The sequence below is a fragment of the Anolis sagrei genome, chromosome 5 (genome assembly GCF_037176765.1).
Source record: "Anolis sagrei isolate rAnoSag1 chromosome 5, rAnoSag1.mat, whole genome shotgun sequence".
NCBI lineage: Eukaryota > Metazoa > Chordata > Lepidosauria > Squamata > Dactyloidae > Anolis > Anolis sagrei.
Window position 1 is genome coordinate 10,097,951 of NC_090025.1, and position 288,358 is coordinate 10,386,308.

At 41.6% G+C, this 288,358-nt stretch overlaps 1 protein-coding gene across 2 annotated transcripts; it reads left to right on the forward strand.

Annotated features, from left to right (window-relative positions):
* Positions 1 to 15,479: 15,479 nt before the first annotated feature.
* CTNNA2 (catenin alpha 2) lies at positions 15,480 to 153,592 on the forward strand. Of its 2 annotated transcripts, XM_067468555.1 has the most exons (10): positions 15,480 to 15,568; positions 15,842 to 15,998; positions 23,443 to 23,643; positions 68,662 to 68,813; positions 83,012 to 83,125; positions 98,368 to 98,549; positions 105,571 to 105,676; positions 114,297 to 114,431; positions 129,739 to 129,882; positions 152,378 to 153,592. In XM_067468555.1, exons 1-10 carry the CDS (start codon positions 15,533 to 15,535, stop codon positions 152,663 to 152,665), a joined length of 1,515 nt encoding a protein of 504 aa, XP_067324656.1. In that variant the 5' UTR covers positions 15,480 to 15,532; the 3' UTR covers positions 152,666 to 153,592. The 2 variants fall into 2 exon arrangements, with proteins under 2 accessions (XP_067324656.1, XP_067324657.1); XM_067468556.1 differs by lacking the exon at positions 129,739 to 129,882.
* Positions 153,593 to 288,358: the final 134,766 nt, after the last annotated feature.

A 288,358-nucleotide genomic window follows, 5' to 3' on the forward strand; every position in this document is an offset into this window, starting at 1 on the left:
GGCAGGGCTCAGGTTGCATTGCAGCAGGTGGTCAGTGGTTTGCTCCTCTCCACATTCGCATATTGAGGATTCCACTTTGAACCCCATTTCTGAAGCTTGCCTCTGCATCTTGTGGTGCCAGAATGCAGTCCGTTCAGCGCCTTCCAAGTCGCCCAGTCCTCTGTGTGCCCAGGGGGGAGTCTCTCATTTGGTATCAGCCATTGGTTGAGGTTCTTGGTTTGAGCCTGCCACTTTTGGACTCTCGCTTGTTGAGGTGTTTCAGCGAGTGTCTGTGTAGATCTTAGAAAACTATTTCTAGATTTAAGTTGTTGACGTGCTGGCTGATACCCAAACAGAGGATGAGCTGGAGATGTCTCTGCCTTGGTCCTTTCACTATTGGCTGCTACTTCCTGGCGGATGTCAGGTGGTGCAATACCAGCTAAGCAGTGTAATTTCTCCAGTGGTGTAGAACGCAGGCACCCTGTGATAATGCGGCATGTCTCATTAAGAGCCACATCGACTGTTTTAGTGTGGTGAGATGTGTTCCACACTGGGCATGCATACTCAGCAGCAGAGTAGCACCCTTGGTTACCTGCATGGAATTCATTCATCAGTCTTTACAAGACAGGCAGATTGTTAAATATTGTTAAATATTATTAAATAGAGAGAGATTAGAATCAGCAGTATGTTGAAGTAGAATCCGGGGCTCATTTGCCAAAGCAAATGAATCTCTTAGCAGAACATCTTTTCTTTTCTTTTAATCCCATCTACAAATTTCAACAATTTGACGCACTCTCACACATACACTCAACCAATTAGTGTCTCCCATCTTATTTTGTGCTGAATACAGTGAGTTGCTGAAAATATTACTTTCAGTTATTAGGAAATCATTATGAAAATTGCACATTACTCCCCTGAAATATTTTGAATTTTTAATTTGCTTGTTTAAGCACGGCAGGGGAAAGAAAACCATCTAATCAGAAGGCTTTGAAATGGAGAGAAAGACGGCAAAATTATGTGCAAACGGTCTTATGTATTTATGAGCTAATAATGCTCCTTTGAAAAAGGTAATCTGCTTTCATGAGTTAAACTACAAATCTCCGAAGACCAGGATAATATGTGAGGCCTAATCAGTGATATTATCCTCATTGCAGCTCTTAATCAGATAAGACCATATGCTTTGGTTTACTGCTCAGTTGAAAATTTGTACAGTTTAGTTAGCTCTGTAATAAAGATTAAACTATATTCCAAGAGTAGAGGAATGCAGGCTTTAAATCAGAGAGCTTTATAATTTAGGTGTATAAATTCAGTCTGTTCAGTGATTAATGCTGCAATAGCAAAAGTCTGCAGAAAATTATTGCATTTTTCTCCATAATGGATGTGTTCTTTTCCCACCGCAAAAATAAATAAATAAAGGATTTATTGCTGAAACATAAAAGGAATTAATCTGAAATTCTTATTTTAAGTTTAGGGTTTATTATTATTATTATTATTAAATTAGTATTAGAAGAGTCTGCCAAAAATGGTCCACACTATTTTGGTGCCTTGCCTCATCAGTAAGAACTCTGTCCACCACCACCACCCCACCATTAAATTATCCATCATTCCTCAAATATCTAGCATTGCAATCAATTAAAACTTCATGTCAGCATTCAAAATACACTCTAAGCATCCAAAGAAAAGGGGCAGTCAAGGTGACTGAGATACTTACTTATGCAGGTGATCCCTCTTTGTCCAAGTAAGATTGTCCTCCAAGTGTGGTCTCCTGGCGGTAGGTACATAGGTGACTGTGGAGCCCTATTCTTGACCTTCATGTTCTCCCAGAGTGAGGGCATCAGATTCCAGGTGGAAGGCGGTCCCGGTCAGGGTTGGCTTGACATGCCTTCCTTTTGGCAAGTTTCTCCCTTTCACCCTCCATGCCCCGGAGTGTGGTGGAGGCTCCTTCCTTGGAAGCTTTTAAACAGAGGCTGGATGGCCATCTGTCAGGGGTGATTTAAATGCAATATTCCTGCTTCTTGGCAGGGGGTTGGACTGGATGGCCCATGAGGTCTCTTCCAACTCTTCGATTCTATGGTTCTATGATTCTATGATTTGTGCCTCTTCAAATTCTGCAGCACTGCTGGTCACAGCTGACCTCCAGTTAGAGCACTCAAGGGCTAGGCTTCCCAGTTCTCAGTGTCTATGCTACAGTTGGCATTAAGCCCATCTTTAAATCTGTTTGCCTGTCCATTAACATGACATTTCCCATTTTTGAGTTGGGAGTATACTAACTGCTTTGGGAGATGGCAATTGGGCATTTAGACAACATGTCCAGTCCAGCAGAGTTGATGGTGTAGGAGCATCACTTCAATGCTGGTGGTCTTTGCTTCTTCCAGAACAGTGGCATTTGTCTGCCTGTCTTCCCAAAAGATTGGCAGGATTTTTCGGAGGCAATACTGATGGAATCATTCCAGGAGTTGAGTGTGATGTCTGTAGATGATCCATGGTTTGTAGGCGTATAGCAGGTTTGGGAGGACAATAGCTTTAGAAACAAGGGAGAGGTCAACCTCCTGTTTAAGGAGCTCCACTGGTTGCCATTCATTTTCCGGTCCCAATTCAAGGTGCAGGTGCTTACCTACAAAGCCCTAAATGGTTTGGGACCCGCCTTCCTGCGTGACCGCATCTCTGTGTACGAACCCACACAAACTCTTCATTCATCTGGAGAGGCCCTGCTCACAATCCCACCTGCATCGCAAGCACGATTGGTGGGGACGAGGGATAGGGCCTTCTCGGTGGTGGCCGCTCAACTCTGGAACTCTCTCCCTAAGGACATCAGGCAGGCCCCGTCGCTAGCAATCTTTAGGGTGAGCTTGAAAACGTGGTCGTTCCAGTGTGCCTTTCCAGAATAAGGAAACTCATAGCATTATGTCCCAATGCACTTTATCAGAGATCTAGGATATCTGCATGCCCATCCCCCTCCTAACACTCCACCTGGTCACGCCCAGCACTTTTTAACTTAATTATTATGCCATTGATTTTAATTGTGTCATTGTGTGTTGTTAATGTTATTGCTTTGTTTTTTGAGTTACTTTGCTCATGTTGTTATTGTTTTTTACTATTGTATGTGGGCTCGGCCTCTTGTAAGCCGCACCGAGTCCTTCGGGAGATGGTAGAGGGGTACAAATACAAAGTATTATAATAATATTATTATTGAGCACCTTGGGCTCTCTATGGATGTCCCAGTCCTCAAACACTCTATGTTTTATTGGATAACATGGTACATGTTACAAAGGCTGTGAAGGAGGAAGAAGGCTGCAACAAATTGAGAATCATAGAATCATAGAATCAAAGAGTTGGAAGAGACCTCATGGGCCATCCAGTCCAACCCCCTGCCAAGAAGCAGGAATATTGCATTCAAATCACCCCTGACAGATGGCCATCCAGCCTCTGCTTAAAAGCTTCCAAAGAAGGAGCCTCCACCACACTCCGGGGCAGAGAGTTCCACTGCTGAACGGCTCTCACAGTCAGGAAATTCTTCCTAATGTTCAGATGGAATCTCCTCTCTTGTAGTTTGAAGCCATTATTCCACGTCCTAGTCTCCAAGGAAGCAGAAAACAAGCTTGCTCCCTCCTCCCTGTGGCTTCCTCTCACATATTTATACATGGCTATCATATCTCCTCTCAGCCTTCTCTTCTTCAGGCTAAACATGCTCAGTTCCCTAAGCCGCTCCTCATAGGGCTTGTTCTCCAGACCCTTGATCATTTTAGAAGCCACCATGTTAACCATGACAGTGGTTGGGACCTCACTCTGTGAAGACTGTTTGGCAGTTACCAACACCAGAACAACAATAGGGGAAATTATTGAGGGGCTGTTCCTTTAACATGTCATGCAAAAGAAATATTCTAATCTTCAAGAGTTATTTTCTTTCTTCTGAACAGAAAGCAATCTATTTCTGCAGCAATCAGTGCTTAAGAAAGAAAGGGATGTGCCATCTATATTGGGGCCCACTGACTCTTCATTTCCACTCCACATGTACCACAACCCTTTTGCGCTTTTTTATTCCATACATTTTTTTCTCCCATACACTATACTGTGTCCCATGCTGTTTATTAAATATAATACTTAAATTAAATGAATAGCATTGATTGCTATCTAATAACCTGACTAATAGTAAAATCAAGAGAAGCAGAGAATTTATTAAAAACCTGCCTCTTTCTGGAAGAGAGTTAATCCTTATTTTGTCATGTCACAGCACGAGACGAAAATAATTGGGCATGATGTTAAAGTGGGAAAATGCTCATCAGCATCTTGGGAAGGAATCCCTTTGCAATGTTGAGTGCTATGTTCTTTATTTGTGCAGGAGGTTGGCTTACCACCTCCACTACCACCAAAATGGGACCAGTTATGCTTCTTGTCTAGCTTCCACACAAAGTATTTCCGATGTCTTGTGTTCAGAAGGGTATGTGTGCTGTGCATGTGTTCTCTGTTTGCATGCAGACATGTCTGAAAAATGGGTGAAGGAGACTCAAACCCAAATTTCAGACTGATCATTAATACTAACCCACAGTTTGGGGGAGAAGAAGCAAAAAGAGATGGATACCCTGATGCATCTTTGACTTCAGCAATTCCCTTTCATTCTTTTGTACATCATGTCAGAGATGTAGCTCTGTCATAATACAGTTATGCACAACAGCATGTGATGCAGGATTCAACCAATTATTTGAGAAATAGTTGTGATTTATTTCTGAAGCATTCAAAAAAGCAAAAAAGTAGGGATGGCTCACCTGTTGGTTATTTGTAGATAAACTTAGAATATTTGTTCTTCAGGGCTGTCTTAAGCAATTCAGGGAGCCCATGAGGAACTGCAGGTCACAATGTTTAAATTGTGACACAAAAATCTGTCAGAAATCTGATCCTGAGAAGTTTTTTTCTCTTCAATTTCTATGAACTGGTTTTGTTTACTTAGAGCAGCGTTTCTCAAACTGGGGATCAGGATCCCTGGGGGGTTGTGAGGGGGTGTCACAGGGGTCACCAAAGACATTCAGAAAACAATATTTCATTTGGTCATGTGGGTTCTGTGTGAGAAATTTGGCCCAATTCTATCTGGTGGGGGTTCAAGGGGCTCTTTGATTGTATGTGAACTACACATCCCACCAACTATCACTCTCAAATGTCAAGGTCTGTTTTCCCCCAAACTCCACCAGTGTTCACATTTGGGCATATTGAGCATTTGTGCCAAGTTTCGTCCAGATCCATCATCTTTTTTAGTCTAGTGCCCACTGGATTTATTTATTTATTTATTTGTCGTGTCAGGACAACCAGTCAAATTATATTACATTTCTAACAGAACAAAGCAAACAAACAGACAGAATACAAAATTTGTGAGTTTGGTAGTTGGTTAAATGTCCTTTGACCAGTATCTGGCCACTTGGAGTGCTTCTGGTGTTGCTGCAAGAAGGTCCTCCATGGTGCATGTGGCAGGGCTCAGGTTGCATTGCAGCAGGTGGTCAGTGGTTTGCTCCTCTCCGCACTCGCATGTCGAGGATTCCACTTTGTAGCCCCATTTCTGAAGGTTGGCTCTGCATCTTGTGGTGCCAGAGCGCAGTCTGTTCAGCGCCTTCCAAGTCGCCCAGTCCTCTGTGTGCCCAGGGGGGAGTCTCTCATTTGGTATCAGCCATGAATTGAGGTTCTGGGTTTGAGCCTGCCACTTTTGGACTCTCGCTTGCTGAGGTGTTCCAGCAAGTGTCTCTGTAGATCTTAGAAAACTATTGAGCCTCTGGATGTAAGTGAACTACAGCTCCAAAACTCAAGGTCAATGCCCAACAAACCCTTCCAGTATTTTCTGTTGGTCATGGGAGTTCTGAGTGCCAAGTTTGGTTCAATTCTATCATTGGTGGAGTTCAGAATGCTCTTTGATTGTAGGTTAACTATAAATCTCAGCAACTACAGCTCCCAAATGACAAAACAAATCCCACCCCAAGTCCACAACTGCACCAATATCCAAATTTGGACATATCGGGTATTTGTGCCCAATTTGGTCCACTTGAATTAAAATACATCCTGCATATCAGATATTTCCATTACAATTCATAACAGTAGCAAAATTACAGTTATGTAGTAGCAATGAAAAAATGTTATGATTGGGGATCACCACGACATAAGGAAGTGTATTAAGGGATCACAACATTGGGAAGGTAGAGAATCACTGACCTAGAGTACAGCTACATTGTAGAATTAATGCAGTTCAATTCCACTTCAACTGCCATAGCTTGTTGCTATGGAATCATGGGGGTTGTTTTATAAGGTCTTTAGACTTCTTTGCCAATAATGCTGGTGCTTCACCAAACTACTACTCCCATGATTCCATGACGTTGAGACATGGCAGCTGAAATCAAATTGCATTAATTCTAAAGAGCAGATGCACTGCTAGTTTCCTGCACCGATTCCAAAGATACAAGAAACAACAGAGTCAGAAGTATGGTGCATCATCTCCCTTTATTTCTGATTCAGTCTTCCTCTTTCCAATAAAAAACATGGAGGGGATATTACTCAGAATTTGGCAGGGGTGCAATTGTAAGAGTTCTAGTGTTTGGGCGAGTCATTTTTCATATTTTCAAGATGTTTTGCAAAAATTGTGCAAATGTTTTATTTTAACTTAAGTAATAATAATAATAATAATAATAATAATAATAATAAGATAAAGCAGTGGTTCTCAACCTTCTTAATGCCACAACCCCTTAATACGCTTCCTCATGTTATGGTGACTCCCAACCATAAAATTAGTTTAGTTGCTACTTCATAACTCATTTTGCTGCTGTTATGAATAGTAACAGATTGGGGGAGGGTATTGATTTTGTCTTGTGGGAGTTATAGTTGCTGGGATTTATAGTTCACCTACAATCAAAGAGCATTCTGAACTCCACCAACGATGGAACTGAATCAAACTTGGCACACAGAACTCCCATGACCAACAGAAAATTCTGGAAGGGTTTGGTGGGCACTGACCTTGAGTTTTGAGAGTTGCAGTTTACCTACATTCAGAGAGAACCGTAGACTCAAACAATGATGGATCTGGACCAAACTTGGCATGAATTCTCAGTATGCCCAAATGTAGACACTAATAGAGTTTGGGGGAAATAGACATTTGGGAGATGTAGTTGCTGGGATTTATAGTTCACCTACAATCAAAGAGCATTCTGAACTCCACCAACGATGGAACTGAATCAAACTTGGCACACAGAACTCCCATGACCAACAGAAAATACCGGAGGGGTTTGGTGGGCACTGACCTTGAGTTTTGAGAGTTGTAGTTTACCTACATCCAGAGAGAACCATAGACTCAAACAATGATGGATCTGCACCAAACTTGGTACGAATTCTCAGTATGCCCAAATGTAAACACTAGTAGAGTTTGGGGGAAATAGACATTTGGGAGTTGTAGTTGCTGGGATTTATAGTTCACCTACAATCAAAGAGCATTCGAACTCTTCCAAGGATTGAATTGGGCCAAACTTCCCACACAGAACCTCCATGACCAACAGAAAATACTGTGTTTTCTGGTGGTCTTTGGTGACCCCTCTGACACCCCCTCGCAACCCCTCCGGGGGTCCTGACCCCCAGGTTGAGAAACACCGATATAAAGTATATATTTTCCCTCAAAATATGATTTTGTACTACCTGCATATGTCATTTCCTTATTCACATATAGAAGGTTTTGCTTAATATCTCTTGTGAAAATCCTGTATCTCGGAATAAGTGTTATTTGTGCCTGAAAACCCTGACTGAAACAATATTTCAGAATTCATCCCAGATGTTAAGTCACACCTACCATCTATCAGAGGAAGCTATCTGAAATTTTAGGAAGCCCTGTAATTTTGGAAGCACAAAAAGTGAATAGGAAGCTTTAAAATGGGAAGAAAAGCCTTACTGAACAGACCTGTGTGTGCATTTATCACATGCCTGAATCACGCAAAGGTTGATTCTGTACATACCCACTGGAATGAAGGTTCACTGTGCTACCATTATGTGGGTGGTGAGAAGTGGAAGGTCATTCAGAAGAAATGACAGATAAGAGAAAAGGAGAACACGGCTAAGGGCTAGGATGGAAGGGTTGACATACTGGCAGCCTAGCCTGACGGAAGGAGGACGGAGGAGAAGGTGGGAGAAGTGAGATGCCTCTGGAAACCAGGTCATCAAATATGGGAGGAGGAGCAAATGAACACAGAATGGATTAAAGGGCAGAATCAGATGTAGTAAGTGGAAAGTGGGCACAGCAACATCACAAAGGACAAGAGATTATTGTGGCAAACAGTGAAGAGGTCAACAAAACAGGAAGGTGTGGGAAGAGTCGTGAGACAAAGAAAGGGCAAGAGCCAGAATAGGGATGACAGCTGGAAGAAGGGAAGTGAGAGACAGAAATGAAGGGAGGTGTAAGGCACTGACCTCTCTCAGCATGAAGGATGCTTTTTGGCATTTTCTACATATAACAGCGATTGGTGACAGAGTTGCCTCTCCATGTCCCTACCCTTCTGCTAGTCTAAAGCTCTCAATGGCAAATGATAGGATAACTGGTAGTGAACATGGGGCAAAACCAATCATCCTGTTTAGTTTTCTTCACCATATCCTGATAAAGGAAAAGCAAGAATTGTAGTCCCAACAACATCTGGCTTTTTTTGTGTCAGGAGTGAATTGAGAAACTGCAAGTCACTTCTGGTGGGAGAGAATTGGATGTCTGCAAGGAGAGTCACCCAGATACTTTGTTGTTTTGCCATCCTTGTGGGAGGCTTCTCTCATTTCCTTGCATGGGGAACTAGAGCTGACGGAGGGAGCTCATCTGTGCTCTCCCCAGCCATTTCCAATTTTCAAACAATCCTATTGTCCAAGTTCAGTGCCTAAAGTGCTGTTGTGCCCACTAGCCAAAGGCCTGGCTCCAAAACCACATCTGTAGTTTTTTTTCCTAAAAGTAAGGAGGGAGGTTGCCAATCTAATCTTGCTGGGGAGTGAATTCCATAAGCGGGGGGTCACCACTGAGAAGGCCCTGTCCCTCATCCCCACCAGACGCATTTAAGACGCTGGTGGGATCGAGAGCAGGGCCTCCCCAGTAGATCTTAAATTACGAGGTGGAACTTAGAGAGGGATGCGTTCAGTTAAGTAAGCTGGGCCGGAGCTGTATAGGGTTTTATAGGCGCAACAGGAGGGTGGTATGCTCCCTGTATGGCGCTCCAGTGAGTAATCTGGCTGCCGCCCGTTGGGCTAGTTGAAGTCTCCTAACTCTACATGGGGTTCAAAGGCAACCCCATGTAGAGTGCATTGCAATAATCTATTTGGGATGTAACCAGAGTGTGGACCACCATGGCCAAGTCAGACTTCCCAAGGTACGGGCGAAACTGGTGCACAAGCTTTAACTGTGCAAAGCTCCCATGGCCACTGCCGAAATCTGGGGTTCCAGACTCAGCAATGAATCCAGGAGGAGGGCGACTAAAATGATCAAGGGTCTGGAGAACAAGCCCTATGAGGAGCGGCTAAAGGAACTGGGCATGTTTAGCCTGAAGAAGAGAAGGCTGAGAGGGGATATGATTGTCATGTATAAATATGTGAGGGGAAGCCACAGGGAGGAGGAGGGAGCAAGCTTGTTTTCTGCTTCCTTGGAGACTAGGACGCAGAACAATGGCTTCAAACTACAAGAGAGAAGATTCCATCTGAACATGAGGAAGAACTTCCTGACTGTGAGAGCCGTTCAGCAGTGGAACTCTCTGCCCTGGAGTGTGGTGGAGGCTCCTTCTTTGGAAGCATTTAAACAGAGGCTGGATGGCCATCTGTCAGGGGTGATTTGAATGCAATATTCCTGCTTCTTGGCAGGGGGTTGGACTGGATGGCCCATGAGGTCTCTTCCAACTCTTTGATTCTATGATTCTATGATCACTCCGAAGCTGCAAACCTGCATCTTCAGGGGGAGTGTAACCCCATCCACCACAGGCTTTATTCCTTAACATATATGTTCTTATGAACTTTTTAAATGCTTTGCAACTCCCCATTTTTCAGTTACAAAATGTGGTAGATTTCCAGAAAAATGTGGCAAACCGTCTACATGTGAGATTCCCCTTCACTTCACTGCTTGCTCAACCAAGAACACCATAAATACATTTTCTTGTGCCCTCTCTTAAATTTCACTCCCCCTTCCCATGGCTGTATTAATATCTTTCTAAAATGAAATCCTTCTCCCTTGTTTGATCTGCAATAATGACACGTTGCTTCATTTGGAGCATAGTGGAGAATGGAAGCAAGCTAAGATATGGGGTGGTACAGTACTTGAAGTTTTATTAAATCATAATTGGATTAAAGATGCAATTTTTTCATACAAAGAAAGCAGAGTCAGAGCTCACACAGTGGTGATGGGAAAAAAAGGGACTCCCTTCTATTAGCCAGCCACCAACTTGATGGTTGTGTTGCCATTTCAAGGCACCTATTACAATGCCATTAAAACAGCTTTCCGATTACATCCAACCTACCTGGGAGGAGGTAAGATATATAGTGCTTTTTGAGCCCTAGGACAGTTCTTTCATCTTGATGATCATAAAAGGGGGGAAAGGGAACTTGAAAGATGGCTTATTTTGTAGTATGAGGAGCCCATTTTTATCTGAACTTTAATGTTTCCTGCTAGTGCTCAGACGCCTGCAATCCTGAACTCTGTGCTTGTATTTGAGCCTCTAAATTTTACCCTTGCCTTGCATCATAATTACTATTTTGCTTTAGCTTTTGGGGCTTCTGTAATGAATATTAGGGGCATCGTTTGATGTATGCAAAATAGCAGCTGAATAGCAAACATAGCAAATGAACTTGGGGAGGGGGGGGGGTGTCATCTTAAAGGAGAATTTCTGACACGAGCTCCCAGAGGCTGTTAGTGAAAAGGGCAATGCATTTGTCTCCCCTTGAAATGAAAACAAGACCCCTCACATTTCAATCAAGAGCTAGGCTGGGGTATGTCCAGAAGGTTTTTCTTGCTGCCTAGGGTGGTTATTGCCTCCATTGGGTTTGACACAGTGATGCATGCAAGCCACGTCCTTGATAGCAGTGAATTGAAATTGGGAGGGAGGAGATGGAAGGCTAGTTGAACAGATGGATCAGGGCTTCTACGGTGCTGTGCATTGGAAACAGGAACAGATTAATGCCACAAGGGGAGACCAAAGGAATGGCAGAGATAAATGGGGGCATTTGAACTTATTCATGAATCATTTCCAACTGGTAGCTTCGCCTCTAGCAAGAATAATATAAAAAAATTACTAAAACTGAATGTTTATTAAATGCTTGTTTGTTTTAGTAGGGAATTAGAATTTGGAGTCAAGGATTTCTACAGTAATCAGAGCTAAATTTGACTTTGTTTACTTCTAAACATCAGGAAAAATGAAGTGTTGTAGATATTTTGTGAAGGGGCACATCACACCACCTGATGGGGGTGAAAAAGTTGATCACAGTTGCAATGAATCTGAATCTAGTAATTAGGTTGTTGTAGGTTTTTTTGGGCTATATGGCCATGGTCTAGAGGCATTTTCTCCTGACGTTTCGCCTGTATCTTTGGCAAGCATCCTCAGAGGTAGTGAGGTCTGTTGGAAGTAGGAAAATGGGTTTATATATCTGTGGAATGACCAGGGTGGGATAAAGGACTTGTCCACACCTAGGTCCAGCAGACAAAAGTCCTTTGTCTCACCCTGGTCTTTCCACAGATATATAAACCCTTTTTCCTACTTCCAACAGACCTCACTACCTCTGAGAATGCTTGCCATAGATGCAGGCGAAACGTCAGGAGAGAATGCCTCTAGACCATGGCCATATAGCCCGAAAAAACCTACAACAACCCAGTGATTCCGCCCATGAAAGCCTTCGACAATCTAGTAATTGCTTGCTAGATTAATAGTAAGGGAAACTTGTCGGATTTCATCCAGGGATTTCTTGTTTATGACTTCTTGTTTTTGGTTAATATCCCCCCCCCCCCCCAAGAAAGCCTTTTGAAAGACAAACTTCAGAAACTTCAGAAACTGGATGATTGGAGATTGGCAATCATCATACCTTTATAGAATAATAATAATAATAATAATAATTTATTTGTACCCTGCTACCATCTCCCCAAAAGACCCGGTGCGGCTTACATGAGGCCGAGGCCAAATACAACAATACAAGCAATTAAAATAAAAAAAAACCATAGACAATAAAATATGCAACAATTAACAATAAGACAACACACAATTATAAACAGTGGGAAGGCCAAATGTAAAGTTAAAATTGGAAATTATGCCGGGACATGGGCGCAAAAGGTGAAAGTGGCGTTTGTGGAAAACGTACAAGCAGACCTAATATGTAAAGTGCTTTGGAGGACAAAGTGCTATGGGATCATTATTCTGGGAAGGCACACTGGAACACGTCTTCAAACTCCTCCTAAAGACTGCCAGAGTTGGGGCCTGCCTGATGTGCTTAGGGAGTGAGTTCCAGAGTTGAGGGGCCACCACCGAAAAGGCCCTCTCTCTCGTCCCCACCAATCTCGGTGGGATCGAAAGCAGGGCCTCTCCAGATGATCGAAACGGAAAACATCTGACCCATCTAATTTTAGACCTATCAGTTTTCTAAATGTTATTAGCAAATTGTATGTGGCCCATGTTTTCAAAAAAATTAGTTGATTGGATGAACCAGGAACATATTTTAGCAGAAGCACAAGCTGCTTTCAGGGTGGAGCGTTCAACCATTGATCAAGAGCTAGTGCTCCCACACCTAGTTGAAAAATATGCTTTAATAAAAGGGGGATTTCTCTGTGCTGCTTTTCACCTCAACCCACATGACAGATTATGTTAAGTGGCACAAATATAGGCAGGTGCCTTTTTATTCTTATCTGCAGTCTGTACGAAAACATTCAGCTACAGATTAGATGCAACTGCCAGGGACATCTAACAGAGCAAATTCAGACCTATAATGAAGTAAAGCAAAGGTGTATATTTTATTTAATTTATATATTAATTCGCTAGTTTGAAGTATGGAAAAAAGGCTGTGCACTGCAGCCTCCAAATCATGCAAATATGCCACTCCCCATTCTTTTATATGCTGATGATACAGTGCAACTTTCTCTTTCTTGTATGGGGTTAAGACACCGACTAAGAATCCTGCTCTTTCCTGTTGCAACCCAGATCAGGAAATGAGTCCATAAGATTAATCCACCACACTTGACTGTGGGAAAAAACAATCCTTTTTTATTGATGAAAAATGGTTACAAAATAGAGGAAAATAGAAAGTCAAAAAGCCACAGTAAAACTCAGCAGTCAGGAAAATCTCAGAACTAGATCAAAATTCCAAAAGCAATACGATAAAAACCTGGAACCTGTTAGCATTTCACTAACTGTACTTGAAAACTAGAAGCCACTGGGAATGCAGGCCATGTGAAACGGGAAATCTCCCAAGGTCTAAATGATGCTTGTTCTAACGAGACGGCCCGGGGCGAGACACTTTAAACTAAAGAAACTGTTTTGGGACACACCTCCAGACTTTGAAGCCTGTGCCTCCCTTTCCTTTAATCTGCCTGACCTTCGCAGACTCTGCGATTCACTCCAGTTTTTCCAAATCTGTCCTTTTCTATCCTCATTTTAAAAAAGGCAGGTGCTAGCTCCTCTGGAGAGCTATCACCACCTGAATCTGAAACATTCTCATCAGGCTGTGCAGTTTCACTTTCCAAGCCACTGACCTCAGAATCAACAGTTTCCAAACCATCAGGGAAAAATACATGTTCAGTAGCCTGTTCAGTTGCATCAAGAAATACAATCAGAGAATTAGGTTCAGGTTCACACGCAGGCTGAACCCCAACATTTCCCTACCAGCACTCTAAACCTATAGAGGCTCACTATATTTCTTACTCATTCTCTCTGAAGCCTTAATCAGTTTCCTCAAAGAGGTATCTTTCCAATAACAGTTCCCAAAACTCTTCCTTCCCCGTCAAATCTCTGAAACTCTTCAAACTCCAAATTGACTAAACTCTGGCTGCATTAGCTCTTTCTCTCCCTCTGGGTCCGTCCAATTTTATCAGTTAAGCAACTCCCTCCAATTTTATCAGCCAATCAGACCGTACCAGCTATGGAGCTGCCTGATCTATCCGCCTACCTGCTCTCCTTAGTGTTTTTTTTTTACAAACCAGGCCTTTTACTGCCTGTACAACAACCTTGAAAGGTAGGCTCATCCGTTACATTGACAAGTTATTTTTTAAAAAATATCTGAGTATTTATTTATTTATTTAGCAGTTTTGTATACCGGTCTTCTCACCTCCGTTCGAGGCCAGTTTCCAACATCAATATTACAGACAGTCATTAAAACATCATATTCTAAATCACACTAAAACATTAAAATAGCAAAATACAATCATATAATTACAGTGGTCAGTCTTCATCAAAAATCATTATTCGTCGTCATCCATCCATGTCCCAGGATCATGGCTCATTAGTCGAATGCCAATCCCCAAAGCCAAGTTTTCACCTGTTTCCTGAATGTTAAGATAGAAGGGGCAGTTCTGATCTCCAGTGGAAGAGAGTTCCAGAGTCGAGGGGCCACCACCGAGAAGGCCCTGTCTCTCGTCCCCACCAGCCGCGCCTGTGAGGCCGGTGGGATCGAGAGCAGGGCCCCTCCAGACGATCTTAGCAATCTTGATGGTTCATAGGGGAGGATATGTTCCGACAAGTAAATTGGGCCGGAGTCTAAAAGAGTACTCTCTTTTAGACAAGGGATACATTGGATACTCACATTAAAAGCACCAAAGTAAATGCCCAGAGGGATATTAAAGCAATTCATTTATGCAGCTATCCAGGTATTTTTTAGTAAAAGTTATGCCTGAGCTTCTATATGGGGCACAGATATGCACTTATAAAAAAAACCTTTTTCGAAACCCTTCAAACTAAGTTCCTGCCTGGAAGCAGATCGGCAGCCCGTGGAGTTGCCATAACATAAGAATTGTCCGTACTTTGCGTTTCTTCCAAACTGTACTGGCTACTTTAAAAACGAAATCCCAAATTGAAACTCAGAAGGGGAAGGCTTTTGGGAATTGAAAAACAAACCAAAAAAAGCATGGCACCCCATAACTTACCTTTTAGTGTGTTTCCTTTGCACCAGTGAGCCACCTGCCCAGTCCCTCAACTAAGACAAAGAGAAGCACCATAAAATAAACTCTCTGGACTAAATGGAATTGTTAATGTTATCTAGAACAGACTACTGAATTAGTGTTATCTACATAAGTACTTACCATTAATGAATTGATTCAGTGCATCCACATTAGTTTAGACCAGCTGTTAGCAAATTTATGCGTCTGCTATTTTTTAATGTTATTTGCACTATCGGAAACTCGTTATCCATTTCAAAAGGCTAACAAAAAAGCCAAAATTCTTAGGATGCCATTGAGGGTCTCTTCCCTCCCCAACATGTTTCCAGCAAAAAGAAATAGCCTGGGAATCCATGTGTCCTGCAAACCTAATTCTTATTCTGCTGGTTTTAATTCCAGGTTGCCAATTTGGCCTGCTCCATTTCCAATAATGAAGAAGGTGTTAAATTAGTCCGCATGGCAGCAACCCAGATTGATAGTCTGTGTCCACAGGTAAGCTATGGAATGTGTGTTTGTGTGTTTAATCGTAAGCCTTTTGCAGCATTTAGAAACAGAAAGTGCTTGACACAGAAAAACACATGGCAGAAAGATCAGACTTTTGTTCTTGCCATTATCCTGTTGATTGCCTTGTTCAAACAGAGAAAAATGCATTTGAATGCTCAGCCTCACTTAATCAGCCGAACAATCAAGGCACACTCTGGTGTTGTTAGCGTAGTCTTTAATCAAGTCGTTCTTTTCTGATAAGAACTGATTCTTTCTTCCCAGGTAATAAATGCGGCACTCACGTTGGCTGCCAGGCCTCAGAGCAAAGTGGCCCAAGATAACATGGACGTGTTCAAAGACCAGTGGGAGAAGCAAGTGCGGGTTCTCACTGAGGCAGTCGATGATATCACTTCTGTGGATGACTTCCTCTCCGTCTCAGGTACATCAATCAAAACGGAAATGATGAATAGCTTGATTGAATGTAATGCGACCACCCTGTAGTGAGTGTAGTTTCAGAGTGATTCTTGTTGTTGTTCATTCATTCAGTCGTCTTCGACTCTTCGTGACCTCATAGACCAGACCACGCCAGAGCTCCCTGTCGGCCGTCACCACCCCCAGCTCCTTCAAGGTCACTCCAGTCACTTCAAGGATGCCATCAATCCATCTTGCCCTTGGTCAGCCCCTCTTCCTTTTGCCTTCCACTTTCCCCAGCATAATTGTCTTCTCTAGGCTTTGCTGTCTCCTCATCATGTGACCAAAGGACTTCATCTTGGCCTCTCCTATCCTTCCCTCCAATGAGCAGTCGGGCTTTATTTCCTGGAGGATGGACTGGTTGGATCTTCTCGCAGTCCAAGGCACTCTCAGAACTTTCCTCCAGCACCACAGCTCAAAAGCATCTATTTTCCTTCGCTCAGCCTTCCCTAAGGTCCAGCTCTCACATCCGTAGGTTACTACAGGGAATACCATGGGTTTGACTAGGCGGATCTTTGTTGCCAGTCTGATGTCTCTACTCTTTACTATTTTATCGAGACTGGACATTGCTCTCCTCCCAAGAAGGAAGCGTCTTCTGATTTCCTGGCCACAGTCTGCATCTGCAGTAATCTTTGCACCTAGAAATACAAAGTCTGTCACGGCCTCCACATTTTCTCCCTCTATTTTCCAGTTATCAATCATTCTTGTTGCCATAATCTCGGGTTTTTTTATGTTTAGCTGCAACCCGGCTTTTGCGCTTTCTTCTTTCACCTTGATTAGAAGGCTCCTCAGCTCCTCCTCGCTTTCGGCCATCAGAGTGGTGTCATCTGCATATCTGAGGTTGTTAATGTCTCTTCCAGCAATTTTCACCCCCACTTTGCATTCGTCAAGCCCTGCACATCCTCGCATGATATGTTCTGCATACAAGTTAAAAAGGTTGGGTGAGAGTATGCAGCCTTGCCGTACGCCTTTCCCAATTTTGAACCAGTCTGTTGTTCCGTGGTCAGTTCTTACTGTTGCTCCTTGGTCCTTGTACAGATTCCTCAGGAGAGAGGGAAGGGGGCTTGGTATGCCCATCCCACCAAGAACTTGCCACAATTTATTATGATCCACACAGTCAACGGCTTTAGAATAGTCAATGAAGCAGAAGTAGATGTTTTTTCTGAAACTCCCTGCTAAACTAAATGGACCAGAGTGATTCTACATGGGCATTAAAACCCAGAGTCATCCTATGGGCTCTGTGGCTGTCTTCATAATATTCCTGTACTTCTAGATTATGCTGGTCAATCTGGCTTTGCTTCATCTCAGGAAATACCAAGGGATGCTCTGGAATTGTCCTGAGTGTTGAGGAGCTTTGGGGCAGTGTAGACAGCTAGATCAATTAATAATAATAATAATAATAATAATAATAATAATAATAATAATACTTTATTTATATTCCGCCCTTCTCACCCCGAAGGGGATTCAGGGCGGATCACAGTAAACATACACGACAAGCATTCAATGCCGCCTTATATAGACAACACAGACAGACAGAACAGAAGGAGGTGGTTTGTTTTGACTCAGTGTCCAGCTGTTTTTGGTGCCATGGAAGGCTGGGCTCGAATCCAGGGGGTGCTGTTGCTCTATCTTCTATGATGAAGAGCCTACAGGACTTCTTTCTTCCTTATGGTTGCCCAGCATTTTCTGATCATTTTTCTTTATAGCGCCGTAAAACACCTTCCCCACTTTTAGCGGTACCTAATTTCTCTAATCACAGCTAAAGCCGTTTTCGAATTGCTTAGGTAAACAATGAGCTAGGCTGACAGTTGGCAGCTCATGTCAACCCGGGGCTTCAAACTTGCAAGGCGGGGTATAAATAAAGATAATAAATCTTTATTTATTATGCCATGGCCAAATGTTGATAACTGCTCATGGTGATGAAAATCTGGTTCTCTGAGGGTTATACATTTTATTTAAAAACATGTAGCAGACCCTCAGTTAACCATAACTCTCAAGCAATTGGCAAAAATTAAAATAAATATTATTTTAAATTAAAAAATGGTTTTATAATGCAGTAAATCAGTTAATCTGTGTTACATTGAGTCAATTTTATATGTATTTATTAGTCTTGATTTGCCTGTACTGTATTTCAGTATTAATATCAAGGTCACAGGTTCAAATTCGGGGAGTGACATGAGCTTCTGCTGTTAGCCCCAGCTTCTGGCAACCTAGCAGTTCAAAAACATGCAAATATGAGTAGATCAATAGGTTCCAGTATGGCAGGAAGGTAACGGCATTCCATGCAGTCATGCTGGCCACATGACCTTGAAGGCATCTACGGACAATGCTGGCTCATCAGCTTAGAAATTGAGATGAGCACCATCTCCCAGAGTTGGACATGGCTGAACTTAATGTCAGGGGAAAACCTTTACCTTTACCTATAATATGAAGTAACTTCCAAGCGACCAAAAACTACTTTTCTCTTGAACCTTCCATTGGTTAAATGAAAGTCTGCTGTATTTGGGTTGGTTTTAAAGGAATCTGCCATTCTCAATCCAAATTGTTTTTGCTCCATCACATATTGTTTCTTTTCAACACATCTTGCTTTATTTTATTTTTTATTATTTTGTATTATGTGACTGAGATTTCTTTGGGGATTAAAGAGCAAACAGTAAGAAAGGGTTTAAGGTCCTTTAATAAGCTATCAAAACACTTCAATTTGCTGGTATGAAACACAAAGATCTGTTCAAGAGCACTAAAAGAAATAGTGCTGAAACATCAACATCTGCACTTAATCAAAACTGAGTAACAACTGAACTGATAAAAATATTGAATTTGTGATGGCCATGTCTGATTTTTTTTCCCCAAAATATATTAGCAGATCCTATATTGAAAAACATTTTTTCATTGCAGCTCTGTGTTATTTCACTGTAGCCTGTCAGTTCTGGGGAAGTAAACTTTGATTAACTTGTTTATATAGCACTGCTGGATATTAGGATGGGAGGTGGATCACAAATCAGGAGTACAGCTACTAAAGTGAGGCAAAATGAGAATTCTGTCTCCTCCAAATGAAACAAACTTAAAGATCTTGTTAATTTGGATGTGTTTGTTGAATTTTCAGGGGTGTAACTACAGGTAGGAGGCAAAATTAGACCATCCCTTCATAAGAAGTCTTCCCTTATTGAAATTTTCCCTCGGTTCCCAGTTTTACTGCTTCCAAAGTAACTCCAAACTTCACAGATAGTATAGACAGTTGGACTGGCACTAATCCAAACAGATCTACTGTCCACATGACCAAGGGCCACCATCCCCTTAACCCTGCAGTCTTGAGAGCTCCTTGGCTATGCAAGTGTCTCTGCTGATGTCAGAAAAGGCATCTAAAATGGTCAGGAGTTCTCTGTAGGCCTCCTGCCATCTCTCATGGTGACAGGGATGGCATGCCAAGCATGGTTGACTAGGTTCTTGTGGGTTTTTTTCGGGCTATAGGGCCATGTTCTAGAGGCATTTCTCCTGACGTTTCGCCTGCATCTATGGCAAGCATCCTCAGAGGTAGTGAGGTCTGTTGGACAATGGGTTTATATATCTGTGGAAATCCATAAGCATGTGGACAATTTCAACAGAAAGGAAGAGACCATGAAAATGAACAAAATCTGGCTACCAGTATTTAAAAACTCTAAAATTACAACAGCAAAACAGCAGAGAGGAAACAACCAGACACATCTTAATACCTCTCAACAAGAGATTTTCCCAGGCTCAGCCAGGCCTTCAAATGCTAATGAAGGTGGTCAGTTGAAACATTCACACCTAGCTCTAGCAGAGAAGAGCTCTTTGCCCCACCCCAGCCATTCCACAGATATATAAACCCATTGTCCAACAGACCTCACTACCTCCGAGGATGCTTACCATAGATGCAGGCGAAACATCAGGAGAAATGCCTCTAGAACATGGCCCTATAGCCCGAAAAAACCCACAAGAACCTAGTGATTCCAGCCATGAAAGCCTTCGACAATACATGGTTGACTGTCCAGCAAGATTAGCAGCTTTATCACAAGGGGCAATTGAAGTGTCCTAGGATGCTTCTGCCTGGGTTCATCCATGGAGCCCCATGCCACCCATCAAAAGATGTGCGGCAACTTCCAATGGGGCTCCGTGGACATAGCAGTGTGGTGGGACGCTGCTGCCGCCAACTCAAAAACCGCCCTATGTTCCAGGTGGGATGGGAAAGCATTGGCTGGCAACCAGGATTGCCCCACTGCCACTCAACTTCCATTATGATTCACCATGAAGGTTCACGAATCATGGTGCTAGATCTCACCCATGTGATGAGGTCCTTAATTATTTTAATCCAACTGAAAAGCCAGAATTGCTCCTACCACTGTGGTTGAGGGCAGAGAGTCTGAACAGCTCTGTGGAATCCAGGGACAGTTCAGAGAATGTCTGCTTCAGCCCAACCCCAGGTTATTGTATATGTCTAGTTAAGCCCTTGGGGAGACCTAGAATTGCAGACAGTTCCACCTTAAAATACAGTTTTTAGAGTGAGATTATAATCGAGTGCACAACATGATATGAAATATTGCAGTATTATTCAGAGATAGAATCATAGTATCATAGAGTTGGAAGAGACCTCATGGGCCATCCAGTCCAACCCTCTGCCAAGAAGCAGGAATATTGCATTCAAATCACCCCTGACAGATGGCCATTCAGCCTCTGTTTAAAAGCCTCCAAAGAAGGAGCCTCCACCACACTCCGAGGCAGAGAGTTCCACTGCTGAACAGCTTTCACAGTCAGGAAGTTCTTCCTAATGTTCATATGGAATCTCCTTTCTTGTAGTTTGAAGCCATTGTTCCGTGTCCAAGTCTCCAGGAAGCAGTAAACAAGCTTGCTCCCTCCTCCCTGTGGCTTCCTCTCACATATTTATACATGGCTATCATATCTCCTCTCAGCCTTCCCTTCTTCAGGCTAAACATGCCCAGCTCCTTAAGCCGCTCCTCATAGGGCTTGTTCTCCAGACCCTTGATCATTTTAGTCGCTCTCCTCTGGACACATTCCAGCTTGTCAATATCTCTCTTGAATTGTGGTGCCCAGAATTGGACACAATATTCCAGGTGTGGTCTAACCAAAACAGAATAGAGGGGTAGCATGACTTCCCTAGATCTAGACACTAGGCTCCTCTTGATGCAGACCAAAATCCCATTGGCTTTTTTTGCCGCCACATGACATTGTTGGCTCATGTTTAACTTGCTGTCCATGAGGACTCCAAGATCTTTTTCAAATGTTCTGCTCTCAAGCCAGGCATCGTCCCCCATTTTGTATCTTTGGATTTCGTTTTTTCTGCCAAAGTGGAGTATCTTGCATTTGTCACTGTTGTCTACTAATGCCTGTTATGAAAAGATCTCCAAACATCAAAAGCTTATCTTTAAGGCATATACATTATGTTAATGTATATCCATTGAGAAGAAGGTCACAGCTTTGAAAAGTTACTTTTCCACTGACCACCCCCCAGAATTCTCCACCCAATAGGAAGGAAGGAAGGAAGGAAGGAAGGAAGGAAGGAAGGGAGGGAGGGAGGGAGGGAGGGAGGGAGGGAGGGAGGGAGGAAGGAAGGAAGGAAGGAAGGAAGGAAGGAAGGAAGGAAGGAAGATCCCTGTGAAAGCTGTCAAGGAGATGTACACCCAACCATTGCAAAAAGATTACGAAATGCATCTGTGGAAAGAGATAGTCAGTCTAGATCTCATTAAGCACATAGCAACAGTACATATTGTCTGTTCTCTGGTACATATATGTGAACTAGGTCTAAAAGACAAATGATCAGGATTATCAAAGAAATCTCTTGATAACAGCACTATATTTCATGATCTAGTCAATTGAAATCAATACATTGATGTACCCCAGGCCTGTCCAGCTTTTTGTACTCTGTGTTCAAGCTGCAGAAAATCATATGAGATAAGTACATTTGCAATGAAGCAACAATCTCCAATCATTAGTCATACAAAAAAATATCCTGCCATTTTTTGTTTTTTTTTAAAAAAAACTCGCACAAACACTACATAAATGGCTTCATTTTCTCTTCTCTCCTACTTGTCTTTTTTTCTTTCCATATCAGTTTTGTCCTGTCAATTACACTGGAAAATACAAGTAGTTAAAAACTTTGTATAATAGTTTTCAAAGGAAGTGTGATGGCCGTTGCAATGAGAAAAATAGTTAATGGTAATTTTTGTGGATAATGGGCGTCATGGTAACAAGCACTTCCATAGTAACCAGCTACTCTCACTATAGTTCTCTAATTGTGCATCAATGGTATTAGACATCTGCCTTGTAAAGAGTGCACCAGTTGAAACTTATATATTCCTCATAAAAGGGAAATAATGCAGTAAATAACATGATATTTTTGAGGCTTCCATCAGCCTGCTTCTCAACCTTTGAGCGAAATATTGGATATCTGGAAACCTGGATTCAAATCATCTTTAGCCAAAGAAGGATTAATTGTGTAACTATGGGCAAACTACCACCTTTTGGTTTAAACCAGTTGTGCAGGTACAACTGTACCAGGAGCTCCAATTTTGTTTGCTTTGCATTGAATGTTGGTTGTAGTCCTAAGTTTCAGGGACTCTGCAGATAGGTGGCTTCTTTTGGCTGCAATTATAGGGCAAGCCACCTGTCAATTATAGTTAGGTTCCCTGGTCCTGCCCCCTTTTTGGGTTTTGGAGGGAATATGAGCCATTTTGGGTTCCGTCCACACAGAGAAGCCTTTCATGCAGGACATAACACCAAGAGCTCCTGTAGAAAGCTTCGTCTTCTACAGCTTGGCCGGGGAGATATACAGCCCACAGCTTGGCTAGGTTATACAGCCCTACAGTTCCTTTGCTGAAGGACTTCAGTCAGCCATCACGGAAACCTGAGTTCTTTTTCCCCTGGAAGTCTACAAAGCTCTGCTTGGTAAGGGTCACTCGTGGAAGCCAGAGCAGTTGGTACTGGGTGCAGGGGTTCCACGCCAACAGAGGCAAAGACAGACTGCCCAGATTAGAAGTTAAGGATTTCCCCATTAGTTACAGTTAAGAAGATAGTGCCTGTTCCCAGTGGACAAGATTGAGAGAGAGCCAATAGACTGTTAAGAAAGCCTTAAAGTACCTTTTTTTTTTATTAATAAAGAACTTTGTTGAACCTTTAAGCAATCTAAAGACTCTGTTTTAAGGAAATCCAAAGGCTTTTAATCTGAGGCAGCCCCGGCGTCCTGTTGGGCACACAGAATTTATGTCCTGTCTACAGTCTGATGCACAGGCCCAGCGTGCGACAGCACACCAGTATCTTCTACCTTTGAATTAAACTTGTGACAAAGAATAGCCACAGAAACTTAATTGTATGATGCTTTGCTGCTTTAAAAGACCAACGTCATTGGAGAGCAATCATGGTGTTTTCTTTTCCCTGTGCAGAAAACCATATCTTGGAGGATGTCAATAAATGTGTGATTGCCCTGCAAGAGGGAGATGTTGACACATTGGACAGAACTGCAGGGGCCATTCGAGGCCGTGCAGCCAGAGTCATCCATATAATTAATGCAGAGATGGAAAACTATGAAGCTGGGGTTTACACAGAGAAAGTGTTGGAAGCAACGAAATTGCTTTCTGAAACAGGTGAGTGCTGGCTGTCAAACACTGCATGTTGTACCCAATCCTGCCATTCCCGTTCATATCAATGTAGTTTAAAAAAATACCTTGGCTTTCTGGAAGAGGATAAACAGAAGATGAACAATAGAATCATCACTCAACAGTTTCAGCTCCCTTAAACAACAGGCCAGGTTACATTCTAGAGGTCTGCCTTTACTGAAATGCCTTTGTCTCACCACATATGCCTCCAGTAGTAGTAATAAGTCCTAGAGAAGTGTGCCGTCTCACCCAGACCATATGAAAATAAATTAAGATGTGCTTCTCTCTTTGTCTGGACGGACCACAGGGGTCTTTCTTTAGAAGCTTGAGATTCCCAGCAACTGAAGCTACCACAGGCTTTGAACATCAAAACAGAATCTTTATTTCTCAAAAGTCCTTGCAGACTTGGCACAGCTTGTTAAAGTTACCAACAAAACAGTCAATTGATGAAGCAAGAGAGATTATCTTTCTTTCCTTTCCTTGAGTTATTGAGGCAACCTTTCCCCAAAATGGCAGAAGAAGTTCCTGGGACCTTTTCACCCTAACCCTGAGCTGCTATGGTTAGAAAAAAGCAGGTTTTTCCCCCTATTTATAGCTCAAGGTTAGCTTTGGAGATGAAGTAATGCTCAATATATAACTCAATACCTATCCTATCTATCTATCTCTATAGTACTCAATAGCTTCTCTATCTAAATCTCAATATGCTTCTATATAACTCAATTACTATTTCTCAATACTAAATTTATCTATCTATCTATCTATCTATCTATCTATTTCTCAAGCTATCTTTCTACCTATATCTCAATAGTCTATCTATCTCAATTAGTTCTTATAATGGTTTTTTCAGAGTTTATTTATTTATTTATTTATTTCAAAGTTTTATATACCGAGCTTCTCACCTCATAAGAGGGACTCAGCCCGGTTTCCAACCATAAAAACACATACAATCGGTAAAATATCAAAGTACACATTACAATAAAACATTTAAAAAGCACATATATTTAAAACTACAGTGGTCAGTCATCATACTAAACTCGAATATCGAATATACACCGTCTTCCATCCAGATCGTTGTCTCATTCTTCGAAAGCCTGTCTCCATAACCACGACTTCACCTGTTTCCTGAATGTCAGGATTGTTGGGGCGGTTCTGACCTCTGGCGGGAGAGAGTTCCAGAGTCGTGGGGCCAGCACCGAGAAGGCCCTGTCCCTCGTCCCCACCAGCCGCGCTTGTGAGGCCGGTGGGACCGAGAGCAGGGCCCCTCCAGACAATCTTAGTAATCTTGATGGTTCGTAGGGGAGAATACGTTCGGAGAGGTAAACCGGGCCGGAGTCGTTACCTGCTGACCAACAGTACATCTGAAGCTTTATTTCCCTACTGAAAGAGGCAGGAAAGATTCCAAAATGGAGATTTCAACCCTGGAAAACAGGCGGTCGCTAGACCCAAAGAGAGACTTTCTGAACCAATAGCTGCAAAAGGGGCTTGCAGGCTGGCTTTCTAGCCTCTAATGCTGTTAATTTTCAGAGTGCAGCTGAGATTGTAGCAACCCTGGGGAAATGCAAAGGAACACTATCCCATGCAACTAAAGGTAATGCAAACTATGCTCCTGGAAGACAGAACAAGAAGTGCTTTCCTAAAATATCTTAAAATTCAGGCAATTTCTATAGCATCCTATCAAATAACATAGACACAAGTCAGATAGGAATATTTATTTATTTATTTATTTATTTATTTACAATATTTATATTCCGCCCTTCTCACACCGTAGGGGACTTAGGACGGATCACAATGCACATATACATGACAAAAATTCAATGCCATAGACACACAACATATATCGACAGACACACAGAAGCTATTTAACTTTCCAGCTTCACGAGGCTATGCTCCGGCCACTGGGGGAGCTGTTGCTTCACTGTCCACTTGTGACACCAATTGAGTACTTCCTCATCCTTTTAAATGCTGCTGGAGATTTTTTTATGGTGTCGTAAATTACCGTATATACTCGAGTATAAGCCGACCCGAATATAAGCCAAGGCACCTAATTTTACCACAAATTTTAGAAAATGGATTGACTCGAATATAAGCCGAGGGTGGGAAATGCAGCAGCTACTGGTGAATTGCAAAATAAAATTAGATACCCATTAAATTACATTAATTGAGGAATGAGTTGGTTATATATTTTTGAATATTTACAAAAATGGTAATTTAAGATAAGACTGTCCAACTCTGATTAAATGATTATTTACCTTCTTCAATGTAAATGTGCTTACGTATCCTTCCAATAATTATAAAGAGAGTAACATAATAAATGTAAGAATAGCAATAATAATAAAAAGAGTAAAATAATGAATGTAGCAATAACAACAATTATACAGTAAAATAATAAATGTATAATAATCGAGTAAAATGATAAATGCAATAATAGCAAATAGAATAAAATAATAAATGAAATAAAATAATAAATAGAATAATAATAATAATAATAATAATAATAATAATAAATAACCTTGACTCGAATATAAGCCGAGGGGGACTTTTCCAGCCTAAAAAGGGGGCTGAAAAGCTAGGCTTATACTTGAGTATATACAGTACTTAAATTAGCCTCCCCGCTTAAGCAGTACCTAAATTTCTTACTTAACAGATGCAACTGTTTTTCAGGCTGCGAAGGTCGACAGCAAGCTAGACAAATGGTCAGGCGCTTACTCCGACCCGGGCTGGCTTTGAACTCATGACCTTTTGGTCAGTAGTGATTTTAATACATCTGACTCCCAACCAGCTGTGCCACAACCTGGTCATGTATGCTCTGTCCTGTAACCTATGAAAGCACCCTGTATCTGGTTGCTTCGCAGCCAACTTCCAGTACTCCACTTGCATCCAAAGTATGTTTTAGGTTCTTCATGAGTCTGGCATCTTGTGTATACACTGTTTTCTTTATGATCTCTTATTATTCCCATTTGATTATTTGCCAGTCATTTCTGATGGTGTTCTGGATTTGCAGCAAGCATCCACCTCCACTTTCCCCGATGGTACTTGAGATGAAATAGTGTTTGATTATTGCTCCTTTTGATTAGTACTCTATTAGAAAATGCAGTATTACATGTCGCAGGGATAGGTGGTATTATTTAATTTTCCCTAGTGGGTCTTATTTGTTTTATGATAATCACAGTTCCATGAGAAAGACGAGATCTTCTAGTACCTTTGAGACTAACAGAAATATTATTATTTTTTGCAGAAGCTTTTGTAGACAGGAGTCTTGCTACATCAGATGCACCGAAGACTAAGTCTACAAAAGCTTATGCTACAAGCTTCTTTATCCCAGTTAGTCTCAAAGGTGCTACTAACTGTATACTAACAAGACTTTGTCTTTGAATGTGAGAAAGGAAGTCAACAGCACTCTGTGTCTGAAACAGACTCAAGTTATAAAAGAACCATTTACCCACTTGATATTGCTCTCATGTTATGCTTTTCTTTTCCATAGATTTAACCAATGAAGATTTGTTATATACTTTTATGTATAATATGTAGTTCTTCCTGTAACTAAGCAATGCAAAATAGATTCAATTCTGATGTAGAAAGAACAAGCTATGCTTCTTTCCTCATTATTTTGGATGCTTCTTTCCTTCTTATTTCAAATCTGTGAGGACGGATAATATACTCATCACGACCAACGCCAGAGTGACCTGACACTAATAGTTCAAAGATGGAAGTCATACTGAGTTAAAGAAAATTCCAGTTGGGCGATCAGATTAGTAATTCATGAGTTCTCCTTCCCAACCCATGGTGCAAGTCAAAACAGGCATACGATAACCTGAAAACAACCAACTCAAAAGTGATTATTTTATTTCTGATCTCATTCCAAAGTTTGGCCCCGTCACACTCCCTAATGACATCATCAGAAGAATGATAAGTGCTTATCTCTCTATTATCAGTCCTTGATTTCTCCTTATTTATATTTATTTATTAAAATATTCATATCCTGACATTTATCATGAGATCTCAGGGTGGCATACAAAATAAGAGCTCACCTACCCGCTGTAAGGGTGATGCTTTGTTATGGAAATGGATCAGGGAACTTTTGTTTATATCATAAAATACTGTTTCCAAAAATCCGAAACACCTGGACTTTGTGAAATATAATTTGTCTAGTGTACTTGCTAAAGCTGCAATAACTTTAGGTACTACATTTCCCAGGCTTTATAGAAGAACCCCATATCAGCATTATTACTTGACCTTTTATTTATTTATTTATTTATTTTGGGTACTTCTACCCCGCCCTTCTCAACCCCCTAAGGGGGACTCAGGGCAGCTTCCAACCGGCATACGTTTATTATTTATTTATTTATTTATTTGGGGTGCTTTTACCCCGCCCTTCTCAACCCCCTAGGGGGGACTCAGGGCGGCTTGCAAAAGGCACAATTCGATGCCTAACAGTTACAACATACAATGGAATATACAATACACAAATTTACCATATAAAATCACAGGTGATCGAGCGTGGTCTACTCCATAAAATCACAGTTATAATTAATTAAAACAATCACAATATACTAGCAGCAATAAAACATCTTGTGGTCCGTGTTCACCAAATCCAGTCTGTAAACCATTTAGCGTTGTCATTGTCCTTTCCTACTCTGGTCATTATTGGTTGTCTTTGTCCATCTGCCAGCTTACCCGAAAGCCTGATCCCACATCCAGGTTTTTAGCTTCTTCCTGAAGGAGAGGAGGGATGTTGATGTCCTAATTTCCCCGGGGAGTGCATTCCACAGGCGAGGGGCCACCACTGAGAAGGCCCTGCTCCTCGTCCCCACCAGTCTCGCTTGTGATAAAGGTCGGGCCGAGAGCAGGGCCCCCTCAGCAGATCTTAAATTCCGAGGTGGGACGTAGAAGGAGATCCGTTCGGACAGGTATGCTGGGCCGGAACCGTAAAGTGTTTTGTAGGTCAAAACCAGCACTTTGAATTGTGCTCGGAACTGGATCGGCAGCCAGTGGAGCTGACATATCAGGGGGGTGGTATGCTCTCTGTATGATGTTCCAGTGAGAAATCTAACTTCCGCCCGCTGGACTAATTGAAGTTTCCGAACAGTCTTCAAAGGCAACCCCACGTAGAGTGCGTTGCAGTAATCTATTCTGGATGTAACAAGAGTGTGGACCACTGTGGCCAGATCAGACTTCCCAAGGTACGGGCACAGCTGGGCCATAAGTTTTAATTGTGCAAAAGCTCTCCTGGCCACTGCTGAGACCTGGGGTTCCAGGCTCAGGGAAGAGTCCAGGATCACTCCCAAGCTGCGAACCTGCGTCTTCAGAGGGAGTGGGACCCCGTCTAACACAGGCTGTAGCCCTATGCCCTGTTCGGCCTTGCGACTGACCAGTAGGACCTCTGTCTTGTCTGGATTCAGTTTCAATTTGTTAGCTCTCATCCAGTCCAACACAGCAGTCAAGCACCTGTACAGAGTCTGGACAGCCTCCTTGGTGACAGGTGAGAAGGAGAGACAGATTTGGACATCATCTGCATAGCTATAGGGTTTTACTGAAAACCCTATAGCTAGTGTTAACTGCAGCACATAGGGGAGCTTTCATGTGACAATGATAAGGCTAGTAAAGTTGGGAGAGACTTATATAGTATTTCACAAGGTTGGAAAGAACTAAGTTACAAAAAAAAAATCATATTTCCAATCTTGTTGTTAGGAAATTCAATACAATACCTACATGGTAAATAGCTTTCTTGTTTACTACTTTACTGCAGGGGATTTAACCTAAAGACCTGATTGGGTATTCACAAGCAAGTAATGGCACAATTCCATTTAGTTCAAGACTGTACAATCTGTGATTCCCCCCAAGCCAAACACAGCCCGCCAGGCAAATATTCTGCCCTGACAAATGCTTGACAACTCTCCTTTTCATTTTATAGACCTAAAAAATGCAAAGCCTTCTGAGATCTTTGTGAGCTACACAGTTTTGCATATTTAACAGTGCATCCCTCTCTTCTTGAAGTTTATAGCAAATATATGCTATAAACTTGCTTTCTTGTCCCCGTCAACCAGACAACTCCTCCATGAAGTTGGGTGCCTATTTTCCCATTTTACTGGTGGGGAACTAAAGTTGAGAGACACTCATGTGCCAATAGGTACGTCACCAAACTGGGCTTGAACTGTCTAAAATACTTAAATGTATCAGCCAAACTTTTAAATGCATGTCTCATAAAAAGATGGATTGGCATATTTGCAAGTTTCCAAATCCATTAACATGCATCTATAAATAAAATACATTTCCCATTTACTGAAAGATGCAAATTTTGATGTAGTTCAATATCCCAATAATTTAACATCCCAATGATATACCTTCATGTTCCCAGTCTAAATAACAAAAAAAAAAAACTGGGAACACGGTGTAATGTTCCTACATAGGGAAGAGAAGACTGATAGAACTGTAAATTCAAATGAGGGCTTATTTCATGCCCTGGAAATTGTCTGAAGTTCAGGGCAATTGAGATTATTGAGTCAAATCTAACTTAGAGAAAGATATATGCCATAGCATTTTTGAAAGACTAAATAGAGGTGAACTTTCAAGGACTGAACTTTCTGCTCTACTGTTACAGAGAACAAAGTTGAAAATGAAAGAACCCAAAACAATTCTGTCAAAACTTGGCCTGAAATATAATCAGATTGAATGTCAAATTGTATTTAGATATTCCAAAAATTAAATGATACCTTTGTTGTTGTTGTTCATTCATTCAGTCGTCTCCGACTCTTCGTGACCTCATGGACCAGCCCACGCCAGAGCTCCCTGTCGGCCGTCACCACCCCCACCTCCTTCAAGGTCAGTCCAGTCACTTCAAGGAAAATGATACCTTTGGGTAAAGCTATATCTTGGCCACAGTAGTCCACGTTCTGGTTACATCCCATATAGATTACTGCAATGCTCTCTACAGGGGGTTGCCTTTGAAGACTGTTTGGAAGCTTCAAATGGTCCAACTTTGGCAGGATACTGACAGGAGCAATTCAAAGTGCTAGCATGGCCTAAATGGCTCTGGCCCAACTTACCTGTCCGAACACATCTCCTCCTATGAACCAGCTAGGACGTTAAGATCATCTGAGGAGGCCCTGCTCTTGGTCCCGGCTGCATCACAAGTATGTCTGGCGGGGACGAGAGACAGGGCCTTCTCAGTGGTGGCCCCTCGGCTGTGGAATGCCCTTCCTACAGAATTTAGATCGCCCCCCTCCCTATTAGCATTTTGGAGGAAAGTGAAGACCTGGTTGTTCAAGCAGACATTTGAATAGGCAGTTTAATGAATATAGAAATATGGAACAATGGATGATGAGATTGGATCTGATTCTACCTATGAGACGCTAGTGAGATGTTATATTTATGTTTTATTGATTGTTTATTATGTTATTGTTTTAATTGTTTTTAATAATGTTGAGCATTGAATTTTGCTATTGTTGACTGCTTTAAGATGCCCAAGGGCTGAGAAAAGCAGTATATAAATGATGATGATGATGATGATGATGATGATGATGATAATAATAATAATAATAATAATATATGACCCCATTAATAGTGGAGGGCTTACTCACACATAGTATTAAAGCAGTATTTCACTGAGAGTGTATGGGTTGTACCTTGAAGTCTAACCCAATGGTGTCATCTCATAGAATCATAGAATCGTAGAATCAAAGAGTTGGAAGTTACCTCGTGAGCCATCCAGTCCAACCCCATTCTGCCAAGAAGCAGGAATATTGCATTCAAATCACCCCTGACAGATGGCCATCCAGCCTCTGTTTAAAAGCTTCCAAAGAAGGAGCAGAGAGTTCCACTGCTGAACGGCTCTCACAGGCAGGATGTTCTTCCTCATGTTCAGATGGAATTTCCTTTCTTGTAGTTTGAAGCCATTTTTCCTTGTCCTAATCTCCATGGAAGCAGAAAACAAGCTTACTCCCTCCTCCCTGTGGCTTCCTCTCACATATTTATACATGTCTATCATATCTCCTCTTATCCTTCTCTTCTTCAGGCTAAACATGCCCATCTCCTTAAGCCGCTCCTCATAGGGCTTGTTCTCTAGACCCTTGATCATTTTAGTCACCCTCCTCTGGACACATTCCAGTTTGTCAATATCTCTCTTGAATTGTGGTGCCCAGAATTGGACACAATATTCCAGCTGTGGTCTAACCAAAGCAGAATAGAGGGGTAGCATGACTTCCCTAGACCTAGACACTATGCTCCTATTGATGCAGGCCAAAATCCCATTGGCTTTTTTTGCTGCCACATCACATTGTTGGCTCATGTTTAACTTGTTGTCCATGAGGACTCCAAGATCTTTTTCACACGTACTGCTCTCAAGGACTAAAATTCACAGCAGTGTTGAAGGTGTCTCTAGGATTTCCTTTGCAACCCTGCAAAAGATGTAGGAAGTACTTCTGGGATTGTGCAGGTCAACTACTGGGCACCAAGGGTTCTACTATATTTTAATCAGTGGAATGATACAGCTTCATGCACCCTGGAAAATTCTTGTCCACTCAAGGGAAGGTGGATCCTATTTATGTAGAAGATCTGCATGTGATTATTGTCATTTGGTCCCAAGCTGTCTTATATTGATCCTGTAAACGAGAGGCTTATAAACGAGAGAGCCCTGTCTCTCAACAGCCCTGCTCAAGTCTTGGAGACTCAGACCATTACTTCCTTAAATGAAACATACAGAACAGAGTCTAAATGTCTTGATCAGGAGCTGTTTTAATTCTTTTCCAGTAAGAATTGCCAGTTAGCTTGGTAAGGAAACCTTGTGAACAGTAAATGTTCCAGCTTTGTTTAAATGTCTTTTCTTTCCTTCTTTCTTTCCAATGGCTGAAATAAATAGAAATCATGGTTGCTTAACGCAACGTAATTTTTGGGATCAGCCAAAGGTTTTCTCATTTATTCCTATTAAACTCTCCATTTAATAATAAACTCAGGGTTCAGGGCAAGTAAAGAATGGCAATTTTTAAGCTGTCGTAATTGCTAAAATTTCTGGGCCACCGTTATGAAAGATTTTGCCTATTTCCTTTTCATAAATCTAATTCACAATGATAAAAACACAATGAACGAAGTCTACTGCAGTTCCATGGCATGCTTAATGTGTTCTTTCATAAAGCTTGAATTATAATAAAGTGCTAACAGTTCTATAGCGAGTCTGTGCCTAGCTATGCCATTCTTTTGGGGGGTTTTATGCCAAAAATGGAAATGTTGAAAGGACCCAATTGTTGCAATGTGCCAACAGAGACGTTCTAATTGCAGATCCCTGTTTTTTAGTGGTGCACACACTGTTAATGTTGGGTTTTTTTTGTTACACGAATATGCAAGAGAGTTCTTGCCAGTAATACAACATGAGAAATTCTATAGAAAGGCTATTCATACCTTTGCTTTCACAGTCTTGTTTGTGTGGTGGTTTGTCATGATGCAGAAAAAAAAGTATAGATATCACTTCAATACTTTACAAAACATTTTTCTTTTGTGAAGCCATGGCCTAAATCCATTTATTGCTCCAAACTAGATTAGATCCATTGAATCAAATACATTAAATGTGCATAATGGTTGTTGTGTCAAATTCACATGGATTCATTGGATCTAATGAGTGGAAGCTTCAATCAAAATCCTCTTGGCTACTGGTTCAGTGGAAGGTCCTCCTTCTCCTTCTCCTTCAGTGATATTGTGCTGGCTTCAGTGGCCATTGACAATGAGATTACAACTCACATAGCAAAGTGTAGAATGCATCAATGTGCAAGTAGTAAGAAAGTCAAACCACTCACACTGGCATATGATATGTAGGTGAGTTTTTCCCTCATGATCTCTATCTAGCAGTGGTTTTTATGCCTTTATAGCCAACTGCAACAATTACACTGGCCAAACACACATTTTGGTGCCTCAAATGTTAGCCCTGTTTCTAGGTGTAATTCACCTGTTGATTCCAAAAATAGTGCCAGTTTTTCCATCAGCTCAAGTTTTTGAAATATAGAACATTTGCCATATACCATTTGCCATCTGCTCACCCATAAATATTCATGATAACCATATCTAAAAAAACTAAAGCTGGTGTGGTCTATCCAGTGCATTTTTCTGAATCAACACCCCAAATAACCCCAGAACAGGCCTAAAAACCAAGACACCAATATTTCTTTAATGTTAATGTTGCTGTTGATCCTAATGTGATTGCTATTACATATATTGGTTTCACAATCTGACAGAAAACCGATCTTTTGGCACCATAGAGTGGCAACAGATATCTGCTCTCCCAATTTTGGGAGGCTCCCAAAAAAATGGATTGGAGCCCCAGCTGAAAGCCAGGACATGAAACAGGTCAAGGTTTACCCCAAAAGCACAACCCTAATATAGGGGAATTTGGGTATTATTTCCTAGACAGGAACAAATCAAGCCCATGGAGCAGTGTTCTCTGCACAGAAAATATGTGAATTTTTGTGTAAAAGAGATGTGGTTTTTATGCAAAAAAAATGGGGCATGGGGTTGTACACCAAAGATACTTGAAAATGAGGGGGAGATGCTGTCTAAAATTGCTCCTTTTCATACATAATAGGGTGAAAACTATACTAATTATTTATCCTTGCATAAAAGAATTAAATGATAGAAAATTTGCATCCCTAGTTTAGAGTGCAATTCAGCTGTAGCTTTAGTTTTCCATAACTGAAGTATTTCTCAAATTGAATCACATTTCCATAATTTCTTCTTCGTAATCTTTTAATCAATACTAATTTTGCTATAAATGACATTTTCTGAGTTTCACAGGTGAGTTTTGTTTGATTTGTTGGCTGGGTTTTAATTATCAGCAGAACCAGCAACACTTGTTTCAAGAGCATCGAAGTTGTTTCTGTTCCATGAGGCCAATATCTCATTGTAATAGTAAGGAATGTGAGTGAGACCGTTTTGTGTTCCACGTATCCAACCCCCTCCCTTTCCTCTTTAACTGAACATCTTATTCATTTCTAAATTAGGGGCTTTTGAAGATCTAGAGGGGAACTAATTTGAATAATAATAGAAATGGGGAAAACTCAATGCAGCCTACTTTCTTAATTATTATTTACATTTTCTGAGATCTCGTCAGGCAAAGCATCTGGTTGTTGAGCTGTGAAAAAGTGGCATATCAGGGTGAACTGCTGTCTTCCAGCTATATTTCAGGGGTTTGGGTGTATTTTTGTGGAGGTCTCACTTGGGCTAAGTACAGTGAAAAAAGGGGAAAAGTCAGATTCTACTATGAGATATTACAACTTAATTTCAAAGCATTCAGAGTTAAGGGTGAAATGAGATCTTGGCTGGAGCGACATTGCTAATAATCCAGTATCAGATCCCAGTTTATTTTTCTTTGAATTGGATTATATTAGTCTACACTACCATATAATCCAATTCAAAGAAGATAATCTAGGATCAGAAACTGATTATATGACAGTGTAGATCGCTTTGTTCATCATGTCAAAAGCAATCACTTTTATGTATTGTCGAAGGCTTTCATGGCCGGAATCACTGGGTTGTTGTAGGTTTTTTCGGGCTATATGGTCATGGTCTAGAGCAGAGGTCCACAAACTTTTAAAACAGAGGGCCAGGTCACAGTCCCTCAAACTGTTGGAGGGCCAGATTATAATTTGAAAAAAACCCATGAATTCCTATGCACATATCTTATTTGTAGTGCAAAAGACACTTAAAAACAATACAATAAGTAAAATAAAGAACAATTTTAACAAATATAAACTTATTAATATTTCAATGAGAAGTGTGGGCGTGCTTTTGAGATAGGATTGTTGTTGTTGTGTGCTTTCAAGTCATTTCAGGCTTAGGTTGACCCTGAGCGAGGGCCGGGTAAATGACCTTGGAGGGCTGCATCTGGCCCCCGGGCCTTATTTGAGGACCCCTGGTCTAGAGGCATTCTCTCCTAACGTTTCGCCTGCATCTACGGCAATTTTTTTAATACTGGTAGCCAGATTTTGTTCATTTTCATGGTTTCCTCCTTTCTGTTGAAACTGTCCACATGCTTGTGTATTTCAATGGCTTCTCTGTGTAGTCTGACATGATGGTTGTGAGAGTGGTCCAGCATTTCTGTGTTCACAAATAATATGCTGTGTCCAGGTGAGTTCATCAGGTGCTCTGCTATGGCTGACTTCTCTGGTTGGAGTAGTCTGCAGTGCCTTTCATGTTCCTTGATTCGTGTGTTGGGCAATGCTGCGTTTGGTGGTCCCTCTGTAGAATTCTTGTCCACAGCTGCATGGTACACGGTAGATTCCTGCAGAAGTGAGAGGATCCCTCTTGTCCTTTGCTGAACAGAGCATTTGTTGGATTTTCTTGGTGGGTCTGTAGATAGTTTGTATGTTGTGTTTCCTCATCAGCTTCCTTATGCAGTCAGTGGTTCCCTTGATGTATGGCAAGAACACTTTTCCTCTGGGTGGATCTTCGTCTTTATTCTCGTGGCTTGTTCTCGGTCTTGCAGCTCTTCTAATGTCTATCTATCTACAGACCCACCAAGAATATCCAACAAATGCTATTTTCAGCAAAGGACAAGAGGGATCCTCTCACTTCTGTAGGAGTCTACCGGATTTTTAAATCCTGTTTTTAAACAGAGGTTGAGTGGTCATTTGTCAGGAATGCTTTGATTGTGTCTTCTTGCATGGTAGAAGTAGGTAGAACTGGATGGTCTTTGAGGCCTCTTCCAATTCTGTGGTTCTGTGATTCTAAGGGCCCTTCCAAACCTGACGAAATCCCAGTAGGAATTGGGATCTGAAATCCCAATTTTTCCCAGGATTGAGATTCAGAAAAAGGAAGAAGGCATGGGAAGCTCCCAGACTCCTTCAACCAGGAGCAATGGACATGCTGCTGGCCTAAGGATTCTCTGAGTTTCAAAAATATATTGAAGTCCAGGATATTTTGTGAATAAAACTAGGGAAGCAGCTGTGTAAGTCAGACAGAAATTAGTGACTAGAAAGCTCATCTCCCATGACCCTTCAGTTTCCTCCTATCTCAGTGAACATGTCTATCAAAATACCCATTCCCACGAGGAGAACTGATTATATTCAGAGCAACATCTTAATATTAAAACCCACACAAAGATAGGTCTAGGTATGCCCCTGCCAAAAGGTTCCCTGTATGTCTATGTATCAAGTTCCTCGCCACTCTAGACGCCCACTTAGCATAGGCATCCAACGCAGAAAACTTTCAGGAAGCAAAGACAAAATGACCCTTCCTCCAACCAGGCAAAACAAAAACTATTTAAATTTAAATTAATTAATGAATCAAATGCCCTCAAGCAGCAATAGATCCCCTTTTCATTATCTACTTCCTCCCCAGGTTTTTCAAGGCACATTGCCCGAGAATATTAAAAAATGAATCATTCAGCTGTCCCACACTTCTTCACAGCCTTGTTTCCATGCTGAACAGACACAATTCAAGACAGCAGTCCCCCTCCCCTCCATGAGCCCACTGTAGACTCAATCCTTTATCAAAGACATTGGCATTGAGTACTGGATGTCTCTCTTTCTTTCTCTTTCTCCCACTCCAAGCTGCCTCTATGGTTATTTCTGTCATTTTCTGGCTGGCATCTTGTTAGTTAGTGATTTAGACATGCATTATGTGCGGCTTCCATGCACATGTCTCTTTTGGATGGGGCCCAGAGAGCTATTCTTGTGCCTATACGCTTCATCCAAAACCCTTCCATGCCTGGCAGCTGCCAAGCTCTGGGAGATGCTGCTGTTCCTCCTCCTTCCTGGTGGGAAGGCGATTCAAACAATGAAAGTCCAGCTGCTCTGAGCTGCTAAGGGAAGGAAATGCAGATGCACTGTGTTTCAGAGCACACCCTCATTTCTCCTCACCTACCAAGCAGAGCCCAGCTGCTTTGCGTGGTCTGAATTTACTTCTCTTCCCCTCCCTTACTCATTGTCATCAGTATTCATTTATTGCTTATTTACAGTATTTATATTCTGCCCTTCTCACCCCGCAGGGGACTCAGGGTGGATTACAATGCACATATACATGGCAAACATTCAATGCCATTTAGACATACAACACATATAGACAGACACAGAGGCATTTAACATTCTAGCCTTTTCATCTTTATGAGGGTAATCTCAGTTCTGGCCACAGGGGGAGCTGTTGCTTCACGATCCACATATATTCCTTTGATGGAGTACTTCCTTGTTCTTCCGCACATTGCTGGAAGGTTTTATGGCATCCTAAATTGCCATAAAACCTTTCCCGGATCACTTTCAAAGTGATGGTACTCACCTTTAAGGCCTTGCATGGTCTGGGGCCGATGTATCTGAGGGACCGCCTCACCCCCTACCAACCCCAGAGATCCCTCCGTTCTGAGGACCAAGATCTATTGGAAATTCCCAGTGTCAAGACCTTGCGTCTCACAGCAACCAGACGCAGAGCCTTCACAGCAGTGGCACCATCACTCTGGAATACTCTGCCACCTGAAGTCCGTGCCTTGTGGGACTTACCAGCTTTCTGCAGGGCATGTAAGACATACCTGTTTCGACAGGCTTTTAATGTTTGATAGTGTTGTTTTAAAATTGTTTTTAATTGCTTTTAAATTTTGTTAGATTTTAGCTATTCTTGTAAGCCGCTCCAAGCCCCAGGGGAGTGGCAGCATATAAATTTAAATAATAAATAAATAAATAAATAAATAAGTTAAATTAGCCTCTCCACATAAAGCGGTACCTAAATTTTCTACTTGACAGATGTAACTGTCTTTCGTGCTGCATAGATCAAAATTCTATTAATGGTCAGGAGCTTACTCTGACCCGGACTGGCTTTGAACTCATAACCTCTCGGTCAGTAGTGATTTAATGCAGCTGGCTACTAACTAGCTGCATTATAGCTCAGTACAGTATCCACAGCTTGATAGCCACTATGTAGTGCAAGGAGCTACACACAGATTTAGAATCTTAGTCTTGGTGAAAGGTGATATTCTTTTGAACCAGAAATTCTCCAGTATCCATGAAGCCTCTGCCCGTGATTCCAGGATCCCTTATCACATGGATACCTCCACAGGGAGCAGAGTCTAGTCTTCAAACTGTTGGCCTAACCCAAAATTCGTTAACATATAAGCAGCTTCATTGGATCAGTCTTGCTCATTTAGACTGGGACACAGAGTTCAGAATTGGTATTTCCTTTCTGCATAGCATGCACACAAGTAGTTTATGCAAGGCAAACAGGACCCTATTTGGCCATCCACTTGCATGTTTTGAGCAAAAGGTCCAAGTGCATTCCTCTATTCCTATAACACAGGCAGGGCAAACTTTGGCCCTCCAGGTCTTTTGGACTTCAACTCCCACAATTCCTAATAGCTGGTAGGCTGTTAGTAATTGTGGGAGTTGAAGTCCAAAACACCTGGAGGACCGAAGTTTGCCCATTCCTTCTATAACATCTGTATCAGTGGAGTGCATTTGCATGAGGATAAGTAATTTTTCCATTCATCATCCATGTGATCCCAGCGCTAACAGGTAATTGTAACCTTAGGACTGTTTCTGACAAATAGAAGAGTGGGGAATAGACTTCACCCCTTCTCAAGCATAGCATGTGATCCTACCGACTCAGTACACTAATGGAGTAATATGATGACAATGAATCTAAATCTGAGCTCTGCAGTCAGTAAAAACAAACAGATCTTTCCCCATGGGCTTCTAAGATGAAAAGACAAATGAAAGAATAGAAGAAAAGACAACACAAGAAGGAGGGGAGAGTTAAGGAAAGGAGTTAAATTAAGACAGAATGCCCGAGTTTACATTTCAGTCCTTTGAGCAAAGCTGGAAATAAAGAGGGAAGCAACAATCAGTACCATACGAGTTTTTCCATTACATGTCAGGATAATGCTTGTACTTACGAAGTTTTTATATTAGTGGCACTCCATCATATGGAGGAAAATGAGATTTATTTATTTATCGTGTCAGAAGCAAGTTGATGGTACAGTTAAAATGCATTTAAAAACACAAAGTTTTAAAAAAGAACTTGGCATTATGTTTAAATGTCCTTTGACCAAAAGCTGGCCACTTGGAGTACCTCTGGTGTCACTGTGAGAAGGTCCTCCATTGTGCATGTGGCAGGGATCAGGTTGCATTGTAGTAGGTGGTATGTGATTTGCTCTTCTTTGCACTCGCATGTCGGGGACTCCACTTTGTATCCCCATTTCTTAAGGTTGACTTAGCATCTTGTGGTGCCAGAGTGGAGCCTGTTCAGTGACTTCCAGGTTATCCACTCTTCTGTGTGCCCAGGAGGAAGTTTCTCATCTGGTCTCAGCCACTGATTGAGGTGCCTGCCGCATTTGGACTCTCGCTTGCTGAGGTGTTCCTGCATGTATCTCACTCGATCTTAGGAATCTGTTTCTTGATTTAAGGCATTGGCATTTTGGCTGATATCTAAGCAGAGGATGGGCCGAATATGTCCGATGCCTTTGTCTTTTCATTGCTGGCTGCTATTTCCCAACAGATGTCAGGTGGTGCGATACCAGAGAAACAGTGTCATTTCTCCAGTGGTGTGGTGTGTAGACATCCTGTGATAATGAGGCATGTCTCATTAAGAGCCACAGCCACTGTTTTAATGTGGTTTTATTTATCATGTCAGGAGCAGACCAAACAGTTGTACTGCATTTTTAAACAAACAAACAAACAAAACACAAAGTTTGCAAGCTTGGTAGTTGATTAAATGTCCTTTGACCAGTAGCTGGCCATGTTTTCCAGACTGGGCATGCATATTCAGCGGCAGAGTAGCAAAGCAGAAGAGCAGATGTCTTCACTATGTCTATTTGTGATCCCCAGGTTGTGCCAGTCAGTTTTTGTATGATTTTATTTTTAGCACCTACTTTTGCTTGATATTCAAGCAGTGCTTCTTATAAGTTGGAGCACAGTCCAGAGTGACTCCCAGGTATTTTGATGTGCTGCAATGCTCCAGTGGGATTCCTTCCCAAGTAATCCTCAGAGCTCGGGATGCTTGTCTGTTCTTGAGATGAAAAGCACATGTCTGTGTTTTAGATGGATTAGGGATCAGCTGGTTTTCCCTGTAATAGGCAGTAAGGACACCTAGAGCTTCAGAGAGCTTCTGTTCAACCATCTCAAAGCTCCCTGCTTGAGCAGTAATGGCACAATCATCAGCATAGATGAAGCTCTCTGTCTCTTCTGGCAGTGGCTGGTCATTTGTGTAGATGTTGAACATGGATAGGGCAAGCACGCTTCCCTGAGGTAGGCCGTTCTGTTTCCGCCATCTGCTTCTCCGGCCCTGGAACTCAACAAAAAAGCTCCTGTTTCTGTTCAACCATTTCAAAGTTCCTTGCTTGAGCAGTTGCATCATGCAACCAAAAATGGGATGGTAGAGGATTAATCAGGACTATAGGATATGTTAATAAGAGACCTCAAAGAGATCGTTTTTATTAACAGAACTTGAAACTACTTCATTTTTTTTTTAAACTGAGTAAATTCATCTTCAGTGCAGTCTTTTCCTACTGGCTTCAACTTATTTTGGTATTACTGTTTTAAAAAATTGAGTTTCCTGATACATCCAAATTTAGTCATTTTGGCCTCTAGCGAGAATGCAGTCCTGATTTGCTCTAGGACACATGTATTTATCTTTTCATCATAAATGAAACTTTTCTTCAATACATACTTGAAACACGTTAATTGCAGCATGAATGCCAGGTAGAAAAAGAATGCAATTCAAAAGAAGTTGTAAGATGTAAGAGCAGCTTAATACATGTTTTTCTTTGTTTGTTTTAAGGAGCAGGTAAACAACACAGGAGAAAAATCCAGTAAAGCGTAGAAAGAAAGCAGAGGTAAATAGGATTAAAAGAAGGTACATAGACACATCTTTAAAAGGCACATCCTTCCAGCCTTCTCAGTTTTGTGTGTTTCCAGAATATATTTATATGCTTTTGATCTCTACTGGAACACTTGTGATGTGTCCCCTTCCAGCTACAATGATAAAAGTCCCATGTGTGGTCTTTGAATATCTTGGGCCTCATCTAATCCTATCTGTGATTCCTGGTGTCTCTGACATCAGCTTTAATAAATGCACAATTGCCATGGATAAAAGTCCTTTAAGTACTGTTGTCTTGTTATAGCCTCTTCTTTAAAAAGAAAAAGAAAACTATGCTTGATACTTGATTTGGCCACTTTATGCCAAACGTAAAACTACAAAGATGCACAAACTCAAATATTTGTGCATTTTTGTGAGGCTTAACTGTGCCCTGTTTAATGAGACAGGCCAGCGCTAAGATATTCTGATATCTCTTGAATTTTCACCCTGTAATTACGCACAGTGCCAATTTTCTTCCTAAATAATTTGAATTACCTTAAGTGGACTTGTCTTTTCTCTCTCTCAAATTTGTACATATTCAGTTGTGTGCCGGTCGTACTGGTTCTGAATGGTTCTGCCTGTCAGTTTTGGTCATGCTCTGTCAAATAATAAAGGAGCTAATTTGCTTCGGTATATTCCCCACAGAAAATTCACCCATCTCTACTTAACATGCAAGAAAATGTAGTATTACTCTTCATCAATTCTTCACTTCTAAAATAATAACTGTGTGCGTATAACCACAAAGCTTACTCACCTATTGGAAATAAGGACTCCATATCTCCAGGCTAATGTTCTGAGTGTATTCGTAGACTGCAGAAGAAAAGGAAAGATGACTGACATAAGAGATGACAGTGAAAGGCAAGAGCCTAGGAGGTGTGTTGTTTTTTCCTTGGGAATATGACTCAACTGTGGGCTGGGGACCCTACTAACAAAGATGAAAGACTTTTGAGTACATCAGATTGCATTTTCTCTTAATTGGTGCAGGGTCAAGCAAGGTTAAGACTTATTTCAAAAAAGGCAGAATTGGACTATTACTTACTTACTTAGGTGATCCCTCATTGTTTGAGTATGATGGCTTTCCAAGTGTGAGGTCTTGGTAGTGGGTACATAGGTGACTATGGAGCTCTATTCTTGACCCGCATGTTCTTCCACAGTGAGGGCATTGGTTTCCAGGTGGAAGGTGGTCCCAGTCAGAGTTGGCTTGACACACCTTCCTCTTGCCATGTTTCTCCCTTAAGCCCTCCATTCATGCCTCTTCAAATTCCATAGCATTGTTAGTCACAGCTGACCTCCAGCTGGAGTGCTTAAGGGCCAGGTTTCCCAGTTTTCAGTGTCTATGCTACAGTTTTTAAGGTTAGCTTTCAGTCCACCTTTAAATCTATTTTCTGTCCCTCAAAATATTGTTTTCCATTCTTGAGTTGGAAGTAAAGTAACTGCTTTGGAAGACGGTGATAGGGCATTCAGACAATGTGGCCAGTCCAGTGGAGTTGATGGTGTAGGAGCATTGCTTTAGTGTTGGTGGTCTTTGCTTCTTCCAGCACGCTGACATTTGTCCGCCTGTCTTTCCAAGACATTTGCAGGATTTTTCGGAGGCAACGCTGATGGAATCATTCCAGGAGTTGAGTGTGACGTCTGTAGACAGTCCACGTTTTGCAGGCATATAACAGAGTTGAGAGGACAATAGCTTTATAAACAATCACCTTGGTCTCCCTATGTCGTCTCCCAGGACGGTCCTCAAACACTCTCTGCTCCATTTGGAAAAATGTTGTGCTTACAGAGTTCAGGTGGTGTTGCATTTCATTGTCAATGTTGACTTTTGTGGAGAGGTGGCTGCCACATGGATAAGTTCAATGCAGGGGTGAACTTCGAGAAAAGGTGAAAACCTGGCTTCTTGAGCAGGCCTTCCCAAATACGGAATAGCTAAACGGAATTATGGAACTACTTGATAACGCAATGCAATAACGATTTTACATGGAGACGCTCACGATAATGTGTTAAGGCTTGGTACGTTTTTTATATTTTTTTATTTCATATGCTATTGTTTTTAACATAATTGCTAGATTATTTTTACTTGTTATAATTGTTGAGGCATTGAATTGTTGCCAATTTGTGAACTGCTCCGAGTCGCCTCTGGGCTGAGAGAAGCGGTATATAAATATAGTAAATAAATAATAATATGAGGACCACACAGAGGGCCAAAAATACCACTTCCCCAATGGAAATAGACCAAGTCCACTACTGGTTTTGAAAAAAGGGTAAGTTTTGTTGTTAAATAGTAGAAGAGGCTGCCAATTTTAAATGTTGAATTCTGTTTCCTTGAGTGTCCCTAGAAAAGCAATTCACCCCATTTTCCCAGGAGAAAAAGTGCATCTTGGGGCGACTTGGAATGGTCAAGGGCCATAAAAGCAATTTTGCCAATGTGTTGTATGCAAACCCAAGGATTACACTTTGCCACCTATGCTTTATTGTATAGCTAGACTCATAAAGAAAGTCAATGTTATGTAGTGGTTTTACTAAGGAAACAATATTCAAATGTCTCCTTCACTATAGAAACCTATTGGGTGACCTTTCAGCAAGTCACATGCTGTCAGACTCAAAGGAAGGCATGGACACATACAACCCTTGCCGCTAAGTGAATTCTGCTACGAAAACCCCATGATACATTCACCACAGAGTTCCCATCAATGATAAATTATTCCTATTTTTGTATATGTATGAGTTATCCACATGTTTATGTGTTGTTGAGTCTTTCACGGTTGTGGTGGCAGCCATTTCGGAGGTCACCATGGTGAAGGCTTACTTGCTTCCTATGTGCACTATTGATTTGCTGAATTCCAGCCCACAAACTCAGCCCAGTTGAGCTGCTTAATGCTTCATTCTGCTAGTGGATGTGGTTCTTCAATAGCCTCCTAGCGCGGTCCAAAGACTCACAAATCCATGGGACTTAATTCAGTACAACACAGAATGGAGCAACAACAAAATCCCCTTTCAAAATTGTGCTAAGTATCTTATGAGCGCAGGACAAATCAGCATGTGTTCAGTAAGGTTAAATCATGCCTTTCTTAACAGAAAATAATGAAAAGTCATACAAAAGATGACTGTGTAGGCAGAGTTGAATAGATTTCAAAAGGTTTTCCATGTAGTCCATCGCATCTGGCTATTTGGGATACCTCTGTTGAGATGCAGTAATGTAGCATATAAAAATACATTTGAATTACTAAATCCTGGTAAACATAGTAAGAAATTAAATAGAAATGCCCTTTCAAATATAAAATGGTTAATCCTGTTCAAGCCATGAGGTTTGTAACAGCGGTAACACTGTCTACAATAGTAAATTAACAGCTAGCACACTCATGCTTGCTATTAATTATAGGATTTATATCTATATAAATAAAAATGTAATGTTCAATGTATTGTCGAAGGCTTTCATGGCCGGAATCCCTGGGTTGTTGTAGGTTTTTTCAGGCTATATGGCCAAATGCCTCTGGAACAAGGCGATATAGCCCGAAAAAACCTACAACAACCCAATGTAATGTTCGTTTGTAGGATTAACAGAACTCAAAAACCACTGGACGAATTGACACCAAATTTGGACACAAGTCACCTCTCAGGCCAACAAGTGACCATCATTCATGAAAACACTGAGAAACATAGCAGAAGGGACTTAAAAGCCAAAACCCCCCAAAAACCCATTACAACGCATGCGCAAAACCACATATATACACAAACACGCATACACATATACACATATATATATGCACACATACATGCATATATATACACACAAAACAAGCACTATACCATGCTGGCTCAGCACCTGGGAAAAATAATAATTCACTGTGAATTTTGGCTTCTGGATAACTATTGAGCAAAGACACACATTTTTGAGATTCCTATCATAGACCCCAAAATGTACTACCACTGACAAAAAAATGAGAAAAAAGTGTTTTCTTTTCTCATTGCATTTGTATTCAACTTGGTTAGTTCAGACCTTTTCCCCTCTCCATCATCTGTACTGTTCTGATGTATGGATTGGATGTCCTCTCCCATTGCACTAAAAAAAGTGTAGCATAAGAGCAGGGCTTGTGGTCACCAGACACATCACGTTGCCAAATTGACATGGGGGTGGACTGGATGGCCCAGGAGGTCTCTTCCAACTCTATGATTCTATGTGACACGAACCTCACCATCAATCCCCTTGTCTGTTTTCTATCTCCATCTATACTTTTCCAACTGACAAGTCATATGTATAGGGTCCTAAACCTCAAGACTATAAATTTAAGATGTTATTTTTTTCTGTCAACATGGAGAAAGAAGCCGTTTGAGCCAGTAAATGAATTGTTATTGTTTATTCATTCAGTCGCTTCTGACTTTTCATGACCTCATGGACTAGCACACGCCAGAGCTCTCTGCCAGCCATTGCCACCCCCAGCTCCTTTAAGGTCAAGCCAGTCACTTCAAGGATACCTGTGCTGGTACAGCTGTACCAGAAGCTCCCACTTTATTTGCTTTGTATTGCAGCCCAAGGCTTGGGATTCTGCAGAAGGATGGCTTCCTGTTAAAGTTTGCAGTTATAGGGCAGGCCCCCTGTCCATCATCATTAAGTTTGGTTCCGCCCCCTGCTCAGGACAATTGATTAGGGAAGGGAGCCATTTTCAGTCAGTCTCAGCAAGGAAAGTCAATGTACAGGACGTATACAGACTTCTCCTGTACAAAGGCTTCAACCCTTAAGACCTCCCAGGGGAGAACAGTCTTAAGAGCATCTAAAGATTCCCAAAGGTTCCCAGGGAAACAGCCTTACAGCCCTGAGGAATTTCGGAGGGAATAACCGCTTTAAACATCAAGAACTCCAGCTAAGTGACTACAGGCCTACTGGTAGGTCCACTCGGTTTTGAGACGCAGTTCAGCCCGGTAGTGGATCCACATCAGTTAGGTTTAGGTTTGCAGTCAGCCGGGGAGAAGTTTGGAAAGGGATTTTCTTTTAGAGTAAAGTAACAGTTAGAAGCTACCAGTTGCACAAAGCCTGGAAGCATTTGTTTAACCTTTTAAAGACACATCCATAGGTTGCTATGGGGAATACCATTGCTTTCACTATATGGATCTTCATTTCCAGTGTGATGTCTCTACTCTTCACTATTTTATCGATATTAGCCATTGCTCTCCTCCCAAGAAGTAAACGTCTTCTGATTTTCTGGCTGCATTCTGCATCTACAGTAATCTTTGCACGTAGAAATACAAAGTCTGTCACTGCTTCCACATTTTCTGCCTCTTTTTGCCAGTTGTCAATCGGTCTGGTTGCCATAATCTTAGGGTTTTTTTATGTTTTACTTCATCCCATCTTTTGCACTTTCTTCTTTCCCCTTGGTTAGAAGCCTCCTTGGCTCCTCCTCGCTTTCAGCCATCAAAGTGGCATCATTGTTTTGAATTACCAGTCCTCAAATCACTAGAATGAGGCACATCTTCACAGCCCTTCTCTGAGGTAGAATAAATGGGGAGCCATAAACCACCCCAGGTCTTCCCTGTGGTCTTTGTGATAAGCTGGGATTTTCAGCCTGGACACCTCCTTTTCATATTTAACCGGTGAAGCTGAACAATGGCTTTCAACATGTTTTGGGTAAAGCATATTTTTTAAGAAGACTAGAACGCTCGGAATTATCCATCAACAATGTTGGGAGGGAATATAATTCCCACATTTGATTTTGAAACCTTTTCTAATGTAGTATTTGATATTTACAAAGTTAGCTTTTTGAAACAATCTAGTGGGCAAGTATCCTTGGAGAAAATGCACGCAATTCCTCTGGAGATGTTCCCTTGAGCTAGTCTGCTAAGGAGTGAAGGGTTATAGAGGGAATAGGGAGATTCTGTACAAGGAGAAATGATAAAAACTAAGGTTATTTACTTTGAAAGTGAACAAGGAGAAAACCCAGGAGAGATGTACGAGGGACACAACAGGCATGGATATTTGCATATGCCTTTGTTATTGTTAAACCGTTCTTCAGATTCTCCCTGAAAGCTGTGAAGGTCTAAACTCTCTATTCAGAACAAGAGAGAAACAATGGCTTCTTTGAACATGGAGCTATACAGTACATTGAAGGTTGGCCACCCAATAATATCTCAGAATCTTATTGTATGTCATTGCCGGTGTGACGTTTATTGTCCTAAAGAAGCATGCATGTGTCTCCTCTGGCAAGCACATACTATTTACTAGGGCTGGGCGGTTTCGTTTCGTTAATTCGTAATTCGTTAATAATTCGTTAATTTTTTCAATTACAAAACGATAACGAACCATTCTGGAGCAATTATTAAAAAAAACGAATTTTCAAAAACGTTTTGTAAATGCTTCGTATTTCGATATTGTATTCGTTTCGTTATTGTTTTGAGGTCGTTTCGTTATTATTTCTGCATGTCTGGGCCAGTTTTATAGTTTAATTAGTGAAAAAAAATTATAATATCACACCAACAGTCAACAACAGAGGGAGAGGGAAGCTTCAGAAGGTTTTGGAGATTTTTTAGCGTATTTCGCGGTCGCGTCCGCCATTAACGAATCGATTCGTTATTGTTTCGGAAACCGATTCGTTAATTTTTTTACCATTTACAAAATTTCGTAAATATCGAACTTTTTAAAAGGAAAATTTTGTAATTATTTTAAATATCGAAACAAAAAAAAACCCCAAATACAAATCGATTTTAGAAACAAATTTTTCCGTTGTTACCCAGGCCTACTATTTACCTTTTAGGGAAGTAATACTCAAATATGAAGCCAACTTATCTCTGGGATATTGAATAAATTAAGTGCTAGTTTCAGGATTTCTGTCCACTTTGTGTCTTAGTTTTGATAAAAATGTGAAGTATAGGGTCGTCCCTTTATATTTGCGGTTTTCATTTTTGCAGATTTCATTAAAAAATCTTCTCTCTGGGAATTTCTCAGTCCTCCAGTGTGGCTCTATGGACTACAGTCATGCTGAAGGACCTGGAGATTTCAGGAGAGAACACCTCTCTAGGAATCTCTAGGTCCTCCAATGTCCTCCCCTTTGGGGAGAGGGGGGCAGGATTCAAATAAAGCTTAATAATAATTAATAATTCTATAATCAGCTTCCAGTTGAAGATGGCCATATTAGTTCTGCTAGAATTTCAAAAGATGTTCACAAGTTAAAAAATATCGACATCTTTATTTTCACTGTGATCTTGCACCTCAAGCGAAAGTGGAGAGCTAACAAAAACCATATACTCATGTATAGGTCTAAAATTGACCCCCAAAACCAAGGTCAATGTATCCATGTAAGTATTTTACTTACATGGATACATGTAAGTAAAACCATATCTGAGTAGAATAGTGAAAGGCAACAGCTTAGCCCATTCTGGGAGAACCTAAAAGAAGTGCCACTTGAGTTTATTGTCCACCATGGTGCCACTTCTGGCCATTTTGAATGCTTAGGTGGGAAAATGGAGGCATTGGTCAAAGGCGGCTGGCTCCCAAAGCACTGCTGGTTCTTTACCCTCTCTGTGATACGATCCTCTGTTTTTTAATGGATCATATAAAAAATCATACTTTTAGCCTCAAAACCTGGCCTCTGCTTGTAGATGAAATCGACTTGCACATGGTTATGTTGTTGTTGTTCATTTGTTCAGTCGTCTCCGACTCTTCGTGACCTCATGGACTAGCCCACGCCAGAGCTCCCTGTCGGCCGTCACCACCCCCAGCTCCTTCAAGGTCAGTCCAGTCACTTCAAGGATGCCATCCATCCATCTTGCCCTTGGTCGGCCCCTCTTCCTTTTGCCTTCCACTTTCCCCAGCATAATTGTCTTCTCTAGGCTTTGCTGTCTCCTCATGATGTGGCCAAAGGACTTCATCTTGGCCTCTACTATCCTTCCCTCCAATGAGCAGTCGGGCTTTATTTCCTGGAGGATGGACTGGTTGGATCTTCTCGCATGGTTATATACAGTCAATAAAACAAAATAGAAGGACCACAACTACTTCAATGCGAATCCCATTGGCGGATGTGACGTGTCCTGAATTTATTCTATACAGTTGGCCCTCTATATACAGGCTTCATATCTGTGGATTCAACCCATTGCCAATTCAAATACACAAGGCAATACATAATGCAGGGAGCAAATGAGTGAGATGCAAAGCTGAAGAGTGACTGAAGATATGTGAAATGGTAGGAACTTAAGGGTGATGCACAATGTATATCCACACTAACAAAGCCTCCAAGATATTGAAACACTCTTGCAAAGACATGTTATTAAGCGTCACTTTCAACCCATTTCTTATGTAGATCCCTAGTTGCAAAATGTAAATGTTGCAGGTCTCGGTTTGAACAAACAAACCTGGGGCTTTACATTTGGTGTCTTTTTCCAAATATTCTTGAAAGGCAGGTGCACTCCCCTCCCCCACTCCCAGACTAGACCATAGCTGTAATTTCCTTTTGTTTGGGGTGGGGGCTGTGGGTTCACAGTCAAGCAGGAAACAAGTTATTTATAGCAGCTCTAAAAAAGGAAATGGTTCATGCTGCCTTGGATCACTGATCCATGTAATCTGATATTGTCTCTTTTGATTTGCAGTGGTTCCTCGGGGTCCTAGGCCACATTCCCCCTCCCTCTAGCCTCATGTAGCCTTTTAGCTACAGATGCCAGGTTCAGTCCCTGGCACCTTCTGGATGCGATGCATGCTCTCCACCCAGAAACAACGGCAACCTCCCTGAGCTTTCCGTTTCCTTAGTAATCCCCTCCAGTCTCAGGCAGACTGGTTTTCTTTTCCTTTGGCCAAAACAGAAGCTGCTGCTGCTGCTGCCAGGCAAACACTGAGCCTTTTGTTTACCTTAATTATAGCTTGGAAGCAGGGCCTAAAATAGAAATTCTTCGACTTCGGGAAAGACTCTCTTGTTCTCTGTGCTCCTCTCTTCCCGTTTCTCTTTCTGTCAAAGTGTATACTGTATGTCCCTCAAGGCATGGCCTTATTTGTGGGGGTCGAGGGAGGATTGATTTGCTCCGCAAAAAAGCAACTATCCAGATCAGCAGTTGATATCGTTTAGCCTACCATTAGTTGTTGGTTTGCAACCCCCAGTATTTCTTACCTTTGGGCTTGTAATGGGGTTATTTGTTGCTGCTGCTGTTATTTGTTGTTATTTATTTACCCTGTCCTTCAGCAAAACATAACCCCAAGGCACATTACAAAGCATGAATTAGAAGTTCCTCTGCCCTTAGGCTTGCAATCCTAATAAGACAAGACGTGTGAGAAAAAAGGAAGGGCAATGGAGAAAGGGATTGAGTCTAGCAGATCCTGGTTGCTCCTTTCTCCCTCAGAGGCCAGAGCATTGGCAGTTGTAATTCAGGGAGAGTCTCTCATCATCCCCTGGGATCAAGGAACAATGGAGTTGTGCCTAGCTGCTCTTCTGTCCCATACACACTGGAGCAATGGCACTTGCAATGGAGAAAGAACCTCTCATCACCCACTGTGCCAAGGCATTATTAAACTGTGTTGCACCCCAGCCAGTTCACCTTGCCCTTAGCACCAACCAGGAATCCAAAAGCAGTTTATTGATGAGAGTAGATATAAAAGGAGGAAAATCACCAAAAGGAATAAAAATGCAAGATCCAACAGGTAATCAGAAAAGTAGTCAATAAGTAAACCCCCAACCAAGCTGGTGAGGAGTAAAGCACTTCAAAGGTGTTAATCCAAATAATCCAAATGGTACAAGAAATCAAGAATCATAACATGAGCATAATCCAGAGAAACAAGAATCAAAACATGAGCATAAATCCAGAAAAACCAATGCTATACGAACTTCTTAAAACATGAATCAAAACTCCCAGAAACTTAGACTTTAAAAAAATGAACTGGAAACAGGACTTGGCATCCTTACTATTATGCAGGGTTGCCTGATCTGAATTCTCAATGAGACACTCTCTAGTTTAAGGGCTTCAAAACATGAAGGCATTATTTTGACCTTGACTTGCTGACTTGTGAAACTTCTTTCTCATTGAGTCTTTTGGATTCCCTGAGCTTTATGTTTTTCTCCCTAAGATCAAGCCTTATATCCCTGTCTGGCCCAGCTGTTCCTTCAGATGAGCTATCTTTGTCTGCCAGGTCTTTATCAGGGGTTGCTAAGCTCCTTGTGGGCAAAAGGTCATCTCCCTGCCTGCTGAACTCCAATACAGTTCCACTTTCAAACCCTATCTCACAGACAGAATCTTGCTCTGAAATCCCCTCATTTCCCTCATTGAAAGAACCATCCATCACTCTCCCAGGCTCTGAAACCCCAATCGCCTCATCTTCATATGTCTGAACCACAACACTGTGCCTGGCTGCTCTTCTTTCTCTCGACGGATTGAGAAGTGGAGGTTGTGATAGAGTGAGGGCTTCTCATGAAGCTGCTGGGATGAAGGCACGGTTAAGCTATGCCTGGTTGTTCTTCTCTTTCCTCTGAGGCCAGAACAGCTTTAATTAAGAAGGGCCTCTCACTGTGACAAAGGCAAAATGAAGCTGTGCCTGTCTGCTCTTTTCTCCCTCAAAAGACTGGGCAATGGCAGTTGGAGAGAGGGCATCTCATGAGCCACTGAGACCATGGCACAATTAAGCTGTGCCTAGCTGTGCTTTATTTCAGAGGTCAGAACAGTGGCAGTTGGAACCTAGAGGGAGAACCCAATTGGCAGGAAAAACAAAATGCAAAGATACAGAATGGGGGGAAATACCTGGCTTGAGAGCAGTACATGTGAAAAAGATCGTGGAGTCCTCGTGAACAACAAGTTAAACATGAGTCAACAATGTGATGTGGTGGCAAAAAAAAGCCAATGGGATTTTGGCCTGCACCAATAGGAGCATATTATTTATTTATTTATTTACTTTATTTATATACCGCTTTTCTCAGCCCTCAGGCGATGCATAGTGTCTACTAGGTCTAGGGAAGTAATGCTACCCCTCTATTCCGCCTTGGTTAGACCACACCTGGAATATTGTGTCCAATTCTGGGGACCACAGTTGAAGAGAGATACGGACAAGCTGGAATGTGTCCAGAGGAGGGTGACTAAAATGATCAAGGGTCTGGAGAACAAGCCCTATGAGGAGTGGCTTAAGTTGCTGGGCATATTTAGCCTGAAGAAGAGAAGGCTGAGAGGAGATATGATAGCCATGTATAAATATGTGAGAGGAAGCCACAGGGAGGAGGGAGCAAGCTTGTTTTCTGCTTCCCTGGAGACTAGGATGCAATGGAACAATGGCTTCAAACTACAAGAGAGGAGATTCCATCTGAACATGAGGAAGAACTTCCTGACTGTGAGAGCCGTTCAGCAGTGGAACTCTCTGCCCCGGAGTGTGGTGGAGGCTCCTTCTCTGGAAGCTTTTAAACAGAGGCTGGATGGCCATCTGTCAGGGGTGATTTGAATGCAATATTCCTGCTTCTTGGCAGGGGTTTGGACTGGATGGCCCATGAGGTCTCTTCCAGCTCTTTGATTCTATGATTCTATGATTCTATGACTATAGATTTCATTGTGTCATACACAAATGAAGACGTGTGCACTTGAATTTTGTTAGAGGCAGATAGAAAAAGATATGTAAATATATATCTAGTCCAAATCAGATGATTTGTTGGAAGACTCCATATATTTATGTCTTGCAGCACACTGCTTCCCAAATCCAACGTACTATGAATATTCTCATTAAGTTATATTAGCAGAGTATTTTTTAACAATCTCAGAAGAGTTTGTTGATCAGGCTCCTGTTAATTTCTGATTGGTCAGCTTTTGAGCATTTGTGTATGTATATAGAAGGCATATTAGACTAATTGCTTGTGTCAAATCATGTAATAGTGTTATAGCAGTACTGTGAAAGGCGTAGTTTCCTTAATTATGCCCATAACAATTGGGTTTAGCATGCTGGAAATTAGCTTCATAAACCTTTTAATATTGGATTTAAGTGTAATAAAACTTTCATGAAATATTTAGAATCCTCTGACATGAAATTTACAGTTCTCATTGCACGAGGTTTTGACAAACGCTCCAAGCTACATAAAATGTCATGTTCAGTTCATTCTTTCTCCCATTATAATTCAGAAATGGAGGCATCTATTTACTTTGCAATCTCGAAAACCATTTGCGTATATTACTGTTTCAATTAATTACATTTCCATATGACCAGCACTCATTCCCCAGAGAGAAAGTTGGCATTCTGGAAAGCACCATTTAGAGCTCGGAAGTAGAAGAGTTTCTTCTGAACATACAGAAATAACTCTGTATTCTTGTGTGTCTCTTCCATTGAGCACAAATGCATGTGCTATTTGGTGTGGATTCTTCCATTTACATTTGAGTATAGATGTCCTTTTTGGTCATACCTACTTTTTTGTCATTTACTTAAATATCAACATCATTTTGAGGAAATATTAACCATTCCTGTGTCTTTTGTCCCCAAAACCTGACTGGAAAGGGTCCAGGCCAGCTGTATCATCCAGGAATTGTTGCAATTGTCCCAGTACAGTCCGCTCTATCACCTTACCTAAGAATGGCAGATTAGAAACAGGACGATAATTGGCAAAGGTCATAGGATCCCAGCTAGGTTTCTTTAACAAGGGACAAACCCTTGCCTCTTTTAGGTTGTCCGGAAAAAACCCCTGTTCAAGAGAGCCATGGATTATACTGCACAATGGATCAAGTAGACCTTCCAAGCAGCTCTTGATCACTACGTTCTTGTGGGTTTTTTTGGGCTATATGGCCATGTACTAGAGGCATTTTCTCCTGACGTTTCTCCTGCATCTTTGGCAAGCATCCTCAGAGGTATTGAGGTCTGTTGGAATTAGGAAAATGGGTTTATATATCTGTGGAATGACCGGGGTGGGGCAAAGAGCTCTTCTCTGCTGGAGCTAGGTGTGAATGTTTCAACTGACCACCTTCATTAGCATTTGAAGGCCTGGGTGAGCCTGGGGGAATCTTTTGTTGAGAGGTGTTAAGATGTGCCTGGTTGTTTCCTCTCTGCTGTTTTGCTGTTGTAATTTTAGAGTTTTTTTTAATACTGGTAGCCAGATTTTGTTCATTTTCATGCTTTCCTCCTTTCTGTTGAAATTGTCCACACGCTTGTGGATTTCAATGGCTTCTCTGTGTAGTCTGACATGGTGGTTGTGAGAGTGGTCCAGCATTTCTGTGTTCTCAAATAATATGCTGTGTCCAGGTTAGTTCATCAGGTGCTCTGCTATGGCTGACTTCTCTGCTTGAAGTAGTCTGCAGTGCCTTTCATGTTCCTGGATTCGTGTTTGGGCAATGCTGCTGCGTTTGGTGGTCCCTCTGTAGACTTGTCCACAGCTGCATGGTATACGGTAGACTCCTGCAGAGGTGAGAGGATCCCTCTTGTCCTTTGCTGAACGTAGCATTTGTTGGATTTTCTTGGTGGGTCTGTAGATTCTTTGTATGTTGTGTTTCCTCATCAGCTTCCCTATGTGGTCAGTGGTTCCCTTGATGTATGGCAGGAACATTTTTCCTATCAGCCAAGAGGGGCACAGATAAAGAGAACAGGTGGTTGGTTTTGCAGTAGCCAGAATTCTGGCAACATCTTCCGTGTCAATATAATATATCTATAACCTGGCAAAATGAATGTAATTTTAATGTTCTCTCTTTATATTTAATCTCATAATCAATCTCCACAACTAGTCCATAGATCAAATCTTGAAAATGTGAAAATCCCACATATTTATCCAAAACCACATCAAATGGAGCCCCCGGTGGCAGAATGGGTTAAACCCTTGTGCCAGCAGGACTGCTGACTGAAAGGTCGGTGGTTCAAATCTAGGGAGTGGGTGAGCTCCTGTCAGCTCCAGCTTCTCATGTGGTGACATGAGATAATCCTCCCACAGGATAGTAACACATCCAGGTGTCCCCTGGGTGGCATCCTTGCAGACGGCCAATTCTCTCACACCAGAAGCGACTTGCAGTTTCTCTCTCTCACACACACACACAAAAAGATCAAATCCAACCAGCATTCTAACAGTTATATCCACTGAAATCATACATAGGTTTTCTTTCAGTTTTACCGCACTGCGATAGCAATTCAGTATTTTATTTTATTTTTTTATTTACATTTTTATTTTATATTCTGCCCTTCTCACCCCGCAGGGGACTCAGGGCGGATACAGTGTACACATATATGGCAAACATTCAATGCCAATTTTGACATACAACATATACAGACATATACAGAGGGTATTTCTGGGGGTGGTAACGGCGGACAGGGAGCTCTGGCGTAGGCTGGTCCATGAGGTCACGAAGAGTCGGAGACGACTGAACGAATGAACAACAACACAGAGGGTATTTAACTTTTTTTCTGGCTGCTAGGGAAGCTGTCACTTTCATCGTCCATCTGCGACACTGATGAAATACTTCCGCATTCCCCGCATGCTTTTGCTGGAGTCTTTTTTTTTTTTATGGCCTCATAAATTAGTGAATTTAACCTCCCCACAATTTAAGGTGGTACTTTTTTTTTCCTACTTGACAGATGCAACTGTCTTTCGGGTTGCAAAGGTCGACAACAGGCTACACAATTGGTTGGAGAAACCCACTCCAACCCGGGCTGGCTTCGAACTCATGACCTTTTGGTCAGAGTGATCTTATGTCAACAGAGCAGTAGAAATGTAGTCCAGGACATATTTAAGACTGGATCTGCACTACCATATAATCCAGTTCAAAGCAGATCAAGTCACTCCTGGCATGAAAAAAAATCTGGATTTATATGGCAGTGTAGATGGGGCCTAAGGTCTTCTTATGCCAATGAGGCACTTTCTGCCAGTTGGATCCCTTCAGACCGACAGGTACCAATTCCAGGGTCTCTCCTTCAAAGTCAGTGCTTGTTGGAGGGGGCCACATATTGCCAGTCCAACCCAATTTAAAATAATAGGTTTACATTATTTTAATGCCCTCAAATCTGCATCTACTCTGCCAAGGACTTTTCATCCTGGAGTTTTTCTAGTGGCCGCACAACCTACAATGCAGAAGAATATATTTTTTTTGGCCTTTTTATTTGTGTGTGTGTGTGTATCTATATGCATTCATATTTTTAAGATGCCAGAAAAGCTCTCATGCCGCATCAAGTAAATAATCCCTTTAAAATATTCAGTACTTCAGCTGCTTATTGCTATGCCTTGGGCTGTAATTTCTGTGACCCTCTCTGCATATGACCAAGCTAGAAGACCATAAAACATATGGAACTTTTTTTCTTTTCCCCGTTTCTGCTCAGTGCTTCCATTGTTATGCATCTCAGGGTGTAAATCAAGGCAGATGTTGGGCCAGGAATGCCTCTTGCAATAGGGGCTGTGTTCAAAGAGGTGAATTTTAATAAAGCAACAAGGGAAGGAGGGAGAATATTACATGCTATATCTCCAGGAGAAGGATTTCCCATCAGTTAGACTGATTAGACTAGAGAATGGTCTTAAGCGTGCAAGAATGTGCAGGTGATGGGGAACATTGTTAATGATTTGTATGCATTTAGGTCTGGAGTACCTCAATGGCTGGCATGGATCTCCCACTAGAAGGAGAAACAAACTACATATGCATGGCATAGTGAATTTGATTTTGAATATTTCTATATCAAAGTCCACAAGAGGTGATGAACACCTAAATACAATTAAAACAGCATTTCTGCTCCTAGTGTATCCAGCCAGTATAGACATGGTCTTCTACTAGATTCCCATATATCACACTAACACAGGTGACATGGCTAATTCATTTAATACTGGTTCTCTACAGTCAAACTCCCACTTCATGTTCATAAAATGTGAATAACATTGGCTTTCCAGGCCATGTTACTCCCATACTTTCCTTGGAATCTGGTGTTAGAGCAGTGGTTCTCAACCTTCCTAATGTCGCGACCCCTTAATACAGTTCCTCATGTTGTTGTGTCACCCAACTATAACATTATTTTCATTGCTACTTCATAACTGTAATTGTGCTACTGTTATGAATCATAATGTAAATATCTGATATGCAGGATGTATTTTCATTCACTGGACCAAATTTGGCACAAATACCCCATACATCCAAATTTGAAAACTGGTGGGCTTGGGAGGGGTTGATTTTGTGATTTGGGAGTTGTAGTTGTTGGGATTTATAGTTCACCTACAATCAAAGAGCATTCTGAACTCCACCAATGATGGAATTGAACCAAACTTGGCACACAGGACTCCCATGACCAACAGAAAATACTGGAAGGGTTTGGTAGGCATTGACCTTGAGTTTTGGAGTTGTAATTCACCTCCATCCAGAGAGCACTGTGGACTCAAACAATGATAGATCTATACCAAACTTGGCACAAATACTCAATATGCCTAGATGTGAACACTGGTGTAGCTTGGTGAAAACAAACCTTGAAATTTGGGAGTTGTAGTTGTTGGGGTTTATAGTTCACCTACAATCAAATTGGGAAAATGGAAGGAAAAGGGAAGAGGGGCCGACCAAGGGCAAGATGGATGGATGGTATCCTTGATGTGACTGGCTTGACTCTGAATGAGCTGGGGGTGGTGATGGCTGACAGGGAGTTCTGACCTGGGCTGGTCCATGAGGTCACAAAGAGTTGGAAGCAACTGAACAAATAAACAACAAAAAAATCAAAGAGCACTCTGAACCCCACCAATGATAGAATTGGGCCAAACCTCCCACACAGTACCCCCAGGACCAACAGAAAATATTGTGTTTCTGATGGTCTTTGGTTACCCTTTTGACACCCCCCTCATGATCTCTCCCCCCCCCCCCCCCAGGGATCCCGACTCTCGGGTTGAGAATTGTTGCATTAGAGGCAACACATTATTACCAGCATTGATACATTTTTGCAATTTGTGTCAGGGTCCAGGATTATAACTACTGACAAGTTTTTGTGGATGAGCCACTATTCAACTATATTATTATCTTTGCTTGACCTACACTCAGCTTTGCTCACACCTACCCTATGCTCATGCTTGTCTTGCCTTATTATTTACCACTCTTACAAGATCATGCCCCTGAGGAGGGAATGGAAGCAATAGATAGAGGAAGACATGTATTGACATTGTACAACCATCGCAGTGAAACTCTTGGTGAGAGGACAACATCAGAACATTCTGACTGTTAGATTTTAAACTTAGAAGTTGCAAGGCAAACACTTTGATATTCACCCAATATTTAAGGTCTCAAAGGTACCATGAAACTTGTAGGCAGCCCAGAAGGAAATGATGCTGGTGCCTTGCTAACTAGGTGCAAAGAGTTCAGTGGAGAGTTACAGAGACAGTACGACTGTCTTGACAGTTATCAGAAGAAACATAGGAAAAGTCAGCTATTTTTACTTACGAGGGCAAGTAAGATATGGATTCAGTTTCCAAAAATGTTGCAAAGATGTCAGAAAGAAAATGTGAAGCAATTGTTCAGACTGTGGAGAAGGATTAATAGCAGTGAAATACAAAGAGAGAGGTTAGGCAAAATATTAATGTGAATACTAGATGTGGCATAATGGTTTGAGTGTTGGGTTAACCCTCTGTGAGCTCAAACCCTGCTCAACAATGAAAATCCAAGGAGTGATCTGGAGCACGTTGCAGTTTCTCAGTCTTAGAAGAAAGCAGTGGCAAACCTCCTTTAGCCAAAAAGACCCCTGAATGAGGTCATGATAAGTTGAAGTTGACTTAGGCCCCTTCTACGTAGCTGTATAAAATCCAGATTATCTGCTTTGAACAGGATTATATGGGAGTGTGGACTCAGATATTCCAGTTCAAAGCAGATAAATAAAGTAAATAAATAATTCTGGATTATATGGCAATGTAGAAGGGTCCTTAAAGGCAGATAACGGGAGCAAAAAAGGTGTTTGTTAGCGTAGAAACTTGGAAGAAAATATGGAAAAGACTGTGAAGATGGATATGGCTTTTAATTTTTTGATCTGGGTTTTTAATCCTGTTTTCAAATGTTGTAGTGGACTGTGTTTCGTTGATTGACAATATGTCTTAGTTATGATAAATTGCTGTATTAATTATTTTTCTTTAATTTATTATATATTTGTATTTTGTGTATTTTTGTGACATCGAATGGTTGCCATACATGTTTTTAGCTGCCTGGAGTCCCCCAGAAGAGATGGGACAAGATACAAATAAAGGTGACTTGACTATATTGTCTAGAACAGTGTTTCTCAACCTGGGGATCGGGACATCTTTGGGGGTCGCAAGAGGGTGTCGGGGGTCGCCAAAGACCATTAGAAAACACAGTATTTCCTGTTGGTCATGGGGGTTCTGTCTGGAAAGTTTGGCCCAATTCTATCGTTGTTGGGGTTCAGAATGCTCTTTGATTGTAGGTGAACTATAAATCCCAGCAGCTACAATTCCCAAATGTCAAGGTCTGTTTTCCCCAAACTCCACCAGTGTTCATATTTCGGCATTTTGAATATCTGTGCCAGATTTGGTCCAAATTCATCATTGTTTGAGTCCACAGCATTCTCTGGATGTAGGTGAACTACAATTCCAAAACAAAGTCAGTGCCCACCAAATCCTTCCAATATTGTCTGTTGCTCATGGGAGTCCTGTATGCCAGGTTTAGTTCAATTCTATCTTTGGTGGAGTTAAGAATGCTCTTTGATGGAAGATGAACTATAAATCCAAGCAACTACAATTCCCAAATGACAAAATCACCCCCCCCCCCCATGCCATCAGATCAGTATTCAAATTTGGGCATATTGAGTATTTGTGCCAAATGTGGTCCAGTGAATGTAAATACATCCTGCTTATCAGATATTTACATTATGATTCCTAACAGGAGCGAAAGGACAGTTCTGAAGTAGCAATGAAAATGTTATGCTTGGGGGTCACCATGGCACAAGGAACTGTATTAAGGGGTCACGGTATTAGGAAGGTTGAGAAGCACTGGTCTAGAAGAAGCAGATAGACAGAATTAAGACAATTATGCTGTTATTTTTGTTTGTTTTTTTTCTTGTGTCCTAACTTTAATAAGCAAATAATCTGGATGTTATATGACAGTGTAGATGGGGCCTCAAACTTGTTTGACAGAACCAAGGAAGAATGTCTTCTTGCTAGCTGCTCCCAGATTGGAATTCCTTCCCTGGGAAGGATAGAATAGTGCCTTCCTTCTTCTCCTGATGACAAGTCAAAATAATGTATATGTTTACTTTACTATGTGTGTCCATATGGCATCGAATTGTTGTCTATATATGTAACCCCTATGGGGTGAGAAGGTTGGGGGATAAATATTGTAAGTAAATAAATAAATAAATAAACATTCTTATGTCAACAGGCTTTTAGGAACTAAGAAAACTCACCAAGAACACTCTTTTCCTTGTCCTCTCCAGATGAGCCTGTAATAGTGGTGGAACCAACCACTTCATCACATTAGGCAGGGAAGTGTGTGGCAGAGGAGAGCAGAGAAGAGCTCAGTCTTGCTCAGTTTTTTAATGAAACAGATGCTTTCCCTACCTCCTATCACATGGTTAAATGTGTCTCAGTTTCCTTTCAGTATTCTTGCACTGCAGTTGTCTTCACACTGCAGAGGTTTAGCCCCACCCATCATCCCTCTCCCTGCTCATTGTTGAAAACCAGGAGGGAAAGCAGTGAAGTTCTCTCCCTCCCTTCCTCCCTCCCTCTCTCCCTTCCTCCCTCCCTCTCTCTCTCCCCCTTCCCTTTCTCCCTCTTTCTCCCACTCTCCCTCCCTCTCTCTTGCTCTTTCTTGACTGCCCCACAGAGAAGGGTGTGGACCTTGGAAAACTATAATTCTCAACCTTCCTAATGCCGCGACCCCTTAATACAGTTCCTCATGCTGTGGTGACCCCCAACCATAACCCTAACATTATGAATAGCCATGTAAATAATGATCTGCAGGATGTATTTTCATTCACTGGAGCAAATTTGGCACAAATACCCGGTATGCCCAAATTTGAATACTGGTGGGGTTGGTGGGGGGATTGATTTTGCCATTTGGGAGTTATAGTTGCTGAGATTTATAGTTAACTTGTAAACAAAGAGCATTCTGAACCCCACCAACAATGGAATTGAACCAAAGTTGGCCCACAGAACTCCCATGACCAATAGAAAATACTGGAAGGGTTTGGTGGGCATTGAACTTGAGTTTGGGAGTTGAAGTTCGCCTATATCCAGAGAGCACTCTAAACTCCAACAATGATGGATCTGGACCAAACTTGGCATAAATACTCAATATGTTCAAATGTGAACACTCGTGAGGTTTGGGGAAAATAGACCTTGAGATTTGGGAGTTGTACTTGCTGGAATTTATAGTTCACCTACAATCAAGGAGCGTTCTGAACCCCAACAAATTCCCACACAGAGACCCCCATGACCAACAGAAAATACTGTGTTTTCTGATGTTCTTTGGTGACCCCTCTGACACCCCTTCGCGACCCCTCCAGGGGTCCCGACCCCCAGGTTGAGAAACACTGATATATGGTAATACTGTTTCGCTGCTGCCTTAATTTACCACCAAGAAACCTGAACATCTCTAGCACGTAAGTTTGCTTCAAGTGACCACTTTCCTTGAACTTTACAATAGATTGTTTTTGTTTCATGGATTTTTAAAAAAGAATTTTGGATAAAAAGGTCAGATGTGACACACACTCATTAAAGAAGCGAGGAAGGAATCTTAAATGTAGGCAAATGTTATTCCTGGTAGGTCCTTTGAAGACGGATCCAGCATCAGAAGCATCCCTCTGCTGTGTCATCTTGCCCTGCGTGTCTGTCACTTCTACCGCCTCCAGAAACCGAAGTCATGCAGGATGTTAACGAAGCAAGATAAAAATCCCCACAACAGCAGTGAGAATTACGCTGGCAAAAGACTCAGTCCAAGTTGCCAGAAGAGCAAGCTATGTACTTAACCTTTTCCACCCACTTTTCCTGCCCTTTAATGAATGTTCTTCAAAAGGCATATTATCCTAATGCGATCTGGTTCTCGTGTTAACACGGTGAGAGCTGATGATGCATAACCGCTGTTGGAGGATGATGACAAGCATATTCTTTAGATTAAAAAAAAAAGCAAGAGAGGAAAAAGTGCTTCCTTTGTGTTTGGAAGAACAAAGAGACATCACCTATGACCTCCCTCCTTTTCACATTTCTGAACTTTGTGCATCATTTGAGAAACTCTGCTTGCTCAGAGCTTGGCAGGAAAAACTCTCAGCCTAAGTGGTATGCTTTGCGTGTGACTCACTGGAGTGAAGCCTGTTACAGGAATTAATCTATCCAAAATAAAATTATTCTGCCAGCCTCTCCCATATCGACATCCTTTATAATGCTTCAGTGGGTGCATTCTTCAAAGTGGTCTCTTCTTATTTAATGTGCACAGTGTGTCAACCCCTGACACTCTAGAAAAAAAGGGGAAAACAAACCAAAAACAATACTGTGTAGGTTTATAAAAGACACAGTCCTAAATCATTGAATGTTCTGAGCTAAAGCCTCTACAGCAGTGGTTCTCAACCTGGGGGTCGGGACCCCTGGGGGGGTCATGAGGGGATGTCAGAGGGGTCACCAAAGACCATCAGAAAACACAGTATTTTCTGTTGGTCATGGGGGTTATGAATGGGAAGTTTGGGCCAATTCTATCATTGGTGGGATTCAGAGTGCTCTTTGATAGTAGGTGAACTGTAAATCCCAGCAACTACAACTCCCAACTGTCAATGTCTATTTCCCCCAAATGCCACCAGTGTTCACATTCAGGCATATTGAGTATTCTTGCCAAGTTTGGTCCAGTTCCATCATTGTTTGAGCCCCCAGTGCTCTCTGGATGTAGGTGAATTACAACTCCAAAACTCAAGGTCAATGCCCATCAAACCTTTCCAGTATTTTCTGTTGATCATGGGAGTTCTGTGTGCCAAGTCTGGTTCAGTTCTATCATTGGTGGAGTTCAGAATGCTCTTTGATTGTAGGTGAACTATAAATGAAAGCTCCCAAGTGACATAATCAATCCCTCACCCAATCCCAGTAGTATTCAGATTTGGGTGTTTTAGGTATTTGTACCAAATTTGGTCCAGTGAATGAAAATGCGTCCTGCATATTGGATATTTACATTACAGTTCATAACAGTAGCAAAATTACAGTTATGAAGCAGCAATGAAAATAATGTTATGGTTGGGGGGGGGGTCACCACAACATGAGGAAGTGTATTGAGGGGTCGCAGCATTAGGAAGGTTGAGAAACAGTGCTCTACAGGTTAAGCCCAGACCATGTGAATATGTGTATCTCCCCATATTAGGTTGCCTGGGTGTTAAGATATATCTGAGGACAAGTTTCTCTTGCCACTTCATCACATTTACTAAATTCCACTGAATGCAACATTTAAAATCCAAGAAGTGACTCTTGTCATCACACCAGTTTGGCTCCAAGTGTAGGATACAGCATTCTTTGCGTATTTTAAGTGTGAGGGGCAGCATTCTTTTAAAATGTTTCATGGGAAAGTGGATTTTTTGATATCATCTGGATGTTTGGCCATTTCTGTAATGTGATGGCACTAGTTGCTCCCAGGTTTACAATGAAACATTTCCCCAATTTGTGGAAGAGGAAATTGTGGAAGGAGCCAAAAGTACCCTTGTTAGGGAAAGAATTACCTTTTGCTCACCGAGTTTTTACTTTGCCAGACCAATTTCTTTTTTAAAAATAGTCTTTCCAGGTCCTTTCCTTCCTTTCCTTTCTGATCCCTCCATGATATGTCTGTGCCTCATGTTGCATGGGAAAGCCGAGAGAGAAGGGGATGATGATGATGATGATGATGATGATTATTATTATTATTATTATGCCATGTCTCCATGCTGTGCAGTCCTGGGAGTGATAGTTTCCCAAGGTCCATACTCTTCTCTTGGTGCATTTACACTATGGAATAAATGCTCTTGGACCCTACTTTAAATGCCATTGCTCCATACTATGCAGTCCTGGGAACCACTGCCATATATACTTGAGTATAAGCCAGCCCAAATATAAGCTGAGGCACCTAGTTTTATCACAAAAAACTGGGCAAAAGCATTGACTTGAGAATAAGCCAAGGGTGGGAAATGCAGCAGCTACTGGTAAATTTCAAAATAAAAATAGATACTAATAAAATAACTTTAATAGAGGCATCCGTAGATTAAATGTTTTGAATATTTACATAAAACTGTATTTTAAGATAAGACTGCCCAACTCTGATTATGTCATTATTCTAACCATCTTCAATGTAAATGTACTTATGTATCCATAGTTTATTTTAACTATATATATTTGGGGAAAATGCTGTGTCTATATGTATAAGGAAAAATGAGAAACCTGGCACTGAGAGAGGAGAGAAAGGCATGTACTGCATGAGAAAGGAGGAAAGGAAGGCATGTGCTGCACGAGAGGAGGAGAGGAAGGAGATCTGGGTTGTATTGTCAAAGGCTTTCATGGCCAGAATCACTGGGTTGTTGTAGGTTTTTTCGGACTATATGGCCATGGTCTAGAGGCATTCTCTCCTGATGTTTTGCCTGCATCTATGGCAAGCATCCTCAGAGGTAGTGAGGTCTGTTCGAATTAGGACAATGGGTTTATATATCTGTGGAATGACCAGGGTGGGACAAAGGACTCTTGTTTACTGGAGCTAGGTGTGAATGTTTCAACTGACCACCTTGATTAGCATACAATGGCCTGACAGTGCCTGGAGCAAACAGAGAGGAAACAAACAAGGACATCTAATCACCTCTCAATGAAAGTTTGCTTTCGTCTGGAATCCCTTATCCATGAAAAGTAATGGACAAACAATCGGCTTTATTCCAAATTTGAGTTGTTGGTTTTTTTTTACCTGATTAAGAAGAAGAAGTTAGCATTTTTTATGGATGAATGCTGCTGTTGGTTCCAAGTATAGCAGACCCACTAACACTTCTATTGATTTAGGGGTCTGTGCTAATTGAGATTAACAATCAGATTTTGGCCAGCATATAGGGAGTGTGTCCCTGTTGGTTCTCTTGGACATCTCAGTGCCTTTTGATACCATCGACCATGGTATCCTTGGTATCTCCAGAATGGGTCTTGGGGGCATGGTGTTGCAGTGGCTCCTCTCCTTCCTGAAGGATCATATCCAGATGGTGATGCTGGGGGATGCCTGTCTGGACCACTGGCCCTTGACCTGGGCGGTCCCGCAAGGTTCCATTCTTTCCGCCATGCTCTTCAAAATTTACATAAAACTGCTGGGTGAGACCACCCAGAGTTTTGGAGTTGGGTGTCATCTCTACACAGATGACACACAACTCTGCTACTGAATTCCAGGGAAGCTCCCCAGATCCTAAACCAGTGCCTGACAGCTGTGATGGACTGGATGAGGGCCAACAAGCTGAGACTTAATCCAGACAAGATAGAGGTCCTCCTGGTCAGTTGCAAGGCTGATCAGGGTATAGGATAGCAACCTATGCTCAATGGGGTTACACTCTCCCAGAGGACCCAGGTCCACAGTCTGGAGGTCCTCCTAGACTCAGCACTGACGCTTGAGGCTCAGGTGTCAGCAGTAGCTGTGAGGCCCTTTGTACAGTTAAAGCTTGTGCGCCAGCTGCGACCATACCTCGAAAAGCCTGACTTGGCCACAGTGTTCCACACCCTAGTTACATCCAGAATGGACTACTGTAATGCACTCTACATGGGGCTACCATTGAAGGTGGTTTGGAAACTATAGCTAGTTCAAAGGTCAACTGCCAGATTACTAACTGGAGCTAGCAACAGGGAACATACCACACCCCTGCTGAAGCAGTTCAATTGGCTTCTGACAAATTTCCAGGCTCAATTCAAGGTGCAGGTTATCACGCACAGCCTCCAAGATGCCGAAGATTTGAAAGTTTATATATACCTCTATCAATGTACAGTTGTCTGTCTTGTCAGTGTATAACGGTACTGAATGTTTGCCATATATGTGTTCTGTGATCCACTCTGAGTCCTCTTCGGGGTGAGAATGATGGAATATAAATACTGTAAACAAAAAAAAATAATTAATATAAAGAAAGGTAGAACTACTTGGCCATGTCCAGCTTGGCAAAGTGAAGACTTGGGGGTGACATGATTGCCATCTTTAAATAAAGGCTGGGTCGCAGAAAGAAATGGGCAGGATTGTTCTCTTCTGCCCCAGAAATTAGAGCTAATGTTTTTAGGTTACTGTAAAGACAATTTTGATCAAACATTTGTTACCTCCCAGTCCTCCAAAGAGGAACAGATCTTAGTTTAAGATACAGACAGACAAAAGTCATCAGTTTAGATAGTTGTTTAATTCGGAGATTTAGAATACAGAAATTCACTCATAGGTGATAAAATAAATTTTGGAACATGAAATAGGGACATCAGGCACTTTTTATACCGTAGTACACATGTACTTTAGGAGATTTATACCAGGCCCAATTGCAAACAGCCACCTAGGTGAATACGCACAAGCCCCTTGGATGTCACCAATCAACAGTGAAGTTACTTAATATTGCAACAGCCATTCCATGGTGAACTGAAGTGTCTACTATCTTGGATGAGTAGACTAACATGGCTATTTTTTTTAAGGAAGAGTTGACTGCCTCTTTCAACTTTATAGGTCTGTGATTCAGTGAATGATAGGAATGGAAGAGATAGAATATTAAATTATGCAACTTGAATCATAATGTTAAGGGAAAGGAGTGTTGTTGTTTTTGGTGTTTCCTGAAGCTGGTCTAAAAATATAGAATTACATCTCCTGTGCAAATAAAAATGTTTGCTGTTTTAATACCTCTTACCTGGGCGTGTCTATAGCCAGATCATGGTCACCTGGTACCAATGAACCCATACTGTTACATCCACTTCAGTCATCGAGAGACTACCTGTGGCCTCGATTGAAATCCAAACAAAAAACTTATTTTATTAATATTTTTTATTATTTTATCATAGTTAATACATTTGTTATACATTTGTTTTACAGCAGATACACATTATTCAATACAACTAACATACTTTGGCATCTAGTATTATTATTCTGCTTAAACATATTTTCTATTCCTCACCACTGTGCTCCCCCCCCCCCCCCCCACTCTCAAGCCACAACTTTTACATGTCGTCTGTCCAAAATTTCAATTCTTCTCGTGGAGGTAACTTTCCTTCTTTATTTTTTATCCTTTTACAATAAATATTCTCCATACATCATCAAAATCACTTTGTTTCGTTATACCTCTTTTAACTTTTAATATACATGTCAGCTTATCATTTATTGCCAGTTTCCATACTTCCTTATACCACTCCTCTATTTGTATATTTATTTCTTTTTTTCCAGTTCCTTGCTATAAGCAATCTTGCTGTTGTTAATAAATTTGTTATCACTTCTTTATCCCCTTTTTTCAATTTTTTTATTGTTATATAATGATAATAAAGCTATACTAGGACTTCTTTCTATTATAATATTCATTATATCTTCTATTTTTCTGAATACTTTCCCCCAAAAATTATTTACATATTTACATTGCCACCACATATGTATATATGTTCCCGGTTTTTGACATCATCTCCAACAATTTTTTGAATAATTTTTATTTATATGTGCAAATTTTACTGGTGTTAGATACCATTTCCATATTAACTTATAATAATTTTCTTTAACCCATATTGATAAAAAAAATTTAGATGTCCTTTCCTCCATAATTGTTACCACTCTATTTCATTTATTTTTGTCCCTAAATCTTCTTCCCAAACCTCCTTAAGGGTGTTGTTTTTTTGTTTTTCCTTCCTTTATTTCAATTATTATCTTATATATTTAATAGTTCCTTTCAAATTTTCATGCTCCTCTACAACCCTTCCATTTTGTATTATTTGTACAAAACTTATTTTAAAAATACTAAAATGGGTGGCAACTTAACCAACAGAGGGACTTTGAGGAGCCACCCAAGGAATAGTTTTGCCTTATCTGCTTAAGGCTGAGTAGAGAGGTTATCAAAGAAATTAATTTGGAGCCGAAACGGGGATATGCTGAACCTAAACGTCATACATTTGCCTTATTGCTTCTAAGAGTAACTGTTAAATTCTTCATCGCATACTATCTGAGGTGATAGATAAGGAGGGTTTTGCTCCCCTTTGGGATTCACATATTTACCCTGCTGGCTTAAAGCTGTTTGCCAAACTTTTCCCTGCCCTGATGCTACATCGAGCAGCGTGTGTTCCAGGCCAGCTGGAAAGTACAGATGCCCAAGGACAAGAGAGGGAAAGGGACATGAAAGGAGGCCTGCGTTCTCACTGCCTTTCATTTGGTTTAATCTAGTTATGCCACGTTTTGCCGAACAAGTCGAAGTCGCCATTGAAGCCCTAAGTGCAAACGTCCCGCAGCCGTTTGAAGAGAACGAGTTCATAGATGCCTCCCGCTTGGTTTATGATGGAGTTCGTGACATCAGGAAAGCTGTTCTGATGATAAGGGTAAGTTAAGTCACCCAGGGAAATGAAAAAGTTTGGGCCTGGAAGGGAGGTATCATGGCAGGCAAAAGGGACCCGAGAGCTATTTGGTATTTGCATTGTTTTCTCATCTGCAAGATTTCATAGACATCAAAAGATGTGGAACAATCCCTGCAAGGGCAGATATACCACTTGTACGTAAGGTCTCGTTTTTTAATAAGTTTATATCCTTCCCTCATGGCACTGTTTTGTCTTAGAGCAACACTGTGAGGTAGATTAAAATTAGGAATGGCGGGTGGGAGCTGGGTATCAAACAAATGCACATATTTTAAAATACCAATATGTCAAACGCACCTCAGTGAACAAATGGAGCCAAAATGCAGGTTACTCAATAGGAACACATTCATTAAATAGCACAAATAAATTTACAAATTAGAATAATGCATATAAAGCATTTTTGTGAATTTCAGCGAGTAAAGAAGCCTCATCATCCTCAATACAAAAGAAACCCCAAAAAGAAAATGCAGTTGAGTTGTAGAGCAATACAATGAAATTTAGTCATTTATAACATCTCTATAGATAACTAAGGCCGTGACTACTGTTCTGGAACAGCTGTTCCAGGAGCTCCAATTTTATTTCTTTGGATTAAATGTTGGTTTGCAATCCCAGGCTTGGGATTTTGCAGCAGGGTTGCTTCCTGTTATAATTTGCATTCATAGGAAAAGCCACCTGTCATTAACAGTTAGGTTCCCTGGTCCTGGTCCTGCCCCTCTCTGGGTTTTTTTTGGAGGGAAGGGGCCATTTTTCAGCCAGTCTCAAAAAGGAAGTCAATGCAGAGGATGTACACAAACGTCCTCCTGTGCAAAGGCTTCATCTCTTAAGACTTCCCGGGGGAGAACAATTTTAAGAGCCTCTACAGATTCCCAAAAGGTTCCAGGGAAACAGCTTTACAGCCCTGAGGACTTCCGGAGGGAATAACAGCTCTGTTCATCTCCAGCTAAGTGACTACAGGTACGTCTGCTAGGTTCTGAGATGCAGTTCAGCTGGTAGTAGACTCAAATCAGTCAGGTTTAGGTTCACAGCAGCCTGGGAGGAGCTAAAAGGGGGAATTTTCCTTTTAACAAAGTTTTTGAAGATAGTGCCTGTTTTCTGTAAACAAGATTGCAAGATCTAATAGACTGTTAAGCCTGTTGTTCATTAATAAAGAACTGTTATATTTCTCAAGCCTCATAAAGACTGCTTAATAAGGGAAATTTCCCTAAAGGCTTCTTTTCGGGGGCCCTGGCTTCCCACTGGATGCAAGCCTAACATCCTCTCTTAAAAGCACTTCATTACTAATCAGTTAACCCAGGGCCAATCCGGAGCAATCCACTCCAGAGCTATCCACATGCACCATCTCAATCCTGAGGCAGTGATGGATTGGAATCCAAATGATCAATCCAAGCCAAGACCACATTAGTCTTACTAGGCTGTCATCTTCCTGGCCTTGTCTCCAGTGGTGCTCCCAGATGGCCACAAAGTTCCTGGCCATTGCAGGCTTCTGTGCTGACATTAGCAGAGGGGTCTGCATGACCAGGAGGAAGGAGGGATGATCTCCCCACCTTCTTCCTGGTCACATGAGGTCAAAACTGGGTGCACAAATTGACCAATATATCATATGGAGCTCTGCAGCCAACTAGGAGTGACAACGGCATGGCCATAATCTTACAAACACGGAGAAAAGGGGACAGTGGCAGTGCAGATCAGTCCAAATAGGATCTGATCCTGCTGTCCACATTACCTTGAAGCTGCAGGGTTGCTCCATTACTTAAGTCAATCTCTAGTGTATCCCTGACTTTTCTTAGCACAAGACTAAACTGAATTAATCCAGTATCTATCTATCATCTATCTATCTATCTATCTATCTATCTATCTATCTATCTATCTATCTATCTATCTATCTATCTATCAGAAGTGGAGGAACATCATGCATAGCCATAATCAAACATGTGATGAGTATAGACTATATTGTCTGTGTACATGAACCTATACTATAGTTTTATAACCTGAGGGCTATTCCTTCTTGATATGGTGTAAGTGCCAAATGTTCCTGCTTATAGAGAAGTTTAAAATACTCTCCACTTAGAAAGAAAGTGACATTGGTCTGTGCAGTGCAATTAAAATCAGTGCAGAGGAGTAGAAAATCCCAGTTTAGCAGAATACTGACAAAGAATTGATTTCCGGTGCCCAGATTTACACTCCCATCTTGAGTTGTTGCTAATGCAGTGAGTAGTACCAAAGACCTCATACCAAGTGTCTTGCAGATTTATACGTAATGGAGCTATATATTCCCTTTTCCCATTTTCAGCTTTTTCTAGGACAACATATCTGCTCCCGTTCTCTAAGCCTTTTGAGAACAACTGACCTTTAGGGTTGTCAGAGCAAAAACTGGAGAGGGTTATTGTACCTTTAATGCTTGGGTAGAAAAGAGAATGCCAGCAGGTGTTGCTTTGTTACTTGGTTGCACCTGCTGAAATTCCCTCTTTGACACAACATCTCTCCAAAAGCTGGAGTGAAACGGGCACCCTCCAGCCTTTTCTAATGAGTCCTGTCTTCTCTTGACCAGTTACTTATTTTTCATAGACTCAAAGAGTTGGAAGAGACCTAATGGGCCATCCAGTCCAACCCCATTCTGCCAAGAAGCAGGAATATTGCATTCAAATCACCCCTGACAGATGGCCATACAGCGTCTGTTTAAAAGCTTCCAAAGAAGGAGTCTCCGCCACACTCCGGGGCAGAGTTCCACTGCTGAACTGCTCTCACTGTCAGGAAGTTCTTCCTCATGTTCAAATGGAATCTCCTCTCTTGTAGTTTGAAGCCATTGCTCCTTGTCCTAATCTCAAAGGAAGCAGAAAACAAGCTTGCTCCCTCCTCCCTGTGGCTTCCTCTCACATATTTATACATGGCTATCATATCTCCTCTCAGCCTTCTCTTCTTTAGGCTAAACATGCCCAGCTCCTTAAGCCACTCCTCATAGGGCTTGTTCTTCAGATCCTTGATCATTTTAGTCACCCTCCTCTGGACACATTCCAGCTTGTCAACATCTCTCTTGAATTGTGGTGCCCAGAATTGGACACAATATTCCAGGTGTGGTCTAACCAAAGCAGAATAGAGCATGGGGAGCATGACTTCCCTAGACCTAGACGCTATGCTCCTATTGATGCAGGCCAAAATCCCATTGGCTTTTTTTGCCACGACATCACATTGTCAGCTCATGTTTAACTTGTTGTCCATGAGGACATCTATTGGCAAGCATCCTCAGAGGATGCTAGGGGGTTGGACTGGATGGCCCATGAGGTCTCTTCCAACTCTTTGCTTCCATGAGGACTCCAATATCTTTTTCACACGTACTGCTCTCAAGCCAGGCATCATCCCCCATTCTGTATCTTTGCATTTCGTTTTTTCTGCCTAAGTGGAGTATCTTGCATTTGTCCCCGTTGAACTTCATTTTGTTAGTTTTGGCCCATCTTTTAGCTTTGGAGTGACGTTTTCTCTGATTGAAAACAGAATGCATTATTTGCTGATTCTTTTTCTCTAAGGTAAGCAGAGCAAAGATGGAAGGGTGGCCTGGAAATAGTTGGTCTGCCATTTAGCTCCAGTCAGCAGTTTACTCTGAAAGTAATATGCATGCAGCTCCTTTCCTTTGTGCACTCCCTTCTTCTACACAGAAATTAAGCATTCCCTAAAGTATTTGGATATCTGCCTTTACCGTAGTTCAATTGTGTAATGAAGATTGGAACCATTTGTGCCTATTTAATGTACATATGGAGCTCAGGGTACGAGATAGGTATTCGTAATATCTAAATGAATAAATAAATTAACTTGCTGCTTCACTGAATCTCCAAAGGCGTCGTTTTCAGTGTTTATTCAGGTAGGGAAACTGTCATTTCAGCGTTGAGTAACCAGTTGATTTGATTTTATCAGGCGTTCTTTTCTCCCTTTCCTCCTGTGCTTAATAAACTCTAGAGCATAATAATTGCAGGAATAGGTTGGAGGGGAGCTTTTCAGCATTGCAGTCACCTGTTTGTTGAGGGTCCTGAACTTGTGAAGTCAAAGGAGTCGTGTCATCTTCTGGGTGACATGATTGAGTTGCCTTTTGTGCTACGCCATTTTCTGAGAAAAGAGGGCACATGAGCTTGACGTGTACTACAGCTAGTAAATTAGAGTTCAGTTCTCTTTTCTAAAACATAATTTCTGAAGTATTTGTTCAGGCACGGTAAGACTCACGCTTTGCTCTTTACGCCCTTTCTGAACATTAAAATGACTTTTAATCACATCAGGTTGTCTGTCAGAGGAATTCATCACCTTGGAGTAATTGTTCAGGGCACACATTGTGGAACAATGAAATCATCAGAGATATTTGCCTTAACGGCATGGAGGAAATAAAACTTTTTTTTCAGCTGCTCAAAGGGTTTCCTTGTAATCGTACAAAGGAAAAGAATTCTTATCAATTTTGTAATATTTTATTGACTTTATAGAAATTGTACTGTCAAATGGCTGGAATCACTGGGTTGTTGTAGGTTTTTCAGGTTATATGGCCATATTCTAGTAGCATTCTCTCCTGACGTTTCACCTGCATCTATGGCAGACAACCTCAGAGGTTGTGAGGTCTCACCTCCTCTAAGGATGCCTTTCATAGATGCAGGTGAAACGTCAGGAGAGAAGGCTTCTAGAACATGGCCATGTATAGAAATTGGTGTAAGATGCAAATGCAAGATACTCCACTTTGGCAGAAAAAATGAAATGCAAAGATACCGAATGGGGGATGCGTGGCTCGAGAGCAGTACGTGTGAAAAAGATCTTGGGGTCCTCATGGACAACTAGTTAAACATGAGCCAACAATGTGATGTGGCGGCAAAAAAAGTCAATGGGATTTTGGCCTGCATCAATAGGAGCATAGTGTCTAGATCAGGGGTCCTCAAACTAAGGCCCGGGGGCCAGATACGGCCCTCCAAGATCTTTACCCGGCCCTCACTCAGGGTCAACCTAAGTCTGAAATGACTTGAAAGTACACAACAACAACAACTATCCTATCTCATTAGCCAAAATCAGGCCCAATGAAATTCTAATAAGCTTATATTTGTTAAAAGTGTCCTTCGTTTTAATTATTATATTGTTTTAAGGTGTCTTTTGCACTATAAATAAGATATGTGCAGTGTGGATAAGAATTCATTCATGGCTTTTTTTTCCAAATTGTAATCTGGCCCTCAAACAGTTCGAGGGACTGTGACCTGGCCCTCTGTTTAAAAAGTTTGAGGACCCATGGTCTAGATCCAGGGAAGTCATGCTCCCCCTCAATTCTGGCTTGGTCAGACCACACCTGGAATATTGTGTCCAATTCTGGGCACCATAATTCAAGAGAGAGATTGACAAGCTGGAATGTGTCCAGAGGAGGGCGACTCAAATGATCAAGGGTCTGGAGAACAAGCCCTATGAGGAGTGGCTTAAGGAGGTGGGCATGTTTATCGTGCAGAAAAGAAGACTGAGAGGAGACATGATAGCCATGTATAAATATGTGAGAAGAAGTCATAGGGAGGAGGGAGCGAACTTGTTTTCTGTTTCCCTGGAGACTAGGACACGGAATAATGGCTTCAAACTACAAGAAAGGAGATTCCATCTGAACATGAGGAAGAACTTCCCGACTGTGAGAGCTGTTCAGCAGTGGAACTCTCTGCCCCAGAGTATGGTGGAGGCTCCTTCTTTGGAAGCTTTTAAGCAGAGGCTGGATGGCCATCTGTCAGGGGTGATTTGAATGCAATTTTCCTGCTTCTTGGCAGGCGGTTGGACTGGATGGCCCATGAAGTCTCTTCCAACTCTATGATTCTAATATATCTATGATATCTACACTGAGAGGGTGTTGCTTTGGGAATTAAGTCTCCTCTCTAACATGTTTGGAAATACAGGGCAAGAAGAAAGAAACACTCCCATTATAACACATTTAGTCCGCCCATCTCGGCAGCTGAAATTGAACATAATTGACAACACTGCTTCGTTTTAGAAGCCCTCTGCTACATATTGTTTTGTCACAATTACTTATGGTGTTTCCTCAGGACAAGTTAATGTAATGAAACTCAATCAGAAAAGCCCAAGATGACAGAGAATATGTACCATTTTGTTCCTTTTTTCTGTTTTTTTCTCCCACGCCTTCCTCAAAAGCCAAGGCACTGTGGGATGTCTCTCGTGCTGCTGTCAGCAAGGCTCTTCTATCTTTTCCATCTCATCACTTCAGTTCAGAGAGAGCAGTCTGTTTGAATGGTGACATGAAATCAGAATTTTATCATATTGCTTAAACAATATTTTCAAATTGAATCCTGTGTCATGCTCATCTTCATGAACATAATCCAATGCTTATTTGTTATTATTAAAGAGAACATCCATACTGCAGCATTATAGCAACCTGACAGGACTTTAACTGTCATAGCTCTATCCTATGCAATCCTAGTATTTGTGATTTATTGTAATATCAGAGTTCTCTGATAGAGAATTTATTTATTTATTTATTTATTTATTTATTTCGGTTTGTTCTACCATTCCCAGTGTGGAACACATCTCACCACACTAAAACAGTGGATGTGGCTCTTAATGAAACATGCCGCATTATCACAGGGTGTCTGCGCCCCACACCACTGGAGAAATTACACTGCTTAGCCGGTATTGCACCACCTGACATCCGCCGAGAAGTTGCAGCCAATAGTGAAAGGACCAAAGCAGAGACATCTCCAGCTCATCCCCTGTTTGGGTATCAGCCAGCACGTCAACGACTTAAATCAAGATATAGTTTTCTTAGATCTACAGAGACACTCGCTGGAACACCTCAGCAAGCAAGAGTCCAAAAGTGGCAGGCCCAAACCCAGCACCTCAATTCAGGGGTGATACCAAATGAGAGACTCCCCCCTGGGCACATAGAAGACTGGGTGACTTGGAAGGCGCTGAACAGACTGCGCTCTGGCACCACGAGATGCAGAGCCAATCTTAAGAAATGGAGCTACAGGGTGGAATCCTCGGCATGCGAGTGCGGAGAAGAACAAACCACTGACCACCTGCTGCAATGCACCCTGAGCCCTGCCACATGCACAATGGAGGACCTTCTTGCGGCAACCCCAGAGGCACTCCAAGTGGCCAGATACTGGTCAAAGGACATTTAACCAAATACCAAATTTGCAGAATCTGTGTGGGTTTTTTTTCTTCCTTTTTCTTTTTAATCTCTGTGTTTGTTTTGCTCTGTTAGAATTGTAATACAATGGTTGCTGACGACACGATAAATAAATAACCCTACCCTTCTCACCGCGAAGGGGACTCAGGGCGGCTTACAAAGGCACAATTCGATGCCAACATCACATAACAGTAGTAAACAAATAGCAGGAATTAACAATTAAACAACAGTTCCTGCATTAAAACAATAAAACCAATAAAACCAATACAAACCCAATTACTCCTCATTGATGGTCAGCGTTCGCTATCTTATAGTCCAAATTCCAATTCCACATTGTCAGTCCTGTCAGTCCTAATCGCCTGATTGTCCTTATCTAGTTGTCAGATTGCCCAAAGGCCTGGCCCCACAACCATCTTTTTACTTTCCTCCTGAAGGAGAGGAGGGATGTTGATGCCCTAATTTCCCCCGGGAGTGAGTTCCACAGGTGAGGGGCCACCACTGAGAAGGCCCTGCTCCTCGTCCCCACCAACCTCACTTGTGATAGCGGTGGGGTCGAGAGCAGGGCGTCCCCAGATGATCTCAAACTCCGGGGTGGGACTTAGAGGGAGATGCGTTCAGACAGATACACTGGACCGGAACCGTATAGGGTTTTGTAGGTTAAAACCAGCACCTTGAATTGTGCTGAACCGGCAGCCAGTGGAGCTGACACAGCAGGGGGGTGGTATGCTCCCTGTATGGTGCTCCAGTGAGTAATCTGGCTGCCGCTTGCTGGACCAGTTGAAGTTTCCGAACAGTCTTCAAGGGCAACCCCACGTAGAGTGAGTTGCAGTAGTCTATTCGAGATGTAACAAGAGAGAAGGGTAAATATCTCGCAAAATGACAAACCCCCAAATTCCATAGCATTGAGTTAATGTGCTAGAATTCCTCATTGTGGATACAGCCATGGTTACACCATTCTAGGGTTTTCTTAGACCATTTTTTTTTCCAGAGGAGGTTTTTTCCAGCATGAATCAGAGAGTGTTTCTGACAAGGATTATGGGACTCAGATTCACAGTTTGGTTCAAGATGTCCCTGCTATAGACAATGAAGAAGAAATCCAGTTTCCCACAGCAAGACATGAGAGTGTGGAAACTGAAGATAGCAGCCAGGTGCAGATTGACTCCGAAAGAGAGGATACCTCTTTGCCTAGTTCTCAGCCTGATAATGAGCAAGAGAGATACTGACAAGCTGGAATGTGTCCAGAGGAGGGTGACTAAAATGATCAAGGGTCTGGAGAACAAGCCCTATGAGGAGCGGCTTAAGGAGCTGGGCATGTTTAGCCTGAAGAAGAGAAGGCTGAGAGGAGATATGATAGCCATGTATTATTATGTGAGAGGAAGCCACAGGGAGGAGGGAGCAAGCTTTTTTTTCTGCCCTCCTGGAGACTAGGACGCAATGGAACAATGGCTTCAAACTACAAGAGAGGAGATTCCATCTGAACATGAGGAAGAACTTCCTGACTGTGAGAGCCGTTCAGCAGTGGAACTCTCCGCCCCGGAGTGTGGTGGAGGCTCCTTCTTTGGAAGCTTTTAAAGAGGGGCTGGATAGCCATCTGTCAGGGGTGATTTGAATGCAATATTCCTGCTTCTTGGCAGGGGGTTGGACTAGATGGCCCATGAGGTCTCTTCCAACTCTTTGATTCTATGATTCTAAGCAGGAAACAGGCTGCTAATGAGCAGATTGACCTTGATTATATAGGAACTTTAGATAGGACCGCCCGGTTGGAATTCCATGTTCGAAGGAGTGAAAGGATAGCTAACAAGAGGGAGGCCAGATGCCAAAGAAACACCTTCATGTTTTGCAAAGGGTATTAAACAGGGGGTTTGAGACCAGATCTTTGTCAAAGGAACTTTTGTGTTTACCTAAGGAGTTTGCCTAAGCGAGGCTGGATTTACCTTGCAGTATTTGTGTTCATGGTTCCAGGACTTTGTCATATTCTACAACAACCTAGTGATTCCAGCCATGAAAGCCTTCGACAATACATTTATATACCACTTTTCTCACCCATAGGGGATCCAAAATAATTGTACTTTCCCAAAGTATCCCAGTTGTTCTCCATGGCTAAGCAGAGATTTGAGCCCTAGTTTCTTAGAGTCCTAGTCCAACATTCAAACCACACCACCACACTCTGGCCCGGTTTGTATATCATGGTCAAAATAGACCACTGGAATCCAGTGCCTCCAGATCAGTAAACCCATTTCCTGGAGCTTTGTGTATTTGCTTTCTACTCTGATCCACATGTAAGGTGAACTGTTCAGGGAGAGAAAAGAGCTGGTAGAGAGAACTTGGCTAGCATCAACCTGAGAAGTAGTTTGTGATGCTATCACAATCTGCTCATATGACTGTCCCACTGCTACACTATTTCTTTATTCATACACAACTGGAATAGTGTTCTGAAGTATTCCTGGCTGAGTGGTTTACCCAATGTGTATTGATTCTTGAGAGCTGTGAGGAAACATTGACAATGGAAGCCTCAAATGGTGCTTGCTCTCAAAATACCAACATTCAATCATCCCCAAAACCTAAGTAGGCCTAAAGCTAGGCAAGAATAAAGTGCTAGTATGAGCAACCCTTAGCAAGGGAGTATGAGCAATCCTAGAGCATGAGCAATCCTAGAGCAGGAGAAATGTGTCTTTCTCACATCCTGAACCTATGATAATACCAGGGAAGGAACTTGGGGCGGGGAGTATACAAGAAAATGAATAGCCAACAAGCTACAACAAGTCTAATGACTTAGATGAAGGGCTAGAAGGCAGGATCATCAAGTTTGCAGATAACACCAAATTGGGAGGGATAGCCAATACTCCAGAGGACAGGAGCAGGATTCAAAACAATCTTGACAGATTAGAGAGATGATGGGCCAAAACTAACAAAATGAAGTTCAATGGAGACAAATGCAAGATACTCCATTTTGGCAGGAAAAACAAAATGCAAAGATACAGAATGGGGGAGGCCTGGCTTGAGAGCAGAACGTGTGAAAAAGATCTTGGAGTCCTCGTGGACAACAAGTTAAACATGAGCCAACAATGTAATGTGGCGGCAAAAAAACCCAATGGGATTTTGGCCTGCATCAATAGGAGCATAGTGTCTAGATCTAGGGAAGTCATGCTACCCCTCTATTCCGCTTTGGTTAGACCACACCTGGAATATTGTGTCCAATTTTGGGCACCACAATACAAGAGAGATATTGACAAGCTGGGATGTGTCCAGAGGAGGGTGACTAAAATTATCAAGGGTCTGGAGAACAAGCCCTATGAGGAGTGGCTTAAGGAGCTGGGCATGTTTAGCCTGAAGAAGAGAAGGCTGAGAGGAGATATGATAGCCATGTATAAATATGTGAGAGGAAGCCACAGGGAGGAGGGAGCGAGCTTGTTTCCTGCTTCCCTGGAGACTAGGACGCGGAGCAATGGCTTCAAACTACAAGAGAGGAGATTCCATCTGAACATGAGGAAGAACTTTCTGACTGAGATGGCCCATTAGGTCTCTTCCAACTCTTTGATTCTATGATTCTAAGTCAGTAGTTTCCAGGTTAAGGTTTTCCTTTTGTGTGGCTGTCACTGCTGATAGCCAGAGCTTTGGTTGTCCCTTAATATTTCTCACCTGTCCTTGGTGAACTTTGATTCTGTGTCTCCATGTTAGAAACTTCTGATACTTTTAGAAACTGGCACTTTAACTGCCATGGCTCCAAACTTTAGTGTTCTGTGCTCACTTTCATAAAGGAATTGGCTGAATGCTAAAGGGAATTTGCCACCAGTAGATCATAGGGTGGTGCACGGTCAGTACAGGATGACAGATTGTTTCACGGTATTGAAGGAAATGAGCCATGCCAAATGCTATGATGGTGGGCATCCAGGTCACTGGCTTGTCTGACCTGGAGAAAATTCTACAGAAAATGAAATAGAGCTGGAATTCCATGAGCAGCCAAACTTGAGTTTGAAAAAAGTGAGAAAGGGGGAAAGCCACCCTCTTTTCCCACAGTATATGCGTTGTTGTTCTTTAAGCCTGGACTTCCACGCTGGCTGCATGATTCTGCCAACCAACATGACACTAGGATGTCATGCTCTTAGGCTTCATCTGCACTGTAAATGTAGTTTGATACTACTTTAACTGCAGTGGCTAAATGCTTTGGAGTCTTGGGAACTGTAGCTTTACAAGATCTTTAGCCTTCTCTGCCAAAGAGTGCTGCTGCTTTGCCAAAGATTTCCATAACATTGAGTTATAGCAGTTAAAATGGTGTTGCATGAATTCTGTAGTGTAGATGCACTCATAAGCCTATGGAGTTCATAAAAAAAGAAAGACAAATCTAGGGACCTCTTGATTCTGATCTCAGTCTTCGAGTTCCTACATAGAGGAGAGCCTTTAGCCTTCAAAATAGTTTGGTCTTTCATCTCTCCTAAATCCTTAACATTGGCCTTCTACACTGCCATTCAGTCCAGTTTCAGAATGCAGACTGTGCCGTCGCGCCTGGGGCTATAACTCTTAATGAGAGAGGCATGGACGTGGCATCTTTCCCCAGGGGATTGCTTCTTGACCTCCTATAGGAAACTGGAACTCCCAAAGACCAAAACACAACAGAGAACTCGAAATGGTATTTATTGTTCACAATGAGTTATCTTTCTTAGGCATAAGCTAGATGTTTCAACAGGGATAAAGGAGATATACTTTACAATCTCTGAAGTCCAAGGACTTTGTAGCTGAGAAGTTTGTAGCTTTTCCTGTTTCCTCTTTCCTCAATGGCTGTGAATGCCGGAGCAAACCACAACCCCAGTTCAAATGGCCTATGTTTGAAGACTCAGGATCTTCCTCTGGTGCCAAAAGAACCGGTTTGAAGGCACTTGAGACTTCCAATGTCGTTCAGGTTGGTCTGAACATGAAGCATAAGTCTCAAGGGTAAAAAAAAACCCCTCAGAACTGGTGCTGAGAGGTAATTTAAGCAGGGGCCTTTAGAGCCAAGTCTCTTACTCACGTCCATCCAATAGAAACTCTGATGGCAGAATAAAAAGGGAAGCACTCCCCTCCTCCAGGAAGAGGTGGAGCCAAACAATACTGGTTGACAGCTATAAGTAACCAATCCAGCCAAATATACATAAGCAGGGTAAAAGGCAGGATTATGCATGATTCAACAGTTTAAATCTTGCAACTAACAGTTCTACACACAGGTGGCACCACTCGCGCCGTCACACAGACTCAGTGTATTTTACTGAATTATATGGCAGTGTAAAATCATATAATCCTGTTTATTGCAATTCGCTGGATTATATATAAAGCAGTAGAGAAAGGGTCTCTGACAGGGGTGATTGGAAGAAGATTCCATCTGAACATTATGAAGAATTTCCTAACTGTGAGAGCCGTTCAGCAGTGGAACTCTCTGCCCTAGAGTGTGGTGGAGGCTCTTTCTTTGGAGGCTTTTAAACAGAGGCTGCATGGCCATCTGTCAGGCGTGCTTTGGATGCAATTTTCCTGCTTCTTGGCAGGGGGATGGACTGGATGGCCCACGAGGTCTCTTCCAACTCTATGATTCTATGAAGTAAGATCGAAAACATTTGGAATAGGACTAATGACAACAGTCATCCAAAACCTCTGGTGGTGAAAAGTTCCACATCTGTATACACAAGTTATAATAAACAAGGTGATATTATAAATATATTAATACTATCCACAGAGAATATCACTCATTTCCCCCTTTGCTGTAATTTTAGTTGTTTGGTTGCAGCAGGAATATCAAATGGACCGTTCTCTTTTTGTTGCTAACGGGTGGCGTTCCTACTGTCTGCACAAGATTGAGGAGAAGATAGGAAAGGAATGCACAGTGTCAGAGACCCTGTATTCCTTTGAATCTTGCAATCCTTTGGTCTTCAGTAGCCTCTCAATGGGCCCTCAAAGCACATAGCACAGCTTGTCTCTATACATGGAAGCGAACAATGAATGCATTACAGATAAGAGAGCTATGTTCCCCCACCCCCTTGTTAGAATAAGGTTACCTTGACTGTTTTCTTCTAATGTGTGCAGCAGAACTCCTGCTGATTCCATGTGGGAGTTAAAGGCAGAACAGCAAAAAGAGCAAAGCAAAAGGCTTGCATTGGGGAAAAGGGATATTTGTCCTCCAGTGGACTATGAAAACAACACAAAGCTATCTCACTAATCAAATCCCCCTTTCCCTTGGAAGAGAGCTTTCTGGATTCTATTTTTACCCCTAATATCCTGTGGCTGTATATCATTTGACACAGGTGCAAACACACAAAGAAAGACACCACTAGCAAATGCTTTTGCCATATTCTATCTGCTATGATGCATCTCTCCCTTTGAGATAGGGGTCATCTCCATGTTTGGGACCCAGAAAAGATCTTGGGGAATGCAGGGAAGGGAGACTGTGACCAGCGTGAAAGCCGAAATCTCTGGTATTGCTGTCTTTTCTGCAACCTCACCATGAAGAGTTTGTTCCATCACCGAATGCTTTTGACCCGTTTAGTAATAAATAAATAACTTACTCCTCAAGAATGTGTCCAATTTAAATTTCAGTTGAAGGAGTAGGTGTTTGCAGCTCCCTGCTGAAGGTGCCTTTTCCTGGGATGCTTCCTTAATCTCTTGAAAGATTTTTCAATCACTTTGGTACCATAATATTATTGGTCTTCCTTTTTCCCAAGACCAAATGCAATTATTTTGAAATATCACATTCCAAGGGGGTAAAAACATATCCTATGGGTGTGAGTTTGCACAATGTATGTTCACTCCGTTAACGGAGTTAAGAGAAATCACAGTAAGGTGATGATGAATGCCACTTGTAAAAGAACCCGGTTGGTACACCTTCATTTTTCCCCCCAGACAATTCAATTTGGGATCCTGCCTGCCTTTTCAGGCAAGTTAATTTAAAGTGAAGATGAAACTGAGTTCTCTGGGCAGGTAGTTGATGAAATGGGAACTTAGTTATTGGTGGGATTTGTCTGCTCCTTTTGTAAGTTTGCCTTCTTTCCTTTGTCTTTTTAAAACCCAGACTCCCGAAGAGCTAGAAGATGATTCTGACTTTGAGCAAGAAGATTATGATGTTCGCAGCCGGACGAGCGTTCAGACCGAAGATGATCAGCTTATTGCTGGCCAAAGTGCAAGGGTGAGTTTAAAACCCAGGAAAGGTATTAACGTGACTTCAAACTCTGTAATAAAAGCTGAGCTTTTGCAACATACTCGACAAAATTAAAAAAAATCGAATGGTAGCAGATTGGAGAGTTTCCATTTTGTTGTTTTTAACTGCCAGCAAATCAACTTTGACTTCTGAATGTTGACTTGAATGAGAGACCTTCAAATCACATTGTCAGCAGCAGCCCTGTTGGGTTTTTCAAAGTTATGAATTACTTACGTTGATCCCTCATAGCCAGAGGATGATGATCCTCCAAGTATAGTATCTTGGCGGTGGGTCCATAGGTGGCTGTGGAGCCCTATTCTTGACCTGCATGTTCTCCCACAGTGAGGACGTTGGTTTCCAGGTGGAAGGCGGTCCCGGTCAGGGTTGGCTTGATGCGTCTTCCTCTTGGAATGTTTATCCCTTTTGCCCTCCATTTGTGCCTCATTGAATTCTGTAGCACTGCTGCTCACATCCGACCTCCAGTTAGAGCACCCAAGGGCCAGGGCTTCCCAGTTCTTAGTGTCAATACCACAGTTTTTAAGGTTGTCTTTAAGCCCATCTTTAAATCTCTTTCCTATCCACCAAATTATGTTTTCCGTTCTTGAGTTGGGAGTATAATAACTGCTTTGGGAGATGGTGATCGGTCATTCAGACAACATGGCCACTCCAGCAGAGTCGATGTTGTAGGAACATTGCTTCAGTGCTGGTGGTCTTGACTTCTTCCAGCATGCTGACATTTGTCCACCTGCCTTCCCAAGATAATTGCAGGATTTTTTTGGAGGCAAAGCTGATGGAATCATTCCAGGAATTGAGTGTGACATCTGTAGACAGTCCATGTTTCGCAGATATATAGCAGAGTTGGAAGGACAATAACTTTATAAACAAGCATCTTGGTATCCCTATGGACGTCCTGGGCCTCAAACACTCTTTGCGTCATTTGGGAAAATGCTGCACTCGCAGAGCTTGGGCTGTGTTGAATTTCAGTGTCAATGTTAACTTTTGTGGAGAGGTGGCTGCCAAGGTAGAAGAAATTGTCAACATTTTCTAATGTTACACCATTAAGCTGTTTTTCTAGCATTGCAGAGGGATTGGCTGGTGCCTGCTGGAAGACCACTTTGGTTTTCTCTATTTATTTATTTATTTATTTATTTATTTATTTATTTATTTCGGTTACTTCTACCCCACCCTTCTCACCTCGAAGGGAACTCAGGGCGGCTTACAAAAGCAAGGCACAATTTGATGCCCGCATCACATAACAGCAATAAAACAAAATAACATCAATTAGCAGAAAACAACCATTCTTGCATTACAACTATAAAACCAATAAAACCAATACAAACCATTTTCTCCTCATTGACGGTCAGCCTTCGCTATCTCATAGTTCAAATTCCAATTCCACAATTGTCAGTCCTGTAAGTCCTATCCGTCTGGTTGTCCTTATCTAGTTGTCAGGTTGCTCAAAGGCCTGGTCACACAACCATGTCTTTACCTTCCTCCTGAAGGAGAGGAGGGATATTGATGCCCTAATTTCCCCCAGGAGTGAGTTCCACAGGTGAGGGGCCATGACTGAGAAGGCCCTGCTCTTCGTCCCCACCAACCTCACTATGTTAAGAGAGCTTCAGCCTCTCATTGAAACTTTGGACACATCTTCCTTGATTGAGTATAGTCACTGAATTGAAGTCCCCCTTTTCTCCAAATGCCTCCCACCTTCTCAACCACTGTGTCTTCTAGTGAGTCACATTTTCTCATATTGAATCCAAAGTTTCCATTTAGGTGACTTCATATCAGTCATTATTTGCAACAACCACATTTCTTCGATTGTGAAGTTTAAATAGATGTGTTGCTTTGAGTATATGTGATGTTTGTTTACCCTGTAACCAACATTTACTACCAGAAAGTAAGGTAGCTGGATTCCAGCAGCTAATCTGGTACATCTGTCAAAAGAGCCCCAGGACTTTCAGTTTTCACATTAAAAAGGAATCATGGGTCTCATGGCTATCGAGAAAAACACTTAAAATTCAAACCGCCATCGGAATTTAATACCCTCAAGGAGGTCATTAATATTGGGATTGTACAACATAGTGGATTAGGCAGAGATCTCCACTCTCAGTGGAATTGCATATGCTGAAATTTTCCCAATATTTAAGGAATGGAACAGTCTGCTTTAATGAAGCTGCTTGTGTATAAGAAAACCCTTGACTTGAAGAGATTTGTGTGCTAAGATCCTTGGTGCTATAAAGTGTGCAGGTCGGATTTTCAGTGGCTACAAATCCTTCTTGCCATCAGAGATCCCTATAATGCTATATGGTCCTTACTCTATCCACAGTACCTCAAATAATCATTATCCAACAAACATTCTTCTTCCTCACCTTCTCTTTTAACAAACTTCACATTTTGCTGTAAGGAAATTATTATTCTTTTTCTAAGTAGAGCTTCTGCAGTCTGACAGATTGAGTTTCCAGTATTGTTGCATTGACATTGTAAAAATTATCCTGAAATATTTGAGTCTCTCTGATTGACTTTGCCAACAGACAAAAGTTCTTCAGGGAGGGGAGAATGTGGTTTGCTGTAAAAAAAAAATGATACACAAAATGGAGCCAGCATTTTAGATAAGTATGGTTGGACACCTCTCATTTTTGTAGCTCAGTGTGCTTCAAATCTGTAGTAGCCTTTGCCCTGAGGACACTCCTTTGGTGATGAGAAGTCCAAGAACCAGTCTCAGAGAAAGTTACTCCAAGGTAAGGGACAAATCTGTAGTAGTAATGCAGTTTAAAACCACTTGCTGGGACTCAATGCTATGGAATCATTGGAGTCATAGTTTTACAAGGTCCTTAGCCTTCTTTGCCAAGAATGCTGGCCTCACCAACCTACACATCTCATCACATTGAACCATGGTGTCCAACTAGCAGTCCCTGGAGTCATCTAATCCTGCTTAAGCCCCAACTAGCTGTTGCTACCAGTTTGCTTCTTCATTTTTAAAGAACAAGAACAATAAACCATAGTCTCTGCACATCTTTTGCTATTGCTTTGATAGATGGCTCTGATCAGGCTACAGGCAACTGGTTATAAGAAAGATTGAAAATGAACATGAGTACTAATGAGAGAAAATTCTGCTTAAAGTTCATCCAGAACTTGGATCCAACACTGATACATCTTCATCAGAAGTATAAAGGAATCATATTGTCCATTACAGCTTGCTCGCATATGGAAACAAAAAAATCAGAAAATTTCACATTGTTCCATAAGAATATGAGGGTTTCTGCACAGTTTCCAAGTACGGTACTATTTGCCCTTGTGGATGTTACTGAGAAATTCATTTACACAAAAATCCAGGAAGTGTTCTTTGGAGACTAATTCTTTTATTTTCTATTATATTTATTTGTTTGTTTATTATTATTATTATTATTATTATTATTATTATTATTAATGTTGCACAGAAAATGCAAGAAGGAAAACACAGGAAGGAAAATCTGTGCCTTTACAAACAATTGTAGAAAATCTACCTAGGTGCCTAAAACGGGAATAGCTGTGAAACTCTGGAATTCATGAAGACATTCAACATGATAGAGTGGAAGGTTCAGGAGAAATAAAGATTTGATTTTAAAACATACCTGGTATCCTACTTTGTAACTGGAGCATGACTGTGGAACCAGGATGGGAAAAATCCCATTTTCAGTTGTTTGTATAGCTTTATGTCTTACCCTGCTTTTCTCCCAATATTGAACCTAAACCAGATTATAAAAGAGAAATTCAAAATAGCTAAATAGCAGGGCTGGGTAACCACGGAAAAAATTGTTTCTAAACTCGTTTCGTTTTTAAGGGGTCCATCACATTTCGTTTCTTTAAAGAATTCCAAAATTTTCCTTTTAAAAATTTCGAAATATACGAAATTTCGTAAATTTCGAATCGATTCGTTAATGGCGGACGCAATTGCGCAATATGCTAAAAAAACCTCCAAATATGCTAAAAAATATGCTGAAGAAACCTCCAAATGGGACAGGGGGAACTTCTGAAGCTTCCCTATCCCTCTGTTGTTGACTGTTGGTGTGATAAAACAAACAACAACTATAAAACTTGTACCAGGCATGCGAAAATAATTACGAAACAATTTCGAAACAATTTCGAAACAATTACGAAACAATTTCGAAACAATTTTGAAACAATTACGAAATAAATTGAAAAATTGTTTCGAATCTATTTAACTTCTCACACTATTCCAAAATGGCTCAATATCGGATCGTAAGCTAATTTAAATACGAATTAATAACGAATTACGAAATTAACGAATGAAACCACCCAGCCCTACTAAATAGTATGTGGTGCACAGGTTAATCGGTCCAATCAAAACACTTTGGGAGGAGGGGGCATTAACTTCATATAACATATAGAAAGCAACATCCCCATTCAACATCCTTCTATTCCAGCCACCTTAAAAGGAAAAGAATAAGAAGAGCTTTGCATGGTAGTGAAAGGATAGACTATTAAATCTCCTTTGGAGTATGTTCCATAGTCTAGGAACAGCTAGGAAGAAGGTTCTCTGACATGTCCTCACCTCACAAGCCTTTGAAGGTGGTGGGACAGAGGGGAAAACCTTCTCCAAAATTGCAAGTCTTGGACAGGCTCATATGGAAAGATAGGGATGGTCAGATAGTCCGGATCTAAGCTGTGTATAGTATTGACAAGCATTTCCACACATGGCAAAAATATCAGTCCACCTAATTGGATTTGCAGCATCCACAGGTCAAGCAAGAGCTAGGTAGGGATTCTGAAGGAAGCAGTGAACCTTTCAAACCCACCTTAACCAGTACATGAATCACCTTCCCTTTATTGACTAACCAAAGGGTAGTACTGTCCTGCAGTCGTACTCTGGATTTGTGCTTGGTGTCTCTCTTTACAGTCTAATCAATACATGTGACTAAAGAGAAGAGTAAACATGTTGTATTAGGACAGAATTCACAATGCTGCTTTGATTACTCAACTTGTAGTGTGAAAAAACAGATCTACCTCAATCATCCCTGCCAAATGTTTTATGGGCTGTTGCAATTAAATTATTGAAATGGGCCAAGATCCCTGTTTTACAGCCTTGAAGCTACCTGCCAGTCCCTCCAGATCCTACAAGAACACAATTTTCTTTATGAAAAGGTTACTATTTGGGGTGTACTCTTGCCTGAAAACCCCACCCAAAAGGCCCCAGAATGTACAAAAACACTCCATCACCTTGCAAACTCCTCAAATGTCATTGCAGTGTTTCTGGTCAACATTTTGGATGAGGTTCAGCCGAAAATGAGCTGTGATGGGTACAGTATAGAAAGGATATTGGTTACTGTTTCCCAGCTCTTGTATAGCTGCCCACAATAAATGAGGTTTTTGTATTGTTTGGAGGAGGAGAGGAACCACCAATCTTTACACAGATGGCGTGTCACCATCTCACACTATTTCCTACTATTGGAAAACAGCAATCGCCCCAAACATTTTAGTAGCACCTTTAAGACCAACTGGCTTTTATTGGAGCATGGAATTTTTTTGTGGATATAAAAAAGGGATTACTGAGTGGAATTAAGGTCTCAAGTAAAGCCTTGAGCTTTAGACCTGACCTTTATATCTGAGGCCTTAATACCACTTGGTATGGCATCTGAAGAAGTGAGTTTATCCCCATGAAAGCTCATGCTAAAATAGACAACAGTTAGTCTTCAAGGTGGTGCCACATTCCCCCCTCCCTTCCTTGTATTTTATTTTGCAAGAAACTACCAGGATTACTTTTTTAAAAGGATTTTTGTGTATATGTATGCCTTGTATACCTAACGTGAAGAACACATACGGGGCATCGCTGCCTGGGGACTTTGAGAGTTTCCTATTTAGAATTATTGTCTCCTGACGCATCTGCACCATAAAAGGAATGCTGTTTAACACCACATTAACTGTCATGGCTGGATGCTATGTAATCCCGGGATGCATAGTTTGATGAGGCGCCAGCAATCTAGCAGGGAAGGCTAGAGGCCTCTGTAAGAAATGAATAATGATTGAAATTGCCCAGTTTCTATTGGGCTTTTGTTGTTATTATTGTTATTTTTGCATGAGCCATTCACATAAGCAAAGTGCAAAAAATATTGTGGTTGTTTCAATGTGGGCACTGAACATGCAGAAAACTTTTTTTCTCCAATAAAAAAGCTCCTGCCTTCACCGAGAGTGCATAGTGACTGCACAAAGTTGTCCATTAGTCATGATTTCCAGTGTGCTAATTTGTCTTGGTGAATAGTTTTAACGTTCTTTTGTAGTCTCAGCAAATCTAATTGCAACTGAACACACTTCTTACTGAATCAGGGCAGTTTTAGTGGGATAATTGTATAATGATAAACTAAAGATGCTGTGACGGGCACCCTAAACTTATGCAAGGAGACTGCCGATTAGGTTGACAAGCGACCCAGGCAAACAGAAAATGCTTAAAGAGGGGAGCTTGTTGAACCCTTAGGGTGTTTTCACTCCTGGATTAATGGTTTACTTTGTGCTAAGTGGTCTGCCACTACTGAGATAAGAAACCAATTGAATTTGGGGTGGGGGGGTGGGGGGTGGATACACCATTCAAAAGCAATACAATCACTTTTAGTTTACATTGATGACTAATTCTTATAATATCCAGAAAACAGAACCAAAAACGAAGATGGCATCGGCCTACACAACTGATCAGATTCATAAAAATGTTGATTGCAAGCAAGGTATTGGGTTGCTTTTCTTATGTAGCCATTGGGAAATTGAGGGGCGTTCCTGAGCATGCTCAGGCTCCTTCCAGACAAGCCCAAAACATGGGACCTAGATGACACCTCGTTTAAAACCGAATTAATCTGGAGCAAACTGGGATTTCCTAGTTTGCTCTGGATTAATAAAACACCTGGAAAGATCAGTACCTTGAAGTAAGATCTGGATCTTTCTACAGTCCTGGGGATCAATCCCAAGAGCAATCTCAGTTCTTTGAACCCAGTAAGACCCCACTCCCCACCCAGTCCCCCAAACCCCTCCAATTTACTTGAGGGTCCTGCCGGTAATGTAGGCCCTTTTGGGGAGCTCTCCTGGGACTCGAAAATGATGCATCATGAAGTGGGGGGGGGGGGTGGAGGAAGGATTTTAGGTAAGTTTTGGGGGAAATGGGAAGTTTGGAGCCATCCCACCAGGGAAATCCCAGGGTTAGGGGTGGGAGTGTGGCCTTAATTTCAGAGGAACTGGGTTTAAATAACCCAGTTCCTCCTGGAATTAACACCTGTCTGGAAGGGCCCTCCATCGCTCTTGCATATCTATGTGTTGCCTTTTAAAAATGTTATGAACTTTGCCTTCTAAAGTTTCAGTCACTGTTTATCTTTGACTTTTGACAGCTACTTCTCTTCTTCCAGTAGGGATTGCTTCCCAAGGCAGGTGGTTGTGTTGTGGGTCTTGTAAATAGGCATTCCTCAGTATACTTTGACGGTGTTTTTTATTTTAAAGAAAAGATGGAACTCCATGTCACCTGCAGTTGCTTTTCTCTTGCCAATATAAGACTTTTGGTTTTGGGTTATCACGTTCTAGGAGGGGATGATTCATAAGCGGAGAGTAACAGCCACAGGAACATACCACTGAAATGGGACAGCTTTGGTTGCTCCTCAAAAATTATTAGGTCCTTCATCCCTGCTGTAAACATTTATGTGTGTTTTGGTACATTTTTGATACCCAGCTAATGCAATCATAAGGTGATTGTGCCTAGGAAGCCTTTAATTGCCGACCAGGAGTGCAAACAGATCAGACTAAAATACACATTGAAACATGTTCTCTTTGCCTTCTCCTTGCATTCTAGTCTTGGACAGGACACCAGATTTCTGGGGAAAGAATCCTAACATCAGAAAATAGAACTTATTTTTTTATCTCTTTTCTCCCCTCTAGCCCCAAATCTCTGCTCAATAGCAATGTAGTTAATCCCAGGAATCCTTGTCATTTGACCTAGCGGGTCACTATTAATTCCATTTCCCAGATGAGGGACTAATTTGGGAAGCAGTACCTGCCTATGGCTACACGGTAATGCTGTGTTTGACCTGGGGCTTGCATGCCAAATCCAAAACCTCATGCTGGCTCTCATATTATTGACCATGCTATTATAAACTTTTTATTATACAAACTTTCCTCTAAACATATTTGTTGGAAGTGTTAGCTGGTGCACAATGTAGACATTGAATAGTCCCATTTTTTTTTAATGTTATTAGATATTCCCAAAGGGAAGGGGCAGGCTTTTATGATGTCTCTTTTGCAAACTAGCTGCTACTTCAAATAATAATAACCCCTGCCACCCAAGTATGTCAGAAAGGGCTCTATATACATAGCAATATGAGCACGTATGACTCCTACTCATGAAGGACAACACTCACCCATTCAAAGTCTCTTAGATGGATATGTTCTAGATCTGTTCATTGATACATGCACAGGACCACTTCCAATATATTCCACATATGTTGATGGCATAGAGAAAAAGAGTAGACCATGACCTCTCACACATGTTTTCAATGTGAAAACGTACCTTGGGAAGTCAGATCTGGCCACAGTGGTCCACGCTCTTGTTACATCCCGAATAGATTATTGCAACGCACTCTAAGTGGGGTTGCCTTTGAAGTCTGTTCTGAAACTTCAATTAGTCCAGCGGGCAGCAGCCAGATTACTCACCAGAACGTCATACAGGGAGCATACCACCCCTTTGTTATGTCAGCTCCACTGGCTGCCGATCCAGTTCCGAGCACAATTCAAAGTGCTGGTTTTCACCTACAAAACCCTGTATGGCCCTGACCCAGCGTATCTGTCCAAACGCATCTCCCTCTATGTCCCGCCTCAGAGTTTAAGATCTTCAGGGGAGGCCCTGCTCTCGGCCCCACCTCTTTCACAAGTGAGGTTGGTGGGGACAAGGAGCAGGGCCTTCTCAGTGGTGGCCCCTCGCCTGTGGAATTCACTCCCCGGGGAGATTAGGTCATCAACATCTCTCCTTTAGAAGGAAACTAAAAACATGGATGTGGAACCAGGCTTTTGGGTAATCTGGCAGACAGACAAAGGACAATGACTACTAGAATTGATAGGATCTGACAATGTGGAATGAATTTACGGATTCTGAGCTGGCGAACATTGAGCACTAGACTGGTTTTATTGATAGTGATGTATAATTGATTGTTTTAATTGTTTATAACTGTTGTCTATATAATGTTATTTTACTGTTGTGTTGGCATCAAATTGTGCCTTTTGTAAGCTGCCCTGAGTCCCCCCTCGGGGGTTGAGAAGGGCAGGGTAGAAGTATGCGAAATAAATAAATAAATAAATGTTTGTTGGCCACAGTCATGGTCTGGAGATCATGGTCACCAGGAATAACTTACATTTGATTCCTTCCATTTAAACATAAGTGGGATAAACTTTCTTTCAGCTCCTGCGTGTATAGCTTTTTCATACTAAGGCAAAAGTAGCCATTGTTTCCTCATGAGAGTGTTAAATTGTTGGCATGAGCTTTTTGTACACCCACATCTTTGAGTTGGTTTGCATAGCTGTTCCTACAGGACATCAGCAAAATGACTACAGAATCATTTTGGAAATAGCATGTCTCATGTTGACAGAATGAAGGCTGTTACTGGTGGCCCGTTATTATCTCCAAGGGTCATCCAAGAGTGTAGCCTTCAAAATCTTATCCAGGTACTAAAACCCAGAAAGTCTCACATTCTGTGCCAAGAAAAGCTAGAGTGTGAAGCATTTCGATGTGAAAACAATTTGCATCTATTTCCACTCTTTTCCATAATTTATTCTACTTCTATTAGTCAACTAGAAAGGAGAAATATACTCAAGGCACTGTCTATCAAGCTTATCTTCCTTCCCTTAAGCATTAGAGACTAGCTTATTTAGTGGCCCTTTTATGAAACTTCACATTCCCAATCCGGTAGGTTTTTCAGCCAAAATTAATATTGCCATTTTTGTTCAGGAACGAGTCTTGGCTTAATCTGATCACAAAATATTCTCAGGCTGGAAGGTGTAAGCAGCTGTAACACCACATCATAAGAGCTGTTGTTATTTTAATGGGTTGGGATTTGTCCTTTACTAGAAATACATTAAGTGGTAATTTGAATGCTGCATCTCTCACAGAGAGAGAGGACTCTTTTAAGAATACATCTGCAAACAAAAGAGGCAAAACAGTCAAGGTTAGAACATTAACTGTGGCAAGAATAGCACCACATATCAGTGATTAACACAGAGTTTCATGTGAGTGTATATGGAAGAATATGTGGATATATATGCACACACATACATAATTGCATTTTGAATATGGAAGCGCCTGCATAAAACAGGTGGAGCGTTTTTCTTTCTGACAAGAGGGCTCACGTTCTTTGCCATCTTTTTTCTTTCTTTCTTTGCTTTTTTTTTACACATTAACATTTCAGACTGCTGAGTTACATTGATAAGGCCTAATTAAAACACAGGCATTGAATTCTAATTTGATTAACTTGCACATTTTCACCATTTTTTTCTGATCTTCTGTTTCTAGATAACCTTTTTTAATTCTGGTTTCGGAAAAGGTCAATTATGAATTTTTTAAAAGCCAAGAGCATTTTAAGGATATGTAGAGGGAGGCTACAGCTGATTGAAAATGACATAAACAAGAAAAAATGTAATGGCACTTAAATATATGTCGCACCCCATTAAATGTGTCATGCAGTTCGGTAGAACCCCGGAGCCAAACAGTGTAGCAGCCTGGAAATCACTTTTGAAAGTACCCATTTGATCTTCAAAAGTAATTACTATAATTTTGCTGTTGCATGTTGCGACTTTTTTGCTGGGTTCTTGAAAAAGTTGGGTGGAGATTAGAAACTGTGAGGGAAAGAATGGTGTCACCCCAGAGACAATGGAAGCCCATGATTCATCATTTTATGTTATATGGGAAAATGTCCCCATTTTTGTCTTATTTGAAATCTGTCAATGGTATGGTTGCGGGCAGTCACGGAAGTCTGTCAGAAAAGTAAAAAGAAGGAAGTTCTTGGCACAGGGGTCCCCAAACATTTGTCCTTCAAATGTATCGGGCTTCAGCTCTCAGGATCCCTGACCATAGGCTATGGTAATTAGCACTTTTGGGGACCTGAAGTCCAAAATATCTGGAAAATCAAAGTTTAGGACCCAATGTCCTAGCATATTAGTATCACATCATCATGGCTCTATCACAACCTGGGGATCACAACCAGATACAGTGAAGACATCTGCCCTTGCGCTGTGCTACTCTGCTGCTGAGTATGCATGCCCAGTGTGGAACACATCTTACCACACTAAAACAGTGGATGTGGTTCTGAATGAGACCTGCCGCATTATCATGTGGTGTCTGTGCCCTACACCACTGGAGAAATTACACTGCTTAGCCGGTATTGCACCACCTGACATCCGCCGGAAAGTAGCAACCAATTGTGAAAGGACCAAGGCAGAGACATCTCCAGCTTATCCCCTGTTTGGGTATAAGCCAGCATGTCAACGACTTAAATCAAGAAATAGTTTTCTAAGATCTACAGAGACACTCACTGGAACACCTCAGCAAACGAGAGCACAAATGTGGCAGTCCCAAACCCAGCACCTCAATCCGTGGGTGATACCAGATGAGAGACTCGCCCCTGGGCACACAGAGGACTGGGCAACTTGGAAGGCACTGAACAGACTGCGCTCTGGCACCACGAGTTGCAGAGCCAACCTTGAGAAATGGGGCCACAAAGTGGAATCCTCGACATGCGAGTGTGGAGAAGAGCAAACCACTGACCACCTGCTGCAATGCAACCTGAGCCCTGCTACATGCACAATGGAGGACCTCCTTGTGGCAACACCAGAAGCACTCCAAGTGGCCAGATACTGGTCAAAGGACATTTAATCAACTACCAAACTCACAGGTTTTGTATTTGTCTGTTTGTTTGCTTTGTTCTGTTAGAAATGTAATATAATGGACGGGTTGCTCTGACACGACAAATAAATAAATCATCATTTCAACATGCTATATGCTAGAACCCAGACTACTTTGTTTGGATAGTCAAACTGCAGTCCTGAGAACTAGCTACCACCTCAAGAATTCCTTTGCCTTGGCTGTTTCTTATAATCCACGGAAAACATCCCATGCACTATTGGAACTGTTAAGTTATGCTAGTTTTCTATTTGCTACTTAAAAGAGACATCATTTGATGACAACAGGGAAGAAGAGGATGATAAAGCTAGAGAAGAACAGAGCTCAGAGCTCAAATCTGAAAAGCTAGATTACTTTCTGAAGGACAGAGCCTAAAGTGGCAGACACAAAAGAGACGGGAATGCTTTGGTGTGCTTTTAAAAAGAAATGTTGGGACAATTAAGCCAGCTGTGCTGATTTACAGTTAGCACATCAACACCTATACAATCTCTGTTTAGTATTGTGTGATGCTCTTTGCTCTCTTGTTTCTTGAACTTCAGATTGCTCCTTGGCCTTGTCTACAGTGGTAAGTTAATCCCTGGCCAGTCTGGATCAAAAATGTGCTGGACTGGTCCTGAAGCCAACCATAAATACTGTCTCAGATGTACCACAGTGATGGGTTGGGGTCTATAAGGTCCAATGGGTTGGAGTCCATAAGATGCAGCCAGGCTGAAACCACAACAACCCCAAATATATCTATCCTTGTTGCTGCTCCAAGATGGCCACAGAACTCTGAGATAACTCCTGGACCTCACACATGCTCTGTATTGATGAAGAAGAAGCAACAATAGATGGACAGGTGTGTGGGGAAGAGCTAGCAATTATGCACCAGCCCACTTCACTGGCCCCCACAATGGTCAGGATCAGTCACCTCCATCTTACTAGTTTAGGATATTAACTTCTTTGTGATATATGCTATGAATCAGATGACTGAGATCACTGCCTGGCTTTAGTTTAATTCTCCAGAAAGAGTTTGCTAGTGCCTTTCTATGAGAGTTCATGACTTGAACTGTTCAGAAGGGGTTTACTTTTGCCTTGCTCAGGATCATCCAGTGGGTTTCTGTGGCTGAGCGGGGATTCAAACACTGTTCTCCAGAAGCCCAAAGCACACTGGTTCTTATAGGTTTAGATACATGCAAAAGCTGTAGTTTTTCTCTGATGAAGTCCTCCTTTCCATCTCTTCCACCAGTGATCTGTTCCTCCAGAGTTATCCATGAACCCCATCTTCGTAGGCATTAGCTTCCACTGGAGATCAAATGCAGCTTTTCTTATTCATCACAGGTGTTTCATAGAACAAGGTCTGGCCATATAGTAATATTTCATTTCCAAACCAAGAGAATATGCTAGTGAAAGTTCTCTTTTCTTCACAGGAGGCTACCAAACATGTCAATGGAACATCATGTTATGTGTGAGTTTGCTACTCCATCTCAGGAAGTAGCCATGAGCAGAGAATACTCAGAGACATGGGAGATGTTTAGACCTTCTATTGCTAGTTATTTCCTCTGAAATGAAACTCTCTCTGGAAACTTCACTTTTCCAATGATGAGACACTGTTGCTATTGTTCACTTATTTGTGTAAAAATGGTTTGGAATGAATTATAAATGGGTGAGTGGGTGACAAAGAGAGAGATAGGCAGCTTCTTCCTGCTGCTTCTCTGCTCTGTCTGAAGTTACCCACGGTTGCTTTTCATGACGAAATAAGCCCTCTGAAAAAAAAGTGTGGAACTATAAGCAAGATGCATTTGTGCATTTGTGTACAACAGGAAAGGGAATCATGTAGGTTTGCAGATGTTAAGACTGAAAGTCCCAGCAGCCCTTGTCAGAAAAGCCACTTGTGAGAATTGCATCATTTGGAGAGTCATATAATCCCAACTCTGGCATGTGCAGAGTTACTAGACATGTGTGCGAATTTCGTTCTTACCATTTCTTCCATTTGTTTTGTGTCTTTCATTTATTCAGAAGCACAAAATGTGAAGCCCCTCACCACACAAAATCCATCTTAACCCCAAAGCCTACTTTTGTGTGGAGCTGAATTTCTGTGTGTATGCACTTCTTCTCTTCTCCTACTTTCCTCCCTTATGCCCACAATGCCCTGCATTCACTCATGGGAGTTGCAGCCAGGAGATGAAGGAGATGATGAAGAAGAAGGAGATGGAGGAGCTCAGGAGCTACTCTTCCTTAACGAAGGTGGAGAACATGTCCTCCAACCAGGATGGCAACAACTCAGATGACTTCATTAAGGACTTCATTAAGATGTGTGACTGTGCAGGTACTCGCTGCAGACAGGCACTGACAGGTGCACGTGCACTTTCCAGGCCTGCCTGCACCCTGCCACACACTCACTCTCTTTCTGAGGAGAATGTGTGTGTGCAGTGGGGGTGTGCAATCAGGCCTGGAAAGCTTGCACGCACCTGTCAGTGCCTGCCTACAGCCCAGCACCTTCACAGTCACACACCCCACCACACACATGCCCCACCACCCACCACACTCTCTGGTGGAAAGGAGGAAGGGGTGGTGATTCCTTCAACCCTGATAGAGCATGTATGCTGAGGTCTGGATGTGGGACTGCCCAGCCATGACCCATGAGTGAAGGTGGGGCATTGCGGGTGCGAAGGAGGGAGGAGGAGGAGGAGGAAGAGAAGAAGCACAGTGCCCACACATACACATGCCTACTAGTGACTGCCAGGCAGCCGAACACCTCAAGAAGAGGAGCCAATGGGTGGGATGCCCCCCCCCCAAATAATGGAATGATTTCCAGGCCCTACAACGAAAGAATTGAAAACAACCCTCCCAATTTTGGGAGGCTTACCGAAAGCAAATCGGGCACTGCAATGAAAGCCCAGAAACGAAATGGGACAAACTTTTACCTAAATGCATGTCACTAATAGTTACACAGATGTGTGTTTATGTGCACATGCATGCCACTCAGTTTATTTCTCCCAATATGAAATTACATTACTGGAAATGGACAGGGAAGTTAGTGTTTTCGGAAATGTCGGTGTTTTCAGAAATTTTGAAAATGAAATGCTCATCTTTGGTCAAGAAGGGGGAAATTCACAAACAGTGGGGTATCTGCAACCATTGATTTATTCCGGGAATGATGTAAATTGCATAAACAAACTGTTCCATCCAGTCCTCAGCAGCTAATGACATCCATCTCTTATGAGCTGGTTTGTCCAGTTACACAGAAGTGCTGGGGAAAGAGTTTTACTGCATGTATCCTTCTGAAGAAGTTGTTTAAATGAACAATACAATTGTGTGTATGTGTGTTTGAGTGCAGGCTATCATGGCTCAGCTGCCCCAGGAGGAGAAGGCTAAGATAGCAGAGCAAGTAGAGATATTCCACCAGGAAAAGAGCAAACTGGATGCTGAAGTAGCAAAGTGGGATGACAGCGGCAATGATATTATCGTCTTGGCCAAGCAGATGTGCATGATCATGATGGAGATGACAGACTTCACGAGGTATGTGTGTGTCATTCTCATCTTAAATGTGAAGGTTGTTAAGGAGGAAGCAAGTCATCCCTGAGACTAAAATAAGATATAAATGAAACTGTATGTATCCACTATCATGGGCTAGAAAGATTTAGTCCAGATTTGCTTGGCATTTCTCTCTATAGCAGTGTTTCTCAACCTGGGGGTCGGGACCCCTGAGGGGGTCATGAGAGGGGTGTCAGAGGGGTCGCCAAAGACCATCAGAAAACAAGGATTTTCTGTTGGTCATAGGGGTGCGGGAAGTTTGTCCCAATTCTATCATTGGTAGGGTTCAGAGTGCTCTTTGATTGTAGGTGAACTGTAAATCCGAGCAACTGCAACATCCAAATGTCAAGGTCTATTTTGCGCAAACTCCATCTGTGTTCATATTTGGGCATATTGAGTATTCATGCCACATTTGGTCTAGATCCATCATTGTTTGAGTCCACAGTGCTCTCTGGATGTAGGTGCACTACAACTCCAAAACTCAAGGTCAATGCCCACCAAACCCAGCCTGTATTTTCTGTTGGTCATTGGAGTCCTGTGTGCCACATTTGGTTCAATTCCATCATTGGTGGAGTTCAGAATGCTCTTTGATTGTAGGCGAACTATAAATCTCAGCACCTACTGCTCTAAAATGACAAAATCAACCCCTCCTTACAACCCCACCAGCATTCAAATTTGGGCTTCTTGGTTATTTGTGCCAATTTGGTCCAGTGAATGAAAATGCATCCTGCATATCAAATATTTACATTATGATCCACAACAGTAGCAAAATTACAGTTATGAAGTAGCAACAAAAATAATTTTATAGCTGGGGTTCACCACAACATGAGGAACTGTATTAAGGGGTCACAGCATTAGGAAGGTTGAGAACCACTTCTCTATAGTCTCTGTTTTGCCAGTTCAAGAAGATGCCCAGGAGGGAGAGGGGTATGTTGTTAGAAGTTAATTGAAGATGCAAGTCTTGCCCTAGTCCACAAAGGAGAAAAAACTTCTCTTTGTGGACAAGAGAGCACTCTCTTTTTCTCATGGTTCATTTTGAAAAAGATTCCTCGGTTCAAACCGAGGATGTGGACAAGGTGCTTGGAGGAATGAGAGCTACTACATGCATCCTAGACCCCTGCCCATCCTGGCTTCTAAAGGAGGCCAGAGGGGGATTGGCCGAGTGGGTTAAGGTGGTGGTTAATGCCTCCCTTCGGGAAGGCATTTTTCCAGCCAGCTTAAAGCAAGCTGTGATAAAACCGCTGTTGAAGAAACCATCACTGGACCCCACTCAATTGGTAAACTATCGGCCTGTTTCCAATCTTCCCTTTTTGGGCAAAGTCATGGAACGTGTGGTGGCCTCACAACTCCAGGCATTCTTGGTAGACACGGATTATCTAGATCCGGCGCAGTCTGGCTTTAGGCCGGGACATGGTACCGAGACAGCCTTGGTCGCCTTAGTGGATGATCTCCGTCGGGAGCTCGACAGGGGGAGTGTGTCCCTGTTGGTGCTTCTCGACCTCTCAGCGGCCTTCGATACCGTCGACCACGGTATTCTTCTGGGACGCCTCGCAGGAATGGGCCTCGGAGGTACTGCTTTGCGGTGGCTCCGGTCATTCCTCGAGGGTCGGTCTCAGAAGGTGTTACTGGGGGACTCCTGTTCTACCCCACAACCGTTGTTTTGTGGGGTTCCTCAGGGTTCAATATTGTCCCCCATGTTGTTTAACATCTACATGAAGCCGCTGGGCGAGATCATCCGGAGTTTCGGGGTGCGGTGTCATCTGTACGCAGATGATGTCCAGCTCTGTCACTCCTTTCCACCCGCTACTAAGGAGGCTGTCGAGGTCCTGAACCGGTGCTTGGCCGCTGTGACGGTCTGGATGGGGGCGAACAAATTGAAATTAAATCCAGACAAGACAGAGGTGCTCCTGGTCAGTCGCAGGGCCGAACAGGGTATAGGGTTACAGCCTGTGTTAGACGGGGTCGCACTCCCCCTGAAGACACAGGTTCGCAGTTTGGGTGTGATCCTGGACTCATCGCTGAGCCTGGATCTCCAGGTTTCGGCGGTGACCAGGGGAGCATTCGCACAGTTAAGACTCGTGCGCCAACTGCGACCGTACCTTGGGAAGTCTGACTTGGCCACGGTAATCCACGCTCTGGTTACATCCCGCCTTGATTACTGCAACGCTCTCTACGTGGGGTTGCCTTTGAAGACGGCCCGGAAGCTTCAACTAGTCCAACGGGCGGCAGCCATGGTATTAACAGGAGCAGGGCGCAGGGAGCATACAACTCCTCTGCTGTACCAGCTCCATTGGCTACCGATCAGCTACCGAGCCCAATTCAAAGTGCTGGTTTTGACCTTTAAAGCCCTAAACGGTTCTGGCCCTACATACCTATCCGAACGTATCTCGGCCTATCAGCCCACCAGGACCCTAAGATCTTCAGGAGGAGCCCTTCTCTCCATCCCGCCTGCTTCACAGGTGCGGCTCGCGGGAACGAGAGATAGGGCCTTTTCTGTGGTGGCCCCCCGGCTTTGGAATGCCCTCCCTATTGAACTAAGATCAGCCACCTCGCTAATGGCATTTCGGAAAAATCTAAAAACTTGGATGTTCGAGCAAGTTTTTAACTAATTTCCGATGTAAGGTTATTTTGACCATGGACTTGCAACCAAGGATAACGAACTGAATTACGATTTTAACTATGAGATGTTTTCGACTTGTATTGGTGGCCCGATACTAAGTATGTTCATACTATGTATGTTTTATGTCTTGTATTTTGATATCTTATTTTATATTTTTAAGTGACTATTGTATTTTAACAAGTTGTAAACCGCAATGAGTCGCCGCACAGGCTGAGATATTAGCGGTATACAAGTGTATCAAATAAATAAATAAATAAATAAATAAATAAATAAACACTAGTGCTACCACATTTCTTTTTTCGTTTAGTTAAAGATCATGGGGTTTAAGTTCCACCTCCATGACTACTGTTTCATTAAGAGCTGTTCAGCAGAGGAACTCTCTGCCCGGAGTGTGGTGGAGGCTCCTTCTTCGGAGGCTTTTAAGCAGAGGCTGGATGGCCATCTGTCAGGGGTGATTTGAATGCAATATTCCTGCTTCTTGGCAGGGGGTTGGACTGAATGGCCCATGAGGTCTCTTCCAACTCTTTGATTCTATGATTCTATGAAACAATTATCTTCTTGGCATTTCTGTGCTTGGGAGGCCTGATTTGGAAAAAACCACTAGCACCATCCAATCCAACCTCCTGCCTCATAGGGATTTTGAAAAGTAAATAGAATTTTCAGATATATAAAAGATGCAGACTCGGTTGCTTTGTTATTCATTCCCTGGACGAGACCACAGTATAAGTGTTCTGGTCTTCTCAGATACACAGTATTGTGGGTCTTTGGTATCTCCTAGGATTTGGTTTAAGGACTTGATGTAGATACTAAAGTCTATGGAACCTCAAGTCCCATTATATGCAATGGAATAGTAATATTTATTTCTTTATTTGCCCTATTTATTATCTGCCTTTCCCTATCCCAAGAAGGACTCAAGGCGGCTTAGAATCATAGAATCATAGAATCAAAGAGTTGGAAGAGACCTCATGGGCCATCCAGTCCAACCCCCTGCCAAGAAGCAGGAATATTGCATTCAAATCACCCCTGACAGATGGCCATCCAGCCTCTGTTTAAAAGCTTCCAAAGAAGGAGCCTCCACCACACTCCAAGGCAGAGAGTTCCACTGCTGAATGGCTCTCACAGTCAGGAAGTTCTTCCTCATGTTCAGATGGAATCTCCTTTCTTGTAGTTTGAAGCCATTGTTCCGCATCCTAGTCTCCAAGGAAGCAGAAAACAAGCTTGCTCCCTCCTCCCTGTGGCTTCCTCTCACATATTTATACATGGCTATCATATCTCCTCTCAGCCTTCTCTTCTTCAGGCTAAACATGCCCAGCTCCGTAAGCCGCTCATCATAGGGCTTGTTCTCCGGACCCTTGATCATTTTAGTCGCTCTCCTCTGGACACATTCCAGCTTCTCAATATCTCTCTTGAACTGTGGTGCCCAGAATTGGACACAGTATTCCAGGTGTGGTCTAACCAAAGCAGAATAGAGCATGGGTAGCATGACTTCCCTAGATCTAGACACTAGGCTCCTATTGATGCAGGTCAAAATCCCATTGGCTTTTTTTGCCGCCACATCACATTGTTGGCTCATGTTTAACTTGTTGTCCATGAGCACTCCCAAGATCTTTTTCACACGTACTGCTCTCAAGCCAGGCGTCCCCCATTCTGTATCTTTGCATTTTGTTTTTCCTGCCAAAATGGAGTATCTTGCATTTGTCACTGTTGAACTTCATTTTGTTAGTTTCGGCCCATCTCTCTAATCTGTCAGGTCTGAGGCCGTTCCATAGTCATTGCACATATTCCAGTTATATTGTTATTGCACTGCTTCTCCAAGAGCCAGGTGTTTACTCTCCTTCTGAAGGGAAGGAGGAAGGGGGCTGATGTAATGTAATATCACTAGGGAGGAATTTCCACAGCTGAGGGGCCACCACTGAGGAGGCCCTGACTCTCATCTCCACCAATTGTCCTTGCGAAAAAGATAGGATCGAGAGTGGGGCCTCCCCAGAAGATCTTAGTCTCCGAGGTAGTTCAAAATGACATCCCTTTTATCAAGCAGCAAAATTAAGATTTCCTTTTTGAAATTCTTTTTTTTAATATATTTTCAAACAGTGGTTAGTTGAATCCACAGGTTTAAAAATCTGTGGATATGGAAGGTCAGCTATATCTCATTAATATGGAAATGGCTAACATGTGTCAGGTTTAAATACCTGTTAATACCCATCACATGCCACACACAACAATCCAAATTCTCAAAAAGAGCTTGGAAAAGTTACGTGAGGGAAGGTCTGTGTCCTATAATCCACCAGCCAGCATGACTTTCTGCAAAACAAAACAAAACAAAACAACAAAAAAGCAACTCCCCTAAAACACTCCCTTTATGTAGAAAACTGGCTGCCAGGACCATGGCATAGCTTTCTTCTGGGAATGTTTTTATTATTATTCTACTGTTCAGGGATATTTTATTTCGTATGGAGTAGCATTTGTTCATGTGAGCCCCAAGCTATAGGCTGAAGTAATGAAGATACAGGATTCTCATCTCGCAGATAACTATATTTGCTGCAAGACAGACACAAGATTTCATCTCAGAGATATCTGAAAAGCTACGGTGTTGGTGATACAAAGGAAGCACCCAACTTTACATTACATGGAATGGTGTTTACATAGCTTTTTTTTAGGCCCCTTCCACACAGTTGTGTAAAAGCCACGTTGTACTGGATTATATGGTAGTGTGGACTCAGAGCCCTTCCACACAGCCCTATATCCCAGAATATCAAGGCAGAAAATCCCAAAATATTTGCTTTGAGCTGTGTTATCTGAGTCCTTACTTTTACTTAGGCGATCCCTCATTGGACGAGTAAGATGGTCTTCCTTGATGACTATTTTTGTGGGTTTGTAGGTGGCTGTGGAGCCCTATTCTTGACCCACATCTTCTCCCACAGTGAAGGCATTGGTTTCCAGGTGGAAGGCGGCCCCGGTCAGGGTTGGCTTGATGCGCCCTCCTCCTGGCACGTTTCTCTCTTTCTCCCTCCACTTGTGCCTCCTCAAATTCTGCAGCACTGCTGGTCACAGCTGACCTCCAACTGGAGCGCTCAAGGGCCAGGGCTTCCCAGTTCTCAGTGTCTATGCCAGAGTTTTTAAGGTTGGCTTTGAGGCCATCTTTAAATCTCTTTTCCTGTCCACCAACGTTCTGTTTTCCATTCTTAAGTTCAGAGTAGAGCAACTGCTTTGGGAGATGGTGGTCAGGCATCCGGACAACGTGGCCGGTCCAGCGGAGTTGATGGCAGAGGACTATCGCTTCAATGCTGGTGGTCTTTGCTTCTTACAGCACGCTGACGTTTGTCCGCTTGTCTTCCCAAGGTATTTGCAGGATTTTCCAGAGGCAGCACTGATGGAATCTGAGTCCACACTCCAATAATGTGGGAATTTCTGGCTTGATATCCTGGAATATAGGGCTATGTAGAAGGGCCTTCCAATAACCCAGTTCAAACACACATTGTGGATTATCTGTCTTTATATTCTGGGTTATAAGGCTGTGTGGAAGGGCTCTTAATCATGTTCTTTTTCAAACAGAGCAGGCTTTGCGTCTCAGTGGCCAGAACCAGTGGCGGCATGGATGGGTGAAGCTCTTTGTCCTCATCTTTCCAACTCTGTTTCTCCTCAAAAGTTTTTCCTTGCATGACATTATTATTGTATTGTTGAGGAGAGCTACAGGATTTTCCACGAAGACAAGTGTAGTGGGTGGTTTGAATGTGTGTAGGAGAAGAAAGACTGAAAAGAAGCAAAAAGCTAAGCCGCCCTCCCTATCCCTTTTATTCCTTGGCTGAACTGGAAGCCTTGAACACTTCTTTGACTTAAAAAAGAAAATACTTTGAACACGAAAAAGGAGCTTTTCCTGTTAGGCAGGTATGCTATCTGCAGAGCCTAAATTCCATATCCATGTGATTAGTCTCCAAAAGCACCTGTATTTCTGTGCTCGTTATTATAATGAACTTTAAATGAGCCCCCAAGGGTTCTTATTCTATTTGTGTCTGTTCCATTACTCTGGTCATTATGTGATCTGAAAAAAGCAGCTCCCCAAGTGCATCTGAATGCATAACTGCTTTCTATTTCACCACTTAATCTCAAATTATGTCTATACATCACTCCCTCTGTTCTGTGCTGAAAACTATTTGCCCCCAATTTTGTTTGGGAATTTTTGCATTACCAATGCTATGGGAATAACTCAGGGTTAGCAGTAGTGAGGGAGGAGAAAGAAAGAAAAGTTTTGCATTCCTTCTGAGACACATTCTTAATGAGCGCTTTAAAATGCACAGACTGTTGAACCTGGTTCATGGGCTTAGAGGCAAAATCTAAGTGCTGGCAACACATTTTGGAGCATTGATGTAGGCATCTTGTGTTTTACAGGGGTAAAGGCCCATTAAAGAATACATCCGATGTCATTAACGCTGCCAAGAAAATTGCAGAAGCAGGCTCACGAATGGACAAATTGGCCCGTGCCGTGGCTGATCAGGTAATTCTCTCCATTCTCTTGAAACTATGGGGTATGTCTACATTGTAGAATGAAAGCAGTTTGATATCACTCTAACTGCCATGGCTCAATGATATGGAATCCTGGGAATTGTAGTTTTGAGAGGTACCATCATTCTTATAAAATTACAACTTCCATGATTCCATACCATTGAGCCAAGGCAGTTGAAATGGTGTCAAACCATATTGATACTACAGCATAGATACAATCAAAAATAGGCAGTGGTACCATCTTCCAAAGTGTCATTTCCACTTCCTTATACATTCTCAAAGTCAAAGTGAAAAGGTAAAGGTAAAGGTTTTCCCTTGCCATGAAGTCTAGTTGTGTCCATCTCTGGGGGTGGTGCTCATCTCCATTCTAAGATGCGGCATTGTGTGTAGACACCTCCAAGTTCATGTGGCCAGAATGACTGCATGGAGCACTGTTATCTTCCCACCGGAGCGGTACCTATTGATCTATTCACATTTGTTTATTTTTGAACTGCTAGGTTGGCAGAAGCTGGAGCCCCCAGTGGCAAAGCGGATTAAACTGCTGAGCTGCTGAACTTGCTGACTGAAAGATTGGTGGTTCAAATCCAGGAAGTGGGAGCTCACCCCACTCCTTGGATTTGAACTGTCAATCTTTCGGTCAACAAGTTCAGCAGCTCAGCAGTTTAACCCGCTGCACCACTAGGTCTCCTCAATCAACGTTATCTTCTTGAAATACAGAAATTTCTTACTGGGTTTCTTCAAGTTCTTCGTGTCATTTCCAAGAACCCTAAATAAAATTCAAACCAGGGCTTTCGTGGCAAGATATCTGCAGAGAGGATTTGCTGGGAGGCTGGGAAATTATGATTCACCCATGCTCACCCAGTGGGATTCCATGGATGAGCAGCAGATTCAAGTGGGTGTTGTACTGTTTCAAATTGTACTGTTCAACTATTTTTTAAAAAAAAAAACTTTTAAGTATATGTTTTAAATTGTTTTAACATGGATAAAAGTTTAATTCTGTTTTAATTAGTTTAACTTTCTATATCAATTATATTGCAATTGTAATTTGCAAGCTGCCCTGGGATCTAACTTTCCTTGTTGGAGGAAAGTTCTGGTGTTGGAGGAAAGTTCTGAGAGTGCCTTGGACTGCGAGAAGATCCAACCAGTCCATCCTCCAGGAAATAAAGCCCGACTGCTCATTGGAGGGAAGGATACTAGAGACAAAGTTGAAGTACTTTGGCCACATCATGAGGAGACAGCAAAGCCCAGAGAAGACAATTATGCTGGGGAAAGTAGAAGGTAAAAGGAAGAGGGGCCGACCAAGGGCAAGATGGATGGATGGCATCCTTGAAGTGACTGGACTGACCTTGAAAGAGCTGGGGGTGGTGACGGCCGACAGGGAGCTCTGGCGTGGGCTGGTCCATGAGGTCACGAAGAGTCGGAGACGACTGAACGAATGAACAACAACAACTGGGATCTAATCTTAGGGAAAATAAGGAATATAAATAGATGGTGGTGATGGCAACAATCCCCACCGCCCATCTCTCCCAGAGTCCTAGGACCTCTAGTCTGACACTCAAACCACCGTGAATGCTCACAATTGGGGTACACAATTGTTTTTATCCCAACACTGCATACTCATCAGTGGCTAGATAAGACTGCACATACAGGCTCATTTGTTTATTTAATGTATTTAGAATATTTATACCCTACCCTTGGTAAGAGGGATGAAGGAAGAGCTTCTCATCTGCTTCTGAACCTAGGCACAATGGTGCTGTATCTGCCCCTTCTTCTCCCCCTCTGCCCCAGGTCAGTAGCAATTTGGATGGAGGGAGGGAGTTGCAACTGATTCTGTGTCTAGGCATAATGAAACTATGTCTTGCTATTCTTCTCATCCTCAGACAGCCAGAACAGTGGCAGTTGGGATGGCGATAAGTTGTTTCATGTGCTTCTGGGCCATGACACAGTGGAGCCGTGACTGCCTCACCTCTCCTTCCAAGGATAAGGCAGTGCCAGTTGGATTACAGGGAGATCCTTGTGTGATGCATACAAAGACATTAATATGTGTGCCCACACTTCCTTCATGACACCTATACTTCCACATAGAATCATAGAATCCAAGAGTTGGAAGAGACCTCATGGGCCATCCAGTCCAACCCCATTCTGCCAAGAAGCAGGAATATTGCATTCAAATCACCCCTGACAGATGGCCATCCAGCCTCTGTTTAAAAGCTTCCAAAGAAGGAGCCTCCACCACACTCCGGGGCAGAGAGTTCCACTGCTGAACGTCTCTCACAGTCAGAAAGTTCTTCCTCATGTTCAGATTGTATGTGTTGAGATGTGCATGCCCCCACATCTCAACACATATGTACATCACACTCCTCACAAGCACATTCAGTGAGCTCCCTTCCCCAGAACTGTCCAGTGAACTTGCCCTTAACCTGACTCTACTAGCCACAGATAATAAATGTTTTCAGAATCCACATAAGAGAGTCCTCTCACCTGACCACAGCCTAGCCAAAGGCGAAAGTTGGTAAGATCCTGCTAGCTTTGGCAGTCATGCTGAAAGCAGCAAGGACCCAGTATGACCCCCAAGGCTAAAGTTTGTGCACTTCCAGTGTAAAGGTCAGCACCACTGCTGTGCAAGGCTAGCCAAAGTGCAGCCATGAATATACTTCACTCATAAGATTCCAGCCTTACTGTTTTCCATCTTCATAGGCATGCTAACATTTGATATTTAACCATAACTTGAGCCATAACCCACTCTCCTCCACATTCAGGATTAATCTGCTTTAATGCAAATCTGACCACATGGGGCACATTTGTAAGAAACCTTCACAGTGGGAAAATGATAATGTCAACAAATGTCACAACAGAGAAGAGCCACAGGTGCTCAAAATCTCCTCCTGCATGTCAAACACAGCTCTGTTTCAGGGTCACATTCTATAAACATGATAGCACTGTTTAATTGTAGCGTATTATCCAGCACATTGTGTGGTGTTATTTTATTTGTTCTCAATGAAGAGCTGCACTTGGAATGCCTAGGGCAAAGGAACCACAGCACCTGCACCTTTGTCGTTCTGTGGTAATCCTTATTGCTCCAGAGATAATCCTTCTGGTTCCGTTGTTTCCACATAATTGACCACCTACCATGTTTATTCTCCAGTTTTCCACTAAAGGTATAGATTCTGCCTGCTATGTAACTTCTGAACTGCTTAAAATTATCCACCTTTTTTTCTCCTTCTGCTGAGAAATCATCCAGAGAAATCATCTTTCAGTTCAGGAAAGCAGCAAACTATAAGGAGCAGAGTCCAAACTATGTCAAAGGGTTGTTGTTGTTGTTCATTCGTTCAGTCGTCTCCGACTCTTCGTGACTTCATGGACCAGTCCACGGCCGAGCTCCCTGTTGGCCGTCACCACCTCCAGCTCCTTCAAGGTCAGTCCAGTCACTTCAAGGATGCCATCCATCCATCTTGCCCTTGGTCGGCCCCTCTTCCTTTTACCTTCCACTTTCCCCAGCATAATTGTCTTCTCTAGGCTTTGCTGTCTCCTCATGTCAAAGGGTTAGGTCTGGCTAATAATGGGAGTCATCATGAACTCACATAATGGAGCCTCAATTCCTCTTACCATTGTTCCCACCCTGTCCCAAAAACGTGTTGTAAAGGAATTGAAAGCCTATATATACCTCTATCTATGTACAGTTTTCTGCCTTGTCAGTGTATAACAGCATTGAATGGTTGTCGTATAGGTGTTCTGTGATCCGCTCTGAATCTCCTTCATGGTGAAAAGAGTGGAATATAAATAAACAAATAAGTGGTTAAAAAGGACTTTTGACAGTAATGGACATAGCACATTTTTCAAAATAGTGAGAATCATAAACCTCATAATACGCATGGCATAAATCCAGTTGGTAGATACTTAGTTGTACATGAAGCCCATTGAATCGGTGTATTGACTCTTTTTTATTATTATTATTATCAAACTTTATTTGTAGCCCGCTACCATCTCCCCAAGGGACTCGGTGCGGCTTACATGAGGCCGAGCCCACAATACAACAATAAAACATAGCAACAGTAATACAACAATAAATAAACTCATAAACAGAAAATAGCAATAAACATTAACAATAACACAACGACGTTTAAAAACCTATGGCAGGGCCAGATGTACTAATTAATTTTTTTAAAAAAATAATGCTGGGTGTGACCAGGTGACATATAAACAGGATGGAAATTTTGGAGAGGGATAGGGCATGCAGACAACCCTAAATCACTACTAAAATGTGTTAAGGGACATATTGCTGGGAGTTTCTTTAATCTGGGAAGACACACTGGAACAACCACGTTTTCAGGCTCCTCCTAAAGGCTGCCAACATTGGAGCATGTCTGATGTCCCTGGGGAGTGAGTTCCAGAGTTGAGGGGCCACCACCGAGAAGGCCCTGTCCCTCGTCCCCGCCAATCGTGCTTGCGATGGAGGCAGGAGCTCAAGCAGGGCCTCTCCAGATGACCGAAGAGATCATGTGGGTTTGTATACAGTGATGCGGTCACGTAGGTAGGCGGGTCCCAGACCATTTAGGGCCTTGTAGGTAAGCACCTGCACCTTGAATTGGGACCGGAAAATGAACGGCAGCCAATGGAGCTCCTTAAACAGGAGAGTTGACCGCTCCCTGTAAGGAGCACCAGTTAACAATCTGGCTGCCGCTCGTTGAACCAATTGAAATTTCCAGGTCGTTGCTGGGGTAAGTGACTGGATTTTGGCTTATGCCTTGTAGCGGGAGTCAAAATGGTTTAGTGGTTTCAATGATGATTGGGAGAATAGGGTTCGAATCCCTCTTGGCCATGGAAGCTCACCAGGTGACCTTGGTCTAATCATGCACTCTCAAACAAAGAGGAAGGCAATGATATATCCCCACTCAATATGTATCACTAAGAAAATCCATAATTTGGTGTGCCTTAGGGTTTCCAAATAAAACAAAATGACTTCCAGACCACACCTGGAATATTGTGTCCAATTCTGGGCACCACAATTCAAGAGAGATATTGACAAGCTGGAATGTGTCCAGAGGAGGGCGACTAAAATGATCAAGGGTCTGGAGAACAAGCCCTATGAGGAGTGGCTTAAGGAGCTGGGCATGTTTAGCCTGAAGAAGAGAAGGCTGAGAGGAGACATGATAGCCATGTATAAATATGTTAGAGGAAGCCACAGGGAGGAGGGAGCAAGCTTGTTTTCTGCTTCCCTGGAGACTAGGACGCAATGGAACAATGGCTTCAAACTACAAGAAAGGAGATTCCATCTGAACATGAGGAAGAACTTCCTGACTGTGAGAGCCGTTCAGCAGTGGAACTCTCTGCCCCGGAGAGTGGTGGAGGCTCCTTCTTTGGAAGCTTTTAAACAGAGGCTGGATGGCCATCTGTCAGGGGTGATTTGAATGCAATATTCCTGCTTCTTGGCAGGGGGTTGGACTGGATGGCCCATGAGGTCTCTTCCAACTCTTTGATTCTATGATTCTATGAAGGGCCACAAGAGCCGTAACCTAAACTCAAGACCTCTGCCATTGATGCAGATCCTCCAGTCAAATGTGCTTTGCCATTTTTCTCTTTCACAAAGATATATCCTGCGTAAGTGGTCAGTCAGGGGGAAAATGTTGCAGAGAGCTTCCTTGGGTGCTTCAAAATAAATGTCCAAAGAACCCAGAAGCAGAGTTTCCACAAGTTCTCAGGCATAGCATAGAACAACTAAGCTAATTACCCATCAAATTATGAAAGGTTTACCCATCAGCACTTGTGAGTGATCTAGAAAGAAATCAGAGTAGCTCTTGGACAGAAATGGGGATACAGATGAGGACTATTGGAGGCATGACTTAAAAAAAACAAACAAACCAGCAGTTATTTACCCTCCTTTACATTCTCAAATATGAGGGCATTTTTTTAAAAAAAGTTTTGAGAGCTCCATGCAATGTGAAGTTTTTATGAACTATTGCATTTTTAATTACTGTTCCAAAGAGAGAGATCTCACAATTCTTAATTTGCTGCAAAGAACTTCTATTTAAACTCTTTGCAAGCTCTCCAGGGAGTTTGTTTTAAGGTTTCTCTGAGATATAAGGCCTCCAGAGCAGAATAAATATAATGGTGGTAAATGGCTGCTAAGTGGGGAAATGCCTCTTTGGGATTTGCACTTGAAAGATTGTGGCAACTTCTTGGGGGAAGAGCGGGAGAGATTGATTCCATGACATTATCTTATCCCCAGGAGAAGAGATTAGTCTTAACTTCCCCGGAGAATTTTCACAGCACTGACTTTATTGACTTAGAGGAGAAAATAAGCTATATAATTACTGTTAGGATGTCTAGATTTCCCCATATTTTAAATTGCCCTTATTGCTAGAAATATTTGAGCATTTCAGCATAGAGTTGGAAAAGGTTGCTGGGGTCATCCTGTCCAACCTGTGACTGAGGAATCCAAAACTAAGACCTGATTTACACTGCCATATAACTTTATTATGAAATTGTATTATGAAATTGCATTATATGAAAGGAAGAACGGCCTGCCTCAGGGAAACGTGCTTGCCCCATCCATGTTCAACATCTACACAAATGACCAGTCACTGCCAGAAGGGACAGAGAGGTTAATCTATGCTGATGATCGTGCCATCACTGCAGGGGGGCTTTGAGATGGTTGAACAGAAGCTCTCCGAACCTCTAGGTGCTCTTACTGCCTATTACAGGGAAAACCAGCTGATCCCTAATCCATCTAAAACACAGACATGTGCTTTTCATCTCAAGAACAGACAAGCATCCCGAGCTCTGAGGATCACCTGGGAAGGAATCCCACTGGAGCATTGCAGCGCACCCAAATACCTGGGAGTCACTCTGGACTGTGCTCTTACCTACAAGAAGCACTGCCTGAACATCAAGCAAAAAGTGGGTGCTAGAAACAATATCATACGAAAGCTGACTGGCACAACCTGGGGATCACAACCAGACACAGTGAAGACATCTGCCCTTGCGCTATGCTACTCTGCTGCTGAGTATGCATGCCCGGTGTGGAACACATCTCACCAGGCTAAAACAGTGGATGTGGCTCTTAAGTCTGTTCACGGGAAGCAGGTGAACATAGCACTGAATGAAACATGCAGAATAATCACAGGATGTCTCCAACCTAAACCTGTTGATAAACTCTACAAGCTAGCTAGCATTCCCACCCCCCCCCCCCCCCCCGGATGTGTGACAGGAAGTTTCTGCTAATAAATGTGAGAGAAATAAGGTTGAACACTGTGAAAGCTACTCACAGCATGGCTATGAGCCTCCTCCCAGTAGACTCAAATCAGGGAAAAGCTTTATGAGAACCACCACTCCTCTTAATGTTTCCCCAGCAACAGCAAGGGTATCCCTCTGGGCAGCTAAACCAGGAAATCCCAACTGGATGGCCCTCTGAAAGGGTCTTCTTCCAAGGGCAAACCAAGAATGAGCAACTTGGAAGTCCCTGAACTGACTCAGAAGTGTAGTGGGCAGATCAAAAGACATCCTGACAAAATGGCACTACCTAAAAGAATCCCACACCTTGTGCGACTGTGGAGCAAATCAAACAACTCTGCACCTGTATGCTTGTCCACTGTGCCCTGCCTCATGGACAGAGGAAGAATGTTTAAAGCTACAGACAATATGGTCGCTGCTGCCCGGTTTTGGTCAAAAATTATTTAGCTACTTGTGCTCCTATTTTTATCAGTATTATACTTATTTATGCAATACTTTTGACAAGAAATAAATAAACCGGGTTGTTGTAGGTTTTTTTCGGGCTATATGGCCATGTTCTAGAGGCATTCTCTCCTGACAGTTTGCCTGCATCTATGGCAAACAACCTCAGAGGTAGTATGCTTGTCCTGTATGCTTGTCCACAATGCCCTGCCTCATGGACAGAGGAAGAACTATTTAAAGCTACAGACAATGTGGTCGCTGTTGCCCGGTTCTGGTCAAAAATTATTTAGCTACTTGTGCTCCTATTTGTGCTCCTACTTGTGCTCACCAAAGAGGTGAGGATGCTTGCCATAGATGCAGGTGGAACGTCAGGAGAGAATGTCTCTTGAACATGGCCATATAGCCCAAAAAAACCTACAACATGTTGAAGCCATGAAAGCCTTCAACAATACAATAAATAAACCCTTAAATGCGGTCCTTCTTGTATTATAAATAAAATGTTTTATAAACATATATAATTTTTATTGATAACATATATGAAATAGTGAGAGTTACAGCAATAGCAATAGAGTAGGGACTTAAAAACCCCCTCTTATATTAAATAAGACATTTTGTGCATCAGCAGAACCTTATTATTATTGCAAACTGAGCCCTGCCCTAAGGAAACAGTTCCAGAGATGACTCTATCTGCTTCACAGCTCATCAGGTAACTGACAAACAATACTGGTGGTGTTTTTTCCTTTAAGCCTTTGGGTGCCTTTGTACTTTAATTCACAACCTTGAGTTATGAGAGATCGCTGCCCATTGTTAAATACCATTTAGCCAAAGGGTTAAGCCAGACAAATGCTTCTAATATGATGTTGGCAACTCTGCATGCTCGTCTCTGTATACTAAGCAAAGGAAATCAAATGTGTTCCATTTATCTCTCATTTTATTTTCAGTGCCCTGATTCGGCCTGTAAGCAAGATCTGTTAGCATACCTCCAGCGCATTGCCTTGTATTGTCACCAGCTCAATATCTGTAGCAAGGTGAAAGCAGAAGTCCAGAACTTGGGAGGAGAACTTATCGTATCTGGGGTAAGTTATCTTCCATATTGTACTGTTTGCCTGTCTTGGTTATTATATTTTTTTAGAATATTCCATTAAAATGTTCTTTGTTTCCCCATTTAGGTAGCTGTCAAAGTAAAACTAATCTTAATCAAAAGTTTCATTCTTTAAAAGGATCACTGTTGTTAGTCCAGAATTATGACCCTAATAATTTATTTATTAACATTTATTAAATTGCTATTAAATACTATTAAACAACAGTTGATTATAATAACCAATTATTAGCTATTTCTTTATACTTACCAAAGAGTGAAGGCCAAATAGTTCTTCCTCCTCTAAAAAACAGAGAGAGTTGAACATCTCTTTACTGCGAAGAGACAGAGAAAGTTAGACTTTGAATTTTGGAAGTTAGACTCCCAGAATCTCTAGCCACCTATATTTATGTATTTTAGATATCTTAGTTAATTTAGTTTTTTACGCAACCCCTCCCAGAAGTAACTAAGAGATTTAAGATTGTTTCAGGCAGAACCTTACCTCTATTATTTGTATTTTCCGTTCCCAAGATAGAGAATACAAAGTATTGTCGAAGGTTTTCATAGCCGGAATCACTGGGTTGTTGTAGGTTTTTTTGGGCTGTATGGCCATGGCCTAGAGGCATTCTCTCCTGACGTTTCGCCTGCATCTTTGGCAAGCATCCTCAGAGGTAGTACCTGGGGTTTGCCACTTGTGCAGAGATACTACCTCTGAGGATGCTTGCCATAGATGCAGGCGAAACATCAGGAGAGAATGCCTCTAGACCATGGCCATACAGCCCGAAAAAACCTACAACAACCCAGAGAATGCAAATCTCTTGAAACACTTCTAAATCAGAGATAACTTCAGCAAATTCTAGGATGGTTTATGCACAACATCTAGCCACTCAGATTTTGCACTAGAGAGAGCCACTGGGTAGAGAACCAAAACAAGAGGCTCTTATTCTGGGACCACCTGGGGTTTGCCACTTGTGCAATTCCTTTATTATTATTCCCACCCCACCAGATCTTCACTCTTTCCACTTCACCTGGTAAAATGTAGTCCTGCTTTCAAAACAATTTTTTGTCATTTACAAGGAAGCCCCTGCCGAGCTATGAATATTATAATTATTTGGAGCTTTTTAATATGACGGCTCCAGGTAAATCCATTCTCAGCAATTTTCCTCCAGTGAGCATAAAATTGTGAGCTTAGTGCCATATCTGATGAGTCAGTGTGGTTTTCAGCTAAGGTGGATCATGCATACAAACTGGGCTGAGCAAAAGTCAGAAAACTCACAAAAACAAATGGTTTCCATAAAAAAATAGGGCAGGGAGAAGGAATAGTTGTGAAACATTCATCAAATGTGTTCCTACTAGAGGTATTAACTGCTTCCGTAAATAATTTGTTCCCCAACACAAGACACAACCCACCCTCAGTGGATGCCATGAGCATTTGATCTATTGAGATCCTCTCAGCCTCAATCCAGCTGTCTGGGAGCCATTTTTCTCTAAATGGAACCCATGTGAATGTAGTCCACTTAAATAATATTACTATATGAGTAAGGGTCAGTCAGGAGTAATAAGGTTTACATCAGTGGTTCTCGACCTGGGGTCCCCAGATGTTTTTGACCTACAACTCCCAGAAATCCCAGCCAGTTTACCAGCTGTTAGGATTTCTGGGAGTTGAAGGCTAAAAACATCTGGGGACCCCAGGTTGAGAACCACTGGTTTACATTATCCAGAGGCCATAAATGCCATTCCTGAAGGTCTGCCACAGTTTAGCATGGTCAAGAAATCAACCTAGGAAGGAGCTATTTAAAATGGAATAAAGTTCATTATCAGATCCTGGAAGCAGATTTAGCTCTCATTCTATTAATGTATTAAGTTATAGTATTTACTTCCATATGTCTGAATAGTTCCTATGGGAGTGTAACAAACCATACATTCAAGACAATGACTGTGTGCGGCTTCTATGTCTGCAAGGTGGTGAATCTCCTCTTGGTTTTGTTTCATATTTTCAAGGAGAATTCTCCAAGGGGCAGAATTTTATCCCAAAATAGGTTCAGCCCCTTGGATGGTTCCTTCAAAATCCAGAACTAAAACCTGGAACGAAGTCATTTGCCCCACTGACATGAAACCCCCCGGCCACTGCTAACTGAGAAATAGCAATAAAAGCAGGAGGAACTGGAAATGTCCAATAAAACCGATATCAACAAGATCCTAACTCTTAATGTGTACAAAAAAATTTTTTTTATTCCACAAATTATCCCAGTCTTTTTGGTCAAGATGTGTTTTATGGCATTCTTCAGGTGGGAAAAACAATTTGAAAGGCCACCTGCAGAGTCTGTTTCCCACATCACTTCTCCAAAGCTTGCATCTGGCAACTAATCAGATGGGCTAATTTGTGGAATGAACCCTTTTTTTTCTGGATACATCCTAAAACTCAGTATCTCTTTCAGATAGAGGATAGCAATGCCATAGATTACAATACCTGCAGTCTCACCTTGACTCATAGAAGCCATAGTAATTTAGTCTGTGTATGTTCTCCCTCTATTTTTCTTCCTCTCTTTCTCCCTCTCCTAAATCTATTTTAGATTCCCTTCTACCCTATATAGAGAGGTATGCACATACATAGAGAAAGAATCACAATGACAGGCATTTTCCAAAGCCATGCCAGTAGATGGGATTGTCAGTCAGAGTGGAATAATTTTGGTGACAGCAGTCTTGTGATCCAACCTAAATGTTCTGCTTCCCTTCCTTTCCTCTGTCTCTCTCTCTCGACACGCGTGTGGAGTGTTGTAATTTTAAAATCTTGATGTTCCTGCAGCTGTTGGAGCCACCTCGTCTTCATCTTTTTATCTCTCAAGTAACAGGCTTTAGATCTTTCTCCTTAGACCTCCTGGCATTAGCAGGACCTGCTTCCCATCCTCATTAGTTATGATCACATCCACCTGCCTCTGACCAGTTTCTCCAATCAGCACGTGCATCCGCTTGGCAGTTGTGCTTTTCTTTTTTTCGTTTCTGTCTTTGCTCTCCTTATCGCCTGCAAGAAGCTGGCCTTGGGCCGCCGCTCCAATAAGCTTGCCTCAGTTGTCGTTGGCATACCATCACATGCTGTGAAATCAAAGCAGCCAAACTGTTTGACTTTCGCATTCCCAGTTTGGTCGTCTTTTGCATCTGTCGCTTCCAGATTTTCATCACCACCGTCTTTATAATTTTGTTCCTCATTTAGCCATAATCCTAAGTGATGCTACCACCATCCTTGCGAATTATGAATTGCCTTTGGCATTGCCATCAATGATATGTGTCAGAAGTCAAAACTTAAACCCGGAGATCGTTGGTGCCAGTTTCCCTTGATTTCCCCCTTCCCTCCCTGATATGAAATTTGTACTTTTGTTCTTTTGGAGAATATCACTTATACATATTTACAAACTAAGCAAAACATGAATTTAATACCTTTCTGGCAGTCGGTAATTTTTGCTGCTTAGCTTCAAAGTACTGTGTACTGTATGCTTCAGGACTATCCAGAGATCTGGATTCTCACTTCACTTCATCTATAGCCTCCTTGCCTACTCCCTGCTTTCTGCTTCCATCTTGTGCCTCATTCTCTCTTGGATAGCCAATTGCAAATAAACTGTATTTTATTTGCATACAATGACCAGATTCATTGCTCTGAAACTAGCATACAGTACAGTGCGCATTGCCTCTTGCAAAGGACTGCCAGTCAGAAAATCCCATTGCATGTTTTTATAATTCTGGCCCGCCATCATTTTAAGGGGCCAGCTTGGATAACAGTACCATACAGGTATACATATTCTCCAAAGAAGACTGATCTGCATGTTTTGTTGTCTGGTGATGTTTGTATTGAAATTGTGTCTCAGTTACTTGGTGTTTGCAATGAACCGGAGGCTAGAGAACCATCAAAACATTTGTTGGTGTGTGGTACATAGTTGTATATGTGTCTGGCTTTCTTTTCTTAATTCTTTAGGATCTTCCTTAAGGATCCAGTACGGGTGAGATGGGAATATCACTACTCCTGGAATTTTACATCTCATTAAACAACCAATAACATATAACAAACTTGAACTGAAATGGGAACGTTGTGATGGTTCAAATGAATAAATGACCAAATGAGCTTGAAGGAAAAATTTGTAGTGGAAGCTATATTTATATTAGGGATGTAAATATTCCAACATTTTGTCCTCACAAGTAAGGGCAGATAATTTCCTTAGTTTTCTTCTCACTGCAGGAAAAGCAAATATTTCTGCAGAGTTCTCATTTGATATTGTATATCCTAGGAAATTACACTACATGGAAATACATTTATTTATATATGCAAATGTATTTGTATACAAACCAACAGGTTGGCAAACACAAAATATACATGACTTTGTGTAATTTCCCAATCATGTATTTCTAAACAGAATATTTTTCCAAAACATTTCTGGATATGCAGATATTAGACAAAACCTGTGAACAATTCTTTCCACCTTGGCTTCCCTAATGTCAAGTAACCCATTTAGAGGGCCGGTGAATGAATAACAGTGAATATTTTTTCCATACTTAACTTATACATTAGCAGTAGTATATTTGATGTGTATAGAAATGAGTGACTACAGTAACACCATATGATCCAGTTGTACATATATGCAAAGGTGAACTGATGGCTCTGTGTGCCATTCAGAACCGTGTGATGTAAGCATAATCCTGCTTTGTACACAAATATCAGGTGTACACCTGGTTGTTGCATGGAAATTGATACTTGAACAGATTAAAAACAGTAATAAAGAGATTAATCCCATCTATTTCATGAAAGAGGCTATGGATGAGTTGGTATGCTTTGTTTTAGCCTAATAGTGCTGCCAGGTCTAGGAATTGAATTGTGCTTATTTTTATTGATTGGTTAATTGAAATTGCATGCCATTCCATATTACAGATGGAAATATGATAGATAATGCAGGCATTACAGCAGACTCCCTCTTAGAGAAGGCATCTCTTCTAAGATAGGGCCCAGCAATCACATTACTTTTAAGTTCTGGTTAATTAAGTCTGCAGAGTAAGAGAGAGAGAGAGAAGTAAACTTTGGACAACTTCTGCTGTTGGGTACTTCTGGGGAATATCTAAATGTTGATTATGCTCCAGTCAGGAAGGAGAAACAGGAGGGGATGGAAGGTGAGAGACAGTAGGCCATGGCTTGTGAAAAGTTGGATGCTTACGCAGAGGAGGAGGAGACTGTCTCCCAAGTGCACCTTTCCAAATTCTATTCTATGTTGTTAGAAATAAAATGTTGGCTTGAATTAACAAAGCCAGTTTAGTATATGGATTGAGTGATAGACTAGAATTCTGGAAGACCGGAGTTTGAATCCTTACTCAGCCATGGAGATCAACTGGGTGACCTTGGGCATGCCATACCCTCTGAATCTTAAGAGACGACAATGGCAAGCCACCTCAGAAGAAACCTTGCAAAGGGAATCCTAGCATAGTGCTATTATAATCAAAGAGTTGGGAGAGACCTCATGGGCCATCCAGTCCAACCTCCTGCAATATCCCTGCTGCTTGGCAGGGGGTTGGACTGGATGGCCCATGAGGTCTCTTCCAACACTTTGATTCTATGATTCTAAGTCAAAAATTACATAAAGGCATGTGACAATTACCAATAACAAGATTAATTTGGTTCCAGAAAAGTAATCCTTGAACCTTTAGGACAGATCACAATAGTTTTGGAGTTTGATGGGTCAATTCTAACTATATGAAGTAGGAATAAGATGAATGTTGAGATTGTTGACTGTATTTTAACAATCCACCAACTGTTCATTCATTGCTGTCTATACCTTTATGGTAGCTTGCAAGCAACCTAGGTGCATATAGTCCTTTTTTAATGCATGGTGGCTAGAGAATGTAATCAGGAATCGCATCTATATTTACCAGTTAGCCAAATCTGTGCGCATATAGATGCCGTTTGATTTCTCAATCACATTTGTTGTGAATATGGAGAGAACTGATGACATCTGGACTCCCCAAAACTGAAGGCTAAGTGGAAAAGCATTAGGAGCGTTAGAAGCATAATTTCTCTGTGAATGCCAATTGTCAGTAACCCTAGAGACTCCCTCTGAGTTTTATTATGAAATCAAGGGGATGATATACAAAATAGAGACATGAAATGGCTGAAAATAACTTTATTTAAGAGTCTTTAGGGATGATCACCAATGAAACAGCTGGATTATTACACAGAGTTATTGAAAAATCTATGCCAGCACTAGAAACTGAAATGTGATTTTTATTTTAAAGATATCCAGAACCATTTAAATAAATAAAGTTGTCATGTTCTTTGATAGACCATCTATTTAACAGTGACACTTGTTACACTGAAATTGCACTCCATTTCTGTGCTTCATTCTCCACTTGACTGTGGTGTCATTTTGTTTACTTAAATGAGCTCAATTTGTCAATAGTCTACTTTTGGCTACATTTACCAGCCTTTTAATATTGGAACATTATTTATGACTTCACTGGAATTCTTCAAGACATGTAGATTGTAAGCCCAACTGTATTTAAAAAAAGAAAGCAAATATGTTTGTTGCTGTTGTTGTCGTTGGGATATGGGTCATCTTGCCAACATACTTTTAATAAAATGGGAGATCAATCCCTTATTGACACATGGAGGAGCTACACTCCTAGGTATTTATTCCCTGTCCCTTTGTCCACCATTTAGGGTTGGAAAAGGAGGAATGAGAGAGCCAAGCACTCAGTTCAATTTATTTTGGAGACCTTTTCATGCTCTTACGTTGCATACTTTAGCTATTTTTATTTGTCGTGTCAGAGCAACCAGTCCATTATATTACATTTCTAACAAAACAAAGCAAACAAACAGACAAATACAAAACTTGTGAGTTTGGTAGTTGGTTAAATGTCCTTTGACCAGTATCTGGCCACTTGGAGTACTTTAGCTGAATTATAGGATATTCATACATTGCTAGTTCATTGGTCTTCAAGCTCATCCACATGGTATCAAAGAGATAGTGTTTTGACTTTCTCTTGCTGAAAGAGACCACCAAAATAGAATAAAGGAAATAGATAGAGAGCTGCCACAACAATATATACATGTATAGTCAGTTTACACAAGGGGTCTTGTTTCTCTGTGTAGTTGTGTCTGTGTATAAGGAGAAACCAATTGAGGAAACTGGTAGAACAATTCATTTTGTGGCAATTGCTGTGACTGGAACAAATCCCCAAAGCTGTTTTGCTATTGCAGAAGTTACCACAGAATGAACAACACATAAGAGATTAAATGGAAGGGAGGCCTCTGCAGTTTAGATGGTGTCATGTGTTATCAGTCTGGGGCAGATGTGAAAAATAATCTTGCCAAAATAAGCACAGGGTGTGAAGGATACTATCATACAGAACATAGTGTTGAATGTTGTTGAAATCACGGAATTGGTGGTCACTGTGTGCACTGTGTGTTCAAATGTGCTACTTTGTCACTGGAAAATATGAGAAATGATAGCACTTTGGTCACCCAAATCCATATTAAATTTGGAAGACAGAAGATTGACAATTCCCAACAATGAGTGCTCTTCTGAAATCTCTGTGTTGATACTGACACAACACTGAACATTTTGCCTAGAATTCAGTTAAATCCATGATCTCCTTATCTTCTCATTAAGGAGAGGAATTTCAATATAATCTATCATGAAAACCTAATCTCCTATGTGGAAGTAAGATCTCGTATCGGAAAGATTATTAACGTTTTCCATATTTCTCTATGTTCCTTCCTTAGGGTGTGGTGCTTTCTACCTTTCTTTAACTGCAACTCCTCTCTTCTTTGCTAAGTGTAACACTGCAGTATCACAACAGCTACTCTTCTAAACAACAGTGTACTTCCATGACTTATATTCTTCAAAACAAATCTTGCTTGATTCTACACTTCTTGCATGCTGCAAACCCTGTCTTGATTTGTCTTCTAACCTTCTTTCAAATTCTGCCCACTCTTAGAGTGCTCAGACTAAAGGTATTTTAGTAACATGTTAATTAATAAAATATCACGTATCAGTTATATAGATTCAGAATACTAAAAGATGAATGGGATGGAACTTCAAAACATGAAGGTGCAACAACTTCTTCCAAGTTGCCGTTCTTAATCCACTTGCCTGAAGAAATTTCAGCTTCAAATGGATTGCACGTGGAAAGGGAATCAATTTCCTTCCTAGATCTAATTTCTATTTGATCAACCTCCCTGATTGCTTAGGTTAGCTTGATTCCACATTGGCATATTTCTGTGCGTAGTTCCCTTTGTTCTCAAATATACGCCTTCCAACTCTTTTATTTTATTATACATTTGACTCACAATACAATCTAATGCTCTGTCATTCCGTTTCATTCTTTCTCCGTCTCTCATTCATTAAATCCTACCCTCCAGCTTTGGTATTCTGCTTAACATCCATCTTGTGTCCTAACAAATTGTGTCTCCTGTGTGGAGAGACTCAAGTAGGCTGTCAGTTGTGGCCTTATCATTGCTAACAGGTAGTGAAGTCTCTTCAGATCTTTGCCAATCAGTTTACGGCACTTCATCAAACCCTTCTTAACTATCATCTAGAAAGGAGCCTACTGACAAAAGTTGTTTGGTTTCTTACAACCCACCAAGAAGATACTACACATTAAAACACAGGATTAGAGAGACCCTCAGTTAAAAAGACTAGGAGGCATAATAAAGAAATAGAGGAGGATAGAGGAGTAAGAAAAATTAGTGAAGTCCTTATCATTGGTGTTTCCTCAGAAATAAGTATCTAGTCAACTCATAATACAAAGTAAGCATTAAATCAGTTCCAAGAGTGCTTCAGACCCTAATATTAAAGCTTCATATATGAACAATGCATATGTTTACACCTAAAACTAATATAGATTGAACTTCTCTTATCCAAAATAATCCAAAATGGACTGAGATGGTGACCTCTTTGCTTTCTGATGGTTCAGTCTACACAAATATTGTTTCATGCACAGCAATGTTAAATGTATTACATAAAATACTACCATGACATTCTGTGAACTCCCATCTTCCTCTTTTAGAAGTGGACAATGGGCAGGAAAATTCATGCTATACCTAAGCAAGAATTTGATCTGCTTGTCTTCTGTTCCCTTATAGTTAAATATAACTTTTATGAAATACTATAAGAGCCCCTTAAACCATAGACCTCATATTCTTGGTTTGACTTATCTTCGTCTATGGGGGGGGGGGGGGAATCTTATTAGAAATTTGCTAGGTTCTCCAAGGGATTCCACGGAGTAGTGTTGGAGGACCTTGCAAATTCCTTGAAAGATACTAGGCTTGGGTAACCATGGAAAAATTTGGTTCTAAACTCGTTTTGTTTTTAGGGGGCCCTTGTGTTTCATTTTTTTAAAATAATTCTGAAATTTTCCTTTTAAAAATTTTGAAATATACGAAATTTCGTATAATTACGAATCGATTCGTTAATGGTGGACGCAATTGCGCAATATGCTAAAAAAACCTCCAAATGGGACAGGGGAACTTCTGAAGCTTCCCTCTCCCTCTGTTGTTGACTGTTGGTGTGATAAAACAAACAACTATAAAACTTGCACCAGACATGCGAAAATAATTACGAAATAATTACAAAATAATTACGAAATAAATTGAAAAAAATTGTCTCGAATCTAATTTACTCCTCACACTATTCCTGCATGGCTCAATATTGGATCGTAAGCTAATTTAAATACGAATTAATAACGAATTATGAAATTAACGAACGAAACCGCCCAAGCCTAAAAGATACCTCTCTGGAAATCTCCAGATCTACCAATAAATCTCTATGATAGGCTAGGACCAGAAAGACGTTAATTTATTGCTTTGTTGTTATAACTGCAGCATCAGGTAATCACAGCCCACCAGGGAACATATCTCTTGTAGATACAAGAGTGTTACTGTATCCAGATGATTAATGTTTTGATTCCCTAAATCCGAATTTATCCCATGTCTCATTGATTTTGTATTGTAATGCTGTACATCTTTTGTGTTATTGCCATTCTTCTCCATATCACAACCTAACAATTTGAGTAATTCTGCAGAATCCATTATGACCAACAACTATCCAAATATTCAGTCGAAACACTCCTGGAAAAGCTATATAAACAGCATAACCCAATGATTTCCCTGGGTTTATATCATTGTGTTTTGCTCTGTACAATCTGTGATTCTTCAGGTTAAGTGAGACAGATTCTTCTTATTGCCTGTGCAATAAACAGTAGTAACAATAAATTTAGTTGCAATAAAGATAAATAAACGATGCTATTATTTTTTAGGAAAATATAAATTGATGAATAGTAACAAGACAAGTAATTGTATAACCATTGAGGTTATGTGCAGGTTATAAACAACAAAATTGAGCATACACCCACTTACGCATTTACTGCCCTTCATAAAATCTCTTTAGTGAGGATCCATGTATACTGTACATGATAAATTCTCCATAACAACAGAAAAAAACAATATTAAAATATAATTTAATTTATCCTATTGAAATGCCAGAGTGAATGAAAAACATGTTTATCCAGTAAGTTATGTGATTGTTGTTCTTGTGAGCACAATGTAGAGTGCTGATCAAGATAAATATGATTTTCCCAAATTAAAATAAACTTTTTATATTGCAAAAATTAAATGAGTTGATAAACAGGTTTAGCATCCTTTATCCAGAATTTTCAAAATCAGAAATACTTCAGAATCCAAAATTGTCCACATGGGTGACTGAGATAAGGAAAACTTTGCTTTTTGGTGGTTTAATGTACTCAAGCCTTGTTTCATGCACAAAATTATTGAAAATATTGAATAAAATAACATTCAGGTTATTTGAATGAGATTTTCCTGCTTCTTGGCAGGGGGTTAGACTGGATGGCCCATGAGGTCTCCTCCAACTCAAGGATTCTATCATTCTATGTGTATAAGGTGTATCTGAAACATAAATGTATTTTGCATTTAAACTTTGGTCTCGTCTCCAGGATATGTCATTATGAATATATATGCAAATACAGTTAGTCCAAAACCAGAATTTTTTTTTTTAAATCCAAAACATTTCTGGCCCAAAGAGTTTAGGATAAGGGATATTCAACCTGTATCAAAAACTCGGAGGCTCCCAATGAAACTATCTCATAGGCCCATGATGGCGAACCTATGACATGTGTGTCAGCACTGACACGCATAGCCATTTCCGATGACACACGGTCGCATGTGGCCGCATACAGAGAAGATGGGGCCACATCCCAAGAAGGACATTTCATACTCGGCTCCTACACCAGCATTTTTCTATAATGCCGAGATATATGGCATTATAGAAAAAAGCAGGTAAGTTAAATAATTAGTTTTTGGTTTATTAAATACAGTTATATATGACAATAATATATTTTTGTTTTGTTGTTCATTCGTTCAGTCGTCTCCGACTCTTCGTGACCTCATGTACCAGCCCACGCCAGAGCTCCCTGTCGGCCGTTACCACCCCCAGCTCCCTCAAGGTCAGTCCAGTCACTTCAAGGATGCCATCCATCCATCTTGCCCTTGGTCGGCCCCTCTTCCTTTTGCCTTCCACTTTCCCCAACATAATTGTCTTCTCTAGGCTTTCCTGTCTCCTCATGATGTGTCCAAAGTACTTCAACTTTGTCTCTAGTATCTTTCCCTCCAGTGAGCAGTCAGGCTTTATTTCCTGGAGGATGGACTGGTTGGATCTTCTCGCAGTCCAAGGCACTCTCAGCACTTTCCTCCAACACCACAGCTCAAAAGCATCGATCTTCCTTCGCTCAGCCTTCCCTAAGGTCCAGCTCTCACATCCGTAGGTGACTACAGGGAATACCATGGCTTTGACTAGGCGGATCTTTGTTGCCAGTCTGATGTCTCTACTCTTCACTATTTTATCGAGACTGGACATTGCTCTCCTCCCAAGAAGTAAGCGTCTTCTGATTTCCTGGCCACAGTCTGCATCTGCAGTCATCTTTGCACCTAGAAATACAAAGTCTGTCACAGCCTCCACGGTTTCTCCCTCTATTTTCCAGTTGTCAATAATTCTTGTTGCCATAATCTTGGTTTTTTTGACGTTTAGCTGCAACCCGGCTTTTGCGCTTTCTTCTTTCACCTTGATTAGAAGGCTCCTCAGCTCCTCCTCGCTTTCGGCCATCAGAGTGGTGTCATCTGCATATCTGAGGTTGTTAATGTTTCTTCCAGCAATTTTCACCCCAGCTTTGCATTCATCCAGCCCCGCACATCGCATGATGTGTTCTGCATACAAGTTAAAAAGGTTGGGTGAGAGTATGCAGCCTTGCCGTACGCCTTTCCCGATCTTGAACCAGTCTGTTGTTCCGTGGTCAGTTCTGACTGTTGCTACTTGGTCCTTGTACAGATTCCTCAGGAGAGAGACAAGGTGGCTTGGTATGCCCATCCCACCAAGAACTTGCCACAATTTATTATGATCCACACAGTCAAAGGCTTTAGAATAGTCAATGAAGCAGAAGTAGATGTTTTTCTGAAACTCCCTGCCTTTCTCCATTATCCAGCGGATATTGGCAATTTGGTCTCTCGTTCCTCTGCCTTTTCTAAACCCAGCTTGAACATCTGGCAACTCTCGCTCCATGTATTGCTGGAGTCTTCCTTGCAGGATCTTGAGCATTACCTTACTGGCATGAGAAATAAGGGCCACTGTACGGAAGTTGGAGCAGTCCTTCGCATTTCCCTTTTTTGGTATGGGGATATAAGTTGATTTTTTCCAGTCTGATGGCCATTCTTGTGTTTTCCATATTTGCTGGCATATGGCATGCATCACCTTGACAGCATCATCTTTTAAGATTTTAAACAGTTCAGCTGGGATCCCGTCGTCTCCTGCTGCCTTGTTGTTAGCAATGCTTCTTAAGGCCCATTCAACCTCACTCCTCAGGATGTCTGGTTCTAATTCATTCACCACACCATCATAACTATCCTCAATATTATTATCCTTCCTATACAGATCTTCTGTATAGTCTCGCCACCTTCTCTTGATCTCTTCAGCTTCTGTTAGGTCCCTGCCATCTTCGTTTCTTATCATACCAATTTTTGCCTGAAATTTACCTCCAATGTTTCTAATTTTCTGGAAGAGGTCTCTTGTCCTTCCTATTCTGTTGTCTTCTTCCACTTCCATGCATTGCTTATTTAAAAATAGTTCCTTATCTCTTCTAGCTAACCTCTGGAATTGCGCATTTAACTGGGCATATCTCCCCTTACTATCACTGTTTCCTTTTGCTTTCCTCCTTTCTTGGGCTACTTCCAGTGTCTCAGCAGACAACCATTTTGCCTTCTTGGTTTTCTTTTTCTTTGGAACGTACTTTGTTGCCGCCTCCTGAACAATGTCTCGGACTTCTGTCCATAGTTCTTCTGGGACTCTGTTTACTAAATCTAGTCCTTCAAATCTGTTCTTCACTTCCACTGTATATTCGCTAGGAATGTTAGTGAGATCATATCTAACTGGTCTGTGTATTTTTTGTTATTAAACTATAAATATCATGAAATTATTGGTTTTTTTCTCGAAGTGACACCCCACTCGAGTTATGCTCGTTTTTTTTGGCAAGTATTGACATACCAAGCTCAAAAGGTTGCCCCTCATTGTCATAGGCCATTGTATTTTTCAAAAATCATAGAATCATAGAATCAAAAATCATAGAATCAAAGAGTTGGAAGAGCCCTCATGGGCCATCCAGTCCAACCCCCTGACAAGAAGCAGGAATATTGCATTCAAATCACCCCTGACAGATGGCCATCCAGCCCCTGTTTAAAAGCTTCCAAAGAAGGAGCCTCCACCAAACACAATACTGTTTCTCAGTAAGCATGCAAAAACTGAATTAATCATGAATTAAAATATGGTATAATAATAATTTAATAAATATAATTTTGTTGAATGTTTTACTTATGCATCTCAGCTAGTGTAAGTAGCTTACAACATTAACTAATCTAAAACCATGTTACTATAATAATAATTTATTAAAAGCAATTAAGACAGTTTAAAAGATATTCAAAACACAACAAAGAGTGGAAAATACAATACCATTATTACTAATGTTGTTGATAGCAATATTGCTAGGTGTTATACAACCCTAAAAATGAAAATGGTTACAACAGTGGATCTCATATGGAGTGTCATCGCAACAATAGGAAATTATAGGTGAATCCACTTACACTTCTCTGTTCTTAGAGTTTCTTTGAATGAGTTTTTCCTTGTAAGAAATCATTCCCCTGAATCAAAATCAGAATTATACCTAATTGCTCTTAGGGTTCAATGAAAAACAGGTCGTAGCCCTGAATCCTTCTTTCACTATCCTCCCAATAATATTGCCCCCTAAAATACAGTGCTTCAGCTATTCATTCTATTTCCATTGAAGGATTTCTCTTTAAAAATGTTTTCTGACTTCCATTCAGTTTATTAGGAACTGTATATTTCTTGGGAAAATTATGTTTTCATCCTAGAAAAAAAATGTCACTGGACCTAACTTCTAGACTAAAATGAGTGGTTACTTCTATCTCGTTTTGTTCTCATCTCCTGGACATTTGACGTGTGCTTTATAAATCAGTATATACCATTCACTTTCTCCCTCAGCACAGCCCAACAAAAGCCACATCTCAGCTTTAGGGGGGGAAAACCCATAGGAGATAATACCCTTTCTTGCAAACAAGGTTCTCTTTGGGTGTTATGGAAACCAAGCAGTGCCACACATCCCATAAGCATAGGTCTCATTCAGCTCTGATACACTCACACACTTGAGAGTCATCAAAATTCAACAAGATTTTAAACTAAATATAGGAACCATGTCAGTACTAATCTCATGCAATATTAGTACAACTACATACATTCCTAAACAAGTTTTCCAACACCATCTTGCTACCTGAAACATACCAAAAGACATGAGTAGTGTGAGCCACAGCGATGCTATCTCTTATTTTGGACTCTATTTATGACCAAGCAGGTTAGCTACTGCTGTTACAGGGTCTTCCCAATCCTTCACTTCCCTTTTCACACAAAGTCAGCTTTTAATATAGCACCTGGATGTTCCCTAACTCACTTTCAAGTTAGATCCAAAACACACCTTCACTGTTCCTTGGCTTACCTGTGCTAAGGGAGCAAGAGAGGGAAATAGCAAAGCAGGGTTACTTCTCTCCCCAAAGGATCCCTGGCTGCTTTTCCAGAGCCTAGCTCTTTCAGCACACATGCCCCGGTCCTTCCCTGGCCCTTCTCTCCTTCCCCTCTACAATAGGGCACAATATTTCTCCTGCTCTCTCTCACTCTCTCTTTTCTGTATCTCTCGGAAATCAGACTGGAGTTCAGAGCACTTTCACTACCTTTTATGAGGTAGAGTGTGATGTCATAGATGGGGGCAGGGCTAGTCAACTTTCTACCCACCTACCCACCTGTGCTGAGGGAGCTACGCTTGCAAATGGAGGCGGTGACTCTTCCATGGTGAGTAACTTTGTTTCTAATCTATTTACATTTTCAATCAAGCTTAAGTGGTTTTGAGGTTGGGAGATCTTAAAGTGGGAGTGATATTAGCTCTCTTTCAGGCACTCGTAATGAAAGTATGAAGGCGGGGTGTCACACTTTGATGAATGCAATTTGTGGTTCATACCTTCTCATGAAGAGCAACCAGCTGAAAGAGAGACCTTCCACTGTTTTTGGAGGTTATGCAGATTCTTGAAAAGTGAAGATCAGTTATTGTATTGAGACCCTTCATATGACTTTCCTGGACTGTTTCTGTCCTGACTTGAAGAGCAGTGTTGGTGTATCACCCTTCTTTACATATCTCTTAAGAATACCCGAATGAATCACTGAATAGCACTTCAGATGGTTAAGCTTTTATAATCAGCAAGAAGAAGGTAATACATTTGTTCATCTCGGACCTTCAAATCCAGTGGTCTTGCTCCAAAAACAAGGAGCTGTACCTAAGTGTGGCTACAGATGAGCAAATATGCATGTATACCTTCAGGAAATCAGCATCTTTTTCTGTCCAAAAATTCTATTCCCCTCATTGTTAAAAAAATAGGTAGTGGTTGAAGCATTTGTTCATAATGTTTATAATATAAACCACTTGCTTGATTTTGATCACTCTTAACAAAAACGTGCCAAAAATATTTTTCAAAACACAAGTCCTAGAATCCATCACTCAGCACAGATAACAGGCATGTTCACTGAGTGAGTAGAGCTAGAAGTTATAATCCAAAAGAGTAATATTTCCAACTTGTAATCCAAGCAGCAGCAAGATCTCATAATTTTTGGAATAAAAAAAAGTAGATGTGTGCATCTGTGGATTTGTTTGTGGTAACTTTAAGACAGCTTTGTAGCACTCTGTCTTAAAGTTAAAATATGTATCCTGGATGTAAACAAATTTGAAATGTTTAAAGAGAAGTGTTCTAAAATCTGAGAAATATCTTGGAAACCTCTGCTAAAGTACAAGCTCAGACAAACTTCTGAAACCTCTTTGGGAAAAATAAACAAAGACATGATGTTGTATTCAATGGTTTAGACCAGGGGTTCTCAAGCTGTGCTCATTGGAGCCCTTGGGGCTCCACTAGTGATAGTAAGGGGCTCCATGATGCCATGCTGCCTTCTACCTCCTCTTCTTCCTGAGAAATGCAGGGAAATTAAAGTTTGGAGCTGTTGAAACAGCAGCAGCAGTGTCCTCCCAATGCCTCCTTCATCGCCCAGACTCCTTTCTGTCTAGACCCTTTACCCCACTTCCCTTGCCACCCACATTATTTTCTGACCCCCCAGACCCCCCCCCCCACCTTCTTTACTTCCAAAGCCCTATTTCCTTCCCACTACTCAGAGGGTGCTTTGATTATGCTTATCCTTCATGGCAGAGGAGGGTTTGACCAGATGGCCCCTGGGGTCTTCCATTGAAATACTATTATGTTCATGTTGGTTGAAATTGTTCTTCATTTTAAATATTGTATTGTTCATTATTTTTTTCTTTTTTGCACTACAAATGCGATCTGTTAAAGTGTGTATAGGAATTTGTTCATTTTGTAAAAACTCTCCATCCATCTGCCACTGGCCCAGCCTATCTGTCAAATTTTAAAACATAATGAGGCCCCCGTGTTCAAAAGTTTGCCCATGCCTGATATATATTATAAAACTTTGAGTGGGTTCCACAAGAAACTTTTGTTTAAAAAAAGGGCTCCACAGCTGAAAATTTTTGAGAACCCCTAATTTAGACTATGCCAACTTTGTAAGTTGTACCTGTTTGTTTTGGTTGCTGCAAGACAAGCAGGAGTTGTTATAGTCTCCACATAATTTATGGGCATCATGTGAATTGACTGAGATCACCTGATGCTGGCAACCCACTCTTACTGATAACCTTTTGTTGGGTTGATGGCAGCAGCCCTCAGGAATTAATCATCTGCCCTCATCATTTGATGGCCATATACCTGTTGAAAGATGTAGTCATGACTTCGAATTGTGTTCTTGTTAGTATATAATAATATTTTCTATAACGAATAAGATGATAATCAGAAATGGTTATATCCTTCTGGGGGGCTGTAGCCCAATTTACTCATTTTCAAAGGATGTTGAGTCAATATTGGGGATGGGAAGCATACAATAAAATTTTCAAATGGTTTAAAAAGTGACCTTCCAAAAAATCCCTAAAAAGAAGAATGCTAAACTGATAAGAATTGTTACATCTCAGGACTTACTCTACACAGTAGTTATATGTGGATGTTTTGCACAGAAAACAGCATTTTTCTGCACACAAAAAACCCTTTTCTGCACAGAAATACTATTTTAAGCATATAAATACTGTTTTTTTGAACCCAAGTCCGTCCCCCCCCCCCCCAAAAAAAAACAGCCAGAGTAAGTCTCTAATTGCAAATTTCAGTTTTCAACTATGTTCTTAAAGTGAGGAATGAATGGCTAAAAATTACTTGTCTACTATTTCATTTACCGTAAGTACTTCTGTGCAGAACAACTCTCAAAATGAAAGCTTATCCAATGCATACTCTCCACGTAGATGAGGAACGCAGTTTTCAAAGTTCCTCATAGGAAATACGCTCTTTTGCTCATTGCTTTCACCATAGGAGAACAACAGAACACTATGTAATAAAACTTGATTGATTTCTATTCCTGGTTTGAAATTTATTTTCATTTTAATTGTGTGGTTTTTTCTTTGAAAGTACTTGCTATACTCCAGAAACTTCATTTTTGTGGCTGCCACAAACTACCGTATGCTAAATTGGTTGAGACTCTGTGAGGTACTCATTGAAAAACTATAGCAAAATGTGTTGCAGGATGTCCCACGAAAACAAAGTTTTTGCAATTCAATAAACTTCTCCCATGTTTTTATGACAGAACAAATTAGGAAATGACATTTATAACCCAGGAACAAAAATTGTGTTACATAGTATAATCATCATGCTTTGCAAATGCTGACAATAGTGTTCTTATTTTATGTGAACTCCAACTCTAAGAATGTTGTGTAACTAGAAAATATGATGCTGATCCACACACTTTGTTTTAAAATGATGAACTTTTCTCCTCTGCTGTTTCCTTGGTGACAGAAGTCTCACACAAACAAGGTGGATTCTTCTGTAAGAAATAGCATCCCTTCCAGATGATATAGTTGAGCAAACCTAATCTAAATGTGCTGCTTACAAAACATATATTGTTTTTTCTTGCAGTCTCCCGCAGTCCTTTTTATTTCAGTTTTGTTGTTGTTGTTGTTCATTCGTTCAATCGTCTCCGACTCTTCATGACCTCATGGACCAGCCCACGCCAGAGCTCCCTGTCAGCCATCACCACCCCCAGCTCCTTCAAGGTCAGTCCAGTCACTTCAAGGATGCCATCCATCCATTTTGCCCTTGGTCGGCCCCTCTTCCTTTTGCCTTCCACTTTCCCCAGCATAATTGTCTTCTCTAGGCTTTCCTGTCTCCTCATGATGTGGCCAAAGTACTTCAACTTTGTCTCTAGTCTCCTTCCCTCCAGTGAGCAGTCGGGCTTTATTTCCTGGAGGATGGACTGGTTGGATCTTCTCGCAGTCCAAGGCACTCTCAGAACTTTCCTCCAACACCACAGCTCAAAAGCATCGATCTTCCTTCGCTCAGCCTTCCCTATAAATGCACCTTCCAGCACATAATTCTCAAGATGGCTTGCAACATGCAATAATTGCAGCAATTGCAGAGCTCTTAGTCCTCTGACCAATGGATGGTGCCTAAACATTCTTCCTTTCAAGGAACAGTTGTGGAATCTGAGCTGTTAGGCTCAAAAATAACCCCCAGCCGGGATGATTCCATCATGAATATAGCAGAGTACCAGAAATAAACTTCATAACCAGCAGAAACTTACATGTGGTGAGCTAGGATAAGCTTTCACACCATAGGATGGCACAGGAATGCAGAGTCAGAACTTTAGGTTAAAAAATATTTATTGAAGTAAAAAAAAAATATTCTAGATTTTAAAAAAGGTCTTGGAGCTCACCAGTTTATTAAATCTAATCTTCTATGAAAGATAAAAGGTAAAAAAGTAAAAAAAAAACCATGCAGCTACATTTTGCCTCAAGAGAGAGGCAAAATGTGTCCTCACTGGAAAGAAGAAAAGACAGAAGAGACAATGGCAGAGACCACATATTCAACCCAGGGCAATAAAACTTAAAAGAGGAAGTTCCCTCACAGAATTCCATTCCCACATATTCAAAGGCTGGCAGGAGGAGGAAAGACAAAGCCCTTTCTGGGAAAAGAATGCATAGGAATGTTTGTGGAGGGGGGGGGGGGGGACACATGAATCCTTTGGTCTAATCCTATCTCTAGTCTATCTACTCATTGAGGTCTGGAAGCTTGGTGACACAAGAGACTTGTGCAGTCCAGGAATGAAACCCAACAATTGCAACATGCAATAATACATAATTGCAACAACTGCAGTGGGTTAAAGCACTGAGCTGCTGAGCTTGTTGATCGAAAGGTCGCAGGTTTGATTCTGGGGAGCGGTGTGAGCTTCCGCTGTCAGCCCTAGCTTCTGCCAACCTAGCAGTTCGAAAACATGCAAATGTGAGTAGATCCAGCGGGAAGGTAACGGCGCTCCATGCAGTCATGCCGGCCACATGACCTTGGAGGTGTCTACGGACAACGCTGGATCTTAAGAGCACACCCCAGAGTCAGACATGACTGGACTTAATGTCAGGGGATTACCTTTACCTGCAGGGCTCTTAGTCCTCTGGCCAATGGATGGTGCTAAAACATTCTTCCTTTCAAGGAGCAACTTGGAATGTCTGTGCATATACCTTCAATTTGTCTGTTAATCTCCAATCACATCATGAATTTCACAGTCACATAATGAATTTCTTTGCTGTGGAATACTCTGAGGTGATTTGCCTATGCCTTCTTGTTAAAAACAGCCTATACAGTCTTGTATCCCTTGTCGGTCCCCTTTCCCCACTAACTTGGCCTAACTCAGCTTCCAGAATCAAATAAAATCTGGTATTTCGATGGTATTTAGGTCAAGTCTTCTTTTTTAAAATGGGAAAGGGAAGAACTCCTGAAATTTGTCTGTTATTGGTCAGAGATGATGGTTGTCTTCTTGCTATGGAATATAACATACAAGAGAGAAACCTTGCAGTTACCCTTAGTCCTTTGGCCAATGGCAGGCAGCAGGATATGCTTATTTCCCAGTTCTGCAGTCCCATGGAAATCATGTTGTCTCTGCTGGTGTTATTGTTTGATCCTTCAACTCCTCCTTGTTCAGCCTCCCATCCTTTTCCTCTGTCCACAGTGCAGAGCCAGGAAATCCACATGTACACAGTCAAAATGCATTGTCCTCATACATTTAACAAAGATACACAGGGTCCCTGTTTCTTTGCTATACCTGATCTGCACACACGAAGAGTCATTATGTGTAGGGCTTAGTCTGAATATTTGGATCCCATTGGGAAAATAGATTCAGACCCCTGCACAGACAAGATCCTGAAAACATGAGTGCCACTGAAAGAGCAAGGCCATTTTGAACCTGAGCACACTGCCTCTTGCTCAACCTGAACTAATACACCCAAATTAAATAGCAATCTTGTCTGGAAACGTATCCGAAGCTGTGCTGCTTCATATTCCATATGTTTCTTGTGATCATTTGATGACAGGCAACAAATACGTTTGCAACTAGACATTTCATCTGTGAAATGTGCAGCTGCAGTATATGAAACTGAGGTCTAAAATGTGTAGCAAAAGGATAAATATTATTAATGAGGAATCATCCCAGCACTATTTCTTTAAGCAAAGGAACTCTGGAATTTATGACTCTGGTAAGAAAAGACTGGGTAGAGCAAATAAATGAGTGCAACATTCTCTGTTTATAAATGTCTACCCAAGGATAATTAACAATAACTGTAATAGTATCTATTATTTTATGATAATAATGAGAATGAAAAGGGAAAGTGGAGAAAAAGAGAAAAATGGGACATTTTAAAAACAGCTTAGAAACTAGAACAACAGAGAATTAACCAGGGCCATCCCTAGTATGCAATGTCCAATCTCGATAAAATAGTAAAGAGCAGAGACATCACACTGGCAACAAAGATCCGCCTAGTCAAAGCCATGGTATTCCCTGTAGTCACCTACGGATGTGAGAGCTGGACCTTAGGGAAGGCTGAGCGAAGGAAGATCGATGCTTTTGAGCTGTGGTGTTGGAGGAAAGTGCTGAGAGTGCCTTGGACTGCAAGAAGATCCAACCAGTTCATCCTCCAGGAAATAAAGCCCGACTGCTCATTGGAGGGAAGGATACTAGAGACAAAGTTGAAGTACTTTGGCCACATCATGAGGAGACAGCAAAGCGTAGAGAAGACAATTATGCTGGGGAAAGTGGAAGGCAAAAGGAAGAGGGGCCGACCAAGGGCAAGATGGATGGATGGCATCCTTGAAGTGACTGGACTGACCTTGAAGAAGCTGGGGGTGGTGACAGCTGACAGGGAGCTCTGGCGTGGGCTGGTCCATGAGGTCACGAAGAGTCGGAGACGACTGAACGAATGAACAACAACAACATTCCTAGTATGAAATTGCTCACTGGTGCAGATTTATTAATGGGCTTTTCTATGGACTCAACATTGGTGATAACGGTTCCTACAGTCTGACACCTTCACTACAACTGTCAGGACATAGACAAGTGTGAAATATCTACCTTTTTTTCCCTGACAGTAGAGTCTCGTTTATGCAACATAAACGGATCAGCAGAACATTGGATAAGTGAAAATGTTGGATAAAAATGAGGAATTAAGGAAAATCCTATTAAATGTCAAATTACATTATTATTTCACAATTTAAAAATCAAAACATCATGTTTTACAACAAATTGACACTAAAAGGAGTTCAATACACAGTAATGTTATGTAGTAATTACTGTGTTTACAAATGTAACACCAACACTTTGCAATATACTGAAATAGCTGTGGATCCAAGCGGGAGGCAGACTGCATTGGATAATACAGAACACTGGATGAGTGAATGTTGGATAAGTGAGAGACTACTATATTCTAGTTTGCCCAAGCCTTTCAGATTTATTTATCGTGTCAGTATCAACCAGACAATTGTATTACATTTTTAACAATTTTTTAACAGACAAAACAGAGTTTGCAAGCTTGGTAGTTGATTAAATGGCCTTTGACCAGTAGCTGGCCACTTGCAGTGCCTCTGGTGTTGCCTCAAGAAGGTCCTCCATTGTGCATGTGGCAGGGCTCGGGTTGCATTGCATCAGGTGGTCAGTGGTTTGCTCCTCTCCACACTCACATGTTGTGGATTCCACTTTGTAGCCCCATTTCTTGAGGTTGGCTCTGCATCTCGTGGTGCCAGAGCACAGTCTGTTCAGCACCTTCCAAGTCGCCCAGTCTTCTGTGTGCCCAGGGGGGAGTCTCTCATTTGGTATGAGCCATTGAATGAGGTTCTGGGTTTGAGCCTGCCACTTTTGGACTCTCGCTTGCTGAGGTGTTCCAGCGAGTGTTAAATCAACTATTTCTTGATTTAAGTCATTGACGTGCTGGCTGATACTCAAACAGGGGATGAGCTGGGGATGTCTCTGCCGTGGTCCTTTCACTATTTGCTGCTCCTTCCCGGCGGATGTCAGGTGGTGCAATACCGGCTAGACAGTGTAATTTCTCCAGTGGTGTAGGGCGCAGACACCCCGTGATAATGCGGCATGTCTCATTAAGAGCCACATCCACTGTTTTAGTATGGTGAGATGTGTTCCACACTGGGCATGCATACTCAGCAGCAGAGTAGCATAGCGCAAGGGCAGATGTTTTCACTGTGTGCGCTGCAATGCTCCAGTGGGATTCCTTCTCAGGTGATCCTCAGAGCCTTTCAGATATTCTGCCACAAGAAGCAAGGCATTAAAATATGTTATGATTTTAATAATAGCGTATTTGGCTTAGTGGTTTCAAATCTCCATTTTGATTTGAGTGAAGGTTGGAATGCAATACATTTTTAAAAGGTTTTTGCTGCAGGCTATATTCCTTAAGCTCAACCCTTGCTTTGAACAACACGTGAAGCTTGTGGCTTTTCGCTTCTCTGTCTTGGTTCTGTCTATTACCATTTGATTCCGCCTTATATCTCTCAGCATTCGAAATATAGACAAGAAGGACAGCAGAGAATCTTCCCGTTCTTGTTCTGTCTCTTGGGTTCCTATTAATGTTGTCAAAATGTTAAATCTCTTGCACAGAAAAGCCAGGAGAAGTGCCATGTGAGGATTTTTTTTGTAGGCTGATGAAGATTTTTCTACTATTTGTTTCTTTAAATTGTTGGGGCTACGTCTTATGTTCTGTTGTGGAAATGTCAGGAAGCAATTGGAAACTCTTGGTGGCAAAACAGAAAGAAAAGTCACCATGATCTTTTTACAACTGTGACTGTTGAAAAATTGATAGTTGATCATGATAGAGCTAAGGAGCCTGGCATTGCTTAAACCCCAAGTTCAGGACCTGCAGAAATCCCAATATTAAGTTCTCCTTACATTTTTGTGATTGGTGATCCATATGCTTCCCTCATGCTCAAGAATAATAAACAGATAATTCTCTTAGGATTTAATATGTCTAAGTACTTTCTTGTCATGTGCAAGGAAGTCTTCACACTGAAACCCACAAATGTGGAATGTCACATTTGCCTTCCTTATAGTCACCTGGTTGGCTACTGTAATAACATGATGTTGAAATAGATAGGTGTTCTGTTGCACGCTGGGCTTGAAACGAATTGCTTTTAAAACAGGATGTGCAACTTTAGCCCAGCGGGAAGGCAGGGGGCCCGAAGAGAAATTCGTTAGGATTTTCACCATAAACAGTCTTTGGAGGGCTTGTGAAATATAACAAAGTCTTTATTGGTGAACAATCAACAGAAACTTATTTTGTCTTCAAAAGGTTAAACAAATACTTTCAGGCTTTTGTGCAACTGGTGGCTTCTAACTGTTACTTTTACTTCAAAGGAAAATCCCTTTCCAAACTTCTCCCAGGCTAACTGTGATCCTAAACCTAACTGATGTGGTTCCACTACCGGGCTGAACTGCGTCTCAAAACTGAGTGGACCTACCAGTAGGCCTATAGTTACTTAGCTGGAGTTCTTGATGTTTAAAGCTGTTATTCCCTCTGAAATTCCTCGGGGCTGTAAGGCTGTTTCCCTGGGAACCTTTGGGAATCTTTAGATGCTCTTAAGACTGTTCTCCCCTGGGAGGTCTTAAGGGTTGAAGCCTTTGTACAGGAGAAAGTCTGTACACATCCTGTACATTGACTTTCCTGGCTAAGACTAACTGAAAATGGCTCCCTTCCCTTCACAATTGTCCTGAACAGGGGGTGGAACCAAACTTAACAATGATGGACAGGGGGGCTGCCCTATAACTGCAAACTTTAACAGGAAGCCACCCTTCTGCAGAATCCCAAGCCTTGGGCTACAAGCAAACACTTAATACAAGGCAAATAAAGTGGGAGTTTCTGGTACAGCTGTACCAGCACAATAGGTTTTTTTTTTCTATGAACAAGCTTGAGTCTTCTTAAGTGCATCTGAACATTGGGTTGTACACTTGCATTAGTAGCGATTGCATTTGTGGAATAGTGATCCTAGCTTACATTTTGAAAGAATAACCGGTGCTTGCATGATGAACAATGCAAGATCTCCCATAAAATCCCGGTAATCCAAATTTCAAAATATTTATTTTCGCACAAGCAACACACTCAATGATGTTTCAGTAGTAAAAAGTTTTAAACTCCCACACATTTAAACATGAAGTTGAAATACCTCCCCGGTCTACTTATTCTGCTGATCTTGTTTAGTGTATAATACAAGTACTTGTGAATACATCAAGCTTAGCAATTGGTTCCAAAAAAGCATGCTTTGAACTACTTAATCCTTAGCTCAACATGTGTTTTTAAAGGGAAAAATATACTATGGCATATTTTGATTTTTAAGTGTGATGGATGCAGAGAAGCATGTTTAGGCTATCTTGTTTTGGGATGTATATACATAATAACTAAAGAAAATCCACACCTCTCTGTGAGAACTAGAAATAGCCACAGAGCTACCTTAGAAGGCATCTAGATTTAAATGCCTAAGCCTATGCATATCACCATGCCAATGTGATTATGCAGCTATGATTTACTTTCTCTTTTCCGCCTACTGATATTTGGAATGAAGGATTTCTACATACTTCAACTGCTGGACCTTTGTCAAGTGGGTTATTTTTTGTCAGGATGATGATGATTTTTTGTACTTTTTCCAACTTTCAGTGACCATAAAGTGACCTTGGGCACAGCACATCTTGACAGCCTTAGAGAAAGGCAAAACTCCACTGGACAAATTTTGCCAAGATAACTTCATAACCACAGGGCTGATTGATAACTGGCAAACAGAAGGAGAAAACGTGGAGACAGTGAAAGACTTTGTACTGTCGAAGGCTTTCATGGCCGGAATCACTGGGTTGTTGTAGGTTTTTTTTGGGCTATATGGCCATGTTCTAGAGGCATTCTTTCCTCTAGAGAATGTCTCTAGAACATGGCCATATAGCCCAAAAAAACCTACAACAACCCAGACTTTGTATTTCTGGGTGCAAAGATTACTGTAGACACAGACTGCAGCCAGGAAATCATAAGAAGTTTACTTCGTGGGAGGAGAACAATGGCTAATCTTGATAAAATAGTGAAGAGTAGAGACATCACACTGGCAACAAAGACCCGCATAGTCAAAGCAATGGTATTCCCCGTAGTAACCTATGGATGTGAAAGCTGGACCATAAGAAAGGCTGACTGAAGGAAGATAGACACTTTTGAACTGTGGTGTTGGAGGAAAGTTCTGAGAATGCTTTGGACCGCGAGAAGATCCAACCAGTCCATGCTTCAGGAAATAAAGCCCAACTGCTCATTGGAGGTAAGGATAGTAGAGGTCAAGATGAAGTACTCTGGCCACATCATGCGAAGAAAGAAAAGCTTAGAGAAGACAATGATGCTGGGGAAAATAGAAGGTAAAAGAAAAAGGGGCTGACCAAGGGCAAGATGGATGGATGGATGGTATCCTTGAAGTGACTGGCCTGACTCTGAAGGAGCTGGGGATGTTGATGGCTGACAGGGAGCTCTGGTGTGGGCTGGTTCATGAGGTCATGAAGAGTTGGAAGCAACTGAACAAATAAACAACAACAAAACAACCCATGATAGGGTTGCCATAATTCACAAATAACTTGAAAACATACAACAGCAACAAAGTGAATATATCATGATGTTTTCAAAGCAAGAAAGTATTTGGTAGTGCTTGACTTTGCGTCTTGAGCGTGACTTGCCCAATGTCCACTGAATTTTCCTGGCTGAACAAGGATCCAAACTATAGTTCCCTAGAGTCGTAGTCCAGCAGTTGAACCATTACACCATTTTGGCTTTTGAATATAGCAGGGTTTTGTGGTGTGTGTGTGCCAACTCTGGAGAATAGGATTTGGATTTTCATGCAGGCCTAAAAACCGACTGGGTGGCCTTGAGCAAGTTATGCCCTGTTAGCCTTAGAAAACCCCATGAAAGGGTCACTTTAGGATTGTATGTCATAAAGGAGTTGAAGGCATGCAACAACAACAACAAATGCGAGAGATTAAAAAGCATACCAACAGCACTTCTCCCGGGTTTGGCCTAAGTCCAAGAAGGATTAATTTAATCACTGGAGATATATATTTCTTGAAGCTTAGAGGATAATACTAGCATCCACTAAGAATGCTGATAACTTAGTGATCTAAACTGCCACCTAGCATGGAACACAATTTCATCTTTGGCAATTGAAGGCAGCAGAAACAGAAAGGTTTTGTTCATTACACATATGTTAAAGTCCTTTTTTGTTAATAGACACCTAGTATTTACTTTGATGGCTCCCCTACATAGTAACATCACAGTATCCCCTTGCTGCATATGGACATTGCAAAACATCTCAGTTGTATTTCCTGGATATGTGAGTCTGCATACAGAGACATAAATTGGGTACTGAATTCAGTCTGGCAGTTTAAAAGTTAGATTTCTCCTGGAGTTATAATGGCAAAAATAATGCTGCCTTCTGCCATTCATATTTACCGATTTCCTGCTGATAAGTCAAAATCCTGATGCCTTTTTATTCTTGACAGCTGGTTCTCTTCTGGAATCTTTCCCATTGAAGAAAGCACAAAGGAAGCAGTGTTTGTCAGGGTTCATTCTCCCATCCTTTCCACCTTGCAGATTTTGTGACAGATGCGTGGAAGAAAAGGCAGAACTTTACCATTTCTATCAAGCTGGAAAGTGGCCAGCCATAAATAGGAAGAGTTGGACAACACTTTGGCGTCTTTGCCCACATTGCACATTTCCATCTCAAAGTGCTGGAATGTTTGCCGTCATCGCAGTGGGTTTGGGGAATAAATGCTGACAACCTGGGACATTGGCCAGTTACATAATAACAACATTTGGATTTTGCTGCTTCCAGATTTCCGTCTGGAGTCAGATTACCACTAATGGATTGATTCTAATGTGCATCCATTTGATCTTTTGACCACCACCCCTCCCCTTGCTAGCAGCACATTCCATCTCTGCTCTTTTGCATGAGAAAAGTCAACAAATCAGTACCTGGCAAAGGTATAGGGATGGGACCCATCTTCAGCCTATTTCAATGCTGATGAAAATTGGCAAAGTTCAGTGGAAATCCATACTGTTGGCAAGTCTGCTAAAATGCATCTTCTCCCCAGCTGGATTCTGCAAACAAGCTTGATCTGATTAAAGCTGTATCGGAATGGATCTTGCAGTGTTAGGTCTGAATTTGAAATATGAAATTAAATAAAGTGTGTGTGTGTGATGGCATGCACAAGCCTTTGGGAAAACTATATTGTCTGGCTTTCCTCAGAGGCTATCTGTATACATTCTGTTAAGATTAAGACTCTTAGCAGACAGAGGAACTTTAGGCAAGGTGAAAAGATAATCAGCTGAGTTTACTGAAACAAGATGAATAAAGGGTTAATTCCACCTGAGACTATCATAAGGTAACTTAAAACAATACATTTATTCACACTGTCATTACTTGCAGCAATAGCCAATGTAGTGAAGCAACCAAGTTGGGGTGTGGGGGGGGGGAGTGTTGAATGCTCTCATTAAGGAGGCCAGACTTGGTGGAGGTGGTTGACAGGGGCGGAGCTGCAGGCTATTGAAGGATGTTCTGCCACCTGCTGTGCTCTTTGCTTCAGCGTGAGCTAGGAGGCAGGTTTCAACTCCCTCCCCCGAAATTTTCAACGCCCCCCCCCCCCTTGAAAATTTCAACCCCTCCCGAATTTTTTTTCTGGCTATGGCCCTGGTGATACGTGTTCCTCACAGGGCATGTGTACTCAGCAGCAGAGCAGCAATGCACAAGGACAGATGCCTTCACTGTATCTGGTTCTGATCCCCAGGTTGTGCCATTCAGCTTTCATATGATATAGTTTCTAGCACCCATTTTTTGCTTGCAGTGCTTCTTGTAGGTCAGAGCCCGGTCCTAGGTAACTCTTAGGTATTTGGGTATGCTGCAATGCTCCAGTGGGATTCCTTCCCGGGTAGTGATCAGAAGTGACCAGAAGCAATTCTACTTAATGTAGACCATCAAACTACTTCAGTTTCTCTCTCTCCCCCCCCCCCTTTCTGCATGGTTTGAAAAGAAAGAATAGCACACAGCGATTATATGGAACGATTCGCACCACCATACTTTTAAGTACACAGATTTATGTAGCAACCATTCTGATTTAAAATGAATATAATTAGAACTACCTGTTGGGAGGAATTATTACGTATTGCAGACTTAGGTGGAACAGTATCTATTGCTTCTTCAAGGACTCTGTCTTCGGTTAGATAATTCACAGACTGAACTGAAATTTTAAGGCGTCTTTAATTATCTTTTATGATTGCATTTGTGTGTCATTTGTTTCCACCCGTTATCATAAATTAAATATCTACTTATATTAAAAAGAGAGTTCCATGCATGCAAAATGAGGTGCGATTTCATTTTTGAATTTTATTGTTTAAAAATTGCATTGGCCAAAGCAATTAAATCATTCCATAGACAAAATGTCTCTGTCTGAATGCAAATAGATGTATTGGCTGTGCTTACTTAGCAGCACCCTGTGTATTTTTGGACTGGCCTTGGTATTTTTTCTATTTATTTTCTTTCTTTTGCAGTGAAGCTAATAGCCAAGCCATGTTAAAACATTCATCTCTAGTTTTGGAATAGCAAATACTTCTTGTGCACAGCTGTCCATAGCTTTTAGTATTTGGTTGCATGATATCCAGAGAAAGGGAGCATTTGTCGGCCACATTGAAATTCAGAATTTGTTAAATATACAAGTAATTTTGTTCAGGAGTCCCAGTGGTTTCCTTACTAATAATTGAAAAAATGCAAATGAGTGCAACTAATCTGCGGTTTGGCCTGTATACTATCCAGCTATCTACCTTAATGAATTAAAAGTGCATCACGTCCAGATAAGTAAATTATTTTAAATGGGATAAAGTTTTAAAAGGGGAGGGAGATAAATTTACACACACACACACACACACTTTTCTCAGCATAAGTCCTTTACAAGCTTTTGAGACATGGCAATATTCCAAAATAAGTAGTTATATTTTTCTTCATTACAATAATTCCATTATATATCTTCCTTCTAGTACATTGCAGTGCCACACGCCAGATCTAAATATGCAAGAGAAGGAAATAGTGGATGGTAGAGTCATATTAATTGCTGTGCCATGGAGATCTGCAGAAGCTTGGGTTGTCGTGAGTTTTCCAGGCTGTATGGCCATGTTCCAGAAGCATTCTCTCCTGATGTTTCACCCACATCTATGGCAGGCATCCTCAGAGGTTGTGAGGTCTGTTGGAAACTAGGCAAGTGGGGTTTATATATCTGTGGAGTGTCCAGGATGGGAGAAAGGACTCTTGCCTGCTTTAAGCAAATGTGAATGTTGCAATTCATCACCTTGATTAGCACCTTGATTCCCAAGCAGGAAACAGCCAAGCGTTGAAGCTGCAAGGCTAAAATAATGCTAAAATAAAACATAGCAAAGCATAACAATTAAATAAAACATAAGGTTATAAAAGAGCAGCATTAAAACTCACTCAAACAATACACAACAAAAACCAATAACCAGAAAACTAAGATGGACATGATCAGGGTATTAAGAGGACTGGACCTGGGGCAGTGCAAAACAGCATAGTATATTGGGTTGTTGTAGGTTTTTTCAGGCTATATGGCCATGATCTAGAGGCATTCTCTCCTGACATTTCACCTGCATCTATGGCAAGCATCTTCAAAGGTAGTGAGGTCTGTTGGAACTAGGAAAAAGGGTTTATATATCTGTGGAATGACCAGGGTGGGACAAAGGACTCATAGGGAAGCTGATGAGGAAACACAACATACAAACTATCTACAGACCCACCAGGAAAATCCAAATAATGCTACGTCAAGCAAAGGACAAGAGGGATCCACTCACCTCTGCAGGAGTCTACCATATTCTATGCAGCTGTGGACAAGTCTACATAGGGACCACCAAATGCAGCAGCATTGCCCAAACACGACTCAAGGAACATGAAAGGCACTGCAGACTACTTCAGCCAGAGAAGTCAGCCATGGCACAGCACCTGATGAACCAACTTGGACACAGCATTTTATTTGAGAGCACAGAAATGCTGGACCACTCTCACAACCACCATGTCAGACTACACAGAGAAGCCATTGAAATCCACAAACATGTGGACAATTTCAACAGAAAGGAAGAAACCATGAAAATGAACAAAATCTGGCTACCAATATTAAAGGACTCAAAAATCACAACAGCAAAACAACAGAGAGGAAGCAAACAAGGACATCTAATCACCTCTCAACAAAAGATTGCTCCAAGCACTGTCAGGCCATCAAATGCTAATCAAGGTGGTCAGTGGAAACATTCACATCTAGCTCCAGCAGACAAGACTCCTTTGTCCCACCCTGGTCATTCCACAGATATATAAACCCCTTTTCCTAGTTCCAACAGACCTCACTACCTCTGAGGATGCTTGCCATAGATGCAGGCGAAACATCAGGAGAGAATGCCTCTAGACCATGGCCATATAGCCTGAAAAAACCTACAACAACCCAGTGATTCTGGTCATGAAAGCCTTCGACAATAGCATAGTATATTGCCGGGGAATTGGAAGAAGTGTAGAGAACAGAGTACTATGTGGTGAGCTAGGGACTGGGAATTTATAAGTAGGGACTAGTGATACCTTTGCAATCAGTGTACACAAAAGTATGGTTAAAGCACACAATTATTTAAAATACTGTACTGTATAAAATTATCTTCAGGCTATGTGTCTCAGCTCATTATGGATGCATATGTAAATATAGGCATTCTAAATTTGAATAAGGAAAACTCAACTTGCGGTCTGAAGTGAGTACAGCTGTGGTGCCCATGTAAGAACCCAGTGAATAACACAGAGAAAGCATGGGGGAGAGGTGGTGGAAATGAAAACTCCATCTTGGAAAAGCTTTCTCAGTTGTCAAAGGAAATTAGATCCCTCCTCCTCTCTCCGAAGGCTGTGTTCCATTCTGGGTCGGAGAGTTGCTGTTTGTAAAGAAAATAGCTTCCTTTTCAGATGCAAGGCATTGTTTCTCTGCTATTATAGCTGTCACAACAGTGAAACCAACCCTTTCATTTATTTTAGTTTATTTTTTTGCTCTATGCTACTTTCCTCTCTTGCTAAGGATTTGGGTTGCTTGTCTGTGGAAATGGGAGGCTTCTTCGCTTGCTGTAGTCACCAGTCAGGTTCATGCTTCTAATAGACAATTCCGTCATCAAAATCAAGCCCCAAAGTGAAGTGCTACTCTACATGAAAAGCAAAATCATGTTGATGGTGATGGTAGTGATGAAAAATGTACCAGGGATTACTGGGTTATTGTAGGTTTTTTCGGGCTCTATGGCCATGGTCTAGAGGCATTCTCTCCTGACGTTTTGCCTGCATCTATGGCAAGCATCCTCAGGGGTAGTGAGGTCACGAAAGCCTTCGTTAATACCAGGGATTAATTCAGAATTTAGAGGCTTATGTACAATAGGCTTATGTACAATAGGTGGCTCATGTACAATAGGTGCGCTATTTTTCTTGGAATCTGAAAAATGCCATTTAGAAAGGCCAGCATACAGTTAGCATCATTAATCCAATTTATACTTGTGTATCTATTCATTTTAACCCCCTCCCCCCCCCCCCCCTTGGTGGTGCAGCAGGTTATAAACCACTGAGCTGCTGAACTTCCTGACTGAAAGGTTGGAAAGGGTGAGCTCCAGCTGTTAGCCCAAGCTTCTGCCAACCTAGCAGTTCAAAAACATTCAAATGTGAGTACACTTTGGCAGGCAGATAATGGTGCTCCTTGCAGTCATACTGGCCACATAACCTAGGAGGTGTCTACGGAAAACATAGGCCCTTCAGCTTAGAAATGGAGATGAGCACCAACCTTCAGAGTTGGACTAAACTTAATGTCAGGGGAATCCTTTACCTTCATCTATCTATTCATTTGATTGATGTGGTAGTTGGTATTTTCTTTCTCCCTCTACAACAAATAAAGCCCATTCCCTTACTGGTTCACCTCAATAGCCATGCCCAATGGCCATTGCATTTCTGGTCAAGAGTTGAGGGGATCATAGAAGAGTCTGGCTATATTCCCATAGCCAAATCCATTCCTATGGCATCATAGGATGAGATCTTCATGGAACCAGGGTGCATCTTCAAAGAATATGGCTGTGGCCTGCATCTGACTGTAAGAACATTGTCTTCTGCTCTACCACCCATGGAATAGCTGTAGCAAGAGAAGGGCTATGGCAGCCACATGGAGAGTTTTGTGGTTTGTGAAAGGGAAGCCATAGCAGGTTTCTCCATGCAAAACCTTTATGCCAAATGCGGCCATATAGGATCGTGACCAATAGGTGTTCTGACATCATCTGAAACTCTTCAGGTGCTTCCTTTCATTTTGAAATGGGCACCTCTGGAATTCCCATTTGGAATTTCCTCCCATGTCAGAGAGAAGAAATTCTGGGTGAAAGACAGAATGGTGTTTGTGATAGTGATAATGATGAAGATGGTAAAATATTGTTGTTAGTTTTCTTGTTGTTAGACAATAGGGAGGGAGGGAGGAAGATTGTGGAGGACATCATGAAGTGGCATACTGTTTTAATGTAATTATAACTGTTTTCAAGGTAGGTAATGTGTATATTATGTTGTGTATTGTTCGGCACCAAATGGTGCCTGCTGGTAACCATCCTGAGTGCCTCTGTGGAGGCGAGAAGATGGGATAGAAATGTTCTTAATGATTAAATAATAAATAATATAATTCTTGAGCCATTTACTTCTTCAGTGGCTATTTCAAGTTCTCAGACCAATTTCACAGGCCCTCTAAAGAATATTTAAAGGCACAGGTCTCCCTGCTCTCTCCACACTCTGACATTTGATGCTTATTGCAAAGGACCTATTCAGCAGCCCACAATGCTTAATGGCAGATCTCGCCGGTAATTTAAAATATCCTAATTTAATAGAGTATGATCGGCTATTTGCCAACAAACACGCAAGTTGTATCGTAAATCATGCGACAGAACAGTACAAGACCATTACGCCTGACGATAGATCACCGCTCTTTGTTGAGCTGGCATGTTGTTGCCATTATAATGTTACTATCCATCTTAAAACTTGTTTTTCTTTCGAGAGGGAAAGATGGAAAATAAGCGCCTGTTTGTGTGGGAAGGTGGAAATGTTCTTGAATCTGGAGATTGAAAATTAATTACTAGTTTGAAAGACATTCAATGATGATTCATTTTAACCAATTAACAGAAGTCTTTCTAATGGCTGGTACTCTACGTGCATGGGAACACCGCCTTACTAAGCTGTTGAATGTGATGGAAAGCATTCAATGAGTAGTGTTATGTGCACTGAGCTTTCCAGGGAGACAGATCTGTTTCCAGATTTGGACCCTTGGCAGAGTGCCCCTTGGTAGGACTCATCTAAAATCAGTGAGGATTTGGCGGGCTTACCACTTATCATCAATAGTAGTAAACTGCCAAGGAACAGCCATTTCAATTCACCAGAATGTTTTCTGCAGCAACAGTTTTCTCAGGGATGTGTGAGAAATCAAAGTGTGGAATGGAGTGCTGGTGAGGACAAGTGTCAGATGTCCTAAACTCCCAAGGCACTGCAAGTCTAGACACAACCAAATCCTGACAATCGATCTGGGTCATGCAGGAGGGTTCTTGCTGAGGTCTTATTTGGACAGGATACCACCTGTATCAGGCATTGTGTGCAACATGACACAACCTAAAAGAAGATGTTAAGAGAGTGCAAAAGAAGAGAAATCATGTGTGCTGAAGTAGACTCATTAGGTATCCATTCTGATTTCTACTTTCATAACACAAGTCATCTTATGGAATTTTACGAGGGGTATTTTTTAATTAAGGTCCGTTTTGTTGTAGACACTAGTAGTTCGCGCACATACCGCAACAAGCGCGTGCATCATGTACCGGCATGTTTCGGGAACAACTGTGCTCAGTTTCTGCTCTGTAGCTAACCTGTACGGTTCTGTTCTGTGCTTTAAAAATGTTTAAGACTATCAACTCACCCTCCGCATGTGAGGTTCGCTCAGTGATACGGTTTTTGTCAGCAAGGAATCTGCCTGCTGCAGAAATTCATCGACAGATTTGTGAAGTTATGGTGATACTGTTATGAGTGAAAGCAAAGTGTGTAAGTGGGTATGACAATTCAAAGATGGCCATGACAACGTCCATGATGAGGACTGCTCCGGTCGCCCTTCTTTGATTACAGACGATTTGGTGGCTTCAGTTGAAGCGAGCAAACCTCACATGCGGAGGGTGAGTTGATAGTCTTAAACATTTTTAAAGCACAGAACAGAATCGTACAGTTCAGCAACCTCTGGAAGGCCATATGATTCCTATTCATGTCACATACGCAGTTGTGTTCCTAATGCTATGTTGTATTGTGGGGTTTTTTTAATTGTAGGCCACTTGGATTGTTATTTGTATAGAAAATGGAATGTAAGTTATAAATAAATGAAAAATAAAGGCAGCTTGCCCAACCAACTAATGAGAAACAAAGGGCTCAATGTGCTTGCCCAGCTGATTCTGAGACAACAGTTGGGATTTGCTTAAGCTATCAACATCACCTTGCCAATGTGCAATATGTTCTTATTCATTTGGCCGTTTACCATTTGACTCAGTAGGAATTTCAGAATGTCTGAAAGTTTCCTGCAGAGTCTTGAAATATGCCGAGCTTTTGGGTCTTTATAAGCTTAGTTTCTCTCACTGAGCCCATGGCCTGTGGTCAGATCAGCCCAGCAGGATGGGCACATACTAAACCATTCCCTTTAATTGGTTTGTTGTCACAGGTTTAATAGTACATTGTATATACATTTGATTCACAGGTTGAAAAGCGGAGTCCCACACAGTCAAAATGCCCAGTATTTGCTTTTGGTTCATAATACCTTGTTTCTTTTTTCTCAGAGCTTGCACAGTGGCTGTAACATAGCATCCTGATATTTATGTAACATAGTATCCTGATATTTATGCTGTGAAAAAGTACTTAAGAATAGCTGTGATTCCATTTTTTTATTGTCATAATAATGGATAAGAATTAGATCCGATAGTCATTGTGGGCTATTTGGGCTGCTTATGCAGTAAAGTGGGGATAGGCAACAGTGATTGGATTAGGGGGCAATCCTCTTCTTCTAGACAGAAATGAAATTATTATTATTATTATTAGTAGTAGTAGTAGTAGTAGTAGTAGCAGCAGCAGCAGCAGTAGCAGTAGTAGTAGTACCCTGCCTCTCATCATGGTTCAAGCCAGGGTATGACATAGACATTCCCACAAGACACATCCAGTTCCCCAATACTACTCTCAAATGTCTCTATTTGCAATGGAGGCTCCTGTTGCCATTTTTAAAAGAACTCTAATGAAGGTAAAGGTGTTTGAGAATTCAGGGGGGAGTTCTGGATAGTGACAGATGCTTTGGAAGGGTCTATCTAAATGATTTCAATTGGATATATGCTGTTTAAAAATGGAGATCTTATGGGAACTGACAGGGGGCTTCAAAGGCCACAAGGGTTAAGTGTTGCCCATGGGTAATACTTTCCACACCTCATTTTAAGGCATGAAGAGTTGTCCTAGCTGTGTAAACTACTCACTGCTAACACTCCACACGTATGCCCATAATATTTCAAGAGATTTTCAAGGAAGAAGGAAAAGGAAGAGGAAAAATAAGTTATGAAGCAGATTCACTGGTTTTTTGTTTTTGCATGAGCTTTCATGGGGATTAGATACATAGATAGATAGATAGATAGATAGATAGATAGATAGATAGATAGATAGTCTCTCAATGGAAGCCCATGCTGAAAGAAAAAAAATCTCAAAGGTATTGCTACATTCCTTTTTTTCTCCTTCTCCTTACCTTCTTCCTTTTTATGCTACGAAAGATTAACATAGCTACTTCTTTGAAGATTACTTACAACCTTATCACATGAGCCAGGCAAAGTATTCCACTTCACCTTACTTCACCTCTGAACAGCCCCCATGGTCCTCCCTTACGGCAATGCTTCCTCTATAGATTTGTGAAGCATCATCTGAACTGCAAGGATCCATGGTTGCTCCATTGGAGCCAGCACAACACGAGCAAGCTCCCAGCATTGGGAGGGAAGTGTTATATGATGCTTCCACTCCAGTTGTGGGTGGGGCCTCAGCTGGAAGTCCAGTGATGTAATGGGATGGGCAACACGCCCATCCGTCTGATGAGGTCCATAAAGGTCCACATCCAATGGCTTAGAACAGTGGTTCTCAACCTGGGGTCCCCAGGTGTTTTTGGCCTACAATTCCCAGAAATCCCAACAGCTGGTAAACTGGCTGGGATTTCTGGGAGTTGTAGGCCAAAAACATCTGGAGACCCAAGGTTGAGAAGCACTGGCTTAGAAAATGTCTTTGGCTGACACATGTAAATGAGAAAATGCCAACTGTCTTCTTAGGCATGCGATTGTTTTGTAAGAATTGCATGCGATTGTTCTCACTTTCTCAAGTCTCCTGTGAGCTTTAAAATTATGAATATTATCAGCAGACATCTTTAGGTATCTTTAGGCATCTTTAGAAATCCATCTTCATAAGAGGGCTGGGAGTCTGCTTTTGGTTTCAGAGGAAGCAAGCAAGATCAACTTTCGTGGGTGATGAGCACATGCATAACCTCCATTTTCCCTGGTTAGATTATATTGAAATTATTGATTCCTGGTAATGATTAATGGAGAATGCCCATACCTTCTGCCAAGTGGGTGTGCTGCCATTCCACCACAGAGTGGCTTTTAGCAATCTGTATGTCTTTTGTAGAGAAGTGATTTATGCACAATATCTTCTTCAGCAGGATGCCCTGACCGCATTCCTCCCAGCCAGTTCTCCAATAACCTTCCTATTTCCTTCTTTTTCCTTTTGTTCTCCAGCTGGATAGTGCCACATCCCTCATCCAAGCAGCTAAAAACCTGATGAATGCCGTGGTCCTTACCGTAAAAGCTTCATACGTAGCTTCCACCAAATATCAAAAGGTCTATGGCACAGCGGCCGTCAACTCGCCTGTTGTGTCATGGAAGATGAAGGCGCCGGAGAAGAAACCATTAGTCAAAAGAGAAAAGCCAGAGGAGTATCAGACGCGAGTGAGAAGAGGTTCTCAGAAGAAACACATTTCTCCAGTACAGGCTCTAAGTGAATTTAAAGCGATGGATTCCTTCTAATTCACTAGGCTTCACCTCAAGGGGTTTTCTATTTCCTTCCTTGTTTTTGTATGCGTACCTGCCGACTTGTATGTGTCTGGCATGGGGGAACAAAGATAATGAAGCAGTGTCAATTTGCATGCAACCTGAGACTCTATTAAAGTCATTGAGCAATCTGCAATTTCCCTTCCCCAAAGACCTATGGTGTTTCTTACATTAAACAGAGGTCTATTACAATTGACCCCTTTTTCTACAATAGCAAAAAGAATTGGCCCCTTTGACATAGTGTTGTAAGGCCGGGTGGGGGAAGGGGAACCAGCCAACTCCAAAGGATGGAAAACAAATCCTTAATGCATGCAAGAAACATTAGGTTGCCAGGAATATTTATCAGTGGGAAACCTGGAAATTGCAATGGTTTGACCGTAAGAGCTTGTATTGCTTTTGTTACAGTGCAATCATGTAACTAGCCAATATGCTTGAATGTGTGACCCAGATTGAGCCGATTTAACTTTGAGTCATCTTCATTATGCTATGTGAATTTTTTAACAAAGATTATGATGATATAAAAAACAATTAACACTTCTTTTAACCCGCATTTTCTTCTATTGTTTCTAGTAGTGCTATGACAATGCTTCTGTTTCAACAGTTCCCATTTGACATAAGCAAAGGTTTCTCTCTCTTTCTCTTAAAATGGTTTTCTTTTTGTCAACTGAATTTCTTCTGGTGGAGTATGAAGCACAACATGGTGGTTGACATTGCCTTTTGTATTATTATAATTATATTATTAATATTATTAGAAATAGAAGAACTGGTGATGGAATGTGTAGAGACAGGCAACTGACACATGTGAGAATTTAGAGGCAATTATGTAGGTGTAGCTTTGGATTACAAGGTATCTGATATACCACCGTAACCGCTAACTCTCAATAAACTTATTTAACCTTGGAATTTTCAGTATGGTTCGTGCTGCTCAACTACTTTATACGCACACACATACCCGGTGTCACTCTTTGTTTGCCTTGTTATTGCATACAAGAACAAATTGTTTCAGCAATTTCCCCTCTGCTTCATAAAAAATACAATATAGTATGATCCCCATACCGAAGGTATCTAGTTTGTCACTGCAATGTCAGAAGACTGATTTACAACATTACAGCTTCCATAAGTATTCCAATTGATATTTGTAGTTGTTGCATGATCATGATGACCAATGTGCCTACCGAAATCTACACATAGGCATTTCAAAGGTACTAGAGAATGGGCCGTTTTAATGGCACGTTTGGTCCTTTTTCAGGTAAGAGACACTTTAGGAAGGCATCTACAGAGAAATCAACAGGGATCCTGTTCCAGCCACTTATAGAATCATAGAATCAAAGAGTTGGAAGAGACCTCATGGGCCATCCAGTCCAACCCCATTCTGCCAAGAAGCAGGAATATTGCATTCAAATCACCCCTGACAGATGGCCATCCAGCCTCTGTTTAAAAGCTTCCAAAGAAGGAGCCTCCACCATACTCCGGGGCAGAGAGTTCCACTGCTGAACAGCTCTCACAGTCAGGAAGTTCTTCCTCATGTTCAGATGGAATCTCCTTTCTTGTAGTTTGAAGCCATTGTTCCGTGTCCTAGTCTCCAGGGAAGCAGTAAACAAGCTTGCTCCCTCCTCCCTGTGGCTTCCTCTCACATATTTATACATGGCTATCATATCTCCTCTCAGCCTTCTCTTCTTCAGGCTAAACATGCCCAGCTCCTTAAGCCGCTCCTCATAGGGCTTGTTCACCAGACCCTTGATCATTTTAGTCGCCCTCCTCTGGACACATTCCAGCTTGTCAATATATCTCTTCAATTGTGGTGCCCAGAATTGGACACAATATTCCAGGTGTGGTCTAACCAAAGCAGAATAGAGGGGTAGCATTACTTCCCTGGATCTAGACACTAGGCTCCTATTGATGCAGGCCAAAATCCCATTGGCTTTTTTTGCCACCACATCACATTGTTGGCTCATGTTTAACTTGCTGTCCACAAGATCTTTTTCACACTTACTGCTCTCGAGCCAGGTCCCCCCCCCCCCCATTCTGTATCTTTGCATTTCTTATCTCATGGTCCACACCCAGCAAGATAAGAGGGGCCTTTGCATGGTTCGTACAAAAGCATTGTGCAAGAAGCTACTAAATACTGCATAGAATCCCTTATCCCAGTGCTTCTCAGCCTGTGGGTCCCCAGGAGTTTTGACCTACAACTCCCAGAAATCCCAGCCAGTTTACAACCAGTTAGGATTTCTAGGAGTTGAAGGCCAAAACATCTGGGGGCCCACAGGTTAAGAACCACTTATCTAGAATTCCAAAATCCAAAATACTCCCAAAACAATTGTCCACATAAGTGGCTGAAATAGTGACATCTTTGCTTTCAGGTAGTACACAAATTTTATTTCATGACCAAAATTATTTTAAATATTATGTATAAAATTGTCTTCAGATATGTGGCATGGACTCCTCTGGCAATATTTTACTGACTGCAACAGAGCAGTGGCTATCAAAAACCGACTGCTTATGGTTTCTTTTGGTTACACCTGGAGTGCGAGGAGGGAAGCAGCCGCTAGAAGGAAAAGGATTGCAGGAAGCAAGGTTTCTTAAGCTCTTTCTTTAAACCCTACTCTACAGACCAATGGGAACGGATTTCAGGAAGAGTGTTGTCTTAACTCTGATGCTTTTAATACAGGTATTAATGAAGAATTTATGGACAACAATGCCCAAAATTACGGGAAGGAGAGTCTGGCAAGTTCCCCCCTTTGCCACCAGTGGGCCAGATAGAAACCAAATCTTTCGGCTTCCCGGATCAAAAATGGATTTCTGTACTACTGAATTTGGGAGGCTCCTGAAAAACAGATTGGGACCCCCACCAAAATCTGGGACACCAAACTATATCGTGGTTTACCCAGATTGCACAACTGGATTGTTTAGATTTGTGTCCCATCTGCATTATATACATATATGCTAATGCAAGTATTTCAAAATCCTGAAAATCCTACATACTTCTGATCCCAAAATATGTTGGACAACAAAGACACAACCCGTACTTTCTTGTGGCAACCCAAAAGATTCTGGCCTTTAGGAAGTGTATATTGCACCAGGGTTCACTGTTATTCTCTAGATTGATTTTGAGACTGGCAGGGCTATATAAAGCTATTCTCTTCTTGAAACAACAATAAAATTGCCCACAAACCACAACATCCAATGTTCTGGTCATTGTTCTCTTGCTGTATCTTCAAGTTTGTTCTTACCTTCCCAAAGGTTTTCAACACTGGTAGAAGGGTGGTACTCATTCCTTTTTGTTGCTTCAGCACAATAGTGCCTACAGGATCAAGTGCAGTGTTTTATTTATTCTTTTCTTCTTAATTGTTCTACCATGTATGTCCAGCATATTGGCATGTAAGCATTTGCTGACATAATCATTGCAAAGGCTCAGTTCTATGGAAATGTAATTATGCAACCCTTGTGCAGATTTAAGCCTGGTATGTGTATTTGTCACAGTTACAAATACCACAACTACAGCTACAAAGGAAAGTATGTTATCCAGAGTGGATAAAGTAACCAAAGTCTCTTGACATGCCTAGCAAAGATGTGAGACCCATTTCTAATGTTCAAGCTAAGAAGACCTGGACTACCTTAACATAGTAGCAACTAGCTAGGACACTCAATATACGTCTACATGATCCACATAAAGCAGATTCACCATGCAGCTGCTGCAGGGAGTTGATGATGCATCCAGCCATTAATCTGTGTCTCCAGAACATGGAATTTATTCTGAAGGTTCTTGAATGTTTCCAGATGATCCAACAGATTTAGAGATGTGAACAGCTGGGTATGGAAATATCCAGTCTGATCCACTGTCCAGGTTTCCAATGAACTCACTGCTGCATCATCACCATCAAGCAGTTCTCCCAAAGGCTTGCTAGCAACATTGCATTTATTTATTTTTATTTATTTCCTATATTTATAGCCCACCCTTCTCCCCCCGAAAGGGGACTCAGTGATGTCATTTCAGACACTGAGCCTTGTGATCAGAAAAACAATGTTGACAGCATGCCTGTGGGAGAGAACAGCTTGCTGACAGCAACACAGCAGTGGGTCCCCAATGCATGGCCAGAGTGCTCCAGGAAAGCATCATAGCAGCTCCAGAGTCCTTCAGATCAGATTTATCCAGCAGGTGTAGATGCAATCCTAGGTAAAGCATTCTGAGCTTCTCCGTGGAATAGCAGTGTATTAGCATAGCCATTATAGCCTTGCATTATATATATGAAATATCACAATGAATACTGCAATTATCATGCACTTAAGGAAATGCAAACATTTAAGAAACATGACACAAAATGCTTCTGGAGTCCAGATGCTTGCAGGTTTAAAAGTAGCACTGGATGCTCATACTGCTTACGATGAAATCCCATGTCTGCTTCACAGGTGGCTAAGTTTAATATCTCATTTTAGTATTTCTTTTAAATTGTTCTTGAGTACCACTAGGAAAGAAGAAGACAACAATTACAAATACAAATACATGAGAGGCAAAATTCACTATCAGATGTGATAGCTACAGTAGTCTCACAATGATATTTGAAGTTGCTCTCTGTTGTGATGTTTGTTTTTGTTTGGGCTGGCTAAATGTGACTGGGCTTGGTTTCTTTGCTCTCTTGGTGTTTCCTTAATATGTCCTTGGCTATGTTTTAATATACATGCTGGCTTTTCCAATTACTTTCTTGATCGTGTATTGTCCTATTGTTTTGACTTTCGATTAGGAATAGATGGTAAACGTGGCATATCAGTTTTAAATAAATGCCTACACTTTAAATTTATTTATTTATTATTTCATTCACTTATACCCCGCCCTTCTCACCCCAGGGGGGACTCAGGGCGGCTTACAGGGGAGGGCACAATTAGATGCCCTAACACACAACAAGTAATACAAAAAATAACAATTCAACACTTAAATTAACATCAATACATAGTAAAATCCTAAAAACCTAAAACAATCTCATGTCAGGGTCCATATATCAGAGTTCATCAGTCCGTTCTACTCCGTTTGTCTATGTCTATTCCCAGGTCCTTGAATTAATTGTCAGAGTGACCAAAAGCTTGGTCCCACATCCAGGTCTTTAGTCTTTTCCTAAATGCTAGGAGGGAGGTCGCCGATCTAATCTCCCCGGGGAGTGAGTTCCACAGGCGGGGGGCCGCCACTGAGAAGGCCCTGCTCCTCGTCCCCGCCAGCCTCGCTTGAGAGACTGGCGGGGTCGAGAGCAGGGCCTCCCCAGAAGATCTTAAACTTCGAGGTGGGATGTAGAGGGAGATCCGTTCGGACAAATACACTGGGCCGGAACCGTATAGGGTAAAACCGGAACCGTAAATGAAGACTAAAACCAGATTACCTCTTGTGGTGAAGTGTGAATTTTAACCTACAGTCATGTATAATTATAGGTAGGTGTTTAAAGGGGTAAGTATTTAAAATAGCATAACTAGGGGGATGGTAGCCAGCTCAGCTCACTTTGAGATGGGTTGCCATGGAAAATGGGGAGGAGCCAACTGCCACTTAAAATAGGCAGTCTGTGGTCAGAGAACCGCAGGGAAAGCTGGTTCTACTGTGTTGAGAATCAGAAAGGTTTAGGCTTTTAGCCTGTGTGGTTTAGATAGGTCAAGTTGACTTATTTAGATTAGTAGTTAGGGTTTGAGCAAAAAGGGGAAGAGAACTCCAGTAAGAATATTTACTGTAACAGAGATAACAGAGGGAAAGAATAGGCTAGTACCTGGCGTGATCTGTTAAGGAAAGAAACACTTTTTGAAGGAAATAAGTTTAAAACCTGTCTAGTGGAAAGAACAGTCCTCTTAAGAGTTGTTTTATGGAAGGTTATAAATGTAACCACTAAAGGAATGTACCTCTAGGAGTTAAGAAACATTGAAACCATTAAGCTTCTATACTTCAATAAACTTATTACAGTTTCTTTTAAATCCATGTCTCTGTTTTGTATACTTTCGAGTCAAGCCACGCTACACATCAAAGGAAGATAAACAACATATTACAGGCTAGTGGCTGTGTTATTGAATTTTTAGATTCATTACAAGTTGTAGGAGACCCTTACAAATCGGTAATGTCCCTTCAACTGGTGGCATCGTTACACCTCTATTTAATGAGAGGAAAACATTACAATATTTATCATGAAGTTTGAGATTGAAGTAGACCCAAAACTGAAGGATAGAGCAACATTACAGTCTTTGCATACTGCAAGAATGTATGGTTTTCTCCCAGTCAGAAAGGTCAATAGGATGTTAGGCAGATAACTGGAAATTAATGGGGAACAACAGGTCGGTTGTTAATAAGCTATGCATTTTAATTCAATTGCATTTACACAATGGAATTACATTTGATAATTACTTTCATTTTAATTTGGCTCTTACATTTACATTACATTATTATTACACTAAAAGCCTTATTCAAATAAATGTGAAAATGCCATCCATTATTTTAGTCTCCTGCCCAACTCCATTTGTTCCTGTGTTACCCTTTGAAGACAATAGCTGCATGCACTTTTGAAATTCCCATTTCTCACCTACTTCACCGAACACCCTTCACTTGCTTACACTTTCCCAGCCCATTACCATTGCTATATTTGTTTTGTTTAATAATTCCCACATAGATCTCTACAAAAGTTCCAGGGTTAAAAATGCAAACATTTGGTTTCCAGGGAAAGACGAAAAGGCTTTATTAAGTGCTCAAAACACAAGAGCATCATGCTCACTACAGCTGTTGAATATGACTGAAATATCATACCTGAACCTAAGGGACAAAACAAAATGTGAAGTTGCATTTTATTTATTTATTTCCAACATTTCTACTCTGCTCTTCTCAACCCTCGAGGGGGGAATCAGGGCGGCTTACACCAGCAACAATTCGATGCCGCAATGTACAAACAAATATAACAAATATAACAGCAAATTTAAATGATAAATAAAACAGTAAGTTAAAACAATTTAAAACATTATTATCAAACCATATAGCCATTTCTAGTCAAATTTAACATCCTGTCATGTCTGCTGTCCAAATGCCTGGTCCCAAAACCATGATTTCAGTTTCTTCCTAAAAGAAAAGAGGGATGAAGCCGACCTAATCTCGCTGAGGAGTGAGTTCCACAGGTGGGGGGTCACCACCAAGAAGGCCCTGTCCCTCCTCCCTGCCAAACGCATTTGCGAAGCTGGCGGGACCAAGAGCAGGGCCTCCCCAGATGATCTTAAACTATGAGGCAGAACGTAAAGAGCGATACGTTCAGACAAGTAAGCTGGGCCAGAACCGTATAGGGCCGGAACTGTATATTCCTGAGATATAGGAAAATCAGGGCTTTCTGTAGACTTCGGGCCCATCCAGTCAGTACCAGGAGGTTCCACAGCAAACAGGAGGGTGGCCTGTAAGCATGGAAGCAATCATTACAAAAGGCAAAAATTGCAAGATTTCCAAGTGTGGGAATATCGTAGTTTTGAGCTGAATATCCGCATATTCGAATGTCTGAATGTCTCTGCAATTGGAAATCACAGGATTATTTATCTATGTTTGTTCCCAGATTTTAGATGTTTGTTCCTGATAGATTGGTTTCTAAAATGAAGGTGACAATGGGGCAGAACTTGAAAAGAAACTTTATGAAAAATGCAAGAAACTTTATGAAACGTGAAGAGGGCACATTTTTTTTCTGGCCAGGACAAAGTTGTGCCTCCCTAGTCAATTTGTTGTTGTTCATTCGTTCAGTCGTCTCCGACTCTTCGTGACCTCATGGACCAGCCCACGCCAGAGCTCCCTGTTGGCCGTTACCACCCCCAGCTCTCTCAAGGTCAGTCCAGTCACTTCAAGGATGCCATCCATCCATCTTGCCCTTGGTCGGCCCCTCTTCCTTTTGCCTTCCACTTTCCCAGCATAATTGTCTTCTCTAGGCTTTCCTGTCTCCTCATGATGTGGCCAAAGTACTTCAACTTTGTCTCTAGTATCTTTCCCTCCAGTGAGCAGTCGGGCTTTATTTCCTGGAGGATGGACTGGTTGGATCTTCTCGCAGTCCAAGGCACTCTCAGAACTTTCCTCCAGCACCACAGTTCAAAAGCATCTCTCTTCCTTCGCTCAGCCTTCCCTAAGGTCCAGCTCTCACATCCGTAGGTGACTACAGGGAATACCATGGCTTTGACTAGGCGGATCTTTGTTGCCAGTCTGATGTCTCTACTCTTTACTATTTTATCGAGATTGGACATTGCTCTCCTCCCAAGAAGTAAGCGTCTTCTGATTTCCTGGCCACAGTCTGCATCTGCAGTAATCTTTGCACCTAGAAATACAAAGTCTGTCACGGCCTCCACGGTTTCTCCCTCTATTTCCCAGTTGTCAATCATTCTTGTTGCCATAATCTTGGTTTTTTTGACGTTTAGCTGCAACCCGGCTTTTGCGCTTTCTTCTTTCACCTTGATTAGAAGGTTCCTCAGCTCCTCCTCGCTTTCGGCCATCAGAGTGGTGTCATCTGCATATCTGAGGTTGTTAATGTTTCTTCCAGCAATTTTCACCCCAGCTTTGCATTCATCCAACCCCGCACATCGCATGATGTGTTCTGCATACAAGTTAAAAAGGTTGGGTGAGAGTATGCAGCCTTGCCGTACGCCTTTCCCAATCTTGAACCAGTCTGTTGTTCCGTGGTCAGTTCTGACTGTTGCTACTTGGTCCTTGTACAGATTCCTCAGGAGAGAGACAAGGTGGCTTGGGATGCCCATCCCACTAAGAACTTGCCACAATTTATTATGATCCACACAGTCAAAGGCTTTAGAATAGTCAATGAAGCAGAAGTAGATGTTTTTCTGAAACTCCCTGCTTTTCTCCATTATCCAGCGGATATTGGCAATTTGGTCTCTCGTTCCTCTACCTTTTCTAAACCCAGCCTGAACATCTGGCAACTCTCGCTCCATGTATTGCTGGAGTCTTCCTTGCAGGATCTTGAGCATTACCTTACTGGCATGAGAAATAAGGGCCACTGTACGGAAGTTGGAGCAGTCTTTTGCATTTCCCTTTTTTGGTATGGGGATATAAGTTGATTTTTTCCAGTCTGATGGCCATTCTTGTGTTTTCCATATTTGCTGGCAAATGGCATGCATCACCTTGACAGCATCATCTTTTAAGATTTTAAACAGTTCAGCTGGGATCCCGTCGTCTCCTGCTGACTTGTTGTTAGCAATGCTTCTTAAGGCCCATTCAACCTCACTCCTCAGGATGTCTGGTTCTAATTCATTCACCATACCGTCAAAACTATCCTCAATATTATTATCCTTCCTATACAGATCTTCTGTATAGTCTCGCCACCTTCTCTTGATCTCTTCAGCTTCTGTTAGGTCCCTGCCATCTTTGTTTCTTATCATACCAATTTTTGCCTGAAATTTACCTCCAATGTTTCTAATTTTCTGGAAGAGGTCTCTTGTCCTTCCTATTCTGTTGTCTTCTTCCACTTCCATGCATTGCTTATTTAAAAATAGTTCCTTATCTCTTCTGGCTAACCTCTGGAATTGCACATTTAACTGGGCATATCTCCCCTTATCCCAGTTTCCTTTTGCTTTCCTCCTTTCTTGGGCTACTTCCAGTGTCTCAGCAGACAACCATTTTGCCTTCTTGGTTTTCTTTTTCTTTGGGACGTACTTTGTTGCCGCCTCCTGAACAATGTCTCGGACTTCTGTCCATAGTTCTTCTGGGACTCTGTTTACTAAATCTAGTCCTTCAAATCTGTTCTTCACTTCCACTGTATATTCGCTAGGAATGTTAGTGAGATCATATCTAACTGGTCTGTGTATTTTCCCTGATCTCTTTAGTTTTATTCTAAATTGGGCAATAAGAAGTTCGTGATCTGAGCTACAGTCAGCCCCAGGTCTTGTTTTCACCGACTGGATGGATGTCCGCCACCTTTGGCTGCAAAGGATGTAGTCAATCTGATTTCGGTGCTGACCATCTGGTGAAGTCCATGTATAAAGCCGTCTTTTAGGTTGTTGGAAGAGAGTGTTTGTTATACACAGCGAGTTTTCCTGGCAAAATTCTATCAGCCTGCGTCCCGCTTCATTTTGTTCTCCCAGACCATGCTTGCCTGTGATCCCAGTTGTCATTTGACTTCCCACCTTGGCATTCCAATCTCCTGTAATGAAAATAATGTCTCTTTTTGGTGTATTATCCAGTAGGTCCTGCAGATCCTCATAGAACTGATCTACTTCTGCTTCTTCAGCAGCTGTGGTTGGGGCGTATATTTGGATCACTGTAATGTTGAAAGGCTTTCCTTGCACTCGAATTGAGATCATTCTGTCATTTTTTGGGTTGTATCCAAGCACCACTTTAGCGAATTTCTTATTAATTATGAAGGCTACTCCATTTCTTCGATGTTCCTCTTGTCCGCAGTAGTAGATCTGGTGGTCATCTGATGTGAAGTGGCCCATTCCAGTCCATTTCAGTTCGCTGACCCCCAGAATGTCTATCTTTAGTCTTGACATCTCACCAATAACAACATCCAATTTGCCCTGGCTCATAGATCTTACATTCCAGGTTCCTATGGTGTGTTGATCTTTAGAGCATCGGATTCGTCGTTCACCTCCAGTACCGTCGGCCGCTAGCCTTCCTTTCGGCTTTGAGCTAGCTGCGTCATCACATCTGGGGCTAGTTGAACTTATCCTCTGCTCCTCCCCAGTAGCATTTTGGCCATCTTCCGACCTGGGAGTCCCATCTTCCAATGGCATACCGACATATCTCTGGTTGTACTGGTCCATTTAGTTTTCTTGGCAAGGATACTGGAGTGGTTTGCCATTGCCTTCCCCAGGGATCACGCTTGGTCTGACCTCTCTGCCACAACCGTCCCGTCTTGGGTGTCCCTTCACGGTTTCGCTCATGACATCATTGAGGTGCTCAAGCTCCAGCGCCCCGACAAGGCGGTGATCCTTTGCTGGAGAAGTCAATGTTGTCCCTAGTCAATGTTGTACATCTTTTCACAAGAAGAGCAATCAGAAACAAGCATGTATAACCCAGTAACAGCTCCCTGTTGTTTGATGCCACAAGTACACAACCAAATCTGTCTGGACAGATGGCCAGACAACTGGGCTCTAAAAAGTGTCAATAATGATAAAGTTTTGTTCCTGGTTTGAAAATGTGTGTTCCTGTTTGATTGTGCAGTGCTGACTTGGACAGGAGTTGTCCCACCCCATAAACTTTGTTTGCATGGCAGATACTTTATGAAACATTTGAGGGCACAGTTTCTCTGGCCAGGACAAAGATCAGAACCTTTGTAGTGATTTGCTGTGGTGATTCTCCACATATCAGCATATCTATATCTTGAGGTTTTTCCCATGCAAGTCCCACAGTGGTCATCTTGGGCGCCTCTGTGCCATCGCGCCTGGGGGCTATAACTCTTAGTGAAAGAGACATAGACGTGACATCTTTCCCCCAGGGGAATAAGGCAATAAGCTGGAAGTTTCAAAGGGGGTAAAGGAAATATACATTACAGTCTCTGGTTGTCTTGGGTCCAAGGAGATTTCGCAGCTGAGAAGCCTTTCCTGTTCCCTCTTTTGTCAATGGCTGTGAAGGTTGGAACAAACACAACCCCCAGTCCAATGGCCTATGTTGAAGGCACAGAGTCTTCCCTTTGATGCCAAAGGACCGGTTTGAAGGTGCTTGGGTCTCCTCAACGTTGTCCAGGGCGATTTGGACATGAAATATGAGTCCCAAGGGTAAAAACCTTAGAATTGGTGATGAGAGGTAACTTAATTAAGGGCTTTAGAGCCAAGTCTCTTTTTCACGTCTATCTGATAGAAAGTTTGATGGTAGAATGGAAAAGGAAAAGCTCTGCCCTCCTCCAGGAAGAGGTGGAGCCAAGCAATTGAGCTGAGGAAGCAATATAACTGGTGTAAACAACATTGATAGACAGCTATAAATAATCAATCAATCCAACTATACATTTACAAACTAGGCAAGTTTGGGCATGTTATACAGTTTAAACCTTTGCACTTTAAAGTTCTACACAGAGGGGGCACCACTTGCACCGTCACAGCCTCTAAATCTTGCAACACGGCATCAAGTCTGGACAAGAGAGGCAGAAATCCCAGGACCAACAGATCTTTATGTGGACCTCTTCTGAACCCTCAGTTTTTTGTTTTTTTTTTTTTGCCCCTGTTTAAAACCTGTGATTTAGTGCTGTCTGGAAGTGCTTTGGGTGAACTTTCTCTCACTAAATGACTGGTAGGACTGTACCATTTGAATACAAAAATCTTATAGAAGAATTGCAAGCCACATCAGTGTTCCCCACTTGTAATGTCTGGCCCAGATCTATGTACAACCTCCTGTTATTATCTTATTATCGCAAGGAGACTGTAAGGCTTCTTACAAAAGATTTCCTCACATATCGTTAATGATAAACAAAATCAGCATGTCTGAATAAATGATGGCTTGGGAGTGTAACAATAAGTCGATAATCCAGCAAGTTTGAAAACTGAAGGCGATGAACAATCACACATGGTAAATTATTCAGTTCATCAAGAAAATGGCCTTTTCTGAGCCATCCGCTTGGCTCTAATGACACATCCTTTGTTCAGGAGAGGAAGGGAATCTTTACAATATGTAACAGATAATCCAATCAGTGTAATGAAAGAATAGGTCTTCTATAATTGCACAAAATCTAAATCTGCTGTAAATAAACATGTGGATTTCAAAGACATTCACTGAGATTCTGGATATGGGAGACATAGTAGAAAGTTCAACCAGACAGAACAATGCCACAATTTCTCTCTCACCCATCCCAAGGGAGTGTTGCAGCTACTCATTTCAGTCCCATAGGGAACAGAGAAGAAACACTCTGTTTAGTTCCTGTTGCTTAGAGATGGGGCAAAGTGCAGCTCATGGGCCACATGTAGCCATTATAGAGCCCACTTTTGTGATGTCTGAAGTCATCCCCCTCCCAATTCCCTAAAGCTCCCTCAATTTTGGGATAATCACCATCCCCTGACCACCTGCTAACCTCTACTTTCACTACTTTCACTACTTTCACTGCCATTTGTTGTTCTTTATTCGTTCAGTCACTTCCTACTCTTTGTCACCTCATAGACCAGCCCACACCAGAGCTCCCTGTCGGCTGTCACCACCCCAGCTCCTTCAGAGTCAAGCAGGTCACTTCAAGGCTACCATCCATTCATCTTGCTCTTGGTCAGCCCCTCTTCCATTTTCCTTCCATTTTCCCAAGCATCATTGTTTTCCCTAAGCTTTCCTGTCTTCACTGACATACCACCACTTTTTTCTTCATACCCTCTCAAAATGGTGATAAGAAGTGGTGATGCCTCCATTTCCCTCTGCAGGCTCTCTCAAAATGGTGACTCTAAGTGACACACTAACACCATTTTGAGAGGGCCCGCAGAAGAAAATTGATGGGATAGGGAGTGACAATAACTAGATTCTACTCTGCTTACTTTACTTACTTAGGCGATCCCTCATTGGACAAGTAAGATGGTCTTCCATGATGGGTTTCCTTGTGGGTTCGTAGGTGGCTGTGGAGCCCTATTCTTGACACACATCTTCTCCCACAGTGAGGGCATTGGTTTCCAGGTATAAGGCGGTCCCGGTCGGGGTTGGCTTGACACGCCTTCCTCCTGGCACGTTTCTCTCTTTCATCCTCCACTCGTGCCTCCTCGAATTCTGCAGCACTGCTGGTCACAGCTGACCTCCAGCTGGAGCGCTCAAGGGCCAGAGCTTCCCAGTTCTCAGTGTCTATTCCAGAGATTTTAAGGTTGGCTTTGAGGCCATCTTTAAATCTCTTTTCCTGTCCATCTACTCTGCTAGTCCCCTTAAAATAGTGGCAAGAAGTGAAATTCCTCTATTTTTGTCAGCAGGCACTCTCAAAATGGTGACAGCAAGGGATTTGTGGCCATTCAAAGTAGAATGTATGTAGTAGTCTTGCTGTGAGAGAGGTTGCATACTGGACTCTAGCTTTGCTTCATGTGCTCTATACATTTCTATGAGCCACTGATAATCAGAGCTCAAACAGGCATTAAATAAATTGCATATAAAATCTTTTTGTATCCCAACTTCCCACACAACTACATTGAAAAGATATAGGTCATCTTTTTTCATTGTACAATGTGCTTCCTAACCAGAAACTTTGAGCAAATATATTTTCTTTTGCAACTTTCTTTGAGATTCTGCCATCCACAGAATTTGTATATTCATAAATTCCACAGAAGTATGGACTGTGGCACTGGTGTCACACCACACAACAGTTGTAATCCAGTATCCCTTCAGCAAAAGATATTCTTTGCACTATGGCATTGGCTAATAATTCATTTCATATGCATAATACAACTTACCTGTGTATATGTCACTAACAGAATTTTAATTAGCATATATTTTCTATGCTGATTCTCATCAGAGGTTCTCATGTAACATAATTAATTATTCCCAGAAAGTTCCCTTACGGTAGTTACATTTTCCTTCTTCAACACCTCAAAACTAACAGGCCGTTTACTTGACAAATACACAACTCTTCAAAAATTTAGGGTCAGTGTCATAACTGATCTCTTTCTGTTTCTCACTATTCTCAGATCCTGACTTCTCAGCTGTGTAACTGTCCTTTCATCCCTTTTTTTTAAAATATTGCACTCCATCAAATCATTCAAAGAAAAATATTGAAATATACCGTTTGCTAAATGCTAAAAATAATCAGTTACCCCCCCCCCCCCTCCAAATCTGTACATATATAGCAAGTCACCCATATATATCTTCTGGGAATATAGACTATGGAAGGTATACAATTGGAGACCATTAAATCACTTCTCATCCCAGTCTATCAAAGAGTTGTGTTGGGGAACCTAGATACTTCTTGAGATGTATTTATTCCCTCTAAAAATGTTCTAGAACCTCTAACATTAGTCTATAGTAACTTCAAAGGGGAAGTATACCATAAAATTTCCTGGAGGACAAAACAAATACCTAGAGGGACCATCTTTCCTTAGTAAGTGAAACTTAAGATATGGGTTCCATGGTTACAAGGATCTTATATCAATAGCACTTTAATTGCTATAGCTGTGTCCTAGAAAGTCCTTGAATTTGTAGTTGTTTGTGAAACTAAACTGCTTTGACAGAGAATCCTAAATAGTTCCTGTTCTGTCACGCACTGGGCCTGTAATAATTGTCTTTTGAAATAGGACGTGCACCTTGTGCCCAGCGGGAAGCCAGGGTGCCACGAAAGAGTCCCTCAAGGATTTTCCTGAAGAAATGGTCTTTAGATGGCTTGAAAGGGTAAACAAAGTCCTTTATTATTGAACAAATTAAACAGATATTTCTCAAATCTTCAATGAGTCAAACAAATGCTTCAAGGCTTTAAATCAACTGGTGGCTTCCTTAATCTTGTCCACAAGGGACAGGCAACTGCCTTCGTTAAATGTTCGTATACTTTGAAAGGAAAACCTTTTTTAACCTCTCCCAGGCTGTCTGTTATCTAAGTTTTGTTGGTGTGGGATCTACTACCGATTCCAAACTGCGTCTTGGTACCGAGTAAACCTACCAGACAAAGCTTGTAGATTCTCCAGCTGGAGTTCTTTGGGTCTGTAAAGCTGTTTTCCCTCTGGAATTTCTTTAAGACTTTAGGGTTGTTTCCCTCAGATGATGTAAGGCTGAGAGGCTGCAAGCTCCCAGCCAGAGCTTTGGGAATTTCCCCCCGGAATGTCTTGAGAAGTGAAGCTTTTCTGCAGGTGAAGCTTGTCCACGTCGTCTAACTTAGCTTTCCTCACTAACACTAACTAAAAATGGCCCCCTCTTCCCTTCCCATCTCCTTGGGAGAAGGGGCAGATCCAAACTTAACAATGATAGACAGGTGGCTTGCCCTATGACTACAAACCAAAGGAAGCCACCTTTTTGCAGAATCCCTGAAACTTTGGAATGCATGCAAACACTTAATAGAAAGAAAATGAAGTTGGAGCTCCTGGTACAGATGTACCAGCACAGTTCCCATAACTGCTTTGGTCAGACCTCACTTGGAATAACACTGTCCAGTTCTGAGCACCAACATTCAAGAAGGTACTCACAAGCTGGATTGTGTCCAGAGAAGGGCAATCAAAATGGTCGAAAGATCTGGCAACCAAGTCCTATGAAGAGTGATTGAGGGAGCTAAACATGCTCAGTGTGGAAAAGATAAAGTTTATAAGGGACATGATAGCTAGAGTTGTGCATGGAATTTGTTTCTCCCATTTCCTTCATTTCTTCAGGAGCACAGAACAAAAATCAGCCTGACACGAAAGCAAACAGGAGCACATCCCAGCACCTGGCCTGCTTTTCAGCATCACAGAGTAAGAGAAGCTCGGCTGCAGGCACTGGCAGGCATGGGCACCCATGCACTCTCTTTCCAAGGAGATTGCATGTGTGGTGTGCAGGAGCGCCTGCACCAGCTAGTGCCTACAACCAAATGCCTCTTACTGTAGAGTAAGAGGTACTTGGCTGCAGATACTGGCAGGCACAGGTAGTCTGGGCCTGTAGGCCACCCACACACACACTTTTCACACACCTAAGAACCCCCCCCCCCAAAATAATAATAATAATAATAATAATAATAATGGGCTGATTGAAAATGGATCTTTTGGCAGAGTAAAAGCAGATATCTACCCTCCCAATTTCAGGAGGCTCCCAAAAAGTGGATCAGGGCCCCCACCAAAACTGGTCAAGGTGCAACCTGAATGATAGCCATGTTTAAATAATGAAGAGGATGTCATATTGAGGAGGGGACAAGCTTGCTTTCAGCTGTTTCAAAGACTGAGACAGGAAGCAATGGATGCAATCTGCAGGAAAAGATTCCATTTAAACATTGGGAAGAACTTCCTGATGGTTAGAACTGTTGAGTGGAAAAATACACAGCCTTGGAGTGTGGTGGAGTCTTCTTCTCTGAAAACTTTTAAATAGATGATTTACTTATTTATCGTGTCAGTATCAACCAGAGAATTGTATTACATTTTTAACAAAAATTTTAACAAACAGACAAAACAGAATTTGCAAGCTTGGTAGTTGATTAAATGTCCTTTGACCAGTATCTGGCCACTTGGAGTGCTTCTAGTGTTGCCGCAAGAAGGTCCCCCATTGTGCATGTGGCAGGGCTCAGGTTGCTTTGCAGCAGGTGGTCAGTGGTTTGCTCTTCTCCACACTCGCATGTCGTGGATTCCACTTTGTAGCCCCATTTCTTGAGGTTGGCTCTGCATCTCGTGGAGCCAGAGCGCAGTCTGTTCAGCACCTTTCAAGTCGCTCAGTCTTCTGTGTGCCCAGGGGGGACTCTCTCATTTGGTATCAGCCATGGATTGAGGTTCTGGGTTTGAGCCTGCCACTTTTGGGCTCTCGCTTGCTGAGGTGTTCCAGAGAGTGTCTCTGTAGATTGTGGAAAACTATTTCTTGATTTAAGTTGTTGACATGCTGGCTAATACCCAAACAGGGGATGAGCCAGAGATGTCTCTGCCTTGGTCATTTCACTATTGGCTGCTACTTCCCGGCGGATGTCAGGTGGTGCAATACCGGCTAAACAGTGTAATTTCTCCAGTGGTGTAGGATGCAGACACCCCGTGATAATGCAGCATGTCTCATTAAGAGCCACATCCACTGTTTTAGCATGGTGAGATGTGTTCCACACCAGGCATGCATATTCAGCAGCAAAGTAGCATAGCACAAGGGCAGGTGTCTTCACTGTATCTGGTTGTGATCCCCAGGTTGTGCCAGTCAGCTTTCATATGATATTGTTTCTAGCATCCACTTTTTGCTTGATGTTCAGGCAGTGCTTCTTGTAGGGAAGAGCACAGTCCAGAGAGACTCCCAGGTATTTGCGCACGCTGCAATGCAATGAATTGTCATCTATTGTGAGTGTTTTTATTATGTATTCCTGCACAATAGGGATTGGATTGGATAGTCCTAAGGGACTCTTCCAACTTTATGACCCTATGGAATTTTATTTGGGTAACAAAATCTTAATTTGGGTCAATGTCCTCATTTTGCCCCTTCCCCAATAGCTACAACCCTGCCGTGAATAGAGACAACAAAAAAAAAGTGACAGATGGGATACATTTCCTGTGTTGAAACGTTTCATGTTTCCTTGCCCCAATGGTTTAGAAGATGTTATTCAGACTGTCTTTTTTTTCTTGGCAGGTGGAACTACTACAGTGCTTTGAGCAGAAAAGCGGTGTTTCTTTCTGGCTGTCCTCCCTAAGCAAAATCACATTTTCAGCAGGCTTTAAAAGTCCTGGCAACCCAGTTTCTGTCATGTGGTTGTTCTTTGCAGTGGCTTGGAGAGGGGCCAGGAAGTCTCTGTCTTCCACAGCAGGGTCCTTATTGACAACCAGCAAGGGTGGCTCGTACTCCCCATCCATCAATGTCTCTTTCATCTAATCTCCAACTGAGCAAATTTATTACACGAGAGGCAGCGTTTAAACATATAATCCCCAACCTGCTGTTGGATGTGCCAGCATGATCCGCTCTGTCAGCGTAGATCACTTCCCAGCCAAAAGTCCCCACCAGATGTTTCACTTTCATAGGGTCAAAGTTATAACTTCTAATGGGACAACTTGTGTGGGCATAGCAATAGGCATGCTTTCAAGGTTCAAAAACTAATTAAGTGGTAAAAATTGATCCCCCCCAAAAAACACCAGACATTAATTTTTTTTCAGGTCTGTTTCTCCCAATTTGCATTATGAGCTTTGTGAAGACTGGTTCTCATAACAGTTACATCTATCTATATTTATCTTCTATATCCACAATAAAAGTGAAAATATGTATGCAGATAGATAGATAGATAGATAGATCGATCGATCGATTGATCGATAGATAGATAGATAGATAGTAGGCTTGGGCGGTTTCGTTCGTTATTTTCGTAATTTGTTATTAATTCGTATTTAAATTAGCTTAGGATCCAATATTGAGCCATGCAGGAATAGTGTGAGGAGTAAATTAGATTCGAAACAATTTTTTCAATTTATTTCGTAATTATTTCGTAATTATTTCGTAATTATTTCGAAATTATTTCGTAATTATTTCGTAATTATTTCCGCATGTCTGGTGCAAGTTTTGTAGTTATTGTTTGTTTTATCACACCAACAGTCAACAACAGAGGGAGAGGGAAGCTTCAGAAGTTCGCCCTGTCCCATTTGGAGGTTTTTTTAGCATATTGCGCAATTGCGTCCGCCATTAACGAATCAATTCGTAATTATACGAAATTTCGTAAATTTTGAAATTTTTAAAAGGAAAATTTCGGAATTCTTTAAAAAAACGAAATGCGATGGACCCCTAAAAATGAAATGAGTTTAGAAACAAATTTTTCCGTTGTTACCCAGGCCTAATAGATAGCTGTTTTGGCCATCTGCCTTTGGTTTCTTCGGCCTGTTTGGCTTCTCTGGATGGCTGTAACGCCCAAAATGGCTCACGTGGCTGCTGGGCATGGCTTCCTCTATTCGGGAGCATGCAGCGCATGGCGAAGCTATTACGTGCTCTCACGGGATTTCTCTGTGAGTCCTGCCTGTTGGGTCAATCAGAGTAGAAGAATGCCATGACATGTCTTTATACAAGCTGTGTCCATTTAATGGAGTGAGCGCCTTCATTGTACTCAATTCCGTCCTGGCTCTAGAGAAAGGTGCTTCAGTCCAGTTGCCTGGTCTTGCCTTGCTGCTCGTTCGCAGTTCTGATTTAGATTTTTGCTTGGCTTGGCTTCTAGAATTGAATCTTTTTATTTTCCTTTTTTTCTTGATTCTTTTTATTTAGTGGAATTGGGAGTTGGTAAGTGCAGGTGGGTGGGTGTATGTGTTTGGGGAGTTATGAGAAAAGAAAGCATCTCTTGGTTGGGTGTACTTTTCTATAGGGTGGCTCTGAGCCTTGAGTCACCCTTTAACTTCTTATCTTCTCTTATCTTCTTATATTTTTCTCTCTCCCCCTTCTACAGAAATTACTTTTAAAAGAGAATAATAATAATAATAATAATAATAATAATTATTATTATTATTATTAATTCCAGCAAACAGCAAGCCTCATTCTCAGAAAACTACTGTCTGCCTACCTAAACTTACTACCAATACATTTTCATTCTTTTGCAAACAAGTTCTCTCTGTTGTTTATATTTCTCTCTGTGCTCTCAGCCTTCTTAATTTCAATTAATAATAATCAATCCTTTGGCTGCTGCTGCCCAACAACAACAACAACAACAACCAACAACAACAACAAACTATTGGGCTTCTGTGAAATGTTTGCCCAACCAACAGAACCCATCTTTCCTCTTAAACCCCAACCCACAACAGAACATATAAGGTTAGTGTTGTTAATATAATACTGTTCCAAAGAATTGCACCAGGAAGAAACAAACACTAAGTTCTACCTGCCTTAGACCAATCCTATGGTTTGTAATCTCTCTGCCTTCTTAATTTCAAGTAATAAATAATCTTCATATTCAGGGGATGACTGAAATGCTATGAAACTTGGTAGGTCAACAGTGGTTGATGTGTCCTCTAGGGCTGGGCGGTTTCGTTTCGTTAATTCGTAATTCGTTAATAATTCGTTAATTTTTTCAATTACAAAACGATAACGAACCATTCTGGAGCAATTATTAAAAAAACGAATTTTCAAAAACGTTTTGTAAATGCTTCGTATTTCGATATTGTATTCGTTTCGTTATTGTTTTGAGGTCGTTTCGTTATTATTTCCGCATGTCTGGCCCAGTTTTATGGTTTAATTAGTGAAAAAAAATTATAATATCACACCAACAGTCAAGAACAGAGGGAGAGGGAAGCTTCAGAAGGTTTTGGAGGTTTTTTAGCGTATTTCGCGGTCGCGTCCGCCATTAACGAATCGATTCGTTATTGTTTCGGAAATCGATTCGTTAATTTTTTACCATTTACGAAATTTCGTAAATATCGAACTTTTTAAAAGGAAAATTTTGTAATTATTTTAAATATTGAAACAAAAAAAAAACCCAAATACAAATCGATTTTAGAAACAAATTTTTCCGTTGTTACCCAGGCCTAGTGTCCTCCACATGTGGCCAATTCTGGCTGTGGACTAAAAATGTCTATTTGGCTGCCTGCCCATTTTTGGGAGGTGTGTAAAAATGGAACTGCCTCTTCCCGAATTCAGGTAGCAGAAATGGATCAAGGTCCAGCTGAAATGCACAAGCCTAGTTTCCAGTTCTGTTGATGATATGGCATTTTTTACTTCAAAATCTGCTCCTATCTTAAAAACCCAGACCTTGCTATAACTGCTGCTGTAGCCTTGATGTGTCTCCAGTTTGTAGCGGGTAAATGTGGATGATGACGTTAATATCATTAAAGATTTTCTGTACCTTGACTCAGTCTTCAATCAAGATGGAGAAAGTTGTCAAGAAATCTGAAGACAGCAAAGACCTACAAGGGCAGCTATAGAGGAACTAGATAAGATCATAAAGTATAAAGAGAGATCATTAAATGCATCAGTCATAATCATTTGTGTCACTGTATTTCTGATTTCTATGTATGGTTGTGAAAGCAGGACAGTGAAGAAAGCTGACAAGAGGAAAATCAACACATTTGATGTGTGATGGTGGAGGAGAGTTCTACGGATACCATGAACCAGCAAAAACATTCCCTAAAGCAAATCAAGCCTGAACTCTGCCCAGGAGACAAACTGAATGAACTGAGCCTATTGTATTTTGAGACGAGAAAGGATGACTCACTAGAAAAAAAAACCCCGATAATGCTTAGTAAAGTGGAAGGCCCTAGGAAATATCAATCCAAGTTACAGACGCATTGACTCAATCAAAAAAGCCATGACCCTGTTTTTTCACGTCCGGATCAGAGCTGTTAATAACAGGGTCTCATAGAGGTCTCCCATTCACAGAGTCACCATAAATCGAAGCTGACTTGATGGCACAGAATAACAACAACTTGCTGTAAAGCAAAACAAAAGTTGTGATCCTACATCACTCCTGTATAGTGTCAATATACACTCAATAGATACATGGAGGCTATGTTACAACACCCTTCTGTTGAATATCAACATTACACAACCCATGGAGCATCTGTAAATATGATTGCGGTTTCCACAATCCCAGTGAACAAAGTAGGATATAGAAGGCACAGATAACAGTTACATCTGCAGAATTTTGCTCAGACAACTGTGGCCCAGATATATTTATTATTACTATATTTGTATACCGCTCTTCTCAGCCCTCAGGGTGACTCAGAGCAGTTAACAAAGCAAATACAATACTTAAACATGATAAAAACAGTTAAAAACAAGTTAAAAGAATAACATTATAACAATCAATAAACATCAGAACATCTCATCTCGTCTCATAGTTAAAATCAAGATCCAGTCTCATCATCCAAATGTCCCATATTTCTATATTTAGTTACACTGCCTATTCAAATGCCTGCTCAAACAACCAGGTCTTCACTTTCCTCCGAAATGTGAACAGGGAGGGGGCCGATCTAATTTCTGTGGAAAAGGCGTTCCACAGCCAAGGGGCCACCACTGAGAAGGTCCTGTCTCTCATCCCTGCCAACCGTACTTGTGATGCAGGTGGGACCGAGAGCAGGGCCTCCCCAGACGATCTTAATGTCCTAGCTGGTTCATAGGAGGAGATACGTTTGGACAGGTAAGTTGGGCCAGAACCGTTTAGAGTTTTATAGGCTAAGGCCAGCACTTTGAATTGTGCCCAGTAGCAAACTGGCAGCCAGTGGAGCTGGCGTAACAGAGGAGTTGTATGCTCCCTGAGTGCTGCTCCTGTTAGTAACCTGGCTGCTGAACGCTGGACCATTTGAAGCTTCCGGACGGTCATCAAAGGCAACCCCATGTAGAGAGCATTGCAGTAGTCTATACAGGATGTAACCAGAGTATGGACTACCGTGGCCAAGTCAGACTTCCCAAGGTACGGGTGCATTACATGATGGTTGATAGGTACAACCTAAGGGAAGTGACAAGTATGGAAAGATATGAAACCAAATCAAGCAACCTGGGTGCATGTGCATACACATACATGCATACAAATAATTGTATTTTCTTGAGATTTTTAAACAGAAGCTGGGAATGCTTTGTTTTATATCTTCCTGCATGGCAAGGTGTTGGACTCAATGGATCATAGAGTCTCTTGCAACTCTAGAGTTAGAATTCAGAATAATAAATAAAATAATAATAATAATAATAATAATAATAATAATTTATCCCCCGCCACTATAATCCCAAGGGGACTAGGATCTGCTTACATGAGGCTAAGCCCAATAATTACAGCAATGCAAGTATGCAACATACAAATACAGCAATAAAATATAATGAAAATAAAGATAAAATGAAAAATAAAATACAAAAAAATCCACAAACCTGGGGGGAAACCAGCAGCATCTACCACCTAGATAAGACAAAAACCTTTCTTCCCCCAAGATCAGTTCCAATGCTAGCTCCTTAAATCCAGAAACACCCGGCTGCATCCCATCTCTTGGATACCTCCACCCTTAATTGTTTTCACCCATGAACTCTTACTTACTGATTACTCAACACTTTAGAACTAAGACTTGCATTAACCCTTCCATCGCCAACTGCTAGTTCTGCCACCATCAACCACCATCAACTGCAGAACATGATACATGACACTAGGCATGTAGCCCGGGGGGGTGTGGGTGGGCTGAGGGGCTTCAGCCCCCCCCCCCAAAAAAAAATTCTCAGGGTTTATTTATATTTATTTATCATGTCAGGGGCAGACCAAACAGTTGCATTGCATTTTTTAACAAACAAACAAAAAACAAAGACAAACAAAACACAAAGTTTGCAAACCTGGTAGTTGATTAAATGCCCTTTGAACAGTAGCTGGCCACTTGGAGTGCCTCTGGTGTTGCTGCAAGAAGGTCCTCCCTTGTGCATGTGGCAGGGCTCAGGTTGCATTTCAGTAGGTGGTGTGTAGTTTGCTCTTCTCCACACTCGCATGTTGTGGATTCCACTTTGTAGCCCCATTTCTTAAGGTTGGCTCTGCATCTCGTGGTGCCAGAGCTCAGTAATCGATCTAGCATCTCCAGCCATATTTTGTGCTCCAGCATTGTTGGCAATGGAAGACACCAGTAAAATAACAAATGTTAGAAGAGCTCATATATGGCTCCTTTGCCAAAGTGACAAAATTAATGGGGTAAGCAGAGACCCTTTGCTCACTGCCACATCTTCCTTTCATTATCTCTCTTGGTGGTTGTTCTTTCTCTCTGCAGATAGATCTATCTTATTTCTTTCTTCTCGTTATTGTTTTTAGTTTCCCTCTCTTTTCCTTTACAGAGATGCCTCCTAACCTTTTATCTCTCAGAATTGGAACAACAGCACTGTGAATATAAATATAAGCATCACCGAAAGGAAAGGAATAGAGAGAGAGAACCTCAATCCTACATCTTCCCAATATGGTGTACCGTACACATATCCACATACTGACCTATGCTGCACAGAGCCATATACCCTCCATTTGACTTACTGAGAATGGATCTGAAGGCACATCCAGACAGCCCCTTTATTGCGGTAACTCCCCCAATAAAGAAGGAGCTGTTCAGATGGCATCCTGGACAATCCTGAATTAATTTGCCACAAACCAGGAAAACCCTGGTTTGAAGTGAGTTGATTAGATTAATTAGAAAACTACAGGAACACCCCCCCCCCCTCTCCCACAGCCCCAAAATTCTTTTGAAAGGTTAGATAGTGGATTTATTCCACACCTTCTTGGAAGGTGCGGGATAATAATAATAATAATCATCATCATCATCATCATCATCATCATCATCTTTATTTGTACCCCGCTACCATCTCCCCAAGGGACTCGGTGCGGCTTACATGAGGCAAAGCCCACAATACATCAGTAAAAACAATAACGACAGTAATACAAAACAATAAAATAAAACTCATAAACAGAAAATAAGCAGTAAACATTAACAATAACACAACATTTAAAAACCTATGGATAAGCCCACTACTTTTGGTGTCTGGACTACAGTCCAAACACCATTCCCACAGTTTTCCGGACTAAATTAGTAAACTATAGGAACACCCACCCCCATCCCTCACAGCCCCAAATTCCCTTTGAAAGGTAAGGAAATGACACGCCAGGAGATGGGGGGGGGGAGGAGGAAAATCCTTACTTTTCGTTACTTTTCAAAGAGGTTTGGGGGCTTTGGGGAAGGGTGGTAGGGCCTCCGAATGGACACACACCATCTGGACACCGACCTCAGAAAGCACACTCTTTCTCGGGAGTGTGTAGATAGGCCCCAAGGAACATCCATATTTTTCAAATGTGGATGGTTCTGGGATGAAGCCCTGTCTGGAACTGCCCTAAGTGGGCATGTAGGGAAATTTTAGGCAGTAGTGGTGTAGTAGTTACAGTACTATACAAGACCCAACTGAACCCTGGAACTTTATTTTTGCCTAGCACAACTAATGCTTATATCTGCATGTGGTCGTTTATACTATCCAGCATGGGATGTTGGCCATCTTTTATGATTTTACAAGCACCAATGCTTAAAGCTGGTTCTTTCTCCCTTGCAAACTTTCAAGCATTTGTAAAAAAAAAAATAATAATGAGAAAATCAAGGTCATTGAATGACTGTTCATGAGAAAATATGTTTTGTTCTGAGAATGCTTCAGAGACTTGTTGGTCCCTTGTCGGTGGAGTTGCGAAGGAATTCCTACCCTTTTTCTCTTTATCTTGACTCCTTGATGGGAGAGGGAAAGGATGTCTTTGTTTAGAAGACAAGCCCCAGATTAAATTTAATTACTTCCCTTGTGGATTAAGTGGTGAAGGTGTAATTTACAGATGAAAGGTGGTGTTGTCTTTAAAATGCCACAGCAAAAGGATGGCTACTAGCAGGGGAGACTCTAAAATAAAGTGCTTCTCCGCATGGCTTCTGCTAACTTTTTCTTTGAGGAGAAAAGCGGAAAAAGCTTGGAAAACTAAGCACTGAGAGCATAGAGAGGAAAAGAAGATAATACATCCCTTTAAAAGGACAAGGGTTATGAAAGATAAAAACACTCACTCTCCACTTTTGGTAAGAAAAAAATAATAAATGCATTCAATTCTTCTGTTCCAAGCCAAATTCCTTTATTAACATTTAATTTTTCAAATTGCTGGAAAGTTGTGTTGGTTGCCAAAGAACCTTATCACATTGGGGCAAATTGGCCCCTTGAAACACTTTGGGGATGGAGCCAGCTGAGTTAGGGCTGGGCAACCAAGGAAATATTTGTTTCTAAACTCGATTCGTTTTTTGGGGTTTTTTGCGTTTCAATATTTAAAAGAATTCTGAAATTTTTCTTTAAAAAAGTTCGATATTTACGAAATACGAAATGAATACGAATCGATTTGTTAATGGCGGACGCGACCGCGCAATATGCTAAAAAACCTCCATATGGGACAGGGGGAACTTCTGAAGCTTCCCTCTCCCTCTGTTGTTGACTGTTGGTGTGATATTTATAATTTTTTTTCACTGATTAAACAAACAACAGCTATAAAACTTGCCCCAGACATGCGGAAATAATAACGAAACGATTTCGAAATGATTTCAAAACAAATACGAAACGAATACGAAGCAATTACGAAACGAATTGAAAAATTCATTTCATTTTTTAGATGCTCCTGAATGGTTCGTTATCGCTTCGTAACAAAAAAATAACGAATTTTTAACGAATTACGAAATTACGAAATGAAACCGCCCAGCCCTAGGCTGAGTGTCATCACATGATGGCCAGCAGGCCCTGTCCCATTACTCCATGAATTGGCAAGGAAGCATTGCAAGACACTTCCTTGGCCATGATGAGAAGCTAAGTGTTTTTTGGATACCTGCAATGGAGCTACTCAAATTTCTCACTTATTTTCCACATCTCATAGGGTAAAGGGCAACACACATTGCTGCCCTTTTCCCTGTCCGATCAGGACAGGGCACCATTCTTTGTCTCATTCCCCCAATGCTATGGGGGGGGGGTGGGTACACAGGCACCAAAAGGTGACCTGTGCACTTGCTGTTTTGCCAGCAATTGCCAGCAAAATGGAACAAATGGGGAGGGGGCAGAGTTCGTGTGAAGAAGTTCTGCTTCCACATTTCAGCTGTCTCTTTTTGCTCTCACACACTATTTATGCAATTCAGAATAATCATGGGCCTGAGCATGATGCTAATAATAGGGCTGCTGTAAGAAAATAGGATCCCTGTGGCGAGTTTCCACATCTTTTACCAATATGTCTATCTCATCCCTGCTTCACACTGCTGATCAGTTGTTTCTGATGGAGAAGTTTGAGTAAGGGAGAAGATGACCTGTCAGATGTTCTATATCATTGATTCCCCAAATCTGGGCCTCCAGATCTTTTAGACATGAGCTTCCAGAATCTCTGCCGATTGGCCATAGTGGCCAAGGCTGTTGAGGGCTGAAGCCCAAAACATCTAGAGGACAAGAGTTTGGAAACCATTGTCCATAATGCTTCCATGGAGTAAATCTATACTTACCTAGTTATGCCACATCACCTTTCTGGTGATAATGTACATTGGGGCAAATTGGCCCCAATGTACATTAACGTGGACTGTCTACAGATGTCACATGCAACTCCTGGAATGATTCCATCAGTGCTGCCTCTGGAAAATCCTGCAAATATCTTGGGAATACAAGCGGACAAACGTCAGCGTGCTGGAAGAAGCAAAGACCATCAGCATTGAAGCGATGGTCTTCTGCCATCAACTCAACTGGACTGGCCATGTTGTCTGGATGCCTGACCACCATCTCCCAAAGCAGTTGCTCTACTCTGAACTTAAGAATGGAAAACAGAATGTTGGAGGACAGGAAAAGAGATTTAAAGATGGGCTCAAAGCCAACCTTAAAATCTCTGGCATAGACACTGAGAACTGGGAAGCCCTGGCCCTTCACCACTCCAGCTGGAGGTCAGCTGTGACCAGCAGTGCTGCAGAATTCGAGGAGGCATGAGTGGAGGGTGAAAGAGAGAAACGTGCCAGGAGGAAGGCGCGTCAAGCCAACCCCGACCGGGGCTGCCTTCCACCTGGAAACCAATGCCTTCACTGTGGGAGAAGATGTGGGTCAAGAAGAGGGCTCCACAGCCACCTACAAACCCACAAAAATAGTCATCAAGGAAGACCATCTTACTTGTCCAATGAGGGATCGCCTAAGTAAGTAAGTAAGTAAGTAAGTAAGATAATGTACACTGTACCAGTGTGCTTGATAATTGTTGTACTGTATAACATGGAAAGCATAGTAACTGTTTCTGTAACCCCAGGGAAGAAAGTAAGTAATTATGCACTAGTCAACAATATGCAACTATATGGTTGGAACCCTATTGACCGAGCAGACACATTTAATCAATTGTTGAATGCTAAGTCAACACAAAGGCAAATTCAGCTGAGTCAATATCTGTATACTAGTTAGAGCTGACAATAAGTGTTCGAACTCTGTTGAATGGTTACACTTCACAGAGTGATAGAATCATAGAATTGTAGAGTTCGAAGAGTACCTATGGGTCATCAGTTTCAACTTCCTACACAATATACAATCTCCAATTAGAGCATCCAGACATTCAGAGAAGGAAACACCCAGAAAAGAATATTTCATTTCTTCTCTTGGCAACTGGTTCCATTGCCAAACTGCTTATACAACCATAAACCAAATGCATGTATAGCACAGCAGCCAAAAAGTACAGCATCTCATGTAAGAATACCTAAATTATATTAATGATACCTACAAGGTATTTTCGAAGGCTTTCATGGCCGGAATCACTTGTTGTTGTAGGTTTTTTCAGGCTATATGGCCATGGTCTAGAGGCATTCTCTCCTGACATTTCACCTGCATCTATGGCAAGCATCCTCGAGGTAGTGAGGTCACTACCTCTGAGGATGCTTGCCATAGATGCAGGCAAAACATCAGGAGAGAATGCCTCTAGACCAGTGGTTCTCAACCTGGGGTCCCCAGATGTTTCTGGCCTACAACTCCTAGAAATCCCCACCAGTTTTCCAGGTGTTAGGATTTCTGGGAGTTGAAGGCCAAAAACATCTGGGGACCCCAGGTTGAGAACCACTGCTCTAGACCATGGCCATATAGCCCGAAAAAAACCTACAACAACCCACCGATACCTACAAGATTCCAGACTTGGCATCAAATCAGAGAGAGAAGGGAGAAGGGAACATGGACATTAGACTTGTGTATGGATTCATTTTTAGCTAATCACTAATAATAGTAATCTCAGAAACAAAAAGAGACGCCTACCTCTCCTCTAGAGTAGAAAGTAGAAACAGCTTTAAGCAAAACCCAAGCAGAAAGGAGATTGCAGGCATCAAGCAAAACAGAGGGGATTTTTAAGGTAGTCCAAGGAGGATCGGATTAGTTCCCCTAAAGCTCCAGGTCTTTGCTCTAAAGTTCCTTCCCTAGGCCTCCTTAAAATGCATTGGAAAGCTGCGTGACTGCAGTTGGGAAAGGATTGCAGAAGAAGGTATCTTAACTCTCTGATGCTTTTACTCCAGGTATTAACATCACTGACTCTTTTAATGGAATGAAGCTGGCAATGGCTATTGTATTGTAATTTATTGAAGAACCAAAATTTTACATCTTATACAGCATTAAATGTCTGACTGTATGTTCCTTGATCCTTGGCTGTTTGACTCTTTTTGTTACCCAATGTCTCTTATTTTATTTTAATTAAATGTATAAATGTATTAAGGTTTTTGATGGCATTGAATATTTGCCAATTTTATGTTTTATAGAATCATAGAATCAAAGAGTTGGAAGAGACCTCATGGGCCATCCAGTCCAACCCCCTGCCAAGAAGCAGGAATATTGCATTCAAATCACCCCTAACAGATGGCCATCCAGCCTCTATTTAAAAGCTTCCAAAGAAGGAGCCTCCACCACACTCCGGGGCAGAGAGTTCCACTGCTGAACGGCTCTCACAGCCAGGAAGTTCTTCCTCGTGTTCAGATGGAATCTCCTCTCTTGTAGTTTGAAGCCATTGTTCCGCGTCCTAGTCTCCAAGGAAGCAGTAAACAAGCTTGCTCCCTCCTCCCTGTGGCTTCCTCTCACATATTTATACATGGCTGTCATATCTCCTCTCAGCCTTCTCTTCTTCAGCCTAAACATGCCCAGCTCCTTAAGCCGTTCCTCATAGGGCTTGTTCTCCAGACACTTGATCATTTCAGTTGCCCTCCTCTGGACACATTCCAGCTTGTCAATATCTCTCTTCAATTGTGGTGCCCAGAATTGGACACAATATTCCAGATGTGGTCTAAACAAAGCATGGGTAGCATTACTTCCCTAGATCTAGACACTATGCTCCTATTGATGCAGGCCAAAATCCCATTGGCTTTTTTTGCCGCCACATCACATTGTTGGCTCATTTTTGCCGCCACATCACATTATGTCTGGAAGCTGCCCTTGGGGAGAGAGGGCATGTTAAAAATAGACTTTTATTATTATTATTATTATTATTATTATTATTATTATTATTATTATTAACCCTGTTGCTGAAACCCAGGAAAGGCAGAAAAGGGAAGGAGAGCCTAGTGAGCTCCCCATTGCTGCCAATGGGCCGAAACTAGCCAGTTTTTCAGGTACAGTTCCAAAAAGGCTACCCAGCCACCCACCCATTTTTGAGAGGCATGCAAACATGGATATGGGGGCCTACTGGTATTTATTTATTTACTACACTTTTATCCTTCAATTTTCAGCCCAAAGGTGAATCAGGGCGGCGTACAGACTGGCAACAATTAATGCCAAACACACATAAATACATAATTTAAAACAGGATAAATCACATAATAAAATTCATATTTAAACAATTTACAACTATTAAATCCATGTCTATTTGCATCGTTAAGCTGTTCCATATTTGTTCACAATACTGATTTTATCTGGCTATAATGAGGTTCCAAAAGCTTGCTCAAAGAGCCAGGTTTTTACTCTTTTCCTAAAGGTCAGGAGGGAAAGGGCTGATCTAATATCCCCAGGAAGGGAGTTCCACAGCCGAGGGGCCATCACTGAAAAGGCCCTGTCCCTTGTCCCCACCAAGTGTGCCTGTGAGGCAGGTGGGACCATGAGCAGGGCCTCCCCAGATGATCTTAAATTCCTGAAAGGTTTGTAAGGGGAGACATGTTCAGATAGGTAAGATGGGCCAGAACGGTTTATCCAGCCAGCAGAAACGGATCGAGGTTCAGCTGAAATCAAGCCCAATGGACATTCTCAGCATGATTTTTGTTGATTTTAGATCTAATTCAAATGTTCCTGGGAATTTCCTGGGAGTTCTTACCTCTTGCTCATGTAAACAATCATAGAATCAAAGAGTTGGAAGAGACCTCATGGGCCATCCAGTCCAACCCCCTGCCAAGAAGCAGGAATATTGCATTCAAAGCACCCCTGACAGATGGCCATGCAGCCTCTGTTTAAAAGCCTCCAAAGAAGGAGCCTCCACCACACTCCAGGGCTGAGAGTTCCACTGCTGAACAGCTCTCACAGTCAATGAGAAGACAGAAATCTCACCAGGACTACCATTGGGTTCAATGAAGAGCCATATGCAGAAAGCAAGCCTCCGTCTCAATGGGGTTAATGCCAGGACTTGAAAAAAAGTTCTTCTTTTGAACTACAGCTTCCAGAATCTCTCAACTCAGAATCTCCCAAGCTGGCATTGCAATCCAAACAAGGATCTCTCCCAGGTTCTGTTTATTGAAGAGCTACAGCAGTGTACAAGTGAGAATCTGAGTCAAGGTATTATTCTGGAGAAAGTAGGGCACAGTGCAAAGAAAGACAGACAAAGATGCTGGCAGGTGAAGAGAGCATCAGACTACAGAGTCAGAGCCAAACAGAATGTTGGAAACCAGACACAAAAGATGAGAGTCTGCTTTTGCTCAGGTAACAACAGAGCCAATCTAGAAACGTTGGTAGATGGGTCAGGTCAAGAGGAACCAATGCGCTGCCAGGGATGAATACTGATAGAGTCAAGATAGTTGGAGAAATGATGTCATTCCTTCTTCTTTTCCTCTGCAGCCTTTAGCAGCTACTGAAAAGGGAGCACAGTATACAATGCTGCTATGGCTCCTGGTGTGCGTCCCATCTGATATAATGATGAAGCTTTTCTGCATAATCGTTAAAGGCTTCTCTCAATTAAGTGCCATTTCCTGGCCATACATATCAAAAGGATAGCTGGTTTTCTGCTTGGAATTGCCACAAGGATTCTCTGTTGCTAATTACATTTGATTGGGCTTTTGTTAGAAAAACCATTCATGCATCGTTTGATGTTCCTGCAACAGCCTTTACAATCAGGAGACCCTTGTCGGGCAAGCTGGTGCAGAAACAGTAACCGAAACCCTGCTTATTCCGTATGCTTTGAATGGGTTCGCTTTTAAAATATGTTCGCTCTTGGGCCTAAATGGCATATAATTATATTGTCACACTGGCCCTGAAGCCATAAATTAAATTAGACAATAATGTGCTGACATTGTGTTTGTGCTCATTTATTTTCCATCTCCTATCCAGAGTGAGTTTTTCCCAGCTTGAAAATTCCTGGCTGTGGATAGTATACTACATTGAATATTTTCTTAGCAAGCAGGAATGCTGCATCATCACAGGGTGTCTGCATCCTACACCACTGGAGAAATTACACTGTTTAGCTGGTATTGCACCACCTGACATCCGCCGGGAAGTAGCAGCCAATAGTGAAAGGACCAAGGCAGTGATATTCCCAGCTCATCCCTTGTTTGGGTATCAGCCAGCACGTCAACGACCTAAATCAAGAAATAGTTTTCTAAGATCTACAGAGACACTCGCTGGAACACCCCAGCAAGTGAGAGTCCAAAAGTGGCAGGCTCAAACCCAGAACCTCAACCAATGGCTGATACCAAATGAGAGACTCCCCCTGGGCACACAGAAGACTGGGCGACTTGGAAGGCGTTAAACAGACTGCACTCTGGCACCACAAGATGCAGAGCCAACCTTAAGAAATGGGGCTACAAAGTGGAATCCTCGACATGCGAGTGTGGAGAGGAGCAAACCACTGACCACCTGCTGCATTGCAACCTGAGCCCAGCCACATGCACAATGGAGGACCTTCTTGCAGCAACCCCAGAGGCACTCCAAGTGGCCAGATACTGGTCAAAGGACATTTAATCAACTACCAAGCTTGCAAATTTTGTGTTTTTTGTCTGTTTGTTTGTTTTGTTCTGTTAGAAATATAATACAATGGTCTGGTTGCCCTTGACATGATAAATAAAATCTCTAGATTATTAAATATGGTCTTCTATGGGTGAGCAGTAGATGGCGACTACTGGATGGCATATGTTCTGTATCAGAAAATAGAGCTGATGTGGTCTATCCAATGCAATTTTCTGAATCAGCACCCCAAATAACCAAACCGAATCTAAAGTTGACCAAAAACTGATTTGTAACCCTTTTGGTACTAATGTTGGAGAGTGGTCCCTGGCCAAAGTGATCACTGGTCAAGCAGTCCCTGGTAAAAAAAAAGGTTGGGAACCTCTGCTCTAAACTATGTCCAGCTGTTACAAGAATAACTCCATCAATTTGGAACACTCCTAATAGTGTGAAGCCACTTATGGGGGATAGCCACACTACCAAAACCCTGAAACACATGTGGATCTTTAACCAGAATGCAGGGTAAAAGGCCATTCTTCTTGCAGTGGCTTAAGCAGCAAAAATAATAAAAAATAAAAACATGGCTGGGATGCTAATTGTCATGCAAGTTGTACATCAGGATAGCAGCGAATACAAGATGAGTGTGGGTTTTTCTTTTCTTGGGAGTGTGGGAGGAGAAGGTCCATGTAGACTGGCCCTGTAACTGTAATACTGAATGCCAATCAACCAGTAAACAATGGCAACATTTTGCTGCCTAAAGCTAAGGTGTTGTCTATAAATGTGTTGTTTGTTGCTTGACTCTTGCTACTGGGAGAAAAGTGGCATGTAAATAAACAAAAAAATAAGAACAAAATAGCCATGCTGAAAAACAACTTGAGCAAATCTGCGAAGCTTTCTTCTCCCACCTAAAAATGCCATCCACAAGCACCCCCCCCCCCCCATTCTTCCTCAGTAGTAAAATGCCTAGAGAGGTATGATATAGCACTACACATTTGTTTTTCATGTGGAAAGGGAAGTAGCAATTTAGGATTCCAGCCAATAAATGAGACATATTAAAACGGAAGTTAAATTGGCCATGCCATTAAAAGATCAATTAAAACAAAACAGTTGAAAACTCCTCAATAATAATCAATGGCATGCAAATTTGAACACTCCATCTTATCCTTTTAAAACCCCAGTACTTCTAGGCAAAGATAGCAAACCTGTAGTACGTCAACAGCAAATCAAAGCGGTGATGCAGTGGCTGAACAATTCCTAGTTTCCAAGGGCTCAAAACCTCTGTGAACAACATTTGCTTGCGGGTCCTCTCTGTGACTCCAAAATAATAGGGTTTTTTTTTTTAACAAAAGCCCTGGAAGCATGGAAGTAGGTGTTGTTGTGCTGTGTCAATAATTGAGAGCTTGGAGAGTTATGTGTGAGGGGAGAGGCCTGTCTGCCCCTCCTGACTCCTCTGCTTTCGGCAGTTGTTGTGAAGCTGGATGCTGCTATTGTTGATTTGCTGCAGGCATTTTTTCACCTTTTCAAGAAGGTACCACTAAAAAAAAAGAAACCCAAGTGAGTCCATTTCATGCTCCTGATTCATACAGGCAAAAACAAATGGCAGGCTGGCTTGACCCAAGTATCCAGTCAGCTGTCCCCAAGTCTGTAGGTGGATGTCTTGTCTTGACAATCTCTTTGGTTTAGTTCATTCATGGAGCATGAAGAAATTGCTTTATGAATGTTGCCAAGTTGCTACATCAACGTTGCATTGTAGACATACCTGCATGCAAAGTTAAAGAGTGGTCATGATCCTCAAAGGACATGGAACTCACCACATACAAATTCCCACCACTTGGCAAATATCTAGCACCCAGAGGGGGTCCTCCTACTCTTGCACTGCTGAGGAAGGAAGGGACAAGGGACACAATGTGAACCATAGAGCAGCAACTGGTTTCAACTTGGCCACAGAGGAGGACCTGGGGTTGCTGTCCCAAATGGAAGGCACCTCAGAATCCAGAGCAACTAGTTCTTTGGGTTCTCTAACATCTTTCCACTGGTCAGAAAAAGCAACATCAACACATTCTTGGTTTTACAGCTGCTTGGGTAGAGTGTAAGGCCAAATGAATAGTTCACTACACTCTATTTAAAAAGGGACATGCATGCATAAGCTGCACCTATATACACATATGTAGCGAGGGAGAGAGACTATTTCCTCTTTAAAAACCTCTTTGCTACCTTATACTAATTCAGTTTCTTCTTTTATGTTGGCTGGGACTTTCTGTGTACTGTTAAACCTTTGTACTTTATATCACAGGCAATGAAACACTCTTGTGTATAACGAAGTAACACAGTTTATTTATAACTTCTGGCTCCAATGCTTGTGGTTACATTTGTGTTTTTTTTTTTTTGCAATCTTGAGACTTACAGTCAGTATCATTTACTTGGTTAACTTTCCTGAATAAACTATCAATGTTTCACATTCACAAACATGTCACTTGCTTTACACACTCTTGACTGAATTATATTTTGAACTAAGGTAACACTAGCCATCTTTATGTTCCTTAAAACTCGAGCTGTATTTAACTAACTGTTTCTCTATATCAGAAGTCTTTAACACATCTTCACAACTGCTTATTTCTATCAGACACTCAAAAACAAACTCTCCTCTTCACACACAGATTCCTAACTGTCATTTTCAAACTCCCACACTCTAACTGCCTCTTTCAGAACCTTGGCTCCGCCCCTTTGGAATGGTCAGCTCTGCTCTCCCCAACTGTCATTTTGGCCTAACAGCCTTTTCAAATCCTGGGCCTACACTAATCTGCATATGACCAATCGGCTTCCCATATTCAAATGAATCCTATCTCTGCTGTTGCTACCCTGTCTGTGCCTATTCTTCCCTATCTGCCATATGTAAACATAGAGCTATACAACAAAACTTTAACACAGAATAGCAATTTCACTACAACATACCTTATTACACAAGATGCTAGTCATTAACTGTGAAATAAAAACCTTGTATCAAGTGATAAAGTTGCACAATGGAGTCAAACACTAAATGTGCAGCTAAACATGCATGCAATGATACCTTATATGCAATTCTTCTGTAAGCTTGAATTGCATGCACATGTTCCATATCAAACAAAACAATGTCCAACAACTTCTATTAGGGAATGTACACATAACTCACCAAAAAAATTAAAACCTCCAACTTTCATTTTTTTTAAAAAAAAAAGTCAGAATATATAGTTAACAATTTTTCCAAAAATGCGATAATAAAGAACCAATATCTATGATGGGAAAGTACAACTTAAGCATAATAGCATTTTACATTCTCTAATCTAAAATGACAATGAACATAACAATAACCTGCTATCTATCTAGTTCTTAATTTTCCAATCTTTAAACATATTATGCTTATAGTTCTACTACAATTTTTATCTTCGGGAGTTGAGAAGGACAGGATAGAAATGCTAGAAATAAATAAATATTCTATTTTATTGTTACTCCCTTTTCACCCGGACCAACTTGTCTTAATTAGTTTTCCCAAAATTTCATTGTTTCTTTTGCAAGTTTGTTCCCATTTTCTTCAGTTAATATATATTCAATGAATTTACCCCATATGTCCCAAAAATCTATTTGTTTCCAAATATCCTGTTTTACTTTAATGTCACAAATCAGTGTGTCATTGATTGTTATATTCCAAATTTCTCTATACCAGTGAACAACAAACTGTTCTAAATAAATTTCCCTTTGTCCTTTCCAGTTCTTTGCAACTATCAATCTTGCCACTATTAATAAATTAAAGCAGTGTTTCTCAACCTGGGGATTGGGACCCCTGGGGGGAGGCTTGCGAAGGGGTGTGAGAGGGGTCGCCAAAGGCCATAAGAAAACACAGTATTTTATGTTGGTTATGGGGGTTCTGTGTGGGAAGTTTGGCTCAATTTTATCATTGGTGGAAGTCAGAATGTTCTTTGATTTTAGGTGAACTATAAATCCCAACAACTACAACTTCCAAATGTCAAGGTCTATTTTCCCCAAACTCTACCAATGTTCACATTTAGGCATATTGAGTATCTGTGCCAAGTCTGGTCCAGATCCATCATAATTTGAGTTTGCAGTTTCCTTCCATCACGTTTGGTGGGGATTAGGCCAAGAGAGGATACTTTTGACTCACCTACATGTACTACCTAATTTGAAGCAGGAGCAATACTCCAGCGTGGCCTCAGAGGTTGCTATACCGGCCACCTCGGTTTGACAGCAGTGATGGTGTGAAGTCCAGACTGTCCAGTAAGGTTGAAACCGATCACCTGGCACCTTTGGTGATACCAGCAGACAGCCCCACTTGAATAGGGGAAAGAGGCACAAGTCCCTCTGTTTTTCTCCTGACTGCTCTCTGGAGCTCTGTAGGAGAGTGACATGGCTCTAATCCATTTTTTCCCTGCACTGCACAGCACAGGGAAAAGGAGGGAGTGGTGCCTGGCAATGTAGACATGGTTCAAATTAGTGCTGGTCCAGCTGCCCATACTCAGAGTATAGGGCTGCTCCAGAATTCTAGTACAACTCTGTAAAATTTCCTGATTTCTAAATTGGGGTAAAACTGGGTTTAACTGGTCCTACCCCATGTTACAGACCAAAAAAAAGCCCGAAAGTCATCAATGATTTCTGCCCAGATGTGAAGTATAGAGTCAGTATAGACAAGCCCTCTAATAAATGTACTTAACTAAGGTGACAGAGCATTCCAGAAATGGTTTATTATTAGGACTTGGGATTCATCTACACTATAGAATTAATGTAGTTTGAAGCCACTTTAGTTGCCATGGCTCAATGCTATGACATCATGGGAGAATGTGTGACCGCATTACTGTGTATGAACCTACACGTTCTCTTCGATCATCTGGAGAGGCTCTGCTCACGCTCCCACCTCCATCGCAGGCACGATTGGTGGGGACGAGGGAGAGGGCCTTCTCGGTGGTGGCCCCTCGACTTTGGAATTTACTTCCTAAGGACATCAGACTTGCCCCAATGCTGGCAGTCTTTAGGAGGAGCCTGAAAATGTGGTTGTTCCAGTGTGCCTTCCCAGAATAAAGAAAACTCTTAGCAATATGTCATCAAATGCACTTTAATACTGACTTAGGATACTCTGCGTGCCCTTATCTTTCTCTGAATACCCTATTCTAATTTGCCTTACCTTGTTCATGCACAGCACTTTTTGATTTTAAATTTGAATTATTACATTTGGCCCGGCCATAGGTTTTTAAATGCTGTATGTTTGATATTGTTATTGTCTATTGCTTATTGTGTATTTTTCTGTTTCCGAGTTATTTCAACTGTTTTGTATTGATTATTGTTATTGCTTTTGTTTATTGATGTATTGTGAGCTTGGCCTCATGTAAGCCACACCGAGTCCCTTGGGGATATGGTAGTGGGGTACAAATAAAGTATTAATATTATTATTATTATTATTATTATTATTATTATTTGCAGTTTTCCAAGGCCTTCATGCCCCCCCCCCCCAAACTACAACTCCCAACTCAATAACACTGAGCCGTGCAGCCAAAGTGGTGTCAATTTACATTAATTCTACAGTGCAGAAGCACCCTAATATACAAGGATAAAAATATTGTGGTTTTCTTCCCACTGTGAGAGAAAACAAATATTTCTATGCAGTGTTCTCCCTGTATTTGAGAGTCTCAAAATATTCTAAAGAGCTTTTCTGCACAGAAAGCCAGAAAGCTCAAATATTCCAAGAAAACAGTGCAAAAATCTCATCTTTATTCTTTCCAATGGGATATCCCATCTTTGGAAAATGATATTTTTTTCAACCAGGAAAGGAATCACAGACACTATTTTTCTATCTCTATAACTTAGCCCTTTTCATTCCTGTTTTGAAACCATCCACGGGAAGCTAAACTGAACACAAAAGCACTTGTTTTCATTTTTTATTGATATTCTTGGTGTGTGCTGCACAAAATAACTGTAATATAAGAAAGGCTAGCCACAGGGTTTGTGTGCATGTACGTGTTTAAGCTGTTGGGACACTGTTGTTTAACTGCCATTTAAGATGAATGACTTATAATCCCCAGCAGTCCCCCGGCCCCTTTAAAGAGAGGCTAGAATATTGCTTAGCTCATGAATAGATCGACTGGAGACATGCTGATAAGAGATGCACGTCAATATTACTGACATGACTGGGGAAGGGGTGAAATGCAGCCTTGCAATATAATTCCTGACGGCTCTAGTCAAAGTTATTTCCTCCACTATGATGTGTGTAAATAGGGACAAGGGCTAATTTACAGTGTGGGGCTCTTCAGACCTTTTAGGGCAGGTTCTTCCAACCTTCCAGGAGCTTCCAACCTTCCAGGAGCTTTCCCCCCTCAAAATTATAGTCACATTATTTTACTTTATCTCTCATGGTTCTACCCGATGGGATTCAGGGACCAGCAGCTAAGTTTAAAGTTTTTACCTGGGGCAATCCAGGACCTCTCCAGACTATAGCTATCTTCCACATTTGTTGTTTTAGGAACATAGGACCTTTGTAAAAGTGGGAAAATAAGAATAAAATGTTTTTTTGAACCTGAGAAAGCACCTTTCTTAGAATTTCTAGGTCACTCAACATCAGCTGTTCATTGACTACAGAGTTCCTAGATAAGTGTCTTTGCTAAGAACATTGAAATCTGGTAGAAATTGGACATGGAGTGGACTGGAAGACATATGAGTTATTTGGGAATTCATATTGTTAGAGAATCCAAAGCGTGACAACAGTCCATGTGAGAAAGACCTTGGAGTTCTCATGGACAACAAGTTGAACATGAGCCAACAATGTGATGCAGCAGCTAAAAAAGCCACTTGGGTTTTGGGCTGCATCAAAGGTTTAGTGTCCAGGCCAAAGGAAGTCATGGTGCTTCTCTATTCTGCTTTGGTTGGGCCTCACCTGGAATACTGGATCCAATTATGGGCACCACAAATTTAAAAGAGATATTGACAAGCTGGAGCATGTCCAGGGGAGGGCAAATAAAATGAGAAGGATTTTAAGCAGGGGCTGGATGGCCATCTGACAGGGGTGCTTTGAATCTGATTTTCCTGCTTCTTAGCAGGGGGTTGGACTGGATGGCCCACGAGGTGTCTTCCAACTCTCGGATTCTATGATTCTATGAATGAAAGGACTGGAGACCAGGCCCTATGAAGAGCATCTTTAAAAAAAAACTGGGTATATTTAGCCTGCAGAAGAGAAGATTAAGAGGAGACATTATAGCCATGTATAAATATATGAAAGGATGTTATAATGGATATCCCACCGCTGCCACCAATTATAATGGATATCACACTGCTGTACCACCAATTATAAGGAACTCAGCAGGAAGAAGCCTGAAGAGTAGAGAGGATTTTAGGAAAAATTGAATTTATCAGATAGGGAAAGATATAAAAATAACCCCAACGCTGTTTCACCAAATATAAGGAATATCACAGGAGGGAGACTGATAAAATAGGGAAAGATATAACTGTGTATAGCTATATTTGAATGACGTCTGAACTGTGAGGTTTTGAAACTGTTTCTTCAATTGGGGTACGTTGTTGTTGTTCATTCGTTCAGTCGTCTCCGACTCTTCGTGACCTCATGGACCAGCTCACGCCAGAGCTCCCTGTCGGCCGTTACCACCCCCAGCTCCCTCAAGGTCAGTCCAGTCACTTCAAGGATGCCATCCATCCATCTTGCCCTTGGTCGGCCCCTCTTCCTTTTGCCTTCCACTTTCCCCAGCATAATTGTCTTCTCTAGGCTTTCCTGTCTCCTCATGATGTGGCCAAAGTACTTCAACTTTGTCTCTAGTATCTTTCCCTCCAGTGAGCAGTCGGGCTTTATTTCCTGGAGGGTGGACTGGTTGGATCTTCTCGCAGTCCAAGACACTCTCAGAACTTTCCTCCAACACCACAGCTCAAAAGCATCGATCTTCCTTCGCTCAGCCTTCCCTAAGGTCCAGCTCTCACATCTGTAGGTTACTACAGGGAATACCATGGCTTTGACTAGGCGGATCTTTGTTGCCAGTCTGATGTCTCTACTCTTTACTATTTTATCGAGACTGGATATTGCTCTCCTCCCAAGAAGTAAGCGTTGTAAATTGGGGTACACTGCCACCTTATTGCTTAGTATTCAGGCTGAGTTATATGTGTGGAGAGGATACTTAGTAACACCCTTCTGTGTTACTCTGGTGTTTATTTTATTTTGAGGGTTTGAATCACAATGATGTTCACACACAGGCTGTTGTAATGGGTTAACTATAGTAAAATGTTTATTTAAGAGGCTTAAACTCTTCTGGTACAAATGCGTAATGGTATCTGTAAGTTAATGGCACAAAAGCTTTTGGTTACATTTGATGTACAATTCTTAGATGGGTACTGGGTTCAAATCAAGAGATAACAAACAGGAGATTATCTCAGGAAATTAATCTCTGATGATAATTCCAAACCAAATTCCCACTTTCTGGAATCTAGCCAAACAACCTTGGCCTAGCCTTCCTCAGGAATAAAAGAAACAGACTATAAGCAAGGTCCTGTTCCCACTGTCAGTATTCCTCTAGCCCTAGAATACTACAAAAGATTAACCCAATTCTCTTATCTAGCACTATCCAACTGTGAACACCAACCGACTACCTAACTCCCAAATGACAAATCCCAACTGCCAAAACTCAAGCTTCAAATTCAAAAAGTACACTTTTTCCTCTATTTGAATATTAGGCTCCGCCCCTATTCCTAACCAATCATGGCCATCTACTCTTTGTTTACTGGACTAGGACACACCCCCTCTAAGAAAACCTGACCTAAGATGGCATCTCCCTGTTTCCCTATCCTAAGATGGCTGCCAGGGCTTTGCTAGGCCCACACTCTAACTGTCCAGGGCCACATTCTGGCTGGTAAGGGTAAGGATTCTTCACAGATGTCATAAGGAAAAGGGGGCAGGCCGTTTTCTGCTCCCCTGGAAACTAGGACTCAGCAATGGGTTCAAATTACAGGGATGGAGATTCCACCTGAACATTAGGAAGAACTTCCTGACTGTAAGAGCTGTTCAACAGTTGGACTCTGCCCCGGTGTGTGGTGGAAGCTCCTTCCTTGGAAACTTTTAAATAAAGGTTGGATGGCCATCTGCCAGGGGTACTTTGATGGTGCTTTTCTTACATGGCAAAGAGTTGGACTAAATGGCCCATGTGGTCTCTTCCAATTCTATGAGTCTGTGATTCTATCAGTATGCCATGAATAATCACTAAACAAAAGTTAATTCTGCAAATGTGAGGACTGACTGTACCAATCCCAGGATTCTGTAGTATAGCACCATGACAGCTAAAGTGGAATGCGAATGCTGTAATCCTGTAGCATTAATGGACTCCCTGCTCCTTGAGTCATCACTTGACTTTTTTGGTTACAGTAGACCCACTGTGTCAAAAGTTGAGTGATGAGTCAATACATATGGAAATCCTATTGATAGAACTGATTTCCTCTCATTGGGACTTCCACTAAGAAGCAAGTCACATGCATGCTTTTAAAGCAATGACCTGAAGTGAAATTTGCATACTTCCATGGTGATTCTCATAAGTGTACCAAGCAATGAGCAGGTCCTCTTCTATGGTCTAAGGTGCAAAGGGGGAATAATGTGGATTTTCCATAAGTTAAAAATATGACATTACCAATAAGGCAGCAATAGGAAACCTTACTATGCCAATCAGAGTTGATGCAGATGATTGAGACAGTTCTAAACAGTGGATTTTAATGTTGAAATAAATGATTTAATGTTTATGTATGTGTATAATCTATTTAGGTCCCAGCATTGAATGTTTGCCATTTGTATGTTGTGCTCCGCCGTGAGTCCCTTTTCAGGGTTAGAAGGGCAGAATATAAATGTTTTAAATAAATAATCATAGAATCAAACAGTTGGAAGAGACCTCATGGGCCATCCAGTCCAACCCCCTGCCAAGAAGCAGGAATGTTGTATTCAAATCACCCCTGACAGATGGCCATCCAGCCTCTGTTTAAAAGCTTCCAAAGAAGGAGCCTCCACCACACTCCGTGGCAGAGAGTTCCACTGCTGAACACCTCTCACAGTCAGGAAGTTCTTCCTCGTGTTCAGATGGAATCTCCTCTCTTGTAGTTTGAAGCCATTGTTCCGCATCCTAGTCTCCAGGGAAGCAGAAAACAAGCTTGCTCCCTCCTCTCTGTGGCTTCCTCTCACATATTTATACATGGCTATCATATCTCCTCTCAGCCTTCCCTTCTTCAGGCTAAACATGCCCAGCTCCTTAAACTGCTCCTCATAGGGCTTGTTCTCCAGACCCTTGATCATTTTAGTCGCCCTCCTCTGGACACATTCCAGCTTGCCAAGATCTCTCTTGAATTGTGGTGCCCAGAATTGGATACAATATTCCAGATGTGGTCTAACCAAAGCGGAATAGAGAGGTAGCATGACTTCCCTAGATCTAGACACAATGCTCCTATTGATGCAGGCCAAAATCCCATTGGCTTTTTTTGTCGCCACATCACATTGTTGGCTCATGTTTAACTTGTTGTCCATGAGGACTCCAAGATGTTTTTCACATGTACTGCTCTCGAGCCAGGCATTGCCCCCCATTCTGTATCTTTGCATTTCGTTTTTTCTGCCTAAGTGGAATATCTTGCATTTGTCACTGCTGAACTTCATTTTGTTAGTCTCTCTAATCTGTCACATGATTTACTTTCAAATATGAATATTGAAGTTGATTCAGTACTGTATTGCTTAAGAATTATTCAATATTATGTTGCCTACAGAAATGGTTGGATATTCCTGATGGATGCAGAAAATCTGTGTTGCATTCCAAGTTGTGGAAGCAGAGTTAATAATATAGTAGAAGCATTGTATGCAACTGCATATTGTGCACAGATGTGCATTGTGCATGGATGGAAATTGTGCAAGTATGTCTGTACATGTCGTTGTTGAGTGTCACAGTTTCACGCTGTGTTTCCATTTCATCGTTGCCCAATGTCAAAATTCACAAATAAGATGGCATCATTCAATTACACTGTAACTCAGTGAGTATTGAGATCCATTTGTCTCTCAACTTTATTCTACTTTTTTCTACTTTTTTGATATGACCAGTCTGAATTTATTATACTGAAGAGGATGATCATATATTTCAGGGGAAAATATCAAAAAGTTTGATGGCAGTAGGGGGTAGTCTACCCCATCATCTGTAAACACTTGATGGATTTGGCTTGGCTTTGAAAGTGGCATTCCCCTGCTGTGAAGTGCTTTGTAGGAGCTACTAAGGTGTAATTAATGAATAGTAATTGCAGGTGTCTGTAGGTGTCTGATCCATCTCATCTGCCACATATGATAAGATAACAGAAATATGAAAGGAGGAGGAGCTGAATGCCCGAAGCTAAACACAATGCTCTGAACTTTTGATCAGCCCTCCATGTGGATGATGAAACATGACACAAGGATGCTTCTGGTGCAGGTACATTTTGCATTGGATTGGTAAGCATATGTTCCTAACACAACACAATCCGATCTGATTAAACTCTTAAACAATCATCTTCCTTGACAGCTGACAAAACAAGAGGTGGCACCTTCCATTTCAGGTTTTTCACTGTCTCTCCAAATATCTACCTTTCAAAGGAGATTAGAGTGGAAAAGAAGAAGGAATCAAGATTCTGGATGGGTATGAAAAAGAAGCCCACAGGCGCATAAGTATCTGGTTTTACTAGGTCATTTTCTATATCATCTTAGTTCTCTGCCACTTTGACAAGATCACACAGCCAGGCTCTCACCTGGCTTGTGTTGTGATAGGGAATGAAATAATGCTCACACTTTCTTTTTTTCTCAACAAGTTATACAATCTTGCCAAGTTCTCATAATCTCACCTAGCATGGAGAAATGTTTTGAAATTGCTCATTCCAGCACATGAAAATGAAATGACTGATGGCTAAAATCCTGCATTAGGAGATATATAGTAAGGTTCTTTCTTGGGGGGGGGGGGGGTATTTATTTATTCATTCATTCATTTCCTATACTTATACCCCTCCCTTCTCACCCCCCCACCCCCGGGTGAGGATTTAGAGCGGCCTCACAACAAGCATCAAAGATGCATCACTGTCATAAAACATTAAAAAATATTCAACAGATACATTAAAGCATTAAAACAATTAATTAAAAACAAGTGATTAAACACGCCAGTAAAAAACCAAATCCAAATCTGGGGCAATTCATTGCAATGGGTTACTTAAATCTTCTTTCCATTTGCTGCTAATCACTGGTTGAATGCCTGGTCCCATAGCCAAGTCTTCAGTTTCCTACTAAAAGGCAGGAGAGAGGTGACCAGTCTGAATCCCCTGTGGAGAGAGTTCTATAGATGGGGAACCACTGCTAAGAAAGCCCTGTCCCTGAGAAGGCGTTTGCGATGGTGGTGGGACCGAGAGTAGGGCCTTTCCAGATGACCTTAAGCTTCTTGGCAGGGGGTTGGACTGGATGGCCCATGAGGTCTCTTCCAACTCTTTAATTCTATGATTCTATGGTTCGTAACAGGAAATACGTTTGGACAGGTAGCCTGGGTCAGAATTGTCTAGGGCTTTAAAGGTTAAAACCAGCACTTTGAATTGTGCTCGGAAGCTGATCGGCAGCCAGTAGAGCTGGCTTAACAGAGGGATTGTTTGCTCCCTGTGCATCGCTCCGGTGAGCAACCTGGCTGCCGACCATTAGACTAATTGAAGCTTCCGGGCAATCTTCAGAGGCAGCCCCATGTAGAGTGTGTAGTAGTAGTCTATTCAGGATGTAACAAGAGAATGGACAACCATGGCCAAGTCAGACTTCCCAAGGTATGGGTGCAGCTGGTGCACTATGAGATCTCTCTCCTGACTCTCTCAAAAGAATAATCTTCTTCCTTCAATCTTTCTCCATCTTGCAGCAGCCAGTAGAAAGTGGGGAATGGCTGAAGAACATCTGGCTGTGTAAAACCATAGAGTTGGAAGAGACTCCAAGGGCCATCTAATCCAACTCCCTGCCATGAGGAAATACACAAACCAAGCCTTCTGGAGAGATGACCATCCAGCCTCTATTTAAAAATTCCCAGTGAAGAAGACTACCACATTCCAAGGAGCATACTCCACTACTGAACAACATTTACCACTAGGAAGTTCCTAACATTTAGATGGCATCTTCTTTTCTGTAGTTTGAATCCATTGCTCTGTGTCTCTGAAGCAGCAGAAAACAATCTTGTCCCATCTTCAACATGACCTCCTTTCACTTATATAAGCACTGCTATTATTCCCCTTATTAACCTTTTCTTCTTCAGGTTCAACATACCAAGCTCCCTTAACCATTCCTCATAGGGCCTGACTTCCAGATCTTTCACCATTGTGGTCACCTTTCTCTGGACATGTTGTATTTTACCAATATTTTTCTTGACTTGTAGTGCCCCAAAATGGACACAGTATTCAAGTTAAGGTCTGACCAAAGCAGAACAGTGATACTATTACTTCCCTCAATCTAGACCAGTAGTTCTCAACCTGGGGTCCCCAGATGTTTTTGGCCTACAACTCCCAGAAATCCCAGCCAGTTTACCACTTGTTAGGATTTCTGGGAGTTGAAGGCCAAAAACATCTGGGGACCCCAGGTCGAGAACCACTGATCTAGACACTATACTCCTGTTGATGCAGCCTAGAATTGTTTTCAAATAGGGGGTGTCTGTGTTCATTGGTATTCAAGTGTGCAATATAGGTTATTTTTACAACTGTACTAAATACTCACCAATTTTGATGTGTTGGTCAGAAGTGTGTGTGTGTGTGTACGCCTGAATCCATGAAGGATACATGTCAAAACTCCCCTGAAACCATGGCTTGTGATTCTATTTGGGCCAGAAGCATGCCATGCAATCACATTGGAAGTATCCACAATGACATCCAAGGGAGAACATTTTTTAGAGAATGGTAAGTGAAACCTTGGATACCGAGTATGTGAATAAGGAGGTTTTACTGTGTTCCTGAAACGATTCCATCGGCATTGCCTTTGAAAAATCCTGCAAATCTCCTGGGAAGAAAGGTGGACAAATATCAGCATGCAGGAAGAAGCAAAGACCACCAGCATTGAAGTGATGGTCCTCCTCCATCAACTCCTCTGGACCAGCCAGTGGAGTTGATGCCTGACCACTGTCTCCCAAAGCAGTTGCTCTACTCCGAACTCAAGAACAGAAAACAGAATGTTGGAGGACAAGAAAAGAGATTTAAAGATGGGCTCAAGGCCAACCTTAAAAAATATGGCATAGACACAGAGAATTGGGAAGCCCTGGCCATTGAGCACTCTAGCTGGAAGTCAGCTGAGACCAGCAATGCTGTAGAATTTGAAGAGGCACGAATGGAGGGTGAAAGAGAGAAAGTACCAAGAGGAAGGCGTGTCAAGCCAACCCCGACGGGACCACCTTCCACCTGGAAAGCGATGCCTTCACTGCAAGAGAACATGCAAGTGAAGAATAGGGCTTCACAGTCACCTACGTACCCACCGCCAGTACACAAAACTTAGAGGACAATCTTACTCAGTCAACGAGGGATCGCCTAAGTAAGGAAGTAAGTAAGTTTACTGTGTGTATGTTTTGCGTGTATAGATATTGATTATGCTTGTTCAGCCCTAATAGATGTGTTTTAGTGAATAGATATTGCTGTTTCCCCTGACTCCTACTGCTTTAATTCCTCTGTTTACTGATTTTTCTCTTTCCTCCTGGGTAAATTTCATCTGTGATTCCTTTCTGTGAAGGAGCACAAAATGCTTTGGATGATGCCAAAATGTCACAGGGCTGGTTACATTTGACTTTATGATGGGATCAGTGGTAGGACATGAAGGCATGTGAAGGCAAATGATGGTAATGAAAATAAATAGGTGGCCATTTTTGCCATGAGCACCGAAATAATTCAAAATAGAGGCTCTAACATTGTCATCAGTTGTAAAAAATTACATTTCAACACTTCATAATATTCATTTATTTTTAGAACACAAAACAAAGTTGCATTTGCAATGTTTTTCATGATTATATTTTTTCTGAGCTGCATTTGTTTTCTGGGGCACTGAATATGTTGGACAAGTATCAATTTGACAAGACTTTAGCAGGAGGGAAGCAGATTAGATAAATATATTGAGTTTTTAATGCCCTTATTCACACTGCCAAGATGCTTTATTTCTAAGTTAAAAATGCACTGACCTATACATAGTTAATTGACTTTAATGTATGAATGACATAATTCCTTTTTCTAGAGATGAGCTCACATCTTTCTAGATAAAACAAATAGCTGGATTTGCCTTTTGTGTTTCCAAGATCACAGGATTCACCTACTATAATGACATACACAAATGACCAGCCACTGCCAGAAGGGATAGAGAGAGCTTCATCTATGCTGACGATCGTGCCATTACTGCTCAAGCAGGGAGCTTTGAGATGGTAGAACAGAAGCTCTCCAAAGCTCTAGGTGCTCTTACTGCCTATTACAGGGAAAACTAGCTGATCCCTAACCCATCTAAAACACAGACATGTGCCTTTCACCTTAAGAACAGAAAAGCATCCCGAGCTCTGAGAATTACCTGTGAAGGAATCCCACTGGAGCATTGCAACGCACCCAAATACCTGGGAGTCACCCTGACCTACAAGAAGCACTGCCTGAATATCAAGCAAAAGGTGGGTGCTAGAAACAATATCATACGAAAGCTGACTGGCACAACCTGGGGATCACAACCAGACACAGTGAAGACCTCTACCCTTGCGCTATGCTACTCTGCTGCTGAGTATGCATGCCCAGTGTGGAACACATCTCACCATGCTAAAACAGTGAATGTGGCTCTTAATGAGACATGCCGCATTATCACAGGGTGTCTGCACCCTACACCACTGGAGAAATTACACTGTTTAGCTGGTATTGTACCACCTGACATCCGCCAGGAAGTAGCAGACAATAGTGAAAGGACCAAGGCAGTGACATCCCCAGCGCATCACTTGTTTGGGTATCAGCCAGCAAGTCAACAACTTAAATGAAGAAATAGTTTTCTAAGATCTACAGAGACACTCGCTGAAACACCCCAGCAAGCAAGAGTCCAAAAGTGGCAGGCTCAAACCCAGAACCTCAATCAATGGCTGATGCCAAATGAGAGACTCCCCGCTGGGCACACAGAAGACTGGGCGACTTGGAAGGCGCTGAACAGACTGCGCTCTGGCACCACGAGATGCAGAGCCAACCTCAAGAAATGGGGCCACAAAGTGGAATTCACAACATGCGAGTGTGGAGAAGAGCAAACCACAGACCACCTGCTGCAATGCAACCTGAGCCCTGCCTCATGCACTATGGAGGAACTCCTTGCGGCAACACCAGAGGCACTCCAAGTGGCCAGATACTGGTCAAAGGACATTTAATCAACTAGAAAGCTTGCAGATGTTGTGTTTTGCCTGTTTTTTTGTTTGTTTGTTTTTGTTAAAAATGTAATACAGATGTCTGGTTGCTGATGACACGATACATAAATACCTACTATGAAATGCAAAAGGGTCCTGTGCCCTAGATCTTGCAAAAGTGAAGGACCCACTGTATTCACATATACAGATATATAATAACAGTGCTACACTACATTAATTGTGTTGAATTACAGCATTGAACAACTGAACCAAGATATCAAACATGCAGCCAAATACACTTATGCGGTGTTCAAAACAATCAATGAGCAATGACACTGCATGTGAAACTCCACTTTAGCAACGTTGATGCGAATGTAGTGTTGTATATGGAACAAAAATGTCCAACCACTTCTGTAGAATTAATGTGTCGGTACAGCACCAACAAAAACCAGCCCGAGTATTGTTTTTTTTCCATATTGTCAAATCTGTAATCAATGTGTTTTCAACATAAAAGCATGTGTTGACTTCCTTGCCATCCTCCTCCTCAGTTTTATTCTTCCTCTCAAATATTTTTCCCCAAGAGGAACCAACAATTTAATCTTCAAGCCTTGTTTGCATGTGCCCAACTGCTTCTGTAGTTGTGTCTCACAAGCCATCAGGATTTCAGTCTAAGTCAGTGTTTCTCAACCTGGAGGTTGGGGCCCCTGGGGTGTGTGTGTGTGTGTGAATGGGTTTCAGAGGAGACACCAAAGACCATCAGAAAACTCAGTATTTTTTGTTGGTCATTGGGGTTCTATGTGGGAAGTTTAGCCCAATTCTATCATTGACAGACTTCAGAATGCTCTTTGATTGCAGTTGAACTATAAATCCCAGCAACTACAACTCCCAAATGTCTAGGTCTATTTCCATCAAAACTCTACCAATGTTCACATTTTGAGTATTTGTGCCAAGTTTGGTCCAAATCTATCACTGTATTGTTGAAGGCTTTCAAAGCCAGAATCACTGGCTTGTTGTAGGTTTTTCAGGTTGTATGGCCATGTTCTAGAAGCATTATCTCCTGATGTTTCACCTACATCTGTGGCAAGCATCCTCAGAGGTTGTGAGGTCCTCAAACTTCACAACCTTTGAGGATGCTTGCCACAGACGCAGATGAAATGTCAGAGGAGAATGCTTCTAGAACATGGCCATACAACCCGAAAAACCTACAACTCAAATTTATCATTGTTCGAATCCTCTGGATGTCAAGGTCAATGCCCACCAATCCTTTCCAGTATTTTCTGTTGGTCATGGGGGTCCTGTGTGCCACGTTTGGTCCAATTCCATCATTGATGGAGTTCAGAATGCCCTTTGATTGTAGTTATAAATCCCAGCAACTACAACTCCAAAATGACAAAATTAATACCCCTCCAATCCCACCATTATTCAAATTTGGGCGTATCGGGTATTTGTGAAAAATTTGGTCCAGTGAATGAAATTGCATCCTGTATATAAGATATTTACATTACAATTCATAACAGTAGCAAAATTACAGTTATGAAGTAGCCATGAACATAATTTTATGTTTGGGGGTCACCACAACATGAGGAACTGTATTAAGGGGTCGCGACATTAGGAATGTTGAGAAAAACTGGTCTAAGTTATATAGATGCAGGGATGCTATTTGCTATCAATGGAAACCTGTGCAGTTGTCATTCATCTACTAGTGATTTATTACTCCAATTTGATTAGCAAGATTGTAGTGTGTAATGAACAGTCCCTTAACTATCAGAAGTGAGGGGAAATGCATAGGGGAGATGGTGGACCCCTGCTATTATATTGCATTACTTCTGGATCAGTGAAGCGAGAGAAAATGAGAAGCCTAAATGACTAGTGGGGAAATCGAGCTATATTGCAGTACCAGATGGAATTAATTGGACAAAATATTTACGAAAAAAACAAGGAGAGGAAATCCTCATGCCAGTGATTGACATCCCATAATAGTCACTGGCAAGAGGACCAACCAAAACAAAGAAGTGGATTAAATAAATGCAGAAGGGAACCTGGCCTGGAAGAAAATTAGACAGCAGTCAGGTTGCAAATGAGCTTGCTTTATAATAGCAAGTAATAATGTACCAAAGTCTACAGGCTAAATTAGAAGTCTGTGGGCGATATCTTCTGATATTTAAGCACAACCTTTTTCAGTAATAGATCCCCAAGTGCTTGGCAAAGTACGCGAAGGGTACAAAAGTACCTTTTTTACCTGCCATTTAAAAACAGATTCAAGGTATGGAATGATTGGCCTTTCTGTCATATTACTTAAGTAGCAGGAAATCCTGGAAAATTAACTGAATTTATTGAATGGTTTGGAAAAAATATGTACCCCAGTGTTACACATGTTACACAATGGAGGACCTCTTTGCAGCAACACCAGAAGCACTCCAAGTGGCCAGATACTAGTCAGAAAGGACATTTAATCAACTACCAAGTTTGCAAACTTTGTGTTTTGTCTGTCTGTCTGTCTGTCTGTCTGTCTGTCTGTTTGTTTTGTTCTGTTAGAAATGTAATACAATGGTCTGGTTGCCCCTGACACAATAAATAAATAAATTAGTCACTACTAGCCAGCCATGCTCTTGAGGCATTTTCTGGCAGCCCCCTTGTTCTACAATATAATCTGCATTCTGTGAAGCCAATTTCATCCTGTGATCTGGGTTACATTGGAATCTGCAGCACTTTCCTGCAACTTTCAATTGTGAGCTGTAGTGTATACCCTTTAATTTGTGGTCTACCATGCATTGGCATGAATTTTGAGGCTGCAGGTTTGAGTTGTCTTGAAGCTTCATTAAATTGTTATTATATATTTTAGACCTGTTGACATTCTATCTAAAAGATTCGGATGGCAAACCCATAATCCCAACAGACTGGACCCTATATAAGAATTACAAGGAAACTTTGTACGACTCAATATTCCCAATTGAATACGCGATATATAATTGAAAACAAAAACTAAAGACTTGAATAATCTAAAAGAGAAGTGACCAACAGCCAACAAAAATACGTCACTAGTGTGAAAATTACAGCTACCCAGGGAAGATGAAGGTGGAAGTCAATAACAAAACGTGCATCAAGCCTGACTTTCTACTCGTTATGTACTATTTCTTTCCCTTTCTTCTCCCTTTCCCCTTTCATTTTTTATTTTGCCTAGTTTATTTCTTTTTTTCCCTTCTTTCTTTTCTTTTTTTCTTTGTCATCTCCCCAACACATCCTTTTCCCATTCTAGTACACCCTTATACCTATCCCTTATACTTTTTTCCATCACGACCCTCTTTCTGCTTTTAAAATATTTGTAAGAAAAATTATAATAAACAAATATATTTTTAAAATTGTTATTATAGATTGATGCTATGGCACCAATCGCCAATAGGATTCAGGCCATTGTTTTGCTTTGTTCACGTCACATATCTGTGCATATAAGGGAAAGAAACAGCACTGAACCTGCTGACAACAAACATGACCATTTGGTGAATGACAGATAGTAACAAATGGATCCAGTGGCAGAGATCTTGTATTCTATTGAGTAGTATAAATTCTATCAATTATTCTGGACTCGCTGTCCAGACTGGCTAATGGAATGCAGGGGTGAGTGTTAGAAAGCATTTGGCTATGTCTCAGTAGCCAGACACAGACAAATTACATCACCTTTCTGCCATTGTATTATGCAGATCTTGAAAGATGATGTCATATGGTATATGCATTGCCCATGTATAGGTCTAGAGATTTTAGTAAAAACATAAACTTCCCAAAATTGGGCTGATTTATCCATAGGTCAATGTAAGTACTGAATCTTAATTCTTATTATAAACAGAGACCATCCCTTTCTCTGAATACAATGGTGAGATCTTTGTCCTTTCAAGGAGAGCCTCACAGAAGCACCAACGTCCTCTATTCTTCTGTTATGGTGCCACTTCTGGTCTTTTCGGATGCCTGAGCAGCAAAATGGTGGTTCTGGTGACCGGAGGCAGTTGGCTTCCTGAGATGGAGATAGTGCTTTCCCTTCCCAGCAAACAACTCTTGACTTCTCCATGGGTCATATCAAAATCCATCATTTTGACCTAAAACTCATCCCTTGACTTATACATGAAGTTGACTTGTGTATGACTATGTACAATAGTTTTGCACCTACCTATGTCCTTTGAGTGAGATAATTCTCTGATCCTCTCAGATCTCCATGTGCATGAATTATTGAAGTTGGTGATTGGGGTGTGTGCTAGTCATGGTAGATGGAAGAAAAGAACATCAACCTGCAGAATAACAACAAAAAGACACATTCATATATAAGTTGGACCTATGCTTGCATATCATAGAATCAAAGAGTTGGAAGAGACCTCATGGGCCATCCAGTCCAACCCCCTGCCAAGAAGCAGGAATATTGCATTCAAATCACCCCTGACAGATGGTCATCCAGCCTCTGTTTAAAAGCTTCCAAAGAATGAGCCTCCACCACACTCCGGGGCAGAGAGTTCCACTGCTGAACGGCTCTCACAGTCACTAATGGAATGTTAACCAGTGGGTAGTAACCTACTCCAGCATTATCAGAAACCCATAATGGAAAAATCAAGTCAGGGACATTTCTAGGGCAGAGGAGAGAAGGACACTGTTTCTCCTGAAATAAACTGTTGGATATAGATGTTAAAGGTTTATGAGTAATATATGTGATCTAATTTCTCCAGTCAAAATCAGACATTTTCCATTGGATTTAATAGCAAGAATCCTTGACCAGAATCCTCTTGGTATCTGAAGAATGCCTATATTCCCCATCAGAAATAGTTGCCTGATGCAAAACAAATTTTGTCCACATTCAAAGTTGTGGAGGTACCATACAAGTTGCCCATATAGTACCCTTCTGAATGGATGTGCCTGAATGTGTATTGCATATACAAGTTGTGTATTCACTTGATTCAGTTGTGAAACACAATAATTAAACACAACAGTTGCATATCATGTGTAGATTTACATCAGGTAACTCAGAGGACAGGGTGGGGGGGCGGGGGGGGGACCACTGTGTGTACATTATGCAATTTAAAAGACCTACCTGCTTTGGTCCCAGATTTTATATATAGATATCACATGCTAGTTCTTGACCCTATGTGAATCCAGATCCACAGCAACACCATTATTGCATATACTGTTTATTCGGAGATTTATATTCACACGGGATTCTTACAGACCTTTGAATCATGTCTACAAGAATCCTCTTACATTCTAATCCAGTGTAGAGAAGCTTGAGAGGGGGAAATATCTTTGAAAATAGGAAGCGGGCCTTAATTATGCTCATGTAAATGGAACCAAAGGGCAAGGTTTTTGGTCTGTAACTTTCGCAGGTTTGTCAGTGAGAACAGAAACAGAGGTTTAAGAGCAGGCTACACTGGGGATATAATTACAATTATCAGCTCATCTGGAGAATTACTAAAAGGACATGGAGGTCAGTCAAGAGCACTCTTCAGCATGGAGCTGTGTTGAGAATGAAAAATGAAGCACAGTCACCAAGGTGAGTGGAGTCTCCGATCATTCGCTATCTTTGGCAGGGGGACCTGCACTGTGTTCTGGCTTCCTGTCAGTGACATACACATCATATGGTATGCTACAATTGAGGGTACATTTTTCACTATGTCTTAACAGACATATAATACTAGCAGTAGAAGAAGCAAAGTTGAGCATGCAGCAATGTTGTGCACTGCAGCTGCACATTGCAGTTGTGCATTGTGGTTGCCTTTTTGTAACAAGATGAAGTGAATGGAAGTCAACTTTATCTCCCATGGCTCTGACCTATGCAGTATTTGACCAAGCAGTTTATGAAGAAGCATAAGAGATTTTCTAGTGCTTCACAAACTAAAAGCCCCAGAATTCCATGAGATGGAACTACTGCAGTTAAAGTGCAATATTAGCACAATGGAGTGTGATCAAGCAAAGCAATAGTACCACTCTGTTCAACTTTGGTCAGACCTCACCTAAAATGCTCTGCTCAGTTATGGGCACCACAATTCAAGAAAGATACCAACAAGCTGGAATGTGGTTCTGCAAGCTAGGCCCTATGCTGTGTTTGTTTATATTGGGGGACAGAATAGCAATATTTCAATATTTGAAAGGATGTCACATTGAGGAGGGTGCAAGCTTGTTCTCTGCTTCTCCACAAACTAGGACACAATGGGGCAATGGGTTCAAACTGCAAAAGCTTTTCCACCAAAACATTAGGAAGAACTTCCTGATGGGTTGTTGTAGGTTTTTTCAGGCTATATGGCCATGGTCTAGAGGCATTCTCTCCTGACATTTCAACTGCATCTATGGCAAGCATCATCAGAGGTAGTGAGGTCTGTTGGAACTAGGAAATTGGGTTTATATATCCGTGGAAAGACCAGGGTGGGACAAAGGACTCTTGTCTGCTGGAGCAAGGAGTGAATGTTTCAACTGACCACCTTGATTAGCATTTGATAGCCTGGAAGTGCCTGCTAATCAAGGTGGTCAGTTGAAACATTCACTCCTCACTCCAGCAAACAAGAGTCCTTTGTCCCACCCTAGTCTTTCCACAGATATATAAACCCAATTTCCTAGTTCCAACAGACCTCACTACCTCTGAGGATGCTTGCAATAGATGCAGGTGAAATATCAGGAGAGAATGCCTCTAGAACATGGCCATATAGCCCCACAAAAAACCTACAGTAACCCAGTGATTCTGGCCATGAAAGCCTTCGACAATACAACTTCCTGATGGTCAAAGCTGTTTATCAGTGGAATATGCTGCCTTGGAGTATGGTGAGTCTTTTTCTCAGATGCTAGATAGCAATCTGTTGGAAGTGTTTTTATCATGTGTTTCTACATGGGAGAAGATTGGATGACATTGTCCTTGTAATCTCTTCCAGCTCTATGATTCAATGATCTGTGGATGGACTCCTGGTTTACAGAGTCAGGGAGAGGAATTGCAAGTGGTTTGTAGCACCAAGGACAGCACCCATACAGCTATCTTGTGCTTTTAGATCAGTGGTTCTCAACCTGTGTGTCCCCAGGTGTTTTAGCCCACAACTCCCAAAATCCCAGCCAGTTTACCAGCTGTTGGTATTTCTCGGAGTTGAAGGCCAAAACATCTGGGGATTCACAGGTTGAGAACCACTGCTCTAGATGTTGTACTACTGCTTCCAGAATTTCTCCTCACTGCCTGTGTAGGCTAAGGCTGATTCTCAAAGATAAAAGCCAGCCTTATGAGATGAGTGGCCAAGATCCTGAATCAGACAGGATGCTATGATGTGCCTATGGTCCATTTCCCAAGCCTTACAAAATCAAACTGTCAATGGAGTGTTTTGCCATATTGGTGGCTGAGGTGCTGAAGCATGACACGTCCACTCTGTTGTGGTTTATCAGTCTATGCGGAAGCTACCCAGCAGTCTTCCCAGCGCTCTTGTTGAATCACACAGAGTCAGAGTAAAAGGAAAAACAAAATTTACTCTTGAGTAGTCAGAGATAAATATGCAGCTTTACAAAATAACCAGCTTTGGAAATAAACTTAGTCAATTGCAGCAAAATACCTCACAAAATCCAATACATTAAAATCATGCATTCTCTGCTTCTTCCTTGGTCCAAGGAGTCTTGTAGTAAATGGTCCAGAACTTCAGCAAGTCCTGTAGTATAGAAGTCCTATCTGGTCTCTTCTCAATCATCTGATCACCATGTCTCAATACACCATGAAGCACTCCTTATGATATACTCCATTCAGGGAGTGGCTCAGCCCTAAACGGTTCTGGCCCGACCTATCTGTCTGAACGCATCACCCCCTATGAACCAGTTAGGACATTAAGATCGTCCGGGGAGGCCCTGCTCTTGATCCCGCCAGCCTCACAAGCACGGCTGGCGGGGACAAGAGACAGGGCCTTCTCAGTGGTGGCCCCTCGGCTGTGGAACGCCCTTCCCGCAGACGTTAGATCGGCTCCCTCCCTGCTGGTGTTCAGGAGAAGAGTGAAGACCTGGCTCTTTGAACAGGCATTCAATTAAGCAGTGCAATCAATTGACTGAGTTTGGAACTGGAATAATGGACGAGGAGATCGGATTATGACTTTACTGATGAGACGTGATGGCTTAGTTATTTGGATATATTGATGTTATGTTGATTTACTGATGTATTGTTGTATTGTTTTAACTGCTTTAGTGACTGTGTAAATGTTAATGCTAATGCTATGCACTTTGTATATTGTCCTGTTGTAAACCGCACTGAGTCGCCTACAGGCTGAGATAGTGCGGTATACAAATAAAGTAAATAAATAATAAATTGTCCAGGTGTTCTTCCTCAACATGCACCCATACAGGCAATGATCCTTGTAAAGACTTAGAATACATATGCACAATCTGTAATACACTCACCTCCTACCATTAGCTATGATGTGACAAACAGAGACCCCCAAAAGTGTAAACATACTTTAATCATCCTTCACCATCCAACTCAGAAGACAATCCCTCAGTACAGCTGCCTGGATTTTAAGGTGGGCTCTGGGGAGTAGTTGAAGCCCAGATAATGTTACTGTGGTCATAAATGTGCTACGAAAGACAAACAAATTTTCCAAGTCGAGCTTTATGATATTATGCCTGCCCCACAGGATGCCAGCCAATATTGTTAATATCATCAGTATCAGCATGACAGCTTCATCCAGTGCCGCAATCTCAACTCTTCAATTGTTGAATCTGTTCAACAATTATTTCATGTTTCGTTCTGGGGAAATCTTTCCTGATAGATTCTACTCAAGGAAGGAAAGAAAAGAATGCACACTGGTATTAGTTCGACATTTCTTCAGACAATTGGCAGAGAATAATTTGATCATCTTCTGAGGGGGATTTCTGCTTCCCCCTGGGAGGCATTAGATGTCATCTCTCTAATTTGCTAGTTAAAATTTCTACATGCAGCTTGTGCGAGAGAATTGATTGGAATTCATTTAACTGTTACATGAGCTACACATCAGTAAATATATAGACTGTGCTGGTATTAGTGGAATCTCTGAGCCACAAAAATACATTTCCCTCCTCATTTTATTTGAGGGAGAATGGCACCATTATTTTGTGAATAATTAACTTCCAAATTTAGTCAGCATTGCATATCCTGTTATAATAATTAGAATCACGCCCCGCTATTTAGATGGTTAAAAAAAAGTATAATGTAGTTCCCTGGCAAAGATACAATTTAATTAGTTGACAAAATATTAATGCTATCAAAACTTAAGAAGTAGAAGGAAATACAATAAAACTAGATTTTGGGAATGTTGCTTTTGAGAACTAGGATTCTCCTAGCAGGCAGGACTAATATCTCTTCTGGGTGGTGGATTATTGGAAGTATAGTCCAAAAGTCTGTTTTCAGCGTTTGGCTTTAAACTGAAAAAAGAAACCCCAAAGTGGCATAGAACCAACCAACCCGAAGAAGGACTCACTTTTTCTGGTGTTGGAAGATCACAGTTTGTAAAACAATATGGGGTTTTTTCACTATCTGGAAGTTTTTCATTGGAACTGACACTGTGTGACTTGAAGTGCATCTAAACTGTAGATTTAACCTGTCACCTCTTTACTTGTCATAACTCTATTATGGGTATTTTAATTTTTTAAAAAATCTTTAGCCAGTCCAAGACTGGTGGTACCTCATCAAACTACAAATCCCATGGCTAAGAAGATAAATCTGGATATGTAAGTGAAATTGTGGCCGGAATCCTGTTGATTAGGCCTAACTAGAATATAAACTTTGGCTCATTTGCTAAAAGCTGAGTCAATACATAAGTAAATCCAGATTTTATTCCCAGCTCAAGAATGGAAAACAATATTGGTGGGTTGCTGTAAGTTTTTCAGGCTATATGGTCATTTTCCAGAAGTCTTCTCTCCTGATGTTGCGCCTGCGTCTATGGCAGGCATCCTCAGAGGTTGTGAAGTCTGTTGGAAACTGGGCAAGTGGGAGTTTATATCTCTGTGGAATGTCCAGAGTGGGAGAAAGAACTCTTGTGTGTTGGAGGTAGGTGTGCATGTTTCAATTGGCCACCTTGATTAGCATTTAATGATCTAGCAAATTCAAAGTCTGGCTTCTTGCTGCATAGGATAATTCTTTGTTGAGAGGTGATTAGCTGTCCCTGATTGTTTCTTGTCTGGAGTTCCCCTGTTTTTGAGTGTTCTTTATTTACTGTTATGATTTTAGAGTTTTTTTAAAAATACTGGTAGCCAGATTTTGTTTATTTTCATGATTTCTTCCTTTCTGTTGACATTGCCCACATGCTTGTGGATTTCAATGGCTTCTCTGTGTAGTCTGACATGTTTGTGTAGTCTAACATGTTTGCACAACTTCACTTTCATCATAAATAGTGTAACTTACAAATGCAATAGATTTTTAATAAAATTCCAGCCATTGGTTTAGCCTTATAATGTCCCTCCAAACCTCCATGCATAATGAACACTGTTCTAGGGGGAAAGTTCATGTTTTCCTTTGTAACTGCTATGTCCACAAAGTCAGCGACAGCCATGTGGAGATCCTGTATATTAGGTGAACAAAGCTCTTGAAAGTAATATCACATCTGGGGAGGCCCTGCTCACGACCCCACCACTCTCACACGTGAGGCTGGTGGGGACGAGGAGCAGGGCTTTCTCAGTGGGGGCCCCTCACCTGTGGAACTCACTCCCGGGGGAAATCAGGGCATCATCATCCCTCCTCGCCTTTAGGAGGAGGGTGAAGACATTGTTATGGGACCAGGCCTTTGGGCACTCTGGCAATTAAATTAGACAATCAGGCGAGTAAGACCAACAGGATTGATGAAGTGGAACGTAAAACTAGATCTATGAGTTACCGAACGCTGACCATGTAAGAGGAGAAATTGGGTTTGTATTGGTTTTATTGATTTTATGGTTATAATGCATGAATTGTTGTTAACTGTGAATTGATATAATTTTGTGTATGATTGTTTTATGATGCAGTCATCAAATTGTGCCTTTGCCTTTGTAAGCCACCCTGAGTCCCCTTCGGGGTGAGAAGGGCAGGGTAGAAGAACCCCAAATAAATAAATAAATAAATAAATTTTGCAAAATTAAAGATATTGTTTTTTGGAAGACATAGTGGCATACTGACCCTATTCACTTTAGCTAGCCTTTTGTCAAAGACATGCATTGTCTTCATGACTCCATCTGGTTGTCAACTCATTGTCTCATGTGTGAAGCTGAAAGTATATCTTTGCTTGAGACAGCGTATTGCTTAATGAGCTCCATTCATAGAATAATTTGATCTCTCCCTCAGATGTGTTGCAACACTGCAGAGGCTAAGCTGATTACTTGAGCAGAACTACATAGATCAGGCGCTGGATAAATACATTCACTATCAAACTCAATATCTCAGGTTGAGTAACACTTGACATCCAATACAGCTCTCCAGGCTATATTGCATTATGGATTTGTAACCACCTTTTTTGTGCATTCATGCATACTTAGCAGACAAAATGGATGTATTCTTTCCCCAGAGAAGTTGTTTGCTATGCAAGATAAGAGTACGTTCATCAACAGAATCAATAAACACTCAATTCATTAACTATTTCCCAAATAATATGAGTTGAGGAACAAATATCTAATGCCAGGAAGATCTAGCTTTTATTTGCAGAAAATCTATGCATAATGGAACCAAAGCTTGGCAAAGTTAATATTTGGCACAATTTTCAAGAGACCTCAGTTTCCAAGTGAGTGCTGTTTAGCAGTACAGCAGTAACAAAAAGTTACTTTTCTGAGCTCTTAGAAAAATACAGAGCCTGCTCCATCCTAGGCAGAGTTGGTGTCCATGTGCTGGATGTAATATTGAAAGTTTACATTGAGGGAGGGCATTGTACAATGGACAATTTCAGTACATCACTGCATAAGGGGAGTCTGGTGTATTCAACCTCATAAATGCAAAATTAGGTTTGCTACTTTTTCCTAAAAATCATTACTTATATGGCAGGCAGCTACAACTTGCTTTCCTCTGTATTGGAAGCACCTTCATCTATTATACGCAACCAGGCCACATAAATAATTTCTTTTGCCAAGAATCTACTAACATTTGCAAATAAAATGTCTAAGATTGAAGTAACTCGTAGATTGTTAAAAAATGGCAGAAGGTAAATAGGAAGCAGTTTTTCCATCATTACGTATTCTGTCCTCAACAAACTAATTGATCATGGTAGATGAAGGGTTAGAAGGCATGATCCTCAAGTTTGCAGATGACACCAAATTGGGAGGGAGAACCAATACTCCAAAAGAGAGGAGCAGAATTCAAAACAATCTTAACAGATTAGAGAGATGATTGGGCAAAACTAACAAAATGAAGTTCAACGGGGACAAATGCAAAATACTCCACTTAGGCAGAAAAAATGAAATGCAAAACTACAGAATGGCTTGAGAGCAGTACATGTGAAAACGATCTTGGAGTCCTCGTGGGCAACAAGTTAAAATGAGCCAATATTGTGATGCAGTGGCACAAAAAGCCAATGGGATTTTGGCCTGCATAAATTGGAGTATAGCGTTTAGATCCAGGGAAGTCATGCTACCCCTCTATTCTGCCTTGGTTAGACTACACCTGGAATATTGTGTCCAATTCTGGGCCACAATTGAAGAGAGATGTTGACAAGCTGGAATGTGTCCAGAGGAGAGAGACTAAATGATCAAGGTCTGGAGAACAAGTCCTATGAGGAGTGGCTTAGAGAGCTGGGCATGTTTAGCCTGAAGAAGAGAAGACTGAGAGGAAACATGATAGCCATGTATATAAATACATGAGAGGAAGTCATAGGGAGGAGGGAGCGAACTTGTTTTCTGCTTCCCTGGAGACTAGGATGCAGAGCAATGGCTTCAAACTACAAGAAAGAAGATTCCATCTGAACTTCCTGACTCCCAAATGACAAAAACAACCCTCCCTCCCAACCTCACCAGTGTTCAAATTTGGGTGTATCAGGTATTTGTGCGAAATTTGGTCCAGTGAATGAAAATACATACTGCAAATCAGATATTTATTTGCATTACAATTCATAACAGTAGCAGAATGACAGTTATGAAGTAGCAACGAAAATAATTTTATGTTTGGGGGTGATCACAACATGAGGAACTGTATTAAGAGGCCATGGCATTAGGAAGGTTGAGAACCACTGATGTAAATCATCTGTTGTTATTTTCATTTTGTTAATATTGAACTTTAACCTTGTCTTTGCATGTTCTTCCTTTCATTCTTTCAGTAGATGTCCAAAGACTTTAGTATTTTTTCCTTGTAGTATAGTGCCATCTGCATATCTTTAATTATGATGTTCCACTGAGTCTAATCCAGGTTAACATCTGATATGTTCAAGGAAGAAATGCTGTGTCCAAATTCAGATACTGATCTCAAATAGATCAACCCATGGAACCAGTTGTCTGCTACTTAATGAAGTTCCCAGTTTTTCAGTCTGTTGACTCTAGTTGGGCATGGAAATTGAATTTAGGCCTGTGTTATTCTATTATTTCTTTCTCCTTTTTCTTCTTGTTCCATGGATCAGGATAATCCAACTAATTTCCCATGGGTACGTAATTGTTCAGTAATTCTCAGTTTACTCCATTAATTTCACCCACTGTGACATTAAATACTCATTTACCAGCTCACAGGCTCATATCATCCTCACACATTGCACATGTATTTCCCCCCTTTTTACTCTTCTAAGAGAAGGAAAATAATTCTTACAAGTGCACAACCTCTCTGACCTTCTTGGAATTCAATTTAGATTAGTTACCCAAACTTATGCCCTTTGATCTTGACAATCAGGATTGTAGCGGGTTGTATATAAATGTACATTGAAGAGTAAAGCAAGGATTCCAATCTGAAGTCTAGACTAAAGTTACAGCAGAGCTAAATGATTATGTGTTGAAGTGATAGAGTGCAAGTTTTGTCCAATTTAAAGGGTTTTTTTAACTTTGATTTTAATCTAGGGAAACACTGTGTTGTGGCCCACTTTCTGAATAGTGCCAGATATATCATGTAACTGTGGAATTTACTTCTACATGATGTAGTTAAAGGTGCTTAGTTGGCTTTGAACACCAGCTGAATATATTTGTGGGGTATAGTACCATAATCTCTACTAATTGGGAAGCCTATATATCACCTCCAGTAACAGAGTCAGGCTGCCTCAAGTATGTCAGGTGTGGAACATTGGGAGAAGCTGTAGTAGCATCCATCTTCTACTTATGGGTTTCCGATAGGCAACTGGTTGCCTAGTGTTTGAACAGAATATAGGATCAGATAGAGCTTCACACTGTTCGAACATGGGCTCCATATATATTCTTAGCCTATTCTTAGCCAATAGAAACATCAAATGTACTGTAATGCAATCAGTTTTTCTATATACAAATTCAAATACAAATCTTAATCTTATCTCTATTGCAGATAAATACAGTGTTCCCTCACTTATCGTGGGGGTTACATTCCAGGACCACCCGCAATAAGTGGAAATCCCCAAAGTAGGGACGCCATACTAATTGTAATATTTATACATTATTTTAGCATATGTATAAGAAGTGTGCATGCGTAGTCTTGCCTTTGCGCTTCCTTACGTGCCTCCTGGAACCCCAAAATACCTCAAGCCGCCACTCTGCCAGTGTTCGCGGAGCCCAGAAAGGCAGGCCTGGATGTTTTTGGAGCTGCCTAAGGACCTCCGGCGGGCTGTACCCCTGCCTGGAATGAGAAGGAGGACAAAGTATGTCCGCTCGCAGCCCGAACCATCGATGTAATGAGAGAAAAAAGCAACAGGACATGAGGGGCCGCACACAAGCCTCCCTTTCTGGGGCCCATTGTAATGTAAATATTTCATATTAACATTTATAAAAAATCCGCAGAACAGTGAGTCTGCGTAAAGGGAATCGCGAACCGCAAAGTAGCAAGGGAACACTGTATATGTATTTAACCACTTTGAGTCCCCTTAGGGGTGAGAAAAGCAGTATATAAATGCTGCAAATAAAATAAAATAATAAATAAATATTTTTATAAAGAGATACATAAATTATCTCTTAGTAAAGGCAATATAGAAGTCCATTATATTGACAGGATCTGTCTAGTAGTTCAAAAAGTCAATCTTACTTTTTTAGAGGACTGTTTGTTACATGAAGAGTTGTTGTAGTGTCAGAGAAGAGTTCTAAGAGGTTACTACAAGGTATCCCGGGTAGTATTACCTTTTTTCGGTGTTTGTTGTGGGCACACCTTCCTCAGGTAATCTGTAAAAAAATCCTGTGAGTTGTTTGTGCCAAAATCCTCTTTGACTCTCCTTCCTCTCACACCAGAGCTTACCTCCCCGCCCCCATATGTATATGTATATATACACACACACACGTGTGTGAGTGTGTGTACTGTTTGGTCAAGTGGCCAGGGTTTCAGGGGAGCAAAAGGCAAAGGGAGAGGTGCTAATGAATCTCAATGAGATCCACCCATGGGATATTTTTGGGGGGGTTTATCAAAGGAGATCTTATCTTTAGAAATGTTAAGTATTTCCTTAAAATGACTGAAACAATTTGAAACTTGGGGGCTAGCAGTGGTAAATGTGCTCTAAAAGTGTAACCATTTTTGTCCTAATAGACCTAAAAAGATGGACAGCATTTTTGCTCTCCTGACTTTGGGCAGTTCCTTGAAAAATGGGGGGGACCTAAATCGGGACACCAAAAACAGCATAGGGTTTACCCGAATTGCACACCCAATGATTTACTAAATAGGATGTTAGTAAAAGCAATACATTTGAAAGGGTACAAACACAAATTCACAAAAAATATATGACATTTTATCCAGTTCTGACAGCTATTCAAACTTCCCTCTCCTTCCTCTGATTGACTGAAATTGAGATCAAGTAGGATCCTTGAAGGAGCTGGGGGTGGTGACGGCCATCAGGGAGCGCTGGCGTGGGCTGGTCCATGAGGTCACGAAAAGTCGGAGACGACTGAACGAATGAACAACAACAAGGATCCATGCAGGGATTGCCCACAAGTTCCCCTTATGTCACAGCCTGCAGGAGGAGATTCCTGTGGTAGGAAGAACAGATGGTGGTTGGACAGTTTAAAGGTCCAGTCTGTTGAAGAGACATCCCCTTGGAGAGAGCAAACCTGGAGGAAGTTGTAATGTGAGTATGCAGATGACCCCTTGATTAACTTAAGTGTCCCGCTCTAAAGGGTGCAAGACTCAAAAGACAAAGGTGGCAGTTCCAAATAATCAGAGGCTTGGGTGCCCATTCAGAAATGAATGAATTCATGTTTGCTGAGTCCGCTCCTCCATGGGAGCAGGAAGCTCTTAGCCTCAAGTTGAATAGACAAACATCCTGAGCTCATCTTGATGACAACATGAATCATCTATCTTGCAGATACACAAAAAGGGTTTTATATAATCTGGTTAGGAAAATAGCTGGAGGAGCTTTAGCCGCAACCTCTATTCCAAAGGGATAATGCAAACTAAGGGCACAAGAGGTAGCTGCCCTTTAAGATAATTTGATAAATTGTAAGAATTGACACAGTACATAAACGATACGAGCAGGGGCGGCTCAACCCATTACGCAAAGTAAGTATTTGCAGTATAGATGATTTTACCCAGGGGCACTCTTGAGGCACTCTTGGGGGAAAATAGACCTTGACATATGCGAGTTGTAGTTACTGGGATGTATAGTTTACCTACAATCAAAGAGCATTCTGAACTCCACCAGTGATGGAATTGAACCAAATATGGCACACAGAACTCCCACGACGAACAGAAATATATATATCAGTGATTGGTTGGGGGAGGGGGTGCCAAAATACTGTTTGCTTACCGTTGAAAATTACCTAGGGCCACCTCTGGATACGAGTTACACAAAAAACATCAAGTGGATACCTTTATTAAAGGGTTAGATTTGATAGAGTTGGGGTACAGCTGCTGCTAAGTTCCAGGGTCTCTAGTGGATTTGACATTGTGCAACTTTGGGGCCATGGATGGTAAATGTTTCAAAAATAAAGAAAAAAAATCACATCTTGCTATCTTGCTTTCAGTCCCTTTATTGTTCATAACCTTTTGGGGAGGGGGTGCCATGGCTTGATGACAAATTTTGCGGCTAATTAGATTTATTTACACACTGAAGTTATGAAAAAGTGATACCAATTTTAGATTGCAGAAGTCATCAATAAAGAGAGATTCTCCTAACAGGACTTCTGCAGAAGTTCTATAAGACTGCGACAAATGTTCATCCACTCCTCCATTAGAAACCTTCAGACCTAATTCATTTTATTTCTCCTAAATATAAGAGATGACGTGAAAGAACAAGCCAAATGGGGCAAACTGTTCTCTGAAGGCTCATATCTGTTAGGGGGAATGAGCCCTGGAAATGAAGAGCAGGAGCCATTGAGGTTGCCATAGGAAGCCAAGCACAAGGATGAAGTTTTGAAGATGAAAGTAGATTGGAAGAAGCCCAGGAAGGTGGTCGGGAGGAGGACTATGTGAAGATAAATATGCCATGGTGTAAAGTTTAATTACAAGAGCCAGCTTGGATTGATAGTTGGATGGTAACAAGGAGGGGACCATAAAATGAAAGTTAATGAAGCAATGCAGCTTTCTTGGTATAAACCCCTTGATTCAAGCTTAATAGCAATAATAGCCACTAGTGGAAAGTGGAATGATGATATTACAGCAATTTCTCTTAAAGCCCTTTAAAAACCTCGCTGGGTCAGCAATCCATATAGCATGTCTGCATATTATTTTCAATTCCTGTATTTTAAACCTGCACTGAAAGGGCACTTTGCAAGTAAAGCTAAGTGCTGACACTACTAGGCAGAAGAACTGTTAGAGAACCCAAATGGAGAAATTGCTTGGATTTTAAAATGGTCTTCCTAGGACTCTATGAAGTTTCCAGAAAGGTAAAGAAAATAGAAGGGAATCTGTTGAATTCTAAGTACAAAACTGGAGTAATACAATCACAGATTATATTCAATTATCACATGATTGCTGAAACCATATTGCTACCACTGGTGGCTATCTTTCCACCCCCAAAAAACCCAACTGTTTCCACAGTGAAGGGTGGACTGGCCATACATTGGCTCAGCTCTGCCTTTCGCCGTGTGATTGGGGTGGTGAAACAAACCGGCCTCAACCAAAGCTGGCCCCCTTAAAGGTGGTGGCGGGGGGCTTCAACCCCCACCCCACCCCATGGGTTTACCCATCAGCTGCAGGTGGGTTTTCTTACTAGGCTTGATTTCAAGACCCTTGATCAGCTTGGTTGTCCTTCTCAGGACATGGTCCAGCTCGATATCCTTTTTGCACTGTAATGCCCCAAAATGGGCACAGTATTACAGATGAAGTGTGATCAACCCCAGATAAGGTTCTTTGCTCCACTAATGTGCGTGAACTTAGAGAATCTTGAACATTCAATGGAGAGCTTACATAAATACGTTATTGTTCCTGTGAACCATTATTGCTGCTAAATTTGTTGCTCTTTGGACAATGTTTGCCTTGGACTAAAATAATGGAACAGCAAAGGTATCCATTGGTATCCTCAGCATCTTGAGATTCATCTTTTGCTGAATGCAGATTTTCTTTATTGGAAAACATAACAGGAGTCCTGTGAGGGACTTGTGTCTTCATAAGTGGACTTGTGTCTTTATGAATTAGAATTGGATAGGTCTGTAGTGTCCATATCTGGTAAAGGGCTGCTGTTACATTGCTACTTGTGCTCCAGTTGCGCCCGTACCTTGGGAAGTCTGACTTGGCCACGGTAGTCCACGCTCTGGTTACATCCCGGATTGATTACTGCAACGCGCTCTACGTGGGGTTGCCCTTGAAGACTGCCTGGAAGCTTCAGATGTTCCAGCGCTCGGCGGCCAGGTTACTAACGGGAGCGGCACTCAGGGAGCACACCACTCCTCTGCTGAGCCAGCTCCACTGGCTGCCAATCCGCTACCGGGCACAATTCAAGGTGCTGGCTTTAGCCTATAAAGCCCTAAACGGTTCTGGCCCTGCTTACCTCTCCGAATGCATCTCCACCTATGAACAGACGAGGACGTTGAGATCGTCCGGGGAGGCCCTGCTCTCGGTCCCGCCTGCGTCACAAGCGCGGCTGGCGGGGACGAGGGACAGGGCCTTCTCGGTGGTGGCCCCTCGGCTATGGAATGCCCTACCCGCAGACATCAGGCAGGCCCCTTCGTTGCTGGAGTTCCGGAGGAAGGTCAAGACATGGCTCTATGAACAGGCGTTCAGTCAACAAGGCAACTGAACTCATGAAGACGGTATAAATCAACAAGGAATGGTAGAAGGATTATGAGAACGGAATCTGATTTTTACTGAGGCGTTGATGACCACGTTGTTTGTCTTGTATTGTCTGTCGTGTATGTTGTTTTTTAACTAATTGTTATTGTTATATAAATTGCATTGTAAACCGCATTGAGTCGCCGAATTAGGCTGAAAAATGCGGTATAAAAATAAAGCAAATAAATAAATAAATAAATAATAGGGAACCCAGTAAAGTGACCAATGTGTATTAGGACCTATGAGCATCAGTCCTATTCTGCATCAGTTCTATTCTGTATTGAGAAACCTGCTATGAAGTGTCAATATGCATTGGTAGAACCTGATGTGCACTGAGACTCTCTCACAGTGTCCTCTTTTGTATCTTCACAATTCACCAATGAATTGATGTATTGCCGAAGGCTTTCATGGCCGGAATCACTGGGTTGTTATAGGTTTTTTCAGGCTATATGGCCATGTTCTAGAGGCATTCTCTCCTGATGTTTCTCCTGCATCTATGGCAAGCATCCTCGGAGGTAGTGAGGTCTGTTGGAACTAGGAAAATGGGTTTATATAGTTCCAACAGACCTCACTACCTCTGAGGATGCTTGCCATAGATGCAGGCAAAACGTCAGGAGAGAATGCCTCTAGAACATGGCCCTATAGCCCGAAAAAAACCTACAACAACCCACCAATGAATTTCTCAGTAGCACTGCTACATAACCAAGCATACAAAAAACTATATATTATATTTTCTTCAATAAAGTATGGAAACTCTGTATTTAGTCTCCATTTTCTCAGCAGGATGTGTTGAGCATAGCACCCCTTCACTTTTTTTTTGCTATGGATGAGAATATGAATGATCTTTCTTCATAGAATCATAGAATCATAGAATCAAAGAGTTGGAAGAGACCTCATGGGCCATCCTGTCCAACCCTATTCTGCCAAGAAGCAGGAATGTTGCATTCATATTACCCCTGACAGATGGCCATCCAGCTTCTGTTTAAAAGCTTCCAAAGAAAGAGCCTCCACCACACTCCGGGGCAGAGAGTTCCACTGCTGAATGGCTCTCACAGTAAGGAAGTTCTTCCTCATGTTCAGATGGAATCGCCTTTCTTGTAGTTTGAAGCCATTGTTCCGCATCCTAGTCTCCAAGGAAGCAGAAAACAAGCTTGCTCCCTCCTCCCTGTGGCTTCCTCTCACATATTTATACATGGCTATCATATCTCCTCTCAGCCTTCTCTTCTTCAGGCTAAACATGCCCAGCTCCTTAAGCCGCTCCTCATAGGGCTTGTTCTCCAGACCCTTGATCATTTTAGTCGCCCTCCTCTGGACACATTCCAGCTTGTCAATATCTCTCTTGAATCTTCGTACCTTTAGTGGTTACAACTGGATAAAGGGTAGATCGGTTAGAGAGGCATTTGTGCTATTAGACACATTGTTTCATTTGCTGGCTTCTTGGCATAGCATTCCTTCAAATACTTCAAGAGAAGCCATGCATCTTGAGCTGACGCTTCAATTTTATCTGGAGTCTCCATTGTTATATTGCCTGACCCCCAAAGCTGCTGACTCGTGTTCTCCTGAGCTCCTGCTTCTTCCCTAGTCAATCTGCTTCTCATTGGTAATTTAAAAGTTGAGGAACAGTTCAGATTTTTTAATCAGTACTTTCAGTCCTGATATGGACATATTAGAAAGCTGAAGTTAATAGAATTACAGTCTACTCTTACCGACCTTTGTCATGAAAGGTGATATATTTTGCCCTGGAGAAAATTGTGGCTGGGCAATGAAAGGAAATGTAGTCTGATCTAGCAAAAATATAAATGAACTTATCTTCCACTTTGGGGCCTCTTGTTCAGAATGTGCTTGTGAAAACACTCCTGTTTCATTTGGATGGTCCGGGATTTTAAAAATTAAAGGTTTAAAGAAAAATATGGTAAATCCATTTAATCCTTTTGATGAAATCATCCACCAAGAAATGATTTAACGGTAATCGTGAGTTAGTTGTTTTGTATGTTCAAGTCATGTCTAACTTATCACAACTGAAATTTCTGGGTCTGAGTGTGTGTGATTTCTCCAGCAACACAAACACCACCAGTTTCTATGGTTCGGGGGGACAGCTCTACCCCATAGCCATGAATCATAGAATCATAGAATCATAGAATCAAAGAGTTGGAAGAGACCTCATGGGCCATCCAGTCTAACCCCATTCTGCCAAGAAGCAGGAATATTGCATTCAAATCACCCCTGACAGATGGCCATCCAGCCTCTGTTTAAAAGCTTCCAAAGAAGGAGCCTCCACCACACTCCGGGGCAGAGAGTTCCACTGCTGAACGGCTCTCACAGTCAGGAAGTTCTTCCTCATGTTCAGATGGAATCTCCTCTCTTGTAGATTGTCTTGTAGGACAATCACTGGCATCTTCCTCAAATGGTTTCTGGAACAGTTGGGAAGCTACCTAGTGCCACCACAACATCACTACTGTTTTAATGGAACATTGACCACTAGTTCAGGTCTCCTTCCATAGCTGTCTATCTGGATGTTAAGGTCACAAAGGAAGGTCTTCTCCAGGTCCTCCTTCTACCCAGCAAACCAACCCAGATGGCAATAAGAGAAAGGCTCTTTCAGTGTTGGCATTCATCCCAAAGATGCTTATCTGGTATTTATATAAGGGCCATTTTGAAAGGCTTTTGAAAACCATTTCAGTCTCATTAGAACCTTTAGGACCACTTTAGTACTTGTTAGAACTGTCCATGTTATCTTGTTTCTGCTAATAATGTAATTTAATTTCCTGTTGGTTTTGCCTTTTAAAAAAATATGCTGTATCCAATTATAGTTTTATTGCTATAATATGTTTGTTTTTTTATATTCAACATTCATTTCACATACTTAGAAAATGCTGGTTAGTGCTTCAGTTTAAATATGCAGCCAGTCGATGCATTAATCAATAAATGGAGTCTCAAACCTTATTCGTATATCTCTGTAAGTTCTCTCATATGTTTTTGACCATTGTGCAATGGATACATTCAGATCATGATCATAGAATCATAGAATCAAAGAGTTGGAAGAGACCTCATGGGCCATCCAGTCCAACCCCATTCTGCCAAGAAGCAGGAATATTGCATTGAAAGCAACCCTGACAGATGGCCATCCAGCCTCTGTTTAAAAGCTTCCAAAGAAGGAGCCTCCACCACACTCCGGGGCAGAGAGTTCCACTGCTGAACGGCTCTCACAGTCAGGAAGTTCTTCCTCATGTTCAGATGGAATCTCCTCTCTTGTAGATTGTCTTGTAGGACAATCACTGGCATCTTCCTCAAATGGTTTCTGGAACAGTTGGGAAGCTACCTAGTGCCACCACAACATTACTACTGATTTAATGGAACATTGACCACTAGTTCAGGTCTCCTTCCATAACTATCTATCTGGATTTTAAGGTCACAAAGGAAGTTCTTCTCCAGGTCCTGCTTCTACCCAGAAAGCCAACCCAGATGGCAATAAGGGAAAGGCTCTTTCAGTGTTGGCATTCATCCCAAAGATGCTTATCTGGTATTTATATAAGGGCCATTTTGAAAGGCTTTTGAAAACCATTTCAGTCTCATTAGAACCTTTAGGACCACTTTAGTACTTGTTAGAACTGTCCATGTTATCTTGTTTCTGCTAATAATGTAATTTAATTTCCTGTTGGTTTTGCCTTTTTTTAAAAAAAATATGCTGTATCCAATTATAGTTTTATTGCTATAATATGTTTGTTTTTTTATATTCAAAATTCATTTCACATACTTAGAAAATGCTGGTTAGTGCTTCAGTTTAAATATGCAGCAAGTCGATGCATTAATCAATAAATGGAGTCTCAAACCTTATTCATATATCTCTGTAAGTTCACTCTTATGTTTTTGATCATTGTGCAATGGATACATTCAGATCATGATCATAGAATCATAGAATCAAAGAGTTGGAAGAGACCTCATGGGCCATCCAGTCCAACCCCCTGCCAAAGCAGGAATGTTGCATTCAAATCACCCCTGACAGATGGCTATCCAGCCTCTGTTTAAAAGCTTCCAAAGAAGGAGCCTCCACCACACTCCAGGGCAGAGAGTTCCACTGCTGAACGGCTCTCACAGTCAGGAAGTTCTTCCTCATGTTCAGATGGAATCTCCTCTCTTGTAGTTTGAAGCCATTGTTACGCGTCCTAGTCTCCTGGGAAGCAGAAAACAAGCTTGCTCCCTCCTCCCTGTGGCTTCCTCTCATATATTTATACATGGCTATCATATCCCCTCTCAGCCTTCTCTTCTTCAGGCTAAACATGCCCAGCTCCTTAAGCCGCTCCTCATAGGGCTTGTTCTCCAGACCCTTTAACATTTTAGTCGCTCTCCTCTGGACACATTCCAGCTTGTCAATATCTCATGATGTCTAGGCAGGGGTTCCACAAGCAAAACCACACTGAATACTCCTTACAATTTTTTTTTCAGCAAAGAAATGTGGATTTTTTAAAAATAATAATTTGGATTTGTTTGCACAGGAGGCAGTGTTTTCTGCACAGAAAAAAATCTCTTCTTTCCACACAGAGAAGCAATTTATTTTTTGGGACTAACAATTTGATTTAATCCAGTTGTGTCCCCTTCTTTCCCAAATTATTGTATGCAAAAGTGCACAACAAAGAACATTGTACAGTATACATGGGGATCCAAAATAGCATTACGGTATAGTTTAGAGATAGGAAAAATAACTTAGCATGTTGTTTTTTGCCCTTTTAGTGTTATATGAGAGAAGTATTTTCCTCCCACTGCCAAGACAACAACTGTGGTTTCAGTTTGAATTGCTTATCATTTTAAGCAATTATATTTCCCTCTTTCTTTCTTTCTTTCTTTCTTTCTTTCTTTCTTTCTTTCTTTCTTTCTTTCTTTCCCAGCTTCCCTCCCTTCCTTTTTTGAATTATCTTAATTGTGTGTCATTTATGGTGTTGAAGTCTCTGAGCTCAGTTTGTAAAATGGGTGCATTGGCACAGAATGCTCACGGATATTCCAGATGTTCACTGGAAAAGGATATTTGGACTTTAGGATATTTGAGAGAGAGAGAAAGTCCTCAGGCATTAAAGCATTTTTGCCAGGAACTCAAGGGTCATCATTTTTAAATTTTATCCCTCTCAGATTCATTTTCATTAATTTTAACATGTCAACAAACAAACTTGGAAAAAAAGTCCAGTGAGTCATTTTTACTAGGCACGAATCATCTCTATTTTTAATGCTGTAGTTGTCAATTTGCTCTTGTTCTTTTTATCCTTGTTTATTTTATTCTCTTTATTTTTGCTGTTTTATTTACTTTCCTGTATTCTAAATAGGCCTCTGCCAAGCCTTCTGGCAGTCCTTTGGAAAGATGGAGAAGATGTAATTACCATTTATCTTAAATACATAAATACATAAATAAATAGGCTAGGTCTAGACCTCAACAGGGCCACCAGACCACTTGAAATATTCATTGAAGAGGCATTTTGCCATTTGGCTGTTGTCACCCTGTGCCTTGGAACCCAAAACGCAGGGCAGCTGAGGATAGCGATGTTGAATGTAATATATTAATTAAAAACAACTAGCCAATTCCCATTAGTTGCACCTTTCTAAATGTACCACAATTAACACCAAGATGGAGAAGTAAGATTCAGCTACAGTGAGAAATGCCCTGACCACATCTTGTTTGGACTACTCTAATACTCACTACCTCTGAGGATGCTTGCCATAGATGCAGGCGAAACGTCAGGAGAGAATGCCTCTAGACCATGGCCATATAGCCTGAAAAAAACCTACAACAATCCAGTGATTCCGGCCATGAAAGGCTTCGACAATACATTACTCTGATATACTTTGTGTGGAGCTGCCATTGAAAACTGTTTGGAAAGTTCACTAGGTCCAAAAGGCTGAGTGTTGACTAGGGCTGATTACAGAGATCATGTGATTTCTTTGTTCAGACAACTTCCCTGGCTACCAGAGCATTTCAAGGCAGAATTCAAAATGAATGTTTTTGATGATTGGCAAGCATCCTTTGGATTTGGCTGGTCAACAATTACAAATCCATGCAACAATAGCATTGTCTAGTCCAGTGTTTATCAAACTCTGCTTCTCCATATCTTTTGGACTTGAGCTGGTGAGCATATGGGATCTCTGAGAGCTGAAGTCCAGAACACTTGGAGGGACAGAGTTCAAGAAACACTGGTCTAGTCCATATGTGTCCAACTCAAGGCCTGCTGGCCAAATCTGACCTGCTGTGTCATTTTATTTGGCTCCCCAGATGCTGGACTAGATATTAGACATAATGACTAGAGCTGATGGAAATTGTCATACGGTAACATCCTGTAGGCTGCAGTTTGTTCTGTTAAGTCTAGATTAGTGGTTCTCAACCTATGGGTCCCCAAGTGTTTTGGCCTACAACTCCCAGAAATTCCAGCCAATTTACCAGCTGTTAATATCTCTGGGAGTTGAAGGCCAAAACATTTGGGGACCCACAGGTTGAGAACCACTGGTCTAGATAGTGCGGATGGAAAATAGATACAAGGTTTGTGGGTATGATGACTGCCTTTAAAATGTCCTTTAACTTTTCCCCAACACAGAGTCGCAGGTGTTGCTGGGTTGCAATTCTCACTATCTCCAGTCCACATGGCAGAAAAGCAAAAGTGATGGGAAATTGGGTAAAAACAGGGGACCTAAACTGGGTAAAAACTAACGAGCACCAACTATGTAAAAATATATATAGTTGGCTCTGTGTATCCACCAATTCTCTGTCCATGGATTCTCCAGCCCTTTGAAGGCAACCATAAGGCTGATGGTGCCCTCAATGAAAATGAATGTGACACCCTTAGTCTAGCACACATTTTACTACCTGATTTCATTTGAAACTAGTATCGGGAGATATTTGTACCGATATCATGGAATGTTATCATGGATTGCAAATGAATGGGTCTTAGGGGGGAAAAATCAAGCTTGAACTCTCACTAGAAGCCAAGGTGACTACATTGAGCAGGCCATAAGATGGCAATAGAATTAGAGAAGATTGCAATATGTGTTAAAGTGGGCGGCAGTAGAAAAAGAGGAAGATGGCATTATAGGCAGATTGGTTCACAACCCAGAGTTTGCAAGACTTGAACCAGACTGCTAATGATGAAGTGGCTTGGAGATCTTTCATTTCATAGGGTCACCACAAGCTGAAGCAGTTAACATCAACAATATGTTTCTTAGTTGCATAACATTGTAATTATCCACTATTTTAATTCAATCTCCTTTAAAATTGCATTTTGATTGTCTGGAATCTCATTTTGGAAGGAAGATGATAAATAAAATAAAAAATAATTAAAAATAGCAATTCCTGGTGCCATTTCATAGAATCATAGAATCAAAGAGTTGGAAGAGACCTCATGGGCCATCCAGTCCAACCCCCTGCCAAGAAGCCGGAATATGGCATTCAAATCACCCCTGACAGATGGCCATCCAGCCTCTGTTTAAAAGCTTGCAAAGAAGGAGCCTCCACCACACCCCGGGGCAGAGAGTTCCACTGCTGAACGGCTCTCACAGCCAGGAAGTTCTTTCTCGTGTTCAGATGGAATCTCCTCTCTTGTAGTTTGATCTAGTTTCCTTAATGTAGCATGCAACCTCACTTCTGGATTTGCCCCCTTTTCTGGAAAAGGTGTCCTCTATACCAGGAGAGAACCATAAATTAGGAAATGGTATAAAGCATGCACCATCTTGCAAATCATCCCATTTGAAGTAAATCTGTTAATCCAATTGGATTTACCTATGTGTTTATTTACCATTCAAACAGTTGATTTATTGGGTCTACTGAAGTTGGGATGAATTACAATGAGAGGCATGCTTTATTTCATTTTCTGGCTTCCAACCTAATGTTGTGTTTTAAAAAGGCTTTGTCCCATTACATAGCCCAAGGTGACATACAACATTAAATTAAAAAAGAAATCCCCAAACTACAATACACTCAAGAGCAATTAAAATCATGAAAATACAAAGCAGCTGTAAGTCCAGATAACAGTAGATCACAACCGAACAAACCCTTGAGACCATACATACGGAGGTAAGGGCACAGGCCTCCACGGAGATTTGGCTTTCAGAGTTGTCTGAGGTCCCAAATTCAGTCTGTGGTATTTCTAGCTGGAACAAACTCTCTCTTTAATTATGGGAGACAAAAAACAACCCATACAATGATAGATTTTTGAAATTTAGAATGACATTGAGAGATAAGATGCACAGCACATTTGTCAGCTTAATGAATTTGTTCTGCTTATTTCAAAACATTTGAGCAGATTCTTCAAGCAATTTACTAATTCCCCCACCCCAAAAAGCAACATACAAACATTTTAAATAAAAAATAACATTTGCAAATAAACAAAGCATTGAAATGACATAAAATGTAAAGTATCAGCTTTGTATTAGGGATAGAGTTGGCCTTCTCGGCATATTATAGATGATTGGCAGAAGTGGTTGATGGTCACAGATCCAGGGAGTGGTGAATCTGCTTTGGCTTTTAAGGTGACACTTGTAGAATTAATGTAGTTTGATACCATTTTAATTGCCATGGTTGAATGTGATGGAATCCCAGAGAGCGTGGTTATTATTAATGTTTATGTATGCAAAAATGTTTTTAACGTTTATGTAAGCATATAATGAATTCTTGTCCCGGCATTGAATCTTTGCCGTATGTATGCTGTGCTCTGCCCTGAGTTCCCTTCAGGGTGAGGAAGGTGGAATATAAATGTTTTAAATAAATAAAATAAAATAAATATTATTGTTTACTTATTTATTTACTTCACTTGTATACCACTTTTCTCACCCCAGCAGGGGACTCAAAGCGGTTTCCAACATATTGTCAAAGGCTTTCATGGCTGGAATCACTAGGTTGTTATAGGTTTTTTCAGGCTGTATGGCCATGGTCTAGAGGCATTCTCTCCTGACATTTCACCTGCACTTTGGCAAGCATCCTCAGAGGTAGTGACTACCTCTCACTACCTCTGAGGATGCTTGCCAAAGTGCAGGTGAAACATCAGGAGATAATGCCTCTAGACCATGGCCATACAGGCCGAAAAAACCTACAACAACCTGGTTTCCAACATAATTATAGCAAAAAGTAATGCCTCATATACAGAAACCTAACATAATGATATTAACATACAATTATCAATTAAATCATAAACATTAAAACGTGGGATTATAAACATATTAGTATAAACATTAAAATCACACAATCCAATAATTGTAGTCCAGGCCATTCCAAATATCATATCCATTGCACATAATCCCTGATCATTCCTTGTACTGCTTACTCCCCAAAGGCTTGGTCCCATAGCCAAATTTTTGCTTTTCTTCTGAAGGCCAGGAGGAAGGGCTGATTTAATTTCATTGGGTAGGGAATTCCATAGCTGAGGAGCCACCACTGAAAAGGCTCTGTCTCTCATCCCCACCAATCGCACTTGCGAGAGAGGTGGAACCGAGAGCAGGACCTCCCCAGATGATCTTAATCTCTGAGATGGTTCATACAAGGAGATACATTCGGACAGGTAAGCTGGTTCAGAACCATTTAGGGCTTATTCTTGTTGTTATTGTTGTTGTTGTTGTCGTCGTCTCTATACTCCACCTTTCTCTCCATGGGAACTCAAGACGGCTTTAGGGAATTACCAGCTTCTTTGACAAAGACACCGAAAAGTTTTGTAAAGCTTCAACTCCTATTATCTATTAAGCCATGGCAGTCAAAGTGGCATCACACTATATTAATTTGACAATGTAGCAGTATTCCAAGTTGAGTTGAACCCCTACTCTTCAAATCCTTACAAGGTCTTTCCCAATTCGGTAATAAGTGAATAAACTGGCATAGTGGAAGAGGTATTTTTGGCTTGACATGACATTAAAAAAAGGCACTCTTGCAAATTCTGATACAGTTACATCAAGAATTTATTCCTTTCTCACTTTAAGCAATATCAACCATGCTTATCCAGGTCAGTAATAAGCACGAAAAAAATGTGAACACAGAAAATGATGCAACGAAAGCAACTTTGAAATCTGTTGTCAAAAATCCTTAAGTTAAACTAGAAATAAAGGCAAGGGAAAGAAGTCCCATGAAACAACAGCGAAACGGAAGGTGGGAGAGCTATTCATTCCTTCTTCGTGATAGGCTATAGTAAAATATCAGTCTGGCAACCCTTGTTCCCTTTCAATTTGTGACACTCCCCAAAGTCTTGCTGCCTGGCCTTCTATTTGTTTTCCATCATTTTTGTGTGCGTCAGAAAGTCTAAATTGTTTCCTGCCAATCTGCAAGATCTCTCTCCCTTAATGATACACAGGAAGATAAAGTGCTTATAATACCGATGGAGGTAAAGGTGCTGGAATAAGTAGCACTTCAGGCATTGGAGTGATATACTGTTACCGGGAGGAAGCTCAACAGAGATTCATAATACTATACCGCTGGTTAGTCTAGCAGCTCCCTGGGTCATTATCTCCTGCACTACAAATCTTTGAGTAAGCGTCAAGGCCAGTTTGAAGTATAGGAATCAGATAAAGGCAGAATTGATTGGCAACCTTCTTAGTTCTTCCAACATATATTAAACTTTGACAAACTGTATTTAGGATTTTGCATGGTGATGGGCTGTGAAGAAGGTGTCATCAGCACCAATGTAATTCAGACACTCCCTTTGTACCTTGCAGCTGAAAGCTTGTCTCCGCTTGTTAGAAATTCAACAAAACAACTGATGCAAAAGTGATTGTTAGTGGATCAGATGAAGACTTTTTCATTACATCTGTATTATTGAATGAATCATAGAATCATAGAATCATAGAGTTGGAAGAGACCTCATGGGCCATCCGGTCCAACCCCCTGCCAAGAAGCAGGAATATTGCGTTCAAAGCATCCCTGACAGATGGCCATCCAGCCTCTGTTTAAAAGCTTCCAAAGAAGGAGCCTCCACCACACTCTGAGGCAGAGAGTTCCACTGCTGAACGGCTCTCACAGTCAGGAAGTTCTTCCTCATGTTCAGATAGAATCTCCTTTCTTGTAGTTTGAAGCCATTGTTCCATGTCCTAGTCTCCAGGGAAGCAGAAAACAAGCTTGCTCCCTCCTCCCTGTGGCTTCTCTCGAGCCAGGCATTGTCCCCCATTCTGTATCTTTGCATTTTGTTTTTTCTGCCTAAGTGGAGTATCTTACACTTCATTTTGTGCAGTTGGAAACCACTTTAAATGTCACAGCTCAATGCTTTGGAATCATGGAAATTGTAGCTTTACAAGGTTTTTTCTCTACCATAGAGTGCTGGTCTCTCACCAAATCCCAGGATTCCATAGTGTTGATTCATGTCAGTTAAATTTGTATCAAACTGCATTCATTCTACAACATACGTGCTCTCTTAGTAGTGAAGTTCCTGTTTTAGGACAATAGGTATACACATTTCCCAAATAGTATGACTATTGAACATGCTAGCTGGGGGATTCTGGGTTTGTTTTCCCACTTTAGCTGTATGACTGTTTCCCAGCTGTCAGGAAACCAATTTTATTTAGGAAAACCTAATAATAAATATATTAATGTTTTCCTAAATAAAAATTGGTTTCCTGACAGCTGGGAAACACTGTCAGTAAGTCTAATGCACCAAATATATTTTTGTCCAGTTTTCTTCTAGTATTCAAAGAACGTGTAATGTTTTGCTGTCAATGATTGACTAATGAAATCCCAAAGACAGTGGTAGGTTGATCATCTGGATCAGAAAGCATAATCCTGCCACTGCCTAAGTCTGGATGGCCTTTGGTGAGATGGAGTGGACTGGACAGCTATGAGATATATGAGATGTGGGAAGAAAAAATGCTACATTGCATGGTTTTGCATGGTTTCCAAGAAGGTTTGATTAGAAGCTCAGCCATTAAAATTGGCCAGGTCTCCTTAGGAGTTGAGAGGCAACAAAATGCATTCTAGGGCTGCATGAAGCCTATAGGTCATACTTCCCCTATCTTTGTCTTAGAAGAGTGCTGCTCAAAGGCTGGCTCTACTGACTGATGCTGATTTTCAAGCCATCAATCTCAGGCCTATACAATAAATTTTCAAGAAACAATCCAGATGCAATAATAACATGGAACAAGTGCCATACTGATTCCTGATTTATTGGAGAGGAAAATGCCAGTTCTCTATATCTTGGATTCACTTTCATGGGAAGTTTCAATTATTGGGCTGTTGTAGGTTTTTTTTTTGGACTATATGGCCATGGTCTAGAGGCATTCTCTTCTGATGTTTCACCTGCATCTATGGTGAGCATCCTCAGAAGTAGTTAGGATGCTTGCCATAGATGCAGGCGAAATGTCAGGAGAGAATGCCTCTAGACCATGGCCATATAGCCCGAAAAACCTTCATGATTCCGGTCAAGAAAGCCTTCAACAATACAGCTTCAATTATTGTCTTCTTTCATGCCCTTTTGACAGAACAACTTGAGATGGGAACCACAGATTGCCACTTTTCTGTACAATCTAGTCCAATGGAAGGTACCACCATTTTGAAGTGGCAAACTTGCTCTCTGTCTGCCAAAATTACATTATTTATGTCCCAATCCATTAGTCAGTCTGGTAAGTCTGGCCAAGATGCTGCATAGACAAATGTAATATGATGCTTGTAGTCAATTGTGATATTGCACAGCTAAATGTGCAACTGAATGCATATGTTCATTTTTTGGCAATGTGCAGTGTGCATCCAAGCTCAATGTGCACTTGTACCCATGTGCAAGGCATTGTGCACATCCATGGCATCACATGCACAGTGCCACTTCTGGAAACTTGAACTTAATGTGGCCATTTCACATCAGAAAAACATGTCAAACTAATTCTGTAGTGAATTTACACATTGGTAAGACATACCCAAGATTATAGCCAATATCTTTTAGAAAAGCATAGTTTGTCAAAGCCTAAATTCCTCATAAATGATGCTTCTTCTGGGCAACTTCAGAAATATATTTTAAAAAAATAAACACATAATAGACTCAAAATTGCCTGTTGCAGCTCCGCCTCTGTCTATTCTTCTTGGAACTCCTTTCACAGATAAGCCAAAACTTTAATCACTGTCAAGCAAAGGCGACCATCAACAATCCAAGGGATACATCTTCCCTGACATGACCCTTATTCACTTCAAATACAAAGTGGCTGCCCTTGATTAACATTGTGCTGCTGAATTTGACGTTCCCTTGGTGACATTGATCAAGGCTTATCTCAAGATGGAAAGTTCAATGCCATGAATATTTTCAATGCACATATGCGTTTCTCCAAGCTTCTGAAAAACAATCCTGATTTTAAACGACTGAGTCTTATTCCTGCCATCATAAGGGCCAAAGGGTCTGGAGTTCCAGTCTGGTGAGGTGTTAGTCATTCACATATGTTGCCCTATGATGGAGTTGTAGATCATAATTCTGCTAATGGATATTTATGTTATACCTAATCAGTGTAAACTCGTGGCCTATAAAGGATTCAGTGAGATAGAGCCACAGCAGTTAAAGTGGGATCAAACTGCTGTAATTGTGCAATCTCAATACACCATTTGGGTACTTGTCAGAGAAAAGTGCAATTTCTTCTCTGTCCACTCACAATTCATACCCCACAGTAAACACTTCATAACTTCATCCATAACATTGCAGCACAGAATTATATTGTTGTTAGGCGATCCCTTGCTTTCCGAGGATGATTGTCTTCCAATATTCTTGTGGGTCCGTATGTGGCTGTGGAGCCCTATTCTTGCTCTGCATCTTCTTCCGCAGTGAGGGCATTGGTTTCCAGGTGGAAGGCGGTCTCGGACAGGGTTGGCTTGACGCGCCTTCCTCTTGGCACGCTTCTCCCTTTTGCCCTCCATTCGTGCTTCTTCGAATTCTGCAGCACTGCTGGTCACAGCTGACCTCCAGCTGGAGCGCTCAAGGGCCAGGGCTTCCCAGTTCTCAGTGTGTCTATGCCAGAGTTTTTAAGGTTGGCTTTGAGCCCATCTTTAAATCTCTTTTCCTGCCCACTAACATTCTGTTTTCCATTCTTGAGTTCAGAATAGAGCAACTGCTTTGGGAGATGGTGGTCGGGCATCCGGACAACGTGGCCGGTCCAGCGGAGTTGGTGGCGGAGAACCATTGCTTCAATGCTGGTGGTCTTTGCTTCTTCCAGCATGCTGGCATTTGTCTGCTTGTCTTCCCAAGAGATTTGCAGGATTTTCCGGAGGCAGCGCTGATGGAATCGTTCCAGATGGAAGGGATGATGCAAGGAAAGAGGGCACACATATATATAGAGAGAAATAAGGATGCAAAAAAGGTGAGGTGCTAACTGCGTTTTGACTCAGGCTCTCCCATCTCTTAAATTTATCTGAATTTTTCCATTGGTCAGTCGACCTTATAAGGGCCCCCTCCCACTCATACAGAACCTAATTCATGAATATATTGTCTTCCATGGATATCACTTGGATGAATGAAAGCAACTTGAGAAAACAGTAAATGGCCTCATTCATTTTTAATGGCACTCATACAGGAGAACAGCCGAGTTTATTGTGACAATCAATGAGCATACACAAATAAATGGAGATAAGCATTTGAGGGCCTACTAGCATTATGGATTTATTAAGGGAGGGTGCTAAATTGAAATGGATTTTCTTAAAGGAAAATAAGAAAATGATGAAAGGGAGAAAAGGGACAGAAGGAAAGGGGAGGGAGAAGTTGTTAGCTACTAGAATTGTGTGCGAAATTCATTTCTTCTGGTTCATCTCTTTCCTTCAATATTTTCAGTGCTTCGGGACCACGTAATTGGAAGGTCCCTCCCAGTATGAAAATCAGCTCGACATGAAAACAAGTAAGAGCCAATTTCAGCTCCTGGCCTGCTTTTCGTGAGTACATGGCACTCCATGCCTCTTTTCCTTGGAAAGGGTTTGTGCATGGTGTCTAAGCCCAGAAAGTGCACGGCTGCCACTACCTGCAACTGAACACCTCCTCTAGAGTGAGAATGAGAACTTGTCTCTTTGCCTCGGAAAGTGTGTGTGGTGTGTAGGCCCAGAAAGCGCATGTGCATGCCTCCAGCCTAGTGCTTCCTCTAGAGTAGGAAACAGGTAAGAAGCCTCAAAGTGTGTGCCTGCCTGTGGCTAAACACTGCTCCTCTAGAGTAAAACAGCTTACATAATGCCTAAAGTGCTGGGAAGGGGAGCCTGGGAAGCCCCTACCTCCATAATAGGTCAATAATAATAATAATAATCATCATCATCATCATCATCATCTTTATTTATACCCTACCACCATCTCCCCAATGGGGACTCAGAGCGGCTTACATGGGGCCAAGCTTGGACAACATGTTACAGCAAAATAAAACCAAAACATAAACAACAAGCAACATAATCAAAATTACATAGGAAAAAAAGTATAAACACAGTAACAAAATAACATTCAAATAAACATAATCACGATAACAGTGGGTGGGCAACATGTACAGGATAAAATGATTAAAAGACTAATGAGATAAAAATAGGAGCAGGTTATTTGCAGGGAGCTCATAAAAACACACAGGGTTGTGAAACTAAACATCCCATTTGGAGGGTGTGCACTCCAGTGGAAGAAGCATTAAGGGGAGCAATAGTATCATGTTGTGCACCTACTCACCAAAGGCGCAGCGGAAGAGCCAGGTTTTAAGGTTCTTTTTGAACCTTAAAGTTTCAGAGTCAGGAAGCCACAGAGGAGAAGGCTCTCTCCCTTGTGCCCACAAGACGAGCTTGTGAGATTGGTAAAAAACAGATCTTTCAGCACCCCAGAACGCAAACAGATATCTGCCCTCCTCCTGATTTTGGGAGGCTCCCAAAAACCAGATCAGGGCTCCCACCAAAAGCCGGGACACAAAACAGGTCAATGTTTACCCCAAAAGCACAGCCTTATTAGCTACAGGTTTTTTTACAGGATGATTGAGCTCATTGCTCCTACCAAATAAATGAGCTGCCTCATAGCATGAAATAGGTCCTCAAGTAATTTTGAGGTGCTTTGAATGCAATATTCCTGCTTTTTGGCAGGGGGTTGGACTGGATGGTCCATGAGGTCTCTTTGATTCTATGATTCTATAAAACAGACAAAAGCATGAAACATTATTGCTGCAATTAACAATGTAGACCCCTTTTCTCCCCCCCCCCCCCCACCTCCCCAACTCTTTCTCCATAGTGTTTCTGCCCTTCTTTTGGAACTAACTCAACTAACTCAATGGCTCAGAGGAAAAATCTGTTCTTGGGGACCTGTTAACACATGATCTCCAACAATTCATTAATAAATGGGGAAGATGACAACAAGTTAAACATGAGCCAACAATGTGATGTGGTGGCAAAAAAAAGCCAATGGGATTTTGGCCTGCATCAATAGGAGCATAGTGTCCAGATCGAGGAAAGTAATGCTACCCCTCTATTCTGCTTTGGTTAGACCACACCTGGAATATTGTGTCCAATTCTGGGCACCACAATTCAAGAGAGATATTGACAAGCTGGAATGTGTCCAGAGGAGGGTGACTAAAATGATCAAGGGTCTGGAGAACAAGCCCTATGAGGAGCGGCTTAAGGAGCTGGGCATGTTTAGCCTGAAGAATAGAAGGATGAGAGGAGATATGATAGCCATGTATAAATATGTGAGAGGAAGCCACAGGGAGGAGGGAGCAAGCTTGTTTACTGCTTTCATGGAGATTAGGACGCGGAACAATGACTTCATACTACAAGAAAGGAGATTCCATCTGAACATGAGGAAGAACTTCCTGACTGTGAGAGGTGTTCAGCAGTGGAACTCTCAGCTCTGGAGTGTGGTGGAGGCTCCTTCTTTGGAAGCTTTTAAACAGAGACTGGATGGCCATCTGTCAGGGGTGATTTGAATGCAATATTCCTGCTTCTTGGCAGGGGGTTGGACTGGATGGTCCATGAGGTCTCTTCCAACTCTTTGATTCTATGATAATTTATTGATTTATTTACTTTGCTTATATACCGCTGTATCTCAAGCCCGAAGGCGACTCACAGCGGTTCACAAACAGTAAAAACAGTAGAAACAGCAGTGGTTCCATACAACATATAACAATTGACTTAACACATTATCCATAATTTACCAATAAGCAATTACAATGCACAATTATTACAAAAAACAACCGTACCCAATCTTCTTATCATCCAAGCGTAGTCCAGGTTAGTCGTCAATTGTTCCATTCCTATGTTCCATTACCAGATTGCACTAAATTACTCAAACGCCTGCACAAACATCCAGGTCTTCAACTTTCTTCAGAATGCCATGAGAGATGGCGCCAGCCTAATGTCTGTAGGAAGGGCATTCCACAGCTGAGGAGCCACCACCGAGAAGGCCCTAATGAATGATGAATGAAAGCAAGAGCAGACACACCAGGACAGGCTGCAGAATTTGGCTTTTCTCTGAGTTGACAAAGAAGGGCAGGATTCCACCTGCTGCTCAGTGAAATGAGTGCAAACTACTTCTAAACTTTGAAGTTAGTTTGTAACATCTGAAGACAAATGTTAAGTATTCTGTATTTTGGGAGACAGGTGAAAGGTTTGAAGTGGACCATTTATTATTTGATCTAATACAGCACCTTATGTGAGCACTTTTGATTTTCTTGAGGTGCTGGATGCTACAATTTTTCTTCTATGGATGGCAATGCATGCAAAATCAGAAGAGGTTTTCCCAGTGGTGTCTTTCTGTCCCTGGAACTCTCTGCCAAGGGAGGCAAAACTGACTGCCTCCCTGCTATCCATCTCTCTGGTATGCAAAGACCATTTTAGCAGAACAAGCCTTTGACATCTCAGCTGAATTCTTGTTAAGAGGTAGGAGGTGACTTGAGACATTGGATGTTGAAGTTTTCATTTTAGCAATGTGTTTTAACTTGAGTTATTAATCAGTTGAAAAGATTTAGTATCTTTTAATGGAATTTTTAAGGAGTTTCCACTGTATTTCCTTTTAGTTGAATGCACCACTTCTAGCCACCTTGGGTGCCATTTGTGGGTAGAATGAAAGGATATAAATTTTAAGCAGGAAATGAACAAACTTGCAATGCATGTTGTCCCGGCCGAGGGAATCTTTTTTTGCTTTGTACTATGAATATCAAAGACGGCAATTCAGAAGTAGTTTACACAAACGGCAACAATCCTTTCTCTTGTATCACCAAGGTCAGTATGCAGCAGAGTTATTTTGATGCATACGGGTTTCAGGTATGGAAATGTGTATAGACATTTTAGAAAATTGCCAATTTTCTCTTGCTATCAAAGGCAGCTTCCCTCCTTCTTGCCCCCACTGTGCGACAATTTGACTCCCCATCTCTTTTCCAATCTCATCTCACAGTCTCTTGTCTCTTCAGCTCATAACTCACTCTCTAGTAACACAGACATATCTAGCCTCGTTGCTTTCTTATTTATGTATTTTTAATGTTCCTGTCATTACATCTTCTGTGCGCAAACATTTTTTAAAGATGCTACCATGGCCCGGCAATTGCTAGCAAAACTTTGCAAGGCAAGGTAGCTACGTGGCCAAACTGAAGGAGCAAGAAAATGTTGCGCAGAGTCTGGAATCAATTTCTGAAAGTGGTGACAAAAATAATCAGTGCAATATGTTTGAGATTAAATAGGTTTCTTTCAATGTATATGTAACTAGTGATTGTTTTCTGCCAAGGTAAATCTGGTGCAGATACTTCTCATTAGTGCTGCTTCAAAGGTTTTTTTCCCCTGAATTTGTATGTAAACTGACCTGATTTGCACCCCATGGATATACATAGGCTATCTAACTGTCTAAGTGCTCCTTGTTATTCTTAAAAAAATGAAATGTATTTAAACTTAGTGTTTTCTGATGAAAATATGGTTAGACGTTGCTAGTCTCAAAAAAGGTGCACTGAGAGTATCTATATAAATATCAACTTTAATTAAAGTTTTCATCCAGATGTAAACTTATATTTTATTTCTAAAATGAATGTAGAAATGGGAGGCAAAATGCTATTTTAAGCTAGTAGCATGCAAACTACTTCTGATATAACTTTGTGGCAGTCCTGAGACAAGTTCATGGCCAATCTATGATTGGGTTGCTGTGTGTTTTCTGGGCTGTATGACCATGTTCTAGAAGCATTCTCTCCTGAGGTTTCACCCACATCTATGGCAGGCATCCTCAGAGGTTGTGAGGTTTGTTGGAAACAAGGCAAGTGGGGTTTATATATCTGTGGAATGTCCAGGGTGGGACATTGTTCTGCCTTTCCTTGAGGTTGAGAGAGTTTTCACCCAGTGGGCTTCTATGGTGCAGATTCAAACTTTTGTTTCCAGGTCAGGACTGATAGACCAGTGAGGGAAAAAAAAAGATATGCTTGCTATAAAATATAGTGTGCTGGTACGTCTGTACCAGGAGCTCCAACTTTATTTTCTTTCTATTAAGTGTTTGCATGCATTCCAAAGTTTCAGGGATTCTGCAAAAAGGTGGCTTCCTTTGGTTTGCAGTCATAGGGCAAGCCACCTGTCTATCATTCTTAAGTTTGGATCTGCCCCTTCTCCCAGGGAGATGGGAAGGGAAGAGGGGGGCATTTTTAGTTAGTCTTAGTGAGGAAAGCTAAGTTAGAGGATTTGGACAAGCTTCACCTGCACAAAAGCTTCATTTCTTAAGACCATCCAGGGAAACTGAAGTCCAGGAAATTCCAAGGAAATTCCAGAGGGAAAACAGCTTTACAGACCCAGAGAACTCCAGCTGGAGAATCTGCAAACCTTTACTGGTAGGTCTCCTCGGTGCTCAAGACGCAGTTTGAATCCGGTAGTAGGACCCACATCAGTAGATTATAGTCAGCCTGGAAGAGGTTAAAGGGGGTTTTTCCTCTAAAGTAAAGGAACAGTTAATGAAGACAGTTGCCTGTCCCTCGTGGACAAGATTAAGGAAGACACCCGTAAATTCAAAGCCTTGAAGCATTTTTTTGACCCATTGAAGATTTGAGAAATATTTGTTGGATTTGTTCAATAATAAAGGACTTTGTTACATCATTAAAGACTCTAAAGACTATATCTACGGGAAAATCCTTAAAGGCCTCTTTCGAGGCGCCCCTGGCTTCCCGCTGGGCACAAGGTGCACATCCTATTTCAAAGGTCAATTTTTACAGGCCCAGCGCATGACAGAACATATAGCATTCTAGAAACAGGCTGGGCATTACTTCCACCACATCAATTGAGCTAATATGAATATCATGCCCAGTAACTGAAACCATAATTGTACTCTAGGAACTTTCCAAATAATTTTAAACATCTCTGAACACCCATATTTACAAAGTTCTACTATGAATGAATCATCACTATGAATCACCTACTCATCATGTTGTCAGCATGCAAGCCCCGTACATGCTAGAAACTGAAATCAAGAAGGCAGCTTCCCAACCCACATCACTCAAGAAGTGAGAATTTCTGTCTCTGTCCTTGTGGAATAAAGCACATAACAAAAGGGCCAGTAACAAATCAGGACTATGAGGTGGGAGTAGGCACCTACCTTTAAAAGTCTACTGTCATGGAGGTTAAATGATTTTCTTGAAAATTAGTCCTAAAGAAATTGTAAGCTGCTAATGATTGGGCTTGACAGTCCTGGAGACAGTTGGGGCTGAAAGCTTTTCTGTTGGTGAGACTGTGAATAATCCTCTCTGGGATTTAGTCTTAACTTTATATGAAGTTAAGACTGAGAACAAGCCACGAGAATAAAGACGAAGATCCACCCAGAGGAAAAGTGTTCTTGCCATACATCAAGGGAACCACTGACTGCATAGGGAAGCTGATGAGGAAACACAACATACAAACAATCTACAGACCCACCAAGAAAATCCAACAAATGCTACGTTCAGCAAAGGACAAGAGGGATCCTCTCACCTCTGTAGGAGTCTACCGTATACCATGAAGCTGTGGACAAGTCTACAGAGGGACCACCAAAAGCAGCATTTGCCCAAACACAAACCAAGGAACATGAAAGGCACTACAGACTCCTTCAGCCAGAGAAGTCAGCCATAGCAGAGCACCTGATGAACCAACCTGGACACAGCATATTATTTGAGAACACAGAAATGCTGGACCACTCTCACAACCACCATGTCAGACTACACAGAGAAGCCATTGAAAAACACAAGCATGTGGACAATTTCAACAGAAAGGAGGAAACCATGAAAATGAACAAAATCTGGCTACCAGTATTAAAAAAAACCTCTAAAATGAAAACAGCACAACATCAGAGAGGAAACAAACAAGGACATCTAATCACCTCTCAACAGAGGTTTGCTCCAGGCACTGTCAGGCCATTATATGCTAATTAGGGTGGTCAGTTGAAACATTCACATCTAGCTCCAGCAGACTAGAGTCCTTTGTCCCACCCTGGTCATTCCACAGATATATAAACCCTTTTTCCTAGTTCCAACAGACCTCACTATCTCTGAGGATACTTGCCATAGATGCAGGTGAAACATCAGGAGAGAATGCCTCTAGACCATGGCCATATAGCCTGAAAAAGCCTACAACAACCCAACTTTATATGAGTTGCCAAACTGTTTAACCTCATCATCACTGGGCACCATTGTTTATGAAAATTAATAATTATTTTATTTTTTATAGAATCATAAAATTTAATAGAACCATAGAGTTGGAAGAGACCACAAGGGTCAGTCAGTCCAATAATTCACACTTTCAGTGCTCCAGATTGCTCTTTGTGAAGATCCCGTATTGATAGACAAGAAAATTGCAGACTAATAATATTCCAGAGTCCTGACTGATATGTAAGAAGACTCCAAATGTTTGCTTTCTAATGTTCAATGGTAAATTATCACATTTCTGGAGTCATAAGTCTTTTAATCACTACACAATTTTAGTTCTATATTCCATTTTAATTGCCATGGCAATATCCTCTGGAATCCTGGGATTTGCACTATAGGAGAGGTATAGGATTTCATAGGATATACCTATAGCAGTTAAAGTGGAATTGTAATGCTTTGATGTATAACTGGGTAGTGTGAAAGGGTTCCCAGTGAGGGCTTGCATATCTTTTGCACTTTGACTTTTTCCCCCTCTGCAAGGTCACAAAAAGAACAATAAAGGTTTGCAGGACTGTAGCTTTACAGCAGTTGAGAAGAAGAACAATGGAAGGGAAGAGCTTTTGACAGGGCTGGATGCTATTGAGAAGCTCATGGACATCACTTGAGAAATCTGTACAATAGTAGATAAGAGAACCTCTCAGGCTCCTTGAACTTAATGCCTTGTATTAGAGGAAAGGGTCAAGAAGATGAGTTATATTGAGTTTCTGAAACCTTTCAAGAGTCCTGTAGAAAAATATGGAATTTCTAAAAAGAAATCCAGGAGAAACCATGGCAGTCCTAAATAAGATAAAATGTGGAGATGCTGGGGAAAAGAGCACCCACTTCTGTGGCTGATCCCATCACCAGAGTAGCCCCACCTGAAATGAACAGAAACATGATACAGAATCCCATGTATTGAGGCTTCTTTATTTTTCTGAATTGCATCTCTTTTCTTTCTCTTGACATGTCTAAAGTTCAAGTTTCTGCTCTGGCTTGATATTGATTTTATTGATTTTGTATCAAAAGCATTGCATAAATTAGTATAAAACTGATAAAAACAGGAGTGCCAAAAACGGGCAACAGCAATGACATTGTCGAAGGCTTTTATGGCTGGAATCACTAGGTTCTTGTGGGTTTTTTTCAGGCTATAGGGCCATGTTCTAGAGGCATTTCTCCTGATGTTTCTCCTGCATCTATGGCAAGCATCCTCAGAAGTAGTGAGGTAGTGAGGTAGCAATGGCATTGTCTGTAACCTCCAACAACTCTTCCTCTGGACATGAGGCAGGTCACAGTGGACAAGCATACAGATGTGGAGTTGTCTGTTCTGCTCCACAGTCACACAAGGTGTGAGATTCTTTTAGGTTGTGCCATTTTGCCAGTCTGTCTTTTGATCTTCCCACTCCACTTCTGAGTCTGTTCAGGGACTTCCAAGTCGCCCATTCTTGGTTTGCTCCGCCCTGGAGGAAGACCCTCTCTCGTGGGGGGGGGGGGGGGCATCCAGTTGGGATTTTCTGGTTTAGCTGCACAGAGGGATGCTCTTGCTATTGCTGGGGGGATGCCAAGAAGAGGGGTAATTCTCATAAAGCTTTTCCTTGATTTGAGTCTACTGGGAGGAGGCTGGTAGCCATGTAGTGGATGGCATTCACAGTGTTCAACCTTATTTCTCTCACATTTAGCAGCAACTTCCCATCGCACATCAGGAAGTTGATATTGATTTTTTTTGCCTCTAATCCTAAATAGAACATTGGATCCAATAATTCAGGTTATGGTGGATCTCATTGACACTTCATCTTTACTTTTCCTTTTATCTCCAATATAACTCTTTGACTATTCATGTAGTACAAATCTACAAAGTTTTTTTTAAGATTAAATTATTAGCAAGATGACAAAAAGCAGTGATTCCCAAACTTTGGTTCTCCATGTATTTTGAATATTAGTTCCCAGCCTGGTTAGGGATTCTGGGAGATGAAATCCACAACATCTGGAGCAGCAGTGTTTGGGAATCACTGACAGAGAGGCATAATATGACTATTTGTTTAACAGAACAAACAAGAAATTCACTAGGAACTGCACATTGTTTCCTCCAAAAGAAAACATGTTTAGAGTTTATATAAAATCTTTGGTTCATAGTTCACAGCACGAGAAAGTAAAAATGAATTTATCATTCATCTCACACATTTCTCCATAGGTCCAAATGGTACCGTTGAGGAGCTGACAACTCCAAGCTGTCTTTGATGAAATTCATAAAAGCAACCCATGTTGAAGAAAAGCTTAGTTGTGACTGGTAATTTCTATCAGTAAATCAAAGTGTCAATAAATATGTTTTTTAGAGTTATCTCATTCATAGGGTTGCTGTAAAGCAAATCGACTTAACAGGAAAGAACAAAAAAAAAATCTTAAGTGGGTTTTCTGATAACATCTACTACTTTTCACTCCTTTAAGGCCCGTCGCAAACTAGGTTTCGGCTGGAGAAATCCTTGCTAGCAAGTCCCTGACGTCATGAGCCTGCGCCTCTCTCCCCGCCCCTTTCTCCGCCCCTTTCTCTTTGCGAGCGTGGTTTTTCCTTTGCTAGGGCAGTACAAAGTTGAAGTACTTTGGCCACATCATGAGGAGACAGGAGAGCCTAGAGAAGACAATTATGCTGGGGAAAGTGGAAGGCAAAAGGAAGAGGGGCCGACCAAGGGCAAGATGGATGGATGGCATCCTTGAAGTGACTGGACTGACCTTGAGGGAGCTGGGGGTGGTAACGGCCGACAGGAAGCTCTGGCGTGGGCTGGTCCATGAGGTCACGAAGAGTCGGAGACGACTGAACGAATGAACAACAACAAGGGCAGCATTGCCCGCATTTTCTCTCAGTTGAATTCAGCCAACTGAGAGAAAATGCGGGCAATGCTGCCCTAGCAAAGGAAAAACCACGCTCGCATGGAGAAAGGGGCAGAGAAAGGGGCGGGGAGAGAGGCGGAGTCTCGTGACGTCAGGGACATGCTAGCAAGGTTTTCTCTCGCAGGAACAGAGTTTGCGACGGCTCTAACAGGAAGAAACTGTCACCCTAACTTGTGCTAGTGAATTGTATCATAGAAATACAGGTCCTGAGAGCAATTGTGAAATGCCAAAAAAATGGCTCACAATAACACTGAAAAAGTTTACTTGCATTTTTTGGGAGGGAGTGCTTTTAAAGTTAAACACAGTGTGTGTGTGTGTGTGTGTGTGTGTGTGTGTGTGTGTGTGTGTCAAGGCTGACTAACATTTAAAAGGTAAATGGTCACTCCTTGATGTTGTGTAGCTATTTGCTAAAATGTAATAACAACACAGAATAAATGACTCATTCACATTTCACTAAGTCTAGTGTCACATAGTGATTAAACTACAGTATGACACTATCCACCCTAGATTAGCAATGGAAGGAATATTTGAAAAACAGTAGAACAATGTTTTTATATGTCAGGAAAGGATGATGATGAGAATCCAGGATGAACAGGGCCTTCTTGGTGGTGGTCCCCCAACTTTGTAACTCCCTCCCTAGGGAGATTAGACTGGCCTCTACCTCATCCACCTTCTGGAAAGAACTAAAGATATGGATATTCCACTGTGCCTTCAACCAGATAGTTCCCCCAAAAATTCTGCTTTCCAATTTGATCCATAATTACATCTTGCTCATTTCACTTTTAGAGATATAGTGGTCTCTTTACACTACTCCCCGGTCCTAATCTTATCATCTGCCATTAGAACTTTATCCATCAACCCTATCCTTTGGCAAGTGATTTGCACCAGCCAGCGCCTGAACTCAGAACCGTGCACTACTCAGATCGTTGAAGTTTGTTAGATGTTTGTTTGTATTATATTCTGTGGTTGTTTTATATTGTTGAAATGTTTTTATGAATTTTGTTGTTATATTTTATTTTAACTATGTGGAATCTCGGCTTGTTCCCATGTAAGCCGTCTCGAGTCTCTGCGGGGAAATGGAGGCAGGGTACAAAAATATGGAGGCGGGGTACAAATGGAGGCGGGGTACAAAATAAAGTTGTTGTTGCTGTTTTACTGACACAAAAACACAGCAAATAAGATCTATATGCTGAATTTTGTATCACAAAATCACAAATTGAACACTTCTCAAGTATCTAGGATTGTATGATGTATTTTTGAATGATGCATGCAGATCCAAATAAGGTGGCCTTTTGCAGTTGACAGATCGTGATTTTGTCAAAGTTTATTGTTTCCAAATGCCAGCTGAGATCTTTTGGCATGGCACCCAGTGTGCCAATGACCACTGGGACCAACTGTAATGGTTTATGCCAGAGCCTTCGCAGTTCGATTTTGAAGTCCTGATAATGGCTGAATTTTTCCTTTTGTGACAATGTGACTGTTACCTGGTATGGCAACATCAATAATCCAGACTTTTTCTTTTCCACGATCTTGATGTCGGGTGTATTGTGTTCCAAAACTTTGTCAGTCTGGATTCAAAAATTATTGTTATTATTATTATTATTATTATTATTATTATTGACACAAAAGCACAGTATGTCACAGCAAATGAGATATTATTATTATTATTATTATTATTATTATTATTATTATCTTCTCAGTTTGAGGCTTATTCTTCAAACAACAAACATTCTGCACAAAACCCCACAGTGCAAATTGTGCATACATTGTGCATTACAAATTGTGCTTTGGATAGCTTTCTAAGACTTTCTCTTATTGAGAAGAAGACTACCAATATGTGTATGCAAAGGGATATTGTAGTGGCTTGGAAACTAATGAAAAGAAGAGTTTACAGAACCCCCCCCCCCCCCCACACACACACACAGATAGATATCTACATAAAAACTCCAACCATTACCAAAGTCAAAAAAAGAAGCACCATTACCAAACACGAATCAAGGAACATGAAAGGCACTGCAGACTACTTCAACCAGAGAAGTCAGCCATAGAAGAGCACCTGATGAACCAACCTGGCCACAGCATATTATTTGAGAACACAGAAATGCTGGACCACTCTCACAACCACCATGTCAGACTACACAGAGAAGCCATTGAAATACACAAGCATGTGGACAATTTCAACAGAAAGGAGGAAATCATGAAAATGAACAAAATCTGGCTATGAGTATTAAAAAAACTCTAAAATGACAACAGCACAACAACAGAGAGGAAACAAACAAGGACATCTAATCACCTCTCAACAAAAGTTTGCTCCAGGCACTGTCGGGCCATTATATGCTAATCAAGGTGGTCAGTTGAAACATTCACACCAAGCTCCAGCAGACAAGAGTCCTTTGTCCCACCCTGGTCATTCCACAGATATATAAACCCTTTTCCCTAGTTCCAACAGACCTCACTACCTCTGAGGATGCTTGCCATAGATGCAGGCGAAACATCAGGAGATAATGCCTCTAGACCATGGCCATATAGCCCGAAAAAACCTACAACAACCCAATGATTCTGGCCATGAAAGCCTTCGACAATACATTAATAAAAAGAAGTTTGTAGTATGAACTTTTGTAAATTGTGTCTAGTTCATCTGGAAAATAAAGTCATAGAATCTGATGAAATAGATCCTGGCTTCAAATATTATGTTACAAAGTTTTTTCCCCCCTCTTAGTCTCAAAGGTGCTACCATATCCCTTTCCATTCTGATCCATACTAGCACAACGATGTCTTTGAATTGCTGAAATTAATCACTGCCTACTTCAAGAATAAAATAGGTGGAGAAATACATCACTATCCTATATGGACCAATGATCTGTTTGAATGGAAGATCATTTCCTATGTTCCTTCCTTCCTATGCAGTTCTTCCTTCAGACAGAACTAACTACTTAGGAAGAAAGGTGATGGTGAGGATTATTTTTTGTTATCTACCTTTGTTTCCAAGACACCACTGAGATCTCAGATGTTCGTCCTGCTGTAAAAACTGGAAAAGGTAATGAGGGGAAAGCTGAAGAGGCTTGACTTGTTCTGCCACTCTGTCTTTCTAAGATCTTTAATTTGATGCATTATAGTTGATGAAGAAAAGAGGAAAGCTTTCACTGTAGACACCATTGAGCTCTCAGCATTTTCAAGCCAGAATCTCTGCTTTTCTTATTTAACCAATATGTTTAATTAGCGGTGAATAAAATTTCTGTCCAAAGTGCATACAGATTAAAGAAAGTGTAGCCTAATTGAATCACTCCAATTCAAACACGGTTTATTAAATGACTCCTCTCTTTTGGCATTATTAGACAAGCACCAAAGGAGAGGGGAGGAGGGCGAGAAAGAGGGGAAAAAATGAAGATTAAAAAGCGAAACTGTCCCGTGGCTTCATGCACTGGCTTAGATAGCTCAGCAAAGCTCATTTAGCCCAGGTCTTAAAATCTATACACTTGTTAATGAGAAACTGGCTACTTCCCAACATGAAAAATGGAGTTTATATTGCATGCCCTGTGTTTTGTAAACCGGTAATTTACATTGATCCACATCTAATTTGCGGGCTCCATTAAGTTCCATAAGGTAAGCATATGTTAAGAAGCCCCGAACTTGGAAACAAAGCATTAAAAAATGCATTTATTAAGGTGCATACAAGTCTAGTAGACTCTATTGACTCGGATTTTGTAAGAGGTATTAGGATATGAGGAATGCATTAATGGATGCAAATATTTTGATCGCTCTTGACTTAGTTTAATATGTGTATAAGTAAACAATTTGCAGAAAAGAAATGACATCTTTATGACTCCAGAAAGCTCTTGCCCTGGGTGGCTGTTCTGCCAATTGTTTAAAAGGCAACATTGGGTCTAATTTCCATTGGACTAGACTACACTATATAATGGTAGGTAACCCATAACACCTCCTGCCCCCAAATCAGATGCCTAAGAAAGTCTAATATTCTATCTAATATTCTACTTTGGCAGCATACTTATATAGACATACTAGATGGCCTTAAGTATTTTCTGTTGGGTGTGGGAGTTCTGTGTGGGAAGTTTGGCCCAGTTCTATCCTTGGTGGAGTTCAGAATGCTCATTGATTGTAAGAGAACTATAAATCCCAGGAATTAAAACTCCCAAATCTGAAGGTCTATTTTCCCTAAACTCCACCAATGTTCACATTTGGGCATATTGAGTACTCGTGCCAAGTTTGGTGCAGATCCATCATTGTTTGAGTCCTCACTGCTCTCTGGATGTAGGTGAACTACAACTCAAAGTCAATCAATGCCCACCAAACTCTTCCAGTATTTTTTGTCGGTCTTGGGAGTCCTGTGTGCCACGTTTGGTTCAATTTCATCATTGGTGGAGTTCTGAATGCTCTTTGATTGTAGGTGAACTATAAATCCCAGCAACTACAACTCCCAAATGACAAAATCAATTTTTTTGAGTGAAGGGCATACACTGGGTTAGGTGTATGCTGTCCAAATTTGGTGTCAATTCGTCCAGTGGTTTTTGAGTTCTTTTAATCCCACAAATGAACATTACGTTTTTATTTATATAGATTATATTTTGGGCAAACTTGCTCTAGTCCATTGACTAGATTGGGTGAAGAAGGATCTGTGTTCAGCTGGGACCTTGGGTGCAAAAAAGATTATGCTTGCAAATGCCTTGAATCAAGTAAGGCTGTGATAAATCTGCTGTCCCAACTCTTCGTTGCAGCTTTGCTTGCTGGTGGGAAAGAGGTTGAAATGTCATCCTCCTTGAGACCTAATTGTCATCTGAACAGACATTCTTCACTTGATCCTACTGCTGGCTCTTAAGGTGGATGAAGGGCCATTTATATAGTTTTACAGTCAGATTACTTGGCCTAACTGAGTACAGTGCAGTTATGGGTCCAGAACTCTAGGACATTAATTCACAAATGCAATATTGGATACCAGCAATTGGATTTGGGCATTTTGGGGTTTTTTTCTTTGTACAAACCTTGGGTAAAAACCAAAATCTTATGCAGCAAGAAACAGCACATATGTGTAACATATAATAGATAAACTTTATTAGAGCCCACAGTGGCACAGTGGGTTAAACCACTAAGCTAGTGAACTTGCTGACTGAAAGGTCACCAGTTTGAATCCAGGGGGCGGGGTGAGCTCCCACTGCTAGATCCAGCTTTTGCCAACCTAGCAGTTCATAAACATGCAAATGTGAGTAGATCAATAGGTACCACTCTGGCGGGAAGTTAACAACGCTCCATGCATTCATGCTGGCCACATGATTTTGGAGACGTCTACGGACAAAGCTGGCTCTTTGGCTTAGAAATGGAGATGAGCACCAACCCCCAGAGTCGGACATGATTGGACTTAATGTTAGGGGAAAACCTTTACTTTAGGACCTTATTGGTATTGGGAATTCAACCCCATACTACCTCAAGTCCTCAATGAGGAGCAGTTAGTTAATTTAGCATAGACTATGGTTTCCCTTCCCCCATATCTCCTGTATGATAGTTGGATATATATATATATATATATATATATATATATATATATATTATATTATATTCTCTGTTTCCGCTCTCATTTTGATTGGTTGCGTAAAATTGATACTTTCCTGCTGCAAGCCTTTTATAATCTAACTTCTATTTTTTACATCTGATAATGTGCTGCGTGATTTGAGATCTTTCTCTGCTTGTGTGTCAGAGAGATGTAGTGAATGATATTTTCCCCTCTTTGGAACCCTTAGAAGAGATGGGTGTTAGAGTAGTTTAGACCCAGTTCTTACTATTAATAAATGCAGTTATTGTTTATTATTGTAAATAAAACCTTTTGTGATTTTTAAGATTGGACTCTGCATCTTTGCTTCCCTAAGCTCCGAATTCTTTACAGCCACATCATATGGCACTTCACTCTCTGCTAGCTAATGAGCTATTGCTCAACCTTTTCTATCCTGTTTGTTTTTGGATGTTCTGGATGTTAGGTTAGTTTTCCCCCTAACAAATGGTTAGTTTTAGAGTAGTTCCATTCAGTCTCATGTATGCTTTAATACATCCACAATAGTTAAAAATAAAAGATTTTAGGCCATGGTTTTCAGCACATTATTGTTTTCAACTAAATAAGGTTTTATTTAAAGCAAAAGCCCAGAATATTTGAACAAGTGATTTATTTCTTTATTTCTTTATTGGCAAAGGTTCCATGATGTGTACAAACTGTTGAAAAATGCAGACACATGCATGATCTCACTCAGAGGAGGGGGGGAGGGAGACATTTGGAAATCATTTGTTCTTGCCAAAGTGAAATGTAAAAATTTACATCCTTAATGATGACAAATCAGTATTGGACACAGCCTAGGTTGGTAAGGAGTAGTGTAAAGTAACTCAGAGTGACTACTTTGAACTTCGGTCCCCAGGGTCCTAGTCCAACACTCACACCCTACTTCCACTTAGAGTTGTTGAGGTTTAATTCAGTTGTGTCAATTATTCAATTGTGTCAACAGTAATTCAATGATTTCATAAAACTATGCTGTATTTGGGAAGGCCTGCTCAAAAAGCCAGGTTTTCACCTCTCTTCAAAAAGTCAGGCTCCTTCCCTCCTGACTTTTTGAAGAAAGGTGAAAATCTGGCTTTTTGAGCAGACCTTCCCAAATATGGCAAAGTTTTACGAAATCATGGAATTACTGATGATGCAATTGAATGATGACTTGACTTGGAGATGCTCACGACAATGTTTTAAGGCTTTGTATAGTTTTATATTTTTATATTGTATGTCAATGTTTTTAATAGTATTTTATGATTGCTTTACTTTTTACTTGTTATGATTGTTGAGGCATCGAATTGTTGCCAACTGTGAACCGCTCCGAGTTGCCTTTGGGCTGAGAGGGGCAGTATATAAATATGGCAAATAAATAAATAAATAAATAATCAGAACAATGATACAGCGATATCTCAATTAGGAGCTGTTCAGGTTCTGAATGCTAATCCCAACTGATTCACCACACCGCCTATCAGTATAGAGCCTATCCAAGTGTAAGCCAACCTTCCTATAACAACTGGAAGGTTGGTTTACACTTGGATAGGCTCTGGAGCAGGCAGACATTAAAACCAAAGGTGGATTCACCATTCTGCAATACCAGATCCATTCACCACACCTGGATTGTATTGTCTGAGCCCTGCTTACAGTTGGGTTCTGTAAGCAGCAAGAGAAGCCTAGATTATTGTTAATGTTCACAGCTTCTTGCAAGGTCACTTTTTCCTGCAGGAAAATAAAATCCAGTTTCTGTTTCCCAAATGTATCCTGGTGCACTAAATTTTTAGCTACCGTAAAGCATGGGTTAGCAGATGGAATGTTGGCTTTGGAAGGACATTGAAATTTGTACTCCATCTTGAGCAGCATCTCCTGCTTAGCAAACACAATTTCACAAAGTGGTTCTTCTCTGGAGAATCTGCCTCAGCTCTTTCCTTGCTTTGCACAAGTGCCCCTAGACTTAGCCTTTACTAAGAGCTTTTACAACTGCAGCTTTCAGGGGCATCAGTTCTTATTCCTGAGTATTTCTATCTGGCATCTCCGTAATTTTGTGCTGACTGCCTGCAGGCATGTAAACACTTCTTGCTGAAAGCTAATCAATTAGATAAAAAATGCCCCACCCATACTCCTAAAGTTTGTGGGAAGGAATAATCCACCCCACCAAAGTGTGCTATCCAAATTTCTAATAGATATTATTTTATTCTTTGTTGGAATTCATGCTTTTCTCCTGTGAGTAACATACTCTGAACAACTTTAGTTGACATATAATATCACCAGGGCCCATCCTTCAATACCACTAAACAAAGGGAAGTAATGCTTCTACTAAATTCTGCACTAATTGGGATTACTTGGTTCAGTTTTGGGTGTCTCGTTTTATAAGTGATATTCACACATTGGGCCATGTATTATGGGAGGGATCCATCCCACAACCCTTTGTGTAATACAATTAAAATTTATAATCTGCAACCCTGTTAATCTTATGTGATATAAACCCTGTCTTGAACTTCTGAATGAAGCATACCATAGAACAGTGTTGGAGAACTGATATGTCTAGGCCTCCGGTATAATTTTATGGCCAGCATCTGGCGGAACATAGCAGTTGGTGGTGTGGACATTGGACTTGGCCAGATCTAGCTAAATACAGCTATCCACACCTCTGAAACACCAGGACCACTCTGGAGGTTCCTGAAAGCTTTGAAGTAAATGTTCTCTTAATCCACATTAACACCTAGATGCAGCGTTTATTCTGCTACCCAACCAAGTGCCTTGTAGACTCCCCATGGCAGTTAAGAAGTGCATTCACATTATTATGGCAATGTAGGCATGACCTAGGTCAGTGGATCCCAACTTTTGGTCCTCCAGGTGTTTGGGACTTCAGCTCCCACAATGCCTAACAGCTAGGGATTTCTGAGAGTGGAACAACTGAGCACCAAAGGTTGCTAACCACTGACCTAGGTCATGACTGTTGGTAAGGATCATATCTAGAATAACTGATCACCTTGTTGCCTCTTTTGCCTTTTACACAAATGAATTGTCTACAAGGCAAGAGAGGACTTTGTTTAACCTGATTTTCCTGGCAGAGTTGGACTTCAAAGAAACAGCAGGATAGTTGAAATTTCCCACTGCTGCCATTCTCTCACATTGTTCCAAGAGAAGTCAGGCTATCTTCACTCTTACCAAAACAATCTTTTGTGCAGTAAAAATGGTTTTTTTGTTAGCCTCTTTTTAACAACTGTGTTTATTGATCAGGCCTCTCTGGTTTTAATTATTTCTCCCAAATATATGTTTTTCAAGAATCTTTTTTGCCCTTCTGCCTTTATTGTGTGATGGTAGTGTACACTGCTTTGTGGCCTCTTGTGAGGACAAAAGCCGCTAATGATTTTAACTGATAAATAATATTAAACTGTCCTGAATAAAGGGATGTAAATTATGACCTGTTTCAGTCTTACATGCTAAATAAAAAGGTGATTTTTCCCCTTTTCTTTGTTGTAAGAAGGTGAGATTTTCAGTTGTTGTTATTGCTGTCAAGAGAAGTTGGAAATCTGTGAAACTGATTTTAATGCATTGCTGTAAATATGAATAATGATGAAATCATGATTACAGGGTTGTTGTAGGTTTTTTCGGGCTATATGGCCATGTTCTAGAGGCATTCTCTCCTGACGTTTCACCTGCATCTATGGCAAGCATCCTCAGAGGTAATGAGGTCTGTTGGGACTAGGAAATTGGGTTTACATATCTGTAGAAAGACCAAGGTGGGACAAAGAACTCTTGTCTGCTGGAGCTAGGTGTGAATGTTTCAACTGACCACCTTGATTAGCATTTCAACAAAAGATTACTCCAGGCACTGCCAGGCCATCAAATGCTAATCAAGGTGGTCAGTTGAAACATTCACACCTAGCTCCAGCAGACAAGAGTTATTTGTCCCACCCTGGTCTTTCCACAGATATATAAACCCAATTTCCTAGTTCCAACAGCCCTCACTACCTCTGAGGATGCTTGCCATAGATGCAGGCGAAACGTCAGGAGAGAATGCCTCCAGAACATGGACATATAGTCCGAAAAAACCTACAACAACCCAGTGATTCTGGCCATGAAAGCCTTTGACAATATCATGATTACAGCTGCCTCATTGAATGCACTGTTGAAAAGAAGTGGTTTGAATGTTAAAACCCTCTGGGTGGCCTTGGGCAAGTCACAATCTCTCAGCCTCAGAGGAGGGTAAAGGGAAACCTCCTGTGGACAAATCCTACCAAGTACAACCCATCAAAGGTTTGCATCTGGGTTGTCATAGTTAGAAATGACTTGAGGGCATGCAACAACAACACATTGAAGAGAGTGCTAGCATTTTTGCCAGCAAGCAGCTTGAGTTCATGTTTGTATATAAGGATGTGACCTGCTTTGTGTTCACACAGTAAATGAGACTATTCTCTTTTTTAAAGACTACACATGTTTCTGTACAATCTGTGCAAGCTTCCCTCTGGCTTTGGAGATTTTTTTAAATTGTCTGGACTGGATATTATTCATGAATATGAATTTCTATTAAACATATACTTTTGGGGAAAGTGGCAATTCCCTTGTAGTAAAAGCAGCAGAGGTTAGCAAACGTAAAGGTTTCCCCCTGACATTAAGTTCAGTCGTGTACAATTCTGGGAATTGGTGCTCATCTCCATTTCTAAGCCAAAGAGCCAGCATTGTACATAGACACCTCCAAGGTCATGTGGCCAGCATGACTGCAAGAAGCCCTGTTATCTTCCCCGCCGGAGTGGTTCCTATTGATCTACTCACATTTGTATGTTTTCGAACTGCTAGGTTGGCAGAAATTGGGGCTAACAGCGGGAGCTCATGTCACTCCCGGATTCGAACCTGTGATTTTTCGGTCAGCAAATTCAGCAGCTCAGCACTTTAAACCACTGCGTCACCAGGGGCTCCATAACTGTATGGCTTTTCCTGCCCTTTATGGAATCATAGAGTTGGAAGAGGCCACAAAAGCCATCCGGTCTAATCCCTGCCAAGCTAGAATACAGAACAAAAGCATAATGGATTGTTGTAGGTTTTTTCAGGCTATATGGCCATGTTCTAGAGGCATTCTCTCCTGACGTTTCACCTGCATCTATGGCAAGCATCCTCAGAGGTAGTGAGGTCTGTTGGAACTAGGAAAAAGGGTTTATATATCTGTGGAATGACCAGGGTGAGACAAAGGACTCTTGTCTGCTGGAGCTAGGTGTGAATGTTTCACCTGACCATAATTTAAAGATGACCATCCGGTCTTTGTTTAAAGATCTCCAAAGAAGGAGAATCCATCACCCTCCGCTTCTGAACAACTCTTACAGTCCAAAAGTTATTTCTAATGTTTAGGTGGAATCTCTCTATTCTTGTAATTTGGTTTATGTTCTAGTCTCCAGAGCTGTAGAAAACAAGCTTGTTCCATCTTTTACATGGCATTGCTTCAGATATTTAAAGATGGCCATTCTGTAACTTTGGACCAAGTTTCATGTCCACTTGTTTTTTCCCTGTATCTTTGGAAAGAGGGAAAGCTTGAAAAAGAGAGAGGAGTTTTACTGAAGTCTATTTTGCACAAAGTTCAGATGGAAACTACAATCGATTTTTTTTGTTGCAGAAAGGATTAGATTCTATGATGGAGCCTGAGAATCCCCCAAAGTGATGTCTCACATGCTTGGATGGTCAGATAGAATCCCAAAATCTCAACTGCAACTTCAGCAATGGTTAGATTTCTTCACATCCCTAGCTCCACATAATGCTTCCCTTTGGCAAACCAAGACAAGCTACTGAAGTTGTATTGACGTTCCATTCGATTCCACTTGACACCATGATGCTGGTGGGAAATTACTGAAGTGTGAAGTTAAAAGGATGGTGCATTCATGTGGCCAGGAGAGACAAAGAGGTAATGAGCCATACATTTGCAGATTACTTCCCTTCATTTTTTGTATATCCCACCTTTCTCACCTCTCTGTGTATCCTTTCCATTTGGTTAGTCACTATTTGGAAGTGAGATAAAAATCCTTGCTTTACTTCATCTTATGGTGACTTAAAATAAAAGTGGAGGTGAATAATGGGGAGAAAATAACATAATGACTGAGATACGAGGCATTTTGATACTCTTTGGTGGTGTTTAGATTCTGCAAATTCACACACAATTATTACTATTATATTTATTTATAACCTGCTTTATTTCCCCCAAAGGGGACTCAAAGGGTGAAGCATATATCTTATCCTTTCTGCTCTCTTCTGCTCTCTTTTTGATTCTTGGAGTTGGATGATGCACCTAGTGGTCCAATCATATGCATGACTTGCACTTGCATTATTGCATTGGAATTGTAGTAAAATAATACATAAACACTATGCTGCTTATTCCCCAAACTAATCTGCCCAGGCACTGAAATCCTCAAGAGAATATCTTTTTTCACTGCAATCACCTTCACAGATGTTAATGGTGTGGTAGAATCATAGATAATAGAGTTGGAAGAGACCACATGGGGCATCTAGTCCAACCCCTGCCATGCAGAGTAATAAGACAGGGCCTTTTTAGTGACTGTCCCATATTCAAAATACTCTTTCTTTGGGGGCTACAATGACCCCTTTGCATTGCTGCAATCAGATAGCAAAAAATATTTTTATTCCAACAGGCTTTCTAAAAATTCAAGGTAATTTTTACAAAGAGTTTTAGGAGGGCTCTGCACTGCTGTCTAAATAGGTTTTAATCATTTTAATTTTTTGCTTTTGTGTTGTTTGAGATTTTCATGGCTGGAATCACTGGGTTGCTGTGAGTTTTCTGGGCTGTATGACCATGTTCCCAAAGCATTCTGGAATGCTTCAGGAATATGGCCATACATCCCAGAAAGCTCACAGCAACCCACTGTTTTGCTTTTAATGATTTTAAAAGATCATTGGTAGCTTAGCTCTATTTGTGTGTTGATCTTTTGTATGTTAATGGATAAGCCACCATGGCTCTGGTTTAAGGGAAAGGTGGAATATAAATTGGGATGCTTATACCAATTTGAATTTTTATAACAAAAAAGAAAGGATCTATTTAACTTGATTCACACCTAGCTCCAGCAGACAAGAGTCCTTTGCCCCACCCTGGTCATTCCACAGATATATAAACCCTTTTTCCTAGTTCAAACAGACCTCACTACCTCTGAGGATGCTTGCCATAGATGCAGGCGAAACGTCAGGAGAGAATGCCTCTAGAACATGGCCATATAGCCTGAAAAAAACCTACAACAATACAGGCTGATTTTCCTTTGAACTGCAGCGTCCACTGTAAATGCTGCCATTGTTGCTAACAGATTCAGGTAAATGTCTAGGTGGCATTGAGAACCCTTTCACTGTTGCCAAAGCTTTGCAATCCCAACACCGAACTAAGAGGATCTCATCTGGGGTCAGCACTCACAGTTTAAGAATAACATCACAATTGACAGTGCCCCATCCAAATTCACTTTGCAGGTAGCAGCCAAGCCCTGTGGAACTGCTGAGTGGGATAAGGGAGGACACTTGGGCAGTGGGAACAGTGTCTTCTCTTCCTTAATTCTGTGGAAGAGAGAAGCAGAGGAACAACAAAATTGTCATACTGAATTCTTTAACCTTTCTCACAAATTACAGGGGACTAAACCACAGTGACACAATTCAAGACACAATATTGATATATATAGCAGAAGGGTGGTCATGCCCAACCATAACCATGTTAGGCTGCTGCTAACTAATTACGATCACTACGATTACTGACGAACTGCTCCCAATTCTAGCACTTTACGAACTTTCCCATTGTAGTAGCTGGAACATCAATCACCATCTGTATTGCTGCTACCCATGTGGTCCCCTGCCCCCATTTGTGTATTGTTCCTGTTGCTTTTTGGTAGCGGAGGGGGCAGAAGGGGTGGTGCTCTGGAGCCTATGAGTGAAGATGTGGTGGGGAGGGGGGAGGAGGGGGAGAGGGGATGTTGGCAAGAACCTATAAGCCTAACAACAAGTGTAGGAGAAAGAGATCGTATGGCTCGGAACTGCGGCATGGAGGGGGGGAGGTGTTCCACTAGCCGAGGGGCCCCCATAGAGGTCGTGGTGGGAAGGAGGAGATGCGGGAGACGGAGACCTCGAATTCGGCTTAATTCGGACCGCTTATCTAAATTAACTATTCCCAATCGGTCTCCGAAGGTAAATTGGTGTAACCAGGCGAGCGGGCCCTCTGGCTTGAAGGTGGTGTTGTTGAACGCCAGGTCTGTCAACGGAAAGACATCTTGGATCCAGGATTTAATCCTGGAGGAGCGGGCAGACCTGGCGTGTATCACGGAGACCTGGTTGGACGAAGCGGGGGGCGTAAACCTCTCCCAGCTCTGTCCTCCAGGCTTCTCCGTGCAACACCAACCAAGAGCCGGAGGACAGGGAGGCGGTGTCGCAGTGGTCTATAGAGATTCCATCCATCTAACCAGGAGCCCCATCCCGCAGACCACAAATTTTGAATGCGTCCACCTGAGGGTGGGTGACCGGGACAGAATAGGGATTCTGTTAGTGTACCGTCCACCTCGCTGCACTACGGTCTCCCTACCTGAGCTAGCGGGGGTGGTCTCGAGCCTGGCGGTGGAGTCCCAACGGCTTCTTGTGCTGGGGGACTTCAACATCCACGCCGAGGCGACCCTCACAGGTGCGGCTCAGGACTTCATGTCCGCCATGGCAACCATGGGGCTGTCCCAACGAATAACTGGCCCCACCCACTGTGCTGGACACACATTGGACTTGGTTTTCTGCCAGGGATGGGAGCAGGGTGGCGGTGTGGAGGAGCTGTCTATCTCTCCGTTGCCATGGTCCGACCACTTCCTGATTAGATTTAGGCTCACTGCGCCCCCTAACCTCCGCAAGGGTGGAGGACCCATTAGGATGGTCCGCCCCAGGAGGCTAATGGATCCGAGTGGATTCCTGACGGCTCTTGGGGAGTTTCCCGCCGCTGCGGTAGGTGATCATGTCGAGGCCTTGGTCGCTCTCTGGAATGGGGAGATGGCCAGGGCTATTGACAAGATCGCTCCGGAACGTCCCCTCTCGAGTAACCGAGCTAAACCAGCCCCTTGGTTTACTGAGGAGCTGGCAGCGATGAAGCGAAAGAAGAGGGTTCTAGAGAGCGTGTGGCGCTCAGACCCAAGCGAGTCAAACCGAACACGGTTTGTGTCCTTTTTAAGGGCATATGCCGCGGCAATAAAAGCCGCAAAGAAAACCTTCTTTGCGGCCACTATTGCGTCTGCAAAAAACCATCCGGCGGAGTTGTTTCGGGTTGTCAGAGGTCTTTTAACTCCCCCTACGTCAGGTGGGAGCCCTGACAACTCGGCAACGCGCTGTGAAGCATTTGCTCGGTTCTTTGCAGACAAAGTCGCTTTGATCCGCTCTGGGCTGGACGCCACATTAGATGCAGTCTCTGTGGATGTGACACAAGCACCTGCTTGTCCGATTTTGTTGGATTCTTTTCAGTTTGTGAAACCCGAGGATGTGGACAAGATACTTGGAGGAATGAGACCCACCACGTCCATCCTAGACCCCTGCCCATCCTGGCTTCTGAAGGAGGCCAGAGGGGGATTGGCCGAGTGGGTAACGGTGGTGGTTAATGCCTCCCTTCGGGAAGGCAAGATTCCAGCGAGCCTAAAACAGGCTGTTGTAAAGCCGCTGTTGAAGAAACCATCACTCGACCCCACTAAATTGGACAACTTTCGGCCTGTTTCCAATCTTCCCTTCTTGGGCAAAGTCATGGAAAGCGTGGTGGCCTCACAACTCCAGGTATTCTTGAGAGACACGGATATTCTGGATCCGGCACAGTCTGGTTTCAGACCGGGACATGGTACCGAGACGGTCTTGGTCGCCTTAGTAGATGATCTGCGCCGGGAGCTAGACAGGGGGAGTGTGTCCCTGTTGGTGCTCCTGGACCTCTCAGCGGCCTTCGATACCGTCGACCACGGTATTCTTCTGGGGCGCCTTGCAGAGATGGGTCTTGGGGGCACTGCTCTGCAGTGGCTCCAGTCATTTCTGGAGGGTCGTACTCAGAAGGTGTTGCTGGGGGACTCCTGTTCAGCGCCACAGCCGTTGATCTGTGGCGTTCCTCAGGGTTCCATCTTGTCCCCCTTGCTGTTTAACATCTACATGAAGCCGCTGGGTGAGATCATCCGGAGTTTCGGGGTGCGGTGTCACCTGTACGCAGATGATGTCCAACTCTGTCACTCCTTTCCACCTGCTTCTAAGGAGGCCGTCGAAGTCCTGAACCGGTGCCTGGCCGCTGTAATGGTCTGGATGAGGGCGAACAAACTGAAACTAAATCCAGACAAGACAGAGGTACTCCTGGTCAGTCGCAAGGCCGAACAGGGTATAGGGTTACAGCCTGTGCTAGACGGGGTCGCACTCCCCCTGAAGGCGCAGGTTCGCAGCTTGGGTGTGACCCTGGACTCATCGCTGAGCCTGGAGCCTCAGGTTTCAGCGGTGACCAGGGGAGCATTTGCACAGCTTAGGCTCGTGCGCCAGCTGCGCCCGTATCTTGGGAAGTCTGACTTGGCCACGGTGGTACACGCTTTGGTCACATCCCGCCTCGACTACTGCAACGCTCTCTACATGGGGCTACCCTTGAAGACGGCCCGGAAGCTGCAACTAGTCCAACGCGCGGCAGCCATGCTGTTAACGGGAGCAGGACGCAGAGAGCATACAACGCCCCTGCTGTCCCAGCTCCATTGGCTGCCGATTCGCTACCGGGCCCAATTTAAGGTGTTGGTGTTATCCTACAAAGCCCTAAACGGTTCTGGCCCAAAATACCTTGCAGACCGCATCTCGACCTATGAGCCCACGAGGGCCTTGAGATCATCCGGGGAGGCCCTTCTCTTGGTCCCGCCTGCCTCACAGGCACGCCTGGCGGGGACGAGAGAGCGGGCCTTCTCGGTGGTGGCCCCCCGGCTGTGGAACACCCTCCCTGCTGAAGTTAGACAGGCGCCCTCTTTGATGGCCTTTCGGAGGGCCCTGAAAACATGGCTCTTCGAGCAGGCCTTCAACTGAGTGTATCTTGAACGACTCTGGAATGGACTAGGACTATGAAATTGGCTATGACCCCAGGACTTGACGAAGCGGATTTTTAGCATAAGTATATGTTTGTTTGTATTGTCTGGTCTGTGTTGTCTTGACTTATTGTACACTGTTCTTTTTGTTACTGTGCACCGCCCCGAGTCGCCCTCGGGCTGAGAGGGGCGGTCAATAAATGCAATAAATAAATAAATAAATAAATAAATAAATAGGCTCTTGCTATGGAGTAATGCTTTGAAGTAATTGGAGCTTAGTTTCACCTTCTCTGCCAAAGAGTGCTGGTGTGTCACAGAACTACAACTTCTAAAATTCCATAGCACTGAATCATGGCAGTTCAAGTGGTGCCAAACTGCATTAACTCTACACTGTAGATACAATAAACATGGTGTAGTATCTCCTCCAAAGTCAAGCTAAATGATGCCTTTAGTCACTTTTCTTCAAATTCAGAACACTGACCCCTAGATATCTTGCATAATCTTTCTGAAGTGTTTAGACAATGAAAATCAAGCATGGAAAAATCAAAGGATTGTACGTAACAGAAACACATCATCCAATCCAATGAGATTAACATTTTCCCCCAGTCTGATGAATTTTCTAGAGAAACTGTTGTTTCTAGTTACCTTGAAAAATTGTGTATTTCCATGAGGTAGAAAAGAATAGTAAGCATTAGATAGTGGCTGCCAAAATGTCTTCGAGGTTGAGTATACTTGGATCGAGTGCTTCAGTCATCAAATGGAGAGCTTTTGCCCCATAAAAAAGAACAGAGGCCTCTTAGCAATCAATAATCAGTTTTTCAGGAAACTGGCAGATCACAAAGTAAATGCTCATCTAGAGCAGTGACAATAATCAACCATCTTCCTCACTTATAAGAGGGAATAACAGGGAGGTTAATGGCACTCATTGGGTCGAGCTTCCTGATTCAAGCTTGCATTTTCCTTCCATTAGGCCTCTCCCAGGTCTTTGTAATTCTTCAATGCATTGCAGACAGTGAGCAACCAAATCTACAGATATATACCTAGAAGTCTCATTGATGTATGACATAAGTCTGATGTAAGTATTCTATATATGTCTGTCTACTGAAGAACATTTATTCATTTGTTAATTCAATTTCTCTATCTCCTTTTTCCTGGAGTCGGACCCAAGGTGACCCACCAAAAAATTAGCTAAGACCTGACAGGAGAATTTATAACACAATTAGAATCATCACATTGAAATCACATTTTATAAGCAGTATAAAATTATTCTAAGACATATAAAAGTTAAAAATAAACCATCTCTTCTTAAGAATGTTCCCTGCAAGCAGTTCCATATTAAATGCCATTTGCATTGGGGCAACAGCATACATAATCATAAAATTGAATGTTTAACTAAGGTCTAATATTTGACTCTGTTGGAAAAATTTTAGATTGCTGTGATCTGAAAAATCCAGACTTTAATTTGGTCCTTCAGCTGTTCTTATTGCTGATTTGATTAGACAAACAGAGAAAATGATATGCCAATATAGTCTGAGCACTAATTGGGCTAAAGTTTGCTCAATTTAAGCCTCCAATGCATAAATAATAGATTCCTAAGACATTACAGGTATATAAGATATGATTCAGAAACCTCTAGGTATTGTACAAGGTGCTAAGGGCCACATTCCAGATCAAATACAGGCACAAAGTATGAACAAGAAAAGAAAACATCAGCAATTTTAAACCAATAGTAAACTCATAGCAGATGGCCCAGTACAGTGCAATGGCTGGTGCAGCCAGTTGGCTGAAATAACCTAATGGAAGGCAACTCAAAGCCAAGATCCAGTGTGCTGGTACGGCTGTACCAGGAGCTCCAACTTTAAATGCTTTGTATTAAATGTTTGTTTGCAGTCCTAGGTTTCAGGGACTCTGTAGATAGGTGGCTTCCTTTGGTTGCAGTAGTAGGGCAAGACACCTGTCCATCATCATTGAGTTTTGGTTCCACTCCTTGCTCAGGGCAATTGTGAAGGGAAGGGGGCCATTTTTAGTTAGTCTCAGCAAGGAAAGCTAAGGTACAGGATGTGTGCAAGCTTCCCCTGTACAAAAACTTCAACCCTTAAGACTTCCGGGGGAAAACAGTCTTAAGAGCATCCAAAGATTCCCTAAAGCTCTGAGGAATTTTGGAGGGAAAAACAGCTTTGAATATCAAAGAACTCCAGCTGAAAAGACTGCAGGCCTTGCTGGTAGGTCCACTCGGTGCTTTGAGATGCAGTTCAACGTGGTAGTGGTGCCCACATCAGTTAGGTTTAGGTTCACAGTCAGCCTGGGAGAAGTTAGAAAGGGATTTTCCTTTAAAGTAAAGTAACAGTTAGTAGCCACCAGTTGCACAAAAGCCTGGAAGCATTTGTTTAACCTTTTGAAGACAAGAGAAGTTTCTGTTTGATTGTTCCTCAATAAAAGACTTTGTTATATTTCACAAGCACTCTAAAGACTGTTTGTGGTGGAAAATTCCTAAGAGCTTCTCTTTGGGCCCCCTGGCTTCCCGCTGGGCAAAGGTTGCACGTCCTGTTCTGAAGGAAATTCTTTACAGGCCCAGCACGCGACAGAACATCCAGCTTTATCTGAAGTTATGCAATTATTGCAGAGGAAGGCGAACTTTAGGACATTTTCCAAATGTTCTTCATAACCTTATTCTTTGTTGTGAACTTAGTTACTTGTGTGTTACTAAGAATTGCTGTCTCACCTGATCCCCAAGTTCCTTTTAAGAGATGTGCAAAGTGGATCTGTACAGCTGCTGATATGATTAGATCTTAGAGCAAGACTATGTTGTCTCCCTGAATACATAGCAGTTATGAATCCATAACTGCAACACGAATGCCAGCTTTAGTCTTTTGCTAAATCTCTGGGTGATAGATTTCAGACTTCTAAGGAAAAGCAGATAATGTTATATGGTCCACTGCTGCTTTAAATGATGATGCTGGAATTAATTCCTGCCAGAGAGCAGTATGTGTAATAAATGAATTCAAGCTCTACAAAAGAAAACATCCCCACTCGAACACAGTAGTACTTCCATGAAGCAGTCCACCACAAAGCATTGCTGCTGTAAATACAGAAAGACACAACAACCCTCCACTTGGAGCAATTACTTATTCATTCAAGTCCCTGTGTTCCTGTAATCTCTAATCACCCTACAATCTCGCCAAAGTACTTGAACAGGACTGATGGAAGATAACACTCCAGCTGTCCTCTTGACAAGTCAATAGTGGTATGCTCTTGATAGTGGATGTGAGTTTGAATTGAACAATTTTGTGGATTAATCTATGGATGATGGTGCGATGGTACAATGCATCTTCCAAATCTCTTTCTTATCCTGATTCATATTGTACCCATTAGAATAGGAGTAGAGTGTCTAGATTGAGGGAAGTAATCATACTGCTCTATTGTGCTTTAGTCAGACCTCAGCTGGAACAACCTTGTATCCAGTTCTGTGCACTACAATTTAAAATATTGGTAATCTGCAAAATGTCTATAGAAGGATAACCAAAGTGGTCAGAGGTTTGAAAACCATTAATCTATATTAGGAGTGTCTTAGAGAGCTGGGTATGTTTAGCTTGGAGAAGAGGAGGTTGAGAGAGAACATGAGAGCCATGTTTAAATATGTAAAAGGATGTCATTTTGTGAATGGAGCAAGCTTGGTTTCTTCTGCTCTAGAAAGTAAGGACTCTTCCAGACAGGCCCTATATCTCAGGATCTGATCCCAGGTTTTCTGCTTTAAACTGGATTATATGAGTCTGCATTGCCAGATAATTTGGGATAGACAGAAAACCTGGCATCAGATACTGGGATATAGAACTTGTATGGAAGGGTCCTAAGCTATTGAGTGATAGGTTTCAACTATAAAGAGATTCTATCTAAGCCAGTGGTTCACAACCTGTGGGTCCCCAGATGTTTTGGCCTTCAACTCCCATAAATCCTAACATCTGGTAAACTGGCTGGGATTTCTGGGTGTTGTAAGCCAAAACACCTGGGGACCCACAGGTTGAAAATCACTGATCTAAGCAATAGAAAAAACTCCCAGAGGTTAAGAGCTGTTCAAGAGTACCATATGCTGCCTTGTGTGGAGTCTCCTTCTCTAGAGGTTTTTAAACAAAGGCTGGATGGCTATCTGTCAAGTGTGCATTGATTGTGTGTTCCTGCATGACAAGGGGTCAAACTGGATGATTGTTGTGGTCTCTTCTAACTCTAAGATGGTAACAAGAGGCTATTTCATATGTCAGTATGGAATATGTCTGAAAGATGGAATTATAGCATCCCAAGCTTCCATCATATACATGTTCTCAGAGAAGTATAAGAAGCTGCACTACCATCTCCACAATGATACAATTACTGGCTCTCAAACCAAGCTGTATAGATGAACCCCCTCCACACACAAAAGAACCAAACCAAAAGTTTTTCAATATGTATATTCTTTTCTTCAAGAATTAGTCTATGTTTGGACTCCTGCTGGTGTCAAATACATGTGTAAGCTTCTTGTTACATATTTGGGCTGTTCTGCAAGTGAATTCAGTTCATGATCCAATTAATGTTAACTCATGAATTTTAGCTTGCAGAGTGAATTTTAAATTGTATTTTATCTGTGTATATTTGTTATATGTATTTTAATTGTATTTTGTTTTATCTCCCTCTTTTAACCATGTTGTACCCTGCCTTGAGCCACAAGGAGGGGCAGGTAAAAATGATGACAATGATGATGACGACGACAACGCCAACAACTGCATAGGCAAAGCTCCACAAATCTAACCATCTGTTTGGTTACTCCTGACCAGAGTAGAAACATTGGGGTATTTTGTGACAATATAGGCCAGTGAATAAACCTTAGTTCCAGCTTATTGTTATTGTTATTAAGCTTGGAGAAGACAATGATGCTGGAGAACATGGAAGGAAAACTACAAGAAAGGAGATTCCATCTGAACATGAGGAAGAATGATGCTGGAGAACATGGAAGGAAAACTACAAGAAAGGAGATTCCATCTGAACACGAGGAAGAACTTCCTGACTGTGAGAGCCGTTCAGCAGTGGAACTCTCTGCCCTGGAGTGTAGTGGAGGCTCCTTCTTTGGAAGCTTTTAAACAGAGGCTGGATGGCCATCTGTCAGGGGTGCTTTGAATGCAATATTCCTGCTTCTTGGCAGGGGGTTGGACTGGATGGCCCATGAGGTCTCTTCCAACTCTTTGATTCTAAGAGAGACTGACCAAGGGCAAGATAGATTGATGGCATCCTTCAAGTGACGGACTTGACTTTGAAGGAGCTGGGGGTGGCTACAGCCAAAAATGAGCTTTGTCATGGGCTGGTCCATGAGGTCACAAAGTCGGATGCGACGGAACGAATAAACAACAATAACCAACTTATTGTCTGAAAGTAGCAGATTACAGTAGGTTTGTTGCAGTTTAGCATATCTTGTATTGGGTAGGAGGCTATCTGAGAACTTTATCTGTGCTGCCTTCAGCGCAATTTAAAAAGAAGGCATGGTGCAAAAGTAATAAATAAACAAACTGATAGGTTGCAACAGCTAGTGGGCTTTGTGTTGTGTCCCTTAGCATAGATGACTCAGTCCTATTAAATATTTTCAAGAGTCTACATGCAGTCACAGCAATTTATTGTTAGCTCTCGGCTATTGCAAACCAATTCCAGGCACCATAAAATATGTTCAGTGCACAATGTTAAAATACACACATGAAAAAATACAACAATAAAATCATAAAATTTAAAATATGCTACAGAATATTTTCAGGAGAGATTTGATCTTGTTTGCCAAGATAGCCAGTGCAAAAATTATTCTGTTATTTTTATGACCTAATAAAATTGCCAGCTCACAAGTAAGGGAGCATATAGGAAAAAAAATATAAATTGGAAAGTATCAGAACTTTAGCTCTCTCTTTAAAGAAAACTCTGGTGCTATAGGCATTTTAAAAGGGAATATGGCAAAAATGATACAAAACTAGACTCGTGAAGAAAAGAAATTACTACTTCTATGTAATCAATAAGAATAAGGTTGGGTCACTGTAAATGCAAGGCAGCAAATGTAATTTATTCATGTCTTAATTACTCACCATAGGAAGATGCGTATTTTCAAACTGACTTTGAAGCACTTCGTCATTGATGGTGGGAGAATATATGTGGTACAACTATGGGAGCCCCCAGTGGCACAGTGGGTTAAACTTCTGAGCTACTAAACTTGCTGACTGAAAGGTCACAGGTTTGAATTCGGGGAGCGAGGTGAGCTCCTACAGTTAGCCCCAGCTTCTGCCAACCTAGCAGTTCGAAAACATGCAAATGTGAGTAGATCAATAGTTACTGTTTCAGTGGGAAGGTAATGGCACTCCATATAGTCATGCTGGCCACATGATCTTGGAAGTGTCTACGGACAACACTGGCACTTCGGCTTAGAAATGGAGATTAGCACCAACCCCCAGAGTCAGACACAACTAGACTTAATTTCAGGGGAAAACCTTTACAACTATATGGCAGTGCAATTGAGGTAATTCTCTCTCCCTCCCCCCATAAGAGCTTGATCCCCAAATAAAGTTTTCCTTTAGTCCCCAAATTTCTAGCACTGAGGGAATGAGGCATTGCTGCACAAAAAGAAGCTGCAAAATGGCATATTGAGATTTCACTAGTTATGTGATGATTCCAGAACCTTTTTAGCAATTGAATTCACTCACAAGGAAATCTTGGAAATTTCTTTAATGCTAGGTTACTACTATGGGTTATGGAGCAGCTGGTTGGGAGTCAGCTGCATTAAAATCACTATTGACCGAAAGGTCATGCGTTCAAAGCCAGCCCGGGTTGGAGTAAGCTCACGACCATTTGTCTAGCTTGCTGCCAATCTTTGCAGGCTGAAAGACAATTGCATCTGTCTAGTAGGAAATTTAGGTACTGCTTATGCGGGGAGGCTAATTTAACTAATTTATGATGCCATAAAAATCTCCAGCAGCATGCGAAAGAATGAGAAAGTACTCCATCAGTGTCACAAGTAGACGGCAAAGTGACAGCTCCCCCGGTGGCCGGAATTCAAACATACCTACATGAAGCTGGAAAGTCAAATAGCCTCTTTGTGCCTGTCTATATATGTTGGGTGTCTATGGCATTGAATGTTTGTCATGTATGTGTGCATTGTGATCTGCCCTGAGTCCCCTGTGGAATGAGAAGGACAGAATATAAATACTGTAATAAATAATAAATATACATACAGTAAAGTTACGAATGAAGAAAACGTGGGCAACTTCTCAGTTCCCCAAAAGCTACACCCCTCAACTCTCAAAAGTTCCTCCATTCACCCTTCAGTTTGTGTTATTAGACTCTTTCCTACACAGGACCCCAGATGTTTTCATTCTGTTTTCATTCTCTGACTGTGGCTGTGAACTTATGGCATGGAAGTGTTCTGATATCTTGAACACACCAGATACGAGTCCATGATAAGTTGAGTTGTTCAGTATGAAAACCAAGTAATCCTTTGTGGATTGGTAAAATTGTAACTTTCTTAGCTCCATACTTCTCCCTGTTTTAAATAAAATCTGTTTCTATGTTTGATTTTGTCTTCTCCGTGAACCGTGAAGTGGCAGCAAATTCCTAGCCAGAATTAAACAGCCCCAAACCATCCAGGTTTCTGCCGACCTTTCCTTTCATGCTGCCAGCAAATCCCACTTGGTTCCTGAAGCTTGTTAATTTGGACTTGCTACAACTCGCTTAATAACTCAGCCTCATTGATCCCATAGTCAACTGGGACAGCCAAGGCACCAGTGGTATGAGCAGATGATGCCTTTTCTACGAGTTTTATATACTGCTCAGCACTTGGATTTCTCTTCAAGGAGGCTTACTAATAATCTCTTATTGTGGTTATATATTTCCCATCCAAGCCAGCTGCAATGCTCTACTAAAAACCGAAATGGCAATTGTACATCTGCTTGTACACCCTCCAATCATGTTATTTATTTACTTATACGTACATACAAAATGGCTCTCATCATTCAACCTGATTTTATTTTTATTTTTTGTATCTTCAACAGATTGTTCTTAGCAAACTTTCCCATGATTTCCTACGAGCTAAAAAGGGAGGCTGGAAGTTTATGTTCTGGTTGAATTCTGTTGACGTACCTACTGTTTTTGACAGGATTAATAAATGGTTTCTTCTTGCCTCTTCTCTAATGAAGGTTTAAGAAGCTGCATTTTTCCCCTCTTTTATTTGTTCACTCGCCATTTATTTAATGTTCTACCTTCTTTTCATATCGAGACTCAAGGCGGTTTGCAAAAGGTGATATAGTTAAAACATATAAAATTAAGTGATAAACTATTCTGCTTTGGTTAGACCACACCTGGAATATTGTGTCCAATTCTGGGCACCACAATTCAAGAGAGATATTGACAAGCTGGAATGTGTCCAGAGGAGAGCGACTAAAATGATCAAGGTTCTGGAGAACAAGCCCTATGAGGAGCGGCTTAAGGAGCTGGGCATGTTTAGCCTGAAGAAGAGAAGGCTGAGAGGAGATATGATAGCCATGTATAAATATGTGAGAAGAAGCCACAGGGAGGAGGGAGCAAGCTTGTTTTCTGCTTCCCTAGAGACTAGGACGCGGAACAATGGCTTCAAACTACAAGAAATGAGATTCCATCTGAACATGAGGAAGAACTTCCTGACTGTGAGAGCCGTTCAGCAGTGGAACTCTCTGCCCCGGAGTGTGGTGGAGGCTCCTTCTTTGGAGGCTTTTAAGCAGAGGCTGGATGGCAATCTGTCAAAGGTGATTTGAATGCAATATTCCTGCTTCTTAGCAGGGGGTTGGACTGGATGGCCCATGAGGTCTCTTCCAACTCTTTGATTCTATGATTCTGTGATTCTGTAAGAACATAATGAAAACCACTTAAAATATTGTTTTAAAGCATATATCGCAGCGTGTGAACTGAATACCCTTCAGTTCAAAAGCCTCGCTGGAATAGCAAGAACTTGACTTGCCACAGAAAACAAAAGAGTCAAAATCAGCCATCTCAACTTCGCCAGTGAGGAAGTTCCAAAATCCTCGGGGAGCCATAGGGAAAACCTTCTCTCAGGTTCCCACCAAAGATATCCATGAAAGTGATGGGAGAGAGAAGAAACTTGGGCAGGCTCATATATGTAGGTATGCCACCTTAAATAGTTTGGACCTATATAGGGCCTTAGAGGTCACTCTTTGATGTCCTCTGCAGATTTCTTGATAATGCTATATGAGTTTTTGCATGGCAAGGGAATTGGAGCGGATGACCCCTGTGGTCTCTTCCAATTCTGTGATCATAATTTCTGCTCATCATATATTGGTACCTCTCAATTTTTTTTTCTTTTGCCATGTCCAGGAGCTTAGGAAGGACGCATATAGTTATTTCTCATAATTCTGTTCAGCCTAACTCAGCATAAGGTAGATTCAGAAAACAATAATATACTACTGTTTTAAATTGCCCCCAAAATTAATTATTGCAAATGTATATCAAATTTGCCCACAGCCTTACTGCTTCCCAAACACCAATCATACATAGCTTGCCAATGTTGCCCTTTTTGGACTCTAATTCTCATACCCCACACCAGCCATCATGGGAATTCTGGGAGTTGGCATCCAAAAAGTAATCATTCCATGTCCTGAAGCTATGTTAGCAAAATTAATGAGGTCAATAGGGAGGTTTCCCTCTCATTCCTAGGATCCCAGAAATATGTTTTATCTCTTGGTGCATTTTTTTAAAAACAAATAGGGAAATGTAGTTCTCCTAGTTCTTCAAATGGCATTTTTGCATTCTGATTTCAACACATTTCAAAGTCACCTGAATTAATCACTCCTGAAAGCAATTTCATTCTTATTATGCAATTATTTTATTTGATATTGACAGTTAAAAATATGTAATGCGCTTCAATTATGGTTGGTAGGAAAGATCAAGTCAATGGCTGCTTGACTTAAATATTCATTTATGAATTAATCTGTCACTTGACATTTGGAAGCCAAGCTATTTGTGCATCACTAATAGCATTGTTATTTCGAGCCTACTGCACATATTTGTCTTTGTCTCAGGTTTTTCAATACTATAAATCTGGTCTCATTTATTTTCTCTAACTTGCCACTACCGTACTTGATTAATAGGAGGATTATATCCTAATCATCCTAGTTTTATTTTTTTATTTTTACAAAAGATTACAGTGACTTTAGGAATATGATCCCCCCTCCCCTCTATATATGTATTAATCCATTAAAAAAAATTAAAGAGGAAGGATGCAATATCAGGGAAGGTTGGAAAGTTTCAGCTCCTTAGTTAAGTATATTTAACTAAAGGTATAGCTTCACTGTAGAATTAGTGTAGTTTGACACCACTTTAACTGCCATGACTCAATGCTGTAGATTCATGGAGGCTGTAGTTGTGCAAGGTCCCTGAGGCAGAGAAGGCTAATATGCCGTCATGCCTGGGGGCTATAACTCTTAGTGAAAGAGACATAGACGTGGCATCTGGGCATCTGGGCATGAAGTATGAATCCAAAGAGTAAAAACCTTAGAATTGGTGATGAGAGGTAACTTAATTAAGGGCTTTAGAGCCAAGTCTCTTTCTCACGTCTATCTGATAGAAAGTTTGATGGTAGAATGGAAAAGGAAAAGCTCTGCCCTCCTCCAGGAAGAGGTGGAGCCAAGCAATTGAGGTGAGGAAGCAATATAACTGGTGCAAACAACATTGACTGACAGCTATAAATAACCAATCAACCCAACTATACATTTACAAACTATGCAAATTTGGGCATGTTATACAGTTTAAACCTTTGCACTTTAAAGTTCTACACACACGTGGCGCCACTCACAGCTAAACCAAACTCATCAAACTACAAATCCCAGGATTCCATAGCACTGAGCTATGGCAATTAAAATGGTGTCAAACTTCATTGATTGTACAGTGTAGACGCACCCCAAGGTGCATCATGACAGGGCAGAGACAGTGATGCTGATCTTGATCTTCAATTTGCAGTGCCCACTGGGCACACTAGAGTGACAATATCCAGAGTGACAGGGTGACAAATATGCTCATCTTTACACTTGAGAACCATATTTTGTACTGCTCTTGTGATAATGATATTTACAACATTGCTTGTCATAGATAGTAGAAATAGCATACCAGTGTTGATAGGTAGAAAAAATGTTACGTAAAAGAAAGCCAATCTTTAAAAGAAAATATGCATAAGTGACACCATTAGAAATCACCATTAGGAATCTCCCTGCCATGACAACCCAAGCAGGGAGCTTTGAAATGGTTGAATGGAAGCTCTCCAAAGCTTTAGGTGCCCTTACTGCCTATTACAGGGAAAACTAGCTGATTCCTAACCCATCTAAAACACAAATGTGTACTTTTCACCTTAAGAACACACAAGCATCTCAATCTCTAAGGATTACCTGGGAAGGAATCCCACTGGACCATTGCAGCACACCAAAATACTTGGGACTTAACCTGGATCGTTCTCTGATCAACAGGAAGCACTGCTTGAATCTAGAAAAAAGTGGGTGCTAGAAACAATATTGTACAAAATCTGACTGGTACAACCTGAGGCTCACAACCAGACACAGTGAAGACATCTCTCCTTGTGCTTTGCTACTCTACTGCTGAGTATGCATGCCCAGTGTGGAACAAATCTCATCATATTAAAACAGTGGATGTGGCTCTTAATGAGACATGCCGCATTATCACAGGATACCTACTCCCTAAACCACTGGAGAAATTACACTGTTTAGCCAGTATTGCATCACCTGACATCCTCCGGGAAGTTGCAGCCAATAATGAAAGGACCAAGGTAGTGACATCTCTGGCCCATCCTCCGCTTGGATATCAGCCATCATGCCAATGCCTTAAATCAGGAAATAGTTTCTAAGATCAACAAGGATACTCGCAGGAACACCTCAGCAAGCAAGAGTCCAAAAGTGGCAGGCTAAAACCAGAAACCTCAAGCCATGCTGATACTGAATGAGAGACTCCACCCTGGGCACACAGAACACGGTGTGACTTGGAAGGCGCTCAACAGACTGCACTCTGGTACTATGAGAAGCAGAGCCAATTTTAAGAAATGGACCACAAATTGGAGCAAATAACATGCAAGTTGTGGAGAAGAGCAAATCACAGACCACCCGTTACAATGCAGTCTGAACTCTGCCACATGCCCAATGGAGGCACTACACGTGGTTAAAGGACATTTAGTATAATGCCAAGATTTTAAACTTTGTGTTTTTAAAATACATTAGAACTGTACCCTCGGTTTGCTTCCGATATGATAATAAATAAATAAACTATTCAGAAAACAATTAGGAAAATGCCAGGGTAAAAATATGGACCTTCCCCTGATCACAGGAACTTCTAACACAGTCACATCAATTGGAAGATCATTCTATATGGTAGGAACTAAAATGAAGAAGGCCTTCTTCCACGAAACAATGAAATGAGCTTCTTGAATGAGACTGGATCAGAGTAGTATCTGACTATATCCTTGTAGCAAGGCATGGAATAATGATGTCATCTGTTGAAATCCCTGGAAGATCTCAGGGGATGATTAAATAATGTCATGCCTGGCTACAGGAACATAGCCAGATTTTCCCCTAATTCTTCTTTGCTCTCACTCAACATGGAATGACCATGTGTCATGGGAATCATAGAATCATAGAATCAAAGAGTTGGAAGAGACCTCATGGGCCATCCAGTCCAACCCCATTCTGCCAAGAAGCAGGAATATTGCATTCAAATCACCCCTGACAGATGGCCATCCAGCCTCTGTTTAAAAGCTTCCAAAGAAGGAGCCTCCACCACATTCTGGGGCAGAGAGTTCCATTGCTGAACGGCTCTCACAGTCAGGAAGTTCTTCCTCGTGTTCAGATGGAATCTCCTCTCTTGTAGTTTGAAGCCATTGTTTCGCGTCCTAGTCTCCAAAGAAGCGGAAAGCAAGCTTGCTCCCTCCTCCCTGTGGCTTCCTCTCACATATTTATACATGGCTATCATATCTCCTCTCAGCCTTCTCTTCTTCAGGCTAAACATCCCCAGCTCCTTAAGCCGCTCCTCATATGGCTTGCTCTCCAGACCCTTGATCATTTTAGTCGCCTTCCTCTGGACACATTCCAGCTTGTCAATATCTCTCTTGAATTGCGGTGCCCAGAATTGGACACAATATTCGAGGTGTGGTCTAACCAAAGCAGAATAGAGGGGTAGCATTACTTCCCTAGATCTAGACACTATGCTCCTATTGATGCAGGCCAAAATCCCATTGGCTTTTTTTGCCGCCACTTCATGTTTAACTTGTTGCCCACGAGGACTCCAAGATCTTTTTCACACATACTGCTCTCAAGCCAGGCATCCCCCATTCTGTATCTTTGCATTTCGTTTTTCCTGCCAAAGTGGAGTATCTTGCATTTGTCCCTGTTGAACTTCATTTGAAGTTTGAAACTACTCTATGATTCTTATCCTGTCACACTGGTACAGCAATATGATTCCACTTTAAATGCTAGGGCAACATCTTATGCAATCCTAGGATTTGCAGTGTAGGGAGGGGCACTGATTTTCAGCCAGAGAGTTATTGGGCCTCTATAGGATGCAGCCACACCAAGTAACATGGAATAATAGTGCTATAAGAGTACAATGTTGATAATGCTTTATCAGGAGTCTGTGGCTAGATCTACACTGCCGTTTCAGAATGCAGATTAATTGCTTTGAACTGGATTATACGAATCTACACTGCCATAAAACCGTGGTTCAATACAATTAAAGTACATTTTGAAACTGGATTATATGGCAGTGTACAGTCAGCTTGTAACTGGCCAATTGTAGTGTTGTTCTGCATGCAGAACTACCAAGTTATGATAGATCATACAGGATTGTCACTAATGTGGCTACCGTCAATATTCAGCAGATGTGTGCTATAACGTAGTCATCAAGTAATGATGTGATGGGAAATTTAAAATACACAGGTACCAAGTTGGATCTCATTTGGAGTCTTGTCTCTTGTTTCTATTCACTTTTTACCCCTAGAAGGCCCATATTTTTTCTCATTTCTACTTCTCATTTATCCCATTGAGATTCTGAACTTTCTGAAGGGAAAATATTAGCATCTGTGCCACAAATCCTCGCTAGAAAGACAGTAAGAGTGTGATGTCTCAACCGCTTGAGCGACAGGCCTGAGGATGGTGCTGGAGCAGATCTGTCAGTGAAAATGAAGCCACGAGCACAGAGATGCTTTTCACACATAAAGGTGAGCTATATGCTCAGTGACATTTGAGCCTGAAGTGCAACCACAGAATGATAATTAGAATGTCTGCTTTGTTTCATATAAGGGTCACCCGAGTGACATTTTGAATTAGAGACAGTCTCTTGGTGAGAAAGAAAGGGGGAAATATCCAGGAGTCAAAATGCCCCCAAATCAGGCTTGGGAGCTAAAGGGAAATTGAATTGTTTCACAGAGTTCCAAGACTTTAATATGCCTTCTGTTCATTCATCCACAGAAATGGGTACAGATATACCCAAGTTAACAAAGTAGATGTGTTCCTGGTCATTACTTCTTGAGCAGAAAAAAATGGTATCAGAGGCAAAAATAACACAGAAATAATTCATATATTATAGAAAAAGAAAAGCAGTTAAACATGTTTCAGCAAACATTTTATACAAGGGGCTTTCCCACTCCAATTTGCCTCCCCCCCAAAGCCAGAGATGGAAGGTTCCATTGGAACCTTCCTGAAGAGTGGGAGGAGCCAACCTCCCAATTCAACCTGCCTTCCTCCCTCATTTGGCTTCGGACCGTCAACCTACCCCGCCCTCCCATTTCAGCAGTCTAATCATTGGTTGCCACCCTCTCGATGGACTGTCACCTTGTCGTGGTGAGGGGGCTTGCATGTTCCAATGAACCTGTGGGCACAACAACTGGAGTCGTGCACTCCCAGGAATGGCCGTGGGGGAGGTTCCAGACCAAGCACAGTCCGCAGACCCAAAGACCTCAACGACGGAGCAGGCGGAGGATAACATGGCACATGTTACAACAGCTGTGAAAGTGGAAGAAGGCTGCAGCAGATTGAGAAGCCACAGTCACTGTGTTACTACACCACCAGTAGAACCTCACTCTGTGAAGACTGTGTGTTGATCAGTTGTGCACTGACCTCCACACATTAAAAAAAACTCATGCACAGGCGTCTTCCAAAGAAAATAAAAACAAACCAACCAAAGTCCCATGGCGATCAGCGAGTGGCGACGGGGGCAGGACTGTGAAATCTGGAAGCCCCTAGTCACAGACTGGCACATAGGCGGTGGATACGGACTCAGTTACTCTACCTCAAGGACCAAGGCACTTGAGTAGTTCGGCAGCTGTATCCAATAGGCTTGGGCGGTTTTGTTCATTAATTTCGTAATTCGTTATTAATCCGTATTTAAATTAGCTTACGATCCAATATTGAGCCATGCAGGAATATTGTGAGGAGTAAATTAGATTCGAAACAATTTTTTCAATTTATTTCGTAATTAATTTGTAATTATTTCGTAATTATTTTGTAATTATTTCGTAATTATTTTCGCATGTCTGGTGCAAGTTTTATAGTTGTTGTTTGTTTTATCACACCAACAGTCAACAACAGAGGGAGAGGGAAGCTTCAGAAGTTCCCCCTGTCCCATTTGGAGGTTGTTTTAGCATATTGCGCAATCACGTCCGCCATTAACAAATCGATTTGTAATTATACGAAATTTCCTGTATTTCAAAAAAGTTTAAAGTAACATTTCGGAATTATTAAAAAAAATGAAACGCAAGGGCCCCCTAAAAACAAAACGAGTTTAGAACCAAATTTTTCCATGGTTACCCAAGCCTAGTATCCAAATGTAATATCTGCATTGAGCATAAGTTGAATGTCTTATGGTGTCCTTTTTCAGCGCTATAACTATATGGCAACTTTTCTCTCTGTAATTATCAGCTGCACGTTTCATTCCTTCATGCTAAATGGAATCAACAGTGTTTTTTTTTTTTTTAAAGTTCTAAATATAATCACAACACAAGTTCACCTTTAAACATCTTGCTTCAACAAGGATAAAAAGAGCAGCTTGTTTTTCTGTGATGGGGGAGACTATTCATAATTTTCAATTAAGATATTTTTTATCTTGTTCCACTGAACAGCCATCTGCAGTGATGGCTTTCGGCATCTGTACTTATAAGAAGCCACCTGTTAAATGCTGGTGATCCTCATAGTGAATGTCTCCAGAGATTCTAAACATCCATGACTTTTATTGATGATATTTTACTTCCCTTCAGAGGTTGTGCAAAAGATTCGGCAATATTCATGGGCCCGAAATTTATCCCATTCGTTCGATTCATGTTTCCATTTCATTCCATCAATTTAGATGGCACAAAACAAAAAGGCCCCTCCTGGAACAAAAATGCAATCAATATGAAAGGCAGGTGGGAGTGGGTACTGGCTCCAAGTGTCATGTATCATGTTCTGCAGTTGATGGTGGTTGGTGGTGGTAGGCCTAGAAGTTGGTGATGGAAGGGTTAATGTAAGTTTTAGTTCTAAAGGGTTGAGTAATCTGTAAGTAAGAGTTCATGAGTGAAAGCAATTAAGGGTGGAAGTATGCAAGAGATGGGTTGCAGCTGGGTGTTTCTGGATATAAGGAGCTAGCCTTGGGACTGATTTTGGGGGAGAAAAGTATTCTGTTACATTGCTAGGGCTCTGCCAATATTAAGGCAGAGATGAACCAAACAATTTAATTAAAACAGCACTTACTTTCTGGCTGTTTTAATTGTCCAAAACACAAAGGTAGCACTCAGCCACAGAATAAACAAAAACTGATAGCAAAAGCTGCACCGTAGTCAAAGGGTTCAATCCAGTGGTCAAATGCCGAGAGTTCATTGAGCAAAGTCCAGGATCAAGAGTCTATACCGTAGTCAAAAGCCGGTCAAAAGATTTAAGGTTCCAGGATTCCAAGGGTTCAGGAAATAGGTCAGGACACCGAAAATCCACAAACCTGGGGGAAAACCAGTATCATCTACCACCAAGATAAGACAAATACTTTTCTCCCCCAAGATCAGTCCCAAGGCTAGCTCCTTATACCCAGAAACACCCAGCTGCAACCCATCTCTTGAATACCTCCACCCTTAATTGCTTTCACCCATGAACTCTTACTTATAGATTACTCAACCCTTTAGAACTAAGACCAGAGCCCCCGGTGGCACAGTGGGTTAAATCCCTGTGCCGGCAGGACTGAAGACCGACAGGTCGCAGGTTCGAATCCGGGGAGAGGTGGATGAGCTCCCTCTATCGACATGAGAGAAGCCTCCCACAAGGATGATAAAAACATCAAATCATCCGGGCGTCCCCTGGGCAACGTCCTTGCAGACAGCCAATTCTCTCACATCAGAAGCAACCTGCAGTTTCTCAAGTCGCTCCTGACACGACAAAAAAAAAGAACTAAGACTTACATTAACCCTTCCATCACCAACTGCTAGTTCTGCCACCACCAACCACCATCAACTGCAGACCATGATACATGACACCAGGCATGTAGTTGGGGGGGGGGGGCTTTAGGGCTTCAGCCCCCTCCCCGAAATTCTCAGGGTGGTCCATGAGAAGGCCTTACTGTTACATTATTTATGTTATGTTTATTCATATCATGATCTAAGCACCATGCTCAATATATCCCATATGCATGACCAAATTGGGATAATGATACAAAAGCTTTGCTAGGGTAGATCCTTAGCCCGCCCACCCCCCCCCCCCCCTTTGAATCAAAATCCTGGTTATGGGCCTGCATGACACCAAAAAGAAATTGATCTTTTAGCCCTGAAAACAAAACAAAACAACAAAAAACCAAATATATGACCTCCTCATTTTGGGATGCTCAGACGAAAACAGATCAGGCCCCCATTGACAGCTGGTACTGGACATAGATCAAGGTAAGTCCTGAATGCACATGACTATTTGGCAATGCCTTGGTGGACCTTGAGCTTTGGATCTATTGATTTGTTCATTTGAAAAAAAAAATCCATGCTCTGTTCTGTAAATGCATCCCAAAAGTCACCTTCATTAACACCATCATCGTTTGATTTTGTCTTTCTTTTCCGTCTCTCACTGTTTCCCCAGTCTGGGACTCATTGTGGCTTGCAAATGTTGAAAAAGACACAAGTAAGAGAGAGAGAGAGAGAGAGAGAGAGAGAGAGAGAGAGAGATTGATTAACATCTTACAAAAGGTAAAAACAATAAACTAACAATTGAATGAGAAGGATCAAGCATGGCCTAGTAGTTTGAGTGTTGGGCTATCACTCTAAAGACCAGGGTTTGAATCTCTGCTCAGCCATGACTCTGGGCAAGTTATGGTCCCCCCTTGGGGGTTGAGAAGGGCAGGGTAGAAATGTTGGAAATAAATAAATAAATAAATAATACTTTCTCAGCCCTGGAAAACTTTATTTTTTAATATAAATATATGCCACAGAGAACTTTATGACAGGTTTATTATTTATTTATGACATTTCTACCTTGCCTTTCTCATCCGGAGGGGACTCAAGTCAATGATTCAATGCCTTAAAACACAATATACACTTAAATAAATATTAAAATAGAATTAGAAAGCACATTAAAAACAATTTAAACATTTAAAAACAATACATTCAGAGTAAAACCCGTAATTCACGAGTGTAATCTGGGCCATTCCAATCATCATTGCACATTGTTCCAAGTCTATCTATTGCACAAGTTCTCTAAAAGCTTGGTCACAAAGCCACATTTTCACTCTCTTGCGGAAGGTCAGGAGGGAGGGGGTTGATCTAATATCACTGGGGAGGGAGTTCCACAGCCAAGGGGCCACCACTAAGAAGGCCCTGTCTCTCGTCTCCACCAATCACACCTGCGAGGGAGGCAGGATTGAGAGCAGGACTTCCCCAGATAATCTTAAACTCCTCAATGGGTCATAGAGGGAGATACATTTGGACAGATAAGCTGGGCCAGAACTGTTTAGCACTTTATAGGCTAAAGCCAGCACTTTGATTTGTGCTTGGTAGCAGACTGGCAGCCAGTAGAGCTGGCTTAATAGGGGGGTTATATGCTCCCTGTACACCTCTCTGGTGAGCAATCTAGCTGCTACCTGTTGGACCATTTGTAGCTTCCGAACAGTCTTCAAAGGCAGCCCCAAGTAGAGTGCATTGCAGTAGTCTATTCAGGATGTAACCAGAGTGTGGTCTACCATGGCCAAGTCTGACTTCCCAAGGTACAGGCACAACTGTAGTGAACCCTATAGGTCCACTATAGGGTCTTCATAAATTGGAAATGGCTTGAAGGCACATAAAGCAACAAGAATTTGGAAGCAGTTGAAAGCGTGATGATTAAAAAGAGAAGAAGTAAACGTACAGCATGTTCTTAAAGATCCTTGGCCCTTGAGTAATTGGCTTTCAAAGACCCACCAAGAAGGATAGTGGGGACAGTGCCAGTTTAGGATCTCTAGAAAAAGTTCCACAGCTTGGGAATGTTGACAGAGAAATTTAAGTGAAAACATGCAATATACGCTCCAAATTGCAATATATAATCTTCCAGATTGCAAGTCTGCTTGAGTTCATTGGTTTTTTTTTAAAATTCTTCAGAAGATGGCCAGTTTATGTTTTATAATACTGCAAAAGATATAAAGTTCAAGAGCAGACTCCCCAAACTATCTTTCAGATCTTGTTTTACTGGAAAAATTAAGATCTGCACTGTACCACGAAATGGATCTTCAGGGCTTCTTTCAAAAGACACAAAAGGGGAGGATGCATCAAATGCGTGATTCGTTATTTTCAGGCTATGTCTCATTTCTTTACATAAGTGGCATCTTGTGGGTCTTAATTCAAGCTTTTAATTAACTTCAAAGTAAAAGGTTTCTGAAGACGGTGTACAATGGCTATAAAACACAAGAGTTAAGACTCAGTCGCTTATTTAATTACTTCTTGCCTTCTACTGATAGGTCAGAAACTCTGCATGTCCATTTTAATATTACCTGGCAAATGCAGAGAGGGAGGGAGAAAAACCCAATTTAACTGCCATTTTGATGTGGACAAAGCTTTAATTTCACTATAGCAATTATTATGGACATGGGATACTTCAAAATAATGTTAGGGCTATAACAAATTGCTTTTTGTTATAGGCCCTCTGTCCTTTTATGGCAGGGTTGAGCAAACCATATCTAGTGGGCTGCATATCATCTACTAGAACCTCACTGTGATCCTGGTGCTCATGGGATCAGCTCCCTTACCATTCTAGATTAGGGGGACTTTGGCTTTGGGGTGTTTTGTTTACAAAATCATAGAATCATAGAATCAAAGAGTTGGAAGAGACCTCATGGGCCATCCAGTCCAACCCCCTGCCAAGAAGCAGGAATATTGCATTCAAATCACCCCTGACAGATGGCCATCCAGCCTCTGTTTAAAAGCTTCCAAAGAAGGAGCCTCCACCACACTCCGGGGCAGAGAGTTCCACTGCTGAATGGCTCTCACTGTCAGGAAGTTCTTCCTCGTGTTCAGATGGAATCTCCTCTCTTGTAGTTTGAAGCCATTGTTCCATTGCATCCTAGTCTCCAGGGAAGCAGAAAACAAGCTTGCTCCCTCCTCCCTGTGGCTTCCTCTCACATATTTATACATGGCTATCATATCTCCTCTCAGCCTTCTCTTCTTCAGGCTAAACATGCCCAGCTCCTTAAGCCGCTCCTCATAGGGCTTGTTCTCCAGACCCTTGATCATTTTAGTCGCCCTCCTCTGGACACATTCCAGCTTGTCAATATCTCTCTTGAATTGTGGTGCCCAGAATTGGACACAATATTCCAGGTGTGGTCTAACCAAAGCAGAATAGAGGGGTAGCATTACTTCCCTAGATCTAGACACTATGCTCCTATTGATGCAGGCCAAAATCCCATTGGGTTTTTTTGCCGCCACATCACATTGTTGGCTCATGTTTAACTTGTTGTCCATGAGGACTCCAAGTTCTTTTTCACACGTACTGCTCTCAAGCCAGGCATTGTCCCCCATTCTGTATCTTTGCATTTCGTTTTTCCTGCCAAAGTGGAGTATCTTGCATTTGTCACTGTTGAACTTCATTTTGTTAGTTTTGGCCCATCTCTCTAATCTGTCAAGATCGTTTTGAATTCTGCTCCTGTCCTCTGGAGTATTGGCTATCCCTCCCAATTTGATGTCGTCTGCAAACTTGATGATCCTGCCTTCTAGCCCTTCATCTAAGTCATTAATAAAGATGTTGAACAGGACCGGGCCCAGGACAGAACCCTGATGGGTGTGACCATCAAAACATGGATAGGAGAGAATGAAATAATTGCCAGACCCACAGAAGGTAGCTTCCTCTGCCTTATAATAATGGTCATTTTCTAGATACATTCATACTCCAGAAGCACAGTCAGCCCTTCACATTAACTAGGATTAGAAACTTAGGAGTCCTGCAAAAGTGGAAAAACACACAAAAATGCTATTTTTTTAACCTGACAACATACTTTTATAGGAATCTCTAGATCCTTCAACATGACACAATGGTCAACTGACAACAAATGGATACCCAAGAACTTTCTCCTCCTTCTTTTGACCTCTGTGTTGTTGTTGTTGTTGCTATATTTATTTATACCCTGCTTTAGCTCCCCAAAGGAGACTCAAAGTAGCTTGACATAAAAGCATTAGTATACAATTTAAATTTGTGGTCTAATGAGGATGCAAATATTCTAAAAGCTAATCCATCCAAGAGACTGGAGGCTGGTTGAGAGCTACATACTATATATATATGAGGTAGTGATGAGAGCCATTTTTTCTACCAAAGTGATCTGCAGCTATATTTCTTTGACCCAAGTGATGACAAGTTTACTTTTAAAGTTCATTTTCAGGGCTTGGATGTTTTAGGCATAAGTGGGTCTAGAAATTAGAGTCTAGGAATATTAATGTATCTTAACTAAAAGTAAAGGTTTCTCTTTGGCATTAAGTCTAGTCGAGTCCTATTCTGAGGGTTGGTGCTTTCTAAGCTGTAAAGTCGGTGTTGTCCATAGACACTTCCAAGGTTATGTGGACTGCATGGAGCGCTGTTACCTTCCCACCAAAGTGGTACCTATTGATCTACTCACATTTTTATGTTTTCGAACTGCTAGGTTGGCAGAAGATGAGGCTAACAGTGGGAGTTCACCTAGCTCCCCAGATTTGAACCGCCAACTTTTCTGTTAGCCAGTTCAGCAGTTCAGTTGTTGAACCCACTACACCACTGGGGACTCTTTGTAATGCATCTTAAAAAAGGTAAATGTTGTCCCCTGACATTAAGTCCAGTCATGTCTGACTCTGGGGTGTGGTGCTCATCTCCATTTCTAAGCCGAAGAGCCAGCGTTGTCTATAGACACCTCCAAGGTCATGTGGCCAGCATGACTGCATGGAGCGCCATTACCTTCCCGCCGGAGTGGTACCTATTGATCTACTCACATTTGCATGTTTTCAAACTGCTAGGTTGGCAGAAGCTAGGGCTGACAGCGGAAGCTCGCGCCGCTCCCTGGAATTGAACCTGCGACCTTTTGGTCAACAAGCTCAGCAGCTCAGTGCTTTAACCCACTGCACCACTGGGGGCCCCCAGTGCATCTTACAAAGAGTAAAATTACTGAGCGAACCCTAGAGACTATAGGGTTTTGAGATGACTGGAGGCCTCACAAAAGATGTTGGAGATTTCATGAATGACAGCATATCAACCACAAACTAGATGAATTTAACATGCTTAGAGCTGTTTTAGAACTGATGTTCTCTGAAGTGGTTGAAAATGTCTTTTTGTTATAGTACATGGTGTTCCCTTGTCTATGTATTTTGCATTTTGTGTGTTTTCTTTGCAACTCTCATTGCTGAGCTATGCATCCTGGAGGAATCCTTGCTGTAGGCAGATTGGCATGTTTATTGTCAAGAATAAGTATTTTCCTCAATACATTGACCCAGACTGGCCATGTCCAAGGCGAGGACTATAATCCATCTACATGAGGATTGCTATATAGCCTCAAAACGTCAAAACGTCGATAATTTACTTTCATTCAACTCCAGCTCCTGTGGGCATTGGTCATACTGGTTGGCAGAATCTCAGCACTCTAGCCATGTGAAATAATGCTTCCAACTTCTACCAAAATACACATATATTTCCTTGCATTTATCTATGACTACACTTTCCTTCTTCTGACTCCTCACCTCTGGTTATATCTGTAGATCCTTATATCTTTCATTTGCATTGCAAGCTGATTGAGACTGAGGACCAGCATGGCAAAGAGCCTGAACATTTGTAGTGCACTATAAAATGGCAGTAATAATGAAGAGGGTTTCTGTCTTGATTATAGAAGTCCCCCAATGGGGTAACCCCAAGTAATCCTATTGCACTATATAATGTGTTATTTCTGTTCAAGAAGCCATCACATACGTCAGCTTGGGGGTTTGAAACGATCTGTGTGGCAAAGCCTTCCCATAATATTAGCATATATCATGTGGGTTTTGCTATTAACATATGTCGAGGAGCGATGTAATTAATTAATTTAGAGTGAGATCAGAGTAGCAGGTTTACACAGCTGCTGCCAACATATGCTACAATTCTTTGACATTGATCATGAATTGACTGGAAATTTGATGTATCTCCAGTTAGGCCTAATGCAGAGTGACAAATTATTATTGTCTGACAATGTATGTGCCACAGTATAGAGCAAATCTTTGTTTAAATAACTAGCCTTAAAAGGCTCTCTCTGCATGTTGCCAAAGCCAAATTGATTGTAACAAGCCAAATCCTCTTTGGGAAAGTTCAGGGACATTAAAAAAAAAAGTAAATATATATAGGTGGGATGAAGCTTTTTTTCTAAATGCCGGCTCGTCTTGACAATTCAGAAAATAAATCATGATTCTTCTCAGCATGAATGAAGGTCAAAAGCACCATTTCTTGAGCATTACCATCTGTCTTCCAACGGAGGCAGGGAGGTATCTACAGAAGGTAGATTGAAAATTTGGCAGCTATTGGAGGAAAGTGTGTATGGGTGTATTTGTTCACACAGATAGATACAGACAGATATGGATATAGATATTTCTGGAAAACAAACTCAATTGGTAGAAAATTCAAGGAATTCATTAATTTTAGTCTAAGATCCTATATCACACTGACAGAGCATAAAGCTTTACCAGATGTAGCTGCATGTCTCGCTACCATTGAACGCCTGAGTGCACTTGGCTATTTAGTTCCTAGAATTTAGTTCCTAGAGGACCAGAAGGAAGAATGTTGGTAAAGGAGATAAGGCAGCATTTGAATTTGAAGGAGTTTGTAACACAAAGGTACACATGTCCTCCTAGAAATTCATATGGGCTCACCAGAGGTCCTGGATGATGATGATGATTTACTTTATATATACCTCACTGCTGTGACCAGCAATGTTGTAGAATTTGAAGAGGCATGAATGGAGGGTGAAAGAGAGAAACATGCCAAGAGGATGGCACATCAAGCCAACCCCGACAGGGGCCAATGCCCTCACTGCAGGAGAACATGCAGGTCAAGAATAGGGCTCCACAGGCACCTATGTACCCACTGCCAGGACGCCGAACTTGGAGAACAATCTTACTTGGACAATGAGGGATTGCCTAAGTAAGTAAATAAAGTACCCCACCATTCTCCCAGAGGGAGCTCATGGCAACAAACAACTACACACTTCAATCAATTTAAAAGAGATGGCAAAACTACCTGATGATGGATCACCCTCTTTCCCCTCTCTAATCTCCTGGCCATTGAATAGATGTATAGTGGGGTATCTAGCCAGAAAACAGGTAGGTGACATGAGGAGTGGCTCATAGAAGACGGAGATAAATGATTCTTCCATTTGGCACAAGAAAAAGGTACATTGTGTACATCACTAGTAGGATGTTAGTACCAGTCTGCATAGCCTTAAGAAAATATCTATCATATAATAATTTATGGGTATGCAAAAGACTACAGTCTGTTTAAAACAGGGGCAATTGTGTTGTATGATCTTTAGAAAAATATGTGTGGGGAAGAGGACTGCATCCATTGTTGTCTAGCAAAGAGATAGCTCTCACCAGCAGGACTTACTTGGAGCTGTCCAAGGTACTATTTAGTCTAATTTCTTCATAAAATACTTCACTCTGCTTTCTCTGTCTTCTTGATTAAAAAGACACCATCCGGTTCGGGGCTCTTTACCAGAGGAAGGGTTACCTTTGGCAATTGGTTCTACTGTGTACAATTCACATGATGACACACATACAGCCCCCTTAGAAAATCTGAAGTTCTGCTAGTAACCTCTTTAGAAAGGTAAACTAGGACCAAGATTCTGTCTCATGTACTCCTTGGATATTATTTTTTGTTGTTATTTTATGTACATTGAGGAGGCATTGATGCAACTCCTGCATTCATGGAGAATGCCCATTCCTGGTGTGGAACTGCAACAGCCATCAGAAATAGCTGGCATGGCCACACACAGAGCTGTCCACTTCCAAAATGTCAAATTTTGAGAAAACCAGTCAGGCACTGGGAATAGCAGCTGTTTCTGTGGTCTTCAGAAAGACCAGAGGTTGGGGAGAAAATTACTCTTTTGGGTGATGAGAATTCCTAAATTGGAGATCCTGGGAGTTGTGGACCAAAGGATAACTTCTCTAAACTCTGTGAAATCCTGCAGAAAATTGGATACTGGAAACTAAGATGCAAAGCAAATAAATTCATTCTATTACCTTTGCTGTTCACAGGGACATCTATGAAGGCATCACCTTTAGCATCCAGTTTCCTGGCTTTGTCAAGACTGGGCAGTATGAGGTTATTTGTGTTTTTTTGAAAGAAAAATGATAGAATATAAAGACTATAAAACAATAAAACTAACATGTCTCTTAGGAAAAATATTTAAAATTTCCTGCTCTTAGAAAAAAACAACTGTTCTGATTGTTTTATAAGGTAGGTAGGACTAGCTATCCTTTCGAGAAAATAGTCCTATTTATTTCTGGGTGGTTAAAACTGAAA

Excerpts from the sequence above, each read along its gene's own strand:
- CTNNA2 (XM_067468555.1), top strand. The coding sequence starts at position 15,533 with ATGGCAGCAACCCAGATTGATAGTCTGTGTCCACAG. Across the intron at positions 15,569-15,841 it reads TTGATAGTCTGTGTCCACAG|GTAATAAATGCGGCACTCAC; the intron begins GTAAGCTATGGA and ends CTTTCTTCCCAG. Across the intron at positions 83,126-98,367 it reads TTGCTGGCCAAAGTGCAAGG|GCTATCATGGCTCAGCTGCC; the intron begins GTGAGTTTAAAA and ends GTTTGAGTGCAG.